This window comes from Maniola jurtina, chromosome 2, assembly GCF_905333055.1.
Source record: "Maniola jurtina chromosome 2, ilManJurt1.1, whole genome shotgun sequence".
Lineage (NCBI taxonomy): Eukaryota > Metazoa > Arthropoda > Insecta > Lepidoptera > Nymphalidae > Maniola > Maniola jurtina.
The window spans coordinates 938,630-1,212,625 of NC_060030.1; the positions used below are offsets into that span (position 1 = coordinate 938,630).

At 37.3% G+C, this 273,996-nt stretch overlaps 3 protein-coding genes and 4 long non-coding RNA genes across 7 annotated transcripts; 3 read left to right on the forward strand and 4 right to left on the reverse strand.

Annotated features, from left to right (window-relative positions):
- Nucleotides 1–14,618: 14,618 nt before the first annotated feature.
- On the forward strand, nucleotides 14,619–33,449 carry LOC123870729. The gene is made up of 3 exons (XR_006797139.1): nucleotides 14,619–14,629; nucleotides 32,648–33,379; nucleotides 33,438–33,449. It is a non-coding gene; the product is annotated as an uncharacterized LOC123870729 (long non-coding RNA).
- A 31,112-nt stretch (nucleotides 33,450–64,561) lies between these two features.
- On the reverse strand, nucleotides 64,562–69,676 carry LOC123870716. Its single transcript, XM_045914097.1, has 2 exons — nucleotides 69,508–69,676; nucleotides 64,562–67,040 (listed from the first exon to the last, which is right to left on the reverse strand). The coding sequence occupies exon 2, from the start codon at nucleotides 67,030–67,032 to the stop codon at nucleotides 65,170–65,172; it is 1,863 nt and encodes a 620-aa protein (XP_045770053.1). The 5' UTR covers nucleotides 67,033–67,040; nucleotides 69,508–69,676; the 3' UTR covers nucleotides 64,562–65,169.
- Nucleotides 69,677–78,184: 8,508 nt separating this feature from the next.
- Nucleotides 78,185–199,634, forward strand: LOC123870709 (probable G-protein coupled receptor 158). The gene is made up of 12 exons (XM_045914084.1): nucleotides 78,185–78,395; nucleotides 161,520–162,302; nucleotides 163,343–163,526; nucleotides 169,280–169,403; nucleotides 178,565–178,708; nucleotides 179,763–179,963; nucleotides 181,468–181,646; nucleotides 187,940–188,154; nucleotides 189,283–189,421; nucleotides 196,916–197,021; nucleotides 197,839–197,979; nucleotides 198,845–199,634. Exons 1-12 carry the CDS (start codon nucleotides 78,206–78,208, stop codon nucleotides 199,460–199,462), a joined length of 3,024 nt encoding a protein of 1,007 aa, XP_045770040.1. The 5' UTR covers nucleotides 78,185–78,205; the 3' UTR covers nucleotides 199,463–199,634.
- On the reverse strand, nucleotides 97,731–118,014 carry LOC123870734. The gene is made up of 3 exons (XR_006797140.1): nucleotides 117,403–118,014; nucleotides 113,247–113,248; nucleotides 97,731–97,741 (listed from the first exon to the last, which is right to left on the reverse strand). It is a non-coding gene; the product is annotated as an uncharacterized LOC123870734 (long non-coding RNA).
- On the reverse strand, nucleotides 165,381–190,899 carry LOC123870724. Its single transcript, XR_006797133.1, has 3 exons — nucleotides 190,884–190,899; nucleotides 173,007–173,014; nucleotides 165,381–165,506 (listed from the first exon to the last, which is right to left on the reverse strand). It is a non-coding gene; the product is annotated as an uncharacterized LOC123870724 (long non-coding RNA).
- A 10,931-nt stretch (nucleotides 199,635–210,565) lies between the features above and the next one.
- On the reverse strand, nucleotides 210,566–234,498 carry LOC123872903. Its single transcript, XR_006797565.1, has 3 exons — nucleotides 234,446–234,498; nucleotides 229,164–229,165; nucleotides 210,566–210,689 (listed from the first exon to the last, which is right to left on the reverse strand). It is a non-coding gene; the product is annotated as an uncharacterized LOC123872903 (long non-coding RNA).
- Nucleotides 212,761–216,149, forward strand: LOC123872889. The gene is made up of 5 exons (XM_045917484.1): nucleotides 212,761–212,907; nucleotides 213,876–214,012; nucleotides 214,892–214,993; nucleotides 215,343–215,453; nucleotides 215,962–216,149. The coding sequence occupies exons 1-5, from the start codon at nucleotides 212,835–212,837 to the stop codon at nucleotides 216,067–216,069; spliced, it is 531 nt and encodes a 176-aa protein (XP_045773440.1). The 5' UTR covers nucleotides 212,761–212,834; the 3' UTR covers nucleotides 216,070–216,149.
- Nucleotides 234,499–273,996: the final 39,498 nt, after the last annotated feature.

Here is a 273,996-nt window from a genome sequence, read left to right on the forward strand (position 1 = left end):
AAGTCTGCCAATCTGTACTTAGCCAGCGTCATGGTAAACTATGGGTAAACCCTTTTCATACGAACAGAAGACCCGTTCTTAGTAGTGGGCCGGCGAAGTGTTGAAATGATGATAGGGACACGGTTTTCATCTTAACGCTGAACACAAAAACATGCGGCTTACATTGTGATTACAAGTAATAACAAACTAAATCAATTAGCTTGGAGATTAACATGTCACCTAAACAAGATTAATGTCTCACTAACTTAGCCGAAATTTCTCGAATTTTCTCTAGTCTTAATCTAACTTCAACCATGTGTTTATTCAGTTAGGTTTCAATTTAAATTGTAGTGTTATATGCGTGAATTTGGTTACGAAAAACTGTTTTAATAAAAAACTTTAAGGCTATCCATAATGTTTTCAAAGTGAAGTCTGCCAAACCACACTTGCTCAGCGTGGTGGACTTGGCCCAACCACTTCTCATTTTGAGAGGAGACCCATCCTGAAACGTACTTTTTAGGTTGGTTAAAAGTAGTTCAAACTAAAAATCTTGGTTAAAAATATGATTTTCAATCAGAACCGGTGTGTGATGTCTTATCTGTTCTACTTCTAGAGTGTTTTTAAATGGGCTTCGTGAGAAAACTCGGCTTCGTCACCCCTTCATTCAGCTTCACCACCTCTATCTTCGTTTCGCTTTTCCAAGCTTCGTAGGCTCGCTTCACTGTAACGTAAATTATATTGATTTATTTTGATTTATTTACTTACCAATACAAAAGTCAATAATAAATAATAATTCTCCACCTATTCTAGCTTCAAGTTTTATTAATCAATGTATATTATGGTGCTTCAAAATGTTGTACATAAAAGAGGACCATTTCATACAAAAAAAATTAATAACGAAATTGCCTCTTGCGTGCTTTCAATTAAATTTTTTATGTCAAAGTGTCTTATAGACATTGACACCCATTACAAAAAAAAACCGGCCAAGTGCGAGTCAGACTCGCGCACTGAGGGTTCCGTACTCAGGTATTTTTTTCAACATTTTGCACGATAAATCAAAAACTGTTATACAACATAAAAATAAATAAAAATCTGTACCTACAAGTAAAGCCCTTTCATATGATACCCCACTTGATTCTAGGTCAACGGGAAGTACCTACTTTATAATTTTCTTGACAGACACGACGGACGGACGGACGGACGGACAGACAGACAAACAACACAGACAGACAGATAGACAACAAAGTGATCCTATAAGGGTTCTGTTTTTCCTTTTGAGGTACGGAATCCTAATAAAAACTACCAAATACTAAACTGCGGAGCATACAAATATTAATACTTTGTTAGTATCATGTCGCGCGTTATTTTTGTTGTTTTATTTTATGCCCGCCCGACTTCAACATACATGTTACTTGAAACAAAACATTTTTTTTTTGTTTGTACGTGTAGTGTAGGTGCTTGCCTATTCCATTCTAGCACCATGGGACCCCAACGTCTATGGGTCTTTGAAACTGTGTGCTCTACCCACTCCACTCTTGACCAACCAACTCGTTGAGCTTTGTCAGTTTTTTTTAAAGAATATTAGCCATGCTTATCATGACTACTCATGACATGACAATACTCCCCATTGCCCTCCAATTAAGCTTATGCCAGACCACCCCTGGCACTATTTGTCGTACCCACGTACGAAAATAGTGCAACGGGTGGGGTTTGAACCGCCGACCTTTCGGAATTCAGTCCGCTCCTCAACCGTTGAGCTATCGAGGCTCAATCTGGTTACTGTGGTTCTCCTACGGATCTCCTCATTTCCGATTTGATCCCGTGGAGAAACTAAAAGCATAGCTCTCTTCATCGCCCGCTGAGTGACTCTCAGCTTTCCTATGAGCCCCGTAGTTAGCGAACATGTCTCGGATCCATATGTCAAAAACCCGTCAAGTGCGTGTCGGACTTGTAAACGAAGGGTTCCGTACCATCGTACAATTTTTTTTTCTGTGTGATGTAAGCACAAATTCACGGTTTTCAGATTTTTCCCTTTACTCGTGCTATAGCATCAATCTATCTGCCTTTCAAGATTCTAGGTCAACGGAAAGTACTCTATGGGTTTCTTGGCAGACATGACAGACAGGCAGACAACAAAGTGATTCTGTAAGGGTTCTTTTTTCCTTTTTAGATACGGAACCCTAAAAATAAGTACTTCCCTAGCATTACTAGAGGTATAATCGCTTAATTACGCTTCTAATCAAAAGAAGCTTAATTAAGTACACCGTTTTGCTCGCTAGCTCCTTAATGTTAAATACCACTCTGGTACCGATACTTTTGTATACCATATCGACACACATGGTGATATTATCGGCTTTCTACATTATCATAATAACACTGGTTCTTTGCATACAAGTTTCCCCAAAGGCAGCGTGGCGGAGATAAGGCGGCCTTTGTGCCGCGCGACTTTGTCACATTATACCTACCTTTATGGGGAACATCGAAGGAATTTAATCCGTTAATGCAGAGCTAAACGGTAATAACCTAGTTTTTTTTTATTCAGATACAAGTTAGCCCTTGACTGCAATCTTACCTGGCGGTAAGTGATTTTGCAGTCTAAGTGGGCTAATTATAAAATTCCAAACCCCTGCCCGGAATCGAACCCGGGACTTTAGTGGTTAAGAGATCGGCCTCTTATACGGGAAGTCAGGGCCAGCTGGCCCGTATGTTACGGGTCATCCGTATTGCAGGGTATGATAATACAGAAACCCGTAATTAAATTAAGCTCCCGTATTTTTTCCAAATTCACCTGGAGCTGGCTGGTTAAACCAAACCATGACGTTTTATCCAGTAGATAGAATACATTTTCGTTGTGCAGCAGTTGTGCGTGGACTCGCGTAGCCGAAACCGACTCAATATTCAAAAGTCAAAAAGTTCTATACAAATGGGGTACTTCTGTGCTCTTTCTGATTTATTCTGTGAAGGCCATACAAGTTAAATGTAATTTTGAGATTTTCATATATTTGTGTCACTAAATGAAGAACTTTTAACAGCTGTTCCTTCAAACAACTTAATATATCAACTAGATATCTATGTGAAACACTCTCTTCCGTAAAAAACCTAAAACCCGTATTTTTGATGCTGGTAGCCCAATGATGATTATTGTAAGATCATTGTGGTAGCCCGGAAACCAAGAGAAGTGGCAAGTGGCAACGTTGGTACAATTTTTATATCTAATCAAAATTTCGTAGCTGGCTACAACTAATAACAACAAATGAGTACCGCTGCTAGTTTGATGCTAGTTTCAATAACGAAAACTGCACAATTTCAATCGCGCATTGTTTGTTCGAAGTTAGAAACTGCAGCAATGAAGTAGGTATTTATTTATTTACAATAGATCGCGCCCAGTCAGCAGAACGCTTGATTGTATATTTGTTTTTAAACTGAACTCTGCAGTTTACTTTTATAAATTAACTATCGCTATTTATGCTTATTCGAACTGAGATATTTATTTCAGTCGTACCCATATCATCATCAATAGCTTGTGGATGTCCACTGTTGGACATAGGCCTTCCCTAAAGAGCGCCACCACACACGGTCCGCAGCCTTCCTCGTCCAGTCATTTCCCGCCATCGTGCTCGAAGGCGTCTCACACTACCCTTGCTTACACGCGGTCTCCACTCAAAGACTTTCCGGCTCCAACGGCCATCGACTCTAGGACAGGCATGGCTTGGCCTTGTCACTTCAACTTGCTAATAGTTTGGGCTATGTCAGTGACCTTGGATCTCCTCATTTCGGATCTTATCCGGCATGGAAACTCCTAAGATAAGTAGCCCTCTCCATAGCTCGCTGGCACTCTTTATGGACCAACTCACCAACTATGGACGTCCAAAGCTGATGATGATAATGATGATCGGGTGTGGTGGTGCTCTTTAGGGAAGGCCTATGTCCAACAGTGGACATCCACAGGCTGATGATGATGATTTATTTATTTATTTATTTAATTAATTATTTAATTAGATATCAAATTAATGATGATGGTGATAAAGTTAAAAAAGTAATCTGTGGACGTTAGGCATCATATAGGTTATATATACATTACATATACCTTTGTTATTACCTGGCATGTTAGCGTAGTTTATCGAAATAGTTAGTCCCCAAGTAATTGCACTAAATGTATGCATTTCTTTACAATTTAATGCACGCGACTCAACTGCACTTAACGATACCAGGCGTGTTATGAAACCAGAATGGAACGATTCAATTATTTTTTTCATTACTGCAGTATACTTTATGTACGTATGTGTATAAAAGCCGAACTAACATTTAGAGCAAGGCTAACTAACTTATGATGTTAAAACACGCAGAAAATATTTGCTGGGCCTGAAAAATCCTATTAGAATATTAACATAATTTATTTGAAACTAGAGGATGCCCGTGACTTCGTCCGCGTGGATTTCGGTTTTTGAAGATCCCATGGGAACTATTTGGTTTTCCGGGATAAAAAATTGCCTATGTCAATTGCCGGGACGCAAGCTACCTCGGTTCCTTTCATGCAAATCGGTTAAGCGGATTGGTATTTAGGAATCCCGTCGGAACTCCTTGATTTTCCGGGATAAAAAGTCCTGTCTCCATCCCCAGAATATAAGCTAACTCTGTATCAAATTTCGTCAAAATCGGTTAAATTGTTGAGCCGTGAAAAGGTAGCAGACAGACAGACAGATAGACACACTTTCTCATCTATACTAATAAATAAAATTGAAGTGTCTGTCTGTAATTTCGAAATAACTGCCTCATATTAAGCTCATAGGGTTATTTGAACGATACCTTAACTGAATCACACGTTTTTAAAATTTTTGTCTGTCTGTCTGTCTGTCTGTATGTCTGTCTGTCTGTTTGAAAACGCTAAACTTCGGAACGGCTGAACCGATTTTGACGGGACTTTCACAGACAAGTAGAGGATTGACCAGGGCGTAACATAGGCTACTTTTTTAACCGACTTTCAAAAAGGGGGTTGTGTTTTTCTACCTATTTGCACCGAAATCTCCGAGATTTCTGAACTGATTTGCGTAATTTTTTTTTTAATCGATAGAAGAACTTTGCGACATTGTTTCATAAAAAAATTGGATTCCAACTCCTCAATCCTGATGCTGCAGGGGATCTGACCAATCCACGCGGGCGAAGCTGCGGGCATCAGCTAGTTTATAATATTAGTAAGTATGGATTTTATATTAAAACAACCATCCCGTAGTTGGTACGAGAACCTAATTGAAAAAAATATCTTTGAATTTACTCAATTTCTCTGGGCCCACAAGTCACAAGTAGGTATAGAAGTGTTATTATTTTACGCTTGCAAGGGTTAAAACCATTAAGTAGTCGACGGAATTGAAAAACGGGAATACTTTCACGAAATGCTGCATAGCTAAATGGTTCATCCATTTACTTTAGCCGATACCCGTTCCCGGCAAAACCATTCCAGAGCAAATTAGATCAACTGGGAATCCGAAAAAGAGTACTTATTTGCGAAAATCTCATCTGCATTTTATCCTCTGATTTTGTCCAGCAAGTTAAACTCCGAAAAAGCAGCTGTATGCTCAATTTAATGCACAGGTTAGTTAGATGACAGAGAAAACATATTTCATTTATTAGAAAATTTGTTTGCTTAGTGTGTATTTTATTATTTTTGTTGTATGTACCTATTGCTTTTATGATTAATTTAACTCTGTGCAACCATCCCGCGCTCTGGTCACTAAATTCGTACACCAAAGGTTGCCTGGAAGAGATTGCTATAGCAATAAGGCCGCCGCTGCACCATCTAGTGTAGTTTCTTCTGTATATATGTTTCTGTTTGTATTTTTTCTGTATATATGTTTGTTTGTGCAATAAAGTGTGCAATAAATAAATAAATAAGCCCATCGAATTTTATGTCTCACCAGATATTATAGTCAGTGATGGCAGTGGCGTAACCATGGTGTGTAGATGAAAACAGTGTATGGTAAACATGTAGAGTTATAGTAGGTAAGTCACGTTGGTGAAGTCGCGGGTAAAAGCTAGTAAATGATAAAATCTATACTAATATTATAAAGAATAAAGTTTGTAAGTTTGTTTGTAGGGGGTAATCCTTGGAACTACTGAATCGATTTTGAGAATTCTTTCACCAGTAGAAAGTTTCATTATTCTTGACTGACATATAATGCTGTTTTTTTAAAAAAAAACTAGAGTTATGTACCTGTGGAAATCGGCGCGGGTCGCTAGTAGTTAATAAATACACATCCAGTAGGTATTATAATCGATCCGAGATAGACAAGGTCTCAATAACATAATGTTATTGTATGAATGAACAGTGTGTTCATATAAACATTAATTTACATATTATGTACATTGGCATTCATACGGTTGACGGCTCTTGACTAAACACGCATTATTGTTCTTGTTTTTCTCGAAAGTTTTTCTTTGAATTTGTTTCTGCTTTCAATTACGATCACTCGAGATGGAAAGTACCACCGATTACTGTAAGTTATTATTTATTACATCTATGATGGAGCAGAGTTTCATTTCTATGAATTTTATTAAGAAAGAATAACAAAGGTTTGTAACAAGTGTAAATTAAAAATTTATAACACCCCCGACAAGTGAAGGTTACAGTAACTAGAAAAGAGCTGATAACTCTCCAACGACTGAACCGATTTTCTTGGAATATAGCTAAGAACACTCTCGATCAAGCCACCTTTCAAACAAAAACAACTAAATTAAAATCGGTTCATTAGTTTAGGAGCTACGATGCCACAGACAGATACACAGATACACAGATACATAAATACACACGTCAAACTTATAACACCCCTCTTTTTGGGTCGGGGGTTAAAAACTTACAACTTGCAACTCTATATGGAGGAGGCAGCGAAACGGCGTGAAACAGATACCTAGCATTTTTGAAAATACCGACTCGCGTCGCGTCATTAGATTAACCGGTAGGCTATTTCGGCTTTTTTGTTTCAGTGATTAAATAAAGGCATGTATTTGAATTTCATACACACATTGCCACATTGCTCTGTGCCGCAAGTCAATTTCAAACGATCGTGATGTTCTCGCTGGTCACCCGTGGTCACGCCGTTGTATCGATTAAAACCTCTCGAATGTGCTGTCATTCGATTCGGAGTTAATCGAAACAATCGCTCGGTTATAAATAAACGTTTCGATTGTAATGTGACGTGATAAGTGTTTCATTTACATTAAAATTTCTGAATTTGGATTGTCCAATTTGCAATTAATCGATTGATGGCCTTTTTCACTAGCTCTTGGCTGCAATCATTATAGCAAGTGATGGTGCGCCCTAGCCCTAGGATTGAGCGCGCTTGCTTAGCAGCACGTCTTTGCCAGTAAGGAGGTAAACAGCCACGGCCGAACCAGAACAGAAAAGAGACAATTCAGACAGTATAAATTCCCAATTTGACCCAGCCGGGAATCGAACCCGGGACCTCCCAGACCACTGCGCCAGAGAGATCTGACCGATTGCAGATTCATTAAACTATAGCGCACGATGGATGGCGCTTATATTCAGATTTACATTTCCAGGGCAGTACTTAAACCCTAATTAGCACGAGCGTTAAAAAAGCGTTGCGTTAAAACCCGGCGTTGCACCGATAATACAAAGTGCGCGTTAAAAAAGCGTTGACGTGTGAACAGATACTTGGGAATGCATTTGTTCTATTTGAACGCTTTTTTAGCGGACGTTAAAAAAGCTCTCGTGCGAATGAGGCCTAAAGGCCAATAGATATTAAGGTCAGACATTTACTGTAATACCTAGTCTGATAGATATACTATATGAATTTATTTATGCGAGCAGCAATTCTAGAAAATTGCTGTAAACTCAACTCAGTGACGTTCACTTAAGGCTACAAACACACAATGCGCGCAGGCGCCAGTCATGATGACAGGACGTTGATGACACAGTGAAAGCGCATGTACGAATGTTCGATTTGTGTTCTCTCATACACCCTACCGAGTTTGTTGAGCAGACTACAAGAAAGAAAGAAAAAAGATTTTATGCACAAGCTTATTCATAATACTTACTTTGGGTATGCTACCCCTCCACAACCTGACCAATGAGCCAAAAAGCGCAAGTGACTAAGAACAATAACATTTTTTTTATACTCCTGACTGAATTTCGGTCACGGCTGCCTTTCTCAATACAGAGTAACCTTATTGGCCTACTCGAAACAATTACCTCGTTGTTCTAGTCACTAGATTCTAGTGCTAGCCAGCTAGCAAGCTTCAGCTGCAGTCCCGGGTCTAGATCAGGCCAGCTTCCCTGTCGAGAAATTCCTTTAGCGCGCGTTGTGTGTGACGCAGGCTTTATTGTGAGCGTGGAACAATTGGACGATTTCATCTCATTTTGTGCAATCTATTTAATAGAGATAAGTGGCGTGCTTTGTACGTGAATAGCTCTTGTCTTGAACACCAATCGCCCTTCCCAAGGTCTAGTTTGTTTACATTCGAAAAAACTTGAGAAAGGCGCAAATTAAATCAATCATCTATTTCTAGGGTTCCGTATCTCCACTAAATCCTTATAGAACCACTTCGTTATCTGTCTGTCATGTCTGTCAAGCCCCATCAAGGGATTCTCGTTTGTTTGGTAGGTAACAATGTCTTATAGCAGTAAAGGAAAACATCCGAAAACCGTGAATTTGTGGTTACATCACAAAAAAGGAAACCCGGGACTATTCACTTAAGGAAGCTCACCACGGCGGTAAGGTGTTCTTCAAAAACAATTCGCTTACTGAACAATTAGATGCGATGTTATGAGAAACAATACCCACCATTTCTTGTTGACATAATATCATATTGCTGTTCTCACGACCCGTATAATCTCCGGTCTTGCGTTGAAATTATACTGTTTACTCCTTTCAGAGATAGAAAGAAATACACATGGACGGACGGACAGACGGACGGACAGACAGCGGAGTATCAGTAATAAGGTCCCGTTGACATCCTTTGGGTATGAAACCCTAAAAGCAAAACAAAAATATGGAGTACTTGTCCAACAAAATCAGTTAAAAAGTGAAACCAGTGTACGACAAAAATATTGAACTAAACGAACGAGCCCATATCGCAATATGTGATAAATCCCGCACTTTCACACAAAGGGAACGTTTTACTGCTCTGTCGCACATAAAACACAATTTCCGCACACTTCCGCACATTGTAGTGTACGGGTTTACGTTACTAAACAGCGTGTCGTAAAAAAAGGAACAAAAAACGATAACTATGACATATTTTTCATGTTTGATGATTTTGCTACAACTACAAAGTTTTTTGAAATATTTTCAGGCCGTCGTACCTCAAAGAAAAAAGGAACCCATGAATGATTACTTTAATCTGTCCGTCTTTCGTGTCTGTCAAGACTCGTCAAGGCAATCAATACATCAAAAGATCCGAAAACTATGGATGTGTTGACATCACAAAAAAAAGTGTTATTACTTGTACAATTTCACCTACCTATGGAACCCTTTTTGAGCTAGACCGACTTGCACTTGACTGGTTGCTTTTATATAGTCAGAATTTTAAAATAATTTTCAAAATATTAACGCCAACGTCCAATAAATTTAATAACACTGAAAACATGCCAGTATTGCAAATTTTTTAATAATAATTTTGGTGAAAAATAAAAATATTTTTTGTGAAAAAAATCTAGAGCGCAGTTTCGGGCCTTTGTATGAAAGGTGGTTATTAATAACCCCCGAAGCACACGACTCTGGTGTAGTATAAAGAGTAAGGCTGCGGTTCCATTGACGCAGAGACGAGCGGAGAGGAAACTGTAACATCCAATCTACTCGCACGAAACGTTATTGACACGAACCGCAAAGATGTTGAAAGACTCGGTGGCGTTCGTATTTCCGGCTACATATTACTTGAGTGCCTTCAACTCCAGTCTAGGCAAGCGTGCTTCAATCTAGACCTCTGCTTTCCATTAAGCATGAGTGTCTTCAAGTACAAGCGTGTCTTGAAATAAAATCTTGCTAGCGTAGCAAGTTTAGCAGCAAATGGCGTAGAACGATCACAACAATCAACGATAGAGACTTGGATAGCATTCATAGATTTTCGGATAAGTAGGTGACTACAAATTATCAACCCACGTACACGTAACTGTACAGTGTACACGTAACGAAATCTCTCGTTTTCGCTTTTCTAGTATCTGGGGGGTGATTCGGTAACTCAGTATCTAACACTGAATGATAACCACCGAGCTCGTTAGACATTGGCTGGTCCTGAGATTGCTGTTTCACTGATAGATATTAAAATGTTATTACGTACAAAACCATCAATGGATGAAAAATAAATGTCAGCCCACCACTTTTTTCACAGTAACATCACCTTTTTTTGCCCCGCCGCGCTCTACTCTTCTACGCTTCAATGGAAACGCACCATAATTCAGCGATTTCACGTAAAAACCCGGTGAAAATTTCTCCCGTTGTTTTTAAAGGGTATAAATTTTGCATTGTTTTACGGTAATAAATAAATGGTAATAATGCATTTCGTTTTTATTACCCGAGCATTGAGACCAGCGAACATAAAGGATATTAAGAAAACACAATTTTCGGCAAATGCGACAGCAATTCTGACAAAGTAATCGTAATTAAAAAAAATATTTAAAAAAAATGGTTGTGTTTTTTTTTATCCAAAAATTTTGTATCCACAAACATTCAGCTGAGTTCCGGGTCTTTTCGTTGGCATGACACATTTTAGACGCTGTAAATATTATGTTTATTGTGTTTCATGTGTGTTGGATCAACTAATAAAACAAATTCTAATCTATTCTAAAACACGACTGCCTTGCCAAAAAAGTTTTAACGTAAAGTTTTCCCATTTTGAAAGTGGTGCCATACATCCGCCATAGTGTTTTTTTTAAATTATAGCTCATGTCACTCGGGATTTGGACCTAGGATTCTAACAACCCATACATCCAAATCTATTGAGTCATTTAAAAGTTATAATGGAATAAAGAAACTCACATCGTTACATACAGACATGAATCCTGGAAACATTAAACTCGTTTTTAGAGATCCGTACCCAAAGGGTGCCAACGGGACACTAAAAAGGAAGGTCCGCTGTCCATCCGTCCGTCCGTCTGTAAGCGGGCTGTATCTCGTGAACCGTAATAAGTAGAGATTTGAAATATTGCCCTATAACAACAAACAATAAAAAAAAATCACAATGAAAATTTTAAAAAAATAATAAAGTGCCATTTCTTGTACGATTGCACGGAACCCTACGTGTTCGAGTCCAACTCGCACTTGATAGATTTTTTTAGACAGGCGTATAAGAAATCCACGCATTCACAAAATAAACGACGGTGATCAGTCGAATAGACAGACTGTCGCATCAAAGTGATTACTCATCTCTCTCAAACGAGCCGGGATGTGTCTGTGTGGGATGCTGAGACTCAATCATATTTCTGTATTTTTTCCTCGAACAAACTTTACAAAAAGTATAAGTAAGACCAAGCGTAGACTGACGAGCTTTATCGACACCCATATTATAAATATTGGTTTGCCCATCAATCACGCTACATCATAGCCGCAACATTTTCGTGTTTTTTTTTGTATTGATATACTGTTAAAGAACTGGAGAGTGACGTAGGCGTAGGTTAATTTTTTCAAATAAGATCAAAGAGTTCTCACAGGATTTTAAAAACTTAAATCCATGCAGACAAAGTCGTGGGCATTAGCTATATTACAGCGAGTGTCAGATTGGGGGATCGAGAAAAGGAAAAAAGTAAGTAACTCGTTAAGTAAGGCTGAAGTGAACTGTAGCTGAAATGCAAATAAATCGCCTGTGTGCACAAGGTTTTACAAACAGGAAATGTAAGAACTTTCTTTTGAAGGAACCATTGCAAACAGGTATACCGAAGTTTAATATATTAATCATATTCCTGTGCTGTTCTCAAAGGTAAAGATCCTGTAAGACGTGCCACAAGCTCAACTACACCTCTCTCTGTCTTATATTCCTTATTGCGGAGGCTCGTCACCCGTTTTCATTAATCACATTGTAGATGTGTGGTCAGACTCCAAATGAAATATCGTTGTACACAGTTGTATTGATATTTACACGCAGTATTAACATTGATGTCTATTTTTACAATGCTGAATGGTACTGAAAAAATAATAATCAAATTCAGCGAATAACTCGCGAGCTTTACAATTTATATACCTACCTAATTCAAATGACCTATGACCAGACAAGATCGATCGTCTCATAATAATACTAAACGTGAATTTAGTTGACTGGAGAGTGGAGACCAATGCTCCATGCGAATGAGGCTCTCGAAGTCCCGAAAGAACAGCAGGACTTTCGAATGTGTTCCAAATTTGAATGAAATGGTCGCGTTTAAAATCATATTAAAATTGTTCACTTCTATTTATGATTTGTACTAAAATGCAATTGTATTCATAGGTTGTACAAAGTGGTCAATAGTCAATACCAACCACTCCATGGCGACAACGATGCCACGGTTCGTTAAAACTTTGTGGTACGTCTGAAAGGACCCTTAGGAAAAACTTCGCAACAGATATTTTGTCACTGTCTGTTTTTGTATCAAGAATTGTTATTATTTTTGGATGGCAGAGCCTTACATCATCATCATCGCAACCATCGCCGGCCCACTACGGAGCACGGGTCTTCTCTCAGAGTGAAAAGAGTTTTGACTACAGTCCACTATGCTGATCAAGTGTGGATTAATAGATGTCATACACCTTTGAGAACTTTATGGAGAACTCTCAGGCATGCAGTTATCCCACTATGTTGATATTTAGGTATTTGCTGTATATTGTGTTCGTTTGAAGCAAATAAATATATCTCAAAAAAAAAAAAATAGAGGTGCAAGTGAGGGCTGAAAGAAAGAAATTGATCAAGTGTGAGTCGGACTCACACACGAAGTATTCCGTACCATCGTACAAGTTTTAATTTTTTTAATTTTCATGGCAGCCACTTTAAAACTTTTATTATTGGTTGTTATAACGGCAATAGAAGTACATATTTTGTGAAAATTTCCTTTCTCTACCTATTACGGTTCATGAGGTACAGCCCGCTAGCAGACAGACGGACGGACAACGGAGGCGTAGTAATAGGGTTCCGTTGGCACCCTTCAGATACGGAACCCGAACAAAACACTTATAAGGTGTGGACTTGACAGACGATAGTTCACTATTTACGAATATCGTTTGGCATCTATGACCAATGCATAAATCTTACCGACTCGAAACTGCTGAATGCACTGGAATTGAAACTTTTGAACTTTTGGGAGATTTATGTTGTGGTCGAAATGTTTCGACTTATTTTCGGTTTAGATTTCGAGTTTCTCAAAGAACTGGCATGTACGCTAATATACCGAGAACTCGAAATACTTAATAATATAGCCTGTACAAGTTCTAATTCTAACAATATTATAAATATAAGTAAAAGTTTTTTTCTTTCTCTCTAATTACTACGTAGGTTTTATTCCGGAAAGAGACATGGACGTGTAACGTAAGTAAATGAATTTAATAACCAGTAAGGATATGTAAGACAAGTGTAAATTAAAAATTTATAACACCCCCGACAAGTGAAGGTTACAGTAGATAGAAAAGACCTGATAACTTTCAAACAGCAGAACCGATTTTCTTGGATTATAGCTAAGAACACTCTCGATCAAGCCACCTTTCAAACAAAAAAACTAAATAAAAATCAGTTTCTTAGTTTAGGAGCTACGATGCCACAGACAGATACACTGATAGACACGTCAAACTTATAACACCCCTCTTTTTGGGTCGGGGGTTAAAAATTATTAAATACTTAAATCACAAACTTATTGTTCAGTGTTAGTAGGTTGGGAAACCTCTCCACGCGAGTTCAACTCGCATTTATCTGGATAGAAAACAAGAGAAAATTAGATTCAGATCATGTAGAATCTGAAACCTGAAACCTACTGTCAATCATATTTTCGAGCCACCGAATCATACCTACCTATAATACTAGGTGTATTCGAAATTCCAACCAACACGAATGGGTATTGGCATCAAATATGTACGAGTACGAATCGAAAGAGAGAACCACTCGTATGAATGTTCCGGGTACAATCTAACTGGAATGGAATTCGAAGGGGCTATTGCGCAATCAACATTTTAGAGAAGTAAGAAGTAAAAACCGGCCAAGTGCGAGTCAGACTCGCGCATCGTAATTGAGACTCGCGACTCGATTAATAATAGTATATATTTTTTTTTTGAGTTTTTTTTTTCTTCTTTATTTATTTAAGGGCTTTTATACCTTTTATATGTACATGTCAGCCCTATTATAATCTAATTAAATATAACAATACAACAAAATTCTTAACCTAACAAAATAAACAAACTATGTATTTACATTAATACAGTGCAATAAATTCAAAGTCTTTCTCACTACCCATAATTTGATTTAGTAAGCTGCAGCCATGTGCAGATGTCATTATCCCCAAACCAAACCGAAATATACTTCATAATCTCCTCAATAATAAAACCAATGAATGCTTTAATGAATGATTTGAGTTTTATTTAAAAAAAACCTGTCAAGGGCGAGTGCGTATAGTGCGCCTCTGACGCATTTCAGCGAGAAGCTACTTGTTTACCTTTTAAGTAAGTTAAAGAAAAATAGATTATAAGTAATGCAGTATGCATTGCAATTGCAATAGCTATCGACTACAAAGAAGAATCAGGCCGATTGCGATTGATATTGCATTCCGCAATAAACTCGATCGAATTGTAACTAAAATAGAAACAAGCAAAAGCTTCACCAAAAGATTTTTTGGTTAAAGCCTTACTTTTTGTTTGGGATTTGGACCTGCGGCAAAGATATACATACGGATATCTATGCTATACAATGTCCATTGTCCATCTATGCTATATTCACATAAAAGTTAATCTTTGACTGCAGTCTAAGGTGTTCTGGTGTTTAGTAATGAAATGTGGATGGGTTTGTTAGTGATGGTGTTGTGTAGTAATGTGGGCGCTGAAAATCTGTTCAAGGATTATTATCAGCTCTTTTATTATTCAACTAGCCGATGCCCGCGACTTCGCCCGCGTGGATTTAGGTTTTTCGAAATCCCGTTGAAACTCTTTGATTTTCCGGGATAAAAAGTAGCCTATGTGCTAATCCAGGATATTATCTATCTCCAATCCAAATTTCAGCCAAATCCGTCTGGTAGTTTTTGCGTGAAGGAGTAAAAAACATACACACACACACATACAAACTTTCGCCTTTATAATATTAGTGTGATAATATTAGTGTGATGTGATGATTGTTTCTTAGATCAGCATGTCAGTTATATAAATTTGAAAATTGTAAAACAACTTGAAATTGTCTTTATACCTACAATGTAAACTTCCACGCTAATTTTCGCCAATTCGACCGCGCGCGGTTTTGTGTTGTATTTTTAAACTTTCCACGGGAAGTGCCCAATAGGTTTTTTGACAGACCTACAGACAACAAAGTGATCTTATAAGGGTTCCGGTTTTCCTTTTGAGGAACGGAACCCTAATAATATCTACCAAAAAAAAATTAAATGTAACTTTTTAAATATTGAACCAATTTCCAAGCAAGATGGAGAAAAAGTAGTTAAAGTAGATTTTTACTTTATAACTACTTTTTCTCCAATCAAATAACTGAACTCCCTATATAATATTCAGCGTGCATTCAAATATAATTCGATTCAAACGTTCCTAGCATTAACAATACACAATAGCTCGGAATGAGGTTAAAGCGCATACATTATACTTTTAACAACGAACTGCATCGCTCTGTACGCGGTGTGTCGGCGAACCGCAATTCCACTACCTAATAGTTATCGGTTAAATGTACCGCTCAGCGATTTTGCTTCCGATTTGTGCTGAATTTTTAATAAATAAAAATAAAATGGGTATTTAGCAAGATGCAGGTAAAACTGTGCCGTTAGCTCGAACGTTTAACGAAGCCTGTGTAGTGTGTCCTAGTCTTTTAGGCAGATTTTCTATCGAAAAATGACGCTAATATATATATACATTTTTTGGTCATTACTAGATGATGCCCGCGACTTCGTCCGCGTGGATTTAGATTTTTAAAAATCCCGTGAGAACTCTTTGATTTTCCGGGATAAAAGTTGCCTTTGTCAGATTCCGGGATGCAAGCTACCTCTTAACCTTTCATATAAATCGGTTAAATAGGCCTTTAAGAATCCCGTAGGAACTCTTTGATTTTCCGGGACACAAAGTAGCCTATGTCCTTCCCCGGGATATAAGCTAGCTCTGTACCTTTCACGAAAATCGGTTAAACTGTTGGGCCGTGAAAAGGTAGCAGACAGACAGACACACTTTCGAATTTATAATATTAGTATGGAAGTATGGATAGGCAAGCGCTTGACTTCAACCACACCTGATGGAAAGTGATGATATGGCCTAAGATGGGACGCGTTTACCTAGAAGATGTCTATTCACACTTGTTTTAAAGACATCCGGATTGTAATTGGTAGGAAACACAGATCGCGGAAGAATAGGTATCATGCGTATGAGGAAAGATGACGCACAAAGTTTCGTCCTTGTAGATGGTTACAACCCTCAGTAATGGTTATAAAGATGCAGTGAGGACGTTGAGAATGATGGCTGCTAATGTTTCTAACAGTGTTACACTAAGCCAAATCCATTAACAGTTTACATCTGAAATGCTGAAATTATCTATGTGAATTTCCGTGATATTAATCCACTAAAGCCAGACAAATTGATATTCAAACAGTATTATAGTTAGGCTGCTTTTCCACCAGAGATGTGCTATGCAGCTTTGACTATGTGACTGTTTCCACTAATATGCTAAGCGCGGGTGTAGTGACCGTGTAAGATGAGCTATTCAGAGGTAGCTGCGCGACTCGAGCTAAGCGATGCATCGATGGTAGGTAGACCAGAGACTCATTGGCGTGCATATGGTCCGAAGCCAAGGTAAAGAAAGGTATGCATTAGTTAGGAACTTAATGCTAGGGTTTCATTGACCTCCACAGAAGACTGTGGGTGACACCTATAATAACGAAAAGGTATTTATTTAGTGGGCTATGCCCTATTATGAGTCACTAGCCGATGCCCGCGACTTCGCCCGCGTGGATTTAGGTTTTTCAAAATACCGTGGGAACTCTTTCATTTTCCGGGATAAAAAGTAGCCTATGTGTTAATCCAGGATATTATCTATATCCATTCCAAATTTCAGCCAAATCCGTCTGGTAGTTTTTGCGTGAAGGAGTAACAAACATACACACACACACACATACAAAGTTTCGCCTTTATAATATTAGTGTGATTAATTACACATGCTTTTCGTGGTAGTACCTAAATCTCTGGTGGAAATTCAGCCTAACGTTCAAAGCGCTATTGAATAAAAGATCAATTTAGTATCATTAACGATATTATTTCTAATGCACATCCGCGGGCGAATTGAACAAAGCGGGATAAATTTAACAGGAAACTATTTGTGGAATTGTGGTACGCCATTTTATGTTACGGACAAAGTCTGCATGTGAAATGGGAAGTTAGTTTCGCTCGCGATGTATAAATCTGTCTAATAAAACTGCCGAATCTAACGGCTGGGTAACATCACGAAGCTTCGAAATGTTTTCTCGTACTTAATTCCTCAGTACTAGAAGACCAACGTCTTCGAACAGTGCGTGTTTCCAGTGATGACATTGGGAATATGGGTCTGAGACATGGTCACCAACTATGGGCCTCATTAGAAAGCTCAGACTTCAGAGTTACTCAAGTCAAGAGTCTTTCTTCGTGATCAAATCAGAAATGAGGAGGACCGTAGGAGAACTAGAGTAACTAGCATAGCTCAACGAGTCGCGAAACTAAAGTGATAATGGGCAGGGCACATACCTATTTCGAAAAACTGAAAGACATAATTAGGGTCCCAATGTGCTGCAATGGCGACCTCACACCGAAAGGCAGACCTAGTGTTGGGACACCCGCCACTAGGACAGATGATATCAAACGAGTCGCAGGGAGCCGCTGGATTCAGGCAGCGCAAGACCGTGGGTATGGAAATCCCTAAAGAGACCTACGAGTATGTCCAGTCGTGGACGTCTATCGCTTGACGATGATGATGATAAATAAAGCACCCATTAGCCGTTTCTCTAGCGCTGCAAATATTTATATGGGTGGCAATAATCACTTAACATCAGGTGACCTGCCTACTCGTTTGCTTGCTATTATATACTTAGGTATATATGTACTTATTTAAAAAAAACTGGATGTAAAAACATAGCCTAGTGGTTAAGACGCCCGCGTCCTCGTGAGGTCGGGGGTTCGATCCCGGGCACGCACTTTTAACTTTTCGGAGTTATATGCGTTTTAAGCAATTAAATATCACTTGCTTTAACGGCGAAGGAAAAGCATAGTGAGGGATAGGTACCTGAGAGTTCTGCATAATGTTTTCAAATGCGTGTGAAGTTTGCCAATCTGCACTTGGCTTGGCACTTGGCGGTCAGTGGCTAAATCCATCTCATTCTGAGAGGAGAGCCGTGCTCTGTAGTGAACTGACGATGCGTTGATGATGATGGTGAACTGTTAAACAACTTCACTGCACTTTTTCTTTCTTTTTCTCTTTATTGTTACAACTTTCTGGTACAGACAAAAATTAAAATTTAAAATAAAACAGTATAAAGTTTAATTAACACAGAAGAAGTAAGACAGGATGTAGAAGAAAAGGAATTACATACTCAAGGAAACATCTTGTAACAACATTTTCTCTGTTAGAAAATTTCCTATTTTCTCTCAGCTTTATCTAAACAAGGTGGTAACAAAAACCGTCGTTGGCACACTTGAGGAAATTTAAATTTATACGAGCCTTGTTCCTGAAGGTAATTACCGGCTGCACACTTGAGTGCAATGTGAGTAGTGGCGCTGGCTCTACGCCAGAATCTGGCATCTCATCCATCGAGTGACACGCGTGGGAGTAGACCACAAGTTATACGAGCCTTGTTCCTGAAGGCAATTAGCGGCTGCACACTTGAGTGCAATGTAAGTGGCGCTGGTTCTACGCCAGAATCTGGCATCTCATCCATAGAGTGACACGCGTGGGAGTAGACCACAAGTTATACGAGCCTTGTTCCTGAAGGCAATTAGCGGCTGCACACTTGAGTGCAATGTAAGTGGCGCTGGTTCTACGCCAGAATCTGGCATCTCATCCATAGAGTGACACGCGTGGGAGTAGACCACAAGTTATACGAGCCTTGTTCCTGAAGGCAATTAGCGGCTGCACACTTGAGTGCAATGTAAGTGGCGCTGGTTCTACGCCAGAATCTGGCATCTCATCCATCGAATGACACGCGTGGGAGTAGACCACAAGTTATACGAGCCTTGTTCCTGAAGGCAATTAGCGGCTGCACACTTGAGTGCAATGTAAGTGGCGCTGGTTCTACGCCAGAATCTGGCATCTCATCCATCGAGTGACACGCGTGGGAGTAGACCACAAGTTATACGAGCCTTGTTCCTGAAGGCAATTAGCGGCTGCACACTTGAGTGCAATGTAAGTGGCGCTGGTTCTACGCCAGAATCTGGCATCTCATCCATCGAATGACACGCGTGGGAGTAGACCACAAGTTATACGAGCCTTGTTCCTGAAGGCAATTAGCGGCTGCACACTTGAGTGCAATGTAAGTGGCGCTGGTTCTACGCCAGAATCTGGCATCTCATCCATAGAGTGACACGCGTGGGAGTAGACCACAAGTTATACGAGCCTTGTTCCTGAAGGCAATTAGCGGCTGCACACTTGAGTGCAATGTAAGTGGCGCTGGTTCTACGCCAGAATCTGGCATCTCATCCATCGAATGACACGCGTGGGAGTAGACCACAAGTTATACGAGCCTTGTTCCTGAAGGTAATTAGCGGCTGCACACTTGAGTGCAATGTAAGTGGCGCTGGTTCTACGCCAGAATCTGGCATCTCATCCATAGAGTGACACGCGTGGGAGTAGACCACAAGTTATACGAGCCTTGTTCCTGAAGGCAATTAGCGGCTGCACACTTGAGTGCAATGTAAGTGGCGCTGGTTCTACGCCAGAATCTGGCATCTCATCCATCGAGTGACACGCGTGGGAGTAGACCACAAGTTATACGAGCCTTGTTCCCGAATTCAATTACCGGCTACACACTTAAGTGCAATGTAAGTGGCGCTGGTTCTACGCCAGAATCTGGCATCTCATCCATCGAGTGACACGCGTGGGAGTAGACCACAAGTTATACGAGCCTTGTTCCCGAATTCAATTACCGGCTACACACTTAAGTGCAATGTAAGTGGCGCTGGTTCTACGCCAGAATCTGGCATCTCATCCATCGAGTGACACGCGTAGGAGTAGACCACAAGTTATACGGGCCTTGTTCCTGAAGGTAATTACCGGCTGCACACTTGAGTGCAATGTGAGTAGTGGCGCTGGCTCTACGCCAGAATCTGGCATCTCATCCATCGAATGACACGCGTGCGAGTAGACACAAATATCTATCATTTCTTCTTAGTCTGTCTCATATCACTCTTTATTCAATGTCATCATCATCATCAATCTATAGCCGGGTCACTACTGAACCGTCTCCTCTCAGAAGAAATACTTAGAAGGATTAAGCAATAGTCGAGTCAAAGTCGAAAGCATTTACTCAAAATAGATACGATTGACGCTTTTTGATTTTGAATTTTACTGTAGAAATTATATAGTAAAACTAGCTTTTGCTCGGTGCGCGAGCTGCTAAAGCAGCTCGCGTGACGTGGTAAGGTTAACTTTATTACATAAAACCAAATTGATTTATTAAGATACATAATTCACCCCGAAAAAACCCATAAAATGACAGGCATTTCTATTTTTTGTAGAAAAAGTAAGTCCGCCATCTTGGATTTGAAAATAAATGTCATTATCAAGATCAGCACCCTGGAAAACCCTGAACACGACATCCATATTATTTTTTGTAGATTAGGATAATAATTTAGTAGGGTGCGTGGGTGCGCGGACCACTAAAGTGGTCCGCGAGCATGCAGAGTTTGTTTCATCGAGTAGACCTTCGGACCCTGATCATCTTTTGCCAAGAAACCACTCTTCCATCTTTTATAGCCTCCGAGATAGACACCGACGAAATTTGTACGGCGGCCATCTTGTTTTTCCAAAATTTTCCACTTTTTCTATTAATCGTTTACTACATTCTTCAAAGATTGCGAGTTTCAACGAAATCGGTTGGAAAACAAAAGAGTTGCAAAAATCACGTCGGTCGCCATCTTGTTTTTCTGAAATGTCATAATTTTTCCCTACTCGCCTCCCCCACCCGAACACATCTCCCCTACATTATTGTATCGTTTTCTGTCTCCTTCTAGGAGAATGAGACATTGAATATTCGCCATACAAAATGTATGGGAAAATAAATTCCGCCATTTTGAATTTTTTTTCTATTCATCGAGTAGACCTTCGGATCTTGATTCTCTTTTGCCACGAAACCACACTTCCATCTTTTATACCCTCCGAGCTGGACACCGGTGAAATTTGTATGGCGGCCATCTTTTCTTCGCCATTTTGAATTTTTTTTCAGCTTTTTGGCAATTGGATGACGTCATGAATGACATTTGCTCGAGCACCCCCCACCTATCTTCAATACCTTAAGCGGACCCTTCACCCGTCTCCGATATCCTCAATCATCAGCTTTCTCCATAATTTTGGCTTACTAAGTTTTTGTTTTCTATATAACACCATCAGTGAAAAAAAAATTTTTCATACAAAATTTTACAGGAGTTTCTTAGTTGAAAATCTCGAAAATCTCCCCAAAACTGGCAACACCGGTTGCATATCTCCATACTGCCAGCCGAGATACACAATCGATTCATACATACTGACTTTCCAAAATGTTGCCAACTGCCTCAAAAACGTGATCAAAATTTCGAAAAATTAAAAAAAATACAAAATGGCCGCCAACTCGTTTCACAGAAAGATTTTACACGGTTTCATAATTTTCCTATTAACTACAGGATATACCGCGCCCGATGACGTTTCAATCTTTCCTCTCGCTCGCACCCACGCGAAAGGGGATACCGTGAAAAAGACCGTGTCGAAAATCACTTTTACTTTGATAAATTCCAGTGTTGCCAGTCTCCGGTGTTAAAAATACCCAAATGTCATTTGTACGAGCAAAACACGTAATCACTCATACTCGGATTTTGCTAAAAGTGCGTATTTCGATTTTTTACAATTTCCCGAAAATCTTGAAATTTCCCTAAAAATGGGGTAATTTTTTCCCACCGATCTATACCCCGAGTCTATACGTATAATCGCTTGAAAGAAGCCGAATCGCTCCGATGTTGCCAACTTTGAGATATTTAACTTTTAAAATTGCGTTTTTTCGTACCTCGAACAAAACGGCCGCCATGACAGTCGCCATCTTGAATTTTTAAAAACCACTCCCGTTCTGTCAAAATACAGGATAATCATGGGCGAAACAAAAAATAAATAATTATCCTCGATCACTCCGTATCGGATCTGTGGCGCCGCGGTTCGGGGTCGAAAAATCAAAAATTTTAAAACGCTACGGCTCGGCCGCCATCTTGTTTTTCCAATTTTTTTCACATATTCTCTTAACCGTTTACTACATTCTTTGATAATTGCGAGTTTGAACGGAGTCCCTTAAAAAACAAAGGAGCTGCAAAAATCACATCGGCCGCCATCTTGTTTTTCCGAAATGTCATAATTTTTCCCCAGAGGGTTTTGGAAACCAAACACAACTCCCCTACATCATTATATCATTTTCCGTCTCCTTCTAGGAGAACAATTATGTCAATGAGTCAGTGAGTGGTAATCGAGCTATATATAGTATAACTAGTTTTTGCTCGGTGCGCGAGCTGCTAAAGCAGCTCACGTGACGTGGTTAGGTTTTATTTTATTATATTTAACCAAATTTATTTATTGAGATACATAATTCACCCCGAAAACCCCATGAAACGACACCCATTTCTATTTTTAGTAGAAAATGTAAGTCCGCCATCTTGAATTTGAAAATGAATGTCATCATCAAAATCAGCACCCTGGAAAACCCTGACAACGACATCCATTTCATTTTTTGTAAAAACGGGGTAGTTGAGGTTAATAAAGTAGGGTGCGTGGGTGCGCAGACCACTAAAGTGGTCCGCGAGCATGCAAAGTTTGTTCCACCGAGTAGACCTTCGGACCCTGATCATCTTTTGCCAAGAAACCACTCTTGCATCTTTTATAGCCTCCGAGATAGACACCGACGAAATTTTTACGGCGGCCATCTTGTTTTTCAAAATTTTCCACTTTTTCTATTAATCATTTACTACATTCTTCAAAGATTGTGAGTTTGAGCGAAATCGGTTGGAAAACAAAAGAGTTACAAAAATCATATAGGCCGCCATCTTGTTTTATTGAAATGTCATAATTTTTCCCGACTCCCATCCCGCACCCAAACATATCTTCCAAACATCATCGTATCGTTTCTTGTCTCTTTCTAGGAGAATGAGGCATTCAATATTCGCCATACAAAATGTATGGAAAATTAAATTCCGCCATTTTGAATTTTTTTTCTATTTATCGAGTAAACCTTTGAATCCTAATCCTCTTTTGCCAAGAAACCGCACCTCCATCTTTTATACCCTCCGAGCTGGACGCCGGCGAAATTTGTATGGCGGCCATCTTTTTTTCGCCATTTTGAAGTTTTTTTCAGCTTTTTGGCAATTGGATGACGTCATGAATGACATTTGCTCGAGCACCCCCCACCTATCTTCAATACCTTAAGCGGGCCCTTCACCCGTCTCCGATATCCTCAATCATCAGCTCTCTCCATAATTTTGGCTTACTAAGTTTTTGTTTTCTATACGACACCATCAGTGAAAAAAAAATTTTTCATACAAAATTTTACAAGAGTTTCTTAGTTAAAAATCTCGAAAATCTCCCCAAAAGTGGCAACACCGGTTGCATATCTCCATACTGCCAGCCGAGATACACAATCGATTCATACATATTGACTTTCCAAAATGTTGCCAACTGCCTCAAAAACGTGATCGAAATTTCGAAAAATTAAAAAAAATACAAAATGGCCGCCAGCTCGTTTCACAGAAAGATTTTACACGGTTTCATATTTTTCCTATTAACTACAGGATATACCGGTCCTGATGACGTTTCAATCTTTCCTCTCGCTCGCACCCACGCGAAAGGGGATACCGTGAAAAAGACCGTGTCAAAAATCACTTTTACTTTGATAAATTCCAGTGTTGCCAGTCTCCGGTGACAAAAATACCCAAATGTCATTTGTACGAGCAAAACACGTAATCACTCATACTCGAATTTTGCTAAAAGTGCGTATTTCGATTTTTTACAATTTCCCGAAAATCTCGAAATTTCCCGAAAAATGGGGTAATTTTTTTCCTCCAATCTATACCTCGAGCGTGTACGTACAACGGCTTGATAGAAACCGAATCGCTCCGATGTTGCTAACATTGAGATATTTAACTTTTAAAATTGCGTTTTTTCGTACCTCGAACAAAACGGCCGCCATGACAGTCGCCATCTTGAATTTTTAAAAACCACTCTCGTTCTGTCAAAATACAGGATAATCGTGGGCGAAACCAGAAAAAATAATTATCCTCGATTACCCCGTTTCGGATCTGTGGCACCGCGGTTCGGGGTCGAAAAATCAAAATTTTGAAGACGCTACGGCTCGGCCGCCATCTTGTTTTTCCAATTTTTTCTACTTTTTTTATTAATCATTTACTACTTTCTTCAAAGTTTGCAAAACTCAACAAAATCGGTTGGAAAACAACGGAGCTGCAAAAATCACATCGGCCGCCATCTTGTTTTTCTGAAATGTCATAATTTTTCCCCAGAGGGTTCGCGAATCCGACCACATCTCCCCTACATCACTATATCATTTTCCTTCTCTTTCTAGGAGAACAATTATGTCAATGAGTGAGTGAGTGAGTGAGTGGTAATTGAGCTATATATAGTATAACTAGTGTTTTGCTCGGTGCGCGAGCTGCTAAAGCAGCTCGCGTGACGTGGTAAGGTTAATTTTATTATATAAAACTAAATTGATTTATTAAGATACAAAATTCACCCCGAAAACACCATAAAACGGCACCCACATCGATTTTTTTCTTAAAAAATGCATGTCCGCCATCTTGGAATTCAAAATAAATGTCGTTATCAAAATCAGCACCCTGGAAAACTCTGAAAACGACATCCATATCATTTTTTGTAAAAACGGGGTAGTTGAGGTTAATAAAGTAGGGTGCGTGGGTGCGCGGACCACTAAAGTGGTCCGCGAGCATGCAGAGTTTGTTCCACCGAGTAGACCTTCGGACCCTGATCATCTTTTGCCAAGAAACCACTCTTCCATCTTTTATAGCCTCCGAGATAGACACCGACGAAATTTGTACGGCGGCCATCTTGTTTTTCCAAAATTTTCCACTTTTTCTATTAATTGTTTACTACATTCTTCAAAGATTGCGAGTTTCAACGAAATCGGTTGGAAAACAAAAGAGTTGCAAAAATCACGTCGGTCGCCATCTTGTTTTTCTGAAATGTCATAATTTTTCCCTACTCATATCGCGCATCCGAACATATCTCCCATACATCAATGTATCGTTTTCTGTCTCTTTCTAGGAGAATGAGGTATTCAATATTCACCATACAAAATGTATGGAAAATTAAATTCCGCCATTTTGAATTTTTTTTCTATTCATCGAGTAAACCTTTGGATCCTGATCCTCTTTTGCCACGAAACCGCACCTCTATCTTTTATACCCTCCGAGCTGGACGCCGGCGAAATTTGTATGGCGGCCATCTTTTTTTCGCCATTTTGAATTTTTTTTCAGCTTTTTGGCAATTGGATGACGTCAAGAATGACATTTGCTCGAGCACCCCCCACCTATCTTCAATACCTTAAGCGGACCCTTCACCCGTCTCCGAAATCCTCAATCATCAGCTGTCTCCATAATTTTGGCTTACTAAGTTTTTGTTTTCTATACGACACCATCAGTGAAAAAAAAAATTTTCATACAAAATTTTACAGGAGTTTCTTAGTTGAAAATCTCGAAAATCTCCCCAAAACTGGCAACACCGGTTGCATATCTCTATACTGCCAGCCGAGATACACAATCGATTCATACATATTGACTTTCCAAAATGTTGCCAACTGCCTCAAAAACTTGATCAAAATTTCGAAAAGTTAAAAAAAATACAAAATGGCCGCCAGCTCGTTTCACAGAAAGATTTTACACGGTTTTATAATTTTCCTATTAACTACAGGATATACCGCTCCCGATGACGTTTCAATCTTGCCTCTCGCTCGCACCCACGCGAAAGGGGATACCGTGAAAAAGACCGTGTCGAAAATCACTTTTACTTTGATAAATTCCAGTGTTGCCAGTCTCTGGTAACAAAAGTACCTAAATGTCATTTGCACGAGCAAAACACATAATCGCTCATACTCGGATTTTGCGAAAAGTCCGTATTTCGATTTTTTACAATTTCCCGAAAATCTTGAAATTTCCCTAAAAATGGGGTAATTTTTTTCCTCCAATCTATACCTCGAGCCTATACGTACAATCGCTTCATGGAAACCAAAACGGTCCGATGTTGCCAACTTTGAGATATTTAACTTTTAAAATTGCGTTTTTTCGTACCTCTAACATAATGGCCGCCACGACAGCCGCCATCTTGAATTTTTAAAAATTACTCCCATTTTGTCAAAATAGAGGATAATCGTCGGCGAAACCAAAAAAAAATATTATCCTCGATTACCCCGTCTCGGATCTGTGGCGCCTCGGTTCGTGGTCGAAAAATCAAAATTTTCAAAACGCTGCGGCTCGGCCGCCATCTTGTTTTTCCAATTTTTTCTACATTTTCTATTAACCGTTTACTACTTTCTTTAAAGATTGCAAAACTCAACGAAATCGGTTGGAAAACAACGGAGCTGCAAAAATCATCTCGGCCGCCATCTTGTTTTTCTGAAATGTCATAATTTTTCCCCAGAGGGTTCCCGAAACCGAACACAATTCCCCTACATCATTATATCATTTTCCGTCTCTTTCTAGGAGAACAATTATGTCAATGAGTCAGTCAGTGAGTCAGTGGTAATCGAGCTATATATAGTATAACTAGTTTTTGCTCGGTGCGCGAGCTGCTAAAGCAGCTCACGTGACGTGGTAAGGTTAACTTTATTATATAAAACAAATTGATTTATTAAGATACATAATTCACCCCGAAAAACCCCATAAAATGACAGGCATTTCTATTTTTTGTAGAAAATGTAAGTCCGCCATCTTGGATTTGAAAATAAATGTCATTATCAAAATCAGCACCCTGGAAAACCCTGAAAATGACATCCATATTATTTTTTGTAGATTAGGATAATAATTTAGTAGGGTGCGTGGGTGCGCGGACCACTAAAGTGGTCCGCGAGCATGCAGAGATTCTTTCACCGGGAAGACCTTCTGATCCTGATCATCTTTTTCCAAGAAACGACTTTTCCATCTTTTATAGCCTCCGAGATAGACACCGACGAAATTTGTACAGCGGCCATCTTGTTTTTCCAAATTATTCCAATTTTTCTATCAATCGTTTACAACACTCTTCAAAGATTGCGAGTTTCAACGAAATCGGTTGGAAAACAAAAGAGTTGCAAAAATCATATAGGCCGCCATCTTGTTTTCTGAAATGTCATAATTTTCCCCTACTCATGTCGTGCACTTGAACATATCTCCCCTACATTATCGTATCGTTTTCCGTCTCTTTCTAGGAGAATGAGGCATTCAATATTCGCCATACAAAATGTATGGAAAAATAAATTCCGCCAATTTGATTTTTTTTTCTATTCATCGAGTAGACCTTCGGACCCTGATCATTTCTTGCCTTGAAACCACACTTCCATCTTTTATACCCTCCGAGCTGGACACCGGCGAAATTTGTATGGCGGCCATCTTTTCTTCGCCATTTTGAATTTTTTTCCAGCTTTTTGGCAATTGGATGACGTCATGAATGACATTTGCTCGAGCACCCCCCACCTATCTTCAATACCTTAAGCGGGCCCTTCACGCGTTTCCGATATCCTCAATCATCAGCTCTCTCCATAATTTTGGCTTACTAAGTTTTTGTTTTCTATCTGACACCATCAGTGAAAAAAAATATTTTCATACAAAATTTTACAGGAGTTTTTTAGTTGAAAATCTCGAAAATCTCCCCTAAAGTGGCAACACCGGTTACATATCTCCATACTGCCAGCCGAGATACACAATCGATTCGTACATATCGATTTTCCAAAATGTTGCCAACTGCCTCAAAAACGTGGTCAAAATTTCGAAAAATAAAAAAAAATACAAAATGGCCGCCAACTCCTTTCACAGAAAGATTTTACACGGTTTCATAATTTTCCTATTAACTACAGGATATACCGCGCCCGATGACGTTTCAATCTTTCCTCTCGCTTGCACCCACGCGAAAGGGGATACCGTGAAAAAGACCGTGTCGAAAATCACTTTTACTTTGATAAATTCCAGTGTTGCCAGTCTCCGGTGACAAAAATACCCAAATGTCATTTGTACGAGCAAAACACGTAATTACTCATACTCGGATTTTGCTAAAAGTGCGTATTTCGATTTTTTACAATTTCCCGAAAATCTTGAAATTTCCCTAAAAATGGGGTAATTTTTTCCCACCGATCTATACCTCGAGTCTATACGTACAACCGCTTCATAGAAGCCGAATCGCTCCGATGTTGCCAACTTTGAGATATTTAACTTTTAAAATTGCGTTTTTTCGTACCTCGAACAAAACGGCCGCCATGACAGCCGCCATCTTGAATTTTTTAAAACCACTCCCGTTCTGTCAAAATACAGGATAATCGTGGGCGAAACACGAAAAAATAGTTATCCTCGACTACCCCGTCTTGGATCTGTGGCGCCGCGGTTCGGGGTCGAAAATTCAAAATTTTCAAAACGCTACGGTTCGGCCGCCATCTTGTTTTTCCAATTTTTTTCACATTTTCTATTAACCGTTTACTACTTTCTTTAAAGATTGTAAAATTCGATGAAATCGGTTGGAAAACAACGGAGCTGCAAAAATCACATCGGCCGCCATCTTGTTTTTCCGAAATGTCATAATTTTTCCCCAGTCGAATCCCCCATCCGAACACATCTCCCCTACATCACTATATCATTTTCCTTCTCTTTCTAGGAGAACAATTATGTCAATGAGTGAGTCAGTGAGTGGTAATCGAGCTATATATAGTATAACTAGTATTTTGCTCGGTGCGCGAGCTGCTAAAGCAGCTCGCGTGACGTGGTTAGGTTTATGAGTTGTATTAAACCGATTTTTTTTATTAAGATACACAAATTACCCCGAAAACCCCATAAAACGACACTTATATCAATTTTTTTCTTAAAAAGTGCACGCCCGCCATCTTGGATTTAAAAATAAATGTCGTTATCAAAATCAGCACCCTGGAAAACTCTGAAAACAACATCCATATCATTTTTTGTAAAAACGGGGTAGTTGAGGTTAATAAAGTAGGGTGCGTGGGTGCGCGGACCACTAAAGTGGTCCGCGAGCATGCAGAGTTTGTTTCACCGAGTAGACCTTCGGACCCTGATCATCTTTTGCCAAGAAACCACTCTTCCATCTTTTATAGCCTCCGAGATAGACACCGACGAAATTTGTACGGCGGCCATCTTGTTTTTCCAAAATTTTCCACTTTTTCTATTAATCGTTTACTACATTCTTCAAAGATTGCGAGTTTCAACGAAATCGGTTGGAAAACAAAAGAGTCGCAAAAATCATACAGGCCGCCATCTTGTTTTTCTGAAATGTCATAATTTTTGCCCTACTCGCCTCCCCCACCCAAACACATCTCCCCTACATTATTGTATCGTTTTCCGTCTCTTTCTAGGAGAATGAGACATTCAATATTCGCCATACAAAATGTATGTAAAAATAAATTCCGCCATTTTGAATTTTTTTTCTATTAATCGAGTAGACCTTCGGACCCTGATCATCTCTTGCCAAGAAACCACACTTCCATCTTTTATACCCTCCGAGCTGGACGCCGGCAAAATTTGTATGGCGGCCATCTTTTTTTCGCCATTTTGAATTTTTTTTCAGCTTTTTGGCAATTGGATGACGTCATAAATGACATTTGGTCGAGCACCCCCCACCTATCTTCAATACCTTGAGCGGACCCATCACCCGTCTCCGACATCCTCGATCATCAGCTATTTCCAAATTTTTCCTCGATTTTTTTTTTGTTTTCTATACGAAACCATCAGTGGGAAAAAAAATTTCATACAAAATTTTACAGGAGGAGTTTTTGGGGAGAATCTCGAAAATCTCCCCAAATGTGGCAACACTGTTTACATATTTCGATACTGCTGGTTGAGTCACACAATCGATTGATACATGTCGACTTTCCAAAATGTTGCCAACTGCCTCAAAAACGTGATCAAAATTTCGAAAAATTAAAAAAAATACAAAATGGCCGCCAACTCGTTTCACAGAAAGATTTTACACGGTTTCATAATTTTCCTATTAACTACAGGATATACCGCGCCCGATGACGTTTCAATCTTTCCTCTCGCTCGCACCCACGCGAAAGGGGATACCGTGAAAAAGACCGTGTCGAAAATCACTTTTACTTTGATAAATTCCAGTGTTGCCAGCCTCCGGCAGTAAAAATACCCAAATGTCATTTGTACGAGCAAAACACGTAATCACTCATACTTGAGTTTTGCTAAAAGTGCGTATTTCGATTTTTTACAATTTCCCGAAAATCTTGAAATTTCCCTAAAAATGGGGTAATTTTTTCCCACCGATCTATACCTCGAATCTATACGTACAACCGCTTCATAGAAGTCGAATCGCTCCGATGTTGCCAACTTTGAGATATATAACTTTTAAAATTGCATTTTTTCGTACCTCGAACAAAACGGCCGCCATGACAGCCGCCATCTTGAATTTTTTAAAACCACTCCCGTTCTGTCAAAATACAGGATAAACGTGGGCGAAACACGAAAAAATAGTTATCCTCGACTACCCCGTCTTGGATCTGTGGCGCCGCGGTTCGGGGTCGAAAATTCAAAATTTTCAAAACGCTACGGTTCGGCCGCCATCTTGTTTTTCCAATTTTTTTCACATTTTCTATTAACCGTTTACTACTTTCTTCAAAGATTGCAAAACTCAACGAAATCGGTTGGAAAACAACGGAGCTGCAAAAATCACGTCGGCCGCCATCTTGTTTTTCCGAAATGTCATAATTTTTCCCCAGAGGGTTCCCGAAACCGAACACAACTCCCCTACATCATTATATCATTTTCCGTCTCTTTCTAGGAGAACAATTATGTCAATGAGTCAGTCAGTGAGTGGTAATCGAGCTATATATAGTATAATATAATGTTGTGATAGTAATAATTAATTACTTAAACTTAAAACTAAAGCTACAAGAGTTACAAACTCACTCTGATGTGGGCAGAATAAGTCTATCACGCTGGTCAAGTGCGAATTGGCAGTGGATAGTTAGAGGTGGTGCCCAGGATCCAGGCGCCGAACTCCCAAATAGAAAGTCGATTTACGAAGGTTATAATTGCTGACATATACTCCACTGTTATTACGAGTATGTTTACCGAATTCGTGGCATAAAGGAATCAGAATATTTAATCTGTACCAATGTGTGTATGATTTAAACTTTTTTTTTGACCCAGTGGTCTCATGGTCTGACAAAGGCAGGTGCCGCAGGTACCTTCTCCCCTCGAGCTACGGTTGCTTTTGGCTCCATCCGACATTAGCGGAAATAACGTTACCTGTAGCGTAACCTAATATATTTTCTCACTCACATCTACGTGTCGTTCAAACTTTGCTGAAATGAAATATTTTAGTTGCAGAAAATACTTTAGCTAAGGCTTCTTCACAGCATTAGAGCTTTTTATCACATCACACTATATTAATCACACTAATATTATAAAAGTGAAAATTTGTAAGTGTGTGTGTGTGTGTGTGTGTGTATGTTTGTTACTCTTTCACGCAAAAATCACTGGACGGATTTGGCTGAAATTCGGAATGGAGATAGATAGTATCCTGGATTAGCACATAGGCTACTTTTTATCCCGGAAAATCAAAGAGTTCCCACGGGATTTCGAAAAACCTAAATCCACGCGGACGAAGTCGCGGGCGTCAGCTAGTATTCCTTAAACTGAAATGTACTTTTTTGAATAGGTATAAAAAGTCCTAGACTGCAATCTCACCCGGCAGTGAGTGATAATGCAAATTAAGATACAATCTGGCCAATTTGGAAGGTCACTTTAATTTATTACTTATCATTTATTAGTATCACTAAATGATTTTTAATCACGCGGGAACTTTTTGATTTTGCGGGTTAAAAAGTAGCCTATGACCTTCCCCGGGAACAAGCTAACTCCGTCCCTTTCATCGAAATCGCCTAATCTATCTAGGATTAGGCTATTCTTCAAACATGTAAACATTTTGATAGTAAAATGAATGATTTTGATGTCACAGAAGGAAATAATTACGAGAGAGATAGAGAGATAAATAGGAATGAAAAAGTTAATTTAGTTAGTTCAAGCATATTCATTGGAGTTTGCCATAATTTTTCCGCAGGCGTTCATCTCAGGTCCAGACTCTATAGTCGGCGCGGCGAACCTTGATCCCTATGACAGTTCGTGTTAGTGATGGGTCGTGTCTTTGGTCGTATCGATTTTTTTTTTAGACAAATGCGTGGCTTGCATTCATCCACGTTGGTAAACATGTTTTAAAAAATATTATAATGTGCATTTTTAATGTGCATTATGTTGTTGTTGTATTAATTTCAGATTTTTGGCATAGATTAAGTAGGTAAGTAAAACGAAAGTTTCCAACCTTGTTATTTTCTAATAATGTTTAACCCGGTAAACACGTTTTTGCTATATAAGTATATATTTTATCATGAAAATGAATGTTCCCAATTTATTTATTTTGTCTGAAAAAAAATTGTTACTATAACCTACAATAGGCTATAATAATATTATAGGATATTTTTAGATATAGCCACACTATTTGGTCGGTTACTACGACGCGACGCGCGCGATCGCTCTTGCCGATATCGATACTTGCCGCCCTAGTCGATAATGGTCACACGACGTAAGTTTTGCAGGACGTAAACATAAATTCAGATTGAGATAACTTCTTGTAAATGTTAAGAATTGTTAAAAATATCAACGGAATATCATTTCTAATGGTATAAAGCTACGTAAAATTTATAAATGGCATTTTTAGACGCCCCCAATATGATCCCAATTTAATGGTGACGCCACTACAATGTTATATGGTGACATTAGCTGTCAGTGTCATAGGGATCAAGGTTCGCCGCGCCGACTATAGAGTGCCTGAATTTAGGCAATATTTTAGGCATTATTACAGCAGTGAATGTCAAGCATGAGGTAAATTTGATTTTATTAAAATAACCGGCTAAGGCTAGTCGAACTCGCGTATGAAGGGTTCCGCACCATACTTATGATACTTTGACCTCAGAGAGACGCGCGGATCTGTTGCCCGCGCGTCCCTCTGAGGTCAATAAGCTATGGCCAACAATATCCCATGAACAGAAATTGTTAACCTTGTTACCAGGGTACACCGCTCAATCAAACGCTGCTGTTACCCGCAACACTCAGGCACACGGAGAGTACCTGGCTAGTACCCCTGCTAGGGAAGGCCTAGGTTAAGTAGTGAACATCCACGGAATATGATATACATCATGCTGGTGATGGCTTGAGTAAATAGAAGTAATACAAGTGTAAATTAAAAATTTATAACACCCTCGACAAGTGAAGGTTACAGTAACTAGAAAAGAGCTGATAACTTCCAAACGGCTGAACCGACTTTCTTGAATTATAGCTAAAAACACCCTCGGACAAGCCACCTTTCAAACAAAAAAAACTAAATTAAAATCGGTTCATAAGTTTAGGAGCTACGATGCCACAGACAGATACACAGATACACAGATAACACCCCTTTCTGGGTCGGGGGTTAATAAATTATGTATATTATTGACATTAATACTAATAGCGAATTATTGATATTGATATGAGCACGACCCTAATAATGCCCATACACACCGCTGAATAGGCAATTTGGTAATTAACCTTTAATTAAATTAATTTTCAATCAACGTTACCTTTACCTATAATAATATGGAAATTAATATCTCATGACCGTTATATTAGAGTTAACTAGAGTGTAGGGATTTCTCGTTTTGATCCTGAATCGACGATATGTTGAATATTAGGGTAGGTAGGTTTCTTGTTTTTAACCCCCGACCCAAAAAGAGGGGTGTTATAAGTTTGACGTGTGTATCTGTGTATCTGTCTGTGGCATCGTTGCTCCTAAACTAATGAACCGATTTTAATTTACTTTTTTTTGTTTGAAAGGTGGCTTAATCGAGAGTGTTCTTAGCAATAATCCAAGAAAATCGGTTCACCCGTTTGAAAGTTATCAGCTCTTTTCTAGTTACTGTAACTTTCACTTGTCGGGGGGTGTTATAAATTTTTAATTTACACTTGTAATTTCATGTACTTAGATTATAATAGTCCGTGAATAAATAAGTGTGCGTTCACCTTTAAGAAAGATACATAAGGGAGCAGGGTCTGGTACAACTTCGGGCGCTTAGGAGTAAACGATGTTATCTCAAAGCACCTCACAAAAGGGGCTTAGTGTCTCGCAAGACGTAATGTATGCTAAACACTAAACTGCGCATGTAAACCGGTTATCTGCGCTGAAGTGCATATATTTGCCATTCCTAATTACATTTTCAGCGAGCAAGCAAGCAATATTACACAGCTTGCGGCTACGCATACCTAAATCAGTGTAAAGTAAAGACATTCAAACTAAATAACTATACCAAGTGGAATTTCATATGAAAGAGCTATAACTGCACATTCTAAAACAGATTTTTATTTACTGTTACGCATAATAATTTTTGATTTATCATACAAAATGTCGAAAAAAAATACCCTATTACGGAACCCTTGGTGCGCGAGTCTGACTCGCACTTGACCGGTTTTTGAATAGGCTTTACTCCTCAATGTAGATTTATAAGCATTGAAAAGCTACAAATAGAACTATTGTAATGGGCGAAATTGATAAATCCTATATTTGTAATCTGTTGGTATGATACTGAAAGAGAGCTCTCAGGCATGCAGGGTTTTCTCTCGATGTTTTCCTTCACTGAAACGGTGTGGCTCCACTGCGCGAATATTTCGAGCTGAGGCGAGTTTGACGAAAGTTCGGCGAACGGCAAATCTTTAGCCAGTTGCCGTGTAGAGACTAGCCACAAAATTCGGGACTGGGAATATTTTTGTCTAAGATTCGGCTGCTTGAATCTTCAGGTAGGTATCTATTTTTTATAGAACTTAATTTTATGAATAGATAGCCGATGCCCGCGACTTCGCCCGCGGGGATTAAGGTTTTCGAAATCCGGGATAAAAGGTAGCTTATGTGCTAATCCAGGATATTATCTATCTCCATTCAAAATTTCAGCTAAATTCGTCCAGTTACCTATTGCGTGAAGGAGTAACAAACATACAACACACATACACATACACACAAACTTTCGCTGTTATAATATTAGTGTGAAGTGTGATACATGATAATAGAATAGACTACAGCAGGGTTGCCTAGCAAAATTTAGCCCCAATTACCTTTAATTGAAATATTGTAAGTAATTATTATTATTTTTGTTACAAAATCCTTTTAAAAAATCTATTACAATAAAATTGCTAAATTAATATATTGATAAAAGCTAAATTTTGCCAGGCAACCAGTCTATAATTTTGTTTATTCTACTATCATGTATTATTTAAAAAAAAATAAGTTTCATCAAAAAACAGATACCTGTAGATTCAAGCGGCCGGATCTTATACTAATTTCTTTTGATGCGTGCCAAATTGCCGCCTCAACTTCAGTTTATTGGTCCGCCGCTTGAATAACCCCTTGCTGTAATCTAGTGGGAACACCGCCAATGGGAGTTGATGCCACAGTTTGCATATGCGTGGAAAAAGGGATCTGGCACAACGGGCGGTTAAAGTGCACCACGCACCTAGGTGGTGAGGGTGAAATTGCCTGCGGTGGCGTGCGGTGCGGTTGTAGAGAAAGAAGGGTGGGAACATTAAATACCCAAACTTAATAAACCAAAAAAGAAATTGTTTTCAGCTTGTCTACAGAGAGGTGAGTATTAAGAGAGCCTGCAGCATTTTTCGGTGTGATTAAGTCAATCCTATTATCGGATCTGGGAATCCCTGAATCATCACTGCCCTGAAGGGTCAGCGGTAGATTGGGGTCCAAAATATAGGCGATGAACTCTTTAGATTTTAAAACAACTTCAGAAAAAGAGGAAGCGCTCTTACGTCCGCTATTAGTCTATACTACTTCTGGATAAAATATATTCGTAATGGTGTAATTTTTAAAACGACAAGTATATAAGGAGGATTTTTTTTAAGGAAATTTTTTAAAGGGTTATCGAGGCAATCGGGGACCCAAGAGCTGGCAGAAAAATTACCAGAGAAGAAATAAATTAAACATTTCTTCCCTAACTAAGACCTCATCTTCATTCAAGAATTCATTTTTCAGACTCATTTTTAGGATCTCCATTTATGATAAAGGTCTAAATAAAATTGATTTCAGAGTATAAATTGAAAATTCCCAAACTGCCTTTGCCGGGAATCGAACCCGGGACCTCTCACTTATTAGACTACAGCGCTCACCACTGGGCCGGAAAGGTCAAACTCGAGATGGAATCTATACATATAATAAAATTGTAGAAAAGTGGTGTCTGTACAATGGAAATATATAAAAAAAAAGTAGCAGGGGTTGTTATTATATCGATGCCGAACCCGAAATTGCAATTAATTTTTTTTTGTCTGTTTGTCTGTTTGTCTGTGTGTTTGTGCACGCTAATATCAGAAACGGCTTATTCGATTTAGATACGGTTTTCACTAATATATTGTAGTAAGCTTCACTTAACATTTAGTGTTTATTTCATGTCAATCGGTTCATAAATAAAAAAGTTATGTCAATTTAAAGAATCACGGCGAACATTTTTAACGTACAGAGTACGTACTACATGCCTCGCGCCCCGAAAAGTCACTATTCCACGCGAACGAAGTCGCGGGCACAGCTAGTTAAAAATATGTCTTGAAGTTTTTTAACACAAATTCTTCTCAAATCGCATTCTCTTATCACATAGACAGTGTAAGATAAGCACTCTTGCTCGGCCTCCATGAAATTTTCTCACTTTATTTGCATTTTCTATAATGATGCCATTACATGAAATTGCGATATTGCCATGACTTGCAACCAAACGTGACTGTCATTTTCTGTGATGGTTATCAGGTCATGTTATAGCCAAGTCACTTTTTCAATCACAATCCAATTTCTGAGGATATTCTTCCGTCACCCATACACCAAACTTGTAATTACAATAATGATGACTTGGGTTCTTGGTATTACAATAATGATGACTTGGGTTCTTGGTATTACAATAATGATGACTTGGGTTCTTGGTATTACAATAATGTGACTTGGGTTCATCGCAATATTGTTACTAAATGCGGGATATCTACTCATGTGATGCTACGCTGGTTATCTTCGTATCTTCGTAGTCAAAATCATTTATTCACAATAGGTAGATTATTGTACACCTTTTGTTTGTCCAATTTGTTAGAATTGAAAGATGATATAGTGAACAGAATAATATAATAGTACCTAGCGTTACTAAGAAAGCCCTGATAGTTTAATGGTAAAGACGTCCACCTCTTATTGAAGCGCTCGGGGGTTCGATTCCGGGCACGCACCCGTATTTTTTTTTAAAGAATATTAGTCAATTTCATTTTAATCATGACTAAAATTCCCCTTGCCCCTTCAACTAAGCGTTAAGCTTGGAATTTTGGGAAATTATGTGCATTTTAAGCAATTAAATATCACTTACTTTAACGCTAAAGGAAAACATCGTGAGGAAACCTGCATGCCTGAGGTATGTAAAGTCGGCCAATCCGCACTTGTCCAGCGTGGTAGACTATGGCGAAACCCTTTTCATTCTGAGAGGAGATCCGTGCTCAGTAGTGAGCCTACGATGGGTTGACAAGGTTGATAGGGATGATGGTAATAACATGGATGACCATAATATAGCTCGTATCAACGTGGACGCTGGCATGTAAGCTTGTAGTCATTAGTCTACGCGATTTAGCGGGGAGCTCAATCGTGACATTTATTAAGTGAGAGAGATTAGGACGCCTCACGCAGGATAAGGAGACATGTTCTGTATTAATCTAAGTCACAAGTGAAACCCGAGTCCTTGATGAACCAGCGCGCTAGCTGATGCCTGCGACTTCGACTACGCTAGTCATACATGATCAAGTTTGCAGCGGTGTCCAGTAAACTTGACGGTGTATGGCTATCAATGTGCATGACATGCATACACCGTCAAGTTTACTTTACTTAACTTGATGGTAAACGTCATTGTTAATTTGGTCCGTCAGTTTGGTTAGTGAGGTTAGGTGGTTATGTTTTAAAAATCCCGTGCAAACACTACCTTCAAGTTTGCAGCGGACTTGAAGCGGCGTCCAGTAAACTTGACGGTGTATGTAACGGTGACGGTAAACGTCATAGTTAATTTAGTCAGTCAGTTTGGTTAGGAAGGTCTTTTCATCTCTTTGGTCTTTGCCACTTTCGTGGTCTTGAACCAAGTACTTACATCCATGTAACAAAATAAGTCAATCCGTTGCGACGTGATTGAAGGACAAACCAACAAACAATTTTTACATTTTATTAGTATTTTTTTTTGTATACAATCATAGCGAGCAAACGAGCAGGCGGATCACCTGGTGTTAAGTGATTAGCGCCGCTCATGAACATTTGCAGCACCTGAGGTACCAAGTATTTGTGTTATTAGTATGCTATGGATTACTTTGTGAAAATATTCTATTTAGTCAAGATAAAAGCCATGATTTTGACAGAAAGTGTTCATTAGACAATAAAGTTTAAGTTACGGTCGCATAAAAGTGGGAATTTAGTTACGACGGCCAAGTTACGGCGGGTAACAGTCGGATCGTCGTAAAATAAGCAGCTCACGGATCTTCGGTTTAAAATTTTATTGTAACTCCGGCAACGATTCGATGTAATGCCGGCATAAAATGCTTTAATGCCGGCGTCTGCACAACAGACTAAGTACCTACTCATTATAACGATGACTAATTTATTGCTTAATTTTTATAAAAATACTGCATGATGCCCGCGACTTCGTCCGCGTGGATTAAGGTTAAAAATCCCGCGGGAACTCTTTGCTTTTTTGGAATGAAAGTAACCTATGTCATTCCTAACCTATGAATATATTTTTTATTATTTTCACCTTAAAAAATTATGAAATAGGGGGCCATCAAAATTGACAGTTTTAGAATATTTTGTTAGGAATATGAAATTTCGGTTTATTATAATGTTCCATTATTTTAAACAATAAATATTGAGAACCACAATTTATAAAATAGTTTACAAACTGTGATGAAAACAAATGATTTTTTTTTGGGTTTTTCGTTCCCGGTTCTAGCTCGAAAAAGAAATATTTCATACACCCATTATATGATGTTTACAATAATAATGTACGGAACCCTAAAAGAGCGAGACCCGACTCGCGCTTAACTGGTTTTTCCTTTTGAGGTACGAAACCCTAAATATTTCTTCTTTAAAATACTATATTATAATATAATATAATAGCCAAGCAAGCTATCATTCTATCCTGCAGTAGGTACAAAATTAATGAAATTATCAAAATCCCGCAGAGACGAGACTAGGTCCAAATTACCCTGGGTCCAGGAAGGAATGGAATTTAAACAGAAACCTTAACAACATTATACTTTGGCCGTCTTGTGTCCCGTCTGGAAATTATATTAAAGAATTAGAGTTGTGCAAAATGGTTCACTAAAAATACATGATACGTATCTTTTGAGTCGAAGAGTTGTATCTCTCTTTTAGCTCAATAGTTCTTGCAAGATCATATTCAATAGCTATGTCTTTTTAAGCATTAACCTTGGAAAGATTGGTTAAGACTCGGCTGGTTATTGTTCGATTGGTTAAGTTTCGGCTTTCTATTCAGGAGGTCTAGGGTTCGATCCCTCTCACGCACCTCTTTTTGGAGTTATGGGGATTTGAAAGCTAACGCTGATATTGACCTACTTCTCAAAGAAGGATCCAACTTTTTATGTTACAGTAAACGTAAGCAATTCTAGAAAACATCATGAGGAAACCTGTATGCCTCTCTTCGTAACATTTTTAAAGGTGTTTTAAGTCTGGCAATTCTTACTTGGCCAGCGTGCTCGACTATGGCCTAAAAACTTCTTATCTCGAGAGGAGACTCGTCAGTGGGCTGGCGATGGGTTGAGATAATAGTGCTACTAATTAATCATTACCAGCTACTAGGTGGCTCACCAATCATACTCTGCCCGACAAAGTTCTAGAGCCAAAAGAACTAATTGACTCCCTTAAATCTAATAGTGATTGATTTGGCAAACTGTTAGTTGGAACCCGTGTAGTAAAGAGTGACCCGGCCGCCATTTGGCTCGTCTTGGCGGGGGCACTGCCGTGCCCCCTGATAAAAGGATAAGATACTTCATTTAAATCTTCTATAGTTTGGTGAGCGCCTAAAATAAAAAGTGATACAGTGTAAAATATAAATAATAGCTATTATTTATATTTTATATTTTAAGTTTTATATTTTTTTTTTCTATTTTTTTAAGTTTTATATTTTAAGCGTCATTATTTGTAATATTATATTTATTGTGATTTTATTATGTGTTAGTTCAACAAATAAATCTCATTCTATTCTAATATATTACGTAGTTTATTTAAATTTTTAGCGCGTGAATTAAAGAGTGATAAAAGGATATAGTTCATTTAAATCTTTCACTTACTACACACCCTATTTTAATTTAAATGCATTTGAATCAAAGTTATGTAGTTAAATAAATGAGATTTCCCAGCGGGTAGCTGGAGGCGGGGCGTAAAATTGACTTTGATTTTAACTGGCCGACTTATGATGCTGAACGGTAGGGTTAAATCTGGCTTTGGTAGAAATTGGTTGTTTGAGGGATTAGTTCAACTACAGTGCATCGGGGCAAGTTGATGAGTTCTGCATTACCCCGGGGTTTCAAACAAGTTGGCATAATATACGGTGACCAGACAGCCTTTCTCGGACGGGACTGGGCCAGCTTTTACTACATATCTATAACCACACTACTAAGCAAGATGCATGTTAGTACTTATACCTATACAAATAGTTTAGGGTTCCGTAACTCTAGGGTAAAAGGGAGCCCTATTATAATCGTTACATTTAAAAAACCTTTGCAAGAAATAATTGAAAGGTTCCATTATTATTAATTTACTGATTTTCAATTATTTCCTTTTTTATTTGGGGAAATTGAAAAATAAAAAACTCTGGGTAGGTTTTTTACATAGGGTGGTGACGTGTGGGGCGGTGTTTCGAGTGGTGTAGGATTTTTGGTACTAGAGGAATAATTTAGTGAATAATATAGTGTTTGGAGTTTAATATAGTTCTAGTATATAGCGAAACACTGATTTTTATTTCAAAGGCACTGTATTTAATATCTCTTTGCTGCGGGTTACTTTTGAGTCGCGCGAACAATCCTCCACTATCTTTTTAATACAACCTGGCTTTTGCTGTGCGCACCTGAGATTTCATACGAGTAAATTAAATTGCATGTCGCCAAATCTCCTGTTTCCAGTAGTGTTGTGTTTTATAGTGTTCCGGGTTGTAAAAGTCAAAACGGAACACTTATAGTAATAATACAAGTGTAAATTAAAAATTTATAACACCCCCGAAAAGTGAAGGTTACAGTAACTAGAAAAGAGCTGATAACTTTCAAACGGCTAAACCGATTTTCTTGAATTATAGCTAAAAACACTCTCGATTAAGCCACCTTTCAAACATAAAAAAACTAAATTAAAATCGGTTCATTCGTTTAGGCGCTACGATGCCACAGACAGATACACAGGTGCACGTCAAACTTATAACACCCCTCTTTTTGGGTCGGGGGTTAAAAATTTATATAAGTATTACTATTTAACAGGGCTCTCTCCGTCACTTTATTACAATCGTAGTTCCAATTTCATTTGAATATTAAGCAACCAAAGTCCATGTTTTGCAGACATATTCTAGAAACTAATATCTGTGTCTGTGGTGTTTTAGATTTTTCTAAAAATATGTAGTTTTAAAATTACAGGGACTCAAAGATTTGTATGTAAATTTTTAAGACCGCGTAACTTTGAATATTTTAACAGAAATCTGGAAAACCACAGGCATAGATTATAAAATATGTCTGCAAAATTTCATGGACTTTGGTTACTTAATATTCAAATGAAATTGGAACTACGTTTGTATGGTGCGAGTGATGGAGAGCTGGCTTTTGCAGTGACTCTGTAAGTACCTGGGATTTCATGCGAGTAAATTAAATTGCATGTCGAGACAAATCTCCTGTTTCCAGTGGTGTTATGTGTTAGTGTTAGCTATAGGTTGCACATAAAAGTGTTACAATTTATTATCTTGCACGTTGACATGGATTACGGAACCCTTCGAGCGCGAGTCCGACTAGCACTTGACGGGTTTTCGTAAATGATATTCTTTGTATTTACCTTCGCTGTTTCTATTTTCAGTTGGCACGTTCAAGCATCTGGTGGACGAGGAAACATTATGTTTATTTTGTACTTAATGTTACGTAGAGTATTAATATAGTGTTTACATACATACTCTGTCTACTACTTACTATATATGTGTTTGTTTATATACTCGTCAATTGGTCTCTTTCTGTCCTAATCCTCAAAGCTGAGGGTCGGGACCCTGAACGCTAATTTTTTGAGAAAACCCTTACTAATGATAAGTGTAATGCTGAAGATACTTGCTTCCAGTTTAAGTAATTAGCTCTAGCATCGACTAATTTAGAACTAGTCGATACTAGAGCTAATTTCTTACACTGGACCCTTTCCAGTAAAGATTTTTATATAAAACTGTGAGGATGATACTGCCATTGTCGCAATTAAAATGCCATAAGCCTACGTTGTAGTATTAGTTTACAAATTGCGAAAAAAAATTAAATTTGAATTTCGCGGGTAGACCCGTCACATGCCCCTTAACCACGAGACTATCATTGCTATAGTAGACACAGTAGTGTTCAAAACAACTACAATAAAACACCTTTTCACGAAATTTCTTCACATTTATCTGAACGTGATCCCTCAGGAAAACCTCCAAATAATATTTTCTTTCAAACACTTCCCAGTATAGTTGTCACAAAGCGTAGATCGACACGATCGTTCCCGGTCCGCATAATTTGAGTTATCAAGTACCTGTCAAGTTGAAATCAATCCATACTAATATTATAAATGCAAAGGTGTGTCTGTCTGCTACGTTTTTACGGCCCAACCGCTGAACCGATTATAATGAAAGGTACAGACTTGGGATACTTCCCGGGGAAGGACATAGGCTACTTCTATCCCGGAAAATCAAAGAGTTCTTACGGGATTAAAAAGAACTGAAATCCACGCGGGCGAAGCCGCGGGTATCCTCTAGTGTGAAATATTTAGGTTTACAATTTCTTGGAGCTATGAAAAAATCTAACAAAAGATACGGCCGTTTATGATATTTATTTACACCACAATTATGATATTTCAATATTCGAACATGTAGATACTTGTCGTTGACCTAGAATCATAAAAGGCCACTAGTAATCTTTACTAATATTATAAACAACTTGTTTGTAGGAAGTAATCTCTGGAATCTTTTTTTGAAAATTCTTTCACCTGTAGAAAGCTTCGTTATTCCTGAGATTCAAAAAATTAGAGATCCCTATGAAAATTGGAATAAGATACCTGTGCGAAAACGATCGCTAGTATCTACACGGCACAACTAAGGGTTACAATCTGAAAACCATTTTGTAGGTAGGTAGGTATATCACATTAAAAAATTTGCGATTACATTAGCTCGGTTCTTTGAAATCTTTCGCGCACATTTTATCTATCTGGCTGTGCATGTGAGCCGGTCTTTAACTTTGGTAGATTTTTTTATATTTTACAACCACGAGATATGGTGCCAACAGTTCACAGTTAGGTAGGAAAGTTGTATCAAAACATTGAGGCTTCACCTAACTGGCAGGCGTCAAATGTTACCTAGATTTGACGCTAGGTAGGCTAAAAAACGACTACAAATATCTTTGTTTTCTCATCACGCCTTATATTTTGATAGATGTCGATTCAGGATCAAAACTGAGAGTTTAAGAGGGGTCTCTCCGTCACTCGCTTCATACAAACGTAGTTCCAATTTCATTTGTATATTAAGCAACCAAAGTCCATGAAATTTTGCAGACATATTTTAGAAACTAATATCTATGTCTGTGGTTTTCCAGATTTCTGTTAAAATATTCGGTTTCAAAGTAACGCGGTCTTAAAAATTTACATACAAATCTTTGAGCCCCTGTAATTTTAAAACTACATATTTTTAGAAAAATCTAAAACACAGATATTAATTTCTACAATATGTCTGCTTAATTTCATGGACTTTGGTTGCTTAATATTCAAATGAAATTGGAACTACGATTGTATGAAGCGAGTGACGGAGAGAGCCCTGTTAATGATTCTAGTTCACTCTGCTAGCGGGTTGAGTTGCATTATTAACACTAAAAGTCATGAAGGGATGCTCCTGACAGACAAAGTTCACGATAAATGACATACTGAGAATACGAATGGAAGTTTATCGAAATCATTGAGTGAATTCGATTTCGTAGCTCGTGCGAAATTGATTCCCAATTCGGGAATACCTTCTACCATCTACGCTGGTTTCTGGTTTATGACAGTCTTGTTTATTGTCGACTAGATAAAGCCCACGACTTCGTCCGCGTGGATTTAGGTTTTTAAAAATCTAAATCACACTAATATTATAAAGGCGAAAGTTTGTATGTGTGTGTGTGTGTGTGTGTGTGTGTGTGTGTGTGTGTGTGTGTGTGTGTGTGTGTGTGTGTGTGTGTGTGTGTGTGTGTGTATGTTTGTTACTCCTTCACGCAAAAACTACTGGACGGATTTGACTGAAATTTAGAATGGAGATAGATTATATCCTGGATTAGCACATAGGCTACTTTTTATCCCGGAAAATCAAAGAGTTCCCACGGGAATTTTAAAAAACCGAAATCCACGCGGGCGAAGCCGCGGGCATTTTCTAGTAGTAGATAAAACGTTGCCTATGTCGCTCTCCAGGTCTTTACTTCTATACTAATGCATAAAAATTATACCAATGCAAAAATCATGTACCTACTGTTGCAAAGTTTTGAAACCAACAAACATTTTTAGATAAGTTTGACGTGTGTATCTGTGTATCTGTCAGTGGCATCGTAGCTCCTAAACTAATGAACCGATTTTAATTTAATTTTTTGTTTGAGAGGTGGCTTGATCGAGAGTGTTCTTAGCTATAATCCAAGAAAATCGATTCAGCCGTTTGAAAGTTATCAGCTCTTTTCTAGTTACTGTAACCTTCACTTGTCGGGGGTGTTATAAATTTTAATTTACACTTGTTGTAACCTGTCATTTGTGTTTTGTAATGGAATAAAGTACATACAGACATACATACATATGCATACATACATACTTTCGCATTTATAATATGGGTAAACCATGAATGTAGGAAACATTTTGTTCACAGAGACTCCACGTAATTCGTGCTTTGTCATCGTGATTACAATATCATCATAATCAACCCATCGCCGGCCCACTACTAAGTACGGGTCTCCTCTCAGAATGAGAAGGGGTCAGGCCGTAGTCCGCCTCGCAGACCCAGTCTAAATTGGCAGACACTCTCAGGCATGCAAGTTTCTTCGATATGTTTACCTAATGGATTGATAGATATTTTTCTGACCGAGCAAAACGAGTTCTCCGAGCTTTCTTTTCCTATAGCGTCTCACACTGAAAATTTCAATTCTCTACCTATTACGGTTCATGAGATACAGCCTGCTGATACACAGAGGGACAGACGGACGGACGGATGGACGGACAGCGGAGGCCTAGTAATAGGGTTCCATTACTACCCTTCGGACACGGAACCCCAAAAAAACAATTAATTAATAGCAAGGCACTTTAGTTAAACTGTTATCGTTCAGTATTTATGATGGCGAGGCGAAAAACCGAGATAAAACACGAAGCACTTCTTTTGTTCAAAGCGATTGATGCGAAGTTAACTTTGATTAAGGATTTTTAGAGATAAAATAAAAGCTAGATTTAAACGCTTACCGTAATCGATAATGTAAATAAATCCTAATAATTTTTTTAATTCCATCACAAGTTAGCCCTTGACTGTGATCTCACCTGATAGTAAGTGATGATGAAGTCTGATGGAAGCGGACTAACTTGTCAGGGTATGGACGTTTTGATAAATCCATACCTCTTATCGATTTTTACAACGCTACATTTAGATTTTTGTTCAATTTTGGTTCTTTTGTGTATGTGCTAGGCATACAACATTTATGCTGAGTTGGGACCTTTTTTCGGGTTGTGCCACACATGACACAGTTTATTCCTGCGATTCTTTTGATTGAGGCAACTTGCGGTCTTTTAGTATTAGTGGTGCCAGCGCCGGGATAACTTAAGCCGTAATTTGTGGCATAGCTTTCAAAAATAAACATTTTTTCTTTCTTTTTAATTTTTATGTAGGGAGTAATCTTTGGAACTAAATGATCCGTTTCTGAAAATTCTTCAGGGATCTCCATAATGTTATCAAAGTCTTCCAAACCGCACCGCATTTTGTCAGCTTGGTGGACTGTGACCTTTTCATTCTGAGAGGAGAGCCGTACTAAGTGGTACCGGCGGTTGGTTGAGCTATGATTATGATGAGTTGGTAACTTTTGGCAGTAAGCTCAATCCTTCACAATATTATCCTCATTTCTACGTATGAAAACTTGACCTACAAGTGTAAATTAAAAATTTATAACACCCCCGACAAGTGAAGGTTACAGTAACTAGAAAAGAGCTGATAACTTTCAAACGGCTGAACCGATTTTCTTGGATTATAGCTAAGAACACTCTCGATTAGGCCACCTTTCAAACAAAAAAAAACTAATTAAAATCGGTTCATTAGTTTAGGAGCTACGATGCCACAGACAGATACACAGATACACAGACACACAAATACACAGATACACAGATACACACGTCAAACTTATAACACCCCTCTTTTTGGGTCGGGGGTTAATAAAACATTTTTACGACTATTTCATGCCTATTCGAATAAAGTCGTTGAAATATTCAACATCCGCTTGACAAATTGGAAAAGCTAACAAAATATTATACTAGTCAAATATTTTTTTAGTATCTAGCCATTGGTCGTTATTTTTAGGCAATTTTCGGTGGCATTGTTAGTGTGATTGTTTGCAATGCACTATAGTTTGAAGTGTTGTAAAAAAATTCATTTCATCCCTTTTAAAACGCAGGCGTGTTTATTAACCGATAAATGGAGCCCTTTCCCTCTAACTCCGACGTTCCGAAGTTTATCCATCCCTATTACCGACAGCATCGATTTTCTTGGTATCTTGATAAGAATTAATAGGCATCTTCTATGCGCGTTCCATCTTAAGCTGCATCATCACTTGCCTGCAGGTCTGATTGTGGCCAAGCGCTAGTCAAAAAAAACGATGTTTCATCTAATCTCAACATCGAGTAATGTACCAAATCCAAATCAAAAACAGCTGGCATGAAACTTGGCATCCTCAACAAAGTCAAGCGGTAAGTACTTCACGCTGGAATAGCTTCTAACTTTATAGTTCGGTCTCTCAAGTTCGGTCATGCATGGAGTACTGCACCCATTTATGGAATGGCTCTGTCAAATACTAGCTTTATGCATTGGATTCGGTGAATCGTCGCGCCAAGACTCATTGGTGACCAAGCGCTGGTCAAGCTTCAGTGTTTCGATTCTAAACTTCAATATATCGGCGCAACGTAGCTTGTCTGTCGGTATTCTATAGAATATACTTCAGAGAGTGTGTTAAGGAACTAGGTATTTGATCTAGTTCCTCAGTCACTATTTTACGAATTAAGTAAAAGACAAAACTTTACTGGTCAAAATTGGGTAATTTTTAGGGTCCCGTATCTCAAAAGGAAAAACGGAACCCTTATAGGATCACTTTGTTGTCTGTCTGTCTGTCTCTCCGTCCGTCCGTCGTGTCTGTCAAAAAAATCTATAGGGTACTTCGCGTTGACCTAGAATCTTGAAATTTGGCAGGTAGGTAGGTCTTATAGCACAAGTAAAGGAATAAATAAATCTGAAAACCGGGAATCTGTGGTTACATCATAGAAAAAAATAGTTAAACTATGTTTTAATTTTCAAAATAAGATAACTATACCAAGTGGGGTATCAAATGAAAGGGCTTTACCTGTACATTTTAATACTGATTTTTATTTATTTTTAAGCATAATAGTTTTTGAGTCATCGTGCAAAATGTCGGAAAAAATACCCGAGTACGGAACGCTCGGTGCGCGAGTCCAACTCGCACTTGGCTGGTTTTTTTTTTAAAGCAGCAATAGAAATGCACATTCTGCGAATGACAGCGAGAAATTATCTACCTTTTACGGTTCACAAGATACAGCCCACTTTTGTGAATCGGTGATAATAAAAAGAATACCCGGCTGAATTTGTTGTGGGCTCCTCTCATACCTGGGCGCGTTTGGAACCCTCTTAGCTTTAGTTTTAAGTTAACGTAAGTAATTAATTATCATCACTATAATATCATCTAATAATTCAGACAACCAAACGGCGTACAATGGTACCTACTTTGAAAAATGATTGTGATTTTGATTTTTTGATAGACGGACAGACAGAGGACCTGTTGACACTATTCAAATACGGAAACCTAAAAAAATGCATATCTTGAAGAAGTTTTCTAAGACCGCCCGCGCAAAACTGGGGCGATCTAATATGTATTGTATAAATGTAGGGAGGATAAAAAAGTTTACGAGATATAAAAGTGTGAATTTAACTATGACGGCCAAGTTACGGCGGATTAGAGCCGGACCCTCGTAAAGTTGTGGTTTACGGATCTTTGGTTTGTAAATCGCGTTATTATTCTACCAACCTTTCCTATATAAGTAGTTTGGTTAAGACTTTAGGAGTTAAAATGGTGCTTACCACTACAATATGGGTACCTATCAAATGAAAGGGCTAATGAATGAATAAATGAATGAATGAAGTAGATAAAAATCCAGATCCAAGATGGCCACCACCACAAAATGGCGGATTTTTTTTTTAGAGATTGTATGTAACAAACTGGCAGGAAAGAAATCTTGTATTAAATTAAACAATTATAATGAGAAATATTAAGTACTACCTAGGTAATTAACTAAAAAAAACGGTTGGATTAGGTATATCCCCTTCAGTTTGCTTGGATAAATACTCGAGTCTTAAGAAATGTGCTTGAACAAGTTAAAAAATATTGTCTATATACTATACATTTACCTGTCCCTTTACTTTTGTCTTTAGAATGTAACTGTCAATTTCACTGTAACAGAAGCCTTCTCCATGCTGCAGGATGCTGTACAAAGCAATTTCGAATCACCCGGTAAAATGGTTTCCAGTGAAAACACAAGTTCTTTAGAAAAGGTTGTTTAAAATCACTTTTATGTATTTTATTACATTGAACATTCTATAGTCAGAGAGTTGTCATACTACTAGAGTACCAAATGCCACTGCGATAGTGTCCATAGCCTATAGTGTCTATATATAGTGTATATAATGTATAGTGTATAACGCATAACTGAGGAGGAGTTGTCAGAAGTTGACGAATCACTGAGCTTTCACAGAATCACATCATCACAGCCCTCTTAGGACGCCAATAATAATAATAAATAATTAACTTCAATTTTATACGTATTTACTTATTTAACTTATTCAACGTAATTAACTTATTCGATTGCAAATCCTTGGTTACAGCCATATATTCGTTTTTCAATCAATCAGCCTGTTTGGGTCCACTGCTGGACATATACCATACCAAGAGCGTGCCACCACACACGATCCTCTGCCTTGCTCATCCACCCACTTCCCGTTATCTTCTTAAGGTTGTCAGACCAGCGGATTGGAGGTTGTCCCACACTGCGCTTGCTGATACGCGGTCTCCACTCCAGAATACGCCTTCCCGAACGGCCATCAGTTCTGCGGCAGATGTGGCCATAATTTCATTTTTACAATATTGGATTTCCAGCAGGGGCAATTTAGGAATTGGGCAGCGACAAATAAAACATAAAAAATTCCAAATTACCCCATCCGGAAATCAAACCCGGAGCCTCCTCACTGCGGAGCTCAATTGCTGCAGCAGGCAGATCGTCAAATAACAAGTGTAAATTAAAAATTTATAACACCCCCGACAAGTGAAGGTTACAGTAACTAGAAAAGAGCTGATAACTTTCAAACGGCTGAACCGATTTTCTTGGATTATAGCTAAGAACACTCTTGATCAAGCCACCTTTTCAAACAAAAAAAACTAAATTAAAATCGGTTCATTAGTTTAGGCGCTACGGTGCCACAGACAGATACACAGATACACAGATACACAGATACACAGATACACACGTCAAACTTATAACACCCCTCTTTTTGGGTCGGGGGTTAAAAATAAGGTTTGTTGCTCTATGGTCAAGCTCTGTTGTCTAAAGCAGTTTAAAAGAACCGAGTGACCGTTCAGTGCTCAGCTATTGAAAGGTTTTTATAAATCACTGAACAAAAGGTCCGCTACCTACTTTAGTCTATTGAGCTGAAATTCATAGTAACTTTTAGTACCTAAGTATCCACTTACAAGGAAGAAAAGTCTAAGTAGGTACATTTATTATAGACTTTAACTTTTAGGGCTCTGTACCTCAAAAGGAAAAAGAAATTTCTTATAGTGAAAAGTGGTCCACTTTGTTGTCTATCTATCTCTCTGTCCGTCAGTCGTATCTGTCAAGAAAACCTTTAGGATACTTCCTATTGACCTAGAATCCTGAAAGGCAGGTAGGTAGGTCTTATAGCACAAGTAAAAGAAAAATCCGAATTTGTAAAAATACGGGAGCTTTATTTACCGCGTATTTTATTTTCGCAATCGCGGGTTTCTATATTATCACACCCTGAAATACGGGGTAACCCGTAAAATACGGGGCATCTGGCAATCCTACATTAAGTGATATGCAATAGTTGCGATGCATAAGTTTACGCTTGCTGTGAATCGTGCCTGGAGAGCAATGGCAAGGTACTAGTGACGCGCTTGCCTTCAAAAATTCTTTTTCTATTTCTTTCCTGTAAGGTACTCAAGTCATTCCTTCTTGCCTGTAAGGTACTCAAGTCATTCCTTCTTGCCTGTAAGGTACTCAAGTCATTCCTTCTTGCCTGTAAGGTACTCAAGTTCCACTTGGCATGAAACATGGCCGTCGGAAGGGCGCTCCACACCTCCGGTTATCCGGGTCGTATCAGCAAAGTCCCTCAAATACGTTTCGTGCGAGTTAATTGCATGTCAACCACATGAGGATGCCATCTCTCAATCTTCTCAACAGCAGTTAAGTTAACTTTAGGGTACCGTACCTCAAATGGAAATAACCTGTATCTATAGGATCGCCTCGTTGTCCGTATGTTTGTGTCGGTGTAACTGTCATCAAAAAAATTGATTGGAATCATGAGGGAATCAAAATTTCTGGACAATATTTGAGTCACTTAAGGTTTGCAGATGATATAGCACTTTTTGCCGAATATGGCAATAAACTCGAAAAAATGATAAATTTGCTAGATACGGAGAGCAGAAAAGTTGGGCTTGAAATGAACATAAGCAAAACTAAAGTAATGACCAACAGTACACCAAACGCAATCCTTTTAAACAACACCCAATTGGAATATGTAGACTCATACTTATATCTCGGAAAACAAGTTTCATTCAGCCCTAGGAGCGGAGAAGAAGAAGTGGAGAGACGAATAAATATAAGCTGGAATAAATACTGGACACAAAAGGAGATAATGAAAGGGAAATATCCACTAAACCTAAAAAGAACAGTTATAGACACATGTATACTCCCCTGCCTCACCTATGCCAGTCAAACGTGGGTTTTCACTAAGAATATTAAAAATAAAGTCGTAACATGCCAAAGGGCAATGGAAAGAAGTATTCTAAATTTACGGAAAATACAGAAGGTAAAAAGTGAAGAAATAAGAAGAAAGACAAAATTAACGGACGCTCTAACACACGCTCTAAAGGTAAAATGGAAGTGGGCAGGACATGTCTCGAGAATAACGGATGACCGATGGACTTTACAAACAACTATATGGCCAGGGCCAAAAGGCAAGAGGAAAGTAGGTAGACCAAAATCGAGATGGTCTAACGATATAGTACAGATAGCAGGGAAGAATTGGCTTAAAACAGCAAAAAACAGAGAGAAATGGCGCGAACTGGAGGAGGCCTATACCCAATAAGGGGCCCTTATCAAAACAGAATTATAAATACAATTATATATAAGTAAATATGTAAAAAATAAATTTGTAAATAACTACTAATTTACTAACACATAAATAAACATAACTTACACACATAAATACACACGCATACTTTTATACAATACGCTTATACGCTTACACAACACACACACACACACACACACACACACACACACACACACACACACACACACACACACAACGATTAACATACTAACAAATAAAATAGAATAGACATTAGAATAGATTAAATTAGTTACTATAAACATAAACTATGTAAATACTTATAATTGATAAGGAAAATAAAGGCTTAATAATAATAATAATAAACTGTCAAAAGATCAAGACCCTTTTTCTCAAGAATGCGTGCAGGTGTCAAGTACAAATAAATCACTATCCATAAGTATGGGTAAGGTACGGAATCCTCGTTGCACGAGTCCGACCCGCACTTGGCCGGTTTTTTTTAAATAATAATCTACATAATCCAAATATTCATACTTAGATTAGATAGATATCAAAGCCAGCCAATATTTTATTCGTATTTAAATTAGGTTTCTTGATATAATTTACCCATTTCAACAACAATTGGACAAAACCCTAGTCTCTACAAATCTCCATTTCAAGCCTCATATGAAAATAATCTTTTAATTTACATGCTAAAATCTCAGTTGAAATTTACAAAAACCGGCCAAGTGCGAGTCGTATTCGCACACCAAGGGTCCATGTTCCAAACACTACTTAGGTACCTGCTTTTTAATTTGCATTACGGCCATTGAAATTGACCATCTTGGCTTTTCTTTTTATTAACCCCCGACCCCAAAAAGAGGAGTTTTATAAGTTTGACGTGTGTATCTGTGTATCTGTCTGTGGCATTGTAGCTCTTAAACTAATGAACCGATTTTAATTTTTTGTTTGAAAGCTGGTTTGATCGAGAGTGTTCTTAGCTATAATCCAAGAAAATCGGTTAAGCCGTTTGAAAGTTATGAGCACTTTTCTAGTTACTGTAACCTTCACTTGTCGGGGGTGTTATAAATTTTTAATTTACACTTGTTTGTTGTTATTGTACTTAGTGGCAAAAGAAATACACATTGTGAAAATTTCAAATCTCTGCCTATAACGATTTAGAAATGAAAATGTTTTATTCAATTAAACTTTTACAAGTGCCTACTTTTGAATCGTCAAATGCATGTACCACTAGTTCGGAATGTCTTTCCTTATTCCAGATTCATGAGATACTAACAGACAGATGGATGGAAAGCGGAAACTTAATAATAGAACAGAGTAAGAACAATGTTTATGGTTAGATAGCAGTACAGAGGTCTGACGAAGCTTTCTAGACAGAGAAATTGTTCAGTAAAGAAGCGACCCGAGACGGCCCCAGTAATTCCGGGACCTATATTGAAGGGTGGTCGTCATTTACCGCGAGACCAAAGGCGTCGGACTACTGTATCTTTCCTTATACTGTGGTAATAGGGTTCTTTTCGTACCTTTCGGGTACGGACCCCTAAAAATTGAACAAATTCATGTACATTCGTTGGAACCCACTCCTTCATTATCTTATGCAATACCGTGATAAGCACACTTGGTCTGCCTAGTCGAAACCTTTGTGTTATTATTTTTTGCCTTTAGCTGTTTTGTTTGTAGCTGTTCGTTGGTTGATTGTAACAAAGCATTGTTACAATAAAACCAACGAACCGTTCGTAGATTAATTACCAACTGACGAACTTAGTAATCAGTGAACAAAGTAGCAGAGGAGGCTTTTGAAATCATAAGCAACTATTGCAATACGTGCTACACGTGGAACACTATTATTAACGCACAACCTTCCTAACTGCCCCGATTGTGACAGAACTGAGGATGACATACTGACACACCACTTATTATTAGTGGAATGTGACGACGACTCACGAGGCGAAGAGATGCGATGGAGGTATTTACACAATTTTCCTCTCTGCCTGTCTGTCTGTCTGTCTGTTAGTCTGCCGTCCGTCGTGTCTGTCAAGAAACCTATAGGGTACTTCCCGTTGACCTAGAATCATGTGGCAGGCAGGTAGGTCTTATAGCACAAGTTCAGGAATAAATCTGAAAACCGCGAATTTGTGGTTACATCATTTAAAAAATAAATGTGCTTCAATTTTCAAAATAAGATAACTATACCAAGTGAGATATCATATATGAAAGGGCTTTACCTGTACATTCTTAAACAGATTTTTATTTATTTTTATACATAACAGTTTTTGATTTATCATGCAAAATGTCAAAAAAACTCGGTCCGACTCGCACTTGGCCGGTTTTTTTACACAGCAGAGAAAATCCTCATGGGTAGAGCCAGACTCTTACCGGCAGAAACCCCTGCTGTCTCCTTGTTGGCTATGTACCCGCCTTGCAGTCTAAAACACAGCTTAACACTGTTGCCCCTTCATCTACTTTTTTCCCTCCTTTTCTCTTCTTCCTCCTTTTCCTTCATGACCACTTCGGCCTACTTGTTGCAAAGTATCCAAATCAAGCAATCTCTTAAAAGAAGAAAATTGGAAGTAAGTGTATTGAAAAGTCATCAAAAACAGTGTACTTATCTACTTCATTAAAGATTACAGATTGTATGAAACAGCGCTGAAACGTGGAATATTATGCAAAACTCGAGTGTCCCAGAATTAGTTAGGATTTGACTTGCAAAAACTTTGTATCTTCTTAAAAGTGGAAGCGTTCAGTGAAATTCAATCCGATTTCAAAACTTCGCCTGTCGTACCTATATTGGAAACTTCGATTTAATAAAAGGAATGGACTAAAGACTGTTCGTGCATAAGAATTGAAAAGTTCTCAATGTAAGTGAAAGAGTTTCTTGTAATAAAAAATGGAGAGAGAGACCTTGGATGACTTGCATTAGAATTCTCAAACTAAAATCATTTATTCAAATTGGGTACCATTACACACTTTTTGTTTGTCAGTTGTACTGTGGAATTTGAAAGATAATGGTGATAATTAATAACGTAAACTTAAAATTAAAGTTTAACCTACGAGTGTTCCAAACGCGCCCTGGTCTGAGAAGAAGCCCATAACAAACTCAGCTGGGTAGCTCAGCTCTTTTTATTATCACCATTTCATAATATCACTTAAACTTATTAGAAGTATCAAAGCTGTTAAGGTAACTCATTCCCAAGCTTTTTTTCTTTTTTTTCTGTACAAAAAAGGCCTGATAGGCATCAAAATCGCTCTTCTAAATAAATAATAAACCGCTCAACTTTTCACTATCCCGCCATAACTCTCAGTCAAAATCCCTTTATACGAAATAGAAATAACAGATAATCCGATCCGAAGGCTCTCCAAACACTATTCATGCTTGATAATATATTATGGGTGTACACGCGTTGTAGTCTAAGAGGAAGTGACAGCATTACTTGACCGAGCGAAGCTTAGATCCACGGGTCAACTTGGATGAATTTCCCCTTGTCTGTGTCTATCTTTCGTACGACTGTATGTCAGAGCCTTATAACTTTTGAATACTTACTTATAATTTTAGTTCAATATAGGTACTGAGGCCTCATTTACATGAGAGTTTTTTAACGTCCGTTAATAAAGCATTCAAATGTTTTTTTAACGGACATTAAAAAAGCTCTCGTGCCAGTCACACGCCTAAAATTTAGAGTCTTTATTTTAAAATTCATCTTCCGTCCTTTTTTATCTATATTAAGAAGAAGAAGATGCAGCTACTCTAAATTTAGTCTAGAGAAAAACATGTTTTTCTTTTTCCGCTGAAATTGTTTAAATATTTGATACACGCTCTCACGCTATGAGTGTTGCTTTTATATACACACAAGCGTCAGGCAGTAGGCCGGAACAAGCCAAAACCTTTCACACTTGCTCAACCCTTGGCGAAATAAAATGACCTGTACCAAAATATTCCTTGTCCGTAAAAACCTATAATCTATCTACGGAGAGAAGTTAGTATAGGGCTCTCTCTGTAACGTTTTAAGTGCCGTTTTTTTGTTACACCGAATTTTAAAGCAGTGGTTTCCGGTTCTAAAGAAATTTTCACTCCAATAACATAGTAAAAGATGTTATTGAATACTAGCCGATGCCCGCGAATTCGCCTGCGTGGATTTAGGTTTTGTTTTGTTTTGTTTATTAAGCACACAATACAGATAATGACAATAATAATACAATAAAGCCATGAAAAAAAAAACTAGCCACTCTCCAAAAAAAAGGTTTTTTGAAATCCCGTGCGAACTCTTTGATTTTCTGGGATAAAAAGTAGCCTATCCAGGATATTATCTATCTCCATTCCCAGCCAAATCCGTCGAGTAGTATTTGCGTGACGGAGTAACAAACATACACACACACACATACAAACAAACTTTCGCCTTTATAATATTAGTGTGATGTGATTTTTGAAGTGGTTGGGACGTCAGCCTCCTAATCGGAGGTCGCGGGGGGGTTTATCCCGGGCATGCAACTCTAACTTTTCAGCGTTATGTGTGTTTTGAGTAAAAAATATCGCTTGACTTAACTGTAAAGGTAAACATCGTTAGGAAACCTGCATGCCTGAGAGTTCTCCATAATGTTCTCAACGGTGGCCAGCGTGGTAGACTATGGCCAAAACCCTTCACATAAGAGGAGACTGGTGCTCTGTAGTGAGCCGGCGGCGATGGATTGATCATGATGGTATATGGAAAATCCTATTATAATGTAAAGGATTATTTAAATGATACGAAAGCTTGGGAATGAGTTGCCAATCAGCTTTGATAGTTCTAATAAGTTTATGTGATTTTGTAAAGTGGTGATAATAAAAAAAAAAGAATACCCGGCTGAGTTTGTGGTGGGCTCTTCTCAGAGTTGGGCGCGTTTTGAACCCTCGTAGCTTTAGTTTTAAGTTACGTAATTAAATATCACCACTATATCGTACAATAATTTCGATCATCAAAAGGAGTACAATTGTACCTACTTTGAATAAATGATTTTGACTTTGACTTTGACTTTATGTATTATCTTCTTGTACTCACATACGTGCATACATACTGGTACAATCTTGCCTACGTATATTTATTTCAATAGTAAAGGAGCCGAGACGCTTCCTTCCGGGCGAGTCCCCGTGATCACGCGGGTGGAATGATACGGCTTCATTTGGACCCACTCGCTCTTTATCTTAAGTGTTTCTTGTTTCTCCGTGACTTTGTTACTTTGTTTTCGAGATTTGGTTAGTATTTAAACGGTTTTAAAGTTGTAACTAAGTGTTATTGGTATCTCTATCAGCTACGTGTAAAATCCTATTAACTGTGTTGTGGACTAAGAGCCTTTTTTTTACATATTTTTATTTATACATAATAGTTTTTGATTTATCATGCAAAATGTCGAAAAAATACCCGAGTACGGAACCCTCAGTGCGCGAGTCCGACTCGCACTTGGCTGGTTTTTAGTGTTCTGCACCTCAAAAGGAAAAACGGAACCCTTATAGAATAACTTTGTTGTCTGTCTGTCTGTCTGCCTGTTCGTCTGTTTGTCTGTGAGTCTGTCTGTCGTGTCTGTCAATAAAACCTGTAGGGTACTTCCCGTTGACCTAGAATCAAGTTTCGCAGGCAGGTAGACACGACAGACACGACAGACGGACAGACAGGTAGACAACAATGTGATCCTATAAGGGTTCCGTTTTTCCTTTTTAAGGTACGGAGCCCTAAAAGCGTTGGTTACAAAGACAAGCCCAGCACCCGCTCGGTCTTTGCGCCCTAGACTCTAACCTAATTAGCCTGCGGGTAAATCAGGTCCTGACGGTCCATGTCACACACCATAGTCGTTTCATAGCCTACCTAGCTTACCTACAAGCCTGCTAGTGTATTCAAGCCTCCAGGTTAGTTACCATTCAATGTTTGCTTCAAGTTGCATAACTGTAGTGAACTGTGACACAGGTAGGTCAGCAATTGGTCAATGGACGATAATTCGTTCCGGCCGAGTTTGCGACAGGGCCGATCCAATCAACGGCCCTCCTATATTGAGGACGCGAATCTCTTGATTGTTATGGAGAAGCCCAGTCACTGACGACTTCCTCCACTCATTTAGCAGGTACAGTAACAGATGATCTTACTTTTGCTTTTAAATGAATTCATAATAAACGTGAAAGTGTGTCAGTCTGTCTATCTGCTACCTTTTCACGTCCCAACAGCTTAACCGATTTATATGAAAGGTATAGAAGTAGCTTGCATCCCGGAAATTGACATAGGTAATTTTTATCCCGGAAAATCAAACGATTCCCTCGGGATTAAAAAAACTTAATCCATGTGGACGAAGCCACGGGCATCATCTATGAAAAGCTGACTGACTGATCTATCAACGCACAGCTCAAACTACTGGACGGATGGGGCTGAAATTTGGCATGCAGATAGCTATTATAGTGTAAACATCTGCTATGAAAGGACTTTTGAAAATTCAACCCCTAAGAGGCTAAATAGGGGTTGAAATTTGTGTAGTCCACGCGGCGCGGGTATAAGCTAGTTATTATTATATTAGAATAGAAACTCAGACACATATTGATACGGGTTTCTCATTAAAGACAAACAGACACAATTTCTATTAAAAGTTCTGTGGCTGACATATATAGCACCTTCGCCAGACAGGATGTAATTAATTTGCGCCGACCCAGATTGCTCCGTTGGGCAGAACGGACCAATCATTATCCTGCCCCATCGGCAAGTAGAAGTGTTCAGTGGTTCTGTGGTTTACACAAATGTAATTTGCGATATTACGAATAATTTTCCGAATTGGAGCTGACCATTATTGTCTACAGCCAGAGCCGGTCCTATTAACATTTTAACCTGGTGCGAGGACTAATAATGGCGCCCCGCTAAATAAAAAAAAAGTTTAAGCTGTTGCTTTATCTTCCACCAGAAAAAACAGTGGCTTCTGATTATTCTGCTGTCAAAAGTGCGTTTAATTCAATAGACAATGCCTGCCTAGTGAAACAAGTGACGGCCGAAAGTTCACCCCGCGGCCCGCTCCCCTGCAATTTTGTTCGTGCGTGTGCCCCCCCCCCCCCCCCCTTGAAGGCGCCCGATGCGGTCGCACCGCTTGCACTGCCCTAGGACCGGCCCTGTCTACAGCTACGCCATCGACATTGAAAGTCTTTCACTTACTACGCCCTTACCGATAACATTATACAAGTTGTAAACAGAACGCTAGGCATAGCGTGAAGGAAAACATCCTGAAGACACCTGCATGCTGGGAGTTCTCCATGTTGTCAAAGGTGTGTCAAGAATGTCAATTCGCACTGGGCCAGCTTGGCGACTATGGCCTAAGACCGTAGATGATAGATGGCGATGAGCTGGGATAGTGACGATGATGACGTAGCTGTCACAAACGTGGCATCAGCGTAGATAAAGTATACCTATATAACCTGTGGTCGTACGCAATCAGTGGCTTCCCTCGTGTAGGTCAATAATCAACAGCAAGGCCGTCCTGATTAAATGGGCAGTCTTTACTCTGTGGTCCACCATTTGGTCTGTTTACAGAGCCAAATAAAGTCTATACCTACTAAGGTATATAGCCCAAAACATTCATTGGCTCTAGAATCTTGAGATTTTGCATATTGATTTCCCTATAACATTCCCATTTTATTTTTGGGGTTCCGTACCTCAAAAGGAAAAACGGAACTACTCATTTCTATGAATTACTAGCTGACACCCGCGACTTCATTCGCGTGGATATAGGTTTTTAAAAATCCCGTGGGAACTCTTTGTTCCTGCCGGAATAAAAAGTAGCCTATGTGTTAATCCATGGTATAATCTACCGCCATTCTAAATTTTAGCCAAATCCGTCCAATAGTTTTTGCGTGAAAGAGTAACAAACATACACACGTACAAACACACAGACTTTCGTGTTTAGTTTCGTGACTTATAATATTAGTGTGAGTGTGATGTTTTAGTGAATCTGTTTTCTCTACATACTTATCAAATACTGCAAATAGTCCGTAAATTGGCAAAAGTCTCTATCAGAAAAATGAATAAACATACTTACAACTTTTAATGATGTTTGGACAGCCAATCACAAAGTTGAATTAGTCTGTAAACTTGAGGGAGATATGGATGGGATAAATTAATATTTTGCGCACTCTATTTTGGAAGTTAAATACAGATAAAATCAAAGTTATTAAGTCCGGCGATTCGGTCACTGTCTAACACTGAATGATAGCTACCGAGCTCCCTTCACATTGGTTTATTCTATACTAGCTGACGCCCGCGACTTCGTCCACGTCGATTTAGGTTCCCGTGGGAACTCTTTGATTTTCCGGGATAAACCTATGTCCGTCCCTGGGATATAAGCTAACTCTGTACCAAATTTCGTCAGAATCGGTTAAACTGTTGGGCCGTGAAAAGGTAGCAGACAGACAGACAGACACACTTTCGTATTTATAATATTAAGTATGGGTAGGTACGTAAAATTTTGATTTTTTTTTAAATTTTAGCAGCTGTTGCGGTTCATCCAACGCTTACGGGTCGTGTTCTAGTGAAATTCCGGCGTTACAGTCCACGCGATTGCGACATTACAGCCGAATTGCATTGCGCATAGCAAATGTTCACAATCACACAATTACTTTTTATACATCCAAGTACACAATTACAGAACTTGTTAGTTTTAACTTCTCGTTTCATTATTCCGTTTACTGTCTACTGTTATTGTGCGAGATCATGCAAACTTAGGGGCACCGCACACCTACGGAGTGGATTAGAGCCAAGTCTTTTTGACAACTTACGCGATGCCCGCGACTTCACCCGCGTGGACTTAGGTATTCACAAATCCCGTGGGAATTTTGACGTTTAAATTATCGTGAGTGATTCCATTATCAAGTAGGTATAGATTGTTACGGCTATACTCACGTATTTAGTCGTTGTAAGCCTGACTAGTTTCGAACCCATCCAGGGTCCTTCTTCGGGGGCATGGACATCAGCAGGAACTGTCGGCAGATGATCTACAGCCCCCCCCCCCCCCCCCCAATGGATGAATTCTAGATTTTTCGGAATAAAAATTAACTTGGTCAAATCCGTCGTCGCTCCGTTGTGACGCTCGTCTTCCATCCATTCCATTGTCTTGTTGTTCATCGCTGGCTCACTACTGGACATGGATCACCTCTCCTGGAGAAGGGCTTAGGCCATAGTCTGCCACATTGGCCAAGTGGGTGACATGACACTTCTTTAAGAACATTATGGAGAATTCTCAGGTATGCAGGTTTCCTTAAGTTTTCCTTCACTGTTAAAGCAAGTTATATTTGATTGCTTAAATTGCGCACATAACTCCGAAAAGTTAGGGGTGCGTGCTCGGGATCGAACCGCCGACCTTCCGAATAGGAAGCAGACGTCTTAATCACTAGGCTATCATGGCTTTAACTCTATGGACATACAGCTAGTTTTCTCTTTCTTCTTCTAGTCCCATCTCCTATCAGAGATTGGCAGAAGGCTAACTGGATTTTGTTCATCGCTGCTCTAAACAGTGACCTTGTATCCATGTTGAACCTCTGGCGAAGGTTCTTAAGCCTAGGTGTTCGTCTACGGCCAGGTCTTCGTTTGCCTTTTATCTTATCCTGTATTATAAGCTGTAGCAGGTCATATTTTAATTTGCGCATTACATGAGTCGATAAAATAGTGTTGATAATTTATCGATAAATGTATTTCGATACTAGCAATATTGTTGCAGAACAGTGTGCTTAGTATGAGATTTTACATCCTACCCAAAGTTAATACGATAGTCGAATACGAAATTAAAAGATAAAACGAGAGCCAAAACTCGAAATACAATAACGTCAGAGTTAAATAGATTGGAACCTCCTTGATTTAAATTAATTATCTATTCAGTAAGTACCTACTACCGATTTTAATTTCGAAACGTTTCCGGGTAGAGTGCTGACTGTATACGCATGGACGAACTTGAGCTTTAAACCAACATAGTAAAGGTCCATTTTACGCTTGAATTCTATCAACCTTGGTGTGATATCATATCGTTACTGATTCGGTTGAGCGAAACTAAATTTTGGAGTATTTGCATCTTTTTCTTACTAATGGAATAAGAATAGGACAGAGAAAATTTAGACAAGTCAAACCTCGTGACTTTAAGTGCCAGAGGTGAGCCGAGCCTATTGTTAGTAATTTGCAGAGTAGGCAGAAATTTGGTTAATAATTTATTTAGTTAATTAATTTATTCTTTTTAAATATACAATTAATTATGAGTCCTTTTTCAGCAATATTAAAAAGAAAAATATGCAGATACTCTAAATTAACTTCGAGATTGAGAAAAACATTAGAATCGACGCCATTATCTCATACTAAGCACATTGAATGAAACCGACTGGCATCGTAGCGTTATGACAACGCTGCCGTAGCCCGTAGCAATTAATGTTAACACGTAGCAGCCTCGTAGCTTCAAATTTATGACAACGTAAACCTAGAGGCTTATCAATATGCTCCATTTAGTTCGAACGTAGCAACATAACGTTACATGAAGTACAGACTATAATAAAATTAATTGATACACATCAGATGTAAAATAATTTTTGGTGGCGTCCCTGGCATAATGTCACCACTATGCCAGGGACGCTGTGGTCTTAAGTATGTGGGAGGTCTAAGGTCCCATTCCCGGGCGGCGGGAATTCAGGAATTTTAAATTTCAAAATGATGTCTGGTCTAGTGGGAGGCTTCGGCCGTGATTAGCTACCACCGATAGTGTACAAACCGATAAGGGGTATGGGTGTAGTAAAAACTGCTATACCTACATATCTTCTTTCATCTGCTTCCATCTTAGGCTGCATCATCACTTAACAACATGTGATATTATAGCCAAGGGCTAACTTGTTATAGAATAAAATAAACAATATTATAATTGTATGACAACTTATCATTATTGGCTTTCGAATACGAAATACAAGCGACTGACTGACTGTCGAATACCTAACATCATTAAATCTGAAGACTTAGTACAAGTTTGTACATTTCGACAGTTATCTATCTATATTTTGAGTATCGAAATATTATAATTACAAAGCAGAATAATTATTGATCTAAATATTTCCTGTCAAAAAATAACCTATTTTATGACTTTCTGAGTAACGTAAACACTATTTTCTGATTAACGTACGTAACAAGAAATAAAACCTCAGATCACTCGCTTACGAGAACACGAACTGTTGTGTCAGTAGGAATAAAAATATGATAGTCTGTATTCTATTGATATAATATCATAGTTGCAAACTTCAAAGTTAAAACTCTTGAATTAATTACACCTTCAATAGATAGTCGGCACGGAACTCGGCAAATAGTTTTCAACTTTCTAAACGGAACCCTACCCCTAGTTCACATTTATCATTTAAATACTTGAAGCTTTATCATAGGAGAACTTTGAAGAAAATTGTGGTGAAAAAGTTAACGGGGAGAGGTCATATAGTTTTCATAACATCTTCTTCGGGTGTTATCTTTATTTTATGATTAAAATAAAGATTTACCCCTTACACTTTCACAGAAAAACCGGCCAAGTGCGAGTCAGACTCGCACACTGAGGGTTCCGTACTCGGGCATTTTTTCCAACATTTTTCATGCTAAATCAAAAACTATTATGCATAAAAAAAAAATGAAATAAAAATATTTCATTTTATTTATTTATTAATAAAAATCTGTTTTATAATGTAAAGGTAAAGCCCTTCCATATGATACCCCACTTGGTATGGTTATCTTACTTTGAAATTTGAAACATTTTAATTTTTTTTTAATGATGTGACCACAAATTAGCGGTTTCAGATTTATTCCTGTACTTGTGCTATGAGACCTACCTACCTGCCTTTCATAATTCTAGGTCAACGGGAAGTACCCTATACGTTTCTTGACAGACACGACGGACGGACGGACGGACAGACAACAAAGTGATCCTATAAGGGTTCCGTTTTTCCTTTTGAGGTACCGAACCCTAAAAATCACGTGAAGCGTCAATCAAACATCTTTAATCCTCAGTTAGAGATTTATTATTATTTTGTAATTACTAAATAGCTCTAAATAAAACAATTAGTTTAATTCTCAATCTTTGGCTTTATATTTATCAAAAACAAAATAGGTACCTTCCACAAGGTACGCTATTAGTACATTATTAGTACCACAAAACACAATATAATATAATAATAATTAATTAGTAAATCTAAATTAACAAAAACAGAAGAGTAGTACCACGTAGTATCTACCTACCTGAGATAAGTGAAGTAGGCCATGAACAAATTATAAAACCTGGTATACACATACAGAGTTGACAGATTCTATCGCGTGCCATGTCTGTTCCACTCTGAAGATTTAGAATTTGTATCCATAGGTATTACGAGTTTGCACTTCATGAGAGATAGATTTCAAACATCGAAACACTATAACGTCAATGTAAAATAGGCGTAAGGATGATTGTTTTAAATTATTTCTTTACATTTCTGTCTTATGATTTTTCACTTGACATGTAGATGAATGGACGAATTCAAACCTTACGATAAAAGAAGTTTCGATCCTTTTTGCTCTGACTTTATAGTGTTTAGATACTCGAAATCTATCCGCGTTGTCGACTTGGGCAACCTTACTAAACCTCCTGTTCGTTGTGTGCTGAAAGTTAGAGAACTTAACTAAAAACGTAAGTTTGAATTAGTATTCGTACAAAATCGATTCGTAAATCCCTAGCATTCCAGTTAAAAATGCCAGAACAGTTGGCGCCGGGTTTAACTTTTTCTTGATAAACTCAAGACCATCCTGACCCTTCATCACATACAGGATCCTGTAGATGAACGTTCCGTTGATCGTTTTTCTATAAATGGTGGGATCGAACTCCGATCCACACAACTGGTTTAGGTAATTTAACTCTTCCAAGCAACGTGTGAATTCCACCAACGGATGCAAGACTTCCCTGTTGAATATTTTACATCGCTCATCGTCTCTTAACTTGAAATACTCACTCATCAGAGATCCAGCGACTTCACAGTCTGCTGCAGTCACTGAATCCTTGTCAGTAAATGAGTCCATAAATGGTTTTTCGGAAATGCTTACGTTTTTAGCTATAAAATTGGTGGCATCTTTGTTCAGTTTCTCAAAAACAACGCCCAACATAACGTAGGATAACAATATACTGTATATTTCTAGTTTTGCTTCGGGTTTCTTTCGCGAGAAATACACCAGTGCAATGAGAAGGAGCTTGGAGTCCGCCGGTGCCCCATCCAGACGAGCGAAGTCGAAAGTCTGCAATGATTCAGTTATAAAATGCTTAAAAAGGTTCAGTTCTTTTATATTGTCCCAGCCGTTTTCGAATACGCTTAACGTCGCTTCATAATCTGGCTTGCGAATAGACAATCCGTATTTTAGTGTCTGATCGTCATCACAATTGGACTCATCTTTTTTATGCTCAACATTAATTTCACCACCTTCAAAGTTCGTCAGCAAATCGAAAGCATATTTCACGATATCTATCGAAACCATTATAGAGTTTTCTTGTTCATAGTCTTCTATAAAGTTAGAGGCTTTCACAACCTTGTACCTGTACAGATTTACGTAAGGTATGGCGATGTAATCGAAGAATACTCCTTTTTCGAACCAGTCTGGGTCAGATTGTGTGAATTTAGCTTTATTTTTATCCGTCACATAGAGGGTCATTTTTGAATCAGATTTCTTTCTCTCTTGCGTCAACTTCACCAAATCACTTTTCTTTTCTTTGTATACCTCTCGATCAGATTTGGAGAGAACATTAAAAATCTCTTTTTCAACTTGCGTAGTACTTCTTTTTGAGAGCCATGTCATTAGGCTTCTAAGGTTTATTTTGTCGTATCGCGTCAACAATTTATTGGATTTAAGGAAAGACTTGAAAACCTGTTCTTCGAAAATGTGTTGATCAGCCAACATTATGAATAAAATAATCTTTTCCTCTGTCAGATTTTGTGTTCTCAGAAAGTTGGATAGCGTATACGTGCCACATAGTAAGTTTTTATTTTCATCCAATGTAGTGTTGATTTCTGGTATGTACTCCACTTGTGAGAAAAAGTACTGCATGTTATTGCCTATAAGAGGACACTTGAGCTTTAGAGCAAGCTTGATACACTCCGTGATGTGGTCATCATTACAGACGACATACTTGAAGCCCATAACATTCAATGTTTGAAACCAAATATCTTTAGCAAAAATTGGCTTGACGATGTCATCATACATGTGTTCTAAGCTAGGATTATAGTTTCGTCCGTGGAGGCGATTCTCAGCTTCAAAATGATGTTCGAGCTTTTTCTCATCCGCATGTCCTCCTTTGAAGACAAAGTGGCAGTTCAGGTTAGCTTTTCTAAATTTGTCGAGATAGGTCTTTAAAATTTTTGCGAATTTGTCACTTTCGCAACCGAACACGTACGGAATATGTGCGTTCTTGTACAAACTGAAGAATACGCTTTGTGCGTCAATGACCACTGTTGTATTTTTTAGTTTCTGTGGCTTCAAGTCATTTAGTAAAAGTGGAGTAAGGCCTTTTATCCGCATGTTTAATCCTGAAAAGAAGAAAAAATCAATTTACCTTCTTGAAAAACCATGAAAGTAGTGAGTTGAGTACCTTTTACATCTCACCAACATCAAATAGAATTCGCGCGTTAAAACACAACAACGTCAGGGTGAAATGGATCTAAAAATCTTTAATCTAAAGTAGAAAATTCAGTACCACCGATTCTAATTTCAACGTTAAAGTATTTCATGTGGTTGGTCTCGAATTCTAGAAGTGTACTAACCCTACAGATATTTCGTTTCACTTAACATACTATAGGTCCTCAATAATCATGCCACAAGTCAGTTAGAAGATCTAAATTACCTACTAAAACAATTATTGGATACCTACATACATGTTACACAAACTTATTGTCCACAACAACTGTACAAAGTTACCAACCAATCGGATGCGCACATAGAGATAACAATCATGTTATAGGTAGGTACTTTACTATGTATGTATGTACATATGTACAATGTACATCGAATAAACAGGCAGACAAAAATTAAATTAGAACCCCGGACTTCTCGATTTCTTTTCCAACCGCTCTGCTATCGCGGTTTAGTAAAAATTATATTATCTAGAAATGAGTAGGTATAGTACGCGGCAGGTCGAGATGGCAATCGGAGAGGGAGGGGGACACGCCGCACACCCCCTCAGCCCTCGCGCTAACTTTTGTAAAAAGAGTAAAAGACTAGACGTCATGTTTCTGAATACTTAATTTTTAACCCCCGACCCAAGAAGAAGGGTGCTATAAGTTTGACGTGTGTATCTGTGTATCTGTCTGTAGAATCGTAGCTCCTAAACTAATGAACCGATTTTAATTTAGTTATTTTTGTTTGAAAGGTGGCTTGATCGAGTTCTTAGCTATAATCCAAGAAAATTGGCTCAGCCGTTTGAAAGTTATCAGCTCTTTTCTAGTTATTACTGTAACCTTCACTTGTCGAGGGTGTTATAAATTTTTATTAATATAGACTTGTATTATTGTGATATCAATGAAGGGTAGACTGTAAACAATTATCGTTGTGAAATCTACGAATCTCAATAATGGCTTTACATTCTGGGATTGTCGCCGACATGTAGGAACGTAAACATAACATCCGCTACCTACTGAGAAAGAATTTCCAATCGAGCAAATCTGGCGCGACTTACCTAGATGTACTTACCTAGATAAGTATTATAGCGAAAAAATTACATTAGAAAAAATATCCCTATCTACCTAATAAGTATGAAGCTGATTTTTCACTATGGGATATTATTGTATTGTAGTATAGTATTATGATATTATTATACTAGTCCCGTCATATAGTAGATGAAGCCCGCAGTTTCGCCAGCGCGGCGTGAATTTAAATTTTATGTATCCGTAATAGCCCATCCCCGGGAAGATATTTCTGTACCTCGTAAAAACATTTAAATGGATCCTTTAAAAATGCAATTTGCAAAAAAAAAAAAAAATATTTAAGGTCAAATTTCACAAAAAAAAAATTATTTTTTTAGCTAAACGGTAAGTTTTTTTTATAAAATATGTTAAACAAAAATTGTGGATCATATCATATTATAATTATCTACAAAAAAATTTGTTACACTTATTTCCCATAGAATCACCATTTCTGAGATATCACGATTCTAAATTATTTAAAGAAAAACTTTTAGAATCACCATATCTCAAGAATAGTGGTTCTTAGAAAAAAAAAAACAATTTTTGTGGATAATTTTGTGATCTACAATTTTTGTTTGACCGATTTTATAATAAAACTTTCTGCAAAAATCCTATTTTTGTGAACTCTGACCTTGAATATATTATTATTTTTTGAAAATGTGGGATCGTGGGGACTTTTCACAGTTCATTTATTTTGGTGTTCCCAACATTTGTAACAATTTTTAGCTCTATGCGAATTATTGTATCCTTGAATGTCTATTTTGACCGGACTTATAATTAATATACTGAAAAATGAGCTATATAAATTCTAGAGTGCCTGTCTATGCCTATATCATTTCAGTCTGCTGCTTTTCGCGATCCGATTATGACGGAGACACCTTTCATCCCGTGGACGGACAGACTACTTTTTGTCCCGGAAAATCAAAAACTTCCCACGGGATTTTCAAAAACTTAAATCGACGTAATTATAAATTTGTGGGCATCTTCTATTTGGTGCAGAGTTGTTGGCATCTCGAACACAGCTATAGGATATTTTCCATCCCGGAAAACAAAGACCTCCCACAGATTTTTAAAAAACCTAAATCCACGCGAGCGAAGTCACGGGCATCATCTAGTACATAATAATATATTACCTAACCTATCTAGTACTTAAGTAGAGAAATAAGGTCTAGAGAAATTTTGAATAATATAATATGAGTAAGTCCTACATATTGTATAAAAAAAATTGTATTGGCACAGTTTAACGATCTAATATTGAGGCTTAGTAAATAGTTAATTACTTGTAAGTATTAAATAAATTAAAACACTCGCTCACCTGGTTTGTACCTATATGTAGAACAAAAACGATTCTCAATTTAAAAATGATGGAATAACGTTCCACTCTTTCTATTTAAGTACCAAAATTTTAAATATGTTTTTAACAATTTAAAACTACTAACTTCACACGACTAAATCCCGTAAAATTGTGCGCAGTAACATTAACCGACCGGGGTTTATAAGGGAACATTGCAAAATCGTCAACAATTAGGGTTGTAGTTTATGGTATCTAATTATATCGATAATTTCCATAAATCGATTATTATATCGACCTCTGACGCAATGGAGAGCACTGTTATTTATGAACTTAAAAGTAACTAGCTCATGTCAGTCAGTTTCTCCTTTCAAATACAAGGTGTTAGAATAGATAATGTCCGCATCATCCGCGCGAGATAAGATTAGGGCCGATGTGTGTATGTATTAAACAAAATAAAGTTGAAAACTAAAACCCAACTGCGATCGTCATAAATCATAATAAACGCTAAAATATTAGAATAAAATTGTTTTTCTTCCGCTTGGTATATTTTAATGTTGTTGTTTATATTGTTTATATTGCTGAGCTCAGAATTTTTTCCTCTTTGATTTGGCACCCCACTCGATACAATAAGAAAAAAAACATCCGTTAGGATAATTTTTTCATATCAAATATAGCCTATGTCACACAGAATCTGGATACAAACATACATACACACAATATACATACATACATAGACTGCTAAAATCATAACCCTTCCTTTTGGTAATGTCGCAGTTGGGTAAAAACGGGTCAAGTGCGAGTTGGACTCACATACGAAGGGTTCCGTAACATCGTACAAGACATTTTAGTATTTTTATGTGCAACAAAGCGAGTTAATGACAACGGCGCCATATAGTATATGTGATTAAGTAAGTTAAATTTTTCGTGAACACATTTTAATTTTTTTGTCCAATATGGTAGGTACTACGTATGGTATGGTAGGAACTGCTACGGAACCCACTGAGTAGAAATATAAACGGAACCCTAAAAACCCTAAATTTTAATAACTGAATTAGTAAAAACATCGATATCTTTTAATTTGGCATAACAACTCTACTGCTCTAGAATGTCTGTATGACTCTATAACATGAATTTAAAATCCATGGGTAGGGGATTCCCCGTAATATGTATCAAAATATTATTAAAGTAACAGCCAGCATGGGTAACTTTAGAAACGCGATTAATTTTGTCATTGGACATAAAATAGAATTCCGACTTCAAAGAAACCAGTCAAGCGCAAGTCGGACTGCGATACAAAGGGTTCCGTACCATATTACAAGACATAACACCATATCATTTTTCTAAATTCATTTATTTGCATGGCTGCTATTTTTTAATTCACCAGTTTGGTTTTTTAGGGTTCCGTACCCATAGTGTTAAACCTATTAATGTCACTCTGGTGTCTATCTGTCCGTTTGCCTGCCCCTCTGTCTGTCTGTCTGTCTGCGTGTCACAGATCTCTAGCTCAAAGACGAAATGAATTAGAAACCTGATATTTTGGTATTGGGTGTAGAACGTTGACCTAAAACCAAATACGGAATTAGAAATTCAATTTAATTATTTTTTCCATACTTACATGAAAAAGTTCCGCGCCATCGCATCCGCACATGAAATCTCAAACCAGTATCCAAGTTAATGTCGGGCAGCGCCATTTTTATGTGATTTTAATAAATCAATTATTTGGTCGAGAAATCAAATCTTTCATATTTTTTGTGATGTTATTAAAAATTCACTGTTTTTGGATTTTTCTTTACTTTACTTGTGCTATAAGACCTACCTAGCCGCCAAATTCCATGATTGTAGTTCAACAGGTAGTAGGTAAGTACCCTTTAGGTTTCGATTTCTTTTCTTGACAGACACGACAAACAGACAGAGAGACAACAAAGTGATCCTTTAAGGATTCCTTTTTCCGTTTGAGATACGGAACCCTAAAAATGGTACAAAAATTATAGACTATTTTTTCTGAAACTTTTGTAGGGTGTAGTTTTCAATCAGATGAATCGTTCACCAGTCACAATTCCAATGACAAAGATAATCGCGTTTCTTAAGTTACCCGTGTTCAATAAAGCGCTTGTAGAGTAGAGACCATAGTCACACTAACAATGTAGAGACTAAGCGTATGTAGTAGGTAATTATGTGCGAATGTATAATAGAAGTATAAAATCTATGGGTGGAAATTCCCCGTACTTTGCTGTCTTGGAAAGTCCCGTGGGAGCTCTAAAGGAGCTCTCGATTTTTTTTAATAAAAAGCATTATCCTTCTTATAATATTATTATTAGGTACATTTTACTATTACAGCACTAATAAATTATGAGACTTTTAAAGAACGTTTCTCATTATTTATAAATAAAATAATCGATGTTATTTTTAATATAATAATTATTGTTCGATTATTTTTATAAAAATCGCTGACTTAAATAATCGATTTCTATTTTAGTCGATTATTTTCGCTCTAGAATTTATGCGCTACTCTATAGAAATGTGATATTGTACTCGGAATTCCCCGTAGTTGGTGCCTATACCTATTTTCAAATTCCCCGCAGTTTGTATATACGAGTATTTTTAGCAACAGCAACAGAGACTATGATTGTGTTATGTACTCGGCGAGCTAGTAGGACAGTTTGTCGTCATCAATACACGCCGGCTCACTACTGAGAACGGGTCTCCTCTCAGAATGACAAGGGTTGGCCATTGTCCACCACGCTCGCCAAGTAGGTAGACATTGACAGAATTCACACCTTTGAGAACTTTATGGAGAACTCTCAGGTATGCAGGTTTCTTCACGATGTTTTCCTTCACCGTCAAAGCAAGTTTGTTTTAATTGCGCATATTATATTATAATATACTTAATACAACCACCAACCTTCCGAATAGAAGACCGACGCGGGTGATCTTAAGTATAAAGTAATTATAAATTAAGTTACATTGGAAATGCTTATCTCTAAACAGAGATTTCTTCCAGCTTCCCATTCAAGGTTGTGAGAGGAGCTATCTATATTGCTATGTAAAATATACAGCTTTCGATAAGATGTAGTATCCTAGCATCGGTAAAGGCCGCAACTTCATTACTTCTGCAGCCATCGGTGCAAGCCACAGGTTCAAATCCCGAGTTGAAAATTTGGGTTGACCTTCCAGTTGAATTAAATTGCCTTACTCGTTTGCTTTTGTAACATACAATAATATTAGCTACCTATGAGATATTATAGTAGTAAGTGGAGTAATAATTATGACGTTTTGCTTGTATCAGTATCTCCTTCAAATGTTGCATCAGCTCTTGGACTTAGCATGGATTGTTGAATGCATTTGAGTGACGCATCATGCGATGACGCAGATAACCTTGGGATGCAATGAATTTATTCTGTAATACAATGAATAGAGCACTCCTAATAACTACTTGAAATTAATACTTACCTTATCGCTATCCTACTTCGAATAACAAATTAGAGCGAGAGGTCGGATCTCTAGCTCGGCAGTCCAAGTGGGATAGCGATAAGTAGTTATTTGGTAAGTATAGGATAGGAGAGCTCTATCCATAACAATTTTTAACCTCCAACCCAAAAAGAGGGGTGTTATAAGTTTGACGTATCTGTCTGTGGCATCGTAGCTTCTAAACTAATGAACCGATTTTAATTTAGTATTTTGTTTGAAAGGTGGCTTGATCGAGAGTGTTCTTAGCTATAATACAAGAAAATCGGTTCAGCCGTTTGAAAGTTATCAGCTCTTTTCTAGTTACTGTAACCTTCAATTGTCGGGGGTGTTATACATTTTTAATTTACACTTGTATTCTAGGTATTTAAGCTCTGTCTGTGCATATTACGCGACAGGTTGAGATGGCAATCCCCGATCCCCGCTAACCCACTGCGGGTGAAAGCGGGTGACGAGCGGGTGTGCGGGGCGTCCCCCCGCCTCATTCCCCGATTGCCATCTCAACCTATAGATAGAATGCTATGTAATATTTCGAGAATTCGCTTCGATTCGCTGCCAATGTGAATTGACCCTTAGCGATTTAAATAAGCGGGAAACCCCGATACATATAGTTAACTGTGAATGGTCAAATTGCAGAGCATTCAAACATTTTATTATGGACACATTATTATTTTAATTATACTTAATTATTTTATTGATAAGTTAATGACCCAAGATATACTTAGGTAGGTACTAACCTGCTCTTCTATTTGGTGTACATTTAAAAAAAATACTAACATTATAAAGCCGAAAGTTTGTTTGTGTGTGTGTGTGTGTGTGTGTGTGTGTGTGTGTGTGTGTGTGTGTGTGTGTGTGTGTGTATGTTTGTTACTCCTTCATGCAAAAATCACCAGACGGATTTGGCTGAAAATTGGAATGGAGATAGATAATATCCTGGATTAGCACATAGGCTATTTTTTATCCCGGAAAATCAAAGAGTTTCCACGGGACTATGAAAAACCTAAATCCACGCGGGCGAAGCCGCGGGCATCGGCTAGTTTTATATATAATGCACATGAACTACTTTAGTCATTGGCTATCATAATAAACGACCTTCCGTCCGTTCGTCCGTTCCTGTGCGAGTCCGTGTGTACTGCTGAGGTACAGCCTGCTGACAAACGGACAGACGGACAGACGGAGAGACAAACGGACGGACAGCGGACGCTTTGTAATACAGTCCCGTTACCATTGGCATCCTTTGGTTAAGGAACCCTGAAAAAGAAATACAATTTATAATACAAAGTCAGTTTTACTTGGGCCATGTACCTAATTACTAAACTTAGTGAGTTATCATGGAGCTTTCAACGGGTATAAAATTAAAATGAGTTCATGTTTCCTTGTCATTAGCATTCCATAAGTTTCTAGACCGCAGGAAATAACTTTTCGTAAGCAGGAATTACTTGTTTTCCATTATTACTATGACATTGACAATTAGGTTATATTTATTATTATTAAGTATCTGTCTGTCTGCTACGTTTTCACGGCTCAACCGCTCAACCAATTTTAATGAAAGGTACAGATTTAGCTTACATCCCTGGGACGGATATAGGCTACTTCTTATCCCGGAAAATCAAAGAGTTCCTACGGGATTCTTAAGGGTCTATCCGTTAAAGCGATTTATATGAAATTTGGTACAGGGGTAGCTTACGCCCCGGAACTTGACTTCGGCAACTTTTTATCCCGGAAAAGCAAAGAGTTTCCACAGGATTTAAAAAAACAAAATCCACGCGGATGGAATCGCGGGAATCACCTAGTTCTTACTAATTGTGAAAGGTCGTCTATGTATGTAAATCATCAGTATGGATAAGTATAGCAAGTTTGATAACACCAATAATAATTCTCACTCGTATTTGCGTAGAGCCGGCACATATTTTCATCCGACATCGTTTATCAGTTGATGAATACGGACACAGCTGCTGAACCACAGAGGGGCGTATTATCTCGCATCTACACAATAAAAGCGTCAACACTTTATCCAACAAAGGTATCATTTATTTTATTTATTTATTTAGTAATAGACTTAATTTAAAGAGAAACATTTTTCACCATTTTTTATAGACCAAAGCACTAGATAAAAAACAGACTGGTGTTTGGAATGTTGCAGCTCAAATAGACCGTAGTCTGTGCTAGGGCTGACAAAAAAGAAAAAAAGATTAATTTATTTTATGATTTTACGATTTAAAAAAAAAAAAAAGAGTTAAGCCTATATTTCCATTTTTTACAAACAAAAGAATAAAAAAATAAATTATTTTTTCATCATCATGATCAACCCGTTGCCGGCCCACTACTGAGACAGGTCTCTTCTCAGAGTGAGAAGGGTTCAGGCCATAGTCTGCCACGCTGGCCCAATGCGAATTGGCAGACTTCATACACCTTTGACTAATGGAGAACTGTCAGGCATGCAGGTTTCCTCACGACGTTTTCCTTCATAATTAAAGCAAGTGATATTTAATTGCTTAAAAACGCACATAACTGAAAAGCTAGAGGTGCCTTGGATCGAACCCCCGACATCCGATTAGGAACCGGATGTTCTAACCACTAGGCTATCACAGCTTCATACATACATAGGTATAGTTATATAATAATAATAATAATAAAAAGCTTTATTTATATTCCTTACAATTTCTTCTTAACTCTAAAGTTCTATTATTATTATTAGTTATCTAATTATTCTTCTAATATTACACTTTGCGTAAAAAAATATGATTTCACATAAATTTACTTTTTACTACTATTTATTTTTCTAATCCTATTATTTATTACTATTTATTTTTTCTAGATAATTTTTGTATTATCTTATTAAAAATTATTATCTTATAAAAAAAAAATAGCCGGTATAGTTACCGGCAATTAAATAGTAACGTTTGACCTACGATGTGAGTGCGAGCTCGCGCACGTACCTATTGTTCCACGCGCTCGTGTACTGTGTACGGATGTAGCACTCACACTAATGCAGATGGCGAACGCGGGATGCAGCACAGCGGACAGGTTGGTATGCTCCTCTTCTCCGTACATTGCACCCCACTAAAAATGCTATTGCTACGCGTCTTGCAGTTAAGTTCAAAGACGATTAATTGTTTGGCAGGCAGATAAAATCAACTGAGTTTTTTATGGAGACTTGCTTAATGGCTAGACTACGTTGGTGATGCCACTGCCAGCGAGGATCTGCAGGAACCGTCGGGAGATGATCTGGAGCCACCTCCTCCAACCTCAGCCTCCTTAAGCGGGCTCTCTCCGTCACTCGTTCCACTCGTTTCATACAATCGTAGTTCCAATTTCATTTGAATATTAAGCAACCAAAGTCCATGAAATTTTGCAGACATATTCTAGAAACTAATATCTATGTCTGTGGTTTTCCAGATTTCTGTTAAAATATTCGGTTTCAAAGTTACGCGGTCTTAAAAATTTTCATACAAACCTTTGAGCCCCTGTAATTTTAAAACTACATATTTTTAGAAAAATCTAAAACACCACAGACACAGATATTAGTTTCTAGAATATGTCTGCAAAATTTCATGGACTTTGGTTGCTTAATATTCAAATTAAATTTCAACTACGATTGTATGAAACGAGTGGAAACGAGTGACGGAGAGAGCCCTGTTAACAGCATTCCTTACGTATCGCAGCCCGTGCAACCCGCAGTCTACTGGGCGCCGCGTCGTCTGCAGAGGCCGAACGGGTCTGAAACTGATCGAAAAAAATTACTATTTTTTTTCTCTCTTCTGGCTTTACAAAGATTAGCCAATGTCAAGTTTGTAGTTATTTGTAACAAGTTAGTTAAAATATACAAGTATGGACCCCGTCTGTGCCGGCACTCGCCGATATACGCACAGCACCCCTTTAGAGCGCTTTCCAGTCAGTTTTAACAAAAAAAACACTCCAAAAAGGCAGAGCACGCCCGCCAGCTAACACCAACACAGACGAAATCCAAAAAAAAAAATACTATGTTTATTTTCATGAGATACAGCTCACTGTCAGACGAACTTACGGAGTGGACGGACGGACGTAGATACAGCGGCGGCGTAGTGTTAGGCTCCCCTTGGCACACTTCGCGTAGGGAACCCTAAAAAGCAAATTCGACTTCGCAAGCTATGAAAAGTTCGAGAAAACTACGAGGCAAACTTTAGAATGATATCAAATTACTACGCTCCAGGAAGTAGGGGAATTGCTTTAATTATCTTTTTACCTGTTGATGACGGATTAAAAAAATCCAGTAAAAACTTTACAAAAGTTTGGAAAATTTTCGGGCTCTGATCAGATACCTAGGTACCTATCTATTATTTTGTCAGGTCAAGCTTATAGTTTGACGTGTGTATCTGTGTATCTGTGTATCTGTCTGTGGCATTGTAGCTCCTAAACTAATGAACCGATTTTAATTTAGTTCTTTTTTGTTTGAAAGGTGGCTTGATCGAGAGTGTTCTGAGCTTTTATCCAAGAAAATCGGTTCAGTCGTTTGAAAGTTATCAGCTTTTTTCTAGTAACTGTAACCTTCACTTGTCGGGGGTGTTATAAATTTTTAATTTACACGTCTTGTTAAAAGAATTAATGACTGTATTCATAGAACGAAGATCTTCAATACTATACGCAGATGAAGTCGGGGGAATAAGCTAGTAAGTAGTAGCATACAATATCCTTACTAATATTATTATTTTTACTTAATATACTTAATTATATTGTGTGTTTGTTTGCTGGTTTGTCCTTCAATCACGCTGCAATAGAGCTACACATCGACGTGATATTTTGCATGGGTATATAGTTGAGGACCTGGAGAGTGACAAAGGCTACTATTTATTCCGGAAAATCAAAGAAAAATTTAAAATCCACGCGGGTGAAGTCGCGGTAATCAACTAGAGTACTTATTATAAAAAGAAAAGTGCTGAATCCTTGACTGACCTCTAAACATCCAGCTCAAACGCTTGAATCTAGTAAGTTTGTACATAATAGTTGAATGCTATCAAGCTGTAGGGAGAGGTTTCCTTTACGATGTAGACAAGAAATAGGGCGGAATTTTCCGGAATTTCCACGGAAGCCAAGCCGCGGGCTGCCGCTAATAAACTCTAGAAGAGGATTTCGTATCAGCAGGTGGCAGGTTTTCACACCTAAATTCGATTTTCAAACTGAAAAGTCTGGGAAAACTTCAGGGTCTGAAAAACTTCAGTTTCACTTCAGAGTTCAGTAGTGGTCGGACCGCGGTGGCGTACGCACGTGATGGACCATGCGGACGCTAGTGCTTATATATTTCGCGACTTTAGTGAATTGTGATTTCAAAAGTGAAGTGAAACATCTGAGGCATGCCAGGACCTTGATCAGGCATGGGCGGTCCAGGGTGCACTTTAGTCGGATGCATACGAGACCGAGGGACCTCGTCGCGCAAGTTATAGAAGCTGAGACGAGTAGCGAACTAGGTAAAAACTTAAGTTTAAGATTTCTTAGAATATTACTTATAGAGATTAATTTTAAGGCGAAATATTGTTCATGATTTAATCACATTGCATAGAAAAGTTGCAATAAATATACCTTATTAATTAAGAGACACATAAGGTGACCTTAATTCGTTAGTAGACTTGGTAGAGCCTTTATAAAGTCAACTCTACCATGCAACTCATATTATTAAAGGACCTTAGACGGGAAATTGCAGTAAAACTTGTACATAGGTAAATTCTAAAATTATGTTATGTAAAAAATAAGTGTTTACTAAGCTACTACACTGATCGCGAGCAATTTACTCTTATTCATTGAGGAGTTCCGTTCTCCATCGCCGAAGATATTCATCAGATTTTCACAAAATGAGACCACCTCTGAAGTATGACCTTCCAAACTAAAAAAAATCATCAAAATCGGTTCATAATTGGCGGAGCAATCGCGTAACAAGCATACAAAAAAAAAACATACAGTCGGATTGAGAATCTCTCCTTTTTTGGAAGTCGGTTAAAAAACCCCTCTGTCAAAATTAATATGATGCTAGACATCATCACCCCATAATAATTATTCGTTTGATGCTGGATTGTAACGCCAGCTATAAGTTAAAAGAATTTATCTAAAGATTATAAAAACGAATTACTCATAGATACTCGTACTGTGCACAATAATTAACTTTGAAGACAGAATTTAATTTTAATTTTCAAGGATCATTATCCAATTTCAGAAGCTTATTAATATTTTAATATATTTTCATAGAAATTAAGGGCCTCAGTCTAATCAAAAAGGTAAAATTAAATCGGTTGGAAAAATGAAAACATCTACTCAAGTAGTTTTTAAGTTGATAAAATAAGTTATTGTTGCCACTATTTTGAGTTCTTATATTTGTACTACCTAATCGAAGAAATCATACGTAAGTATGAACAAATTAGTAAAATTATACATAGTCACAAACGTAACTCAAGAAATACTAGTGTTCTATATCAATTAAGTAAATATTAAGTAATTATTTTGAATTTTAAAATTTGAACGGATTTAATTAACTTACAAAAAAGCAATTAAGTACTAATTAATCACTTACATCAATGATATTTGCTGTGTGTAGAAATATAAATCTAATGGTCTAAGATCCCACTGCCGCCAGGTCTGGTGGCAGTGGGAGCTTGCTCTATAAAGATTTCTTATTCAAATAAACTTTTTAACCCCCGACCCAAAAAGAGGGGTGTTATAAGTTTGACGTGTGTGTCTCTGTATCTGTCCGTGGAATTGTAGCTCCTAAACTAATGAAGCGATTTTAATTTAGTTTCCTTTTGTTTGAAAGGTGGCTTGATTAAGAGGGCTCTCTCCGTCACTCGTTTCATACAATCGTAGTTCCAATTTTATTTGAATATTAAGCGACCAAAGTCCATGAAATTTTGCAGACATATTCTAGAAACTAATATCTATGTTTGTGGTTTTCCAGATTTCTGTTAAAATATTCAATTTCTAAGTTACGCGGTCTGAAAAATTTACATACAAATCTTTGAGCCCCTGTAATTTTAAAACTACATATTTTTAGAAAAATCTAAAACACCACAGACACAGATATTAGTTTCTAGAATATGTCTGCAAAATTTCATGGACTTTGGTTGCTTAATATTCAAATGAAATTGGAACTACGATTGTATGAAGCGAGTGACGGAGAGAGCCCTGTTAAGAGTGTTCTTAGCTATAATCCAAGAAAATCGGTTCAGCCGTTTGAAAGTTATCAGCTCTTTTCTAGTTACTGTAACCTTCACTTGTCGGGGGTGTTATAAATTTTTAATTTACACTTGTACATTCTGCATTTGAATCGTTGCTTACATCTACCACCTTGGCTTTGAATAAGTCTAGACATAGGTACGTCTCATCAAAATCTACTCAGCGAATATACTTAGTAGATATCAGATATCCTTTTCATTACAAATTAAATTAATTACGACTTCGTAGAAAAGCTTCGCAAGAATTTGTATTTTAAATACAAAAAAAAGTCAGCGACAAAAATAAGCAACACAAATTAAGTTACGTTTTATTAATTTTCAAGGATCATTTTCCTTATCAAAGACGCTCATGAAATATTTGCTTCGGAAAATCGGAGCCTTTCTTAAAGGTTGAGAAAAAAGTTTTTCGTTTTGAGACCGTTTTTTATGTTACTTTTAATGGAATAATTAGTTTTCACTTTGTGTTTCTCTTGGGACTGATGTTTTCAATCGCAAAAAATGGTTAACAGAAAAACGAGATGGACGTTTTGACAGTTTTTACATTGAAATCTATCAACAATGAAGATATTTTATACTATTATAGAAATAGAATTTTTTATTATTCAAATAAACTTTTACGAGCAGATTACTACCTACCTATGCGGCTACTTATCTGTTCGGAACGCCTTTCCTACCGATAAGAACCAACAAGAAACTCAGCGGTTTCTCTTTTTGAAGATTCTATGTACAATAATATTAGGTACTTACTAATGGTACCTACAGTCATTTGGCGCTCAAAAAGGTGGTTACCTGGAAAGTTTTCCGGGAGTTTCGAAAATTGGCGGTTTTATAGATTTTGACATGCTCGTTCCGAATTTTCATTTTTCCACCTTGCATCTTAGCCGCTCGCGCCGCCATCTTGGGAAAATGGCGTCCAAAAACAGCTTTTTGATGATAGCTTCTATCCGACTCATTTTACGATGAAATGGATGCCCGCGATTATCTATGTCAATTTAAGAAGTTTTTTTTTAATCTTGTAGGAACTAATTTTCCGGCGCTATAATGTAAAGGTATACTTATACAACTTTCTTTTAAAGTTTGCGTGAACCATTAGTAACCTAGGTATGAAATATGCTAAAATAAAATTCATCTGATAACGTTACATTGTATTGATAACAACTTTATTTTGACGTTTACAAAGACCAGCGGCATGGAAGAACGCAAAACAATTATTTGTAAACTAAATGAAACAATAACACCGGCTTGAATCCTAAAATAACCCATTTGTTTTCCTTTTCCAAGAGAAAACGTAGCTAATAAATACTGAGCTCCTTATCAGACATACAATACGACATGAAAAAGCAGTAAAATAATATTGCCGACATGCTCGATACAGTGAAGAACCCGATTAGGGTACCTATATGGGGTCCGACTTCTGAATAATTCTAGTGAGAAAATACTGAACAGAGTTTACTGAAAATCTAAATACAATGTAAATTAAAAAATTATAACACCCCCGACAAGTGAAGGTTACAGTAACCAGAAAAGAGCTGATAACTTTCAAACGGCTGAACCGATTTTCTTGGATTATAGCTAAGAACACTCTCGATCAAGCCACCTTTCAAACAAAAAAAATAAAAAATCGGTTCATTAGTTTAGGAGCTACGATGCCACAGACAGATATACAGATACACACGTCAAACTTATAACACCCCTCTTTTTGGGTCGGGGGTTAATAAAAGATCTAAAAGCCCGTCTGAAGATCGGGCTGTGGCATGCAGATGCAGATACTTAGGTATAGCTATAATATGACGTAGACATCCGCAAGGGGATTTTTGTAAATTCAACCCCTAAAGAGGTAAAAAAGAGGTTTGTTTGTGTAGTCCACGGAGACGAAGTCGGGGACATACGCTTGTTGTTAATAAGAACAAGATAAAGTTGAAAACTAAAACCCGACTGCGATCGCCTTAATAAACGCTGAAATATTATTATAGTAAATTTGTCGCTTGGTATATTTTAATGTTGTAGTAGATTTATATTTATGAACTCAGAATTTTCTCCACTTTCATTTGACATCCCACTCGATACAATAGCAACGAAAAAAATTTGGAGAACTTTTTTTCATGTAACATCCGTTAGGTCAAGTTTTTTCGTATCAAATTAATGTAGCCTATGTCACCCGGACGACGACGAATCTATTGACATCTCATTCATCAAAATCGGCTCAGTGATTTAGGCGCTACGGTGGACCACACATAAATACAAACCTACATACATACATACATAGACTGCTAAAATCACAACCCTTCCTTTTGGCTTTGCCACAGTCGGGTAAAAATGTGCTAATGCGCTTTACAAGTCTGTACAGCCCTTGTGTAAAGCCGCTCAAAATTAATTTCAACATAAAAGTAGGTATTTTACACTAAAGAATTCCTCAAGGAAAATCTAAATATTAACCTGAATAGCGACGATATCAAATTAAATTCGAAGTATTCAAGTGAATTGAACAATTAACCCCTAGAGTATAGAACCTTGAAGTAATTGAAGTTTGAATAGGTATCTATATCTGTTGAAGCGAAAGGAACGTTCAAACTTCAGTTCCAATAATGACCAAAGTTTAGCTCTCAAAGTTTCTTCTACTTTTCCTTAACTGAACTGAATTTGCATATTATTATAAATCATCATACCTATGTAATACAACAAAGGAAGAAAACATATTTCTATGACTCAAAGAGCACTTTACGTAGCGCCATGTATGTAGATTTATGTAGATGCCCGCGGCTTCACCCGCGTCGATTTCGGTTTTTTAAAATCCCGTAGGAACTCTTTGATTTTCCGGGATAAAAAGTAGCCTATGTGCTAATCCAGAATATTATCTATCTCCATTCCAAATTTTAGCCAAATCCATTCAGTATTTATTGCGTGAAAGAGTAACAAACATACACACACACACACACACACACACACACACACACACACACACACACACACACACACACATACAAACTTTCGCCTTTATAATATTAAGTGTGATACATCATTCATCCATTTATTCATAAAGTTGCCAAGTTTTTTTTATTCAGATACAAGTTAGCCCTTGACTGCGATCTCACCTTGTCACGTGACTTCCAATTTAATAAAAAAAAAAAATCTACAATGTAGCATAAATAAGTTTTTAAGTAAATGCAAGCATTAACAAAATACAAGGAGTCAAAATTGCTCAAAAATGACTCAGGGGGTATGAATCCTCTTAATGTCCTCTGCCCACGTAGTAGGGGGCTATCCAACGCTGCACTTTCCAGTGCGAGGCCTCCATCTTGGGACCCCAACGCCTACAATATATAGACCTTACCTTTTTCCATGTTAATTAGGGTCGGCTCTGTCTGGGACCCCAACGCCTACAATGATAGTGTAAAATAAAACTATCATAGAATGCCTATCGATTTTTAGGGTTCTGTACCTTAAAAGGAACAACGGAACCCTTATAGAATCACTTTGGGGGGTGTCAGTCAGTCAGTCAGTTTTTCTTTTACATATATACAAAATCACAGAGAGACAATTCAATTTCATTTATTTGTTTAAAAGACAAGGCACAAAGAATGAGCGAGTTTCAATTTCACCAATACAAAGAATTTAATTTCTTAAAACCTCACTCAATTTACTTAGCTCTATGCACACGGGTGGAGAAATGGTGCCTTTGAAATATCCTAAGGCTGCAGCTGGTTGCATTGAGAGATCTCAAATGGAGTGTAAACAATTGTTAAGAGAAGAAATTGCAATATTACTAGTTGGAAATATGAGGCAATTTCACTTTGCTTTACGTATGAATATATATGCTGAAGTGTCAATAATAATCAGGGAGGGCACATAGTTTGGAAAAAAAAACCTGCTCAGTGCGAGTCAGACTCGCGTACCGAGGGTTCCGTACTCGGGTATTTTTCCCGACATTTTGCACGATAAGTGAGAAACTATTATGCATAAAAATCTGTTTTAGAATGTATAGGTAAAGCCCTTTTATATAATACTTCACTTGGTATAGTTATCTTACATTGAAAATTGAAATTACTAATCATTTGTTCATGAACATATTTTTTTGTGATGTAATCACAAATTCACGGGTTTTGGATTTTTCCTGCCAAATTCCATGATTTTGGGTCAACGGGAAGTATCTTATAGATTTTCTTGACAGATACGATGGACAGACGAACAGCTGGACAAACAGACAGAAAACAAAGTGATCCTATAAGGGTCTCTTTCGTTTTGAGGTACGACACCCTAAAAATCGTACCCTATATTATGTGCTAAATAAAAAAAAGTGAGTATTTATTAATTTAATTTGATTTTGTAAGGTATTCAAAACTTTCCAAATTAGCTTGTTACCCGTTGTGTATATCACATTCTTGTTTCGCACAAACTCATAAAGGCTCCGGAATTATTCAGAGTATTTCTTTTACCTCCTTTAATATGCGGAATATACCTATCAAGAGAGGGGGTGTAGGTTTAATATAGAACCGTGCCTCAAATACCGATAAAGAACAGAGTTCATTTTCGCAACATTGATAGGTATACGTTCATAAAATATTAAACACCGACCCAGAAAGGGCCATTAAATCGTTCTTCAATCAGGATACTTTGGAAAAGTGCTTAGGTCGCTTAGGCGCATCTGATGTTCTTATCGCGAATGAATACAACACAACACTTTTTTTATTCCTCATGGCGGCAATTTAGAAATTTACATAATTTGTTGTTATAGCGTCAATAGATACACATTTTGTGATTTCAACTCTCTACTTATTACGGTTCAGGAGATATAGCCCGCTGACAAACAGTCGAACGGATGGACGGCTTAGTTTGAATCTTAAAACCTTTTAGAACTAAACTTTAAGTTTAACTCTCTGGTTAGAGAACAGTAGTTTTTAAGCTTGACTGAGCTTTTAAGGCAACTAAGAAAAAATAGATTATTGAAATCCAATTTGATTTCAATTTCATGTCACCGAAGTCGCAGGAAAAATGCTAGTAAAGTTATAAATAACAAAAATCAGTAATAAAGATTTTATTTTATTGAAAGGAAAAAGGGTCTGCGCGACCCTTCTGTCGGTGAAAGGCACTTGTTCCAAGGGACTGCGACATAAGTTCATTAGAAGAACATTTTCTTTTATATTATGCCTACTTAATCCCGGTTTCCCGCAAAATCGTTCACATTGCATTTCTTTTTCCCAAAGGAATAATAAATTTTTCCGTGGTAAATACGTGAGCATAGCCGTAGCAACCTGTACTTGTAATGGAAATCACTCACGATTGTTTAAACGTTAAAATTTACTGTGGTAAGTTAAAGTGATAAATCTGTCACTCGTTTCATACAATCGTAGTTCCAATTTCATTTGAATACTAAGCAACCAAAGTCCATGAAATTTTGCAGACATATTCTAGAAACTAATATCTATGCCTAAGGTTTTCCAGATTTCTGTTAAAATATTCGGTTTCAAAGTTACGCGGTGTTAAAAATTCACATACAATTCTTTGAGCCCCTGTAATTTTAAAACTACATATTTTTAGAAAAATCTATTTCTTTTATCCCGGAAAATCAAAGAGTTCCCGTGGGATTCCTAAAGACCCATCCGCTTAACCGATTTGTATAAAATTTGGTACCGAGGCAGGATCTTCCACGGGATCTTTAAAATCCTAAATCCACGTAGACGTAGTAGTCGCGGGCATCCTCTGATTATAAAAAAAAGTAAAGTAAAAAGTAAAAGTAAAATATTCTTTATTGTACACCAAGATAAAATTATAAATAAATTATAACAAAATAGATTCCTGTACAAAAGGCGGCCTTATCGCTAAAATAGCGATCTCTTCCAGGCAACCTTAGGGTGAGCAGATAATAAAAGATCCCGAACCTCCTCCATTTTTGAAGTCGTTTAAAAACGTAGCTACTCGTATGTGTGTGGATTTTAGAAAAGTTATTTCGAAATCACATTAGTGAGGACAGATACTAAATTTGTACTTCAATTTATTTTTAAATGTACCTATTGAATACGAGAACTGACATAGAATAAGGGAGTTTCAATTTCACCAATATAGAAATCCTCTCTAGCAATTTATGCTCACAACGGGTGGACAAAATGGCGCCTTTAAAATAGATATCCCACTTTTGCAGCTGCTAGTTACATTGAGACAGTTTTAATGGAGCGTGAACAATCGGTAAAAAGTCGTGTTAGCTTAGTTAGACCTCCTGTTTAGGAAGTCGGGGATTCGATCCCGGGCACGTACATCTAACTTTTTACCCAACTGCGCCAAAGCCAAAAGGAAGGGTTAAATTTTAGCAGTCTATGTATGTATGTTTGTATCCAGATTTTGTGTGTTCCACCGTAGTGCCTAAACTACTGGGCCGATTTTGATGAATGAATTGTCAATTGATTCGTTGTTAAGTCCGGGTGATATAGGCTATAATTTTAACGAACAAGTGTAAATTAAAAATTTATAACACCCCCGACAAAGTATCTGAGTTTTCCAAAACATCATTTTCAAATAAATAATTATGTATCTAGGCAACGTCCATCTTGACAGCTTGACATTTGTCAATTGACATAATATTATGAACCTAACGGTTATCTAACGTTCTTTTCTACAAGATAACTAGAAAAGAGCTGATAACTCTTAAACGGCTGAACCATTTTTTTTGGATTATAGCTAAGAACACTCTCGATCAAGCCACCTTTCAAACAAAAAAAAGTACATTAAAATCGGTTCATTCGTTTAGGCGCTACGATACCACAGACAGATACACAGATACACAGATACACAGACACACAGATACACAGACACACAGATACACACGTCAAACTTATAACACCCCTCTTTTTGGGTTGGGGGTTAAAAAATGTTTCTAACCCCAGCGGCTTAAGCTATACGATGATAGATCAATCTGTCAGTCATTATAAGTCTTATTATTCAAATAGATGAATGAACATACGTATAGTTATTTCAAGTCCGTCCGTGGTCTTCACATGTAAACGCATAGTAAATCTGCTGGTTGCACCGAGACAACTCGAATTGACTGAAAACAATCGACAAGAGAAGCGCTCACAATATCTCAGAGTTGGCAATATGAGACAATTTTATATTGCTCCTTTTGCACTTTACAATTTTTACCGTACGAGTATATTGAAAACCTAGAAACTGGAAGTATTGACAAAAGAAATCTCAAATGAAAAGAAAGTTCTAAGAAATTGTAAGTTACCTATACTTCCTTCGAAGCTTCGTCTAAGTAAGGGTAAATATAGAACCATCTTTATAAAGGTACAGGAATGTCTGTTATTCTTTTATTTGAAAAACTGAAGAGTTCTCCGTTATGTTTTCAAAGGTGCGTGAAGTCTGCTAATTCACACTGGGCCAGCGTGGCAGACTATGGCCTAAACCAGAGGTTCCCAGACTTTTTTTCTCATAAACCACGTTCCGGTGGAGCCGCTGCAGTAGCTCTGAATATGGAATTTGCAAGTTTTTAAACTTTTACTATAATAATTATTTTAATTACTTTAATTATTTTAATTTTTGATTATTTTAATTTTAAATTTTAATTATTACATTTTAATATTACTTTTAATTTACGTAATTTAATTTGTATAAAATTATGAACACAATTTATTATTGTCTGAAATAAAATATTTTTATTTTTATTTTATTTATTTACAATTAGTAACAGTCGCTGAGCCTCTTAAAATATTAACTGTCTACATTGATAGGTGAAGTTAAAACCAACATTTTAGTTCTTCGCTATCGAAAGCAGATAAATTTTTGCGGGCCCCCGAATACAAATGAACCCCCATTTTTTTGTCATACCAACCCTGGGGTCCACCTAGACCACTTTGGTAATTAATGGCCTAAACCCTTCCCATACTGAGAGGAGACTTTTGCTCAATACATAAGGCCGGCAATGGTTTGATCATGATGATGTATACTTTTTGCTAACCCTAACTAATAGGATTATATTGACAGCTATAACGTCACAATATGGCGACCACAATTTCCCTTTCTTAGTTTGTACGCGTTATATTTGTGTTAGACTAGAGCCCTTCTAATCGGATTAGTGGTGAGAACAGGCAGCTGTACTTTTTGCGCAATTGCAAAGACCTCTCCCGCCGGACCTTACTTTAATTTAATAGACTTTTAACAGGGCTCTCTCCGTCACTCGTTTCATACAATCGTAGTTCCAATTTCATTTGGATATTAAGCAACCAAAGTCCATGAAATTTTGCAGACATATTCTAGAAACTAATATTATTGTAAACTAATAATATTGTAACCAAATCCAAATAAAATTTTATAAAATACAAGTGTAAATTAAAAATTTATAACACCCCGACAAGTGAAGGTTATAGTAACTAGAAAAGAGCTGATAACTTTCAAACGGCTGAACCGATCTTCTTGGATTAAGAACACTCTCGATCAAGCCACCTTTCAAACAATGATGGAGCTACGATGCCACAGACAGATACACAGATATACACGTCAAACTTATAACACCCCTCTTTTTGGGTCGGGAGTTAAAAATAGAATATTTTTAAAGTAACTGTAATTGTTTTCAATGAAAGGAACAAATAATAACGGGAGGGGGAAGAAATGTTTTTCTCTTTTCTCAATGTTTTATTATTTCTTTATTCAATTCTTTTTATTATTCAATAGTCGGGGTTCGAATTGATTTGGGGTTAAGCCTTCTTTATCCCTTTATTTCTTCTTTGCTAATTTTAGACCCAAGATTGAAATTAGCTTTGTCTATGTAAGTAAGAAACTAATTCCAATTTCTCGAAGATAATTTATTATCAAGTAATTCTCACAGCTCCAGGTGGCTTAAGAGGGCTCTCTCCGTCACTCGCTTCATACAATCGTAGTTCCAATTTCATTTGAATATTAAGCTACCAAAGTCCATGAAATTTTGCAGACATATTCTAGAATCTAATATCTGTGTCAGTGGTGTTTTAGATTTTTCTAAAAATATGTAGTTTTAAAATTACAGGGGCTCAAAGATTTGTATGAAATTTTTTAAGACCGCGTAACTTTGAAACCGAATATTTTAACAGAAATCTAGAAAACCACAGACATAGATATTAGTTTCTAGAATATGTCTGCAAAATTTCATGGACTTTGGTTGCTTAATATTCAAATGAAATTGGAACTACGATTGTATGAAACGAGTGACGGAGAGAGCCCTCTTAAGACTTCTGGATAGATTATTGCTTATAAACTTATAAAGTTTGTTAATTACTGTTGTTGCCAGAATTACAGTTCAAAGGATACACGTGGAAGGAAAAGTGTCTGATTCCTCTAAACTAAAATCTCTTAAGTTCGCTTGGGACTCTAAATAGGTTTTCTTGTTTTCTGCAAGTTTTGTCAATTATCATGGTGGGTTAGATACTGTATTTGTTGAAAAACGTAATAATTTGCCCCGAAAACTTAGTCATTATTACTAATGATAGAAGCAAAATTTAACACATCATCACACTAATATTTTCAGACACAGATATTAGTTTCTAGAATATGTCTGCAAAATTTCATGGACTTTGGTTGCTTAATATTCAAATGAAATTGGAACTACGATTGTATGATACGAGTGACGGAGAGAGCCCTTAATGAATGAACTAAAACTAAGTCCTATCAAATAGCAGCAAACTATATCATACGAGTAGACTTTATTGTTTTCCATCACAGTCTTAAATGATTATGAAAAACAAGCTTTAGCAGTTAGGTATACCTATGATAGACTTAACGAGTATTACTTCCTGTCTACAACATACAGAGTCTCAATCAAAACAATTTCATCAATAACTAGATGGAAATAATGATATTTCGAAACTTGTGCTAAACAATATTAATGACTAAACTAAAACTATAAACTTCAGCACTACTAGGACAGACTAATTATTACACCTCATTCAATCGATAGATAAAGCTGTATTGAACTATATAAATATGTAGAACTAATTTCTACATAAACTTGGTTAATGTTTGTTGTATTCTAGTTTTGGCAGGAAGTCAATATTATTGGAGTGATAGGTAATATTCTAGTGGAATACCTAATGAAACACATGAAACAATAAGCTTATCAACACTTCATATTATAAATGCGAAAGTGTCTGTCTGTCTGTCATAAACCAAAAAAAAAAATTCAAAAACGAAAATCCTAATAAAATACATAGCGGATTTTGCATGTGCAGGGACGGTATGCAGGAGAAGCAAGCAAACATGGAAGCTGTGAGTTAATAGGATCTAAGAGGTAGGTACAACACTGAATACCGGACCCTTTAAAGTCCGCTTAAATGAGGTCCCAAACCTTTTTAAGGAGGACTTTGTTAGAGAAGCACGCAGCTGCCAGCTCCCGAGTCCCAACAAATCCGATTATACAGATCGTCCCCAAACGGCCTACGAGATATCCGGGGTTCGATTCCCACCCTCGTGTTACTGAACTTGCAAATATATTAAACAAATCTGTGATTTCTTATACAGTTCTACAAAAAACCAGTCATGTGCAAGTCGCATTCGCAGACGAAGGGTTCCGTATCATCGTACAAGAAATTTTAGGGTTCCGTACTCGATAAATGCCAACGGGACCCTATTATTAAGACTCCGCTGGCCGTCCGTCCGTTGGTCTGTAAGCGGGCTGCATCTCGTTAAGCATAACAGGTAGAGACCTGAAATTTTCACGGAATGTGTATTTCTATTGCCGCTATAACAACATGGGTGGCAGTATAATAGAAAAGTACGTGTGTAAATTAACAATTTATAACACCCCCCACAAGTGAAGGTTACAGCAACTAGAAAAGAGCTGATAACTTTCAAACGGCTGAACCGATTTTCTTGGATTACAGCTAAGAACACTCTCGATCAAGCCACCTTTCAAACAAAAAACTAAATTAATATCGGTTCATTAGTTTAGGAGCTACGATGCCACAGACAGATACACAGATATACACGTCAAACTTATAACACCCCTCTTTTTGGGTCGGGGGTTAAAAATGGGTACTGATGAGTGGTTATTTTCATCCATCAGCCTGTATGCGTCCACTGCTGGACATAGGCCTTTCCAAGAGTGGTAATTTTGGTATTTTAAAAATGACCTTGTATTTATTTATTTATTTATTTATTTATTTATGTACCGCCCACAGAGTTACACATTTAGATTAAATACATGTTGTTCCTTAAATTCTAGGGCTCTTATGCAACTCCACTTACGGGCAGTCACAGCATACATTAACATAAACATAAGTCGTACAGTAAAATATAAAATATAATATAATTGCTAACCTAAGGAATATGAAAAAATACCTAAGTTATAAATTTTAAAAGAATATAATAAGATGGAAATTAAATTAAAGTAAAGTTAAGTTAAACTAAGCTAAATTATCTAAATCATCTAAAATACAATATACTTACGGCTAGGGACTGACACTAATTATCGTTATCCTATTGAGGAATCGAATGATTTGAACAACTTGGCTTTAAATTTAGCCAGGTTATCGCAAAACAGATCCGTGGTAATGTCCTTGTCCAAAAATTCCTTATATGTACTACTAAACCTTGGTATTAACGAATGACGACCTAGATTGGTTCTACTGATTCGGTGAGTGAACAGAGGAATAGGATACCGCGGTATACGGGAGGGTACTTTGAAGGATATTTGGCTCAACAGTTCCGAGTTATCCATGGTTCCGTTTGCAAGTTTGTGGAAGAATACCATGTCATGAACTTTGCGTCTGTCCGATAATGAATTTAATTTAAAAAGTTTAAGCCGAGAGATATAGGATAGTCTTTTGTCTTGTCCAATAGAATAAAACTTGGTGAATCGTCTTTGTATGCTTTCTAGACGGTCCTTGTGTACTTGGTAGCTAGGGTTCCATACCACCGAGCCGTATTCTAGTTTGCTTCTAACAAGCGTAGCGAAAAGTATTTTTTTAGTTTTAAGGCTTTTAAATGGCTTAGCATTATATATAGGGAAAACTAGGTGCAAAACAATAGTTCTCTTTACCAAAATAACTTTTTATTCCGACGTTCGAGAAGTCCTAACTAGGTAACTGCAATTCAGCTTGTTAGGTGAAAATGAAAGAAGTTTCTACTCCAAACGGTACTTAGCTTACTTAATACTCACTTCATTAGTTAACACTCGGGAAATTAAATCTTATTTAGACCAAATCATTTACCGTTTTTAGTACAAATATTTTAATATAAGAATAAATAAATTTATTGCTACGTAGTGCATACACAGCTAAGCGTAGTGATCCATTTTATAATCGACTAGCGACCCGCCCCGGCTTCGCACGGGTGGACACTACCACGAAAAATCCTATCTATTTTCCGGGATAAAATATAGCCTATACGGATTCGGAAGAATCCCTCTAAGTAATGGTAAAAGAAATTTTGAAATCGGTCCAGTAGTTTTTGAGCCTATTCAATACAAAAATACAAAGGTTTCCTCTTTATAATATTAGTATAGATATAGAAAAACAATGTCCAACGTTGATTTTTGTATCGGTTTAGCTTTAATCCCCAAACAGTCATTTTGATTGTGACCCATCGGCAGAGCTGGCGCGTATGAAACTAAAAGCCATTAAAAGCGATTTATTGTCAACTGCAAATGTATTTAAATTGGTCATTGTTACCGCTGTTGACGCATACAAATTGTACACGCGCCTCATACGTAGCAAAAAGTTAATCCATTTGCGTTGCGAGTGGCATTTTATGTAACGATACTTATGAAAGTGTTCAATGATGTATCAATTTAAAAAAAAAGCAAATTTTTACTTTTATGTATTGCTAATTATTACGTTCAGGCGCAATGCAATAATTGCTTTTTCTTTTTTCTAAAAAAAATCAAAATAAATAACGGGTCAGGTGCGAGTCGGGTACATAAATGTTATTTTGGTGGTATGAAATATTTCTTTTTCCGACCTAGAACATCGCAATAAACCGTGAAAGAAAAACTCAAAAAATGTTCGTTTGTTTTGCTCACAGCTTACAAACCATTCTTAAAATCGCGTTGTTTTCAGTATTTACCGTTTAAATACAGTGTGTACAATATATGGTACAGAATATACCGATATTTCATTTGTTTTTATCTTAGAAAATAAGGAAAAGGGGGGCCATCAAAATTTTTTGTTTTAGACTTTTTTTGTGACAGGGGCTATCTCAAAAACTAAACTACTTTGTGGAATGTAAAATTTTGATATACATAATTAATAATGCACCATATATTGTATTTAAATAACCAATAGGTACTGAAAACTACGATTTATAAAATAGTTTGCAAGCTGTGACCAAAACCACAAAAAAAATTGAGGTTTTCTTTCACGGTTTATTGCGATGTTCTAGCTCGGAAAAGAAATTTTTGCAAACTCCCCAAAATATGATGTTTATAATTATGTACGGAACCATTAAAGAGTGAGGCCCGACTCGCATTTAACCGGTTTATTTATTAATTTGTTATTATACCGGCAATAGAAATACACACTGAAAATTTCAACTCCCTGCCTATACGGTTAATGAGATTTCAGCCTGCTGACAGATAGATGGATGGGCAGTGGAGGCTTGGTAATATGGTGCCGTTGCCTTCCGGTACTGAACCCTTAAAACAGTCTAAGACTATACATATCCAATATCGCACGTACGTGAAGGAATAATCGAGCCAAAAGGAAGTAATATCGTGGCAAGTGGCCAGGTGATGTCGCTGAAATTTATTCCTTTGGCGTTGGTGCGACCGAAGAATTCCGTACCAATTTATTTATCAACCCTTTTACTGGAGGGTATAAAGTATTATGGAGTTGAATTCAATTATGCTTTCTTAAGTTAGTGAAATGAAATGTTTTGGGACAGTGTAAGATTACTTGTATAACACTTATTGAGTGGGAGATCGGGGGTTCAATCCCCGGCATGCATTTCTAATTTTTGGAGATATTGCACAATAACTCCTTTTGCAATAAGTATAGAAGACAAAGAATAGGGTCGATTTTGTGAAATTCACACGGAAAACTCAGAGAATAGAGAGGTCGATTTATTTTTTCACCGAGTGAAGCCATGGGCTGTCACTAGTGAAAATCAATACAAGTTGTAGGAGTTTTTCTGTTATGTTATTCAGGGAAATAGGAAGAGAATGATATCTGGTTATTACATTAAAAATTATACGATGAAAAAGCAAAACGTACGAGTAAGATGACCTTTTTCACCTTCAAAAAAAATTCTGGAACAAACCATGAGTTGTAACAATGTTTCAACGATAAGAAAAAAATATAGTTACATATTTTTTATTGTATGTACTTACAATTTTAATAAATATTTTTCTTACTTTTAATTTAAATAACTATAAACATGGCATGTACTACATTTTGACAACCACGTTTACTAAATTAGGCACGACTGCCTTTACTTAATTAGGCCTTTACATAAATTACTTGAACTACTTACAGTTCTAAATAATTTATGTAAAACATGACACGCACAGGACGTTTTAATAAAATATTACATTAATGTTTAATTCGATTGCCTTAACTGAATTCCATGTTGAAGCTAATTTTAATTCTAGCCCTAAGCAGTAAAATATACAAATGAAGCCCGCGATTAGCCATTCCAGTCGGCCAGCTTATTAACTTGAAAAATTACATCATTAAGGAAGTCGTTAAAACGTTTCAACTTAATTCCCTTACACTCCTTCGTATTTCAATTTCCAACTCTCCACAAAGTTGGAAACAGTACTGCAATTAGGAAATTATTTTGGTTACTTAATGCTGTATGATCATTAGCATAATTTTTATCTTTGGAAAGTACCTATGCCCAAGAATTTTTAAAGCTGATTCCCCCTTCGTCTATGTAGTTTCTACTATCGTACTGAAAGGCATCGCCAAGGTCTGCACCACGGACACATATGAAGCGATTTGCCTCCTCGTTTCTTATTTGAACTATTAGGATATGTACAACATCAGTTTTCCTCTCCAATTTTAATATACCCTTCAAGTCAAAAGTGTTAATTGACCATAAAAAATGTGACAAAACAATACCTACTTCAAGTAAGTATTATCTGTCTTATTTTTATGTATAAAACAGACCATTTTAAGATAATATAATTTTCTTAATTTATGTATCAAGATAATTATAATTAAATGAACTTAATTAACTCAAGGGTTGAAATACCTCAACAGTATTATATTACATTTTATAATGATCCTTTTTACCCAAAGTAGCCCGCCTACCCCGTAGGTACCTCGTAAATATTTTCTTCTACGAAATATGTGTTTTTGTTGTGAAGTTACACTTAGCTAAGTGGAACTTTTACTTAAAGTTTTCCACAACCCGTCTTCACTTAAATACAATCTTGAAACTTGTTTGTCCGCTTAAAGTTTTTATTGGCTTTACTTTGTGATAACTTGCTCTATTAGTTTTATGCAAATTAATCTGCAAAGTTTTGTTTTTTACTTGTTGTTTAAAAGACTAGACGTTAAAGAATCCATATTTAATAGATCACTAACAACAATCAATAATGTAGTTAGTTGTTACTTAACTAAACTATATTTTATATCTGCTTTTTAGGGTTCCGTAGCTTTCTTTTAATGTTTTGCTCTCTTTGTTTTTTATGTCATCACTAGCTGATGCCCGCGACTTCTTTCGCGTGGATGTAGGTATTTTAAAATTCCCGTGGGATTTCTTTGATTTTATGGGATAAAAAGTAGCCTATGTGCTAATCCAGGGTATAATCTATCTCCATTCTAAATTTCAGCCCAATCCGTCCAGTGGTTTTTGCGTGAAGGAGTAACTAACATACACACACACACACACACACAAACACACACACACACACACACACATACAAACTTTCTCCTTTATAATATTAGTGTGATTATTATTTTCATCTCAACCCATCGCCGGCCCACTACTGAGAGTTGCATTTTAAAATGAGAAGGATTTAAATGCATTGCTAGTAAGTCCCACATACCCGCTTTTGTGCGGGATGCGTAACTGCATTTTCACCAGAAAAAAATAGGCCATAGCCCAATACCCTGGCTAAGTGCTGATCCGAACCTGACCAGCGTAGTATACAAATCCTTATCACTCTGATAAGAGATCAGTAGGTACCTATTCAGCAAGTGAGTTGGTGATGGGTTGATGATGATGATGATTACTGCACCATCCCATGGTAATGCTCAAAATCAAATTCTAAATTATTACATTACATTTGTTATATATTATGTACATAATATATTATTATATACTCCTTATCAGTATGCACCCTAAGGATCAACTGGGATGTGAAAAATGTTTATTACATCGGTCAATTTTTTTAATATCGAAGTTTAGGTCATCTTATAAATCCATTCTCTTATTATGATGGAACTTCACTTAACTTCTTATGTACTTACTGACTTAGTAACAAGCTGAGAGCGAAATATATTAAAATACATCTATCTTACTTTAAATTTTATTCTCTTAAGTACCTTTTGGCTTGATCAAATGTTTTTTTCTAACTTACTTATTAAGTAATGTTTTCATCTCGGAGTTTTGTTCCAAGGTCAAAATAATTGAATATCTTAAATAACTTCGTTGAATTAAATAGTTCTTTGAGGATCATTCCTCTTAGTCTACTTGTTTGATGTTACGAGGTTCAGTCTTATAGAATGACTACCGATTCGTAAATGCTTTTGATGTCTTAAACCATAATTGGATTACTGGTGGTAATATTTATCTCGCCGTCCAAATAAATGCCCTTTGACATAAAACCCTTGGCAAATGTACCTATGATTTACAAGTTATTTCTTGCAAATATATATGTCGCAGCAAAATGGCATAAACCGGGAGTTGACCATATCCTTCAGGGATATGGTTAAAATGGCAAATCAATTAGACCATTTCACTAAACAAATCATAGTGATATCATAGAATAATGAGCATAGTTTATGAAATGTAACGAAAAACCGAACTGACCAACTTTCTTCGTCACGAAAATACTTTAGGCGTAGGATAGGTAAGACCGCATGGGGCCAAAATGATCAGATTGATATGTATGACCAGCTGAAGGTACTTGTATGTAAGTTAGAGTATGCTAAACTACTCCGACATAATAATATATTTAGATACGTGAGTTAAGCCGGTCATACATTTATGTTGATGGTTTATTATACACTATTATCACATCAGTAGATATTATTATTTCTATTTTCTTTAAAGACCTTATTATCAACTACTTATTCAGAATAATGACTGGACCCTAAAAATTAATTTTCAATTATGTATCTATTAAAAAAACAAAGTGTAATTTAGAAGTGAAATTGAATAAGTTAACAAAAACCCTTTCAGACTTTTTATCTAAAGATTATTTTCTATATAGCGTTCCTCATTAAATGTTATTATGTTTATAAATAGATTCACAGTGGACTATTTTCTGAAATGCCTGGCATAATGATTGAAATATGCAACTTTTTCAATAGACTCATCATCACTCATGCTATAAGTGTGAGTATTGCGCAAAGGCTTTTTAATATCGCACGAAAACTTTTGTTCACGAGCACTAGGTATACAACGTTGTTTCATGATAAGCTAAAACTTCTTTCATTCAGGTCGGCTTTTATACGAGTAGGTAGGTACTTAGAAAAAGAACTTGCCATATATACATAATTTTATTTTATTAATTTATTTTATTTTACAGAATTAGGTATAATAATTTTGAAAATTCTATAAAAGTACCTAGCTTAAATCTAAATTAAAAAAAAAAAATAAGAAATATTTTATTTGCTTGTATCGAGTGGATTTCAAATGAAAGAGAGATGTTTTTCTTCACCGTTAAAGCAAATGAAACTCACTAACGTAACTTTTTATACTCATGAAATAAATAGTACTCTACAAAATGAAACAAACATTTAAATTTTAATATTTAAAAACCACAAATCCAAGAGCGCGTGAAGCATTGTTGAGCTCTGGATAAAGTCACGAGTGAAAAAAACAATGACTTTACAAAATACATTGAGGTAATAAATGGAATATTCCATTCCAACAGAAATATCAGCATTTTTGCAATATTTTTATTAAAAACGTTCCAAATATTTGAGAATTCCACGAGCCTTCGTTCCGCCGTAATAGCAAATTATATTGAATAAAGCATTGAAATAGCTCAATTCGGGAAACTTGTACAGACTTTTCGTGTGATTTTGGCGACATTTTATCGACAAGTTATCGATAAGTATACGGCATAAATGGCCGTATTTTTATTGCATTGATTTAGAGGTTTTTTACAGCTTTAAAAGCCCCTAGACTTAAACATTTTTTTTTCTCTCTCGTCTGGCTTTACAAAGATTAGCCAATGTCAAGTTTGTTGTTATGTATTTGTAACAAGTTAGTTAAACTATACAAGTATGGACCCCGTCTGTGCCGGCGCTCGCCGGCATACGCACGGCACCCCCTTAGAGCACTTTCCAGACAGTTTTAACAAAAAAAAAAAATGGCAGAGCACACCCGCCAGCTAACACCAACACAGATGAAGTCCGACTTAAACATTTGATATTAATTTCGATTTGATACATTTACTTGTTCCTGAGTAAAAATGTCTTAACAGACAGACGGACAATGAAGTAATCCTATAAGGGCTCTTTTTTACTTTTGAGGTACGGATAATAGAACCCTAAAAACCATGTCCATCACGTGAATTATGAAAAGCAGCCAAAATTCAAATCAGTCTTCAAATCTACAAAGTAAACTTTTTTAGTATGAATGTGAAATCAAATATGTTAATTCGACATCAATTTTCACTAACTTATATTCCGAAGAATATTTCTGTGTATTATAATAAACCTTCCAGTTTTGTAATCAATGATAACAACCTTAAAATTAATTTTCTTTTCAACTCGTGCTTTTCTTTTGTTTATGTTGAAATCATTTTAAAAGGTGTCTCTCTGTCAGTTTCTCCATACAAACGTAGTTCTTCTCTCATTGGAATACTAACTAATCATACTTAATGGAATTTTGTAGAAACGTTCCGGGAACTAATATCTATGCCTGTGGTTTTTCAGATTTCCGTTAAAATATTCGGTTTCAAAGTTACGCGGTCTTAAAAATTCACATACAAATCTTTGAGCCCCTGTAATTTTAAAATTACATATTTTTAGAAAAATCTAAAACATCACAGGCACAGATATTATTTTTTTCTAGAATATGTCTGCAAAATTTCATAGACTTTGGTTGTTTAATATTCAAATGAAATTGGGACTACGATTGTATAGAGTAAGTGACGGAGAGAGCCCTGTTAACAATTTCCTGCGTAATGAGTTGTCGAACTTTCGAATAAAAAGGTCTTGCAACAGTGTTTTGCTTTTTACGCAATATAATATACCTACATCTGTTTTGGAAGTAATCAAAACAACTTCCAAACTTATTATGTAGGAATATACGAAAAGCTTATGTACAGAAATTTTGTTCTGTTATTTCCTCTGAAAATATGTATGCCTATGCCACTCAGGAACAATGTAGCTTTCTTCTACAAAAATTTCTTCTAAAATTACTTCCACCAAACAAACTTACAAACCTTAGCTCTTTATAATATTATAGTATAGATTATAGCATTTTTGGGCCTGAAATTACCTATAAATACAAGTATCATATACTTAGTTCTTGTAGAACTACAAAGCTTTATATGCTTTAATCTAAGTTTACAGCGGTATAAAACACTTTGAATGAATCTTTTATCAACTCTAGTCTAAAGGATTCAGAGTTCAGACATATTCAGATAAACCAAGTCATTACTATTTTAGACCAACCTATTCGAAGTAAGACACCCCCATTCGAAATTACGAGCAAGATATCTGATTCGTCATAAAATTCATTTATTAGACCCAAGAGGTTATCTCAAATATTAAACATCTCTTGATCTCGTAACTTGAAAATCTCGTTCGTTCAAGACGACCGCGCTATCAGAATGAGGAATCAGTTACAATTAAGGTGTGATTACACTTGGATTTAGTTGGATTTGTCGAGTAAATGTCAAAGGAAAATATGGATATTTGAAAGGTGAAATTATTTGCTCAGATAAAAAATGATATTTTGCTTTTAGAACATGTAAAAGTTAAATTTTAAGTTGATTTTCTAGTTTGTTTAAAATAAAATTTATTCTAGTACCTCCCTCGAGATATCTTGCATTGTACCTTTTGTTATTTTTTACACTTTCCATAGAAGTGGGTTTTGTCCGGATATAATCTTTTGTAAAATAGTTCAAAACTATATATCTACTTATCTATTATAAGTCTGGGTGTGCATATATTATTGTGCTCATAAAATAATACATGTTAATAGATTAAAAAATCTGGTTGCCAGGTTGGTATCTAATCTAACAATGGACAGGGTAAAAGCTGTCAATTTTACTTTAGTTAATAAAAACGTGTAAATATTTTTAGCATCTCAATAAAAATATCATTAAAATCCAATTATTGTATGGAAGTATCCATTGTAACGGGCTCATTACAATTTTTTATATCTTTGACGATAAAAAAGAACTTGAAAGAGTTTATTTCAATAGACCGCTTTGAGTTTGTGAATAAAACCGGAAAGCGGAAACAGATTGACAGTAATAACCATTGATATAGGAAGAATGTACCCGGAATAACGGAGGGGGAAAGAAATTAAAGTCTAAATCAAGAACGTAGTAATAGTAAGCTTTTTAAACAGAAGGTGTAAAACGTTTCTAGTGAAAAAGGTTGGTATTTAAAGCTGTACGATATAAAACAAAATACTTCTAAGACTTGAAGAGAATCATCTGGAGGCAACGGAACGTAAAGACAAAGTACGTCCGTAAGAGGCATCCGCCGTTTAAGCGGCTATTTTCGTTAATAAAAAAGAAGGCAACAAAAAGTTCAAACAACATCTAAAGTTCGCAATAAAGAGGATCGGTTCTGTCTAGTTGTAACTTGTAAGTGAGTTTTAGTAAAGTAGTAAAAGTCTGCTTCGAATTGGCACTTTTCTAGATTAGATCAAGGGTATTCTACTCATTGTCTTAGCCCAAGTTCGAATTTACAATTATTTATCACGCTTAGGGTAAACCTTATAATTTTTTTCAGAATTCCGTAATAAAAATAATCCTTATAGTTTCACCATTATAACTACTTGAAAGCTGTAATTTGACAAGGATGTACATATTAAGGACGCGGACAAAGTGGTAAAATAAAATCTTTAAAAAAAAATTAGTGTCACTTTCTAAACCTGAAGTGAGGGTTGATTTTTTTTCTCGTCTATTTCATAGTGAGGGGTGTCAGTGGATAGGTCTTTTGAAAACATTGCGGATATGTGAGAATCATTTTCCGATTCAGGGATCCGTGGGAAACATGAAGCTTTAAAGTGCTAATTTTTGTTGAGAGCCAAAGATTAAAGATAAAAGCCAATTCTGATAATATTCATATTAAAAATGACCGAACACAATCTAAGGTTCATGAGTACATAATGACCAGTTCCACTGGCTCATTTGCAACCTGAATTTACATTTCAATCATTTGCCACATTGTTCTCCACACCTTCGACATCGGAATGGAATGTCACCAAAATTCTCACCATTCTTTCCCAGTCAGTAGCCATTTGCATAATAAGCTGGCAAATATTCCTGCGCCGATAAAACATTTGTCACGGGTTTCCCAATTTACCGTGGAAACAATCCGTCTTTGATTTCACTACATCGCCGGAGACTTGCCGTCGTAAAAAACGGAGTGTTTTATGAGAACTTTACGACACCTGTGTGTGTGCTTAGTATGAGATTTTACATCCTCATCAACATTGGTAGAATTCGAGCGTCGAAATATATTACCATTATCGTAAAATGATACAAGATACAAGATTTTTATTTGCAGAAACATTTTTTGTTTACAGTTAGGTGTTATTAAATACATAGTAGAAATGTTTCACCTTACATAATCAGGCATGCAAAATTTGTACAAGGTCATTCATATGGATATACAGATATTCAATGGATATACAGATGTTGATTTAAAGTAAAAAATTCAGTAGACTGATTTTAATTTCACAAGTTTTCCACTTATTAGAGTGTTATCTATAGGTTTAACGAATTTGAGCCTTAAAACAAGGCAGTTAACACGCATTGTCACTTAAAGTGTTTCAACATTCGAATTCTATCAACGTTGGCGAGAGAAAACTGATGGAAACGTGATTTTTCACTGGAGCTAGTTTTTACTGACACTTAAGATTCTGTAAGTATAGAATGTTGCGTTCGACGCTGACTTAACGAAACCATCAAATGATATCACTACAAAAAATGAGCTCTACTTCAATCACAAAATCTGGTATCGATATTGTTATCGTCAACTGATAGACCTAGTTCTCTTGTAGGGAATCCTACAGTCACTGTCTTGCGCCATCTAAATCTATAGTGGCACCCTGCGACTCGATCGAAAAAAAAAGAGCAACCGCCGAGTTTCTTGCTGGTTCTTCTCGGTAGACAAGGCATTCTGAACCAGTGGTAGATGCTTTTGACGATCCAAAAGAACTTGTAAAAGTCTAATTGAATAAATATATTTTGAATTTTGAAAATTTTGATCGATGTTGTCTGTCCACCTAGGAGAAGGTATGCGCCAACGCAGTGCTTCCCAGTGCAAAGTTGCTATTCCAGCACCTTGGGACCCCAGCTATATCTAGTTCAATAATCCATTTCTATCCCAACTTAATAGCGCCTGAAAAAATAAAACAGTGATATTAAATTACAAGTATTGCTCTATTAAAATTACAGGCGCTATGCAACATTAAATCGCCCTTATTTTTTTAACCCCCGACTCAAAAAGAGGAGTGTTATAAGTTTGTATCTGTGTATCCGTGTATCTGTCTGTGGCATCGTAGCTCCTAAACTAATGAACCGATTTTAATTTAGTTTTTTTTTTGTTTGAAAGGTGGCTTGATCGAGAGTGTTCTTAGCTATAATCCAAGAAAATCGGTTCAGCCGTTTGAAAGTTATCAGCTCTTTTCTAGTTACTGTAACCTTCACTTGCCGGGGGTGTTATAAATTTTTAAGTCTTGTAATAACAGTACGAAAAACTCTAAGGCATGCAGGAATCCTCACGATGTTTTCCTTCACCATTAAAGTTAAGTGTTATCAACTGCCACGACTTACGGGTCACGACACAGAACAACACGGCGATGTGTCACCACCCTTATGTTGTGGTCATGAGTGCGGTTTAATTCCGAAGTACACCTGCGCATTAATTGAAAGCTTTCTGTCGATGTAAAGCAATCCCCAGTCGACCTTCCTCCTGTTCACGTAAATTACATTACACAACACGGCTCCGACAATGGAGTATGAAACACTAATCAATTTTGTACCAATTATGTACCCGAAGTTTAATTCAATTTGATTTTCAATTATTTTGGGAACCGTATTTTCTGTAACAAAATGAAATGAGACATATTTGTTTCCATGTTGGAAAACTTGCGGCACTTATATCATGTCAGGACTGTACCACTGGTTCAGAAAGTAGATTCTACTGAGAAGACCCGGCAAATATATATACTTTTTAGGGTTCCAAACCTGAAAGGTGCTAAGACTCTCTATTCATCCATCCGTCCGTCTGTCTGTCAGCGGGCTGTATCTCGTGAAACATAATAGGTAGAAACTTGAAATTATCATAGAATGTGTATTTCTATTGCCGCTATAACAACAAATAATAGGCATTATACAAGTGTAAATTAAAAATTTTCAACACCCCCGACAAATCATTTTCAAATAAATAATTATGTATATTTATCTAGGCAACGTCCATCTTGACAGCTTGCCATTTGTCAATTGACACTTGAATATAATGAACCTAAGGTTTATCTAACCTTCTTTTCTACAAGAAAACTAGAAAATAGCTGATAACTTTTAAACGGCTGAACCAATTTTTTTGGATTATAGCTAAGAACACTCTCGATCAAGCCACCTTTCAAACAAAAAAAAGTAAATTAAAATCGGTTCATTCGTTTAGGCGCTACGATGCCACAGACAGATACACAGATACACAGATACACAGACACACAGATACACAGATACACACGTCAAACTTATAACACCCCTCTTTTTGGGTCGGGGGTTAAAAATGGTGCTGCTGAAAAAAAAAAATGTTATCAAGAAACAGTTAAAAATTATTTTGCTATAATCCGCCAACAGGATAAATCTGTATGGTCAAACATGCAGTTACAAGCTAAGCACCGCTTACCTCCCCAACCAAGCAATAAAGCCAAGTTCCCAAGCAAGCACTGCCACCACCATTCACATGCAACACCACACAAGACTTTTCCACTACTCTCGACGCACGTTTCGCCCCGACACCGGAGTATCCTCAGGAGATTTTGACTTTACAATGCTGTATTGTCAAGTCAACTTGACAATACAGCAAAATAATTTTTAACTGTTTCTTGCTAAACATGAACTTCCGCAAAGTAACGCCTGATTCTATCCAATATTTAAAAAATGTTATTTCTTGTATGATGGTACGGAAGTCAGAACCCTTCATGTGCGAATGCTACTCGCACTTGACCAAACTTTTTACATGTCTGCCCAAAAAGAAGTTTAATGTTTTCAGGGTGTCTTTATGTAGTTTCTTTATTCCACCTTAATTTCTAAATGCCTGAACAGATTTGGATGTATTGGCATTGTTAGGATCCTTACTTCATCCCGAGTAATGGCTATAATTTTTTTTTTTTGCATACAAAAGTCTATCTGAAATATCAAAGCAAAACATAAACCGCTGAGTTTAGAAACTTGACGTCTTGCATTTCATTCTTCTTCAGGTATATCTACCACAGAGTTTCCAAAAGTACCTTAGGAAGGAATTTCAGCATTTTTATCCTAGCCAAGCCGAGATGCCGCTGGGTCAGAGGGAAAAGTTTGGAAAAATATTTCATTAAGTTATGAAAAATTAAGGGGCTAATTTTAAAAGAACCAGGATGAGCGCCTGGGGCACTTTTTAGTGCTCAATTATGTTATAAGACTCAACGCAAACGACACACAAAAGTCCTTGGACGACAAAAGTCGGCATAGCGTTTCCGTAGTTTTACTTTTAGGGTTCCAAACGTCCGAATTAAAGAACCTTATAGGATCACTCGTGTGTCTGTCTGTTCGTCTGTCACAGTCAACTCGCTCCGAATCTATTGGACGGTCCTACAGGTTGTGACCAGAACCCTAGCAAAAACAATCATGGGTGATACTGAAAAAAAAAAATTAAAAAATCCTGTATTTTTAAAATTTCAGAATATATATTAAAATAAAACATATGACTGACGCTAGAGGTCAACTAACGTTCCGTAAATAGGTCACCTGTATTATCAAATGAAAGGGTTTGTAGTGGGGAGTCTTTACTTCTAAACTTTGTACTCGAGTGTTTTTAGTATTTTCGGTGTTACTTACATAACAGAAATATGTACCTTGCTAAGCCCAAGAATAAAATATTCCTTCTCACCAAGTTTATTGATGGGCGAAAAGTTTCCTTCGACAAAGTTTCCTTGTGATGTTTCCCTGAACGAATATTCCTTGATTAAGAAACGTTATCCTAAACTTCGGTATGGTGTTTAATCTCTTTCATTATTACTTGCGAAACATTGTTTTTCGGTTCATTGACCGTGTTTTATTGAAGGCTTGCTATAGACATAGTCGGCTTGGCCCAGTTAGTGAGTAGTGAACCATTATTAAAATGCAAAGGTATGTGTTGTTTGGTGGTTTGTTAGTTTGTCCTTCAACCACGCCATAATGGAGCGCGATTTTTTCATGGATATAATAATTAAAGCCCTGTAGAGTGGCATAGGCTACTTTTGATCCCAGATGTGAAAAAGTTCTCATGGAATTTTACAAAATTGAATCCACGCGGACGAAGCCGCGGGGTAGTTATATCTATAACTCTATAGTTAAAGCTATCGTATGGGAATTATGGGATTCCGTGAGGTCTTAAGTCGGGGTTAACCACTAATATAGAAGTATCGGATCAGTTTTGTTATTCAGTGTGCCAAGTTGAATGTGCCGACTCGACTGTGTGTATAACAACCCTAACGCACTTAGGTAGAAGACATTAAAGTGTAATAGACTTTTACTACAGGTAAAGTACTAACTAAAGTCCTTGGCAGCTATTTATAGTTATATTGCAGTTCTAATAATATTACATACCTACATAATGTATGTGTCAGTTTGATAACCTCCTTTTTTGAAGTCGGTTAAAAAGAGTGTGCTATAACTTTTTAAAACAATAATTAATTTATTTTATCACCGTTATGGCCCATAGCTACAATATTTCGTATCTTAAGTTGGTATAATATAAATAACAATATTTTCCTCTGGGGGCGCGATATTTATTTTCGTTACTCGTAGTTGTCTTCATTAGGATCGTCCTTGGACCACTTCCTTAATTAACGGAAGTAGTATCGTATAAGAGCTAGTGACAAAGGAGGTAAAAAATAAAACATTGTAGCTATAACACATAGCTATACATATTATATCTTTAAGAAGTTAAGCTCTAACTTTTCCGTGTCATGTACATTTTATACGATTCGAATATGACGGGTGCCCAATGAGTCACACTCATTTCGTGTCACAGTGTGACTCGCTGGGAATTCATTGATTTTTTCCCCATCGAGTCACACGGTTACTAGAGATCACCTATAAATCGTGAGAAAACCTGCATGCCTGAGAGATGTCCATAATTTTCTCAAAGGTGTGTCAGATCTGCTAATCGCACTTCACCTGCGAAGTACTGGCTAGTTTATGGCTTAAACTCTTCTCGTACATAGGAAACCCGTTCTTATAAGGCCGGCGATGGGTTGAGATGATGATTATGAATTATAGGAATGTAAATAGATCGTGGTACAGATTCACAACTTATGGATTTTTATTTCATTTTTTCCCGACCCAAAAAGGGGTGTTATAAGTTTGACGTGTGTATCTGTGTATCTGTCTGTGGCATCGTAGCTCCTAAACGAATGAACCGATTTTAATATAGTTTTTTTTTGTTTGAAAGGTGGCTTGATCGAGAGTGTTCTTAGCTATAATCCAAGAAAATCGGTTCAGCCGTTTGAAAGTTATCAGCTCTTTTCTAGTTACTGTAACCTTCACTTGTCGGGTGTGTTATAAATTTTTATTTTACACTTGTACAGATAGAAAAGTTCATTTATTTTGCGGAAGAGGAACAAACTTTTGGCTTCGTTAAATTATCCACGAGCTCTCAGGCTAGCTGGCTCTCACTCATCACAGGGTAGGAAGAGTAAAAGCATGGTTACGATATAATATAATACAAGTACAAGTATAATATAGTACAAGAGAAATGAGTAACATCTCCCGTTTATTCTGATTGTGTTTCGGTTGGCACTCAGATTAATTAAATACGATACAAGAAACATTCATTTAAATTAAGGTTTACTAGGACAATGGTAGACTAAGAGTCCTCGAGAGTCATACCTTCGTAATTTTATAAAAGCTGAAAGTTTCTCTGCGTATTTTCCCCAACACAGGAAGGAACGATCAACATCTATGAAGTTTGGATCATGGTGAGTTTGTGAGTGGGTACAAACTTCATAGTCACTGATTGTTCTTCCCTGTGCTGGGGACAATACGAAAATAAATTTTCAGCTTTTATAAAATAACGAAGGTCTTGCTCTCGCGGGCTCTCTGTCTAATAGCAGTCGCAATGTAGCGTCGAGTGCTTTCACTGGAATAGAAATCAGAAACAAGACAGAGCGCCGCGGCGAGGTTTCCTAGAGAGCAGGGTTTGACACCATAACCACAAAATGAGTAGTAAGGTCTATAGATAGAGTAAATAGACCACTTGTAAAAAAAAAAAATCAAGTGCGAGTCGGACTCGCACGCTAAGTGTTACGTACCAAGGTAGAAGATATAAGATTTTGTAAATATTTTTTAATTCATGGCGGCCATATTGAATTTTTTATTATGTGTTATTATAGCAGCAAGACACATTCTGTAAAAATTTCAACTCTCTACTTATTACGGTTATAAAAAACCCGGCCAAGTGCGAGTCAGACTCGCACCGCGGGTTCCGTATTCGGGTATTTTTTCGACATTTTGCACGATAAATCAAAAACTATTATGCGTAAAAATAAAAATCTGTTTTAGAATGTACAGGTAAAGCCCTTTCATATTATGATACACCACATGGTATAGTTATCTTACTTTGAAAATTTAAACACATTTTAAATTTTTTTTAATGATGTAACTAAAAATGACGGTTTTCAGATTTATTCCTTTACTTGTGCTATAAGAGCTACCTACCTGCCAGATTTTATTATGCTAGGTCAACGGGAAGTACCACCCTATAGCTTTTTTTGACAGACACGACGGACGGACGGACGGACAGACAGACAACAAAGTAATCCTATAGGTAAGGGTTCCGTTTTTCCTTTTGATGTACGGAACCCTAGAAAACATCGGAATAAATAAGATTTTTTTTTAGAAAATCCACCTAAAAATAGAAAAGTAAATGGAAACGTTTTGCTTGTAACACTAATAATATAAGGAACATGAAAAGAGGAACCGAATAAATGATGTCTAAAAAACTTCCCAATGTGTGGATTTCTTTTACTATTCAATAATTCTAGGTACAATTTATGGCCGTCCCGCGCCTAAAGGAATAGTGGAACTAAAAAGTTATGACGGACGATTTCTCCCAGCTTTTTTCCTTTGGCACAAATAATAAAAGATAAAGAAAAGTTGTAAGTACGACTAAAGAATTAAGCTACGGATAAAAAGAAAGTGCTTTACAGATAAAGGCCTATAACGGTCGAGTAACTGTAATGTATCTTATTCCTTAAAAAATAATTGAACTGAATTTCTGATTCAATATTTCCGGCTAAGGTTTTGCATCAAATACTAAAATTTCAGGTTTGTAACTCATTTCGTCTACGAGTTAGAGACCTGTTTTTTTTTAAATTATATAGACTAGCGCTTGGCTGCAATCAGACCTGCTAGCAAGTGATGATGCAGCCTAAGATGGAGCGCGCTTGCCTAGAAGTTGCCTATTCACTCTTGACTTGAAGGTACCAATATTATAGGTGGAAGGGAAAACTGATGCCGGAAGGGCGTTCCATATCCTAGCGGTTCGGATTAGAAATGAGGAAGCAAATCGCTTCGTACCTGTACGAGGAATTTCGACTACGTACCTATGATTCGGACAGACAGACAGGATAGGGCTCCGTTTTTACCCTTTGGGCGTACGGAACCCCAAGACATCGGTTGAGACATCGGTCTCCACTCTCCTGAGGGTCCGAGCTTCGATACCAGCAGATCTAGGCTTTTAGGCATTGAAGTTAACATTAATGTAGCCGCAGCATACCCACTACAAAGCTATAAAATAAAATGTTAACACAGTATTTTTATGTTAAGCTATTTTTAAATACTGTGGAACTTAGAGTAAGTTGGTAGAACACGAATGCCGACTTCAAAATAAAACTAATTTTTGCAGTCGTTTAAACGGTTAACTGCCATGTTTTAATACTGCAGTCGGCAAGTTTATTTCACATACCTACCCAAATTTAAAAACACAAGAGGTAAGTACTCGTACTTACATAATTTAGCTTCAGTATAAAATTTACCTATTTTTAACCCCCGACCCAAAAAGAGGGGTGTTATAAGTTTAACGTGTGTATCTGTGTATCGGTGTATCTGTGTATCTGTCTGTGGCATCGTAGCTCCTAAACTAATGAACCGATTTTAATTTAGTTTTTTTTGTTTGAAAGGTGGCTTGATCGAGAGTGTTCTTAGCTATAATCTAAAAAAATTGGTTCAGCCGTTTAAGAGTTATTAGCTCTTTTCTAGTTTTCTTGTAGAAAAGAAGGTTAGATAACCGTTAGGTTCTTAATATTATGTCAATAGACAAATGTCAAGCTGTTAGATGGACGTTGCCTAAATACATAATTATTTATTTGAAAATGATGTTTTGGAAAACTCAAATACTTTGGATCGTCGGGGGTGTTATAAATTTTTAATTTACACTTGTGTTACTATTCTCTTTCTTGTCGGCCTTTTCATTTATTAGTTTATATTTGTCCAGTACAAATTTTGAAATCAATTTTAATCTAACTTTCCGGTGAGCTAGGGGCTTGAAATTTTAAACATACTCGTAGTTTGGAACTGGATGATAATGCAAGACTTGCTTCCTTGTCCGTCTGTTTGTTAGTTTTTAGAAATAAAAAATCAACAAAGTTTGCAATCAAATTTTAAAGTAATTTTCCGATGAGCTCCAGACTTGAAATTTTATAGATTGGAACTGGTTTTTTTTTTCTTTTTCTTATTAAGAGTGCCAATAAGCTACTCAATTTTACTACGATCTAGCCTAATTTAGGACTAATAAGTAGTTTAATTTTAACCTAAGCTTATAAATTATTGGAACTGGATGACAATGCAATAATAACCCACTTTGTTGTCTCTCTTTTTTCCCGTTTTACTTTGTTGTGCGAGTTGTACCTAAATGTTCATTCTTCCTAGTCGTAGCTGTAAATTGTCAGCCCGGCGTCACAATTACAGGCTTAGCCGAGAGCCCGGTGTAATTTCGAGAGTCTTAGTGAGGGATCAGCTATGCATTTGCACAATTTTGTAACTATACGTCATTGTTGTAGGCTAGAGCGCTTTTGATCGGTTTAATTTTGAAACACGACTGAGTGAACCATTTTGTTTATTATCTATTCTTTAACAGCCCTACATGTAAAGTGGGGACGACTTTTTAACCTCCGACCCAAAAAGAGGGGTGTTATAAGTTTGACGTGTGTATCTGTGTATCTGTGTGTCTGTGTATCTGTGTATCTGTGTATCTGTCTGTGGCATCGTAGCGCCTAAACGAATGAACCGATTTTAATTTAGTTTTTTTTGTTTGAAAGGTGGCTTGATCGAGAGTGTTCTTAGCTATAATCCAAGAAAATCGGTTCAGCCGTTTGAAAGTTATCAGCTCTTTTCTAGTTACTGTAACCTTCACTTGTCGGGGGTGTTATAAATTTTTAATTTACACTTGTTTCTCGTTTATGTCATTACTCATTAGATAATAATAGATAGGGGGATGCTAAAATATTGCGGATGTGAGAAAACCATTTTTCGATTAAGAATCTGTTTGCGCAATATTATGGTTTTAATTGCTAATATTTCTTAGAGTCAAGGGAGACTGAATGGATGCAAAATACTTATTATAATAATTTTAACAATACTTTTGTAATTAAGTTTTTTTATAATCACAACTTTCTGCAACTTTCCCGTACGAAATGTACAACTGAATTGTTTGTTCAACTTTTTACTCGACTACGGCAAAGAAGAAAGAAAAGATTATGATTTTAGCAGACTAAAACGTATGTATGAATGTTTGTATTTATGTGTGTTGCACCGTAGCACCTAAACTACTGAGCCTCTAAATTTTTTTTTATTATAGTGTCAAATGAAAGAGGAAAATTCTGATTCATATAAATATAAACGAAACAATTTAATTAAACTTCAGCATTTATTAAGGGGGGTAGGTGCTTAGTTAAATTTTAGTTTTGGATCAATTTCTCTTGTATAATACAATTTATTGTGATATCCCTTTCATGTTCGTCTGAATGATTGATGTAATAATATGATAGAAACAGACGTTCTTGAAGTGCTTTAGGGAATACACTGATATTAAATATCAATGTAAGGAAAGCTCGCTTTGTTATGCCTAAAGCACAGAAATTATGCCTACTTGTAACGATCTTAAAATAGATATTGAGAATAAAATACAGATATTTTTAACCCCCCACCCAAAAAGGGGTGTTATAAGTTTGACGTGTGTATCTGTGTATCTGTCTGTGGCATCGTTGCTCCTAAAAGAATGAACCGATTTTAATTTAGTTTTTTTTTTTGTTTGAAAGACAAACAGACAGACAGACAGGGTTCCGTTTTTCCTTTTGAGGTACGGAACCCTAAAAATAAGCACAGTTTCGCATCACACTAATATTATAAAGGTGAAAGTTTGTATGTGTGTGTGTGTGTGTTTGTGTGTCTGTGTGTGTGTGTATGTTTGTTACTCCTTCACGCAAAAACTACTGGACGGATTTGGCTGAAATTTGGAATGGAGATAGATAATATCCTGGATTAGCACATAAGCTACTTTTTATCCCGAAAAATCAAAGAGTTCCCACGGGATTTCGAAAAACCTAAATCCACGCGGGCGAAGTCGCGGGCATCGGCTAGTTTATAATATTAGTACTTTTCATTCTAGTTACCTACTTGCTATAATGTACGACGAGTCAAGTAATAGAGTTTTGCGGCCGAACGGGCACAAAGCTTCTTCTCCAGTGTCCATCTAATCATTAGATAGGCCGATCGATCACTTTCTAAGGAAGATAAAGGGGTCACAAAGAGTCCTCCATGATACCTCGAGAATACTGCTAAATCCCATGAATCGAAATAATAATAAAATACCAAAAATAACTCATTTTCGGGGTTCCATACCTCAAAAGGAAAATAGAATCCTTATATAATCACTTTGTTGTCTAGCTGTCTGTCTGCCCGTCTGTCAAGAAAATCTATAGGGTGCTGCCCGTTGACCTAGAATCATGTTTGGCAGGTAGGTAGTTCTTATAACATAAGTAAAAGAAAAAAGTCTAAAACCGTGAATTTGTGGTTATATAAAAAAAAAATTAAAATGTGTTCACGAAAAAATTAATTAACTTATACTATACTTACGCGAAGCATCATCTAATTTAGAACATAATATATATATAAAAGATATAACTCAAAATTTTAAAAAAAACCCTGACATAAAAACCTCTATAAGAAAACTAGAAAAGAGGTGATAACTTTCAAACGGCTGAACCGATTTTCTTGGATTATAGCTAACAACACTCTCGATCAAGCCACCTTTCAAACAAACAAAACTAAATTAAAATCGGTTCATTAGTTTAGGAGCTACGATGCCACAGACAGATACACAGATACACACGTCAAACTTATAACACCCCTCTTTTTGGGTCGGGGGTTAAAAACTTAACAGTGCTCCTCCTGAAAAGTAAGCGTTTTGTAATAGTGTCGTTATTTGTAGTATACGACGATGTATGGTTTTCCAAAATAAACCGCTTTAAAAGTTCCCCGCCCAGTGTTAGAATGTTTCAGCAAAGCTGTTAAATTTCAGCAACGGCTTCAAACATCTTTTCAAAACCTATTCAGAATGAAGTCTCTTTCATTATTTCATGGTTGAAATGTCGCAAATACGTATTTTCCTGAACAATTTTCGTCCGTAATCGAACTTTAATTACTTTGAAATATCCCGAAAATCTTCGACTAGGTATACGAAGCTAAGACTTTAATATAAAAGTACCTAGGAGATTGTGACGTGGCTAATATTCTTTTTTTTTAATACAATTTTTGCGTAGAAATATTAGTAACTAACGTTCCTAGCTAACCTCCGTACTTCGTCCTCGAGCATTTTCTTTTTAAAAACTTTTCGACTTTCCGGGATAAAAAGTAGCTGACACTTTCCAGGTCTTTAAGTATCTATAAATATATTAATAATTAAATAAAAATATATTCTATTCTTTTCCATTCCATTCCATCCTGTTCTATTCTATATCCATGCAAAAAAACCGGCCAAGTGCGAGTGAGACTCGCGCACTGAGGGTTCCATACTCGGGTATTTTTCCAACATTTTGCACGATAAATCAAAAACTGTTACACATAAAAATAAATAAAAACCTGTTTTAGAATGTACAGGTAAAGCTCTTTCATATGATACCGAATTTGGTATAGTAATCTTACTTTGAAAATTGAAACCTATCAAATTTTATGATTCTAGGTCAACGGGAAGTACTCTATAGGTTTCTTGGGTGACACACAGACAGACAAAGTGATCCTATAAGGGTTCCGTTTTTCCTTTCGAGGTACGGAACCCTAAAAACACGTCGTCGATAAGTTGTGACGTGATTGATGGACAAAACAACAGACAAATAAACCAACGAACACACTTTTGAGTCCGTTTCGCACTTGACCGATTTTTCCAAACTATATGCTATGTCAATTGCTCTGGTTCTCCTACGAATCTCCTCATTCCTGATTCACCATAATTATATTATCGCTGCGAGCTGATAAAATACAAAAATTCACTTCGATATTCTTAGAATCACCGATACGAAAGGAAAATTGATAATGTTATCAAGCGCAGACTTCAGAAAGCTCCTGAAGTTGATATCATTAGGGAGACGTTCTTTGCTTGAAAGCTATCATTAGGTGGGATTAAAAGAGGTTCTGTGGCTGAAAATAAATAATTGGAGATTTATTTACTTCATGTAATGTTAGCTAAAATTTTTTGATAAAATAATAATATTTTTGCTGTATTCCCTCTTTGATTTTTAACCCCCGACCTAAAAAGAGGGGTGTCATGAGTTTGACGTGTGTATATCTTTGTATCTGTCTGTGGCATCGTAGCTCCTAAACTAATGAACCGATTTTAATTTAGTTTTTTTATTTGAAAGGTGGCTTGACCGAGAGTGTTTTTAGCTATAATCCAAGAAAATCGGTTCAGCCGTTTGAAAGTTATCAGCTCTTTTCTAGTTACTGTAACATTCACGTCTTGTGGGGGAGGGATGTTATAAATTATTAATTTACACTTGTGCTACTCACGTTAGATTTTCTAACTTTAAAAAAAATCTTTGAAGAACTACATATTCTCTCTTTGAGGAACTATAATTTTGATTTCCTTAGTTGAAAGAATAATAAATTTTAGATTACGGTGGGAGGGAGCTTTTCTTTTTGGACGGAAATGATAACATTTAATTTGATTCGAAAATCTGAACATCCCTTTGTTCTAACTTCTATTTCATTATAAAACTCGTTGAAAAGTTCTTTGTAGAATGGAATGTTGGCATTTTAATGAAAAAAAAAAAGCTATTTAAAATGCAACGAGCGCTCCTTGCGGTCCATTAGGTGTGAAAAATTACTTGTCGTTAACGCGAGCGAGACAAAACGTCGCGATACATTTTCTTGTCTCACGTGACTAACTTGTGAAAAACAAAATAAGTTCTAGGTTTCCTATAAATTACAGTCCGGCTATCTTTAAAACAAGAGTGAATAGGCACCTTCTAGGTAAACGCGACCCATCTTAGACCACATCATCACTTTCCATCAGGTGTGATTTTGGTCAAGCGCTTGCCTATAATGAATTTTAAAAAAAGGTATTAGAGAACTCATCGCCCTTTCACTACTGAGCACGCGTCTCCTCTCAAAATGAGATGAGATATATGTATATAGTTTTAAATTGTAATGGGAGAAGACTTATTGGCCTGTATGAGGATACTTCCGTTGGGGGCTTTCCTGGCTTAGCTACCATGTTTATAATAGAAGCTTTCCAAATCGAAGGAAAGTACTGTAATCGTAAGATTGCATTGAAAATGATTGTAATCAGCACAATTCCTTTTCTTGGCAATTCTTTTAGAACCTCAGCTGTTATGAGGTCATACCCAGGCGCCTTTTTTAACTTTAGATTGTTGATATGTCTACAAACTTCTCTTGGGGTTACTGGTCGCATTGGGAGTGACATTTGCTGATCACTTTTTAGAAACACGTCGATCTCGTCTTCAGGATGTGAGACATCTGGGTCGTTAGGTTTGAATACGCCTTGTAGGAATTGGGCAAATAATTCTGCCTTTTCTGAGGGGTTTCTAGTCCAGTTACCATCAGTCTTCTTTAGTGGTGGCACGTGTTCCTTTGATCTTTTGAAAGTCTTAGTGATTTTAAAAAGAGAATAATCTTCTGCTTTGTGGGGGGATAAGGTTTTCAACCGATCTTGTAGGGTTATGTTTTCATTTTCATGCAACATCATTTTTAATTCTTTCTGAGCTTTGTTGAGAAGTCGTTTATCATGTGCGTTTCTACTTGTGTGCCATTTTCTTCTAAGGCTTCTCTTTTCAGTTATCTTATTTCGGATTGCTATAGTGTAGTCCCGAATTTGTGGTGTAGATTCAATGTAAGGAGTAGATAACCATGCAGCTTCTTGTATAAGGTTAGTTGTATACCAGACAGCACTTTCTACTTCATCTTCTGTTTTAAGAGACATACTCAGATTTATTTTATCCTCTATGTAGTCCCGAAAGGCTTCCCAGTCTGTCTTTATATTGTATAGAGCGTCTCGTGGTTCCTTCAGGATAACCGTTGTGCTTAGGGTACACATAACTGGTGTGTGGTCAGATGATCCATCTAAACTTGATTCTACTTTGGTGTACACCCCCGACAATCCTTTACTGATAAAGAAGTCAATAAGGTCTGGGGTTTTACTTCGATCAGTTGGCCAATGAGTTGGTTCTCCGGTAGATAACACGCTAAGATGGTTTTCGTCAACTGCCTTTTTTAATTCTCTCCCTCTTGTGGTAGTTAATCTCGAGCCCCATGTGGTGTTTTTAGCGTTCCAGTCACCACCAGCAATGTATTTCATGCCAAGTGTCTGAAAGAACTCACGAAACATGCTGTCAGTGATTCTATGTCGGGGCGGACAATATACTGCAGCGACATTTAAAGTTCCTTGCCAGTCATCTATGGATACTATAGAGGCTTGTAGATATTCATGTCTAAAGTTAGGAAGTACATGTTGTTTAATATTTTCTTTTATTATTACGGCGGCGCCTGCATGCGATGTTCCATCTGGGTGGTTAGTGAAATATACATTATACCCTTTAAATTTAACTGTCCTGTCATCCGTCATGTGAGTCTCTGCTACTAAAAGGATGTCTATTTTGTTATAATTAATAAAGACTTCAACTTCATTCTTATTCGGAGATAAGCCATTTATATTCCATGTAGCAATTTTTAGGGATTTCTCTGTTGACATTGGGCTATTAGAGTAGTTAGGAGTCCCATAAGGGTGCCTAATTGTTGTATGAGAATGTCTATCTTTTCAGATTGTTTTAATACAATTTGTTCTAACATATTTGTTGGCTGAGCTTGAGTGCTCTGTGTTCTTTTTTCCCAGTATCCAGTGGTTTTCGCGTTAGACATGTGGGGATGTTGGCGTTCATTTTTTTCTTGTGTTCTCCCATTACTTTCAAAATTGTTCGAGAAAGTAGTCCTACAGCGTCTTCTTCCACTCCTAGAAGAACAAAATGTAATACCAGACCACCAATTTGGATTTCGTGCCCACCATGGAACAACTGAACAGATTCATCGAGTTGCACACACAGTTCGTCAAAATAAGCTCCTGGCTAAAAAAATGGAGAATAAGAGCTAGTGCAGCGAAATCGAGCCATATAACTTTTACTTTGAAAAAAGGAGATTGCCCACCTGTCAAACTAGACGAGACCATCCTACCTACGCAAACAACAATCAAGTACCTAGGTATGCACCTGGATAGGAGGTTGACTTGGAGAGATCACATCAAGAAAAAAAGAGATCAGGCCAACTGGAAATTTCGAGAACTATACTGGCTGATAGGCAGACAGTCCTCACTGAGCTTTGAAAATAAGCTTCTCATATATAAATGCATCGTCAAACCAGTATGGACTTACGGCATTCAGCTCTGGGGTTCAGCAAGCCACTCAAACATTGAGATACTCCAGCGCTTCCAGAACAATGTTTTGAAGGTCTTATGTAACGCACCATGGTTCACAAAAAACAGTGAAGTGCATGCCTACACAGAAATCCCCACAGTAAAGGAGGAAATAGACAGGTCACTTGAGGCCTACAAACAGAGACTTGAGGGTCATAAAAACAGCCTAGCAGTCCAACTTCTGGATCCCAGTTACAGCACGTTCCGCCTTAAGAGGACAAGACTGGCCAGCATATAGTAATTAATACTTATCTTGAAGGGATGTCACATCGCTGGATGTGCAAAGCCTAAACTGATAAAATATTTGGTCCTCAAATCTGTTCATAGTCCACCGACTGATTGCAGATGGAAGAGATGTGAAAGGAAAAAAAAAAAAAAAAAAAAGTTTTAAATTGTTTAAAATAAAAAATATTTTTCCGCCTTTATAATATTAGTGTGATTTTTATGTTGAAAAATCGTTTACGCCTTGTTTTATATTTTTTTTATTCAGATACAACTTAGCTCTTGATCGCAATCTCACCTGGTGGTAAGTGATGACGCAGTCTTAAATGGAAGCGGGCTAACCTGAAAGGGTTATGGCAGTTTTCATTAAACCAATACTCCTTTCGTTTCTACACGGCATCGCACTGGAATGCTCAATCGCTTGGCGGCACGGCTTTGTCGATAGGGTGGTAACTAGCCACGGCCGAAGCCACCCATCAGACCAGACCAGAAATTTAGAAATTATAAAATTCCAAACCTCTGCCGGGAATTGACCTCCCAAACGTTGTGACATAATTACCTAAGCGCTTTCTGTACAGCGTAACGTTAATAATAATTAAGTAAATATGTTAAAAATAAATAAAAAACATAATTCTTTTTAAATATTCTCTTTAATAATGAATTCTAGCCCTATAAAATAGCGTTATACAAAAGATCACATCATTTTATTCATCCAAGACCCGATTCAATAATTTCTCTAATACAATTTCTCTCGTAAAATCCTCACCGAGTTACAATACCGTCAACCCTTTTTTTGCATTTATATTACAAAATCCAGTAAAAGATTCCTTCGCGCAATAAAGTGTTGGAATTTTAATGATGACGCCTTTCATGCAGCCTTGCATTTTTCGCAGACCATTAGGTATAAAAAATTACTTGCTTTTTGCCGATTCGTGAATAGCAAGAATGCAAAATTGCATGAGGGACTGGCGTAAATATTCCGTATTATTCTGCAAAAGTCGTATTTTGCAATGACGATGTTCGTGTAGATGTCACAGGCTCACTTTTTAACGGTCGTGCAATTTATACCCTTTCACTCCCTCTAATAAAATTGCCTTGCACCATGCATTGGTGACATGACAACGATCGCTAGACCGTGGCGACAAGACCTCCAAATTGTACTGCTTATATAATATAATATATAATTGTTGTCTTACTTTTTAGGGTTCCGTACTTCAAAAGGAACAACGGAAGCCTTATAGGACCACTTTGTTGTCTGTCTGTCTGTCCGTCCGTCCGTCGTGTCTGTCAAGAAAACCTATAGGGTACTTCCCGTTGACGTAGAATCATGAATTTCGGCAGGTAGGTAGGTCTTATAGCACAAGTAAAGGAATAAATCCGAAAACCGCGAATTTGTGGTTATCATTTAAAAAAATTTAAATGTCTTTCAATTTTCAAAGTAAGATAACTATACCAAGTGGGGTATCGCATGAAAGGGCTTTACCTGTACATTCTAAAACTGATTTTCATTTATTTTTATGCTTAATAGTTTATGATTTACTGTGCAAAATGTCTAAAAAATACTCGAGTACGGAATCCTTGGTGCGCGAGTCCGACTCACACTTCTCTGGTTTTTTTTATTCTGTTCTCTCTAGATACACTATTTTTAGTATATAACAAAAATCATTCTATACAAATAAACCTGTATAGCGCAACCGCTATGCACCGCTACAAAGGAACGTGTGTTCCATACAACTATAGTTACATAATTCTTTGTCTTCTTTTTTGAATGTCAAATTACTGATGCTAGAAAGAGATGAATTGTGTCTAACTAAATTTTCACACCTATACAACATTTATTAGTAAGGCAGATACGAATTTAAAAAATTGCTCTAGAATAGTGGATTTTTTTATAAAAACCTGTAATAATATAGCAGCATTACACAGTACTAAAGTATTGCTATTAAATTGCTAGAGGCTACAAAACCAAATTACTTAATAATCTAGTTTTAGGAAATAGGAAATCTATCAAACAAGTGTTTTACAAGTTAACGGGGATTTTATTCAAGCCATTTATCAAGTTAACTGCTTTATGCTTTAGTTCCCAGTTCTAGAATTGTAGTCAAATAAATCACAGAAAACATTGCGTGACTTACTTACATACTAACATTATCAACACTAAATATCAAATTATTATTGTAATATTAGAACAAAATTAGTGACTTCATTAATTCGAGGCTCCGATCAGTGATCAGTCCGATAAGCTGTGATAGCCTAGTGGTTAGAACGTCCGCCTCCTAATCGGAGGTCGGGGGTTCGATCCCGGGCACGCACCACTAACTTTTCAGTAATGTGGGTTTTAAGCAATTAAATATCACTTGCTTTAACGGTGAAGAAGAACATCGTGAAGAAACCTGCATGTCTGAGAGTTCTCTATGTTCTCAAAGGTGTGTGAAGTCTGCCAATCCACATTGGGCCGGCGTGGCAGACTATGGCCTTAACCCTTCTCATTCTGAGAGGAGACCCGTACTCAGTAGTGGGGCGGAAATGGGTTGATCATGTTGATGATCAGTAACCCTGAGGAGATTTCAGCTTGTTGTAGCACAAGCTATTATGTCTACATGCAAGCTGCACCAGGCCAGGAGAGTAGGTATATCGTCCAGGATGTTCCAGCGAAAGGTCTTTAGAGGTCTTTAGAGTACCTAAAGCCTTTTCCTGAGGCATTTGCTTTTTGTTCAGTATTCCAGTCTGTAAGGGGACAGAACTGATGCCTATAACACGCGTGTATAACTTATTTAAGCATCAGTGACTCAACCAAATTTTTGAATGTATTTATTAATTAATGAATCAATAAATGATTATTTACTATAGGATATCCAAAGAGAGGATTACAGTACGTAGAAGCCTCACATGGACCACGTCCATCAACAAAAAATTCATTAATTTGGCACACTCTTAATTGGTTTCATTACACGCGACCATTTTCAAACTGCTGCTTGGATCACATCGATTAATCATTCCAATGGCTCAATCGATTCTCACAATGAATTAATCGGAAGCAACGAATAAATTTTGGTTTGACTGAGCTCAACACGGTGCCAGATTAATGCGTACAGCTGTAAAGGATCTAAGCTATACAATTAATTGTTAAAATTTTGATTGTTTGAATTTTACCGTTTAAAATGTGGTTTGTTGAATAATGATCGTTTTTAATTGAACTATTTGCTCGATGCAAAATTTGACTATGTAATTTTTTCTTTATTTTATTTTTATTTTTATTTTATTCGTTTATTTATGACCCTACAAATCTTTAATAAACTTGAGAGTAGTATTCTTCTGTAAATTGTCTATAGTTTTCAGGTTGCCGTATCCGAAGGGTGCCAACGGGACCCTATTACAAAGATTCCACTATCAATTCGTCTGCCCTTCCATTTGTCTGACAGTCCGTCCGTTTGTCCGTCTATTCATCCGTTTGTCTCCTCTCATGGGACCTCCCGCAGAAATGGAACTTGAGGTCTTACAGGATTTTCAAAAAACCTGAATTTACGAGGTTGAAGGTGCAGACATCATCCAGTAAATACATAAATCTTAGCATAAATCAAATATTAATTCATCCGTATCACACAAAATTCTTGCAATCAAGTATAATTGCGTAAAATTTGTGAAATGCGTCCCGGAAATATGTCCCGCTGTGAGTCGTAAATCCCGCCGACCAATTGCCGACGTCTCATTACCGTCTTTTATGGGTTTTTTAATTAATTCCCCTTGCTTTATGAACTTCAATTTTATTAATTACTGTCAAAGTATTATCCCGCAAACTACTACTAATACGGAACATTCTTCACCATATTCAAAGTTTTTAACCACTACCTACTCTTTCACTGACAGCACTGTCATATTGTGGCAGAAAAACACACAATAACGGCTACATACATGGTACATACTATGACTAATTTGAATATTTTTATCTATTGATATTTCGACTCAGTTGCTTGTGGTCACGACGGGACTTATTATTAAAATCATTATTCAAACCAACTTGTACAAGTGCGTTTGAATCGTCAAAAGAATTTGTAGTGACAAATTCTTTTCGGTTCTGAATGCTATTCTTATCGAGAAGAACCAGCAAGAAACTCGGCTCTTTTTCAAATGCTTGGCTCTCGGTGGCTCTTTTCAAATATTCAATTCACAATAATATTGTGGGTTAAGGGCGAGTCTAAAATTGACTGTCGGGTTTTATTACAAAATATTTCAGTTATTCCTACAAATAACTTCCTGACTTTCCGGACATTTTATAGATGAAACAAATTCGTGGAATTAATTCAAACAGCCCACCGCAGTGGTCAAAGTAAAATTCGTTGAACTGGTCAACTTGATTTTACTGGTTGAAATGTTGGAAATCGTTAAATTGGTTTCAGTTTTACTCAAACGGTTTTTACTAGCTTATTGAATTTGGTATAAAAAGAGTACATTTTCGGTACCTCTGTATCGTAAATCTTTCGTGTGTTACTATTATTCCAAAATTCTAGATCTATCAAAAAATACGCATCTAATTGAGACCCTATTTTTGGAAGTCAGTTAAAAACGGTAATGATTTCTTTTTTTCTAACTCAAAAATAATTTATTCAAGATCTTATGAAATAATATTTTCATATTACGGTGACTATGGTAATTACTATTTTAGTACTATTCATTTTCGTGATTTTTTAAATAAGAAATATGTAAGTACCGCCATTCAAAAAAAAATTCAAGTTAGATAAAGTAAAAACTTTGAATATTTTGAGAGATATCTCCAAAATGTTTTCTGGGAGTTTAATCTTCGGAAAGTAGCTGTGAGCTCAAGTTAGTAATAAAATACTTTCAGTTCAAATTAGTCCGCTCATCTTCTCCAATTAACTTCATGCCCTAATTTCGTCTCTGTAAGTTTTCACTTGCTTTTAAAAGCACCAACGCCGAAACTTTAAGTTCTAAAACTATAAACAGCGAAACGCGTTTTAAGTAATTACTTTAAATTATGTACATAATTAAAATGGAAGAATGTATTCTTTTAAAGAAAAAAAATATGGTTTGAAAGTGCGTTGAAGTATAAAAATTATAGTCTCTTTCTCTGTATTGTATTCCTCATTTCTGAGGGTTTGTCCTCTTTTTTGTTCATATAAGGAAAGAGTTTTAACCGACTTCAAAATAGGAGGAGTTACTCAATTTGTCAGAACTCGGAACCTATTTACAGCGATAGAATGGAATGCTCTTTATATTCTTCCGGATACTCGCGACTTATAATATGATTGCGACTCAGGTTTGACAAATTATCTAAAATAAAAGGAAAAGCTGACTGACGGAGTGACTGACTGACTGACTGATCTATAAACGCACAGCTCGAACCACTGGACAAATCAGGCTAAAATTTGGCATGCGGATAGCTAGTATGACGTAAACATCAAGGGGTAAAATAGGGGTTTGAAATTTATATAGTTCACACGGACGAAAGCTAGTGTATTAGATATTTTAGTGATTTCCAAAGTCAGACATCCTCGATGCGATGTTTATCCAGGGCAATAGATGGATATGAATTGTCAAAACTAGGTCACACGTCCTTTAGAATTAAATACTAGATTCATGAGATATAGCCCACTGACTGATAGATGGGCAGACGGACGAAGAGCGGAGACTCAGTAATAGGGTTCCGTTGGCACTCTTCGGGTATGAAACCCTAAAAACGTACAATTTTATTTTCACATTACGTTTATTAAAATCTTTTTTGTTTTTGAAAATAAATTAAAATTTTTCATGTAACCTAACAACAATAACCCATAAAATGTCCATATCTTACGGAGCAGGTATGATAATAAAAGGTAATTGCGAAGGACCAAAATAAAACAAATACTCATTTCCTTTTACAAAAGCTACCCTGAAAATTACTGTGAGTACGTACCTACTTCCTGTTCATAAAATTTGAATATAATTATAGAGACAAGAATTCCGTAGGGATAACACAGGATTTTCATAAAATAATATTTACTTTTGGTACCTCCATTTAACTCTAATTTTCATATAAAAAGTTATTCTTTGCGTTCATTTATAACCACCTTAAAAAAAGGTTAAGGTTTTCAGTTCAACGCGTATTTTTAGGGTTCTGTAAAGGGTAAAAACGGAGCCTTATTAAAGTCACTCTGCTGTCTGTCTGTCTGTCCCCGAGTCACAGGTCTCTAGCTCATCAACGAAATAAGTAGTTACAAACCTGAAATTTTAATAATCTACTTCATTTTGGGAAACTAGAGATCAAATGATCCTTCACAGAAACAAACCGACACCGACCTTTCTATTATTCTAACATAAGTAATAAATGTAAAACAGTGTTCGTTTGTTGATTCAATCAACGGAACAACGTAATTTTTAGCGTTATTCTTTAAAGAATCCCCAAGGGATTTTTTTAAATCTAATTTTAAAAATCAAAAGAATTCCCTTCAAATCTGACTCTAGATTAGGTCATAGTTTAGGTCAAGTGGATGTGATATCTATGTCTGAAAGTCAATCGTTTGCGATGTTTGCAGGTCCTTTGTCTGTGCTCCCATTCAGACCGCGGCCAAAACCGACCCCAGCTTTGTGCTGAGGTTGTATCAATAAATCTCGCCTCAAATTAATGTGCTTGATTGCTGCTAGACACTACTACTGTTTCTGTTAAAAATGTACGCACACGTGCTATAAACCTCCGATATTGTTGTAACGTTTAACGTTCAACTTCATCATCATCACCATCATCACAATTCATCACCGACCCACTTTAAAGCATCATAACATAATGAGAAGAGTGTAGGCCACAATATACTAATACCACCACACCACGCAGACCAATAATTATGGATTGGCAACATTCACACACCTTTAAAAGCGTTATGAAAATCTCTCAGGCACACAGGTTTCTGTGCGAGGTTTTTTTCACCAAGCAAATCTTCATCTTTTCTTAAACCATTCTATATTCTTAAAACTCGCATAGTTCTGAAAAGTTAGCCCGGAATTCAAAAATACTTTTAAAATTGTATTTGGATAAAAACTATTCCTATTCAATTCTATTCTATTGAAACCCGAAGCTAACGTCCTAATTACTACGGAATTACCCAGTAATATTAAAATAAAGTACCCAGTATTCATTTGAATCTAGGACCTCTTTTTTATTTCGAGTTGACAAACAGTTGCAGCAGAGAGTTATTTTCATAATTACAAAAACAAGACCGAATAAATGTTATCTGTCGCCTGAAACAATTTAATAGCAACGCTTTTGTTCAAAGCCTTTTTAATTTGCATTGCTAAAGTCGCAGGCGCTATGTACAGTTTATTAGTTTAGCAAATTAATTTAATCCTCATGTTTGCGAAGCCTTTATCATAGTTCCTGCCCTGAAGCTGGGTCGCAATTTATCATTTGATCTTTGACTTTGTGTTTCAATTAATCTTACCTTCCATTATTATCGTCTTCGGTTTCAGTTTAAACAATGGGGTGGAATTGTTTTAGTTCCTGATTTTGAAATATAAGACAAGTTTCCCCGATAACTTTCCTTTTAAAATTCGATTCAAAGGTAAGTTAGGGATGGAGCGATAATTCAAAAACTTAAACCCTTTACCCTACTCGTTGCCAACAACCGATGGACCTCCACTGATGGAACTCCACATTTATTATTCTTGTAGGGACTTCTACAGGCCACGATCTTGCATCCTGGATCCAGCAGCTTCCTGTGACTCTTCTGATGTCGACTGCCCACCTATTGGGGCTCTGTCAAGGATCAACGCTGTGCTTTCGGCGAGGTCACATCTTGTTCAGTACCTTAGAACCCCGACACCTGTCGGCCTGACTCCTGCCACCATTGGCACTTCATTTTTATCCCCATTTCTGATTTCATTACGTAGAGAAATTCTAAGAAAAATACGCACATAGATCTCTCCAATCCAATTTTCTACTTGCAACTTAAAATGCTATTATTACCCATAGATTAACCTTAACATGTACAATGTAAGTAGAGTGTAATAACGGAAAACCACATCGTTTCAGCGGTCCTTGAACGAGCAATATCGACTATAAACTTCGTACCTACCGAAGGTCCTTCAAAAACTTCATTGGAGGGGGCATTCATTAGTTTTATGCGCTTCTGGTAATATATTGTTTCACTTGGTTTTGTAATAAGGGAAGAAACAGTATTAGTACGAGTTGCGTCTCGATAACGCGACGTTGATAGTTTTCAAGCATTAAAACAATCAGTCAAAGTCAAATGTCTTTTTTCTCGTACACTCTTTTGTTTCACAAAATTTTCGGCAGTAATGCCATACATATTCTAAAAAGCGCGGCTAACTCCAAAAAGTAGTATTTGAGTTAACGCCAAAAACATGGTCAAAAACTGATGTTTCTAAATAACTATGCTTCATTGTATCGCGGTTTTTATGTAGTTTTAGTTTTATCCTACGTAGCAACTTTTTAAGCCCCTTTTTTTTGGTGATAACTCATAAATTATTTCTGTGCTTTTTATGAAAAGGTTAGCAGTGTAAATATTTGGACAAAGTTGAACTTTATTAAAAGGAAGCAATTTGGGACCTATGACTTTACTGTTTCGACAGTCGAAAATCAATTTTGTCGAAACGTAAGAACTTGTACTAATGCTACTGAAAGCGATAGATAACCGGGTTGTTTGTTTAGGGGTACAGGAATAAAACCATTAGATGCCTGTTGGGGCTATAGATTCTTACTAACTCGACGATGATTGTTTAATATAAGGCCTTTTACGACCCTCTTCGTGCCAGTAAATCGACGGTATAAGATGAATAGCTCTAGAAAATGTCACTAGGTAGCATTTAAGAATTATACATATTATATTATATATTATATTTTACATTTTAAGAATTTTTTTTATCACCCTTTGCTATGATTGTATTTTTGGTGATTTGTGTTAGGATTTTTTAAGTTTAGGATTTCTCTATCCTAAATGGGTTTTAATTTTTCTAATTTAAACCGAATTAATAGCAGAGGAATACGTAACACAAATCAGCTATTTAAATGAAAAATAAACAATTCCCAATAGGTACTTCTGTTTTAATATATAACACTAATAATAAAATATTATACGTGCTTTGTAGAGCATGGCAATATAATAACTAAGTAAATAATTTGTCAAAAGAAGCCTGTATTGAAATAAGTTTCATAAAAATTGTGGGTAAGCAAAGGTACTCAAATTAATTGCAATTTGCAAGGAAATAAATGCTCGGTTATAAATACGCTCGCGGTAAATGAATGTTTTCCTATTTTTAAATCAGTTCGGAACTGTGGAACTGATTGCCGCAATGGGCGGCGGTTTACCTTTGTCGACGTGGATTGGAGTGAAATCGGTTAGAATGGCTCGTTTTATACACGTACCTATTTAAAACTTATAAAGGTGCCTGGTACCACAGCTGGTACTACGTACGTAAAGGTGCATGTACAGATTTGCTGGAATTTTGACGTCTATTAATTATTATTATATGAACAGAGCATTTTTGTTACTTTACTCGTGATGGCTTATGGCTAACAAGAGTAATGCATGCCAATTTCAGCTCGATCCGTCTAGTAGTTTGAGCTGTGCGTTGATAGATCAGTCAGTCAGTCATCTTTTCTTTTTACATATTCAGACTAGTTGACCCGCCCCGGATGCGATCGAAAGGAATTTTCGAACATTATCAAATAATGTTCTCGAAGTATTACCATACCGTAGATTTATTTGGGACCGCAAAATTTCCTATGTCGAAACAAGTTTGGCGGTGAAGTTCCCCGGGGAGGACTTGCAATAACTTGTTACCACATGATTTAACAACCGGAACTTTGAACGCAACTTGTTCAACTTGTACCGAACAGCTTATTGCGAGAAGTGAACTTTCCTGGAATGCGCGACGAATAGGAAATGTCCTGATATCTAAGTGAAAAATATTGGAAGTTTTTCTAGCGTTGTCACATTTTTTTGGCCCACATTTAAAGCCGACTGACACGCGCGCACAAACTTGCTTGTGACGCACACGTGAATCCGTAGACGTACGCACACTGCACGCATTACGTCTTCGCGAACGTTCACGCCACGCAAGCGGTATGCCATGTCTCATACAGTTCCATATATTACAACGCAATGGTACGCGCTACGTCTACGCTTATGCCACGAATACGCGGCCTGTGTGACCTACTATACCTACCTAATATAATAGGTAGGTATACCTAAGTAGGTATATTAGCTTATGCCCGCGACTTCGTCCGCGTGGATTACACGAATTTCAAACCCCTATTTTACCTCTTCGAGATTGAATTTTCAACAACAGACAGACGGACGGACGCGCAGCGAAGGCTTAGTGATAGGTCCCGTTGGCACCCTTCAGTACGGAACTCTAAAAAATGTATGATTTATGATATTTTTTATTAAGTAGGTTGGTATTAAAGTATTTTTTGTATTGTTACAGGTAAGCTCGGTGTAACTTAATTATTCACATTCAGGGAGCTCCACGCATAAAAAGAAGCAAGTCTAAAAAGTTAATAACCAGTATAAACACTTATTTTGTAAAACCAAGGGACGCATAACATAGCTTTAGAAGACGTTGAAGTCTGCCTTTTTTGCTCCAAGGTACCTCAACTTTTATAACTCTTTGTTTTGTAACTTAGCTGTGTAAGTTATATCTACTTAGGTAATAAAAAGTTATTTGTTTATAATTCCCTATTTGCTTATTTTATTTCTCGTTAAACTTTCTTTGCGCAAGTATAACTATCTACCTCCTGTTTTACTGACTCCTAGTATTAGTCAAGTAAGTACGTAAATTAAGTAAGGTGTAGTTTGCGATGGGTCGACATGGCAATCGGAGTGGGTTTCCCCGCACACCCCGATTGCCATGTCGATCTGGCGCCATTTATAGGTACTACGGAACCCTAAAAACCCTGCGGTCTTTGCCTGTAACCGCTATACTACTCAAGGGATACACAGTTAAGAATTTGACCCTTTCTTGTGTAACGCATTATTCGCAAGACTAGTGCCCTGGGATGAAACGAAGGCTAAAAACCACTCAAAACAGTTAGTAATGGATTTGTGTTACAACTTCATTCAGAGGTAGGTAGGTACCATAATAACTTCCTACCCTAATTCTGTTCACTCAGTGATTCGGTTTGAAAAGTGACCGATTATAATCCATACTTCTATCGAAAAGCTAGCAAACAGACAGACACACTTTCGCATTTATAATATTGAATAGGTATGGATACGAAAGTCTGTCTGCTGGCTGTGTCTGCCATCACAGCCTATCCGTTTTGCCGATTTTGACGTTTGGTAGAGGGGTACCTCGCAACCTACATAAGCTTATTTATCCCGGAAAATCAAAGAGTTCTCACAAGATTTTTCAAGGTTTATCTGTCTCAAGTCTCAAGAGTCAGGACCCAGGTTGTACGTTGACATTTCAGTGAGTCAGTTCCCAACTAAAAAAGGGGTTATTCGAAATTCACCCAGTGCAAAATAGGGGCAGGCCCACCTTTATAATAATTAAATTATACCTACTTATCAAAGCTTTACACAATTGCAAAGAAAACTGGTCTAACAACATAATAACAATATAATCTAATAACATAATGGTGAATAAAATAAAAATCCATAGCTTGGACTTAAGAGGGGTCTCTTCGTCACTCGCTCCATACAAACGTAGTTCCAATTTAATTTGAATATTAAGCAATGAAATTTCATCCATCCATCATGTCCATGAAATTTTACAGACATATTCTAGAAACTGATATCTATGCCTGCGGTTTTCCAGATTTCTGTTAAAATATTTGGTTTCAAAGTTACGCGGTCTTAAAAATTCACATATAAATCTTTGAGCCCTGTTATTTTAAAACTACCTACATATTTTTAGAAAATCTAAAACACCACAGGCACACATATTAGTTTCCAGAATGTCTGCAAAATTTCATGGACTTTGGTTGTTTAATATTCAGATGAAATTGGAACTACGATTGTATGGAGTAAGTGACGGAGAGAGCCCTGTTAACGGATTTTTTAATCCTACAAAAGCATGCAAGCAAAAACTATTTATATTTCCTACATTTCATTTCATAATAAATCACTCACAGTAATAAAGTTTCCATTTTATGAATGGTCCAGTAAATACCTGATTGCTTGTTATTTAATTACTAGCTGATGCCCGCAGCTTCGCCCGCGTGGATTGGTCAGATCCCCTGCAGCATCAGGATTGAGGAGTTGGACTCCAAATTTTTTATGAAACAATGTCGCAAAGTTCCTCTATCGATTAAAAAAGAAATGACGCAAATCGGTTCAGAAATCTCGGAGATTTCGGTGTACATAGGTAGAAAAACACAACTCCCTTTTTGAAAGTCTGTTAAAAAAGTAGCCTATGTTACTCCCTGGTCAATTCTCTACTTGTCTGTGAAAATCCCGTCAAAATCGGTTCAGCCGTTAATTAGCCGAAGATTAGCCTTTTCAAACAGACAGACAGACAGACAGACAGACAGACAGACAGAAAGACAGACAGACAGACAGACAAAATTTTTAAAAACGTGTGATTCAGTTATAGTATCGTTCAAATAACCATATGACCTTAATATACGGCAGTTATTTCGAAATTACAGACAGACACTCCAATTTTATTTATTAGTATAGATACAGTGCCTATACAGCTGAAGTGGGAATAGGCGAGGCACATAGTTCGAAAAGCCGATAGACTTTGGGGTCCCAAGGTGCTGAAATGGCGGCCTTGCACAGGAAAGCGCAGCGTTGGAAGACCCTCCACTAGGTGGGTGGACGACATCAGGCGAGTTGCAGGGAGCCGCTGGATTCAGGCGGCGCAAGACTGTGGCGTGTGGAAGTCCCTACAAGAGACTTATGTCCAGCAGTGGACGTCTTTCGGTTGTCGATGATGATATACAGAATTACGTAGGTATACATATTATTATACCTTACAGAGTATATATACGGATTTCCAATGCTGAAATAATATAGTTTACAAGTGTAAATTAAAAATTTATAACACCCCCGACAAGTGAAGGTTACAGTAACTAGAAAAGAGTGGATAACTTTCAAACGGCTGAACCAATTTTCTTGGATTATAGCTAAGAACACTCTCGATCAATCCAATCCACCTTTCAAACAAAAAATAAATAATTGAAATCGGTTCATTAGTTTAGGAGCTACGATGCCACAGACATCTACACAGGTACACAGATACACGTCAAACTTATAACACCCCTCTTTTTGGGTCGGGGTTTAAAAATAAAACCGATTAAAATCGACCCTAGGGCGTAGAGTTCAAGCGTTTCTTTAAGAACTTTCAAAGGGGTTATCGGATCTACCGGGGAACCAAGACCCGGCAGTTAGACCTTGACCAAAGAATTAGTTTGACCATCCAAAGAGGTAATACTGCCGCCATCTTGGGAACTATGCTATGCTTAGATAGAATCGGTAAGGTTTTAGGTTCAATTTAATTTAAGTTTATATTACTATATGTAAAAATCGTCCGTCCGTCCGCGTCGCTAAGACGTCTAACTCCTATACGGGAGCGCAGGGTTTCGATTCCAGGCACAGAGTTGTGTGTTTTTAACCCGCGACCCAAAAACAGGGGTGTTATAAGTTTGACGTGTGTATCTGTGTATCCGTCTGTGGTATCGTACCTCCTAAACTAATGAACCGATTTTAATTTAATTTTTTTGTTTGAAAGGTGGCTTGATCGAGAGTGTTCTTAGCTACAATTCAAGAAAATCAGTTCAGCCGTTTGAAAGTTTTCCACTCTTTTCTAGTTACCTTCACTTGTCGAGGGTGTTAAGTATAATTTTTTAATTTACACTTGTAATCAATTCAATACTCACTTCACTTGCTATTTTTGAAGGAAAATATCGTGAGGAAACCTGTATGTCTGAGAGTTCTCTGTAATGTGCTCAAAAGTGTGTAGAGTCTCTGCCATTCCGCAGTTAGCCAGTGTGGTAGGCTTTTGCCTAAATCCTTCTTACTCTAAGAGGACCCGTCACCCATATGATGATGATGGGTTGATGATGATCTAGAACCCAAAATCGTGAAACCAGTATAAAAATATTAATTTAAAACCGGAGGCTTTCATTTTATTATTTGCGTAACAGTTATTTATGACTGTGGTTATGGTTAGCCGCAATTTTAAACCACTTTTTATGGATCCTATAATATTGTACCTATTTGAATTGTGTACTAAGTAATATAATATTATTATCATATTATACGTAGTGGTATTTAGATTGTACGCCAATTATTCTTACATAAATGCACAAACTAATAAAGAATTTCTGTGTCGCAAAGATTCAATGATGGAAAAGGTGTATTTTTTCAACCATTGAGTGAATCTAAAACCAATAAACGCCAAAAAAGGTTCACGGAATCGCAACCTGTTTCAGTAATTCGCCGAATAAGTAACCCGGAACGATAGCCCGTCTGCCCGGATCGTAGGGAGGGCTTGAATAAATTCCCGTGTTAACGTATTTATTGGCCAGTGAGGGAATTTATTTGAGGAAAGTTCTGGTTCTATTTACGTGTAGTTCTGTCAGTAAATTGGGACACACTTTTGTGATCGGATTTTGGATTTCGTGTACTTACAGTTCCACGCTATTGAATTTTCATTTTTAACCGACTTCGAAAAAAGGAGGAGGTTCTCAATTCGTCGGAATCTTTTTTTTTTTATTCTAAGACGCCTGGACCGATTTGGAAATTATTTTTTTGTTGAAGCATCGTAGCTCCTAAACTAATGAACTGATTTTAATTTAGTTATTTTTATTTGAAAGGTGGCTTGATCGAGAGTGTTTTTAGCTATAATCCAAGAAAATTGGTTTAGCCGTTTGAAAGTTATCAACTCTTTTCTAGTTACTGTAACCTTCACTTGTCGGAGGTGTTATAAATAATTTACACTTGTAACTAAAAGTACAGTACTAGCTTGCGTCCCAGGGACGGGTACATAAGGAGTCAGGCGCGAGTTTGTTTATTTATTTATTGTATTTACATTATTCTTACAACTTGTGGTTCCTATTTTTGAATGAGCATATAATGTTAGAAATGCGCCTTCTACGCTTTGTCGTTCGCTGTCTATTTCAAAACCTAAAATTAGTCAAAAGCCAAGTAGGATTTCCTAAACAATTAGTATTCACTTCATCGCCAAACACTGTTAAACCTTTATTATTTGTTCAGTGAAATTAGGCACCCATTCTCTCTCAGGCTGTTTAATATTTTTACAGTGTACGATATAAGAGGCAGTATTTTACGTTCAGACATGACACTTATCATTGAGAAACCAGTGAATAATAGCTGCCCGTAAATATTACATGAGACCCATGAGCTTAAGGAATACATACATGTAATTTAAGTGTGTAATTCTGTGGGTGCTCCCGTAACAAATAAAATAAAGAGCATCCTCGGATTAGCCTCCGCGGTCCATCCGTCCGTCCGCCTGTCTGTCAGCGGGCTGTATCTCGTGAACCATAATAGATAGAGTAGAAATTTTCACTGAGTGCGTATTTTTATACTGCCGCTTTAAAAGAACGAAAAATTAAATTATTAAAAATGCCCGCCATGAAAATAAATAAATTAAAAATTGTTGTATGATGGTTACGGAACCCTTCGTGTGCGAGTCTGACTCGCCTTTGTCGATTTTTGTTGATAATGGGTCACGTGAGCGCGAGTCTTCAGTCAGAATATTTTTGATTCACGCTTATCATGTTTAAAAGATATTCTGAATATTTTTTCAAAATTAAAATATGCCTCTGTTATTCCTAAAACGACTGGGACACACTATCAGACGGACTGGACGAAACTTATAAATACTTTTAGATTCTTTATCTACTATAATATTATATCGTATCGCTAGCACGTCGTTGACGGCTGTTGTAAAGTGCCTTTTAGAAGCTAATATTATTCAAGTATTCTGCCAACAAATCAAAACAGAACAATTATCTCTCATCGAGCTCGGTGATAATATAAATTATTGTTTCTGCCGCGGATAGCAATTTAGAACGAACTTCATTAATACTTCGTTAAGAATTTTTAATTATATTATTGTACAGGAATCGAGATTGAAATTAATAATACAGACAGTAATAATATTTTAGTTAGTTAGTTAGGTTGTTGTCGTTAACCGAAAGACACCACTGTCTGCTACGCATAAAGGTCATAGCTCGTTTACACGACACCGTTCCAACACAAGACACGCACGGCTCCGCCTCATATCGGAGTGGCCGCTAGTTGTCCACGCGTTGACAGCTAGCAGAAAGCTCGATGTCCACGCGATGACTGCTTGTAGTACGGCGTCTCCCTACTGCGCACGTACAACTTGCTCGAGTGGCCCGCACGCTGTAGACGCGTGGGCCGCTCGCTTGAAGCGCGTAGTACGCGAGACGTCAACCATCGAGTGGCTAGATTACAGCAAGCTCGCTTGCTGCGCGTTGTTTGCAATTGTATGCTGTCACTGTAAAATGTATGTACAGAGTACGACTTTAAGCTCATATTTGAATGTTTATTCTTTTACCTGACTTGGACTCGCGTAGCTTTAGTTTTAAGTTAACGTAATTAATTATCACCACTTCATCATTTGTTTGACAATCAGAAAGTGTACAGTACCCAATTTGAATAAATGGCTTTGACTTTTGGACTTTACCGTGCGGGATCTGTGTCGTGTAAATGAGCTACAACCTTTAGGCCAAGCTAAACGTAGGGTCGTGTGGCGAACCGTCACAAGTTAGCGGAACTAACGGTTTCTGAAGCACCCTCCAAGCCTCTCGAGGTCTCGACGAGAGCGCCGAGCTCAAGGCTGCCTGATCGATGATAAATACTTTGTGGCCGTTAGAACGAATCGATCTCTTTATGCTACCTAGGTATATCATAATACTAGCTGATGCCCGCTACTTCATTTAGGTTTTTAAGAATCCTATGGGACTCTTTGAATTTCTGGGATAACAAGTAGATATAGCAAGTATAGTTATAGTAGTATAGTTTATTTTCGCTTAAAATATAGCTTAGCTACGAGTTTTTTTTTTTTTTTTTTTGGTTACATAGCAAGATTGAGATTCCTACCTTCTGCACTAGGAAATACCTGTATTGCAGAAGGTAGGAATACAAAGTTTAAAGTTTTCTTAATTAATTTCTAATATTCAAACTAGGCTAAAATTATAACTTAACTAGGCTAAAATAAAGTTAAGTTACCTACCTAGCTTTTTTTTTTGTTCGGATAGGTACACTTTCGACTGCGTTCTCACCTGGTAGAGTAAGATGATGCGGAAACGGGCTAACTAGGAAAGGGTAGGCAGTTTCATTAAACTCATACTCCTTATTGGCTTCGACGCGGCATCGTACCGGAACGCTAAATCGCTTGGCGGTACGCCTTTGCCAACTTGTGTTCCGTCATCAGCGGGGGGTTGGAACTTCGCGAGGTTTTTAGTCGGTAGGAGTCCGACATAACCACTGTGCTCCCCTGTGGTCGGTGGTATCCATGACGAATTTTCCTCACGAGAACAAAAAAAGGGGAACAAAGATAGATTCCAAATTTCAGCTTAATCCATCCTGTAGTTTTTGCGTGAAAGAGTAACAAACATCCATCCATACAAACTTTCACGTTTTTAATATTAGTGGGATTCAACGACAATATCAACTCGAAGGAATTCTAAATTGTTCTACAAATAAGTGGAACAGTGACAGAAGTAACTATTTTCAAACACTTTGAAACCGTCTATTTCCGTAACGTAAGCCCTCCCATTTCCTACCGTCTGTTTATTTGTACGATAAGTTTTGCCAATTTCCCTCCCATACAGGCGAAAGCTTTTGAAAAGGTTCATTTTAATATTGTGATTAATAACATGAGACCTTTATTAATAGAAAAACTAACGCGAACTACCCGCGACTTCGTCCGCGTAGACCGCACAAATTTCAAACCCCTATTTTACTCCCTTAGGCTGTATTGAGAAAAATCTTTTCTTAGGGATGTCTACGTCATAATAGCTATCTGCATATCAAACAGTCCGATCCGTCCAGTAGTTGAGCTATGCGTTGATAAATCAATCAGTCAGTCAGCTTTTTAACCCCCGACCCAAAAAGAGGGGTGTTAGAAGTTTGACGTGTATATCTGTCTGTGGCACCGTAGCGCCTAAACTAATGAACCGATTTTAATTTAGTATTTTTATAAATTTTTAATTTACACTTGTAGTAACTAGGTGATGCCCGCTACGTCGTCAGCGTGGATTCATGTTTAGGATCTTTCCTTTTCAGGGGTACATTGCAGCCAAATCGATGGAGTCATTGTTGTGTAAAGGAAAATGAAACATCCAAGCATCCTAACTTCACATTTACAAAATTATACTTAACATTTACTCAAAAATCTGTTTATTATGAAATCGAAAAAGAAAACTGGAATTTGACCTTTTCAATCAATCCGTCTCTGTTATGGGGGGTGCCATGGGAGGTGCCGAACTCAATAAATTCCCGCAGCAAACAACAGAGCATTACAATAGGATGATTGAGCTGCTGTCGATGGTCTTTTCATAACACCCTGCATCCAACATTGACGGACCGGGATCAATTCATCTTGTAGATAAACGATGGTTTCGACAATAATGGAGAACTGAATCAACTTCTTTTTTAAATTTATTATCAACATACAGAAAAAAACCGGCCAAGTGCGAGTCAGACTCGCGCACCGAGGGTTCCGTACTTGGGTATTTTTTTCCGATATTTTGCACGATAAATCAAAGACTAATATTATTCATAAAAATAAATAAAAATCTGTTTTAGAATGTACAGGTAAAGCCCTTTCATATGATACCCCACTTGGTATAGTTATTTATAGGATGTAACCATGTTACCAGATAGAACCACAACTACACAGTTTTCGGATTTTTCCCTTCCAAATTTCATGATTCTAGGTCAACGGGAAGTACCTTACAGGTTTCTTGACAGACACGATAGACAGACAGACAGACAACAAAGTGATTCTATAAGGGTTCCTTTTTTCCTTTAGAAGTTCACAGTAAAGGTAATCTTTACTAAGCTTCAACTTCGTAAAATAACAAGTTAGTTAAGTGATTAGGTATTTTCAAGGCTGCAAAGGCACGATATACCTACATTTATGTCGATTGTTAAGTCATAGTCGTGCGTGTTAGTGCTATAAGAGTACTTAAGTGCCTAATGAGGGCTGTGGTATTGAAACAGCAAACTGAAAATCAAACACCCACAATATTTTTTCAAGGTTTTATTTTACCGTGTCCGCGTGATTAATATGTCGTCGTATCGTACGAATAACGCCACAACGGTCGGAGTGGCGTTTTATTTTTGAAATCTACTCTGAATTACACATCATCCAAACTCATAAAAGTTTAAAAAAATTGATTTTAGTGCCTAGAAATTAGCGTTTGAAAATAAGCCACAATCGTACATGTGGAAAGGTCCTACGAAAATAGCCACCATAGGCGCAGTGTCAGACATCAGACAGCTCATGCGCGAAAGGCCACAAGCGCCACTCTGTCACTTATCGTCGGATCAGTGTGGACGTCATATAATATGTTTGAAATATGTGCCCTTATAACTCGTTAAATATTTAGGTATTTCATTTAGGTGTAATTATTCAGTCTACACTACACTTAAAGGTTTGCACAACTCCATGGAATAATGCCACTATAGCATTTGTGGCTGTTTTCATAAGAGCTTTCAATACTTTTCATTTTCTGATCAAAAAGGACATAACCGCACTTATGACCCGGTAGCAACGATTCGATTCCTTGGAATAAAGTCCTTGGAGACAATTTTAATTCTTACAATTGAAGAAAAGCCCAATAATCCCTTTTTATAATAACTCTAAACCCCTTTACCAACATTGTAAACTACAAGATTGCTTAGATGTTCAAACGCAAAAATGCTCCTCTTGAAAAGTAGGCCCTTTGTATCAGTGTCGATATTCGTAAGATACGACGATATATACCCATGGCAAAATTATAGGTTCTATCTCAGGGTTCCTCGTCTACTGCGGATCCCTAAAAAAGCAGTAGCTTTTTTCTGCTTAATTGTGAATGATGTAAATTGCCTCCGTAAATTCTTTACGTATGTATTTTCAAGTCGTTAACGTTAACGCTCGCATCGTTAACTCTATTTGAATAAATGGTGTGATTATAGATATTAACATAAATATTATAATTCATAAATAGTAGTTTTATAATATCATAAATAGTTACATATTATTATTTTTCTGATGCAGTTTAATTATTTCTTTTTTTAATTGTACTTTTGATAGGATTTTGAATAGGTAGGATTTTTAAAAACAATAACCTAAAAATAGTGTAAGACCTTTCTATTAAATGTATATAAACAAGCCATTGTATTCTTACGGGCTGATAACCGTGGCGACCTAGCCTAAACAAATATAAATAGACGTCTTCTATCAAAGGGATTTACTGAACTGCGCTAATTCTTCAGGGATCTCTCGGGGCATTAAGATAAGTTACAATCTTCAAAGATGGCTGCCCTACGTCCACATCGCTACGGTCATTGGCGGAGCTTTGCCCTTTTTACCCGACTACAAAATCAAAGCCAAAAAGAAAACTTATGATTTTAGCAGTCTTGTGTGTACCAAACTTGTACCTCAGTACCCAACTTCATATAAATCGATGGGCCTTTATAAGAATCCTGCGGGAACTTTTTGATTTTCCGGGTTAAAAAGTAGCCTATATTCTTCCCCGGGACGTAAGCTATCTCTGTACCTTTCATCAAAATCGATTAAATGCTGGGCCATCAAAAGGTAGCAGACAGACAGACGCACTTTCGCATTTATATTATTAGTATGGATATTGGATAGTCGGGTTTTAGTTTTGAACGAAAATGTTGTACAAATAAAAACTTTTTCAAAAGGTCGCCGTATTGGTGAAATTGGAGAGACAAGCCACAGCCTCGTTAGGTATTCAAAAGATCCGTCTCGCCTGTACGAACGAGACACGTGACATTTTACAACACAACGTCACATAGGTAGGTATAGATTTGTACCGAAGCTTTTAGTGAAATTATCCCAGACTCCGCCACCGTTAGGGATGATTTATGCTAGACCGTGCCAGGCCCGAGCCGTGCCCCGTTCGAGGCACGTGCGATCCACGGATTGCAATTTTGTATGAAGAAACGTAACACGGACGAGACTCGGAAGACTGGGACATGGCACGGACGGCCATACATTTTTCGATTTGAGTGTCTTGGACGTGGCTTTATCTAGCATAAATCATCCCTTAAAAGCCGTGGTAGCCTAGTGGTTAAAATATCCGTCTCTTATTCGGGAGGATTGAGTCCGGGCACGCACCTCACTTTTCGGAAATTAGACACACTTGCTTAGACCAACTTAGTGCTTACGTCATCTCTGCGGAACTCCAGGCTTTCCAACGATTTCCCAGGCGCTTGCCTAGAAGCCTTCAGGCTCAAAAGATGCCTATTCACTCTTGTCTTCAAGTTATACTGTTAAAATATCATTGTCATTGGTTAGGGCACTAATATTTTATGACTTAGAAAAAATTGTAATCTGCATGAATCCGTAACATCAAACAAGTGTAAAATAATTTTTTATAAATTTATTATCACGACAAGTGAAGGTTACAGTAACTAGAAAAGAGCTGATAACTTTCAAACGGCTGAACCGATTTTCTTGGATTATAGCTAAGAACACTCTCGATCAAGCCACCTTTCAAACAAAAAAACTAAATTAAAATCGGTTCATTAGTTTAGGAGCTACGTATGCCACAGACAGACACTCTTTTTGGCTCAGGGGTTAAGAAGAACTAATAAGGTACTTAACGTAAGTACTTGGGAAGAGTTGTACCGTTTGCGGTTAGGTTGGTATTTAGTTATAGTTACCTACTCATTATCTAGTCTTTCTGTTGGCTGTCCACTCATCATAGTAAGGCTTCTAGACTTAAACGACCACCGCAAAGCTATTTTGACATTTTAATTCCGACAGTAACTGCAGACTTTGGGGGATTATGAAATGTTAGGTTATGGTTGATATTCTATGGACGCCATTTATTTATACACGCAAATAATATTGTATTAATATTTTTTGTAATAATTGCCAAAGGAGTGCCATATTATTGTAAAAAAGATGATGGCCGCGACTCTGTCGGGTACGCGACAGGTCGAAATGACTATCGGGGCATGAGGCGGCGCGACACCCCGCTTGCCATCTCGACCTGTCGTGTAATATTACAAATGTCAAAGTTTAGATGTAGGTTACTCTTTCACGCCATAATGATTGACAGTACTGATTTAGCTGGGAATGGAGACAACTTATACCCTGCATTAACAGATAGGCTACATTTTATCTCAGAAAATCAAAGAGTTCCCACAGGGTTTTCACAAACCTAAATCCACGCGGACGAAGTCGCAGGCATCATTTAGTGGTAAATAAGTTAAGGTCGAAAATACAGCGAAACACTTCGAGAACAAGTGTAAATTAAAAATTTATAACACCCCCGACGATCCAAAGTATTTGAGTTTTCCAAAACATCATTTTCAAATAAATAATTATGTATTTAGGCAACGTCCTTGACAGCTTGACATTTGTCTATTGACATAATATTATGAACCTAACGGTTATCTAACCTTCTTTTCTACAAGAAAACTAGAAAAGAGCTGATAACTCTTAAACGGCTGAACCAATTTTTTTAGATTATAGCTAAGAACACTCTCGATCAAGCCACCTTTCAAACAAAAAAAACTAAATTAAAATCGGTTCATTCGTTTAGGCGCTACGATGCCACAGACAGATACACAGACACACAGATACACAGATACACACGTCAAACTTATAACACCCCTCTTTTTGGGTCGGGGGTTAAAAAGGTACGTAGCGCCCCGGCCGCCGTTTGGCTCGTCTTGGCGGGGGCACTGCCGTGCCCCCTGATCTGAATATATGCTGCGTAGGTAAACCTGCACTATTGTGCAACGTACACCGTTAGAGATTGTAGGATCATTGTTGAAAATGATTTATGTTACTGCCCACCCAAACCTACCCTTTTCAGGTCAGTGAGCTATCTACCTTGAACGTCTCGTCTGGTATATATGCCCCCCTCTTGTGGGAACTAGGGGGGGTTGAGGGTGGATTTTCGTTTCACACTCGACTGGATATGCGTGTCGATTGCGAACTGAGCGATAAGGCAGGCGGTTCCTATTCTGTTTCGGCTGTAGAGTCTAGTACGGTAGAGAAGAGAGAGAGAGAGAGTTAAGGTACAGTAGAGTACAGTGGAGTACAGTAGATTACAGTAGAGTATACAGTGCTAGCTGATTGATTTAACCTGCAGCTCGCTCCAGCAATGCGCGGGACTTCAATTACCTATACTTACATGGCATAATATTGTATCTATACTAATAAATAAAATTGGAGTGTCTGTCTGTAATTTCGAAATAACTACCTCATATTAAGCTCATATGGTTATTTGAACGATACCATAACTGAATCACACGTTTTTAAAATTTTTGTCTGTCTGTCTGTCTGTCTGTCTGTCTGTCTGTCTGTCTGTCTGTCTGTCTGTCTGTTTGAAAAGGCTAATCTTTGGAACGGCTGAACCGATTTTGACGGGACTTTCACAGGCAAGTAGAGGATTGACCAGGGCGTAAAATAGGCTACTTTTTTAACCGACTTTCAAAAAGGGAGTTGTGTTTTTCTACCTATGTACACCGAAATCTCCGAGATTTCTGAACCGATTTGCGTCATTTCTTTTTTAATCGATAGAGGAACTTTGCGACATTGTTTCATAAAAAATTTGGATTCCAACTCCTCAATCCTGATGCTGCAGGGGATCTGACCAATCCACGCGGGCGAAGCTGCGGGCATCAGCTAGTATCAAATATTTGAAAAGAGCAACCGCCGAGCTGCCGCCGAGTTTCTTGCTGGTTCTCCTCAGTAGGGAGGCATTTCGAACGAGTGGTAACATTTGACGATTCAAGATTGTAAAAGTTTAATTGAATAAAAAATATTTTTATTTTGATTAATTTTTTATAAATGACTTCATCCATGAAGGAATCAATGTATTTAAAAATAGATACCCCGAGGGGAATCTTTGATTTTTCAGGACAAAAGCCTTTGTCATGTTCATGGCAGTAATTTAATTAATTAATTAATTTTTATTATTTGTTTTTATAGTGGCAATAGAAAGACATATTATTCTGTAAAAAATTAACTCTTAACATTAACAATAGGTACCTATTACGGTTCACGAGATACTGCCCGCTGACAGACAGATGAACGGACGGACAGACGGACAGCGGTGTCTTAGTAATAGGGTTCCGTTGGCACACTTTGGGTACAGTATAAAAAGCGAAAGAAAAAGTTATATTTAACTTAGGAGCAGCTGCACAGTTTCATGTTACAGGAAATTAAAATCTCTCTTCTACTGAGGTTCTGAAAAGTCTGAGTAAAAAACTTCCAATAGATATATATCAAACAAAAATATTTTGTCTCTTTCAGTGTAGCAGGATTATGGTAAAGTGTAGTAAATTATAATATTTGTGGTCACATCATACAAAAATTTTTTTAATGGATCCACGAAAAAATTAATTTCCCAACTCAGATAATAGAGATGGTGCAGTCTGTAATTAGCATTGTGTTCTACATATTAGTGTTACGTATATCTTGTACGAGGGTACGAAACCCTTCGTGTGTCAATCCGACTCGCACTTGACCGGTTTTTAATGATTTAGAACTGTGGCTATGTTGTACCTACAACAAAAGTTGTAAGTTGAAAGTAGCAATATGATATCTTAGTCTTGATATTCAAAAAGTTTCACATAACTTGTTATCAAATACAGAACCTCAAGCGATCTGATGCAAATTTCCATCAGTTTTCCGCAAGAGGGAGCACGGAAATCGTCTTTTTCGAAGTTTTCAAAACTTCGAACCTAATTTCGGAGACGCGGGTACTACAAAATTAATTTCAAGATTTTCCGAAATGGGAAATTATTCTACGTGCCAACCAAATAACACAAAATATTTTGATCGAAATTGGTTTCAGCCAACGACCTCTATGTAGTCTTCTGAATACATAAAAGGAAAGCTGACTGACTGACTGGTTTATCAACGCACAGCACAAACTACCTGGACGGATCGGGTTGAAATTTGGTATGCAGATAGATGTTATGACGTAGGTGTCCATCCCCAAGAAAGGATTATTTGAAAACGTAGGGGTTCGTTTGCGTAGTCCACGCGAACGAAGTTGTAATTCAGTAAATGCAAAATTTGTAGCTAGCAGTTTGAAATTTACTTAGAAGACAGCTACAGATCACCTTACATACTAAAATACCTTCCATAAAACAATGTTAGCATAACACACATGTTACCACAGACATAAATTGTTGCTTGTTGAACAAGTTGGCGGTCGCTGTCAAACAGTTACCCTCAAACGAGGCGGCCTCAAATGAATTTGTGGACTCCAAAGGGCGTTTTAACTTGGAACCGCAGATTCCGTTAGTTCAAAACTCTAACCAAAAGGGTCCAGATATGGGCTTGAGATAGGTACATCTAAAATGAAGAGTTTAATTTAAAATGTCTTAAATCATTAACTTTACGTAACTATACTCCAAAACAAGTCGTTATTAAAAAAACGGCCAAGTGCGAGCCAGACTCACACAAGAAGGGTTCCGGATCATCGTAAAAGAAATAACACTTTATATTTTATTTGGGATATAACCACAAATTCACGGTTTTCGGATTTTTCCGTTTACTTGCGCTAACACATTGCTATCTTCCCGATTTCATGATTCAAGTCAACGGGAAGTGCCCTATAGGTTTTGATTCCCTTGACGGGTCTTGACAGATACGACAGACAGGCAGAGAGACAGACCACAAAGTAATCCTAAAATTCCGCTTTCCCTTTTGAGCTACGGAACCCTAAAATCAATGATGAGGTCTAGTTTATAGCACGTTTGCCTAAGCGATGCTTATTCACTTTTTACCCGACTGCGGCAAAGCCAAAAGGAAGGGCTATGATTTTAGCAGTCTATGTATGTTATGTGTGTGTGACGTGTGTGTATGTTTGTATCCTGATTCTGAGTGTTCTACCGTAGCGCCTAAACTACTGGGCCGATTTTGATGAATGAGATATCAATCGATTCGTCGTAAAGGTCCGGGTGACATAGGCTACATTTTATACGAAAAAAATTGACCTAACGGATGTTACATGAAAAAAAGTGGGGGGTCTCCAAAATTTTTTTTTGCTATTGTATCGAGTGGGGTGTCAAATGAAAGAAGAGAAAATTCTGAGTTCATAAATGTAAAAATACCTACCAAGCGACAGAAAAAAAAATTTACTATAATATTTCAGCGTTTATTAAGACGATCGCAGTCGGGTTTTAGGTTTCAACTTTATGTTATGAAGGTATTTAGGTTATAACGACATGAAACACGAATTTCGACACACGAAAAAATCATGATGACGTCGTTGGCATAATCTAGAATCTAGATATCTTTACATAATGCCCCGTGCGTTAGGTTGGTAGGTACATCGTATAGTACTCAGGCGTTGTAACAGCTGGGAAACAGCTGCCTGCCTTACTTGGCTCTTCACTCAAGTATTAAGGTCTTTACATGTGAGGAAAGCGCTTATCTTAGCTTGTAGGTTTGTACAATACTGAACTGTTAACTTTGAAAGTTTATGTAATGGAATAAACTACTAAGTTTAGGATTATACTAGCTAACCCGACCTTTGCTCTGGTGAAATTTCCAAAAATCCTTTGGCCACGGGGGATCTACGTTAGTAAAAAAACCGGCCAAGTGCGAGTCAGAATCGCGCACCGAGGGTTCCGTACTCAGGTACTTTTTGGCCGTGAAAGCTGACAGACAGACAAACAGACAGACACACTTTGGCATTCATAATATTAAGTATGGAGTATGGATGGATGGGTAACCTTGCCTGGTTCGTGGTGATTTAAATTGTTAATTTAAACTTGTATGTTTGTCTTTGTATGCCTAAGGAATGACCCGTTTGAGAGCTATTGGTGTACAGTTCTATTTCTAGAACGAGACGTCAGCGTCCCCTCTTTGAAGATTGTTGTCGTAACTGCCTTATCAGCAAATGGTCCCAAGTGAATTAGCTTGCTTCACTACACTCCTTTGACGATAAGCCTTTATTACTCACTGGTATCATACGAGTAGTACACACTAGTCGAATGTCTAATTAAACAACATTTTTTAACCCCCCGACCCAAAAAGAGGGGTGTTATGAGTTTGATGTGTGTATCTGTCTGTGGCATCGTAGCTCCTAAACTAATGAACCGATTTTAATTTAGCTTTTCTTGTTTGAAAGGTGGCTTAATCGAGAGTGTCTTAGCTATAATCCAAGAAAATCGGTTCAGCCGTTTAAAAGTTATCAGCTCTTTTCTAGTTACTGTAACCTTCACTTGTCGGGGGTGTTATTTTTTTATTTACACGTCTTGTGATTATTATCAAATAGTGCGGGGGGCAAAAAGAATCACTAACTGAGTTGGTACAGTAGTTAGGGGAACTTTGGAAAGGTGTCAAGCATTGTGATGGAATTAGTGGCATAAAAATAATAAAAACCGGCTAAGTGCGAGTCTGACTCGCGTACTGAGGGTTCTGTACTCGGGTATTTTTCCGACATTTTTCACGATAAATCAAAAACTATTATGCATACAAATAAATAAAAATCTGTTTTAGAATGTACCTAGGTACAGGTAATGCCATTTCATATGATAACCCACTTGATATACCTAGTTATCTGACTTTGAATGAAAATACTAATTATTTGCTCTTGAATACATTTTAATTTCTTTTTTTTGTGATGTAACCACAAATTCTAGGTTTTCGGGTTTTTTCCTTTACCTGTGCTAGAGACCTACTTATCTGCCTTTCATGATACTAGGTCAACGGGAATTGCCTATAGGTTTTCTTGACAGACATAAAAGACGGACAGACAGACAGGCTGCAGACAGACAACGAAGCGATCCTATAAGGATCTTTTGCAATACGGAACCCTAGAAACCGTTTGGTGGATAAGTTGTGAAAAGGCCTAACAAGATAGATGGACATACTTTCGCATTTATAATTATTAATATCAGTATAAAATGGTCTCTAGAACAAGAGGAATTCCTATACCAATACCGATATAGCAATTTCTACGAGTTTCATCGAATGATTTATTGAACGTCATCCCTTTGCTAGTGTTTGATGGAATTCCTCCATTTCCTCCAAAATGGCCGCTTTGGTATTAAATTGTAATAATGTGTTCGCAATAATGACTCTCGTTATTTGTATGACAAAATGAATTTTGTCGTGAAAATATTTATTATTTTTACAGAAACTTTTAGTCGAGGATTTGGTCTGAAAATCTGTAGACATAGGTACTGCAGTATAGATACAGTCATCATGACCAGCCGTTTGCCGGCTCACTACTAAGTACGGGTCTCCTCTCTGAGTGAGAATGGTTTAACCATAATGCACCACGCAGACCAAGCTTCGCACACCTTTGAGAACACTATGGAGAACACCGAGGCATGCAGGTTTCCTCACGATATTTTCCTTCACCGTTAAAGCAAGTGATATATTTTAAGTTGATTAAAATGCACATAACCCCAAATAGTTAGAGGTATCAGGTACTTAACCATTAGGCTATGATTGGGTGTCAAAGTCAAATCATTTATTCAAAACTAGCTGACGCCCGCGAGTGGATTTAGGTTTTTCGAAATCCCGTGGGAACTCTTTGATTTTTCGGGATAAAAAGTAGCCTATGTGCTAATCCAGGATAATATCTATCTCCATTCCGAATTTCAGCCAAATTCGTCCAGTGGTTTTTGCGTGAAGGAGTAACAAACATACACTCACACATACAGACAAATTTTCGCCTTTATAATATTAGTGTGATGTGATAGGTGAAATTGTACACTTTTTGATAGTCACTTTGTTGGATTTGTCAGATAATAATCTAAAGGTGATAATTAATTACGTAAACTTAAAACTAAATCTAAGAGGGTACCAAACGCGCCCAGGTCTGAGAAGAGCCCACAACAAACTCATCGTTGAATTCCTATAACTCGGCGTACAATACAAACCTATTTTGTAACTTTCTTGAAAACTATTTCATTTAACACACTTGTAGGTATAGCTATAACACCTGATAAAAGTAGACATTTTTATCCTTTTAATCTTTCATTTTCTTTGTATTGAACTGCGGAATTTTTCCACCTTTATAAATTGATACCTACGGGAAGTGAACAAAGAACAGAGCGTGTAACCGGCGCAATTATTTGTAGGTATGAATTAAAACTTTTAACGTTGATTATATCGAAGACAACAATGGGAACGCCGCTGCCCATTAATCAATTTATTTATTTACTAGAGGATGCCCGCGACTTCGTTCACGTGGATTTAGTTTTTGAAAGATCCCCTGGGAAATGTTTGATTTTCCGGGATAAAAAGTTGCCTATGTCAATTAAAGGGGCGTAAGCTACCTCGGTACCTTTCATACAAATCGGTTAAGCGGATGGGTTTTTGGGAATCCCGTGGGAACTCTTTGGTTTTCCGGGATAAAAAGCCCATTTCCGTCCCCGGGATATAAGCTAACCCTGTACCAAATTTCGTCAGAATCGGTTAAACTGTTGGGCCGTGAAAAGGTAGCAGACAGGCAGACAGACAGACACACTTTCGCATTTATAATATTAGTATGGATTTAAACAACTTTATAGCTTAATACCATGACAAAGAATACAAGCAAAAATAAAAAATGTATAACACCCCCGACAAGTGAAGGTTACATACAGTAACTAGAAAAAAGATGATAACGTTCAAACGGCTAAACCGATTTTCTTGGATTATAGCTAAGAACACTCTCAATCAAGCCACCTTTCAAACAAAAAAATCTAAATTAAAATCGGTTCATTAGTTTAGAAGCTACGATGCCACAGACAGATACACAGATACACACGTCAAACTTCTCTTTAGATAGATAGATAGATAGAAACACTTTATTGCCACAAAAACACATGTAAAGGATCACAACACAGAAAGAAGAAAACAGAAAAAACAATCTCTCTTCTTTTCTCTTCTCTTTTCTTTTCTCTTTTTTTGGATCGGGGGTTAAAAATACAGGATAATAGTGATCTCTTCCAGGCAAACCATGGCATCAATGTCAAGAATTTTTTTAGCCACTGAAATATTTTGACGCAGTTTCTCTATTAAAAAGCGGCCAAGTGCGAGTCAGACTGGTGCACTGAGGGTTCCGCACTCGGGTAATTTTTCCGACATTTTGCACGATAAAACTTGAAAACTGACAATACTAATTTTACTTGTGCATGATTTTTTTTTTTTTTATCATGTTACAAATTCATGGGATGGGAAAATGAAATCAATCAATAGCTTGCTCCCAATTTTCTTTGAGTATCAACATTAGAATACCAACAGTGGAGGTCAACGACCTCATTATACCCGATAAGGTAGAGAAGTGAACCTTTTTACATTCTTCCCTTTCATTTGCAGGCTTTACTTACAAAGGCTTTTATATAACAACAAAGAGACAAAATAGAGGAAAACATTTTTACGTGACCACAAAGACTATTTTTTTATCTTATATATTTTTAACCGCCGACCCAAAAAGAGGGGTGTTACAAGTTTGACGCGTGTATCTGTGTATCTGTCTGTGGTATGATTTTAATTTAATTTTTTTTTTTTTGTTTGAAAGGTGGCTTGATCGAGAGTGTTCTTAGCTATAATCCAAGAAAATCGGTTCAGCCGTTCGCGTTTGAAAGTTATCAGCTCTTTTCTAGTTACTGTAACCTTCATTTGTCGGGGGTGTTATAAATTTTTAATTTACACTTGTAGGACAGGTGCATATAGGGAACCTAGTGGTTAAGAGTTAGACGTCGGTCTTCTGTTGGAAGGTCGGGGGTTCGATGCCGGTCACGCACCTCTAACTTTTCGAAGCTATGTTCGTTTTAAGCAATTAAAATATATGACATGCCTTTTAATAACGGTGCAGAAATACACGTTTTCACGTGAAAACTTTGACCTATTGTGGTTCACGGGATACAGCCCGCTAACAGACAGACTGCCTACTTTGAGGGTGAACTTTTTTTTGTCATATTCGTCGATAATAAGTGAGGCAATTATCTCAGGGTATAAATCTCTCTCCATTCCAAATTTCAGCCCAATACGTTCAGCCGTTTTTGCGTATTGACTAACAAACATCCAAACATCCACATTTTCACATTTATAATATTAGTAGGATTACTACTCAAAGGTTTCTAAATAATTATTTATTTACAAAATCTTAAGAGGGCTCTCTCCGTCACTCGTTTCATACAATCGTAGTTCCAATTTCATTTGAATATTAAGCAACCAAAGTCCATTTAAATGCTTTGAGTTGCGTTCAAAATTTACAAAGAGATTTTAAAATTCACTGAAATAGTCATCAACATTCCCGTCAATATAAACATCTTGGGCATAAGGCTCGATCCACGCACAGCTTTAAAAATATATTGTTCTTGTATAACTTTTCTGTTCTTTTTAATGTTTCATACCTACCTGACGGGTGCCAACGGGACACTACATATAACTAAGCCTCTGCCGTCCGTCCGTCTGTCTGTCAGCAGGCTGTATCTCATAAACCGTAATAGTTAGAGTTGAAATCACAGAGTGGTATATTATTATTTCTATTGCTGAATTTCGAAATGGCCGCCATGCAAATTAAACACTCTATATTACCCTAAAATCAATCAGCCATACCGTTAGGTACCCACACATAAATCGTGTGCGCACAGGCCGGTGTTCGGTAGTAGTAATCACACTCATATTATAAAGGCGAAAGTTTGTATGTGTGTGTGTGTGTGTGTGTGTGTGTGTGTGTGTGTATGTTTGTTACTCCTTCACGCAAAAACTACTGGACGGATTTGGCTGAAATTTAGAATGGAAATAGATAATATCCTGGATTAGCACATAGGCTACTTTTTATCCCGGAAAATCAAAGAGTTCCCACGGGATTTCAAAAACCTAAATCCACGCGGGCGAAGTCGCGGGCATCGGCTAGTAGGTAATAAAATAATTAAATCAGTTCGCTCGTATGGAGGGGGTGAGCTATTGTGGTCAGAGCCTTACTGTAAATAAATGAACGCTTCCCGAATAAATTGAAACGTTGGAATTATTCTGTGAAGTGATAAAAACCCGAGTCTTTTCCCCAACTTTCTGTAAAATGGCGGAGTTTATTTTCTTTAATGCCTTCAAACTCGGAGTAAGCACAGTTTTCTCTTCGGGCGAAGATTGGGTTAAAAATAAACTGAGTGATGGAGACACTAATATTTATTTTTGAGGGCACCTAAGTGGATTTTAAAATTTAATTGAAAAAGTATTTCTAAAAATCTCTCTGTCACATCGTGTTTTAGGATTCCGTTCCCCAAAAGGAAAAACAGAAGCCTTATAGGATCACTTTGTTATCTGCCTGTCTGTCTGTCCGTCTTTCCGTCTGACCGTCTGTCGTGTGTGTCAAGAAAACCTATAGGGTACTTCCCGTTAACCTAAAATCATAAAATTTGTAATACCCCAGTACGGAACCCTCGGTGCGCGAGTCTGACTCGTACTTGTCCGGTTTTAAAGTTACGAAAAATGAGATACGACGTTTTGCCTTGCAGTTTCGATACGTAGGTATTCAGATTTATTTTATTAGTTAGTTACACTTGAATTCCAATTAATTAGCTATGGTTGTAGGAAAATTTATTAAGTCCGAAACCTATTCCTATACAATTTAATCAGTGTGAATTCTACACAAAGAACTAGCTATCAGTTTCTGGGAAACTCAAGGTCCCAGAAAACCGTTGCATATTAAATAATATTTAATTAACCCAGTTAGATCCCACCTATGTATTCCAAGGGAATGGGAATCCTGCAATATAGTCGGGTCTATCTTGCAATTTAAAACAGAGTCACAGTTTAACGCCGTTTGCATGATATTGCTTATCACAGGGCCCTATACTGTGCGTTTTATTTATCCCGGATAGTAAGAGAACGTCGAATGTGAGAAAATACGGGAAAACTGTCTTTATCCTTTTGTTTTTTCCCTTGACGAAAATTAACTGACCCACCCTAGTTTCGCACGGGTGTAATTTTTGAAAATCTGGTATTGTGAGATTACAGTCTTCGAAAAGTATTTGTTGCTAACTAACAAATTCGAAACATGCTCGCTAACTATATGCCTCATAAGAAAGCTTAGAATTATTCAGTGGGCTATGAAGAGAGCATGTTTAAATGCGATCATAATATCAGAAACTAGAGGATGCACGCGACTCCGCGTGGATGTAGGTTTTTGAAGATCCCGTGGGAACTGTATGGTTTTTCCGGGATAAAAAGTTGCCTATGTCAATACCATGGGCGCAAGCTACTTCGGTACCAGATTTAATATAAATCGGTTGAGCGGATGGGTCTATAAGAATCCCGTGGGAACTCTTTGATTTTCCGGGATAAAAAGTAGCCTATTTCCGTCCTCGGAATGTAAGCTAACTCTGTACCAAATTTCGTTAGAATCGGTTAAACTGTTGAGCCATGAAAAGTTAGCAGACAGACAGACAGACAAACAGACAGACAAACAGACAAATAGACAGACAGGCGGACACACTTTCGCATTTATAATATTAGTATGGCTTGAGGAGACTTGTAGAAGTACCGGAGTAACCAGCATACCTCAAAGAGTTGCGAAGCTAAAGAGTAAGGCATATTATAATATTTTAAAAAACCGATAGATATTTAGACTTCCAAGGTGCTTAATTGGTGATCTCAACCCGGTAAGTTGAGGGTTGGGACTTCACACAAGTCGATAGGAGCCGATGGACATCGGACAAAGAGCATAAGATCATGATTTGTGTTGATCCTTACAAGAGACAGCTTTGTCCAGCACTGGTTTTCCGTAGGATGACACAATGACAACGATGACGAGGCAGCTTTTATCACGAAGCGTTCGTAAATAATGTTATCGTCGTCAACCGACTATGATGATATTTTTAACCCCCGACCCAAAAAGAGGGGTGTTATAAGTTTGACGTGTGTATCTGTGTATCTATCTGTGGCATCGTAGCTTCTAAACTAATGAACTGATTTTAATTTAGTTTTTCTTGTTTGAAAGGTGGCTTGATCGAGAGTGTTCTTAGCTATAATCCAAGAAAATCGGTTCAGCCGTTTGAAAGTTATCAGCTCTTTTCTAGTTACTGTAACCTTCACTTGTCGGGGGTGTTATAAATTTTTAATTTACACTTGTTCATGAACACATTATAACTTTTTGATTTTTGAATTTAATTAAAAGGAATTTTCCAATTTCCTATCGAAAATGGATATTCATTAAAAACTACAGTATAATGGCTTTTTGTTTCGCGAAAAATTTGCGCTCCAAAATGATACACGACCGTCATTTTTTTCTGTTTATATATTCATAACGTCCATTGTGTCCGAAATTTAAAAAAAATATGCATATTTTTTTACTTTGATAGGATTTTTAAAATAAAAAACAGTTTGACAAAGTCACTGAAAGATTTATAAAGAAAACCAGTCAAGTGCGAGTTGGACCGCTTTTTGAGGGTTCCGTGCCTCAAAAGGAAAAACGGAACCCTTATAGGATCACTTTATTGCCTGTCTGTCTGTCTGTCCGTCTGTCGTGTCTGTCACGAAAACCTACAGGGTACTTCCCGTTGACCTAGAATCATGGGCAGGTACGTAGGTCTTATATGGCGCTACAAAATCATTGGCCTTACAGCACAAATAAAGGAAAAAATCCGAAAACCGTGAATTTGTGGTTACATCACAAATTAAAATTAAAATGTGTTCATGAATAAATTTTATTAGTATTTTCAAAGTAGGATAACTAAACCAAGTAGGGTATCATATTATGAAAGTGCTTTACTTGTAAATTGTAAAAAAGGATATTTTATTTATTTTTATGCATTACAGTTTTTCATTTAACATGCAAAATGTTGGAAAAATTACCCGAGTACGGAACCCTCAGTGCGCGAGTCTGACTCGCTCTTGGCCGGTTTTTTCTATATGTCTTTGTCGCTTAAAATAAACTTTTATTTATTTTATTTTATTGAGAAAGAGACAATAAATTGTACGAGCAAGTTAAGCAGTACAAGCACGTACTTTGCCGTCAGTACTGGCCTCTTGCGGATTAAGTATGAAGTATACGGCTACGTACTGTCCAAGGAAAATGTGAGAAACATAAGACGTATACAGCTTGTTTGAGATTCTCGGAGCGTGCTTGACCCCATGTCGAAACGTTGACAGCTTGGCGTTTTCTATGTTGTGGCCAATTGAGATGAAAATGTTGTTATCATTATTTTTCGCTTTATTGTTCTCGCAAACCACCCTTCAGGAACATTGGTGGAAATTTTCCTTAAACAAAATGTAACAAAATTATACGGAACTAGCTCAGTCCCGCGATTTCATCCACGAGGAATATACAAACGGAACCCTATTTTACCCTCTTATGGGTTTTCCCGAAAATCAAAGAGTTCCCACCGGATTTTTAACAACCTAAATTCACGCGAACGAAGTCGCGGGCACCAACTAGTGATCAATATACAATTATATAAGTTTATAGACCCTTGCCTTATCTTCGTTGGGATGAGATAAAAAAGAAAGCCAAGTAGCAGGTTGTGTAAAAATAAAGCGCTCAATAAAACTCCCGAGTCAGGTAAAGAAGCCCATTTAGGTGAAAAATGAACATGTTCTACTAAGGTTCCCGGAACAACGGCTTTTTGATGGAAATTTATGAGAAATTACGGAACACAAAACCTCTTCACCATAACAAACATTATACCCTCTTCAAATATAATGCTTGAATAATTTATTTGTTCCTCTTTTGTCTGTCGTATCGTGATATAAGGTTGTTTTGACTTTCGACATTTGAACAGTACAAGAGATTTTTTTTTTATTCGGAGGCGCACTAAATACAAATCTGAAACTCATTTCCAAGCAACACGGCCCAAAACTGTGCTAAAATTGAGTCCTAAGCTCGTGAGTTCTATCCCTAAATACAACTCTGAAGACATTTCCAAACAAAACGGCCTAAAAATGTACTAAAATTGAGTCCAAAATTCGTGAGTTCTTTCACTAAAACTCCGAAGTAATTTCCAAGCAAAACGGCCTAAAAATGTGCTAAACTTGAGTCCAAAGCTCGACGCATCGATCAAAATAGAATAATTACATTTCTTTCAGTATTTTGCTCCTAAAAAAAATTGATTATGTGCAGTTACACCGTTTTGTTTACCAGCTCCTCAATTCTTTCGCCAACTTAAAACTAAAGCTACGAGGGTTTCATACGAACTCTGGGTCTAAAAAGAATCCCATAATAAACACGGCTGGGCACATTATAGTAGCTATTCGTCCGATGTCGTCAGTCCACCTATTAGTGAGGGGTCTGTTAACGTGAATTTTCCGGTGCGGGGTGCCATTGCCCTTGAGTCTTCCACTTCCATTTGTGATCAGAGATAAAATATCTACTAATAGAGATAAAACCATGATAGAACTTTAATATAGTTTTATAGGATTTACGCCTAATCTATACAATTTTTATACTTTTTTTATTTTAATTAATAAATAAAATTGCAAGACAGGCGTTCTGGGTAGTTCTGGCACGTGGTGGTAGTGAAGAGTTTCTGTCCTTTTCACAAATTTTAAGTGTGAGAAGCACAGTGATGTTTCTAGCATTCCAACGTATAAAAAACTAGCAGATTAACTAGCAGTATGATAATCTTCAAAATTATTTTGAATTAAACTAATCTACTGAAATTTGCACCTTGATATGAAAAAACGATTATAATACCAGAATTACGAATCAAAGAGTAATGAATTATACCTTGTTTGAATTGGCATTTAATCAGCAAGTTTTTCTGATACAGGGTCACTTTTCCGTAGTACATATTTTTTTCACAGTGTGCTTTTAAAGTGACATTTAATTTTTGGTAACGCTTTAAAAGTTTTGGAAAAAAATTAATTGCTATTGCAATTTGGTACCCAGAGCCTCAATAGAAGGTTTGTAGTGCTGATACATTATCTAGTAATGATACAACATCGTTTGTTTTATTGTTTTTTATCACACTTTTTTTTAATTAGTCTAATTGTAAGAGAATTTGGTATTTTTTTTAAAAACCCAAAAATATTCATAACTTTTAGGGCAATGTAAATATGGCCATGCTGTAGAAAAATTTTTTGTTGGAAATGACTTCTTCTATCTCCATATTGCGTTTGATCCACGACTTTTTGGACACCCTGTATATAAATTCTGTGTCCCAAGTACCACTCCGTTATAATAAAAATCAAATAATTTCATTTTTAACCCCCAACCCAAAAAGAGCGGTGTTATAAGTTTTACGTGTGTATCTGTGTATCTTTGTATCTGTATGTGGCATCGTAGCTTCTAAACCATGAACCGATTTTAATTTAGTTTTTTTGTCTGAAAGGTGGCTTGATCGAGAGTGTTCTTAGCTGTAATCGAAGAAAATCGGTTGAGCCGTTTGAAAGTTATCAGCTCTTTTCTAGTTACTGTAACCTTCACTTGTCGGGGGTGTTATTTATTAATTTACACTTGTCTACCATGTCAACCTGCCTTAAATGAATTATTTCCATAAACAGAGTTTGAATGTACGATGCGCGTTTGTTCCTACACTTTCACATTTTCACTTTGTAACTCAGTAACAAGAATTCAGTCAATTTAGTGTTCAAACACGCTGTCGCCGGAATTTTATACACACTAGGTAAATACGCGCGACTGAGGCTTTTTAGTACTTAGCGCAAAATTGAACGTTTTAAGTGTGTTTATTTATTCCACGTTCCACAAAAGTTACTGCTCATAAAAATATTAAGTACCCACTACCTACCTATAGTGCGCGACAGGCCGAGAAGGCAATCGCGGTGGGGACGCCCCGCACAGCCGCACAATCCTCGCGCTGCTGACACGGTGCGAGATAGCGCGGGTGATATGCGGGTGTGTGGTACGTCATACCAATTGCCATCTCGACCTGTCGCGTGCTATGCCTAACTAGTGTTGTTAAGTACTATCTACTAATGTTTGTTCGTGACTTCGTCCGCGAGGAATTGGTATCAAATTGTCAATTGTCAATAGCTATATGCATGCCAAACGGCCCTATCCATCCAGTTGTTTGAGTTGTGTTGACAGATCAGTCAGTCAGTCATCTTTCCTTTTTAACCCCCGATCCAAAAAGAGGGGTGTTATAAGTTTGACGTGAACAAGAGTCCCACTAAACAAGAAATGTAAACAAACCAACTTGGTAAATTATGTGGTAAATAATATGCTACGGTAGAGGCTACGGAACGCTTTTCCTTAATTAAGCACACTTACTTATTTAAAGTTATAACACCCACCCAGTTTGCATACGAAACTAAGAAACCGTACAAGTGCCAGTCGGCAACCACACGAAGGGTTCCGTACCATTGTACAAGAGTAGTGTTCCTAATACTTTTAGGTATGTAGAACACCGCAAGATAATGTGGTTAAGTCAATTACTTTTTTCGTGAAAACATTTATTTTTTGATGTAGCCACAAATTCACGGTTTTTGTTTTTTTTTCTTTACTTGTGCTATCAGACCTACCTACCGGCCAAATTTCATGATTCTAGGTCAACGGGAAGTACCCTACAGGTTTTCTTGACATACACGACAGACGGACAACAAAGTGATCCTGTAAGGGTTCCGTTTCTCCTTTTGAGGTACGGGACCCTAAAAACCACTATATAACCCGAGAGTAGAGTAGAGACTATTATAAAACGCGCGACTTTGCTCAAAGGCTTTGAGGCGGGCGGCTGAGGACAACAACTCATTGAGATTTAATTTAAAACACCAGCTTTTTTATTTAAATAGAAGTAGGCTTTTATACTTACTGCTGAAATTTTAATTTTTTTTCACATAGCTTCAGTAATAACTAATGTAGGTCGTTATTAATCTATGAACTGTGAACGTTTGCTTTTAGAAGTATAGGTTATGTATGAGTCTTTTTCGTTACGTTTGACGTGTGTATCTGTGTATCTGTCTGTGGCATCGTAGCTCCTAAACTAATGAACCGATTTTAATTTAGTTTTTTTTTTTGTGTTTGAAAGGTGGCTTGATCGAGAGTGTTCTTAGCTATAAGTCCAAGAAAATCGGTTCAACCGTTTAAAAGTTATTTACTTTTTAGAGAGTTTTGTGTCGGGGGTTTTAAATTTTGAATTTATGAATCGTCATATGCACCTACTACCCGATGATTTGAAATACCTTTCTTACTTCTTGAAACTCAGTGGTTGTTTGCAAAGAGCATGACTGGCGTCCATCTTGTTTTAAGAAAAACCCCTAATTTTCTTAAATAAAAACTTGTAAAGGATCAACCGAACAGTAACATAACAAATTAAACGAGGAGACGAACTCTAAAAGTGTCCAAATGTTTTATTTTAATACTCTTTAGTGGTGTGTCCAACTAATTTCACGCCTGAGATCTTGAGATAGAAGCGTGGCCTTTATTTGTCAAGGAGTCTGGCTCCGCAAAATAATTGTTTATTTGACCGCTGGGTCACTACCGAGTACTGGTCTCATTTCAGATTGAGAAGGATTTTTGCCGCGACGGTGGAACCAGTACTGATTGGTAGACTATACACATTTGAGAACATAAAGCGCCGGCCACACAGGCCGCGTATGCGTCGCGTAAGCGTAGACGTAGCGCGTACCATTGCGTTGAAATGTATGGAACTGTATGAGACATGGCATACCGCTTGCGTGGCGTGAACGTTCGCGTAGACGTGCAGGGTGTACGGATTCACGTGCGTACTAGCAAGTGTCACGTGTACGTGCGCGCGTGTCAATCGGCTTTTAGGTCTCTCACAGGCATGCAGGTTTTCTCACGATATTTTACTTCACCGTTAAAGAATTAATTGCTTAAACACTGAAAAGATACGAGTAGAGCCGCATGTCCGGAATTGAAGTCCCGACCTAGCGAATAGGAGGCGGACGTTTTAACCACTGGACTATCACGGCTCTTCTAGGTAAATTAATTATAGCCAATTGTTAACGTTCACAGTCGTTATAAGGGAGGCATAGAATATGTAATAGTACTAGCTTACGCCCGCGACTTCGTCCGCGTGGACTACTAAAATTTCAAACCCCCATTTTACCCCTTAGTGGTTGTATTTTAAAAAACCCTATTTGGAGAATGTCTGCATCATTATAACTATCTGTATGCCATTCGGTCCTATCCGTCTGCGTCCGTGCGTTGAAAAATCAGTCAGTCAGTCACCTTTTCCTTTTATATATTTAGACTAAGAGGGCCTCATTAGGATCCTACCCTTTTTGTGGAGATACGAATACGACTTGACTTCCCCTTTCTACAAAAATAATGTAAAGGAGGTATTAAATTGGCTTTGTTATGTAATTTACTCTCTTCCTCGGGTTATTGTGTGAGTGATGCTTGTAATTTCATAAGAACAGCGCGTGGAATGGAGTCGAAGTCGTTTATTTTAATTTATTTTCGCAATTTTGGTAAAATGATTTTAAACATGTACCCATGAATGTGTTAAGTGAGATAAAAGTAGGCCATTGTGTATATTTTTTGCATTCCGCGGACAAATTTACGTTTGTGAAAAAAGGATACAGTGAAATGCTTTGTGATAGGTTCATTTTTAATTTAACCTGAGTTTTTTGGGCAAACCCTTTCGAGTGTGAATGATGGCATGCAGGATTTAAATGACGGATATAATGTACATTTTTATCACTGACCTCTTCTGACACAAGTACACTGGTCCTGTGATAGCCGGCCTGTTTTTGAAGCAATTTGATTTTCGCCATTTTGGTATTGATGGTAGCAGTGGGTTCACGTGAGAGACGTTTGGAGTCCCAGGATGCTAGAATGGCAACCTCACACCGGAAAGCGCAACGTTAGAAGACCCCCCACTAGGTGGACGGACGACATCAAACAGTCGTATGGAGCCGCTGGATTCAGGCGGCGCAGCGCAAGACCATGGCATGGGGAAGTCGCTACCAAAGACCTTTGTCCAGTAGTGGATGTCCATTGGCTGTAATGATGATGATGATCACCTTTCTATTATTATAAACTTACCGCAAGACACCACCAAAGTCTGCACCCGAACGCAGTCGAAATTCCACGGACACGTACGAAACGATTTGCCTGCTCGTTTTTAATTCGAACCGCTAGGATATGAAACACCCTTCCTGCATCAGTTATCCCAAGTTCAAGTCTTCAAGTTAAGAGTGAATAGGCATCTTCTAGGCAAGCGTGTTGCCGGCAGGTCTGATTGCGGCCAAGCGCTAGTCTAGAAATGAATATAGTAGCAATTGAAAAAGCTCTCGGTGGCTCTAAAATCAATGAAAAAGGTAATTTCACCTGCCACATCCTTCCTAACGCATCAAGGCTCAAATTTTTCGCGTACCTCCCCAGAATTATCTAACAGGCTCGCGGAAAATCCTGAAATTGCCTCCAATAAATAATGCCGGCCCATCAATTGCCGCGCCCGTAATGAAAGTCGCGATTTGTTATTCTCATAAACGGAATCCCCCTTTACAGGGCGAGACGGGGGATTTTACAAGCTCGTTGCTCGCGCAAATCCCCTTTATGGAGCGAAACGTATTTACATGTATCTACATCAGCGCTGGAACGATATCGCTCGCCTTTTTATTAAAAAAACTAGCAATGCCTTTGCCTCCGTCCGCGTGAAATGTTTGATTTCTGAAAATCCTTTTTATCACGCAGTGCTTACAAATGGAGTAGTGTAGTGTACTCTTTTTTTTAAAGCTTTTTACAAGGTTACTTGTTTGTAAGTTGTCATTCCGTCGAAATTGGTCTCTGATTCTTCATTAGTTGATTATATCATATCATCACTCTCTCATGTAAATAAATGTGACTAAATTAAAATAAAATAAATCTTCCCAACGAGTCACACCCAAAGTAACAGTGTGACTCGTTGGGATTTAGGTACAGTGGATAAAAAACTTTCAATTAGTAATAGTGTGACCCGTTGAGAAACATTTTCGATGGATTCCCAACGAGCCACACTATTACACGATTTGGTGTGACTCGTTAGGCACCCATCGATTTTTCGGCAAGTCGTTCTGTCGAAATTGATGATGACAATTGACGATTTTTGTATTTATTTCTGCACTTGTGTCACAAAAAACAATTTCCTACTTTTCAATATAATAATTACGAGTAGGTACCTATTCTTATGTTTTAACTACGGTTTGAGTTATCACTTAGTGAATCGGACTTTTAGTGTGCTATAATATTTGGAATGGTTTTACGTTTAACTGTGCCATTAAGCTAATTTTTTTAAACATTACGAGGCTTGTTACCTCCAGCAGTTTCCGAGAACAAGAGCCTTGACACGGATAGACAGACAGACGGAAGTACGTGCAAAAAAGTAATCCAAAACACTTTTTGTTGGAAAAGAACAAAGGAAACAATTAGCATAATATTATTTATTATTTTAGCGTTTTTAGAGTTCTGTACCTCAAAAAGAAAAACGGAACCCTTATAGTAGCACTTTGTTGTCTTTCTGTCCGTCTGTCTGTCGGTTTGTCCGTCTTGACAGACACGACGGACGGACGGACGGACAGACAGACAGACAGACAACAAAGTGATCCTATAAGTGTTCCGTTTTTCCTAAAAACAAGTTATACAGTATTCAAGAAATAAGACTTATATAGGTTTATACAGACTTAGATGCAGGACAGGCAAGTAGGTATATTCACATACATCCCCGTATTAAATCTGTTAAAATCCATAAACATGTATATTAGATTGTGCCACACATTACTCAATATCATATGTGGCGAAACCGGAAAAAATACCCATTCACATAATATAATAAAACAGAGAAAATCGTAAACCGCGGCGCTTTCATTTTCCGAGATCACAGATAACCTCACCGCTCCATCTTAACACGCGCAAAAGAAATAAAATGTCGCCAAAAATATCTATACAGTTTGTAATAAAAAGTTTACCTGAAGCTTAGTTCGTTGTAAATATAATCCACCAAAACAGATTGTATGGTACAACGTTCAGCATGCGATATGCGCCGCCTCTCTTCCCACTACTGAAGAAGCAGGAAAAGCAAGCAATCACACCGTTTACACAAAAAACCACACGAATCTTCTAGAACACATTCAACGTAGGTAACTCCGATACCGGAACATCCTCAGGAGATGTAGATTCCACAATGCACAATTGCATAGTGATTTGCAAATTGTGCATTAGTGTGGACTGTGGCGGTGTGGTTAGCTTGCTTTTCCTGCTTCTTTAGTGGCGGAAGGGTGGGCGGTGCATATCACAGGCTGTCCGTTGTACCTACTACACAGATTTGTCTGTTTTGCCGGGGTTCCTTGTAAGTACATCATGGACTTCCCCTAAGCAACGCCTGCTTGTATAAAACGTTTATCTTTGGCAGGTTTAGCCTTGATAGCTCAACGGTTAAAGAGCAGACTGAATTCCGAATGGTCAGCGGTTCAAACCCCACCGCACTATTGTCGTCCCCACACCTGGCACAAGCTTTACCTTTAATTGGGAAAGTCATGATTAGCATTTGCTATTCTTTTAAAAAAAATAGCAAATTAAGCTTTAGGTTCCTTGTATATCATGGACTTCCGCAAAGTAATACCTGCTTCAATCCAACATTTGTCTTTGTTTCAGAGAGCATCGACAAATCCGGTGAAGACCCGATCGTGTCAGCGCTCCGACCGTACGGCGCACCCGACGAAGACGCATACAGAACCACACCCGACATGTTCCAGAAATACTTCGGGAACTACTCAGGAAACGTAGCAAGAGACCCGACAGACGAGGTGTCTCTTCTAGATCATTTCATTAATCTAGAGCATAGTTACGACAACGACACACAGAGAGTTACAATGGATGACACAAATCCAGACATAAGAGACATTGTAAATAATGACACAAATCTTAATGATAGTGAGAATGCAACGGTTGTGAGACCGAGTGTTCTAGAAGACGTTGTTACAAAGTTTCTAAGATTGATCGAAACTCAGCACTTGTTAGGTGAGAACTGCACAGCTGGGACGCATTTGAACTTAGGCGAGGGTGTTGTAGATAGGTACGCTCAAGAGAGGTTTAGAATAGAGGCGGATGTAGCTGTTAATAGAGCGAATATGCTGACAAGGTTGTGGAAATACGCTGGTCCTTCTGTCATGCATAACGAGTACTTACTCCATGCGAGTGTATTTTCTATGGTGGAGTTTGATGATGACGTGTTCGCGGCTGGGAACTGCTACGACCAATACCAGTACAAAGATTACCAGCTGTTCTGCCCGTTTGCCTATCGGTTGCCAGAAGGGCCGATATTGGCGAAGGACTTGGCGGTGGAGTACAAATATTTGAGCAACACGTCCGAGTGGTTCTACATCGCCCGCAAGAATGCCGAGCGCGTGATACGAAACCACAATCAGTTCAGGAGAGGTGAGTGTAAAGGATAAGCGGCAGCGTATTTAATTTATTTAAACTGTCCATACTTCCATACTAATATTATAAACGCGAAAGTGTGTCTGTCTGTCTGTCTGCTAGCTTTTCACAGTCCAAAAGTTTAACCGATTCTGACGAAATTGGGTCAAAGACAGATAGACAGAAGGGCTGACAAAACTACTAGTTGCTGAAAATTTTGAAAATGTTAAAATGTGTTTAAGTATTTCTGTCTGTTACCTTTTCACGGCTCATCCTTTTTTTTAAAAACAAAGCATTAACCTGTAATTCTGCCTTCACAGTATCAATATTGAGTCGGTTTCGGCTACGCGGGTATTAGTCCACGCATTGCCGCACAAGGAAAATATTCTTTCTACTGGGCCTATGAAAATACAGGAAATACAGGATGACCCGTAAAATACGGGGCGTCTGGCAATCCTACATGAAATCTACATAATTGCTTAGAGTGCATTCAATAGTTACGACACGTCTCCAAAGTCCAAACACAACGACAGCAAATTGGATTGCCGGTTCGATTTCCAACAAGTAATCAATTGTAGCGAGACGTTAATGGAATTACTCACTGATAGCCTACTCCTGAATTTACTGAATACAGTATTCCTGAATTAAATTGATTGATAGTTAAAATTTACATAGATATTGTTTGTGGATTTCAAAAATTTTGTTTATTTCAAGTTCCCACTACTTCAACTGATTAGTTAAACTGTTGAGACTTTTCCCAGTCGTTCAACTTGTCCAAATTTTGTTAATAGTTGAAACACTGGAACTAAATAGTTGAACTCAGATACTGAAGGGAATTTAAGGCAACTGATTAAAGTAAAACAAAAAATGAAAATATGAGTAGATATGGCCTCCTATTTTAATATTGGTACCTTCAAGTCAAGAGTGAAATCATAGGCATTCTCTAAGCAAGCGCGCTCCATCTTAGGCTGCATCATCACTTGCCAGCAGGTCCGATTGCAGCCAAGCGCTAGTCTATTTTTTTTTTTTAAATCCTCTGAAACTTGTTTTATGTCCAGGTTACAACACGTACACCTACAACGACACGGCCCATACAGAGAGAGAGTTCGACGAGATCCTGTCCGTGACGTACGAAGACGGGAAGTGGTCGAAACCGTACTACGACTGCGGTGGAGGCAACATATGGATGCTGACATATACCGTGCCCTTCTTCGGTTACAGCAATGGCACTTACTTCTTCAAGTAAGTATATCACCATCATCATCATCATCGTTAACTCATGCTGACTCACTACTGAGCACGGGTCTCTTCACTGAATGAGAAGGCTTTGGCCATAGTGCTTCATGCTGGCCATGGAGAATTCTCAGGCGAGTTTCCTCATGATGTTTTTCTTCACTGTTAAAGTAAGTGATATTTTATTGCTTAAATGCATATAACTTTGAGAGGTGCGTGCTGTATCTTAGGCTGCATCATCACTTGCCAGCTGGTGTGATTGCAGCCAAGCGTTAGTCTATAAATTAAAAAAAAAAATGCAGAAAATATAGACAAATCTCTGACCCGGATGAATTTATGCATCTGTAAAGAACCACATTTTACCTCTTTTGTCTCCTAAACAGTAATACCGGAACGCTGAATCGCCTATAGAAAAATATAATCAACTAAAATATGCCGTAGTCCATTCCATAGACAAAATAACTCTTTTGTAGTAAAAATGTTATTCGATAAAAAATGTCTTCAGCAAAAATGCCGAATATTGTACGGTAAACAAACGACTATTGTGTCGATGTTCTTTATCCTTGGAATTTTACCCTTTTTGTAAATAGATTCTTTAGTTTGACCTTGATAAACTAATATCTGACCGCTGGGTGGGTGCACGGAAATATCAAAGACTAGCCGATGCCCGCGATTTCGCCCGCGTGGAATTAAGTTTTTTCGAAATCCCGTGCAAACTCTTTGATTTTCCGGGATAAAAAGTAGCCTATGTGCTAATCCAGGATATTATCTATCTCCATTCCAAATTTCAGCCAAATCAGTCGAGTAGTTTTTGCGTGAAGGAGTAACAAACATACACACACACACACATACACACAAACTTTCGCCTTTATAATATTAGTGTGATAGTTCATGTCACTCGGAATGTCTATTCAGGCTTTTTGAAATTATCGTGGAACAAAGAAACTCACATACATTCATATAATGAACACTGAAAACATTGCACTTCTTTTTTTGGGCAATCGTGAAAGAATGATAACAAAAGAGAAAAATTACATTTTCACTTACAGTTGCCAGTAAAGTTTAGTACAAAGGAAATGAATTTGGTATGTAGTTTATCAGCGCATTGGCTGCATGCCAGCCATGTTTTAATGTCTCCAAAGTGTATTTTTTAATATCAAGTGTTTCTTTTGTAACTTCATTCATCTACTCCACTCGAAAAAGATAATTCTACAACGAAGTTTAAAATCAACAAAATATAAAAACGTTAAAGATGTTTGGATGAAGAAAATTGGATAGGTTATTTTTTTTCTCAGATACGAGTTAGCTCTTACTGCAATCTCACCTGGTGGTAAGTGATGATGCAGTCTAAGATGGAATCGGGCTAACCTAGAAGTGGTATGGCAGTTTTTATTAAACCCATACTCCTTTGGTTTCTACACGGCATCGTACTGGAACGATAAATCGCTTGGCGGCACGGTTTTGCCGTTAGGGTGGTAACTAGCCACGGCCGAAGCCTCCACCAGACCAGACCAGAAATTTATAAATTATAAAAGGTTGAAAGATGTTTTGGATAAAGAAGATGGAATAGAAGATGAATGGATGACAAGTAGGTAATACTTATTTAATTGCTCATAACATTTTTTTATTGCATATATTTAGTAACACTTACTGCACGATCACTTTGTCAGTCTTTAGTCTGCACAGCTCTACAATCTATGACTCTATTTGACTTGGCGACCAATAAAAATAAAGATTCGGGCATAGATAGTGCCGGTTGAAGGAAATGGATTATTTGGGTATGTGATAACATTCACTGACCTCGCCATCGTTCGCCGGCCAAATGTGATTGAAATAAAGCTGCTTATTCTAAAAAAGAAGAGCCTGTTATAGCTTAGTGGTTAGGACGTCCGCCTCCAAATCGCAGGTCGGGGTTCATTCCCGGGCACGCATCTCTAACTTTTCGGAGTTAGGTATATGCGTTTTAAGTAATTAAATATCACTTGCTTGCTATTCATGACTGATATTCCCCTTTCCCGTCCAAAGCTTATGCTAGGAGTAGGTACGATAATAGTACAACGGGTGGGGTTTGAACCGCCAACCTTTCGGAATTCAGGCCGCTCCTCAACCGTTGAGCTATTGAGGCTCTAAACCTGGCCAGTGTGGCAGACTATAGCCAAAACCCTTCTCACTCTGAAAGGTGACCCGTGCTCTGTAGTGAGCTGGCGATTGGTTGATCATGATGATGATTGGAATAGAAGGGACTAGTACATCATTCACCTTCCATTTGCCGCTGACATACTCGTTATGGCGGAGACTCTGGAAGACTTAAATGCTCAGTGACCTTAGCAGAGTTTCTCAACAGGTGGGCCTAAAATGAACATGAACTTGCCGCCCTGTTTTATTTAGTTTTAGAATATACAGGTAAAGCCCTTTCATATGATACCCCACTTGATATAGTTATTTCACTTTGAAAATTGGAACACATTTAAATTTTTTTTAAATGATGTAACCGCAAATTCGCGGTTTTCAGATTTATTCCTGTACTTGTGCTATAAGACCTACCTACCTGCTAAACATGATTCTAGGTCAATGTGAAGTACCCCATAGGTTTCTTGACAGACACGACGGAAGTGATCCTATAAGGGTTTTTCCATTTGAGGTACGGAACCCTAAAGATTCCCCGCAGGATTTAAAAAAAAAACTAAATCCACGCGGATGAAGCTGCTTTGCACTATGATTGACTGTTGATGAAATAGCATTCAATTCATTAATCTAGGTACATCCATTCAAACCCTAAATGAGTTAATGCAGTTAACTGTCCAACTCGGAATGATATTTCCAGCAGTGGAGCTAATAATTTAGGTTGATAACAGCGCAACTGGGTCTCGGCCTCAGCGGGAGGAATTTGCATAATCTGTCAGAAATACAGACCGCTGGCATAGATTTAGGCTAATTGAGCTGTGGTACAAGTGACAAGCTTCAAAAGTTCAAATCACATCCACATAGGGTCTTGAGTTGTTGTAATAAAATGATGGGATGTTTGGTATAGCGGTAGTTTGTAGGGCTAGGATTCATTTTTTTTTTTAATTAAAAAAACTTAGGTTTTTCGAAACATTTAACAAATTATTTATTATTAACAAGGCAAATTTTATGCACTTTTAACATGAAAATAAAATAATTTCTGCGGGAAAATGTTTTTGTGTTAAAAAATTGAAAAAAAATTGTCGTCGCCTTGTTATGTCATTGATCGCCTTCCGTACAGCGTGACGTTGATAAATAATTTATTATGTTGACAATTTCAAAAAATCTAAATTTCAAACATTTGAAATTGCGTCATACAGCTGCCATATTGATTCTTTCCCCAAAAAATGTATTGCGTAAATGTATATGTGGTGATATCAGAGACTCTTTATGTTACCCCATACATCCAAATCTGTTCAGGCATTTGCTATGGTGGAATAAAGAACCTCACATACATTCATGAACTCTGAAAATATTCCTCGCCTTTTTTTGGACAGCCATGTAATAAGGGTATCGCTTCAGTAAATAATAAAACGCTTCCGGCTATGTGTTAGACCACGTAAAACGGAAACAACAATTATCGCTGTAGCCATGTTGTAGTTATGAACAAACGACAGACGCAGCGATAACCTCGACATCTGCATCATTCAACGCTTAGTCGCTTACGCAGCTCAAGTCGTTTCATATTAGCCCGCTCGATGTAAGATTTGCGCTTTATGCTCGATTTACAGTCATCACATCACACTAATCACACTGTCACACTATCACACTATCACACTAATCACACTAATCACACTAATCACACTATCACACTATCACACTAATCACACTAATTCACACTAATCACACTTAATATTATAAAGGCGAAAGTTTGTATGTGTGTGTGTGTGTGTGTGTGTGTGTATGTTTGTTACTCCTTCACGCAAAAACTACTTGACGGATTTGGCTGAAATTTAGAATGGAGATAGATAATATGCTGGATTAGCACATAGGCTACTTTTTATCCCGGAAAATCAATGAGTTCCCACGGGATTTTTAGAAAACCTATATCCACGCAAACGGGCCTCACCTAATCTTCTTTATAGTGGTCGTGCAGTTCTCTTGGGATATGCGGTGATGCGGTGGGTTTTCATATACTTCCGCATACAATTCACTAACAGAACGAGATTTCGATTTCGAGAACACAAAAATACGTGGACCTGCAAGGTCGGTCACCCATCCAATTACCAACTTGGGTCAACGTTGCTTAACAATCGCAATCGATTGATATGCGTTGTCACAACTAGACCACTCGTCCATCTGTCATAACTAAGCCACGTGTCCCTACAGTCATCACTCATCACCAATAGATGCCCACGGCTGGATATATTTTGCGTAATAATTGTGTCACACAGAATTCACACTAAGTAGGTAGGTAGGTACTTAGAGTTATCCCAGGCTCAATCATATTTTATATTATCTTCTATCAATGATTTTTACTTTTTCAGTAAAAACTTTACATTTTTCAAATTGTAAATCAATTTATTGTAAACCAATATTTAGATTCACATGCCCACTACATACTCGTATCTCCAATCAACAGTCAAATATTTACTGCAATATAAGTAATATTTGATTTACCGTAAAGCCACAGGTGTATTTTTATGAAAGCTTCGGCTAACACTTGGATAAATAAACCACGGTTTAACAAAAATTTGTTAAACAAAAATAGAAAGACTTCCCGCGGGATAGCATACTGATTTTCACGCATTTGTCTACAATAACGCCGTAACAGACCTAGGGATTGGCGGCATTTTTTGCATAGACATAATTGAAGACCTAACAAGTGATATAGGGTACTTTTCTCCAAAAAAAAAAAAACAGTTCCTGCGGGATAGCACGCTATCTTTCACACATTTGTTGTTCAATAACTCCGCAACAGAGCTACGGAGTGACGGCATTTTTTGCATAGACACATTTGAAGACATAGCAAGCGATATAGGCTACTTTTTTCTGAAAAAACAAATAGTTCCCGCGGGATAGCATACTATTTTCTCGCATATTTGTCGTTCAATAACGCTACAACAGAACTATGAATTGACGTCATTTTTTGCATAGACATAGTCGAGGAAAAAAGTAATATAGACTACTTTTCCTTTCAAGAAAACAAATAGTTCCCGCAGGATAGCATGCTATAACACATGATAAAATAACTTAGGCATTGCACCAAAAATATTGTAACAAACCTCAATTATTATTTAAACCTTGAGTCACGCGAGCGAAGTCGCGGGTAATAGCTAGTCTTAAATATACAAAATTAAAATAAATATTAACCATTCTCTAAAGTTCGTGTTCTAACTTAGCCACGATTAACTTAAAATTACGTTCCTCGTTTCTAATTCGAATTTCTAGGACATGGAACGCCCATTCGGTATCAGTTTTGTCATCTACTTACTTACTCTATCAATTGAAGAGTAAATAGGCTCTTTCTGCATCTTGAGCTGCATCATCACTTGCTAGCAGGTCTGATTGCAGCCAAGTGCTAGTCTATGTATTAAAAAAAGCACCTTTTTACTATACAAACTATTTAGACTATACAAATTTTAAACCCCTATTTTATCATTTCTTAGCGGATGTCTATATAAACTATCAGCATGTCAAACAGCCCAATCTGTCCAGTAGTTTAAGCTGTGTGCTGATAGATCAGTCAGTCAGTCAGTAAGCTATTTAGATGTATGATATCAAAATGACAAAATCAAAGATTAGTCTTTTTTCTACAGAGGTACCAGCGGCATTGACATAGATCTGCGAAGAGTGGACATCGACCAGTGCCCTATAAAGCAAGGCTCCACGCAGCTCAACATCTTCGCTGGTACCGATAAGTGCAAGAAGAAGACCACGGAGGTAAGCCTGTATGAGCATTCCAACATTGCCTTTATGCCTCTATGAGCAGTTCATAGAGGCATAAAGGCAATGTTGTGAATTAGGTTCCTCTTTCTTTTAAACCTAGAGAGAATAAGCTTAATTTTTCAAAATAATCATCCTTATTCGTCTATTTTGATTATATTATTATCAATCACACTATCACACTAATCACACTAATATTATAAAGGCGAAAGTTTGTATGTGTGTGTGTGTGTGTATGTTTGTTACTCCTTCACGCAAAAACTACTGGACGGATTTGGCTGAAATTTGGAATGAAGATAGATAATATCCTGGATTAGCACATAGGCTGCTTTTTATCCCAGAAAATCAAAGAGTTCCCACGGGATTTCGAAAAACCTTAATCCACGCGGGCGAAGTCACGGGCATCGGCTAGTTTATACTAAAAATTATAAAGAGGTTTTGTAAGTTTGTTTGTAGGAAATAATTTCTGGAACTACTGAACCAATTTTGAAAATTCTTTCACTAGTAGATAGCTACATTATTTATAAGCATTTTATAAGTGACAGAAGCTATATTTGATTTTCAAAAAATAGAGATCCCTACGAAAATTTTAATAGGCTATCAATGTGAAGCCGGGGTGGGTCGCTAGTAATATTATATAAACTAGCTGATGCACCCGGCTTTACTGAGATGAAATTAGATGTTCCAATATTAAATATGCATTACATAATAAAATGACTCTGAGTTATTCCTTACAACATCAGCTATCTGCCAGTAAGAGTCCTGCCCAAATCGGTCGAGCCGTTTTGGAAATAAGCCGGAACAAATAAACTTACAAAAAATTTAAACATTCCTATAGTAAACAATTTTCTAGCAAGAGGGACAAGGTCTAATTTTCTTAAATGCGAGAGAAAAATTACATAGGTAAATTACATTAAAACGATAAAACAAAAATAATTCATAATTTCAGTACACAACTAGAGACTAGAAATTCATCAATATATCACCTAAACACAGGAACATTGAAGATAGCCCAGTATTTACCTCGTAGCACCTATAGCTATCAATAGATAAATAATAATTTTCAGCGAAACACCTTCCGCGAACCGATATACAACGGGAAACTTTGAGAAAATCCAGCCCAAACTAAAATCTAGGCCAAAGCTTCCTCTTGAACGAAGCAAGCGGGAATAACAAGCGATACAAGAGCCATCCTGTTGATATTCTCCAGTGGTAGAGGTAACATCTCTAAACCTAATAATCCAAGCTATTCAAGCTAAATTTAAAGTACAAGACTGGAATATAATTTTATAAGCACCGCTATTTTTGAAAGGAGGATGGCGAGCTCCCATATAGTTTCAGACCCAGCTTAAGGCCCACATTCAAGAATCAAACTTTTAATATTTGTTCTACTTAACCAGGCTAACAAAAAAAATTTTCAAAAGAAAAATAAAACCGACTTCAAAAACCACAAACACTAAAAAGTACAAAATAATTTTTGTTTAGCTACACGTGTAATGTACCTAGGTATGAAGTCGAGCGAGCATATTAAAACAAAATTAGAAATCCAAGAGTGAAGCTCGCCCGACTTCATACCTAGGTACATTACACGTGTAGCTAAACAAAAATTATTTTGTACTTTTTAGTGTTTGTGGTTTTTGAAGTCGGTTTTATTTTTCTTTTGAAAATTTTTTAATTCACACTTTTTAGTGGCCCCACTGTACTATAATATGCTATGCCCAGTCAAAACCCTACTTTTTACTAAGCTATTACACTGATCGCGAGCAATTTGCTCTTATCCATTGAGGAGTTCTGTTCTCCATCTCCGAAGATATTCATCAGATCTTCACCAAAATATGGGACCACCTGCACAGTATACCCTTTCAAACAAAAAAAAATCCAAATCGGTCCAGGGGTCTTTGAGTAATCGGGGAACATACATAAAATTCCGACGAATTGAGAACCTCCTCCTTTTTTGGAAGTCGGTTAAAAATATTATGGGTTTCCACGGCCCCAAACAGGAGCGTCGAATAAATACATCGGCAGGAATGTCGTGGCCGTGGGTTATGTTGTGAATTTTTATCTATATAATTTTTTTAATACTTAACGCTTTGTGACGATACAAAAGGGTTCATGCCCAAATATTTGAGTATAAAAAATGTTAAGTTAAACTTGTTTTTCGACAATCTTTGTTGTAAGTATAAAAATATTTCACTTTGAAATCTCTTCCTAAATAAGTCTTTGCATTTATACTATTAAAATCCACAGCTAACAAGAGTTAAAAGTTCGATAAGAATCGATATCGGTAATTTTTTTTTGTATAAAGTGAACCGACTTCAAAAGCTGCACTGAATTTTTTTATTTAAATGAAAAATGAAAAAATATTTATTTTCTCGTAATTACATTGCATTGTTAAAAGTAAGGAACGCAACAACTGTAACATTATTTAAAAATAAATAATTTTATTTTTAAATGTTTAAAATAATGTTGTGAATAATGTTTATGCACTTCAAATAATTTCAACACGTAAGTCAAAATCGTTTATTCAAAGTAGGTACAATTGTACTCCTTTTGATGGTCGGAATTGTTTTTGTCCGATATAGTGGTGATAATTAATTACGTAACTTAAAACTAAAGCTACGAGGGTTCCAAACGCGCCCAAGTCTGAGAAGAGCCCACAACAAACTCAGCCGGGTATTCTTTTTTTTTACTATCACCACTTTACAAAATGACTTTATTAGAACTATCAAAGCTGTAGGTAAGTTTCACCTGTGTACTCGTATGTATGTACATCATAGAGTTAGAAATCTATACTAATAAATAAAATTGGAGTGTCTGTCTGTAATTTCGAAATAACTACCACATGTTAAGGTCATATGGTTATTTGAACGATAACATAACTGAATCACACGTTTTTAAAATTTTTGTCTGTCTGTCTGTCTGTCTGTCTGTTTGAAAAGACTAATCTTCGGAACGGCTGAACCGATTTTAACGGGATTTTCACATACAAGTAGAGGATTGACCAGGGTGTAACATAGGCTACTTTTTTAACCGACTTTCAAGAAGGGAGTTGTGTTTTTCTACCTATGTACACCGAAATCTCCGAGATTTCTGAACCGATTTGCGTCATTTCTTTTTTAATCGATAGAGGAACTTTGCGACATTGTTTCATAAAAAATTTGGATTCCAACTCCTCAATCCTGATGCTGCAGGGGATCTGACCAACCCACGCGGGCGAAGCTGCGGGCATCAGCTAGTAGGTAATATAAGTCCACTCTTACTCTAACGACATAAATAAAATTCACAAAACCGACTTACCTTGCGTGAGAGTAAAAGACTGTAGCTACATTAAATGTGGAAGTGCTCTATCTAAAAATCTTGTCTATCGGGAATTTTATTTGGGAGGCGAAAAATTGCCTCCTGTAACAGATGTTAGCCGAGACGGAGCTCTACTTACTTTTAAGAGGGCAATCGATAAACTTGTTTCAGGTCTTTGGAATTGGGCCCGTTTTTGTGAAGTGTCCCTCAGGAGCTGAGTCTTCCTTTAATTAAAATGAAAATGTTGGGGAATTTATTTTTAGCATCGAAAAAACAAGAAGTTGATCTCCGATCACCCCCGACAAGTGAAGCTTACCGTAACTATAAAAGAGCTGATAACTTTCAAACGGCTGAACCGATTTTCTTGGATTATAGCTAAGAACACTCTCAATCAAGCCACCTTTCAAACAAAAGAAAAAAAAACTAAATTAAAATCGGTTCATTAATTTAGGAGCTACAATGCCCCAGGCAGATACACAGAAACACACGTCAAACTTATAAAACCCCTCTTTTTGGGTCGGGGGTTAAAAATCCAACGATATTGTATCATACATTCGTCAGTGAAGTTCTAACAGAGCATAAAAGCCGATACACACGCGCGCTAGTAGGTCCACGTGACACGTGGCTTGTGACGCGCGTGAATCCGTAGATATAACTGCACGCAGAGACGTAATGTCTACGCGAACGTTCACGCCACGCAAGCGGTGCCATGTCTCATACAGTTCCATACATTACAACGCAATGATACGCGCTACGTCTACGCTTACGCGGCCTGTGTGGCTGGCGCTTAAGTAAAAAAAGTCTACTTTACAGGAGAGTAATAAAACTATTAAATGTTCGTTAGCAACCCTTGATGTAGGTATAACACATATTTTGAAAATGGATTTAAAATGAAGTTGTTGACGAAATAATAGGTCGAATGAAAATCTTCATCGATGGCAAATGTTAAAACCCGCCAAAAATGACTTACACAATGGTAGAACTTCACTGACGATAAATGTTACGTACATATTAGATAAAAATCCAAGCTCGCCTATGAGTAAAACAGATGATAGGTACAAAACGCACGAGAGTAAAAGAGTTAGTTAAGATGTAATCCTAACTTTGGCCACCAAACCTATAGGTTCTTACATATCGAACAACCTGAAACATTAAACACTCTATAGTGTGGTCCTAACTGGAATAATAGGTGGAGCGGCAGCAGGTGTGGGTTACGATGTGTATTAATGGCCGGCCAATCCGCACGTGCCGATAACAACGAGCTATTGTGCTGATTCCCTCTCCTAATACCTACTGTTAATCCCATGGATTTAGGAATCAGCTTAGATTTTAGTAAGTTATCTGTGGTAAGCTCTATCTATCATATTATTATTTCCATGAAAACCTTTGAGAGCCCGGGACTACATTTCCCCTTCTAACTTTTTGGAGTGTGTGGGTGCGTGTGTGTGTGTGTGTGTGTGTGTGTGTGTGTGTGTGTGTGTCTGTGATAGAGAGAGAGAGAGAGAGAGAGAGAGGGGGAGAGAGAGTGTGTAAGTGGGTATTGATTAATCAATAGTAGGAAACTTTCGCAATTGCTTGCTGGACTTTGCATGAGCATCGTTTTCCAGACAAAATTAGAGTAATTTATGCCTAAGCATATATTTAAGCGCTTTAGACTACTCTAGAGTGTAGAGGATCCTTAAGCCTAAGTTTAATTGCAGCGTCGACACTTATCTTGACTCTTAACTAATTTGTCTGTGACGACGTAGACGTATGAAGAAACTCCTAAATCTTGGCGTCGATCCGTCCGTTGCTTGGAAGAACTTATTATTTCTTAAAACGAATAAATATTAATTTATCACAATACTAATCCTTACAAGTATTATAATATTGTTAGGAATGCGAAAGTGTGTCTATTTATCTCTTTATCTGTCTGTCTGTCTATCTACCTACTAGTTTTTCACGGCCCATCCGTTTAACCTAATTTTGAAGAGAAAGATTGCATCCTGAGGACTGACATAGGTTACTTTTTCCCGGAAAATCAAAGACTTCCCACGGGATTTTTAACAATACAGCGGAAAAGTCGCGGGCATTAGTTTAGTGTGTCTGTTGTTTGTTGATTTTTTGTTTGTCCTTTAATCACGCTGCAACATAGCAAATGGATATAGTAAAAGAGATTCAAAGACCTAGAAAGTGACAAAGACTACTTTTTATCTCGGGAAAAGCAAACGCTTGCCATTTTTTGCTTTGTGAGCAGGATTTTGAACAGTCTAGATGTATATTGAGAGCGTTTACTCGCAAATGAATACTCAAAATACTAGAAAACTGTACAATTACTTGCACCCACATATCTCAGTTCGTATGGTCTGGAACAGCAATACGTCTCGTAATTTTATTGCACACTCGACCCGCCTTAAATATGCAAATGAAAGGGCAGAATTTAAATAACACCGAGTACGGACGGCTTTCCAGCAAAGTCACTCGTTTTGTAATAATTTTAAAATCAGGTTATTCTCGCACGGTTTTACCGGAGGTGAATGAAAAATTGACGCTGAAATTTTTCGTTAAACGTTTTCTTTACGCTGATCATACACGATCATGTTTACCTCAAGTCGGTTACTGAATGCTACGCGCCTGCGCCGCCTTAAATCAGTATTTATTTAGTAGATTGATTATCATTTCATTATGCTGTTATAAGTTTGACGTGTGTATCTATCTGTGGCATCGTAGCTCCTAAACGAGTGAACCGATTTTAATTTAGTTTATTTTGTTTGAAAGGTGGCTTGATCGAGAGTAATCCAAGAAAATAGGTTCAGCCTTTTGAAAGTTATCAACTCTTTTTAACCGACTTCAAAAAAAGGAGGAGGTTCTCAATTCATCGGAATCTTTTTCTAGTTACTGTAACCTTCACTTGTCAGGGTTATTATAAATTTTTAATTTACACTTGTAATTTCTCTCTTTTATTTATTATCTCATTATTACCACATTAAAAAAAATGTTTACAAAAATAAAATACTTAACAAGTTACAAAAAATAAAATAACAGAAACAACAACAAAATAACAGAAATAACAGAAAACTAAAGTGACGCAAAAAAAATGGTGAAATGGGTCCCACTAGCAGCGTGATGGGTAGGACCCAAACCGCCAGTGGTAAGGGCTCCAGAGTGAGGAACCTCCTCACAATGCATGCCGTCTCAAGAACCACTGCTTTCTGTATCTTACCCTTTTATACCCAAAACTTTTATTATTAAAATGATGTTAGTCATCCCGTCCTAAAATATCAATTTCCAAATTGCGCATGTCCCAAAAGTATCCAATATTGTATCGGAATTTCACCGCGGGTTGGTGCTTCAGGCTTTTATACCCCTACTGACGAAAATAGATACAGGGATCTGCAAAATATACGGACCCGGGGAACGGTCATTTATTAAACGGAAACACCATCATTCCGGCAATAGAATAAGAATAGAATAGAAATATTTTTTATTCAAATAAACTTTTACAAGTAGGTATACCTAAGTACTTTTGAATCGTCAAATGCATCTAACACTGTTTCGGAATACCTTTCCTAAAAAGAAGAACCAGCAAGAAACTCGGCGGTTGCTCTTAGTATTATACTTATTATGGATAAAAGTAATTGCAGTCCCGCGCATTGCTGGAGCGAGCAGCAAGTCCAATCCACACTCTTTTAACATATACCTGATCTTCGATTATGTATTATGCTTTTCCAGAAGCATACTTCAGTTAGGTTTTAAACTTATGATTGACTGACTGACTGACGCAGTACTGACACCGCACAGCCTACACGGGCGGTGGAATTACAGATTTAAAAGATGGAAATATTCCTACGAACGGTTTTGGAAAATTCCAAGGGGGTTTTTAAAACGTAAATCCACGCAAACGATGTTGCGCGAATATGAAGTCTATAACAAAAAGTTGTGCTAACAACTAATATAAATAACTAATAAAAATATAATATAAATTATAAATTAACATAATTTATAAATGTTCTCTCAGTTCATAATTTATAAATTACAAGCTAACAACATAATTTACAAAATGTTCTATGTGGACCTATCTTATAACCTTATTAAGCTTTAAACATTTTGCTAATAAACACTTAACTTATGAAATATAAAATAGGTTTTTTGATTAACTTTAATTATTATTTTTCTGCTTGTTGTCAGTCATAAGCCTAAGATAATAGAGTCCCTGGGGAGACGGGAATTTATATTTCAAGTAAAAAATAATTGAGTCAGTCCTTCTGACTTTGACTATTTACTGCTCTTGGAATTATCCATTTGGATTTTGAAGCCATAATTACAGAATACTTGAAAACAGGTCTAGTGTGAGTCGGGCTCGCACGAAGGGTTCCGTACTAAAGTGCAAGATTATATACTTTTTAATTTTTAGGTTTCCGTGTCTCAAAAAGAAAAACGGTACCCTTATATCTGTCTGTCTGTCCGTCTGTCGTGTCAGACCTATAGGGTACTTCCCATTGACCTATTTGCACCGGGTTAGCACGGGGTTAGTACGGGTGTGCAGGGCATCCCCACCCCGATTGCCATCTCGACCTGACACGTACTATAGGTATATTCCAGCTATTTAGAGACCTAGTGAGCCCAGCCTCCTCTAATATTTGATACGATATGCGACCTTGTCCGACCTCTATCCCGAAACTTTCATAAATAAGTTAAAACCTTCTTAAAAGTCTACCTCAGATGTAATATTGAGTTATGTCTGTATTATATTTACCATAAAACCTTCCAAGAAAATCTATGTTCAATACCCAGACAGTATTTTCCTGTAGTTTTTAATGGTACAGTCTTTTCAATCTTTTATGCGTTAGTTAATTCGCCGTAGTTTCACACGTTTCTAATTCGCTTTACTGAATACTTACTGACCCTAAGCGATGATAGCCCAAAAAAACCGATAATCCGACACTCTTGCATTGGTGATCAAGACTGAAATTTTACCAGTAGAGAAGAGTCCCCTACCTCAAAAATCTAATGAATTTGGCAATTATAAGGGAGCTGACGAACGAACACACACTCATAACCGCTAAATTAAACTCTGTAGGTATTACACGTAGTCGTGCGTAGGTATAAAATAAAATCTATCCATAGTTCAGGGGCTTTTCCGTAGTGAAAATGTTATCAGAAAATTTTCCTATTTCGGAGATGGGCGACCTTGTTATCAATAGCGACATATTTTGATCTGAGAACGTCTTGTCTGCCCTCTGAGCCCATAAGGCCGGGGCTTACCACAATAAAGTAAATTGTACCAACCGCCCTGTCTTCGCTATAAAAATATATGTCCCACTTAGTTTTTTCTGCCTCGTGTATTCTTGGAAATGATGCTTAATTTCAGTTAGTTAGATACGCCGGCTCACAATAATTCAGCACAGGTCTTTTCTCAGAATGAGAAGGGTTTAGGCTACAGTTTACCACGCTGCCCCAGCAAGGTTTGGCAGACTTCACATACCTTTGAGAACATCATGGAGAACTCTCAGGCATGTAGGTTTCCCCACGATGTTTTCCTTCACCATTAAAATACGTTAGTGATATTTGATTTCAAATAAATGTTAGAGGTGCCTGCCCGGGATCGAACTCCCGTTCTCCCAATTAGAAGGCCGACATCTAATAGAACATTATGGATCATTTTTAAGAAAACACGAGCCAGAAAAAACAATAATACACACGATACATCACTATAATTATTTTATTAGAGAGTTTGACAACGACAACTACATCAAAGACAACTATCAACGTGGTACAGGGCCAAAATCCCTGCACACCACCAATCCCGAAACGAAAAAAATTGGATATAGTGTCAGACTAGAGATCTTTGGGGTGTTTCCTAATCAGATTTTTTGTTACAGTGTGTGCCAGTCCCCGGGCTGGGGTTCCGTAGAGGCTCGTACCGCTGCGTGTGTCGCCGCGGGTTCTTCTTTCCTAACACCACCGCGGAGAACAGGTTCTACAACGGCAGCGATATTGAAGAAGAGTATGAGAAACATTTGTCTGTAAGTATTGTTAAAAAATTCAAAAATTGTTTCTTCAAAAATTTTCTTCTTGACCAATTTTCAATCTACCCACAAATACCTGTGATTAGACTTTCGCCTGAGAAAAATGTTTTTTTTTTTTAATTTATTTATTCGAAATAATTTTACGTGGCTTTTACATTTTGTAGCTCGCCAAACTGATGGGCCAGTTTGTTGGCGAGGTGGCGCATACATAAAACTATGTAAATAACTTAATAAGTACTATATTTTTTTAAATATCCATACATCTTATACACCTTAATCTATAGATACTTATAATAAACTGCACCTACTAAATATTTATTTAAGCCTACCTACTTTACTAAACAAACACAAATGAACACATTATTATAAAAATCAAAGAAAACACAAAAACACAAATTACTAATGATACAATATGACTGAGCCTCCAGTCTTTTGTGTAGCCAGATGACATATGGCCAAGCTATATGTCATCTGTTTCAACTTTCGATACTCGAAATCTATCTACGAGTCGACACACTGTCGAGACGTGCAAACCTGTACTAAGTCTGGGTGATATGAACAACTTTTACATACAAAAAACGTAGAAAGGATATTATTCCAACCTCATTCAGATGTCAAGCAAAGTAAACGAGCCGTTCCCATTGTAACCAGAAATAACACGATGATGACTACGCCTGGGCCTGACTCGCGCACTGATTACTTTTTGTATTTACAACAGAGCTTATAGATCTTTGTTTCTCTATAATAGTTACTATTTTTGTATTAATCTCGCTGAAAATCAATAGTAAAATCTATCTGTACTTTTTGAATTGCAAGACTAGCTTATGTCCGTGACTTTGTTTTTTTATTCAGATAAAAGTTAGCCCTTGACTGCAATCTCACCTGGTGGTAAGTGATGGTCTAAGATGGAAGCAGGCTAACCTGGGAGGGGTAGGAAGATTTTATTAAACCCATGCCCATTCGTTCGCATGGACTTTTAAACCCCTATTTTACCCCTCAGGACCTGAATTTTCAGTACACACACACACACTTGACGACTTTTTGCCACCAGAGTCAAAGAAGCCTATACTCCAAAGCCACAACCTTCGAATGTCTGCCATGCGCGGAAGGTTGCGAAGCCTGCATCGACGGTTCACCATGTGTAGCGGCTTTGAACTGGGTTGTTCGGACGACCATCTTCGCGCTGGCCTGCTTCGTGATATCCTGCCTGCCCTTCATTGTTTACTTCACTATCAAATATGGACATGTCAGGGTGAGTAACTAAAGCCACAACCTTCAAATGTCTGCCATGTGTGGAAGGTTGCGAAGCCTAACTTCGACGGGTCACCATATGTCGTGAATATACGTAGAGGATTATTCCACTAATTCCCATTAACAATCATGGGGATTTGTGAACTTTTCTTCCACAAATCTCCATGACACTCTAGAGCTCCTAATGGGGATTCGTGAACTTTTTGGGTTACATTTTTCATTTAGCCTGTCCCCAAATATTATGGTAGGAATAGAGCAACATGTTAAATTCTCTGGAGAGGAAAACAAAACAAATTGATATTACTTATGATCTTTGTTTCTTATGCTGTTATGGATATTGCTTCCCTCCGCACTTTTCGGCGATACATCATCAGGGGATGTAAGATAAAAACAACAATAAGGAAAGTTACAATGCAAAAGTATGATTGAATGAAATGCTTGGTGTGAGGCCATATTTATTTAGGAGCGAAGCTTTTCTGGATTCCGTACCTGAAGGGAGCCAACGGGACCCTAATACTAAGCCTCCGCTGTCCATCCGTCTGTGTGTCTACGGGCTATATCTCATGAACCGTAATTGGTAGAGAGATCAAGTGTTAACAGAATGTATAGGTATTTCTATTGTTGCTATAACAATAAGTGTAAATTAAAAATTTATAACACCCCCGACGATCCAAAGTATTTGAGTTTTCCAAAACATCATTTTCAAATAAATAATTATGTATTTAGGCAACGTCCATCTTGACAGCTTGACATTTGTCTATTGACATAATAATATGAACCTAACGGTTATCGAACCTTCTTTTCTACAAGAAAACTAGAAAAGAGCTGATAACTCTTAAACGGCTGAACCATTTTTTTTAGATTATAGCTAAGAACACTCTCGATCAAGCCACCTTTCAAACAAAAAAAAAGTAAATCAAAATCGGTTCATTCGTTTAGGCGCTACGATGCCACAGACAGATACACAGATACAGAGATACACAGACACACAGATACACACGTCAAATTTATAACACCCCTCTTTTTGAAAAACTTCCCCGAAACACACACGAAATAGCAACTTCTTATTTTGTTTTACTTCTTTGTATTGACTGACTGGAGTGCACTGGACTGGACTGGTCCGATGCAGTGCAGCCCAGTCAGTTGCCGACAAAACCAGACGAGAGCCAAACCAGACCACAGGATCTCAGGATACATTTAGGACCACAGCTCTAACTATAACCTCAGCCGTCTTTTTTAACCCCCAACCCAAAAAGAGGGGTGTTATAAGTTTGACGTGTGTATCTGTGTATCCGTGTATCTCTCTGTGGCATCGTAGCTCCTAAACGAATGGACCGATTTTAATTTAGTTTTTTTATTTGAAAGGAGGCTTGATCGAGAGTGTTCTTAGCTGTAATCGAAGAAAATCGGTTCAACCGTTTGAAAGTTATCAGCTCTTTTCTAGGTTTTATAAAGAGATTTTTGTGTCGGGGGTTTGTCTAACCTTTACTACTTTATGAACACAGGTGGTAAGGGCAGCGAGCCCAGCTCTGCTCAGGGTGATCGTGCTAGGAGCCCTGCTGATCTACTCCACGACCCTCGTGATGTACGGACGGCCGACGGTGTTCACGTGCACCGCGCGCGTCTGGCTGAGGGAGGTCGGCTTCTGCTTGACGTACGGCGCCTTGATGCTGAAGACTTGGAGGTATGTACAGTCAAAGGCCGTAAGTCGTTTAACACCATAAGGATCATATGAACGCGTGGCACGGTTATGCACATGAGTTAGGTGTGCCGTGTTTATAGAAAAAGGTGATAAGTGCGACAGGTTTTTGATGCAATAGTTTCGCGGAGTTGTTACTCGAATTCTGAGGTCGGCCGTACCTAAATACCGCAATCCCGTTCCTCCTTCACCGTTCTACCACGGAACAGCGAGAAACCGTGAGCGTTGGCATCCTTATGTGCTCGACATCCAATCTACTCGCACGAAACCTTATAGCTCAACGTTTCTGATACAGACCTCTAAGGTTTAGACGCCATTCCGACACCGTCCAAGTATAGCTTAGGTACCATCAAGGCAAGAGTGAATAGGTTTGGGCTGAGAAAAATATTTAAGCATTGCTCAAAATAAAAAAAGTAGATTAAATTTCCTTCAAAATGCTGGGCTGAAAAATTTTTTGATTAAAAATACTGGCCAAGTGTGGATTAGCACTTCACAAACCTTTGAGAACATTATGAAGCTTTCATGCGAATTTCCTCACGATGTTTTCCTTCACCGAAAGCAAGTTAAACCAATTTAATTGCTTAAAACACACACGCGAACCTCCGACCTCAGGCTAGGAGGCGAACGTCTTAACCACTAGGATTTTGACAAAGGTCTCTTGTAGAGACTTCCACACCATGGTCGTGCACCGCCTGAGTCCAACGGCTCCCTCCTTGTTTGATGTCGACTGCTAAAATCATAACCCTTTATTTTGGCTTTGCCATAGTCGAGTAAAAATTGGAAAAGATAAAGCCTATGGCTTAAGCCTGGCTTAGGCCAAGGAAACCGGAAATGACTTTGCAATGGAATCCCGATGACCCGGATGCGGCGTTCGTGCCGGAAATTGTGGTACGACTGGAAGTTGGAAGACTGCTGGATTGCAACCGAGAGGGTTTCCGGTCACAACGGCCTATACACGTTATATTTTTAAGAGAAAAGAAATCATGCATTCATGCTGAATTAGGAGGAGCCGCTAGATTCAAGCGGCGTAAGAACGCGCCATGTGGAAGTCTCTACAAGAGGCCTATGTCCAGCAGTGGACGTCCATCGGTTTATAATGATGATGACGATGACCCGGCCCGAGCTTACCCGGGTGCTATTTCTAAAAATCCCTTCTTATTAGGGGTCTACGTTACACAGAGAACTTGTATCCAAAATCTCAAGTGTCTACTGCACAATTCAATTTTCATGAGAGCCGATTCAATTTACATGAAAGCCTTGAGGAACAAGATCTTTGCGTATATGCTGAAATATTCAGCGATGTATCGCAGAGTAATTAGGTTGAGAGATTGGTCTTGAATTAATGAAGGGGTCTCCTGTCTATTGCGCTTAGTTATTCAGTGAGGAACGTCTTGCAATCGGCACTAATGGACCTTGGGATGCCTCGGTTTCTATGGAAATTTGACGAGCTCAAATTGAAATATAATTTATTTATTTGATGACATCATGGGGTTATTCAAGGGGCGGACAAACAAATTCCTGAAAGGCCGGCAACGTGTTGGCGGTGCTTCTGGTGCTGCAAATGTTCGTGGGCGGCGGTAATCACTTAACACCAGGTGACCCGCCAGCTCGTTTGCTCGCTATTTTTTATTTTTAAAAACCTGGCGTGTGCTGGCTGCGTGCCCGGCGAAAGATTTTATACGTCTTTGTTATCTGTTATCTCTCAAAGCCGCCATGATCAAAACTTCATAGTTGTCCTTATCGTGTTGGGGACACGCATAGAAACTTTCAGCTTTAATAAAATAACGAAGGTCTGGCCCTCGCGGCCTGTTAGTCCTGGCATTGTACTGGAATTTTAAGTTCGTTTGACTTTTAGCAAATTCCAATATTCCATCCATAACGCAGGTAATTTGTCAAGGGACAAATTTTGATCCAATATAAAATAAAGGCAATCACCTCGTACGGTGATTGCAATTTACCTTCGGAAATGGGCAGCACATAATTAAATACGGGAAAAAAGTAACAAACGAGCTTTTTCCGCGACTTCATGGTGGAATTCATTTTTAACCCCCGACCCAAAAAGAGGGGTGTTATAAGTTTGACGTGTGTATCTGTGTATCTGTGTGTCTGTGTATCTGTGTATCTGTCTGTGGCATCGTAGCGCCTAAACGAATGAACCGATTTTAATTTAGTTTTTTTTGTTTGAAAGGTGGCTTGATCGAGAGTGTTCTTAGCTATAATCTAAAAAATTGGTTCAGCCATTTAAGAGTTATGAGCTCTTTTCTAGTTTTCTTGTAGAAAAGAAGGTTAGATAACCGTTAGGTTTTTAATATTATGTCAACAGACAAATGTCAAGCTGTCAAGATGGACGTTGCCTAAATACATAATTATTTATTTGAAAATGATGTTTTGGAAAACTCAAATACTTTGGATCGTCGGGGGTGTTATAAATTTTTAATTTACACTTGTTAATATTTACTAGCTGATGCCCGCGACCTCGTTCGCGTGGATGTAGGTTTTTAAATTCCCGTGGGAACTCTTTGATTTTCCGGGATAAAAAGTGCTTACGTGCTAATCCAGGGTATAATCCATCTCTATTCTAAATATCAGCCCAATCCGTCCAGTAGTTTTTGCGTGAAGGAGTAACAAACATATACACACACACACACACACATAAAAACTTTCTCCTTTATAATATTTGTGTGATTTATTTTATTTGTACCAGAAAGTTGTAACAATGAAGATAAAAAGCAAGAAAAAGTGGACAGGGAAGCACTTATCTCTTTAAGAGATCTCTACCAGTGACCCTTGGCAGTGCGAGAGCTTATAAAAAGAGTAGAATAGGTACAGCAAAGATAGATATTTCCTGTTTTCCCGTGAATTTTGCAGGCTGTGATTATAGCATTTGCGGTTGCAAGCTGTCTGTCGGTGTCAAATGTAAAAGTTTTATGAAATAGTAAGTAACAAACAGACAGATAGACTTTCGTTTTCATAATGCCTAATATGTATTATACTGTATCAGTACCTTTGAGGAATTTTATTAGTACACTAGATGATGCCCGCGACTTCGTTCGCGTGGATTTAGGGTTTTAAAAATCCCGTGGGAACTCTTTGATCTTCCGGGATAAACGTTGCCTTTGTCAGTGTCAGAGACGCGTTTGAAAGCTGACTGACTGGGTGATTTACCGACTGACTGACTGATCTATGAACGCACAGCTCAAACTACTGGACGGACAGCATGCAGATAGCTATTATGACGTAGACATCCGCAAAGATAGGAGTTTTAGAAATTCAACCCGTAGGGGGTAAAAAGGGAAGGGGAAGGTTTGAAATATAGTCTACGCGGACGAAGTCGCGGGCATACGCTAGTTCATAATTTTGTTTACGTGTGACCGGCTAAATTAACTTATTTGTCGGAGTTATACATTGCGTATCGCCGCGTCGCGTGTATAAAGACCCCAGATAGGTCAAGAACTAACCGGTCATACATATAGGTAAAACACTGAAAATCTATAGAATAGGTAGATATACATAGCTTCTCTGAAGCCACGAGTCAATCGGCATCATTCAATACTTGGATTTCTTATTTGGTTACGGGGCCCTAAAATCCAAGTTCAACTGATGTGAACATTCCCAAGACAGTAAGTAATGTACTAGGTCTAACAAGCGGCCCATTTTGCCGAGGGACAATGGGTTCTATAAAGCGGAAGCAATCAAAACCTTTTCCAATTGATCTGCGGCCTGTAACTCAGGTAAAATGTAGGTAGGTACTGATTACCTCTTTTTTCACTCCATTCAACCGTTGGTTTTCCTCAACACTTTGAGCAGATTTTTATACCTGACTACGGGAGATTAAGATTTTAGTAGGCCACTTTGTATGTAAGTATGTAGGTATGTTCCACCCTAGTGGCTCAATTACTGAGCCAATTTTTTTTTAATTTACAGACTACCGCTTGGCTGCAATCAGACCTGCTATAGCAAGTGATGATGCAGCCTAAGATGGGGCGCGCTGGCCTAGGAGTTGCCTATTCACTCTTGACTTAAACGTACTCATAGTAAAAGTGGGGGGAAGTGAAGCGGCGATAGGTTGAAGTGGGTTGAAATGATTCTATTCACTTAATGATCTCCCTTGGCCAGTGTCTGGTGACTGGTCCCAGGTCTTAAAAGTGGAAAATCCAGGTAAAATCGCAGTCAAGTTCCATTGAATAAGTATAAAAGTCAGTCAAGTGCGAGCCGGACTCGCGCACAAAGGGTTCCGTACCATCGTACAAGAAATAACACTTATTTTTTAATTTCGATGGAATGTGGTCATTTTGAAATTTTTATTATTTGTTGTTATAGCGGCAATAGAAATACACATTCCGTGTTCAAGTCTCTATCTCGGTTCACGAGATACAGCCTCAAAAGGAAAACCTGAACCCTTATAGGATCAATTTGTTGTCTCTCTGTCTGTCTTCTATCTGTCTGTCCGTCTATCCTCTGTTTTAATTATTCTATGTATACCTATCAGATTTCGAGACCCAATATTTGACTTCAGAACTATACCTACTTAATTTATGGAAACTCTATTTTTTCACCGTTTTAAAAATAGCGCTATAGTTAATTCTGCCAAGAATACTATAATAAAGAATGAATCAGATTTTCTCTACTAAAACGGTACTTGCATAATTAGCAGAGATTTGAATAGGCTCGTGGAAGAGCGGCCAGCGACTTAAAATGGGCTTTCAGTAGGGTTGCCATTCGTCCGGAATTCCCCGGATTTGTCATAAATTGGAGGGTGTCTGGGTTTTAGGAAATTATTTCAAGTACTTAAAGAAAATCATCCATCTGTCTGCTGAAATATATTTCTTTGGTTGGTGTATTAATTAACGAAAAACGGTGTTGTAATATACATCTTTACCTATTAGCTGAAGGCTTATGTTCGACTCTCTTACGGACTAAGTAATTACAATCAAATCTTACAAGCTATTCTATTAATAATATTTCTTAACCTAACCTGCATAATTTCTACATAATATGTTTTATTACTTGAATGATGAGAGGAAAAGACTGTTTAATTTTTGGCTATGACTGGTTTCGAAGTTTTAGGTAAGTATTTAGTATTTATAAATTAATTTGTAACTAAAAATAATAATTTGTTTTATTTTTGAAGTAAAAATAATTTAAGATTGTTTTACACTCGAAAATCCGGAGTTTTCGAGCTCCTTGTCCTTGTTTTTTAAATTTTGCAGATGACAACCCTAACTTTTCGGCTTTAAATCCGGATTTATCAGCCTCTAATTTGCTAACAGCTCTAGAGTTGAAGCGATGGACCAATCAAAATGAGTAGTCGTTAGATATACTTCGAGCTCTTCAGTTTTGTATGACGTCACAAATCATATTGCAGTATGGTGCACGTTATATTCGTAACTAGCTGATGCCCGCGACTTCGTTCGCGTGGATGTAGGTTTTTTAAAATTCCCGTGGGAACTCTTTGATTTTCCGGGATAAAAAGTAGCCTATGTGCTAATCCAAGGTATAATCTATCTCCATTCTAAATTTCAGCCCAATCCGTCCAGTAGTTTTTGCGTGAAGGAGTAACAAACATACACACACACACACACACACACACACACACACACACACACACACACACACACACACACACACACACACACACACACACACACACACACACACACACACACACACATATACAAACTTTCTCCTTTATAATATTAGTGTGATGGAATTCGTAGCCAAGATATAGGGGCTTCTTTAGGGGATCATTCAGATGATATGACGTGTCATATTCAATTATGAATATGACAATGCCGTTTGAATGGCAACGGTCTCCCTAGTGCAGTGGTAAACGCTGTGGTCCCGGGTTTGATTCCCGGCAGGGGTTTGGAATTTTATAATCTCTAAATTTCTGATCTGGTCTGGTAGGAGGCTTCGGCCGAGGCTAGTTACTACCCTACTGGCAAAGCCGTGCCGCCAAGCGATTTAGCGTTTAACGCAATGATGGTTTAACGAAACCAAAGGAGTAGGTACTTATGGGTTTAATGAAATTTGCCATATCCTTTCCAGGTTAGCCCGCTTCCATCTTAAACTGCATCATCACTTATCACCAGGTGAGATTGCAGTCAAGGGCTAGCCTGTGCCTGCAGTCTGAATAAATTGAAAAAGATCTTGACTATGAATTCCATTGTTAATCACCATTCCCAAAATCCATACTAATACAGTTTAGTCGTAAAACTGTCTACTCAAAGCTAATTCTCAAGCTCAATACTTGTACTAAAATCGTCTGTTTTTCACAGGATATCAGTGATCTTCCAAGTGCGCTCAGCGAAGGCCGTGAAGATCTCTGACATGTACCTTCTGCGACGTATAGGGGTTATAGTGGGGGTGGCGTGCGTGCTGCTGTCCATAAGGACGCTGGTGGCGCCGCCCACCGTCATCGTGGGGAGGACCAGGGATGATCTGAAGGCGTATTTGTGTAATACTGACTGGTGGGATCACTCCTTTACTACGCGTAAGTATAGTATAGTGGCCGGCAAACAACCAAGATCTGAAGAGGTGTAGTGGGAGAAAGTTGGCAAATCTGGGAAGTGAAAGTCGACGTATCAACCAATCGCGTGCACCCGCGCCGACTGATCAACCAATCGCGTGCACCCGCCATTCGCCAGCCAATCGCGTCAATGTTCATGTTTGACGGGCACTGTAGGTACGCGACATGTCGAGATGGCAATCAAGCCCCGGACGCCCCGCATTAACCCGGTTCGGGCGAGAGCGAGAGACGTGCGGGTGTACGGGGCGTCCCTCGCCTCATACCCCGATGGCCATCTATCTAGACCTATCGCGAGTTAAACCTACTGCAGGATGTTTAGTAAACCGTATAATGTGACAATTAATCGTTTACAGGGTGATTTGGATATCCCTTGATATAAGGTATTTAAATTTTTCTTTTAGACATCACATCTCCAGCCTCCCAGTAGCCATAATATTATGTTATAACACAATGCAGTAGGTATGTGACTGTATTTATACAGCTAGTATGTAATTCAACAACTTTCTACAAAATGGAAAAATACATAAAATGAAAATGTAATAGGCATTTACGTAGCATTGAGAAAGTAATTTTTCTGTATTTCATACTCGAAAAATATTCTACCAGGGCCAGCATTTAAATAATTAATGAGAATTTGTACTGTCAAGTACGTATCTTGATAAGTAAAAATGGGCGCTTGCCAAAAATATGCTTAAATTTATGAATTTATTGCCGTAATTATAATATTCAGTTTGTAATAAAAATAAATGGAGTCACTGGGGACAAACAATAAAAATAAAATGAGGAATGGAATGTCATATCTTCAAAACTTTATATCGTCAACTGTTTTGCGTTTGGTGGTTTGATTATTATGAATGATCTAAACACAGTAGCCTCAACAATAATATAATTATTAATTTTTTATTCTTTATTATTTGTTTTTATAGCGGCAATAGAAATACACATTCTGTGACAACTTTGTTCATGAGATACAGCCCGCGAACAAACAGACAGATAGACAGATGTCAGATGGACAGCGGAGGCTTAGTAATAGGGTCCGGGTACGGAACCCTACAGCTGTAACTATAAACTGTATGTAGATATTCGTTGCAGTGGAAGTGATCTTCCTGATGTGGGGTATCCGGCTGTGCATCATGGTGCGGAAGGCGCCCTCCGAGTTCAACGAGAGCCGGTTCATATCCATGGCCATATACAACGAGTTCCTTCTGTCTGTCTTCCTTAATATATCTATGTAAGTTTACACCCCATGTCTCATTCGCAAGGAACCAAAAGTTTAATCACACCAATATTATAAAGGCGAATGTTTGTGTGTATCTGTGTGTGTATGTTTGTTAGTCCTTCACGCAAAAACTACCAGACGGATTTGGCTGGGAATGGAGATAGATAATATCCTGGATTAGCACATAGGCTACTTTTTATCCCGGAACATCAAAGAGTTCCCACGGGATTTTTAAAAACCTAAATCCACGTGGGCGAAGCTGCGGGCATCAGCTAGTTTACTATAATCTGCTAACCAAACAAATCTGTATGGTGCAACATGCAGCATGCGACATGCACCGCCCGCCCTCCCACTGATAAACATGCAAGAAAAGCCAGCCACCAAGCAACCTTTTTATCCAACTGCAGCAATGGCTTTGACGCAGTTGGCTGAAAAACAAGAAGGAAAACAATAAATTGTTTTAGGGTGCAAAATGTGTGTGAAGTCTGTCAACCCACACTTATTGGCCATCGTGGACCGTAGTGGTCTATGGCTCTTCTCAATCGAATTCAAAAGTGGACCAACGATGAGTTGAGATAATAATGATGATGATCGCAAAGATTTTTAAAATTTGATAAAAATGGTCAATTCTCGGATGGAATAACCCAATTTTATATTTGAATTTTTATTCCAATATCGGCAAAAGCCTTGTATAAGTAATGCTTGCAAATTGGTGCACAGTAATTTCAAGTCCGGATTTTTCCACAAGCGCTCGATTGTGGGGTAATTTATGCTGAATTTCAGCCCGAATTGAAAAGGAAGTGATGGTTTAACGGCTCTTGAGAATTCTAATTTGCTTTATAATGTAAAATTCCGTGCTTTTTGATATCATCGTAGGTAATAATTTTAGCTTTGATCCGTATTTAAATATTTAATACATGATGCTGCCCGCGACTTCCTCCGCAAGAATGTACCTATAATGAAATGAAATAAATTAAAATATGCTTTACTGGCTTATGCCCGCGACTTCGTTTGTGTGGGTTTAAGTTTTCAAAATCCCGTGGGACTCTTTGATTTTCCGGGAAAAAAGTAGCCTATGTCACTCTCCAGACCTTTAATTATATCCATGCAAAAAGTCACGCTGATCCGTTGCTCCGCTGCGGCGTGGCTAACCAATAAGCCGACAAACCAACAAACAAACACATAGTTATAATAATATTAGTATGGATTTTCGAAGTCTATTCTGTCAAAATATTTTCTATTTAAATTTTACGTAAACTCTTGTAGCTTTATGTAAAACGTAGCTAGAGATTGTGAAAATAATTGTGTGAACGTTGTTTGTTGATTACGAATCGGAGTTATCAATACTTATATAAATAAAATGAAATAATAAAATTGCCAACTCAATAAAATTCAAACTATTTGCTGAAATGAGCCGCGTGTTATATCATCAATTAATTATTTTAAATACTTCCCGCACAAAATTAAATTAAACGAAAACATCGTGCTGTAAATTGAGCCTCCAAAGCAAATTGCTAATTAAAGCGAGCTTAATTAATACCTAGTGAGTGGCAACAAGCCTTCATATATTGTTTTAAAGTGCTATAAAGTTCGTATAACGAAATTTTATGAGTCAGAGTTGAAATTGCGAAGGATCGTAAAAAAGGAAATTTTTTAAATTTTATCTATTGTGATTGGCCAACAGAAGTTTATAGTAAAATCAAAGTCATATACAGGGTGTAATTAGAACGCTGGCGAAAACTAAGACAGGTGTCAGACGATTACTGATAATAGAATAGAATAGAATAGAATAGAATAGATTTTTATTCGAAAGTAGACTTTTACAAGTGCTTTTGAATCTTCAAAATAATTCAAAAGGTTAGGAATGCCGTTCTACCGAGAAGAACCAGCAAGAAACTCGGCGGTTGCTCTTTTCAACTGCTCAATTTACAATAATATGCCATACTATACAAGCAATTGCAGCCCCGCGCATAGATATGTTAGGTACCTACTACAGAAAACGCGAAAAAAATTATTTAAAACTCCAGTACTTTACAGCAAATAAAACATCTGACTGACACTATAAATCAACAAAAGTTGCGTTGGTAATCGTACCTAGATAGATGATACAAGTGTAAATTAAAAATTTATAACACCCCCGACAAGTGAAGGTTACAGTAACTAGAGAAGACTGAAAAGACTTGATTACTTTCAAACGGCTGAACTGAACTGATTTTCTTGGACTATTCCGCGCCTACGATCTAAAGTATCTGAGTTTTCCAAAACATCATTTTCAAATAAATAATTATGTATTTAGGCAACGTCCATCTTGACAGCTTGACATTTGTCAATTGACATAATATTATGAACCTAACGGTTATTTAACCTTTTTTTCTACAAGAAAACTATAACTGATAACTCTTAAACGGCTGAACCAATTTTTTTGGATTATAGCTAAGAACACTCTCGATCAAGCCACCTTTCAAACAAAAAAAAGTAAATTAAAATCGGTTCATTCGTTTAGGCGCTACGATGCCACAGACAGATACACAGACACACAGATACACAGATACACACAGGGGTTAAAAAGTAGGTACCATACCTAACAACCATAATGTAACACACAATTCAAGCAAGTTACCAAATAAATCTAAGCAGACCAACTTTATGACTTACGTAAGCGCCACAACAGTAAATCGAGGTGGGGTACAGATGGTCGCAGCTTCATAACTTAAAGCTTAGGTATTTTATTATAACTGCAACTGAGCTTTGTCTAGAGATTAGGAATTCTAACATTGTACTGTTTGAAATGATGCTGGCTTAGGTTTATATATTACCAGCTTGAAACTTCTTCGATTCCCAGGTTCTATGTCTGACTAACAACAGGACCAAAACATTAAAACGATAGATTGATCCCAACATGCTATCTTTATGTGCCATAAATTAGGTACCTCATTTGTGAAATGTTTTTGTTTGATTATGGGGTGACAAGGTGTTTACAAAACAGAATTCAGCTAACACATCCAGTCAGGAAATCTCTAACATACAATTTTTTGACAAATAAGGTAGTTAAGTAATAATTTAAATCTAATAATAAATCATAATTTAAGAATTAAGTAACAGTATTAAGTATAACGGAGGCCGAGGGTGTTATCAGGTTATCGTGGGCATATTTTTCACCTTTTTTATTACTTTGTAGGCGCTTCTAATGATTATTGAGATTGAAACATGATCTAACCACTAGTAAACCTGGATAATAACTAAGCGGATATGTCAGGATAGCAACCTTTAGATTAACCGAGCTTTCGTGGGCGTACTAACGATATTCTTGGACTATCAAGTGATATTGAACTACCCGCAACTACAAACATGATAACTCTCACTTACTGTACGTGACAACTTCCAGCGTAACTAGGTAAACCTAACCTAACCTACCTAGACCGGCTCCTTCCACCCCTTACACCGGTCCCAAACCAACCATCTAACCTAATCACCACAATAACAACTCGTTCAACCACCAGTACCACTTTAGGTAACCACTATTCTAAAACTTACAGTACGACACTCACACACCGTATTTACTGAGAACCTACTCGCACCGAAGCCAGAACAATAATCCGAATGAATCGTCAATCGCTACGCTAATATTCTGATAATAAAATGCGAGAGTGAATTCTGAACACAGCAACGCGTGCCGATCAAAATCCAACTCTGACAGTGACAGCTAAACAAATATGGCTGCGTTCTTCACGTAACGTTACTTTTCACGGAGTCTATGACATTAAAACCTCTTTTTAATATTGACTCTACGACACGGCCATTCTGACCGGCGTACGTCCTCGTACGCTAAATGTCACAAAGCATGTGAGGACAAAACCATAACCACAAATCATGATACCGCTCGTTCATCCTGACTAGCAGTTAACTGTTAATGAACATCTTTCTCATTCTAAGCCTGGACATCAATGTCCCCTCAACCACTCAATTCTAGTGGACCGGACATCAGTGTCCCCTCAGTCACTAAACCTCCGTAAACCAGAAACATTACAATAATTAACGTACAATGCTATTGGTTATGATTCTGACCATCATGGCTTTTTCTAGGGCTCTTTGGCTTGATTAATTCATCACATCTCAACACTTAGGAAGTTGACACAACCAACCTAGGTTAAGGAATCACTTTCAACTGATCATCTGTCTAAAACATAGGCTAACACTGCAAGAAGAACCAAAACCTAATTACAAGAACCTATCTACTGACATGTCGCGACGCGAAATTTAGTTGAACCGATTCTAAACTACAGTTCATATGATTAGAGCGCAATTGCTATTGCAACTCTTAATCAATCATGATCTAAACATTATTCAAAACGAATTTACCACTGGTTCGGAATGCCACAACCTAGCGAGAAGAACCAGCAAGAAACTCGGTGGCGTCTAACTGAACTTAAAAACAAAAATTTTTTTTTTTTTTTTTTTTGGTTGTTGTTAAGGATATGTGGTTAACTGTAACTGTCGTCCTTAGTACCACGCTGAACGAACCTGAGTTCGCAAACAGATGTCGCTCTACAATTCAGTAGTACAACCATCTCATAACGGATGGTGCTTTAAATAATGGCCACTTTAATGTTAGTCTCTGATACGGCCAGAACTGACACGTCACACGTCCCTGTGTGATGCTCGTGTAAAAGAGACAACTTGCTACAATCAAAGGCTCGGCTTTTCCCGATTAACTTTTAGTGAAAGAGTTCATTATGTAACAAAATACAACGCTAGTGCCAAACAAGAAGTTCATTGTTGACATCATACTGCTACAGCTACAATACGAAATTATCTTTAATTCTCTACAACATGGTTGGATAAGAAATCAACTCTATCTCATTAGTGAAGACTATCCCAATAGTGAATAGTATCACGTGTCTTAGTCAGCAAAACTATCACCTAAATCGAGTGACGATAAACTAGATAAACTTGTCGTTACTATTGCCTAAATCGAGCAATAGTAACTCATGCCACCTAAATCGAGTGACGATAAACTTGTCGTTACTATCACCTAAATCGAGCGATAGCAACTCATGCCACCTAAATCGAGTGACGATAAACTTGTCGTTACCATTGCCTAAATCGAGCAATAGTAACTCATGCCACCTAAATCGGGTGACGATAAACTTGTCGTTACTATTGCCTAAATCGAGCAATAGTAACTCATGCCACCTAAATCGAGTGACGATAAACTTGTCGTTACTATCACCTAAATCGAGCGATAGTAACTCATGCCACCTCCATCGAGTGACGGTAGTCGTTACTAGAAGTAGTAACTCATGCCACCTCCATCGAGTGACGGTAGTCGTTACTAAAAGTAGTAACTCATGCCACCTCCATCGAGTGACGGTAGTCATTACTAGAAGTAATAACTCTTGCCACCTCCATCGAGTGACGGTAATCATGCCACCTATATCGAGTGACGATAGTCGTTACTAGAAGTAGTAACTCATGCCACCTCCATCGAGTGACGGTAAACCATGCTACACTACACTGCGCATTGCCACAACGGATCGCTACACTACGCCACGCATGCACACATGAGATTGCCATATTACACTGCATGTCGCCATAAGGGATCTCTACACTACGCCACGTTTGCAAACAAGAGATCGCCAGACTCTACTAGAATCATCTACCACAGTCATATTCCACTGTCGATCACAACATTTCATTAATTTTCTCACGAACTTAATTGTCGTTCATCAAGTGAAAGGCGACAGAGACCACGTTAAACCGTTTTACTAGGATCTACTAAATGAAACTTAAGTTTTCGGTCGTCCTTGAACGCGGTAATCCTTTGACAAAAGCATCTGATTATTCAACATGCAATGGAAATAATCGCGATCTATACTCAGTTATCCGTGTCCAAATTCTTGAAATCAATATTCGAATTAGAAATACTACATTCATCAACAATCTTGCATTTTAAAATAAAAAAAGTAGGTATCCGCAGTTATCGTAATTGAAAAACTACGTACGTAAAATATCACGACCTTTCATGATATCAAAATGTCAAAACTAATTGTATCAGATGAGTTCATGAAACCAAATTTCTAAACTAACTCCATCAATCGATGACGAACACTGACTCGATATTGTGATATTTCGCATTAACACATCACAATCACATCACATCACAAAACAGAGTCACTGATTTACTTGATTGAAAACTCTATTGTCTAATTAGGTCGAAAAACTTTCAACATTGTAGAATTAAATCGGTTATTCCCACAAAACGACGGTGGTTCGATATTGCTTTGTTTACGTTTCAAAATAGAAAAACACCTTCAATTCCTGTTGCAACATGTTCCGCGAGGTAATATCGGTAGTAAGAGCCAGTTTTTGCAAGCGATAACCAAATCATTTTAAAATAAACAAGCACGTAAGACACACCGCTGTCTTCTCATTATTATTTTCAATGCAGAGGGTACTTTTAATTACCTTGATTAAACTCTTTTAGTCTAAGACTAGTAACTCACTAAATCAATCATCAGACTTCTCTGGAGCCCTAGGGCATCCCACTTCTGATAACGGAGGCCGAGGGTGTTATCAGGTTATCGTGGGCATATTTTTCACCTTTTTTATTACTTTGTAGGCGCTTCTAATGATTATTGAGATTGAAACATGATCTAACCACTAGTAAACCTGGATAATAACTAAGCGGATATGTCAGGATAGCAACCTTTAGATTAACCGAGCTTTCGTGGGCGTACTAACGATATTCTTGGACTATCAAGTGATATTGAACTACCCGCAACTACAAACATGATAACTCTCACTTACTGTACGTGACAACTTCCAGCGTAACTAGGTAAACCTAACCTAACCTACCTAGACCGGCTCCTTCCACCCCTTACACCGGTCCCAAACCAACCATCTAACCTAATCACCACAATAACAACTCGTTCAACCACCAGTACCACTTTAGGTAACCACTATTCTAAAACTTACAGTACGACACTCACACACCGTATTTACTGAGAACCTACTCGCACCGAAGCCAGAACAATAATCCGAATGAATCGTCAATCGCTACGCTAATATTCTGATAATAAAATGCGAGAGTGAATTCTGAACACAGCAACGCGTGCCGATCAAAATCCAACTCTGACAGTGACAGCTAAACAAATATGGCTGCGTTCTTCACGTAACGTTACTTTTCACGGAGTCTATGACATTAAAACCTCTTTTTAATATTGACTCTACGACAAGTATATTTAAAAGCGTTAAACAGAATATTACACATGGCTTCACATGTATTGGCAATTTCTACTATACTGTATTCGTTTCCTAGCCTATACGGCATTCCGACCCAGTGGTAGATTATTTTTACGATTCAAAAGCACTTATAAAAAGTGTATTTGAATGAAAATCTATTCTATTCTATTCTATGCCCTTTAGGATGATATTCTTTGATGTTTTTACTACATGTAAAATTCTATCGTTTTCCGTCCAGATTTTAAGAAGGTTTTTCTGTTGCAGGTTATTTCTACAATCGCCAGCTAACCCAGACCTCTTGTACATAATATTCTTCTGCCATACGCAGCTCACTGTCACGCTTCTACTGTGCTTTATATTTGGGAGCAGGGTAAGTGTAACAGCGCTCAAGCAAACTCAGCGCCCTAGGCGAACTACTGAAGTTGCCTCCGAAAGAGTCCTCTCCATGGTTGGTCCAAGTCGAGGGTAAAAGCATGCTAATTGCAATCACATTTACGGGTGGGATATATACATAATCGAGATGAGTGATGTGTGAATAACGCGAATCAATATTTGGTACACCTACAGCTATTACGTTAAATTTTTGCAAATTAATAAAAAAAAAATCAACAAACTAAAGACATTTGAAATAGTTTTTCGTAAAGTTTGCCTTAAAACCAAATAGTTTTGCAATTTTATGGTTTCTAAAATCGACGTTAAATTTTTCTATTGACCTAGTTTGTATTGTAGTGAATAATACAGGATGTAATCAAAACGCTAGCAGAAACTTAGCATTATTACTTTACTATCTTAACACAATCCAATGCCAATAACCATTTGCCTTATCTTGTAGTTTAAGTGATTTAGTATTTTTCAAACGCGCATTGTATTGCGTGGAAAACTCGGGTAAATGCCCCACCTACGCGGCATTGATTTTGAGGGACCTATTTACGGAACGTTCGTTGACCTCTAGCGTCAGTCAGATGTTTTTTTTGCAATATATTGTGAACTTTCAAAATTCAGGATTTTTTAAATTACTTTTTTGTAGTTATGGTACCTTATCAGTAACTATCAGTACCAGTCTTCGTTTTTGCTAGCGTTCTGGTTACACGCTGTATAATACTTAGCAATAACACTTATTTTCTCATAAGTTATGCAAAACATGCTGCATCGCTTATAGATTGTGACCTCAAGTTCTTTGATCCCAGGCTTACATGGTATTCAAAGGCCAAGGGAAGGATGAGAGGGAGAAAACCAAGTTTAGATCTAGACCTGCAGACTCCACGTACACTATGACCACAAACAGGAGCGCGCACTTTTGTGATAACATGACAGAAAGAGATTTAGAGGTAAGCTTTTACATTGTGTACGCATAATACATAATAAGAAAAATCTAAAAACTACTCAAAAAACTCAAAAACTACTTTTTGCAATTAATTGCTTTTTAACCCCTGACCCAATAAGAGGGGTGTTATAAGTTTGACGTGTGTATCTGTGTATCTGTCTGTGGTATCGTAGCTCCTAAACTAATGAACCGATTTTAATTTAGTTTATTTTTTGTTTGAAAGGTGGCTTGATCGAAAGTGTCCTTAGCTATAATCGAAGAGAATCGGTTTAGCCGTTTGAAAGTTATCAGATCTTTTCTAGTTACTGTAACTTTCTTTCTCAATTCTTTTTAGAGTTCCGTATCTCCAGATAAAAAGAACCCTTATAAGATCACTTCGTTGTCTCTCTGTCTGTCTGTCGTGTCTATCAATACCCGTCAAGGGAATCAAACCGTTTAAGAAACTTCCCGTTGACCTAGAATCCTAAAATTTGGCAGGTGGCAATATCTTACAGCACAAGAAAACCATGAATTTGTGGTTACATCACAAAAATTTTAAGGCGTTATTTCTTGTACTGTGTTACGGAACCAACTCACACTTGACCGGTTTTTTGTTTTCTTTTTACACCCCCGGCTTGGTTCCACGTGTAGATGTGGAGGCCAATGAGAAAAGAGAAATAAATTAATTATTTGTTGAAACGTACAATGAATTCCTAAACCAGGCAAAACCTTCATTAACAAAAATGTTAATTAAATATTTTTGTAGCTTAATTAGGAGAATGGTAATAGTTTCCACATGTCTCTGTAAAATCTTTACACGTTATTCATTAAAATACTTAGGTAAATGTGTTTTGGAAAATGATTTACTTACATTTTAATATTTTCTTTAGGAGGAGTTAAAAAAAATATGCAACCAGCTAGACAAGTTAAGAGAAAGATGCGGTCCTGGTGCTCATCTCTCGAAGATAATAGCTGCCATGCAAGATGCTGCCACTCTTCACGAGCGAAGTCAAGGCACCACGGAATCCGCACCACTTAAGCTTAACACGGTATTCAGTGCAGTCGCTGGGAAGCTGATGTGTACTGTGACACCAGGAGAAGAATCCAGTAGTAGCGGCAGAGATTTACCCTTCGAAGCTCCTCCAGCGTATAAACAAAGAAACTTCACCATAACGAAGAGTATAGAGACTAGTAATGCAGAACAGAGCCAAACAGACGTCACAACAGATTCCCCCAAGAAAAAAGACCTTAATGCAGAAGCGAAAGAAGAGAAGCAAAATGGCGTGTTCAAAATATCTGGGGAAGCAGGTTGCAGTGATATTCGTCCACCAGAAGTGACAATCAAGAATGGTATAGGCAAAAGTGACAGAAGTGACAAAAGTGAAGTGAGGTCCAGTCCGAGTAGTACAGAGACTATTAAAGGTGTTAGGTCAGGGCACGCGAGGACCCATGCGATTGTTATTAATCTCGATGATAAAAGTCGTTTCACTGAAGAAGTGACCGTTTAAGAGTTGCACACAAGTTTGGTTCTTATTTGACTATTTGCCAATCAAAGTCAATGAAAGGTAAGTAAATAAAAACCTGCGTCTATTGTTTTATAGGTTTCTGTAACAATGTGTAGTTTTTAAGTTCATCATCGTCATCATCAAACAATTGCCGGCTCATTACTGAGCACGGGTTTTTTTCTCAGAATGAAGGATTTGGCCATAGTCCAATTTAAATACAAATCGTGGAGCCCGTGTAACTTTGAAATTAAACATTTTTACGGAAATCTGACATACCACAGACACTGATATTGGTTTCTAGAACGTATTTAAAAAACTTCGTTGGGTTTCATAGGGTAATGTTCAAATGAGAATCAAACTAAGTACGTTGGTATGGAGAGCACCGCGCAAGGGAACTCCTTAGAGGCTGGGGAAAGCTGGGGCATAATAAATGTAGTGTTAGCGCGGTGTGTGCGGCATGTTTCTAATGTGCGATCACTTTTACACTCTGTGAATGAAGACTGTACTTACATTCCACTAGGTACAACATGAAACAATTTTTAGATGATTTCCTATAACGTTTCTATCACTATAACCATCCGTTTTAATTTTGTGTTCCAAGCAAATGATGACCACAACTATGTCCACATGGATTTAGTTTTTAAAAACTCCATGGGAACTCTTTTATTTTCCGGGACCAAAAGTACCCTATGTTCTTACCCGGGTATATATCCCTGTACCTTTTGGTTCGGTTAAACAGATGGCCCGTGAAAATCTAGCAGACGGACAGACAGACAGACACACACACTTTCGCATTTATGATAAATGGATGGATTATGACACAGTGTAAGTACGCAAAACTTTTAATTACAGGTGCACTCCAAAGTTATTTCCCAAGTTATTTAAAAAGCACTATTTCCATTTTATATTAAAACTTTGGAAGTTTAAAGAAAATAAATGTGCACTGAGACAGGTTTACTGCGGAAGTTTTCGCTGCGAATTCTCTAATGACTAAAGAATAAAGATATCTACGTATTTTTTGTAAGAATAACCGAAAAAATGGATGGGATATTGCTCACCATTCAATGGTATTGAAATCATCTAAAAGCTGTTTTGTTCTAGTATTATCAATGTACCTTCAATCTTTCTTCTTTGGCTGGCTTAAAAGGTTAAGAAGCCACTTCTCGCAGAAATACGTACCTAATCGACGCGTTGTACACTACTGAACTAACAATGAAACTGTGGTAACATTTGTAAAGAAGTTTAAAAGGTTTTTAAAAACCCCACTGCGGTTTGCATGGGTGTCTGGATGTTTAAAAAATATGTACAGAAGCTTCCCAAATAATTTTGGCGTTGTGTAATTCCTAAACGGAGCTTATACCTCTAATTCTTTTTCTTTGTTAGTCAGCTGCAGTTCATTTTAAGTCAGCTAAAGAAAAATAGATTACAATAATATTGTGTCTGCAATACACGCAGAATGTGCAAAATCGAAACTGCCCGGGCAATCGTAACTTTGTCCACCGTAATGACTTTGCCCGTAACATTCCAATAGTATTATCGTGTAAATGCTAGTCTGTACTGTGATTTATAGTTTTTATAACTAGTTATCATAAATTTAACGTTAAGAAGTTCTATAGTTCTAAAAATGCATATCAAGAGTTACTTCCTTCGAATATTTTACTGTAAATACGAATTTTAAACTTCGCTAAATGTAAATAGATGACTTGGAAATTTCGTTGGGAAGTTATACAAGTAGGCATGAGTGTATATTCAGACGGACCACACCGCTACCACCACAGCAGCAAAAATGTCACCAAGCAGTGATCGTATGTGAACGCTAGTTTTGTTATGTTGTCGTAGCCAATGAATACGAATGATGTAGTTGATAATTCGGACTTCTTGGCAGGTGAAAAGCAAGCGGTAAGAGCGGGTCCGTGCAGGTTCAGTATGGAAAGACAGTGGCGAAAAATAAATCAGTAACCTAAAATGAATCACGGCGGTTCAGTCGCCCATAAGATTAAATTCTATTAAAATCACGATGTGGGCGGTCGGAGTGATTGCGTATGTAACCGTGATGATGTATGTATGTATATACTTTATTGAATCACAAAACACAAATGACAGGTGATGTCGTCATTACAGGTACCACATGCTCACGACAGCTTTTTATGACTGGAAGTTGTTACTTTTTCAAATTTTTAGACTAACTCTGTGCAAGTGATGATGCAGCTTGGATGGAAATGGAGTGCGCTTGTCTAGAAGATGCCCATTTTCTCTTGAGTTGAAGGTGGAGAAGAGATATTAAAAGTGGAGGGGAAAACTGGTGTTGGAAGGGCGTACATGTGAATGAAACTATGTGTTTGCATACAATTTTGTGCCAAGTGACATTTTTGCTCCTGTTATGTGATTGTGGATGTGGCACATCTGACAGAACTCTAAGTTGAGATTTCTTAGTTTGCTAGCGACCTGGCTTGCCGGATAACCGTTTCACCCCTGGTTATTGAGAGACTCTAATTTTGCATTTCAGTTTAAACTGAGTTCACAAGATTTTCGCTGACAACTTTTGCAGAAGGATTTACTTCAGCTTATTAAATAAATACTTTCTACTCAAAGTCGTGTTTTTCGAGATAAAATTTATGCAATTCTAGCAGACGTTGCGAGAGAAAGTTATTTTTAATTAAAATACCTTTTATAAATGTATTTTAATATTAAACCAGGGTTGAGGAAACGGGGAGACTAACCAAATATGGAATACCGTTTTAAATTATGCCTATACCTACATATTATATTATGGAACTTTTATATATATTGTATTTCACATCCATTCCATATTATTTTATATAAATAGCGAGTTAACGAGCAGATGATATTATGTCACCTTGTGGTAAATGATTACCGCCGCGTTTGAATATTCGCAGCATGAGAGAAAACGCCAATGCGTTGCTGGCTTTTCAGAATTGGTTGATCCGTCCCTTTGTAACCCCTAGATGTTCAAATCTAGAATCTAAATTACCATAATTTTTATTGAAATAACTCCCTTATTTAAAAAAAAATGGTAATTTTCTTTCAAATGGATGAATGAAAATTAAATATACTTTAATTACTATTGTACACCAAAAGAGTAGTATATAAAAAATATTGTATAATATGTTTTATATATATATATCTTTGTATAAAGAAAAACAAAATATAGGCAGGTACAATTTGGCGGCCTTATTGCTCTGCCTAATAGCGATCGCTTTCAGGCCATCCAAAATAGATAGGTATTATTTCATATTTGGTTCTGCCTAGTTGAATGATTAATATTGTAAAAATATTAGGTTAAATCAAATCAAAGGTTCAGGTCGAACTGTGTATTTAATTGTGCCATAATAATATAGTTTGTTAGTATAATTTTGCTTTAAATAAATAATATGTTATAAATTTGGTTGTCTGTTAAATAATTATTGTACATTATTGTAAATAAAAGAAGTATTATGATAAGTTATAGTTAATTAAATATTTTTGTTGGTAACAGCTGATGTTTTTATGAGTTAGGTATACATATTTACAAATAGTTGCAAAATGTAATAGAAATTATAAAATACAATTTACTGAAATTTACAAAAGTTTAAATTTTAAACTAAGCAATTTTTTTATATTAATAAATTAGTGAACTAAAGATTATATTATTAATTATATCAAACTTTGTAAGGGTGATGAAAAATAGTACCTTTTATGGAAATCTGGCAAACCTGGAAATAGAACACGTTTGCAAAATTTTATTGCGTTTTATTCAATAATATTCATATGACAATTAAACTACGTTTGTATGGACGATGCTGGGGTGCGAGCTAGGGAAATTGTTTTATAAAATCTACTGAATATCACAATATCGCAGAAAAATATTACTATTCTTCTTTTCATCGCATATTTTATGTCATCATTTTACATTTTAAAAGTCAATTGCGTAAAGCGAAATTCTTGTAACTATTTTTCATTACGTTTACATTTCCTGTAAAATCGAAATTATTACATCATGAAAGACAATTAGTGACGATTGACTTTGTAAATATTCGTTTAATATACTTAATAGATAAAGCTTGTTAAGGGTGATACACACGATTGAGATAAATAGGATTTTTTGTTAGATAGGCGAACAAGGCGAAAATCATGCTCATATGGAGAGCAATGCTGAGGTTACAGGTTTTTTTTATTCAGATACAAATTAGCTCTTGACTGCCATCTCATCTGGTGGTAAGTGATGATGCAGTCTAAGACGGGAGCAGGATAACCTGGAAGGGGTATGATAGTTTTTCGCTAAACCCGAACTCTCTACACGATATTGTACCTACTGGGACGCTAAATCGCTTGGCGGCACGGCTTTGCCATTAGGGTGGTCACCAGCCACGCCTGAAGCCTTCAGGCGTCCTTCTGGCGTACAATTTTCGTCTGGTGGGAACCAGACAAAAATTGTACGACAGAAGGACATTCCATACCTTACCGATTAAGAAACGCTGAAACGAAATGTTTCGTGCAAGTCTATTGGATGTCAACCACTTATGGATCGCTCACAGCTGAAGGAAAGACAAGGTTGTGAAGTTCTTAAACGCACCATTCACAATTTCAGAAATTCAAAATTTCATAATTTCAAAAGATCCACTCGAGTGAAACCAGTGGTTAGCTAGTAATGATTAACTTTTTTTTAAGTAGTAAAACAGTAATTAAATAAATTAGTCATCAGTTACTTTAATCGTGTGTAACGCGCCTGATAATTGAATAGGCAATGTGAATAAATGTTATTATTAAATATGAAACTAATAAAATAAACTTCTTCCAATTGCATCTGCATTGATCATTGCTCCAAACTCAACTGCTGTGATTGGCTGAATTTATCGTATTCTTGCTGTAATGTATTTCAGCCAATAGTAAGAGAGTATCAGCCAATCAGAGGTGATTGTGATCGTCACATTGTAGCTGTCACTTTACCGTAATCGACTTGCAGATGCTATAAAGGTCTATGCCCACTGACTAGTCTAACGTGTGAGATTCAGATGACGTAGCACAGCGCATTACAGATTTTGCAGGGTAGGGCGGTTGATGCAGACATAGGCCACGAGTGTATGCTGCGACGCACATAAGTGACACGTCAAGTTTTTTTTTTTTAATTCATTATACCTAAGCAAGCGCTTGACCACAATCACACCTGATGGAAAGTGATGATGTGGCCAAAGATGGGATGCGTTTACCTAGAAGATGCCTATTTACTTTTGTTTTAAAGATACATGGATTGCACTTGGTAGGAAAAACAGATCGCGGAAGAGTATTCCAAACCTTACCTTTGCGTACTATAGGGAATGATGACTCAAAACGTTTCGTGCGTGTAGATGGAATGTCAACGATATAAGGATGGAAACTCGCCCGACGTCTTGCGGTTCGGTGGTAAAATTACAAAATCCATGCATTGTATATAAGTAGGCGTTACTTTGCGGAAGTCCGTGATATACAAAGAATCAAAAGCTTAATTTGCTATAATCCGCTAAAAAAGCAAATCTGTATGGTACAACATGCAGCATGCGACATGCACCACCCACCCTCCCACTGCTAAACATGCAGGAAAAGCAAATTAAGCTTTTGATTCTTTGAAAATCCATGCATTACAAAAACTGCTCTGCCCTGCACTGCTCTGAGCTACGCCACCTGCGTGTCAGCATAGCCTAAAGCTGGCTCGTCCGCAAACATGCAGGGCGTCATCTCACTGTATGTATTTACACTGTACCTACTACGTTAAGTAAGTTTGGTGCGTTTAAGATTGTAAGACACAGAGAACCAAAATATCTTGTCAACGCAATATTATGGTTGCTTAATACTGTGTATATAAACGAATCCATTATGTACCTAATTGTAATTTTATCTGAATACGATAATTAAAGAAAAACATAAGCCTAAATTGCTTGAATTTCTAAGAAAATCTATTTCTTCGTCGCCCACCTACCTTTATTATAAGTTTTTCAAAGAATACTGTTATCTAAGGAATAAAGACGTTTTGACAGTTTTACTAATAGAAAAAATTTCAAAACCTCAAATTCATTCCTCAGATAAAAGTTATTTGACGATTCCTCAGGTTCGAATCCTGCCGTTTCCGCAATTTTTACGCGACTGTGGCAAAGCCTAAAGAAGGGTATGTATGTATATTTGTATCCAGATTCTGTGTGTTCCATCATAGCGCCTAAACTGATTTTGATAAATGAGTGATATAGGCTAAATTTTATACGAAAAAATTTACCTAACGGATATTACATCAAAAAAGTGGGAGTCGCCAAAAAAATTTTTTCTATTGTATCGAGTAGGAGTCAAATGAAAAAGGAAAAAATTCTGAGTACATGAATATAAATGTACTTCAACATTAAAATATACCAAGTGACAGAAAACAATTTTACTATAATATTTCAGCGTTTATTAGTTTTTAACTTTTTAGCGATTTTGAGTTGCAAAAAATACCCGAGTACGGAACCCTCGGTGCGCGAATCTGCTCGCACTTGGCCGGTTTTGTTTTTAATTACTATCCCGGGGAACCAAGGATACATTAGCGATGCGATGGAGGTACCTAATTAATATTAATTAGGTATTCTGTGCCTCTAGTAATATCATAACTCTTTGTCAGCGGTTAACAGGGCTCTCTCCGTCACTCGTTTCATACAATCGTAGTTCCAATTTCATTTGAATATTAAGCAACCAAAGTCCATGAAATTTTGCAGACATATTCTAGAAACTAATATCTGTGTCTGTGGTGTTTTAGATTTTTCTAAAAATATGAAGTTTTAAAATTACAGGGGCTCAAATATTTGTATGAAAATTTTTAAGACCGCGTAACTTTGAAACCGAATATTTTAACAGAAATCTGGAAAACCACCGACATAGATATTAGTTTGTAGAATATGTCTGCAAAATTTCATGGACTTTGGTTGCTTAATATTCAAATGAAATTGGAACTGCGATTGTATGAAACGAGTGACGGATAGAGCCCTCTTAAATGGTTGCGTTAGGAAATAGTTTCAAGTTGACTTGGGTATAATGGGTGTGAGGATACCACTCATACTCGGTGTGTAATGAAATTCTGTAATTGTCAAAATGGAATTCCTGAGCAATGTAATAGTATTTTAGAATTAATCTCCACGCAAGCATTTAAATGGGTGCAAATACATCTTCAACCATAAGCAAAGTGTCCTACTCAAAGCTACTGTTACTGTTACTTAGCTATAAAGATAAAATTTCATTGCAGTAGGTAGGTACCTACTTGTTTTTTTTTTTTGAGCACATTGTTACTAAAACTCGCTTTTTAGGATCACTTCGTTGTCTGTCTGTCTGGCGTGTCTGTCAACTCAAGGTAATCAAAACACCAGAAGTACTACCTCCGGTACTTCCGGTACTCCGGCGGTACGGGGTAGTACTTCCGGCAGGCAGAAATGTCTTATAAAGTAAAGGAAAAAATACGAAAAGTGTGAATTTGTGGTTACATCACTAAAAAAATAGTGTCCACGACCGTATAATTATTTTACTAAATACTTCACATCAACATGGTGATATGAACGTCGTTAACTTGCATATTTCTTATACGATGGTACGGAACTCTTCGTATGGGATTCCGACTCGCACTTGACCAGTTTTTCTAACACGTTGTTTTTAACTCGCTTTTTAAATCTTTACATTAATTTGTTCTACAATCACGTCGCAACGGTACTGGCCTGATTTTATTTACATCGATATACCTACACAGTTGACGGTCAAACTTACGCATTGAGGGACAAACCTCTATGGTTTTTGCAAAGCTTGCTAGATGCCTGATATTGAATCGTTTCTGTATATTAATATTAATTTTTTTTAAAAGACCTGGATAGTGACACAGGTTACTTTTTATCCCGGAAAATCCCTTCAAAGAGCTTCACGCGATTTTTGAAAATGTAAATCCACGGGAGTGAAGTCGCGGGCATCAGCTATTGAGATATGAAGAAATGACGACTTCTCATGTGTACAAACCCTATTGTTATCAAGGATAGCTCTTAACGCTAAAGCTGTGTGTACACGAGTCTCCTTCAAAGAGAGCTGAGCAAATATTTCTCCTCCCCTACTGTGCCTATTTTTCTCCAGATTAAGAAGAAAAAGGTAGATGGACCGCCAATATTCCTATTTCAAAAGGAAAGATTTCTTTGTTCGTTTGTATCTTTCTCGATCGACTATAAATTCTGAAACTACTGACCCGATTTTAATAATTCTTTCACCATTAGCAAGCTACTTTATTCAGAAGTGTAATTCATAATATGTAAATGAGCTATATTAATTTCAACACAAGCAAAGCCAGGTGGGTCAGATGTCGTAAGTAAATAAAGTCACGAAATTTGAAAAATAAATAATTACTATCATTGATCAACTCAGTAAGCAGTTTCCACGCAATAGATGCATTCAAAGTACTAGCTTCATATTTAATGCATACTTCTAAAAACTCCGTCTAACTCTTTCCTTAAGTCTATGTTAGTCTCATAAAAACATGTACTTATTGTATCTTGGAATATAAAAGCGAAACATTGTTGACAAACATAATAAACAAGTTTACATAACGTGTACCTAAACACTTTATTGGATTAACCTCGAATAAAGTAAGGAGAAATGTGGCAGAAACACTCGTATCGATATTTTCATACTTATTTTCCGGGATAAAAACCGGCCAAGTGTGAGTAAGACTCACGCACTGAGGGTTCCGTACTCGGGTATTTTTTTCAATATTTTGCACGATAAATCAAAAACTATTATACATAAAAATAAGTAAAAATCTGTTTTAGGATGTACAGGTAAAGAAAGCCCTTTCATATGATACCCCACTTAGTATGGTTATCTTATTTTGAAAATTGAACCACATTTTAATTTTTTTTAAATGATGTAACCTCAAATTCGCGGTTTTCAGATTTATTCCTGTATTTGTAGTATAAGACCTACCTACCTACCAAATTTCATGATTCTAGGTCAGCGAGAAGTACCTTATAGGTTTCTTGACAGACACGACAGACAGACAACAAAGTGATCCTATAAGGGTTCCGTTTTTCCTTTTGAGGTACGGAACCCTAAAAATGATGCCGGAAGGGCGTTCCATATCCCAGCGTTTCGAATCAGAAACGAGGATAATCCATCATATCCTGAGGATGATCCAGTATCCAGCTAGTAAAATGAATAGCAGACTAAAATCCGGGACACAATAAAGCTAGCACTGTTCTCGACACTCCGGCATTAGTGCCCTTCAGAACAAAGCCCTGGCACTCAGCCAGCATCCCTAAGCGGTGATCTAATCTTTCACCACCAACTTGCTTGTGCCACTTTTATCAAATACTAGCGGTTCCCCCCGACTTCCCCGGATTAAAAGACTTAGTACTTAAGTGATAAGCCTTATTTAAAACCCTTCTCAATCTAAGAGGAGACCCGTACTTGGTATTGGGCTGGTCAAGGAAAAATATCGTAGGTATGGAAAGGAGGTAAACTGATTAAAACTTTCATTGTTGGAAGAATGGCCTAGGAAGAAGAAAAAGAAAGGAAAAATTACTCGACTATAATAATAACGGACGATATATATAAATATATATACGATATAAATTAAAGCTGATAGGTACTTATAGTTACATTAAAAAACTATGAGGTCTATGTTACCTAGTTTACAAGATCCACATAAAACCGGCCAAGTCAGCCTCGCGCAGAGAGGGTCCTGTACTCAGGTATTTTTATCGACATTTTGCTCGATATATCAAAAACTTTTACGCGTAAAAATAAATAAAAATCTGTTTTAGAATGTACAGGTAAAGCCGTTTCATATGATACCCCACTTGGTATAGTTATCTTACTTTGAAAATTTAAACACATTTTAATTTATTTTTAATGATGTAATTCAAAATTCATGGTTTTCGGATTTATTCCTTCACTAGTGCTATATTACCTACCTACCTGCCAAATTTTATGATTCTAGGCCAACGGGAAATGCCCTAAAGGTTTTCTTGACAGACACGACAGACGGTCAGACAGATAGACAGACAACAAAGTGATCCTACAAGGGTTCTGTTTTTCCTTTTGAGGTAGGAACTCTAAAAATTACTACGCATTGCCTACCGTACTAATCTTATGTTTAGGTTTAAATATTTAATTATTAAGTTTTTTAAGTACGAGTATGTTACACATTACTGATAATGTTTGCTATAAATACAACTTACTTTACTGATAATTATATTAGTCTTCGTGGGAATTCCGTTATGATGTTAACTTCAATTTACATCATTACTTTGTCCACTGTAATCAGTGTAGTGGTACCCCAACGATCACCATGGAGGATTGATATAAAATACCCGGACAATGTTATGGGCGTTATGGATTATGAACAGGAAAGAGATGATGAATCTAGAGATACGTTCTATAAACTGGCAACGGAATTAATAAGTGCTGATAACGATATTAAAAAGTATTGCAATCAAAATGAAAGAGCTCTTGAAATTTATAACACTAAAGAGTATCAATGCACATACCCTTTTGAAGATTATGAAGAATCATCTATAATTATAAGGATTAAACATCGCGTAATGCGTGTCATAGCCATTTCGAAAAGTGGAGTGAGAAGAAAGATATTGGATGATGTTAGAATTTTGCCAGACAGTCTTCTAACTGACGATGCTTCGTATGTGGTAGAAAATGGCAGTTTGACGATAAATATACCATTTAACAGGGCTCTCTCCGTCACTCGTTTCCACTCGTTTCATACAATCGTAGTTCCAATTTCATTTGAATACTAAGCAACCAAAGTCCATGAAATTTTGCACATATATTCTAGAAACTAATATCTATGTCTGTGGTTTTCCAGATTTCTGTTAAAATATTCGGTTTCAAAGTTACGCGGTCTTAAAATTTTCATACAAATCTTTGAGCCCCTGTAATTTTAAAATTACATATTTTTAGAAAAATCTAAAACACCACAGACACAGATATTAGTTTTTAGAATATGTCTGCAAAATTTCATGGACTTTGGTTGCTTAATATTCAAATGAAATTAGAACTACGATTGTATGAAACGAGTGACGGAGAGAGCCCTCTTAATAGATCAATGTGCCAACGTTTATCTAAAAACACTTTAGTAGTACCTTATGATACTATCAGAATATTGTACAGATAAAATTACTGCGTGTTTCGACTAACAAGAACATTGATACAATATTGCTTTGAGTGAAATGTAATGCAAAAATTATTGCTTTTAAATTCAAGATACCTTTATTATTTGCTTATTTTTACATACCTACCTACTACCTACTACTTACCTACTTATAATGACGCCCACGCACGCAAGCTATCTCTGTACCTTTCGTCAAAATCGGTTAAATGAATGGGCAATAAAAACTAGTAGAGCGAGACACACTTTCACATTTAGGTATATAATATATATACTCGTAAGTAAGAGTTCTTTTTTTCATGGCATTGGCATGGCATTTTCTTACATGGCATCGTACCGGAACGATGCCATGTCCTGTCCTGTACGGAAGCCTTCCACTAGACCAGACCAGAGAAAATTTCGAAATTACAATTATTCTTATTCCTCAACCTTGAATCGAACCCGGGACCTCCCACTAATAAGACCACAGCGCTCGTCACTGCGCCAGGGAGGCAGTTTTCGTTGAGAATGGCCGCCAAGTTAGTATTATAAATGCGAAAGTGTGTCTGTCTGTCTGCTACGTTTTCACGGCTCAACCACTGAACCGATTTTAATGTTTGGTACAGAGTTAGCTTACATCCCGAGAACAGACATAGGCTACTTTTTATCCCGGAAAATCGAAGAGTTCCTACGGGATTCTTAAGGGTCTATTCGTTAAACCAATATATGAAAACAGAGGTAACATTCGTCCCGGAAATTGACTTGGAAAAGCAAAGAGTTCCCACGGGACTATTAAAAACCTTAAACCATGCGGACGGAGTCGCGGGCATCACCTAGTTAATTAAAATTAATTACAAACTTTCGCCTTTATGTTAGAGTGATTAATTTTATTTTATTATTGCCATTAGTATATGCAGTCATTGTATCTTAATGGACGGTTTTCCCTGAGGAATAATAAAATGTATTATTGACATTAATTAATGGGTTGGAAAATTTAACAGTTGTGAGATAATGAAATTGATAACGTTATCTAGTATAGAGCGATGATATACCTATAATTAATGCGAAAGTAGGTAAGTAAGGCCTAGCCCGCACTGCGATTTTTATTCGCGCGATTTATTAAGTAGCACGCACTACGAATACGAACGAACCAGTGGTAGATGCTTTTGACGATTCAAACTTATTCAAAAGTACTTGTAAAAGTCTAATTAAATATTTTGAATTTTTTTTTTTTTAATTTAGAATGCGGTGAGCGCCATGTAAAGCAGTTGTAAGACGCTCACCACATTCGAAATTTCAAAAATATTATGGAGTTTATTAATGGAGTTACACCATACTGCAAAAAATATTCGTCCCAATTTACCACCGCACTGCGTGGTATCCATGTGGTATCAAATCACAGATTTTTTACTATATTAAGTAGGTATAACATAAAGGCATCTAGCTAAAACTGTTTTTCCATAAAAAGTTTAAGAACAAAATTATCTTCTTTCCAGCCAATCTCACCAAGGAAATTGTTTCCCATCATTACGAAGCGCAAACTTTATTTACAACAATTTCCTTCATTCTTAAGGCTACGCTTATACTTCATCGCCCCTCATTATATTAACGAACTCCTATTTTGTAGCGAATTAGGACTGATTTTATGTTATTTATAAAGCTGTATTCAAGCTATAGGGTTCCGTACCTCAAAAGGAAAACTGGAATCCTAATAGGATCACTTTGTTGTCTGTCTGTCTGCCTCTCCGTCTGTCGTGTCTGTCAAGAAATTCTATAGGGTACTTCCCGTTGAACTGGAATCATGACCTTTACTTGTGCTATAAGACCTACCTACCTAGGCGGGTAGGTAAGTCTTATAGCAGAAGTAAAGGAAATATTCTAAAAACAGAGAATTTGTGGTAACCTCACAAAAAAAAAATTAAAACGTGTTCATGAAAATTTTTCAAAATAAGATAACCAGTAGTATAAGTAAAGTAAGTATACCAAATGGGGTAGCATATGAAAGGGCTTTACCTGTACATTATAAACAGTTTTTTTTATGCATAATGTTTTTTCATTTATCGGAAAAAATACCCGAGTACGGAATCCTCGGTTTTTACCATTATGCAAAGTTTTTACCATTAACAACTCTTTTGTACCAGAAACAAAGCCATCCGACGGAAAAAATTCAAACAAAGGTGTCATTCAAACATCACATCTATCAAATCTGAATCAATCATGCAAAAATTAAAATAACAAAAATTGTTGATGTTGGCGCGGTGTTTGGGAAAACATGGATGGAAAATTAATAGTTTTGTGTTATCCAGCGTTCCTAGGAGAGGTCAGTTCTTCTATCTATTAAATAAATAAATAAACAACTAACTCATTGACGTATCATCCCCCCCTGCCTCATACTCCGATTGCCATCTCAACCTGTCGCGGACTATACAACTTAACACTTGGGTCTAGTCACTAGTGCATGTAGGTTCTCTCTATGGCGTATAGAGTATAGACAAGAAAGGGCTTTGAGAAATTCCAATGGGACATTTAGAGGTCACCAACGCATTACTGGTCCACTACTAAGTACAGGTCTCCTCTTAGATCAGTGCAACTGTGAATTAAGCTTACTAAAGCCATCGATATTATCACTGATTTTCCGCCTTTCTCATCTACCACCCGCATTTTGCGTTGGCACAAATTCATTTAGTAATCCCATAATTTTTTACTTATGTTCGCCTAGACACAATTTGATTAGGTATTCATAATTCAGACTGAATAAAAACAACGCCAAAGATAGACATTCGATATAACCGAAAGATAATAAAGAGAGCCAGCGCGTGACAGGCCATCGTTATTTTATAAAAGCTGAAAGTTTCTCTGTGTATTATCCCTAACACAGGAAGGAACGATCAGCAAATTATATAAAGTAAATTATAAAGTTATCATCAAGCTGGCTTTGGGAGATAACAGGTAACAAAGGTATAAAAATTCTTACGTCAAAGTATAGTCAATTTTTTTTATATTTTCTTCGGAATAGTATTGGAAATCATATCATTCATTGACAGACACTAAGGGTGAGATCTATAGAGCGCGCTCTGCCTCTGCTTAGACTTAAGACAGAGTTAAAACGAGACAGAGCTATATCTCTCACATAAATCTGTCTCGTTTTAACTCAATCTTAAGTCAGAGCAAAGTCAAAGTGCGCTTTATAAATTTCAGCCTAAGTATCGTGGCAGACACTTGCCAGACACCCTTTAAACTTAAACAATTTACTTTTTTAGTTTTAATTTATAGGAATTTATCGCTTAGGAACACATGAGGTAAATGAAAATCGCAGAAGATTGTTCAACTTGTTGGTGTTAGCGACAGCAGTGGTCGACTGGCATGCCATCGAGATGTACATGCCAGAAGAGCTTCGCTGGCAGAAAACTCTCCTGGGGCATACGGTAAAGATGTCTCAATAATTACTGTATGTATGAAAAATTATATTTAAACTGGAAAGGGGTCATCGTCGACTCAACCATCGCTGTCCAATGGTCCAATGTCCAGGTCTCCATCGACCCTTCTCCTGTGACCTGTCCAGCGGTTAACAGTACATACCTCACTTGACATTGTTCGTCTACTTTGTGAGGAACGCTGCATCTTTCAAACTCAAACTCAAAATCATTTATACTCCTTTTGATGGTCAGAATTGTTAGATTTATAAGACAGATGGTTTGTAGTGGTGATAATTAATAACGTAAACTTAAAACTAAAGCTACGAGGGTTCCAAACGCGCCCAGATCTGAGAAGAGCCCACAACAAACTCAGCTTCCGTCCCAGCACTCCAGCAATCAACATTATCATTTCAATCCATTGACGTCCAGTACTTATATTATACTAACGTAGGTCTCTTACAAGGATCTCTACATTGATGTCTGATTTTCACAGATTATATACAAGTAATATCGTGACATCATCATCAACAATCCATCACCGCGCCGGTTCACTACGGAGTACGAGTCTCCTCTCAGAAGGACACCGTGGCGTGTGGAAATCGCTACCGACGTCTATATCACACTAATATTATAAAGGCGAAAGTTTGTATGTGTGTGTGTGTGTGTGTGTGTGTATGTTTGTTACTCCTTCACGCAAAAACTACTGGACGGATTTGGCTGAAATTCGGAATGGAGATAGATAATATCCTGGATTAGCACATAGGCTACTTTTTATCCCGGAAAACAAAAGAGGTCCCACGGGATTTCGAAAAACCTAAATCCACGCGGACGAAGTCGCGGGCGTCAGCTAGTAGGTTAATAATGTTGATGAAATGTTTATACCCACAGTTCACGATGTCGCGTGGATCCTGTATCGGCGAATGCGAGAGCAGCACCAAAGCTGTGGTCACCACCTTCAAGTCCTGGCTTCAAGCTCATGAAGACGCTCAGGTATGTACGAGAGCAGGTGTTATGTGCTCAACCCTAACAATGGGGATCCACGCAGCCAATTAATCCTGGCAGGTGCAGGCGTGATAAGCGAACTGGCTAGAGGTAGTATCATCTGTGTAACCAGACACACACACACACACACACACATAATTCAGATAAAGTTGGCTCTTGACTGCAATCTTACCTGGTAGTAAGTAATGATGTAGTTTAAGTATGGCAGTTTTTACTAAACCCACACCCCTTACGTTTCTACACGACATCGTACGGCTTTGCCGGCAGGGTGGCCTAGCTGCGACCAAGCCCCACCAGACAAACTACTCCTCATCTACTTCTCTACTTCTCATGCCAGGTGATGGTGGCCAGCGTGCTGGTGGTGGTGGGCTTGTGGTGGCTGCTGAGGACGCTGCTGGCTCTACTCATCAACCTTGTCTGTCCCATCCTTATCGTGATACTTGCTGTGGTGACTATACCTTCAACAGCTTTTTGTTTTTATCTGATTTTTAGGGTTCCGTATCTCAAAAGGAAAAACGGAACCCATACAGGATCACTTTGTTGTCTGTCTGTCTGTCCGTCTGTCTATCTGTCATGTCTGTCAAAAAAACCTATAGGACACTTCCCGTTATCCTAATCATGAAATTTGGCAGGTAGGTACATCTTATAACAAGTAAAGGGGAAAATCCGAAAACCGTGAATTTGTGCTCACATCACAAAAAAAAAAATGTGTTTCAATTTTCAAAGTAAGATTATACCAAGTGGGGTTTGATAATATTAAGAGCTTTACTTGTACATTCAAATACAGATTTTTATTTATTTTTATACATAATAGTTTTTCATTTATCGAACCTTGACCTCTCGATTAGGAAGCGGTTGTCTTAACCACTAGTCTATCACGGCTTTTTATTTTTCACATACTACCTCTGAAATGGTCTATCTTTAAAATGTTCCTTCAAAGTTTTGTATAATTCCAGGTTTGCGTCCCTCAACTGCGCGCTCCTCTGTTGGGACAGAATTACCCGCTCCTTGCAAACCTTATCAGAAGCATCCTGTTGAAGTTGGCTGAAACCCTCAAGACATAAACATCATTTTTTGTGCATTTATCATGTAATTCAATAAAATTGCAAGTGTTTGTAAAGGATTTTTGTATTAATAAAGATGAAAGAAAGATAAACTTTTATTTAAAAACTGTACCACACTTCCTGTTACTCAATCATAATTATCATCATCATAAATCGATAGACAACAACAGCTAGACACAGCGAAACCTGCAAGGAAACACACATCGTAAATCACTTTTTAGCGATTTTAAGTTGCAAAAATACCCATGTACAGAACCCTCGGTGCGCAAATCTAACTCGCACTTGACCGGTTTTGTATATTTTATATATGTTGGACGATTAATCAAAAACATGTCAAAAACAAAGAAAACTCGACGTCGAATAATAAAAGTAATAGTACGCGCTACTCACACTAGGTGGCGCTGTTGTAATCTTTATCGCGCTCATTGGCAAGGCGGGCCGCGTACATAAGTCGTGAAAGTAGCTATTGTTAGATTAGTGAATAGAATCTTCTAGGAATTTTTGAAGTGCCAGACATACAACATGTTATAAAGGCATGAATAAATTAAAAATGAGGAATAGGAACTAAAGGATGATAAAGACTAAAGTTGCCAAAAGAAATATTATTAGGCACCTACTCGTCACTTGAGAATTCGACATTTTGACCGCTTTTTAACCGACTTCCAAAAAAGGAGGAGGTTCTCAATTCGTCGGAATCTTTTTTTTTTTTTTTTTATATTTTTTATGTATGTTCCCCGATTACTCAAAAACCCCTGGACCGATTTGGAAAATTTTTTTTTTGTTTGAAAGGGTATACTGTGCAGGTGGTCCCATATAAATTTGGTGAAGATCTGATGAATATCTTCGGAGATGGAGAACAGAACTCCTCAATGGATAGGAGCAAATTGCTCGCGATCACTGTAATAGCTTAGTAAACAGTAGGGTTTTAACTGGGCACAGCATATTATAGTACAGTGGGGCCACTAAAAATTGTGAAATAAAAAATTTTCAAAAGAAAAATAAAACCGACTTCAAAAACGACAAACACTAAAAAGTAAAAAATAACTTTTGTTTAGCTACACGTGTAATGTACCTAGGTATGAAGTCGGGCGAGCTTCACTCTTGGATTTCTAATTTTGTTTTAATATGCTCGCTCGACTTCATACCTAGGTACATTACACGTGTAGCTAAACAAAAGTTATTTTTTACTTTTTAGTGTTTGTCGTTTTTGAAGTCGGTTTTATTTTTCTTTTTATACTGGATTGGAGGGTTGGACTTTGGAACTTTGGACAATATTATTAATCACTACCTATTGCCCGATAATAGATAATAATAATTAATTATTATTATCTATTAATTAAATTAATTATTATGAATAATAATAATTAATTATTATTATTCATATATTACCAAATAGATTATATTATAGTCCTTACTTGACCAATTTTGATAAATAATAAACTTTGATAACTGAATACAATAGTAGATACTAGATATACAATATACACAGAGCAATAATTGTCATAGTAGATTTCTGAGAAAAACGGTCATTTTACTAGCTTGCCCGGCATGCGATGCAAAGCGACACGAGTTTCCATTGATAGCACTAAGTGAGTCAGAAACTTAACCAGTCCCAACAACAACTGTCCAAAGTTTTAACTCTATTAAATAATATGAACGATGCTGCGTAGCTACGTAGAGGTAACGAATAGACCAACAAACGTTTTTTATTCATAAGAATATTTATTTATTTATAAGGTCTACCACGCTAGCCAAGTAGGGATTGACAGACTTCACACACAAGGTCTGCATCCATACGTAGTCGACATTCCTCGAACACGTACGAAGCGATTTGCTTCGTCTTTTCTTATCCGAACCGCTAGGATATGGAACGCCCTTCCGGCATCAGTCTTCCCTTCCACCTATAATATGGGTACCTTCAAGTCAAGAGTGAATAGGCAACTTCTAGGCAAGCGCGCTCCTTCTTAGGCTGCATCATCACTTGCTAGCAGGTCTGATTGCAGCCAAGCGCTGGTCTATATAATTTAAAAAAAACCTTTCAACATAATGGAAAACTCTCAGGCATGCAGGTTTCCCACTATGTTTTCACCGTTAAAGCAAGTGATGCTTAGAACCCACATGCCCTGGATCAAACCCCCGATTCCCCCAAGTGGGAGGCCGACATTTTAACCCCTAAGCCACCGTGGCTAGGCCATTACTGCTTCTTTTTAAGTTACCTATGTAAAATAATATTATGTTAAAATTCTGAAATCAAGAATTGATTTCTTTTGGCTTTATGCAAAATCCTAAAGTAATTTAAATAATTAAGTAAGTAAGATAGGATTGAAATCTGAAATCTAAATGAGCAAAGATAACCAAGCTACTGAAATGATTAATGATTAAAATTCTGTATCTTTGACTCGGGAAAATTCATTTAGGTAAAAACTTTTGAAAGACGTGATAGCCTAGTGGTTAAGACGTTGGCCTTCTACCGAGAGGCCAGGGATTCAATCCCGGGCACGTCACGCTCCTTTAACTTTTCCGAGAAATTTTGAAAAAACGTTTTTCAAGGTACGTACCTACTTACTTAGAACCCTAGAAAAAATTGGGTACGTAATTTAGAAAAAAAGTTAATTGTTCATAGTAAAAAAAGTTAATTTTACGGAATCCTGATAAGACGAAGCACGACTCGCACTTGACGGTTATTATTAAGATTTTTTTACTAAGGTTTAAACAGCCGTAGACGGGTAAGAATTTTCCGGGCTTAAAATGAGTTAGTAAACTCATCAATAGATGGCACTACCTATATATAAATAAAATATAAGTTTATGATAACAAGAATTCATTAAATTTTCGGTTTTAACTAAGATTTTTTTACTAAGGTTTGAAGGGTCATTATGTCGGGCTAAAAATGAATTAATAAAACTCAACAATAGATGGCACTACTTGTATATAAATAAAATATTATGTCTATGATAACAAGAATTCATTTTATATACAAGTACGTATAAAGTACTATAAAAGCCAGAAAAAATTTAAAAAATACTTATTCGACATTTTATAATCAAAACAATTAAAAACGAAACTTCGATTTGAACGATGTAACAACAGAATTGAATAGTGTACGTATATTTCAAAGTGTTTAGCGTTGTTAAGTCTGGTCTAGCGGTTTTCAACTATGTTCCGAAGGCCTTTATCGAAGCTTACATGTTTCTTTATAAGCATGGAAGTCAAATAGAGGCCAACATCGAAGACTGCTCCAACCACAAGTCGGTTGGACTTCCATTGGTCACGGAGTAGATTTAATTTCTTCAACGTATTACCTAGGAAGTCTACAAATTTTACCTATCACCATCATTATTAACCGATAGACGTTCATTGCTAGACAAGTGCTAGACAATAAGGTTTATAAATTTAAAATCTCTATGACTCTCTTGCCTTGTGCTCTTGCCAAAGGAGCGCTGGTAGGCTTAGACATGGCATCTCTTAACGATACGATCAAAAGGGCTCTTGCCTCCATGGACGTTCCAGCGGTCATTGAGCCGGCAGGGATTAGTCGGGATGATGGCCAAAGACCTGATGGATTGACGCTGGTTCCCTGGGAAACGGGGACGGGTGCTAATGTGGGACGCAACGCACATTGGCCCCGTGTCATATCAGGGAGACAGCATCTAGGCCGGGAGCCGGAGCAGAAATAGGCTACTGTGAAAAAAGAAATGACCCCTGTGTTGTTCCTCCTTGTGTTGGGGGCAATGCGCAGAGAAACTTTTAGTTTTTATAGACCAGATATATAGGTCTGGCCCTATATATCTGGTCTCTATAATTTAATCCTTGTCAAAAACTGTCAACTAACTAACTTCTGCTGTCCCGATTTTTTTCTTCCGATACAATGAAAATAATGTTCCCTATATGAAACTAAGTCGATCAGCATTAAAAAAAATTGTGAATTTCATTGATTTTAATGGACAACTCGCGATTTCTATTTATTTTTATGTAGTTATAATAGTTTTTGATTTATCGTGCAAAATGTTGGAAAAATACCCGAATACGGAACCCTCAGTGTGCGAGTCTGACTCGCACTTGGCCGGTTTTTTTCATGTAACATCTAGGTCAATTTTTTCGTATAAAATGTAGCCGATGTCACCCGGATCTTTACGACGCATCGATTGACCTTATTCATCAAAATCGGCCCAGTAGTTTAGGCGCTACGGTGGAACACACAGAATCTATACAAACATACACACCCACATGCATACATACATAGACTGCTAAAATCATAACCCTTTCTTTTGGCTTTGCCGCAGTCGGATAAAAAAAAACACTATATAAAATATAAGTCTATGATAACCTGAATTCATGAAATTTTACATACACGTACGTAAAAAGTACTATAAAAGGCCAAAAATAATTTAAAAAATACTTATTTGACATTTTATAATCAAAAAATTTAAAAACAAAACTTGGATTTGAACGATGTAACTACAGAATTGAATACTGTACGTATATTTCGCATAGTTTAGCATTGTTTGGTTTGGTCTAGTGGTTTCTTAGTTGGTATAAGAAAATCATGTGCGAAGGCCTTTATCGAAGCTTACATGTTTCTAAATAAGCATGGAAGTCAAATAGAGGCCAATAGTAGAGACCCACGCAGTCGGTGGACTTCCATTGGTCACGGTGTAGATCTGATGTCTTCAACGTATTACCCAGGAAGCCTACAAATTTTACCTGTCACCATCATAAACGTTCATTGGTAGAAAATGAGGTTGATAAATTTGAACTCTCTCTTTCAAGGACTCTCTTGCCCTGTGATCTTGCCAAAGGAGCGCTGGTAGGCTATTTAGGCACGGCATATCTTAACGATACGAAAAGGGCTCTTGCCACCATAGACGTTCCTGCGCTCATTGAGCCGGCAGGGATTAGTCGGGATGATGGCCAAAGACCTGATGGTTTGACGCCGGTTCTCTGACAACGTGGACGGGCGCTAATGTGGGACGCAACGTGCGTTGACACATTGGCCCCGTGTCCCGTCCACATGGAGACAGCATCAAAGCCGGGAGCCGCAGCAGAAATGGCTGCTGTGAAAAATGAAATGACCCCTGTGTTGTTCCTCCCTGTGTTGAGGGCAATGCGCAGAGAAACTTTTAATTTTTAGGGTTCCGTACCTCAAAAGGTAAAACGGAACCCTTATAGGATCACTTTGTTGTCTGTCTGTCTGTCTGTCTGTCAAGAAACCTATAGGGTACTTCCCGTTGACCTAGAATCATGAAATTTGGCAGATAGGTAGGTCTTTTAGCACAAGTACAGGAACAAATTTGAAAACCCCGAATTTGTGGTTACATCAAAAAAAAAAGTGTTTTAATTTTCAGAGTAAGATAACTATACCAAGTGGGGTATCATATGAAAGGGATTTACCTTTACATCTTAAATCAGATTTTTGTTTATTTTTATGTATAATAGTTTTTGATTTATCGTGCAAAATGTTGGAAAAAATACCCGAGTACGGAACCCTCAATGCGCGAGTCTGACTCGCACTTGGCAGGTTTTTTATAAAATAACGAAGGTCTGGCCCCTGATCTCTATAATTTAATCCTTGTCAAAAGTGTCACAAGTCGATTTAAGTTTGGCTTGAGTCCAAACTCGCACGTTACTTTGATCTCTATTCAGTGTCAAACCAGTGATTAAGTTAGGGTGGATCACGTTAGATCTGTTAATTAATTCAGTGCCCCGGAATTGTCCCAAACTTTTGGGATATCCTGTTAATTTTGACTAATTTAGTGCACATTAGGCGTGTTGAAGCGCGCCTTTTAAAAACCCGGTAGCTTTAAGAAGTCGGTAAGAGCGGGTAAGTTGGCACATAATATAACTTAGGATGATTTACGCTCGACCGTGCCGGGCTCGCGCCGTGCCCCGTTCGAGGCACGTCCGACGCGTAGACGATCCACGGATTGCTCTGTATGAAGAAACGTACCACGTGCGAGGAGGCTTGAAAGAGTCAACGTGACTTGGAAGACTCGGGCATGTCACAATCTGATGTGATCTCATACATTTTCCGAACTGTGAGTCTCGGATTCTTACAGTACCTAAATCCACGCGGGCATCATCTATTTAGTAGTTTAATTAACCCCCGACCCAAAAGAGGGGTGTTATAAGTTAGACGTGTGTATCAGTGTATCTGTCTGTGGCATCGTAGCTCCTAAACTAATGAACCGATTTTAATTTAGTTTTTTTTTTTGTTTGAAAGGTGGCTTGATCGAGAGTGTTCTTAGCTATAATCTAAGAAAATCGATTCAGCCGTTTGAAAGTTATCAGCTCTTTTTTAGTTACTGTAACTTTCACATTGTCGGGGGTGTAGTAAATTTTTAATTTACACTTGTAGATAATAACGTTTTATAAATTCCAAAATTCATTTGAACCATTCGGAATTCTTCGGAATTTGATAAGTACCCGAGTACTAATATATGTATTTCGAAGTAGAGTAATGATATTATATTTTATGGATTCTTAACTAATAATTATTATTTATGTATGTGCTTACCTACCCGTAAAAAGTCGTTCCTGCTCTCCTTTCTCAGACGTGTTTAAGTTTGTACCCAGCTTGCGATGTATTTGCATATCCTCTGATTAAGATGCACATGGCGTGTCTACTGCAACTTGTTTCCCCCGACGACTTGAGACTTGCGAGTTTGACAGCTCTTAGTGCGCACTATAATACAACAAGCGTAACTAAAATAGCTTTTTACCCGACTACAGCAATTTAATAGAATATTTATGTAATATATATGTATGTCGTCTAAAGTACTGAGCCGATTTTGATGAATGAGGTGTCAGTCAATTATCATCGTCATTATTATGGTGATATATTACGAAAATAAAGAGAGGTGTTTATTAAATTTTAGGCCCCAGAACTGTGCTAGCTGAATTGCACTCTATTGCGTTGTAAAAATTGGGTTAAAAAGACTAGTAATTATTATTTCAACATATATAATTACTAGTCGCTAAGAATGCTAAATTTTCATATCATCATCACTACATAGTATAAAACAAAGTCGCTTCCCTGTCTGTCTGTCCCTATATATGCTTAGATCTTTAAAACTACGTAACGGATTTTGATGCAATTTTTTTTAATAGATAGAGCGATTCAAGAGGAAGGTTTATATGTATAATACATGCATCATAAATCCACGCGGGCGTAGCTGCGGGCATCAGCTAGTAATGTATAATGTAGCGAAATTACACAATATGACGTAAATCTGGCGTCCACAAGGCAAACAGAAAAAGCTAATAACGTAGACTATAACTCGCGTAAAACAGTCTGGCTACCACTGAATATATATTGTGCCACAAGTTATGAGCGGGGCGATTACTTACAATAAAACTCAACATCAAAATCATATATTCTCACGATTACGATTGAGAAATGAATTCTAAATTTAAAAACTCTAAATGGTACACTTTACAAACAATAGGCTCACGACTGGCACCTTATGTCACGAGATTTGACAGTTCTAAATTAATTAGGTTTGTTTGTCCTTTTATTATTACATTTATAAGAACGAGATGCAAATACTTACTCTAAAATTTAGTTACTCTTAAGTTTAGTAGACTATAACTAGCGTAAAACCGTCTGGCTACCAGTGAATTATATTGTGCCATAAGTCATAAGCGGGGCGATTAAATAAATTTCTGAGGGTTGTGACCCTTTTTCCACAAATCACATAATGACCTCCGACCAAAACAGCTTACTTTGGCTCCCCAGCAACTCCCTACGCATTCACTAAACGATCTGCCATAAATGAAAATTCCTTCGAGTCCTTGGAGTCTTGGCACTAATGGAGTCATTTTCTGAAAATTTCACTTATAAAAGACAAATTTTTATCAATTCTCAGTTTTATAGGCATACTCGCACTGGCTACCGACTTAACAACTTATTCTAAGTCAACGGAAAGTACTCTGAAGGTTTTGATCCCCCTGACTGGTCTTGACAGACATCAGACGGACAGGCAACTAAGTGATACTATGAGGGTTCCTTTTTTCTCTGGAAATACGGAACCCTAAAAAGAGTTCTTTGTCCGCTATAATCTTTTAGCTTGCGTCCATTCGTGATCCCGAGTCGCTCTCATTTTGGTTTATGAGGGTTGCATAATTTAGGAAAACTACGCATTTTCCCCGAGCAAAGCCGGCCGGCAAACAATGTAGACACGACATCTTATTCCGTGTATTTTCTTTTCACTTTTTGAAATGATAATAATGGAAATGGCTGCCCGAAAAATATGCTCGAGGATTATTATATTACTTGTTTTTAGGGTTCTGTATCTCAAAAGAAAATATAGGAACCCTTATAGGGTCATTTTGTTGACTGTCTGTCCGTCTGTCTGTCGTGTCTGTCAAACGAATAATAGTTTTTCCCCCATCGATTTTGATATTTATATGTACATAATATTTATACCCACAGAACACTATTGTCTTTGATTTAAAACTATTTTCGTTCATATCCGCAACTTTTCACAAAGGCGGGTCCAAAATGCCCGATTACCTTTGACGCCTGCCAGTGTATGAAACCTCGATGTTTGTTTCGTCAAGTTTCATAACTGTTATGAACTGTGACACAACTTCTTAATACAAGTCAGTCAACTAACCTAATTTCGTCCTTCGAAGAAATGAGCACAAAAAAAAACTAATTTCAACTCCGTAGGTAATGGAAGAAATTAATTAAAAAAGTTATACCTATTCCCCTGTTGTCCGAAACAAGAGCGACCCTTGTTATAATTACAAGGGATGACGCCTGAATAGAGCCTCGGGGTTCTTGGGAGGCGTTTCTGAACTTTCGCCGAAATCGGTTAAACAGCTGATATGCCGTGAAAAGCTAGCAGACAGACACACTTTCGCATTAGTATGTAACATCGGTATTTTATCTATACTAATAAATAAAATTGGAGTGTCTGTCTGTAATTTCGAAATAACTACCTCATATTAAGCTCATAGGGTTATTTGAACGATACCTTAACTGAATCACACGTTTTTAAAATTTTTGTCTGTCTGTCTGTCTGTCTGTCTGTTTGAAAAGGCTAATCTTTGGAACGGCTGAACCGATTTTGACGGGATTTTCACAGACAAGTAGATGATTGACCAGGGTGTAACATAGGCTACTTTTTTAACCGACTTTCAAAAAGGGAGTTGTGTTTTCCTACCTATGTACACCGAAATCTCTGAGATTTCTGAACCGATTTGCGTAATTTTTTTTTATCGATAGAGGAACTTTGCGACATTGTTTCATAAAAAATTTGGATTCCAACTCCTCAATCCTGATGCTGCAGGGGATCTGACCAATCCACGCGGGCGAAGCTGCGGGCATTAGCTAGTTTTATAATATTATACTAGAGGATGCCCGCGACTTTGTCCGCGTAGATTTAGGTTTTTAAAGATCCCATGGGAACTGTTTGATTTTCCGGGATAAAAAGTAGCCTATGTGCTAATCCAGAATATTATCTATCTCATTGAAAATTTCAGCCAAATCCGTCCAGTGGTTTTTGCGTGAAGGAGTAACAAACATACACACAAACACATACACACATACACGCAAACTTTCTCCTTTATAATATTAGTGTGATTATTTCACTTCAATCAATATCAACTTACAGACTAATCCAAAACGTGTACATGCTTAGTTATTACAGTCTTAAAGTATAGATAGCATTAGTTTTTTTTTAATGATTATTATGATCGATTTCTACGTTGACCTGACGTCGACTGATGGCATTGGTTACAACTTACACTATACTTAGAGTTTCTGTTATACCTGATTCCCACGGTGAGTGATTGTGCGGACTGTGCGGATTATTACGCACGACCGACGACCACGGACAGCCACGATCAGAGCAAGAGGTTCGGTCACATCGGGCGACGATGACGTGTGAATGTCTGTGCAACCACGAACGATACCCTTCCCATGTTGCGTCGCGCGTCGATGCGAGCTGGTCCGCAACCGTCTGCAATATCACGCACCGTGGGAAGTCGATATTATCGTTTTACTAGAGCTTCTGTCTAAAGAGACGTTGCAACCAGCGAGCAATGAGCTTGTTCCAAATTCGTCCCACTGTGATAATAAACATTGAATTGTCACACTGCTTGCTTCATTCCGAGCTTTGTCTCAAACGCTATTGTCGTCGTGTGTAATTTATGGTCTGTTCACTAACGTAGTATGTATGTATGTATGTGTATATGTACTTCATTGCACCACAAAACACAAATGACAGGTTACGAAAAGAAAACATAAACTTATCGCTATAAATAGCTATCTCTTCCAGACAACCTCAACACTGGGGAGGAAACTAACAAATGGACAGTGGGAGGTGGTGTATCAATAAACCTACATAGTTACTAATAGCTGAATAAACTAAACCATAATATAATACGTGCCATAGTGTTGGTACAGCCCCAGGCGCTCTAATTATATCTGTCTGTCTGTCGGTCTGTCTGTCTGTCTATCTGTCTGTCCATCCATCCGTCCGTCCGTCCGTCGTGTCTGTCAAGAAAACCTATAGGGTACTTCCCGTTGACCTAGAATCATAAAATTTGGCAGGTAGGTAGGTCTTACGGCATAAGTAAAGGAATAAATCCGAAAACGTGAATTTGTGGTTACATTATTAAAAAAAAATTAAAAGTTAAAATTTTCAAAGTAAGATAACTATACCAAGTGGGATATCATATGAAACATACATGTACACATACTAAAACAGATTTTTATTTATTTTTATGCACAGTAGTTTTTGATTTATCGTGCAAAATGTCGAAAAAAAACCAGAGTACGGAGCCCTCGGTGCGCGAGTCCGACTCGCACTTGGCCGATTTTAGTAGTAAGGGCATTCCGAACCAATGGCAATGGTACACTTATATCACCTTATATTATGCATTTGACCATTCCAAAGTATAGTAGGTACCTACTTGTAAAAGTTTTTTTACATAAAAATATCCATTTCTATTTATATGCTATGGGATTGGAAAGGTAGATCGGATCCTGGGTACATACCGGGACCAGTCAACGGCATAGCTATTATAATCTACGCACATTCCGAAGCAATAAGTTTCGGTAAAGGGTCTGCAAACTCACAACCTCACAACAGGACCGCTAACCTAACCTGAAACGTAGTGTTATGTTCTTAATCGCTTAACTTCCTGATATACTACGATACACTTAACTTTGTTGTGGGGCGAATAGGGTTTACCGAAGGTAGGGTTGCCAACTGCAAAATCTAACTAGGCTAAGGACCTCAAAATACCGGACTTTTAAGTATAAACCCCGGACGGTATCTACAACCCATTTTTTTCCTCACAAATTAAATTATTTAAGCAGGTATTGTTATTATTTACTTACTTACTTATTTATTTATAATGCAAAATATCTAACGCTCATGTAACAATTTATCATTTAAAAACCAACCAAAGTAATTTATCTCAATATTCAAAATGAATACAAAATTCTACGTAAAGAATTCCGAAATAAAGGAGGATCTGAGGAATATTTCGGATGGGAGTTTGCATACTGTTCTGCAGTATGCAAACCCCCCACCCGAAATACTCCTCAGATGTTCTCCAAACTAGGATAAATCCGGGGAAACCCGGACTGATAGCAACCCTAACCAAGGGGCATAAGTACTCGTAAAATTCACGATCATTACAGAACAGATATAAACTATAATGGAAAGATTTACTTCACGGAAGTCCATCACACTAATATTATAAAGGCGAAAGTGTGTGTGTATGTTTGTTACTCCTTCACGCAAAAACTACTGGACGGATTGGACTGAAATTTAGAATGGAGATAGAATATATCCTGGATTAGCACATGGGCTACTTTTTATCCCGGAAAATCAAAGAGTTCCCACGGGATTTTAAAAAAACCTACATCCACGCGAACGAAGTCGCAGGTATCAGCTAGTGATACATAAGAAACTACTACATTCTACATCTTTTTTAGGGTTCCGTACCTCAAGAGGAAAAAGGAACCGTTATAGAATCACTTTGTTGCGACGCGCGGTAGGCACCCGAGATCACAGTACATGATCGTGGTGGAAATGTGAGAACAATAAAAAAAAAATCGATTCGGTGCGAGTCGAATCGGATCAAGGCGATCGCGCAAGAAATGACGATTTTTTTTTTTTTAATTTTCATTGCGGTCATTTTGGAATATTTATTATTTCTTGTTAAAGCGGCAATAGATATACACATTCTATGAAAATTTGAGCTCTATACCTGTTACGGTTCACGAGATACAGCCAGCTGACAGACAGACGGGTGGATGGACGGACAGACGGACGAACAGCGGAGTCTTATTAACAGGGTCCCGTTGGCACCCTTTGGGTATGAACCCTAAAAAGTATTATTTTATGGTACGGAACCCTTCGTGTGCGAATCCGACTCGTTCTTGACCAGTTTTCATTTGTCGTACCTAGTAGTAGTTTGAATTCCTTTCTATATTATTATTTATTATTATGTGTGATATTACATGATGCCATTTGGCATCCCGCGTGGAAAGTTTTCAAAAGGGAAAGTCCAAAGCACGCCTGGAATCGTTGCCAAGTGGCGTACGGCTTAAATATGGCTTACATGGCTTTTGGCAGTCATATTACAGCGGCATTTACATTTTACTGACTTAGCATTTGCATTTTGAAAAGCTTTACTTACCTAAGTTACAGTGTCACGTAACAATATAAGTGCGACTCGAACTCGGCAATCGAGGTTTACGGAACCCTTTCAAAAAAACATAGAAATATTTATTTATTAATCATCGTTACAAAAAAACTTTTTTATTTGGAACCCCAAAATTAAGTTTGTAAATGTTTATTGCTGATTTCTAAAACAGTACGCTATTTTTTATTTTTCCAAGAAAGCTTACATGAACTTCTATCAAGTATCAACTCTACTTAGTATTACTTCAGATTGAAAAATTAACAGACAGATAGGTAAGGAAAAGAGAGATAGCAATATTTTTTCACATTTTTCACCCTAAATCTACAAAGGAGCTTAAAAATAAACGAGAATCTATTTTAGAATGTATCTTTACAAATTTGACTTTCTTTTTCCCTTATAAAATACCCTTTCATATTATGACACTTCACTTCTCAATCCCATTTTAAAATTTTGACATTTTGACCTACTTACCTGCTTATTTCAGCTTTTTTAACCGACTTCCCAAAAGGAGGTGGTTCTCATTTCGGTGAATATTTTTGAATTCTTTTCATCTATCTTGTCTTAAATATATAAAAGAAAAAGCTGACTGACTGACTGATCCATCAACGCACAGCTCAAACTACTGGATGAATCGGGCTATGGCATGTATATAGGCTATTTTAACGTAGACATCCGCTAGGAAAGGATTTTTGGAAATTAACCCCCTAATGGTGGTTTGAAGTTATTGTATTCCATGCGGACGAAGTCGCGGGAATGAGTTAGTTTGCAATAAATAAGGTTCTTGAAAGCAAAATTAAAATTATTTCGAAAAATTGATTGCATCAGTTAGTGGTCACTGAAATAAGCCAGTGTGATTGACGGACTGACAAACAAAGTCGCATCATCAGGGTTCCTTTTCTCCGGATCGGAACCTTAAAAAAAAATTAGTAACCAAAGGCCGTCCACAAAGAACGCATTTGGCTTTGCAACGCGTGAAGATTGTAACCTATACTTACAGAGAACTCCACTCAGCGCGGTCGATTAATAGCCCGTAATCGGCCGATTAGCCGTCGTAACCGGACCCGGCGATAGCCCGGAATCGCCACTTGCGAACAGGCGGGGTTTTCTATTAGCCCACGAAATTAGCGAATCAACACCAAATTCACCATAACCAAAATGTTAGAATAATTATCTACATTACTTATATAGAAAAAAATGCCTATTGAGTAATTTCCCAAAAAAATCCTAGTTTCCCATTTCTCGTCAAATAAAAATAATATATCCAAAAAGGCTTCATTATATTTACGGAATAACATATAAAACTTTCCACTTTAAACTAATAAACGCGCTTATAGTTTCATACGAATATAAAGCACACTTATACCGCTACTCTGGTTCATGGGCATACTTTCTCGTACATAATATTTTGCAAAAAACCTTGTGCCATCCCGCTCACCGCCACGCTATGTCGTAGTTAAGGGGTAACGGCGCATATTCACTAATCCATACAGAGAACTCTACTCAGCGCGGTCGATTAATAGCCCGTAATCGGCCGATTAGTCGTCGTAGCCGGACCCGGCGATAGCCCGGAATCGCCACTTGCGAACAGGCAGGGATTTTCTGTTAGCCCACGAAATTAGCGATTGCTCGTCATCAATTTAATAGATATTTGGTATCAGTGTGGAGGTATTTGGTATGGTATATGGCTAGTGTCCTTATACATTGCGGTCCTTAGTAATTTATTCATTCAGAGTTAGAACACGGAATACTTTAATAGGCACAGAAGGCTGCACAGACATTTAAATAAATAGCGACAAAATAAAGTGCAATTCAGTTCACACAGCGCTGCGGTCAATTTAAGTAAATTTGCGCCTCTCTTTCTATCACGTAAATTCTTATTTCTTACCTCTCTTTCTCTCTCACACAAATGTTACGTCAGTGCGGTGAAAGGACGCGCCGCCATAGGTGTATTTCTCGGGTAACCATTGTTCGCCGGGAAATTTGGATGGTCAGTGATTCAAATCCCACCCGTTGCACTATTACGGTGTCTGTTACCTGTCACGGGCTTTTGATCTGGTGCCATATGACAATCTGTGGCTTAAGTTAAAAAAGACAGGGTTGCCACCAGAAGTTTATCGTCTTTTTAAATATTGGTACCTAGGTCAGGAGAACCGAGTGAAGTGGGCGAATGAGCTCTCGGACGCGTACAGGCTGGAATGTGGCGTCAGACAGGGTGGTTTGAGCTCACCATTGCTTTTCAGCCTGTACGTGAACGAGCTGATTGAGGGACTCAGCAGTATGCGGGTAGGCTGCTACGTAGACGGTGTCTGCGTCAACAACCTTAGCTATGCCGATGACATGGTGCTGCTGGCTCCTTCAATCAGTGCGCTTCGCAAGATGCTTGCGGTATGTGAGTCATATGCTGCAACACATGGCTTGAAGTATAATGTCAGGAAGACGGAAGTCATGATCTTTAAGGCGGGTACCAAGTGTCCAACGTATGTTCCACCTTTAAAACTCAATGGAGTAACTCTTAATAGAGTTCACAAATTCAAATACCTTGGACACTTGTTAACCGAGGACCTTAAGGATGATGACGATATGGAAAGGGAACGCAGGGCATTGTCAGTCCGAGCGAATATGGTGGCCCGAAGGTTTGCCCGATGTACAGATGCTGTGAAAATCACACTGTTCAAGGCATACTGTACATCCTTATACTCAGCAAGCCTGTGGGTTCACTACACGCAAAGGGCTTACAATGCTCTGCGAGTCCAATACAATAATGCGTTCAGGATTCTGTTGCGGCAACCTCGGTTCTGCAGTGCATCGGCTATGTTTACCAAGGCGCGGACAGACGGCTTTGATGCCGTCTGGCGCAGGAAAACAGCCTCACTATTATGCAGAGTCCGTGGAAGCAGCAACGGCATCCTGCGTATGATTAGTGATAAGGCGGATGGTCCTCTGCTGAGGAAACTCATGCAGAGGACTAAATCCCTTTTAGTAATTAAGTACTAACATAGTTTTTAAGTTTTTTATTGTTACTAACTACTTAGTGTTTAAGTACTAACATAGTTTTTAAGTTTGTATTGTTACTAACTACTTAGTGTTTAAGTACTAACATAATTCTTAAGTTTTTTTGTTACTAACACTAATGGATCTGTTGTTGTCCGATTATTAAATAAATTATAATTATAATGAATGACTATTGACGTACCGCTTCCTAGCACAGCTTTACGTTTAGTTGGAGGGGAAAGGGGAATATTATGGCTAATACAACTCAATCGGATGAACAATGCGAACGTACAGACAACAAACAGACAGACAAACAAACATTAATTTTTTTAGTAATTTTCATAGCAATATTCCGTTCGTTCCATGGCCCGCTGCAACGTCTAAATCGACCAAGGGTGGCTTGAGTTTTATTTAGTGCGAAAATATATTATGGCAATGTCAATACCAGACCTCCCACTGACCCTCGGGTCTTTGACATGAGTTCGCGAAAACTATAGGTACCTATTCACTGGATCTAATCACATCTTAATCCATGAAAAGCGGGGATAGTGGTAGTTTAATTTGCATGGCGGCCATTTTCAAATTCACTTTCTTGATCTTTAGGGTTCCATACGTCAGAAGTAAAAATGGAACCCTTATAAGATCACTTTGTTGTCTGTCTGTCCATCTGTCGTGTCAGTCAGGAAAACCTATAGGGTACTTCCCGTTGACCTAGAATCATGGCCATGGTCTCATAGCACATGTAAAGGAGGAAAAATCTGAAAACCGTGAATTTGTGTTTACATCACAAAAAAAAATCAAAATGTAAACAAATAATAATTAGTATTTTTAATTTTCAAAATAAGATAACTATACCAAGTGGGGTATTTTGTGAAAGGGCTTGTATTGGGATCTGTATATTCTAATACAGATTTTTATTTATTTCTATGCATAAAAGTTTTTGATTTATCGCGCAAAATGTCTGAAAAAATACTCGAGCACGGACAAATTGCTAGTCGGACTAACACTTGACTGATTTTATTATTATTTTTTGTTAGGGCGGCAATGAAAATTCACATTCTTTGAAAATTCCATCTCTCTACCTATAACGGTTTATGATATACAGCCCGCTGACAAACAGATGGACCAGCGGAGGTTTATCAATTGGGTCCCGTTGGCACCCCTCGTGAACGGAACCCTGAAAACGATTACGGTAATATTTTAAGGGCAAAATTCGGTAGTTTTAGGCAAAATCTAAACTATGGCCATAAAACTATTTTTACGCGAGAACAAATATTTATCTCTGTAAAAACGCTGCGTTTATGTTCACACTTTTCATGCATATCATGGGCTGTCAAATAAATTACATCACACGCCGCGAAAAATAGAAAAAATATAATTTGAAAAGACCAGACCACTGATTTAATATCATCCTAGATAAATCAGTGTTAATAGAGAAAATAATGTGACTGTAAGACTTAGGAGTAAATTCCCAATATCCTGCTGACAAAAAGCACTCCCAGATAATGATTGCAAAAAATATTATAAGTAGGTAATTTACAATCCTACAAGACTTACGACGAAATAATATATTTGCCATACAACAGGTCAAGTGCGAGTCAGATTCGCAGACAAAGGTATTCCGGTTCATGAGATACCTACTTACCACCAGGTGAAATTGCAGTCAAGTATCAGAATAAAAATTTAAAAAATACGTACCTAACCGAGAGATGTCAATAATGATCTATTAATTGGCATTTTTTTATCGTGAGGAAAATCCGTCATGGATACCACCGGCCACGGGGTAGCAAACTGATTAGGTGTGTCGGACTCCTGCCGACTACAAACCTCACGAAGTTCCATCCTACCGCTGACGACGGAGCACAAGGGACCGACAATGTTGTTGGTAGGTACCTAAGTTAAAGTCGGGCCTATTAAATTGGCCCTATACTTTAAACTATTTTAATTTTTATATTATATTTTGTATTCTTTACTGTTTATATGGGTCCCTAACCTGCAATAAAACGATTTTATTTATTTAACTTGCTAGGTACCAAAAAGTTTCAAAAACAAAAACCGAGTAGCCTAATATAGCTTAAAAGCTAGTATATCTCCTTAAATGTGTATCTTTGTTTTTCATATCAACAACAAAAATAGACAACAGTTCGCCTGCATATAAAAGGGCGCGCGAACTAACACGTCGCGCCAACAAGTTTCAAAGTTGAATAAAATTTCACGACCACCGTTCACTGTGACGTACTGCGCTCTAGAATCGGAAACATTGATTGAGTAAGGAATAGCTATTTCAAGCAAAAACCGGCTAAGTGCGAGTCAGACTCGTGCACCGAGGGTTCCGTACTCGGGTAGTTTTCCGACATTTTTCGCACGATAAATCAAAAACTATTATGCATAAAAATAAATAAAAAATCTGTTTTAGAATGTACAGGTAAAGCCCTTTCATATGATAACCCTCTTGGTAAAGTTACCTTACAGACCCTTGAACCGGAATATGCTTGTAGCAGTAATTATAGTTCAAGAGACAATAGTTACAATTTAAGTTGAGTGTTGACTGATCTACTAAGCGGTGTGTAGCTCCCGTGATCACATTACAGCTCGTGCAATATTGCTGGTTTTGGCTCGTGGCTTAATTTTTATGGTTACGAGATTATTGGTAGAACTCCCTTTGCTCACAGCGGTAATTATAGTTCAAGAGACAACAGATAGTAAGTACCTTTCTTACTTTTAACCCCCGACCCAAAAAGAGGGGTGTTATAAGTTTGACGTGTGTATCTGTGTACCTATGTATCTGTGTATCTGTCTGTGGCATCGTAGCTCCTAAACATTAGTTTAGGAGCTACGATTATTAGTTAGGTTCATTAGAACCGATTTCAATTTAGTTTTTTTTATTTGAAAGGTGGCTTGATCGAGAGTGTTCTTATCTATAATCCAAGAAAATCGGTTCAGCCGTTTGAAAGTTATCAGCTCTTTTCTAGTTACTGTAATCTTCACTTGTCGGGGGTGTTATAAATCTTTAATTTACACTTGTTTCACGTAAAAGACCGTTGACACTGTGCCTGCGCAGTAGACGATTACCTATTAATCTTTGTCGTTGTTGGTATGATATGAATAGCGACGCGGACGGTTGGGCAGGAAAGACACGGCTTTGCCAGTAGACTATTAGCCTTCCAGCAGACCAAACCAGAGACAATTTAGAAATTAAAAATTCCCAAATTGCCCCAGCTAGGAATCGAACCCGGGACCTCCAACTTAGATAAGCACTCACACTGCCCGTGCCACTGCGCCCGGGAGGAGGTCCCCGGACGTCAAAGTCGATGAGCATAGTAATGTTAAGTGTGAGTCACTTATAGACTACAGGCCCATGTTTAAAAATGGGTGGGTCATATGAACCACCAGGTGACGTATACAGGACGATATAAGAGCATAAAATAATAAGTTTCAGCACTATGCCGTCACTTGTAAGCTGTCCAACAGAGTGCTGGTGAGAATTGAAAAGTGCAGGTAGAGTGAGTACATTTTGGTCATATATTTTTGTACGGCATTTTTACCATCGATAGATCCATGAAAAATAATAAGAAAGCGCGCAGTGCCGTAAAAAAATGGTGCGCCACAAAGTCAGTAAATGTTTTGATTTTCTGACAATTTCCGGGGTAAATTTGGTCATTTAATTCTGTACGGCACTAGTTTCATACTGTTTCAATACAGCCTCTAATCCATTATTCCGCAACGCCGTACAAAAATCATGCGACAAGGGGAAAAAATTGAGGGTAGCAACCCCCTCTCTTTCCGTGGTCCGGGGGGTGATTTGACAAAGTACGGCTTTGGTTCCAAAACATTATCTAGCACTCAAAAGTACTATTAAAAATAATGCCGTAAAAAAATTAGTGTTCATTTGAATGTGTATCAATAATTATCTTAATTTCATGGTATACTTAATTTTTAAAGCTGTAAAATCATTTGACTCTGTACGGCAACTTTTTTTTTAACATGATAGTGTAAAATACTATTGTTATATAGTATTGCCGTTCAAAAGAAACTGTTCTAAAAAAAATTATAGATAAATACAAAAACTGAAATTTTTCAAATTATTGCAAAAGTTTAAATATTCATAGATTAATAAAATATAGCAATTTTCTACGCTTTTCCCTTGTTTTAAATAGTATTAAGATAAATAAATTAGGAAAAAATTATGCCGTACATTTTAATGCAGACCATATCTTTTAGGCTGATGAAAATGACGCTACCATTTTAAGGGTGTAGTACTTTATGGCCATCTGATACTGTACGGCATTAACATATTTTTGAAGAGAACAATTGATAATATGATAAAATCACTATGCCGTCTAACTGAAGTGAACGGGTGTGTATATAATATCCACATCCCCTACAAACCTTTGGACCAACGAAAATGTACGGCATGTAAAAAAATATTATCTATGCATAAAACACTTTCAAAATAAATTAATTTTATGTTGTTTCAAATCACCCCCCGGACCACGGAAAGAGAGGGGGTTGCTACCCTCAATTTTTTCCCCTTGTCGCATGATTTTTGTACGGCGTTGCGGAATAATGGATTAGAGGCTGTATTGAAACAGTATGAAACTAGTGCCGTACAGAATTAAATGACCAAATTTACCCCGGAAATTGTCAGAAAATCAAAACATTTACTGACTTTGTGGCGCACCATTTTTTTACGGCACTGCGCGCTTTCTTATTATTTTTCATGGATCTATCGATGGTAAAAATGCCGTACAAAAATATATGACCAAAATGTACTCACTCTACCTGCACTTTTCAATTCTCACCAGCACTCTGTTGGACAGCTTACAAGTGACGGCATAGTGCTGAAACTTATTATTTTATGCTCTTATATCGTCCTGTATACGTCACCTGGTGGTTCATATGACCCACCCATTTTTAAACATGGGCCTGTAGTCTATTAGAGGGGTCTCTCCGTCACTCGCTCCATACAAACGTAGTTCGTCTCTCATTGGAATACTAACCGATCATACTCAATGGAATTTTGAAGAAATGTTCCGGGAACTAATATCTATGCCTGTGGTTTTCCAGATTTCCGTTAAAATATTCGGTTTCAAAGTTAATACAAATCTTTGAGTCCCTGTAATTTTAAAACTATATATTTTTAGAAAAATCTAAAACACCACAGGCACAGATATTAGTTTCTAGAATATGCCTGCAAAATTTCATGGACTTTGGTTGCTTAATATTCAAATGAAATTAGAACTACGATTGTATGGAATACTACGATGTAAGGTTGAATGATCGTCGACCATCATAAACTCCGTACAAATCCGCTTCAAAGAACCGGAAAAGGGATCAGAAGGGAAGATCAGAAATTTGATAGTAATATAAAAAAGCGACATATTGTTGGATTTCTATCAGTTTTGTTCAATGATACTGGTATAATGTATATTATGGTACATATAGTTAAATAATAAGTTTTAAATTCATAGCAAAATTTAAATTCAAAATTAGGCCACAGTTCACTAACACTATCATAAAAAAAATTATTATAAATAGTATGTGTAGTTCGCGACAGATCGACATGGCAATCGGGGCGGGGACTATACTTATTCTGCTTTCGTATCTTTTACGATTAAACGATTACGCGTCCCGAACATTCAACGGATCGCACAGGTTCTTGTTTAATTTGACGATGGTACAGAACCCTTCCTGTGCGAGGCCGACTCACACTTAACCGGTGTTTGCACCAGTACGGGCCTACCTAGGGGCTGCCTACGGGACCCTATTACTAAGCCTCCGCTGTCCGTCCGTCCGTCGGTCTGTCAGCGGGGTGTATCTCGTGAACCATAAAAGGTAGAGTGTTGAAATTTTCACAGAATGCGTATTTTCATTGCCACTATAACAATAAATGAGAAAAATTTCAAAATGGCTGCCATGAAAATTAAAAATTGTTATTTCGTGTACAATGGTACGGAACCCTTCGCGTGCGAGTCCGACTCGCACTTGGCCGATTTTTTTTTAGCGGGCATGTGTGCTATAAGTAAGTCCTCTTTAAAAATAAATAATTGTGTAAGAGGGATTGCAACATCTTTTCATTATTCATGAAAAGTAGAAAACTCTTTTCTTAGAAATAACTACCAACAAGCAAAGAGCAACAAAAGTTTAGCCAAAGAAAACCCAAGTGGAATCAAATGGCAGATAGATCGTAAAATGGCGAATTTGTCCGTTCCAGATACACAATATTGCACTTTAAAAGTTTGAATAGTTCAGAGACACCAAGTTTCGATATTGGAAATTATGGAACACTTTTGGAGAGCCAAGATTTTAGTCAAAGAACTCGCAAATTTTTCGACAAGGAATTTTGGGATAGTCCATTTTTTAAGCTCCCGATGGGAAATGATAAAGTTTCAAATAAGTTTAACCATTTTGTCTGTTATTCTTCTTAAACCCGGTTTACGTAAGGGTCCGCTTATCTGTTAATTCCCTTCGACTTTTGCACAGTCGTAGTATTCGCTCTTCGAAAACCGTTCACGAATATCTGCTTGTGCCAGAGTGAACTAGAGTGAGGAAGCTCTCGGTTTTGATCCTGCATCGATATCTGTTAAATGGCTAGGGGTGACGTGAAATGACGTAGAATGAAAAGATACCTAGTCGTTTCAAAGCCTACCTAGCGTCAAATGTAGGTTACATTTGACGTCTGGCAATGTAAGTGTAGCCTCGACGTTTTGTTTTTAACCCCCGACCCAAAAAGAGGGGTGTTATAAGTTTGACGTGTGTATCTCTGTATCTGTGTGTCTGTGTATCTGTGTATCTGTGTATCTGTGTATCTGTCTGTGGCATCGTAGCGCCTAAACGAATGAACCGATTTTAATTTACTTTTTTTTGTTTGAAAGGTTGCTTGATCGAAAGTGTTCTTAGCTATAATCCAAAAAAATTGGTTCAGCCGTTTAAAAGTTACCAGCTATTTTCTAGTTTTCTTGTAGAAAAGAAGGTTAGATAACCCTTAGGTTCATAATATTCAAGTGTCAATTGACAAATGTCAAGCTGTCAAGATGGACGTTGCCTAGATATACATTATTATTTATTTGAAAATGATTTGTCGGGGGTGTTGAAAATTTTTAATTTACACTTGTGTCTCTTACTGTGTGAACTGCACTTGTGCGATGTCAATCCACCGCTTTGTGGCACCTGTCCATTATTTTAAGCCAACTTAATTAACCCCCGACCCAAAAAGGGGGGTGTTAAAAGTTTGAAGTGTGTATCTGTGTATCTGTCTGTGACATCATAGCTCCTAAACTAATGAACCGATTTTAATTTAGTTTTTTTTGTTTGAAAGGTGACTTGGTCGAGAGTGTTCTTAGCCTATGGTCTAAGAAAATTGGTTCAGCGGTTTGAAAGTTATCAGCTCTTTTCTAGTTACTGTAACCTTCACTTGTCGGGGGTGTTATAAATTTTTAATTTACACTTGTTGGCGTTGTGCGTCTAAACCATTTTGTCTAAACGGCCTCGACGAGTATCTAATTGGCAGACATCTTGTCGCATTTACGTCCTCAATAAAGTAGCACCTAACTTAACTTGTATTTAGTCAACAAAGGAGATAAAGGATTATTAATAGAAGTAAGTCAAACACATTTACCAACTTTAAGCCTTAATTATTAAGAGGAAAACCTATGCGAATGACATTGACGATTTCCCCTTCAAACTAGCAATTTTGACATGTCATGACCCTCTATTGACAATTAATCAAGCAGACATTTCAATCTGCGAAATTTACGCGGACTTTTAGTATTTTGACGTAGGAGGGTAAAAGATCCAGTACATGAACGAATAAGGACTACCCTGACTTTGACCTAAAATTAAGATATATGAGAATCGTTCTATATATAATTTTTATATTTTTTTTTATCTGTGTCTATACACAGTAGGTATACACTCTTAAATTATTTAAATATCAAAAACGCAAAAAAATGCGTGGTATTAATTATTATAAATTATTTTATTTAACAAAAGGATAAATTGCCAGTAAATGAACTGGGAATTTCAGTGAATAAACGAACTCTATCTAGTGCATAAACTCTCGATTCCTATTAATAAATTCTTAAGTATATTTTCGCCTTGGAATTTTAAAAAAAATGTCAGATTTTCAGTTTTTGACTTATTGTATATTTTTTTCTACATTTTGCGCGATAAATCAAAAACTATTTTACATAATAATAATAAATAAAACCTGTTTTAGAAGACTGCAAGTTACAATAGAGCCGCTTGGAACAATTTTTTTTGCTGTTTCTTCTGGTAATATTCACAATGCAGAAATAATAATCATCATGGTGTTTAGATGGTTTGCGCCAAATTATAAAATTTTTTTTTAGTAAAAGTAGTTAACTATTCTTATTTGCTCATAAACGCAACGAGGAAATACAGCTTCCACATATAAAAATTTGAGTCCAGGCCTTGCTGTTAGCTGCTAATGGGTTCTCAAAGTAGCCCGAGTATGCTTGTTTTACTGGGCACAAAAGGAAAGAATGAAAGGAGCTTACCCAGTACATCTTAAAAGATCCGTTATAGATACATGCATCCTGCCATGCCTTACCTATGCCAGCCAAACATGGGTCCAGACAAAGAATATAAAAAGAAATAGTGACTTGCTAAAGGGCGATGGCAAGGTGCATAAATTAAGCAAAAAATATTCAAAGTGAGAATTGAAGACATAAGAAAAAAGACAAAGCCTACAGACACCTTGAGACATGCCCTAAAACTGAAATGCAAATGGTCATATTGTATCGATTTTTACAGATGAAAGAAAGACAGGTAGGTAGACCGAAGACGCGTTGGTCTAATGCTATTGTGCAAATCGCGAGAGAAAATTAGCTTGATAGTACCAAAGACAGAGAGAAATGGGGATACCCAAGAGGGATCCATATCCAAGAAAGCAGAATACCAGAATAAATATAAAAAAAATTCAAAAGAAAAATAAAACCGACTTCAAAATCACAAACACTAAAAAGTAAAAAATAATTTAAGTTATTGTGGTTTTTGAAGTCGGTTTTATTTTTATTTTGAAAATTTTTTATTTCAAAATTTTTAGTGGCCCCACTGTACTATAATAATATGCCATGCCCAGCTAAAACCCTACTGTTTACTAAGCAATTACACTGATCGCGAGCAATTTGCTCTTATCCATTGAGGAGTTCTGTTCTCCATCTCAGAAGATATTCATCAGAACTTCATCAAATTTATATGGGACCACCTGCAAAGTATACCTAGCTTTTCAAAAAAAAAAAATCCAGATCGGTCCAGGCGTCTTTGAGCAATCGGTGAACATACATTAAAAAAAAAATTGAATTTGCTCTTATCCATTGAGGAGTTCTGTTCTCCATCTTCAAAGATATTCATCAGATCTTTACCAAATTTATATGGGACCACTTGCAAAGTATACCCTATCAAACAAAAAAAAAATCCAAATCGGTCCAGGCGTCTTTGAGTAATCGGGGAACATACATAAAAAAAAAGATACCAACGAATTCAGAACCTCTTCCTTTTTTTAAAGTCGGTTAAAAATATACTAAGATTTACTAACATGGTGTTATACCATAGAGTAGCAAACAGAGGCAAAGCTTCTAAGAAGCGAGCAAAATTTATAACTATTTTGGTAGGGCTGGCACTGGAGGATACAATTTAATTAACAATAGTTATTTGTTCAACAAGATGGTAAAGTTTGTTTTTGTTGTGATTGCCTAGTTTAAATATCGATCTTTAAATATCGATCGATAGATCTAAATATCGATTTTGAACGAAATCAGTCAATTTAGAAAGAATTATAAATGGTGCCAACTTTTTTAAATTTTGGTTACAGGTTCCTATTTTGTGATCCCAGGGAGCTCTAAATATCGATTTTGAACAAAATCGGTCAATTAACAAAGAATTTCAAAATGGCGTCGACTTTTTTAAATTTTGGTAACAGTTTCTTATTTTGTGATCCCAGGGAGCTCTAAATATCGATTTTGAACGAAATCGGTCAATTAACAAAGAATTTCAAAATGGCGTCGACTTTTTTAAATTTTGGTAACAGTTTCTTATTTTGTGATCGCAGGGAGCTCTAAATATCGATTTTGAACGAAATCGGTCAATTAACAAAGAATTTCAAAATGGCGTCGACTTTTTTAAATTTTGATAACAGTTTCTTATTTTGTGATCCCAGGGAGCTCTAAATATCGATTTTGAACGAAATCGGTCAATTAACAAAGAATTTCAAAATGGCGTCGACTTTTTTAAATTTTGGTAACAGTTTCTTATTTTGTGATCGCAGGGAGCTCTAAATATCGATTTTGAACGAAATCGGTCAATTTACAAAGAATTTCAAAATGGCGTCGACTTTTTTAAATTTTGGTAACAGTTTCTTATTTCGTGATCCCAGGGAGCTCTAAATATCGATTTTGAACGAAATCGGTCAATTAACAAAGAATTTCAAAATGGCGTCGACTTTTTTAAATTTTGGTAACAGTTTCTTATTTCGTGATCCCAGGGAGCTCTAAATATCGATTTTGAACGAAATCGGTCAATTAACAAAGAATTTCAAAATGGCGTCGACTTTTTTAAATTTTGGTAACAGTTTCTTATTTCGTGATCCCAGGGAGCTCTAAATATCGATTTTGAACGAAATCGGTCAATTTACAAAGAATTTCAAAATGGCGTCGACTTTTTTAAATTTTGGTAACAGTTTCTTATTTCGTGATCCCAGGGAGCTCTAAATATCGATTTTGAACGAAATCGGTCAATTAACAAAGAATTTCAAAATGGCGTCGACTTTTTTAAATTTTGGTAACAGTTTCTTATTTCGTGATCCCAGGGAGCTCTAAATATCGATTTTGAACGAAATCGGTCAATTTACAAAGAATTTCAAAATGGCGTCGACTTTTTTAAATTTTGGTAACAGTTTCTTATTTTGTGATCCCAGGGAGCTCTAAATATCGATTTTGAACGAAATCGGTCAATTAACAAAGAATTTCAAAATGGCGTCGATTTTTTTAAATTTGGTAACAATATCCTGTTTTGTGATCCTAGGGATCCTCAGATATTGATTTTGAACAAAATCTATGACAGTTCAAGAAAATAGATTTTAAACACTATTTAAATTATTATCATTAACATTAAATTAAATGAAAACACGACGCGCGACGTGTACTGCAGCCCCTGAGCTTGAGCACAGGCCGAGCCGGTATAAACCGATTTCTCTCCGTACGCGACGTAGCGCCTGTGCTCACGCACACACGCGCCTCAAGCTTGTAGTAGTGTACCTATCGTAGCGCGCTTGTATGAAGCTTTGACTCTGTTCGCTACTCATGTGGTTATACAACGCAATACCACACTCACAAACACTCGTACAAACATACAGACAAGTATATACTCACACACACTCACACACACACATGGACGCACGCACACGCACTTTTGAACGGTTTGAACGGAACACGGTTTTGAAATTGAAATTGAAAAAAGTGTAAGAATTTGTAAGAAAATATTTAAAAAAGGTATATCAGCCGGTTTTTTATTCCAGCTCTTAATACATGTAAAAACGTCCAATCTGTTCATTTACTTGAGCCTTTACCCTAGTACCTAATTATATCGACCGCCCCATATCAAAACAAAGTAAATGTCATTTTTCCGAAAATCGTTTTATGTCATAAGCCTAACTTTCATAGTATGTCCCGTTGTATTGTAAGGACACCCACATTAAAGTAAAATTAAAAGCTAGTAAGTCGCTTTGACCATTTTAAAACATAGTAAGTCTATGAACTGGCTAGGTTTTTTATAGATTAATGCGCCTTACTAAGTTTTTCAAAGGAATTAGATAAAATAAAATAAATATCACCCATTATCTAAATACCATGTCAAAACAGTAAATACTTAATGATGCATTAAAACTTAAAAGTAAGATAGGAAAAGTCAATGACCTCTACATGTCAACTGTTAAAATATGGTTTGCAAGGGAAATACTTTGCATACTTACATAATGTTTTTAGGGTTCCATATCTCAAAAGGAAACACGGGACCCTTATAGGATCACTTTGTTGTCTGTCTTTCTGTCCGTCTGTCCGTCTGTCGTGTCTGTCAAGAAAACCGATAGGGTATTTCCCGTTAACCTAGAATTATGGGCAGGTAGATAGGTCTCAACTCTCATAGCCCAAGTAAAGGAATAAATCCGAGAACAAATTTCGTGATTCTAGATCAACGGGAAGTACTGTATAGGTTTTCTTGACGGACGGACGGACAAATGGACAGACAACGAAGTGATCCTTTAAGAGCTCCGTTTTTCATTTTGAGGTACGGAACCCTAAAAAAGAAAGTGATGCACATCTAATGAATAAATGTGTAGGCCAGTCTTCACACTAAAATATTTAAACCCCTTTAATTTAAAAACTGTCATAGCCTAGTGGTTAGAACGTCCGCCTCCTAATCGAAGGTCGGGGGTTCGATCCTGGAATCACGCACTACTAACTTTTCAGTTATGTGCGTTTTAAGCAATTTAATATTGTATATCAAATCTTTGAAAAGAGCAACCGCCGAGTTTCTTGTTGAAGACTACGGCCTAAACTTCTCTTGAATTTAAACCACTTACTAGGTTTTGATCTGAGAAAGAAATTTGACATTAATTGACAAAATTGAGAGACCTAAGCTTGTATAAGAACACAGAAGTGTCATAATTCGTGTTCACTTTGCCTAACGTCTCTCGGAGAGCAGAGAGAGATTTAAACTGTTTCTTATAATCACTGGCCATATTTCAAATGCGAAAGTGTGTTTGTTGGTTTAATATTCAATCACGCTGCAACGGAGCAACCAGTCGACTTGGTTTTTTGCATGGATACATTTAAAGACCTTGAGAGTGACATCTCTCTCCGCATCGTATTCTTTATTGCTGAGGGTTGTGACCTCTTTCCATTATTCCTACATCTAATGGTAGGTTTTCTTGGGATAATAATGCGGTGGGTTCAAAGAGCCTACGGAACTCGACTAGAAAAACGAGATTTTGACTCTTAGTTTTAACGGTTATGAATTAGTTATTATTATCAGTGATAAAATTGATTAGGGCTGCCAGGTAAAATGACATTTATCTCGGAAAATCAAAGAGTTTCCACGAGATTTTTTCCAAGTTTGCGCTACTAAGTACATATATTATGAAGAGGAAAGGTTTGTTTGTTTGTTATCGATAAACTCTGAAACTACTGAACTACTTGCACTAAAGACATAATCATCAACATCAACCGACAGACGTCCACAGTGAACATAGGTCTTTAATAGGGTCTTCCACATGCTACGGGTTTGCGCCGCCTGAATCTTTGCGCTTGCGCTTGACGACAATCATGCTTTAAAGAAAGCAATGATGAGGTCCAAGTTGGAGCACGCTTACCTGGAAGATGCCTATTCACTCTTGGCTTGCAGGTATCTATGGTATATATGGCAGGAAACACGGCCGCCGAAATGGCGTTCCAACCTTTAGGCTCTCCCCATTGCCCGCAGCATGAATCTGAGCTTCCTTATGATGGTTATATTATGTACATAATATAATATCTCATAAGAAATCTCTAACACACAATCCAGCTAAGTAAGTCCAATTTCGAAAAAAGCTAGCTAGCCGACAAATCTAACTCAGGCAGCCTTCGGGAACCTTCGAGATGTCTCTGTCCAAAATTCCTCAATGCTTGAAGAACAGTCTTTGAATAGTGCATATTGTCAGTGATGAAATATGGATCCGAAATATAGGTCTTTTTTTTGTATACAGGAAATGCCTGACGCATACCCCTCCGTCATGTGGGGCTTGCACCAAACTTGCACTACTACGAAATCCATTTCGGAACACGGCACCCGGAACGAGGCGCGCTATCTCCTAACATAGGTATAATACCTATTTAGAACACTTACTATCTGTCATCATAATCTATGACAACCTCCGAGTATTTACCTGGTAAAACCGTAACTTTAGAATAAAATTTAGTATATAAGCAGGCTTCATTTAGAAATGAAAAAATCCCTATTTTATTTTTCAACGATTATAAACACAACTTTCATTCAAAAATAATAAGCTTATATTCATTTTAAATAATATTTTGCGACGAAATGACGCGCACAGTCCTTCCGCCATGACAGTCCAGTGGACACTGAATTCCATAGAGCGCCTGCAAGAAAATAAATAGCACAGGAAGTTTTTTGGTTAGTTTTAGATTATTTAAGAAACGAAAAACATTTAGTATAAAACTAACAGTTAAAATTGATTGCTAAACCTAAACATATCATTTTCTGGAGGTTGGCTTCAAAGTATCAAGATGTTAAAGAAAACTTTTACAGAACAAGTTGCGAACAGCAATGTTTTCAACTTGGTTTTTTTTTATTATTGGGATAATGTATACTAAATTAAAAAAGGCCCTTATAATCTTCACAAACTGAAGTTTTTAATTGCATGTATTTAATAGCTGTTAATGCTTTAGAAAAATAAACAATTTACTTCAAAGTACAGCATTTTTGCGATTTGTCAAATAGCAATTACCTTAAGCTGATTATCCCCGAGGGCGCAATATTGTAAATTTACAATTTCGCAAAGTTAAGGCAAGGGGTCCGAATATTTATTTGGGTCCAAACTCCAAAGGCGATTAAATTTTGAAATTAATATTTTGGAAGTTACGAATACCACAGTAGAGTACCTATCTATTCTTACCTATCTTTCTGCGTGTTAGACGTATTATACTGACGGACGCAGATATATTGCTTGTGATAGATTATTATTTTAAAATAAGAAATTTATTCTGTGATTTATGAGGAATAGTTAATTATTGAAGTATGTAAACACTGTTTACTATTAAATTAGGTAGCAATAATTGTAAAAAGGGGTGGCAACACTTGTTTATCTTGTATTCGTACTTATTATGATGGTAATAGGCTGATTATCAAGATTAGCTATACTCTTTTATTTTTGTTACTAAAATATGTATAATTGAAAAACAGAGAAAAGTGTAGACATTATTAGAATAAATAATTATTAATTTTGTGATGTAATGTGTAGTTAATTTATGTTTCAAGAAAATAATGTGATTCAAGAATAGAACAGTTGACTATTATAGAGTTCCGACAGAAACTTTCAAGTTACACGTCATTGCTACTTAATTAAATTATAATAATGTTTTAAATAGAGAAAACTATTTGTTAATTATTAGAATAATATCTTATGATCTTTAAGAATAATTTTGTGTAATGCTGTACTATAATTGTGAATTAAAATACCTCAATTGACTTATGACTTGTGTGTACTTTTGATAAATAACTTTAAACTAAATATTGTATTAACTTGATAATGGTTTCAATTATTAATATTAATGTTAACTAGTGCCTGGAAACATATAATTGTTAGTAATTCAGCCTAATTGTTTACTATGAACAGAATATTGTGTTATGTTGTCAGCTTGGTATAAGGAAAATGTAGAGGGAACAAAGAAAGATAGTAACCTATATAAACCACTGTTGGGGTGAGAGTAGTTAGTTTTTGTGCAACGAGCCTCCTCGAATAAAGATAAGTATTCTTACTGTATCTCTCTGTATTTGATTGTTATAAATTGTGTTATGTATACCTAATAATGTACCTAATAATTTCCGTGGAAACTCATCTTAACTGTGTAATTGTTGTGTACCCATTTTAACTCGTTGATAAACCAATCCAATGAATCATTGAAAAATATAAAGAGTGTTAATTTTGTACATCGTTTCATTCCTTCTCTTTGCTAGTTTTGCCTAAAATAATTAAATTATTTACTCTCAAATAGCATCTAATTAAAGTTAGTACACTAGGGTTTTATTTCTTTGCTTTAATACTTGTGATTTCTAAATATAGAAATGTAGTTCTTTATCTGCCTAAGTAAATAAAAGTTCGTAGCTTATTCATCGTCATGATCAACCATTTGTCGGCTCACTACTGAGCACGGGTCACTTCTCAGAGTGAGAAGGTTTAGGCCCTAGTCTGCCACGCTGGCCCAATGTGGATTGGTAGACTAAAATAAATTACATAATAACTATTAAAGTACCTTATAAATTGTAGCTCTACCTGAAATTTTTTAATATCAGAAGTGGGATACGAATTATTTATGGCAATGGAAACCTAATAGCATTTTTGTTACACAGGTCTTGAAAAAACGAGGGACAATGAATCTCAACCACGAGCAGCTGCAAGAAATCTTGAAGAGTATACGTGACTCGTTAACATCCAATCAACGCAGCGATGACATCGCGCTGCCTATTTTTGATCCTGAGAAAAGCGACAACGGGGCTGAGACCTGGTGCAAAAGCATCGAGTTACTCGGCACCGAGCTTGGATGGAGCAGTATTCAAAAAGCAGCTAAAGCAGGTAAGGCCCTCCGAGGGTCTGCTTTATCTTGGTTTGAGTCATGGGAGCCCGAACAAGGTAGAAATTGGGAGAATTTTAGCAAAGATATTATTGCATTATATCCTGAAAAGAAAAATCTTTCGGAAAAATTATCAAAGGCTGTATTGTATTCGTCGGATTCAAGTGATTCGTATTGTGATTATGCAAGAGAAAAGTTAAGACTTTTACAGAGTTGTAAGATTAATTTTTCTGAAAATCAATTAATTGAGCTTGTGTGTGGGGGAATTCGGGAACCAAATATTAAAATAACTTGCCATAATACTTCCGTTACTAACACGTCGGAATTAATAACTTTGTTTTCTACATTTTCGAAACAAACAAGAAAACGCCCATTAGAAAATAATGCCGATAATAGTGCCGGGCCTAGTATTCCAAAGCGAGTTAAAACTGATAAGGACCGTACTTGTTTTTCTTGTGGAAAATTAGGCCATATTTCCTCTCAATGTTTACAAGGAAATAAAAATCTTTCTTCTTCTTCAGACGGTAAAGAAGTTGTAAAAAAGACTAAAAATCTTTACTGTGTATTTTGTAGCAAGGAGGGTCATTCCATTGATTTTTGCTTTCACAAAAAACGGATCGATAAGGAAACTGCTGCTAAACAACTATGACAATTAACTGAGATTACGATCAATAACTACACGATTAACTGTTTACTTGACACGGGGGCTAGTTGTAGTATCATTAAATATTCAATTGCCAAGTGCCTTGATTGTAATATATCGCCTTGTTTTTTTTTACTATTGATGGTATAGGTAACGGAAAAATAAACGTAGAGGGGAAAATAACAGTTCCTGTTAAATTTGAGGAAATTTGTCTCGAGTTAGATATTTACGTCGTAAAAAATAATGATTTCAAATATGATTGTATAATAAGGCGCAATGCGGTGTTACATCCGGACGTAGCCATTGTTACAGATTCAAATGGAAGTAGATTAATTCGAAATACAGAGATTCGTGTAATTCAACAAGAAGTTAATTTACTAGAATATCAATGCGGTAATAACAGTTTATCCCAATTATCTGATAGGATCCAACATCTTGATTCTAATCTAAGGGAAAGTATTTTAAAAATTTTTACGAAATATCCGTCCATTATACCGTCTAACGGTAATTTGAGTACCGTCAGAACGGGAGAATTGAAAATTAGATAAAAAAAAGATGAAGTAATCAATTACCGCCCGTATCGGTTAGCTGCAGTGGAACGAGAAAAGGTTAAAGAAATAATAAAGGATTTGTTAAATAACAATATAATTCAGGAGAGTACATCGGACTATGCGAGTCCCATATTATTAGTGAAAAAAAAGGACGGAAATGATAGAATGTGCGTAGATTATAGAGCCCTAAATAAAATAATTTCCTTTGCCCCTTATCGAGGATCAGATAGATAAGCTAGGTAAATCAAAATATTTTATTTCAATCGATATGAAAAACGGGTTCTACCAAATACCTATTGCACCAGACTCTGTTAAGTATACTGGATTTGTCACGCCAGATGGGCATTTCGAATTTGTGAAAATGCCTTTTGGAATTTGCAATGGCCCATCTGTCTTTCAAAGAGCCATAACTAAAGCTGTACGACATCTTAAATTTTTACTTGTTTATGTAGATAATTTAGGTTCTTTTTTCGTAGTAATTGGTACGATAGGATCAGATAAGGTTACGGGGTTCCGACTTAAATTATCTACATCAACAACTGAGATTTTCAATCCAGAATCTAAGGAGATCATTAATGTATTAATACCAACTAACTCATGGTTAGAAATCGCACAACAAAAGGATGATGAAACTCAGTCATTGATTGAAAAAGTACAGGCGGGCGAATTGGATACTAACCAATACTTAGTTAAAAATAATTTATTATACTACAAAACTAACTCCGATGGTAGGGCAAGGTTGTATGTTCCCAAAGGCAGCAGATTAAGCATTTTACGTTTATTTCACGATGAAAATTGTCATGTAGGTTATGATAAAACCTTTCAAAAACTTTCTGAGTCTTTTTGGTTTCCAGGACTAACAAGTTTTATTAAAAAGTATCTTTCTCATTGTTTAGTTTGCACAGAGCGTAAATCACATACAGGGCCCAAACAAGGCATGTTATACCCAATAGAAAAAAACTCCTATACCTTTCCATACGGTACATTTAGATTGTACGGGTCCTTTTCAACAATCTAGTGCCGGCTATAAATACATTCTTATGATTATAGATGGTTTCACAAAGTATTGTATTTTAAAACCATTGAAGTCAATGGGTGGTGATGAAATGGTCAATAATGTGCGAGAATCGTTAACTCTATTTAGCACCCCTTCACTAGTCATTACAGATCGCGGTACAAACTTTTCATGTAAACTATTACAAACATTGTTTAGAAGTTGGCAAGTTGAACATCATATGATAACTACTGGCACTCCACGTGCTAACGGTCAAATAGAGAGGTATGTCAAAACTATAATAGATATGTTAACTACGTCATGTAATACGTCAGATTGGCCAAACGGTTTATGGAAAGTTCAATTATCACTCAATTCAACTATACAAAAATCTACTGGTTTTGCTCCTATTCGTTTATTGGTTGGGCTTAATGGTAATATACCTTGCATACAGGCTCGATTGAATGATGTGACTGATAATGGTAATGATGTACAAAAAGAATTAGTAGATGTTCGTGCTGAGCGTTTACTAGCTCACCAACGACTAGTCAATGTAGCTAGTGATTTTAAAAAGCGTTTTGATTTATCCAGGCGAGATAATATAGTATATAACATTGGGGACGTAGTCTATGTAAATCAGGATCACAGACGGCATGATAAATTAAGAGCCAAATTCAAAGGTCCATATGAAATTATCAATATTTTGGAAAATGATCGATTTTCTTTAAAAGGGAAAGGAAGTTTAAAGGATATTATAATTGCCAAGGAAAAGTTAAGACGTTGGCCTGGTGAATGGATAGATCAAAATGTCTTGGTTGAAGATTATATTGAAAGTAGTGAATAAAAAAGTATGTCGATGACCAGTGATAGATTGTAATTTTTAGTAAAAAAATAAATGCTATAGCTTTAAAACCACTCGTGTTAAAAGGATATTATAAAATGTTGCTATAAAACGAATGGTGTTAAAGGATTTTTAAAGGAAGTTTATTATTTAGTGGTGCTTCAAAAACCAATGGTATTCATGGCTATTTTCTGGTGCTGCTTGAAAACCAATGGTGTTTAAGGCCATGGAGTATCACATATGTACTGTGGTAAGAAATAAAAACTTGTCAATTTTTTTTTATTGGAATTAATGGTGGAGTGATTTTGGATTTCACACACATTGAAAGTAAGGAGTAAATGGTAGCCACAGACATGTTGATTTTTCACTGTGTCATGAGTTATTATTGTCCTTACGTGAAAAGTTGTTTTTTTTTTGTCGTTATGCTTCGAGAGCGAAGCACGGTCAGTTTGGCCGTGATAGATTATTATTTTAAAATAAGAAATTTATTCTGTGATTTATGAGGAATAGTTAATTATTGAAGTATGTAAACACTGTTTACTATTAAATTAGGTAGCAATAATTGTAAAAAGGGGTGGCAACACTTGTTTATCTTGTATTCGTACTTATTATGATGGTAATAGGCTGATTATCAAGATTAGCTATACTCTTTTATTTTTGTTACTAAAATATGTATAATTGAAAAACAGAGAAAAGTGTAGACATTATTAGAATAAATAATTATTAATTTTGTGATGTAATGTGTAGTTAATTTATGTTTCAAGAAAATAATGTGATTCAAGAATAGAACAGTTGACTATTATAGAGTTCCGACAGAAACTTTCAAGTTACACGTCATTGCTACTTAATTAAATTATAATAATGTTTTAAATAGAGAAAACTATTTGTTAATTATTAGAATAATATCTTATGATCTTTAAGAATAATTTTGTGTAATGCTGTACTATAATTGTGAATTAAAATACCTCAATTGACTTATGACTTGTGTGTACTTTTGATAAATAACTTTAAACTAAATATTGTATTAACTTGATAATGGTTTCAATTATTAATATTAATGTTAACTAGTGCCTGGAAACATATAATTGTTAGTAATTCAGCCTAATTGTTTACTATGAACAGAATATTGTGTTATGTTGTCAGCTTGGTATAAGGAAAATGTAGAGGGAACAAAGAAAGATAGTAACCTATATAAACCACTGTTGGGGTGAGAGTAGTTAGTTTTTGTGCAACGAGCCTCCTCGAATAAAGATAAGTATTCTTACTGTATCTCTCTGTATTTGATTGTTATAAATTGTGTTATGTATACCTAATAATGTACCTAATAATTTCCGTGGAAACTCATCTTAACTGTGTAATTGTTGTGTACCCATTTTAACTCGTTGATAAACCAATCCAATGAATCATTGAAAAATATAAAGAGTGTTAATTTTGTACATCGTTTCATTCCTTCTCTTTGCTAGTTTTGCCTAAAATAATTAAATTATTTACTCTCAAATAGCATCTAATTAAAGTTAGTACACTAGGGTTTTATTTCTTTGCTTTAATACTTGTGATTTCTAAATATAGAAATGTAGTTCTTTATCTGCCTAAGTAAATAAAAGTTCGTAGCTTATTCATCGTCATGATCAACCATTTGTCGGCTCACTACTGAGCACGGGTCACTTCTCAGAGTGAGAAGGTTTAGGCCCTAGTCTGCCACGCTGGCCCAATGTGGATTGGTAGACTAAAATAAATTACATAATAACTATTAAAGTACCTTATAAATTGTAGCTCTACCTGAAATTTTTTAATACTTGCATCGCATCCTGGGACCCTACGTTCATGTCCAGGATGCAAGCTATCAAAAAAATAATTATGGAAAGGACCACTTGGACTTTAGGACCAGGATCTCTAAGTCTGGATTAATCCATCACCGGCCCACTACTGAGCACGGGTCTCCTTTTAGATTAAGAAGGGCTCAGGCCATAATCCGCCACGCTGACCCAGTGCGAAGTGGCAGACTTCACACACCTTTGAGAACCTTATGGAGAACACTCAGTCATGCAGGTTTCCTGTCGATGTTTTCCTTCACCGTTAAAGCAAGTAATATCTTGCTTACTGAACATATATTTGGATTTGGCATTTGATTAAAGAGGATTTCAAGGTTTTGAAGCTCCCAGATAGACTACTTTATTTATTAACGTTACTAACATAATTAAAAGGAAGTATTGTTACTAACACATATAAATCTATTTGTGAACTAAGTATATGGACCTAGTCTGAAATAAAAGATTATTCTTAGGGTTCCGTACCTCAAAAGGAAAAACGGAACCCTTAAAGGTCACTTTGTTGTCTGTCTGTGTGTCTGTCTGTCTGTCTGTCTGTCCGTCCGTCCGTCCGTCCGTCCGTCCGTCCGTCCGTCCGTCCGTCCGTCCGTCCGTCCGTCGTGTCTATCAAGAAAACCTATACCTAGGTTTTCTTATCTTGACAGACACGACGGGTACTTCCCGTTGACCTAGAATCATGAAATTTGGCAGATAGGTAGGTCTTATAGCACAAGTATAGGAATAAATCTGAAAGCCGTGAATTTGTGGTTACATCATAGAAAAAAAAAACGTGTTTTAATTTTCAAAGTAAGAAGAAGTACCAAGTGGGGTATCATAATATGAAAGGGCTTTACTTGTACTTTCTAAAACAGATTTTTATTTATTTTTAAGCATAGCAGTTTTTAATTTATCTTGCAAAAAATACTCGAGTACGGAACTCTCGGTGCGCGAGTCTGGCTCGCACTTGGCCGGTTTTTTATTTATTTTTAGAAGCTTGGGATGGGCCTATTCCATTCCATCCTAATCTGCTATTGACCACGCTATGGATAAAGATTATCCGGGTTTTCTCTAGTAGATGTTGTAGCTACGTCCGGTAATCTGTGATCAATCAATCCCCAGGGTCGATTGGGCCACTTGTCTTCTGCACAATATAAAAACAGGTCCAGTATGTGTCAGGACAGTGCCGGTTGCCGAAAGCTTTTGCGGTCATTATTTGTTTAGCGCTAATTTTTCCAAAAACTGTGCGTGAAACCCCATAAAGATTTTAAAATGTTTCGATGTATCAAAGGAGTGGGCTCAAAATTTTTATATTGGAATAATAAGACGAAAAAGACATATACCTACCTAACTATTTAATTATTATCTTAGGCCCTTTAGAAATTCTCATCATTATTATGTTATGACCTTGGAGGTCTGATATTGTATGTAATATGTTTCCCAGATGTTGGGAATGAGTACTAGAAATTATTTTCTAGTATATATTCACATATCTAGAGCCTGCAGTAAAGCACACGCGGCGTCGGCAAAAAGGCAATATCTGATATTCTATTGCAGTAGTTTTTGTGCAGCAATACTCATATTTGGTGCAAAATTAAATTTTTTCGAACGTTTACATGTAAAATATAGTTGCATCGTTACTTGGAAGAGATGTATTATAAGTGTACGTGGTCTACGTGCTTTTATATTTTATATATTTTATACAAATAGCGAGCAAACGGCCAGGCTAGGCGGGTCACCTGATGTTAAGTGATTACCGCCGCCCATAAACACTTGCAGCACTAGAGAAACCGCCACCGCTTTTAAGCTTATATAATACTAGAGGATGCCCGCGCCTTCGCCCGCGTGGATTTCGGTTTTTTAAAATCCTGCAGGAACTCTTTGTTATCCCGGGATAAAAAGTAGCCTATGTCCTTCCCCGGGATGTATCCCATGTCTATACCAAATTTCATTAAAATCGGTTCAGCGGTTGGGCCGTAAAAACATAGCAGATAGACAGACAGACACACTTTCGCATTTATAATATTAGTATGGATTATGTCATACTAGCCGATGCCCGCGACTTCATCCGCGTGAATTTAGGTTTTTTGAAATCCCGTGGGAACTCTTTGATTTTCCGGGATAAAAAGTAGCCTATGTGCTAATCCAGGATATTATCTATCTCCATTCTGAATTTCAGCTAAATCCGTCCAGTGGTTTTTGCGTGAAGGAGTAACAAACATACACACACACACACACACATACAAACTTTCGCCTTTATAATATTAGTGTGAAGTGTGATATCGTAACTACCACTAGTCTCATAGGTATATGTTATAAAAACACTTTTGTAAACCCAAACTCAATATAACTTTATTGGAACAAATCCCCAAGCCCTCAAGAAAGGATTCTTTGCGAATTCCAGACAGTTTTAAGTGAATTTCATAAGTTTTTCAACTTCTAAAGGGGTTCATGTACAAAGTATTCAATTTCTTCCTTTTCTTTTGTTCCTTATTTATTCTCTTTTGTCTAAAGCCACTGAGTTAGACAATGGAGCAGTAAACCGTCCTATCTAATAATAACTAAACCCCGACCCAAAAAGAGGAGTGTTATAAGTTTGACGTGTGTAACTGTGTACTTATATGTGTATCTGTCTGTGCCGTCGTAGCTCCTAAACGAATGAACCGATTTTTATTTAGTTTTTAGTTTGAAAGGTGGCTTGATAGAGAGTGTTCTTAGCTATAATCCAAGAAAATCGGTTCAGCCGTTTGAAAGTTATCAGCTCTTTTCTAGTTACTGTAATCTTCACTTGTCGGGGGTGTTATAAATTTTTAATTAACACTTGTATATAGGTACAATGAATATAGGTATATGACAAAGATAGCGATATTATTGGACGATATAGTAAAAATATCTAGTGGCAATTTACTGATTGGCAAAAGCATTTGATGGTACGAGTAAGTACACCAGTCTAGTTGAATACGATTTATAGGACATTGTATAACTCTCTGCCTAAAACACTAAAATTGGGAATATAGATTTCTGAAATTGTTTATTATATTGCCAAACAGAGCTAAACTAAGTTATCATTGATTGAAATTGTATATTATTGTCAAAGCCAAACAAAGTTATGGCACTGATCATAGATATAGAATTTATCGAAGGCACTGATTGAAAGGTATACATCAAAAAGGTATTTTACGAAAATTGTGAAGAAGAGTAAACATAGATTAAGTTAAGCTGATTTTTTTTGTTTATTTATATTTTTGTCCATATTCTATTTTTACAGGACCTCTACCTCTTCTGTAACCACCGAAACGGAGCTATCTAATGTTTCATAACATTGGTGGCGATTCTGATATTATATATTCTTTTTTCTCTTGAAAAAAAATTAGAGTATATCTGCCTCTTTCTCTTTTTGATATTGTTAGAAAAGAACGGAAAAACAATTTTAAATTAAAGTCTCTTAGTGCTACTTACTCTATACAAACAAGTGTAAATTAAAAATTTATAACACCTCCGACAAGTGAAGGTTACAGTAAGAACTAGAAAAGACCTGATAGCTTTAGTTTAGGAGCTACGATGCCACACACAGATACACAGTTACACAGATACACACGTCAAACTTATAACACCCCTCTTTTTGGGTCGGGGGTTAAAAACACTATGTTGAAGACGTGCGCCTAACTATTAGATATTTATTTTGTGCCTAAAGTCACGAGGTTCGGCAGTTTTTGTCTGCCCTTTTCTTATTACATTGGTAAGAAAAAGATGCGAATACTCTAAAACTTAGTTGACATAAGAATCACTCCCATTATATGGGGATAACAGCTAAAACAGTGGCAATGGGCAGGGCTCATAGTTTGAAGAGTCGATAGTCTTCGGGGTCTCAAAATGGTGACCTCGCATTAAATATCACTTGCTTCAACGGTGAAGGAAAACATCGCAAAGAATCCTGTATGCCTGAGATTTCTCCATAATGTTCTCAAAGGTGTGTGAAGGCCTACTTCATACTTGTCAAGCGTGGCGGACTACGGCCTAAACCCTTCTGATTCTAAGAGAAGACCATTCTCAGTAGTAGGCTGGTGTAATGTACCATAAATTACACTTTTGGTACGTAGGATCTACAAAAATAAAGTTTTCGGAATATAAGTGGATGGCAAAAAGAGCAAAATTCAATAGAAACTATTGACAGACCCCGCAAGTCCTCAAAAGGGTCTTTTCCTCGGATCCCTAACGTTTAAGTGGATTTCCCCAAGTTTTTGTCTCAACACTTGAGCGGGAAGCACGTTTTCCTTTTTTCGACACTTATTCCTTTATTTATTCAATCTTGATACTGATGTTTGGGAAACTAATATTGGATATTGAATTTTGTATTATTATCTGACTATTGAAAGCCTTTTTTATTAGGGTTCCGTACCAAAATGAAAAAAAGGAAGCCTCATGGGACTAACTGCCGGAATAATCAATCTTTTTAGGGTTCCGTTCCTCAAAAGGAAAAACGGAATCCTTATAGGATCACTTTGTTGTCTGTCTGTAGTAGAAAGCTATTCTGTTCCTGAGTGACATAGGCTTTTTATTTTCAAAAAATTAGAGATCCCTCTGAAAATTGTAATAAGCTACCCGTGTGAAGCCGGGGCGGGTCACTAGTTTATCAATAAGTTATAGATACTTAGGCATCTTAGCATTAATAAAATATAATGATTGATACATAATACATACATACATACACAATATATTGTCGTATATACCTCAAAGATTATACCACTCACCGATTTCATCTGGTTTCCAGCGCTTAAAGATTGGAGAAAATAATTTATATTCTTCACGAAAGAAATATTACATTTCCAACGTGAAGGAGTTCCGTAATGCGAGTTTGAATGCGATACCTTCTCGACGTCCTCAGTTACACCGTGCCGAACTCTAGCCTGTCATTATTCACTTACGTTACGCCCCGTCCAGTGTGTGCTCTACTCGCGCAATTAATCCCGACTAGTGGTGTCAAAAAATAATTTATCTATAATACATATTCAATATAGAAAAATATTCAGGATATTAGATTTTCATTAAACCCCATATTGATTACAAAATATAGTACCTAATTTAAAAAAAATAGAAATTCTTACTAGCATTAGAATTGCTTTTAAATTTGACGAGGCGTTTGCTAAAGATACAGCTACGATCTACGCCTACGTCACAACTCACAAGTCACAACAGTAATAATAAAAATATTGGATATTGCGTAACTGTTACATCATTTTTAGTATTTTGCCTATCTAACCCGAGATTGGTTCGAATGTGGAATACTGCGATAGAATAAATTATTTATCTAGGTTTTCGTATTCTATTAAATCAGGACTGCAGTTTATTTATTTGTCAACGTGAGTGTCGATAATTATTTTGAATGTGGATAATTAATTGTTTCGTTTTTCGTAGATAGATTTGTGTCGTGCGTTAGTTATTATTTATAGGTTAGGTAGTTAGGTACGTAAAGTGCTAGTTGATGTTTTTGGAAATATGTGCATTATTTTATAACACGTATGAATTAGCTACTATGTTTTCTTTTTAAGTAGTAAGTAGTAAATACCTATCTACTTAGTGTTTATGTGGTTAATTCTTGCAACTCAACTTCAGATTAGTTTTTCTAACCGATTGAGTTGAAATTTGAAACAGTAATCAGATATTTAACTTCGATTACAATGCAATAATTATGGTACCATATCGGTGGTTTGATGATGGAACCGGGTGGGCATAAAATTTCTCAACTTCTGAACAGGGTAACTCGGTCGTGTTTGGTCTCGTTGGATTTGCCTTGACAAGTACTTTAGAGTGAATATAGATCATATCCAGAATCTCATGATGGAGCTGGAAGGTGGCCATAGAATCCAAGTGTCCGTTATAGCTTCGGCGTGCTTGGCCTGTTAGATTTTTGTACCTGTTTTAGCGTGATGAAATAATTTCAATTGACATAGTTAATAATATTTTCAATGTACCTATTGACAAACTTGTACCTACTTTCTTAAGTTCGGGATTTCTCTATGTTTTTCAGGGTTCTGTATCGGAAGGGTGCTAACAACGAGAACCTATTATTTGTTTTTGTAACTGTAACCTTGTAGCTGTACTAATAAATATACTATAAAATATAGGTAGGTATATTTATTCAAGTAAACTTTTACATTTTACAAGTGCTTTTGAATCGTCAAGAAACTCGGCGGTTGCTCTTTTCAAGTGTTCAGTTGTTTATTAACCCCCGACCCAAAAAGAGGGGCGCTATAAGTTTGACGTGTGTATCTGTCTGTGGCATCGTAGCTCCTAAACTAATGAACCGATTTTAATTTAGTTTTTTTTGTTTGAAATGTGGCTTGATCGAAAGTGTTCTTAGCTATAATCCAAGAAAATCGATTCAGCCGTATGAAAGTTTTATCATTATCGTATGAAACAATAAATAAAAATCTGTTTTAGAATGTACAAGTAAAGCTCTTTCATATGATACTCCACTTGGTATAGTATCTTACTTGTGCTATAAGACCTACCTACCTGCCAAATTTCATGATTGTAGGTGAACGGGAGGTACAATTAAATAAAAATCTGTTTTAGAATGTACATTGTACAGGTGACTACTAGGCTACGTAAGACCTACCTGCCTGCCAAATTTCATGATTGTAGGTCTAGGTTCTTGACAGACACGACGGACGGACGGACAGGCAAATAGACAGACAACAAAGTGATCCTAAATGAACTTTTAAGTACGCCTAGTGTGTGAACTAGACAGTCCTAAGCCTGTAAAAGTATGAAGGGAAGTTCAATTTTTTTTTATTTTTTTTTAGGAATATATTCTATCGTAAAAAATATTCAATATTTTTAAGTAACTAGCGTTAGTATTAAGATATGTAAATGTAACCATATTTGACACCTCTAATCCCGACGCCGCCGCACTAGGTCGCTTGCCTTTGCAACGCGATAGACGTCGAACATGCGCGCTATTGCATACTTACCAACAAAATAGGGAGCGATGGGCGTGAACGAGGAACATATGCGATTAACGCGGCCACACTACGTTTCTGCCTCCGTTCCTCGCTCCTTCCTATGCCACACGAGCAGTGTGTGGACGGGGTATTAAAGTTTAACGCTTTCGTTTCCTATGAACAAGACGGAGCAGCGTTGCAGTTATAAAACACTAGCAGTTTATTGCATTTTTCGCGGGAATCTCTAATGTTTTTGAAAATTAAATATAGTCTATGTCATTCAAGAAGCATTTTACTAGTGACAGAATTTTCAAAATCGGTTCAGTAGTTCCTGTGATTACTTCCTACAAATGCACTTGCAAGCTTTAAGGGCGTAAGGGTGTAAATAAAAAACAAATCAAGTGTGAGTAGGACTCGCATATGAAGGGTTCCATAAAATTGTACAAAAATTCACCACCTTGATTATTTATATTTTGTTGTTATAGCGGCAATAGATATACACACTCTATGAAAATTTCCACGCCCCACCTATTACGGTTCATGAGATACAGAATGCTGACAAACAGACAGACGGACAGACGGCGGAGGCTTAGTAATAAGGTTCCGTTAGCACCTTTCGGGTTCGGAATCCTAAAAACTAGTATTTATTGGCTAACATACGTAACTTCGCATGTGAGCGTTGCCAGTTTGTTTGTATTTATGCCATTACATTCATATTTTGAACTTATACTTAAACATTGTATTACAAAATATTTCGCATGATATTTAAAGTAGTCTCGGTGTGAGTGTCGGCGGAATCGCTTTGTTAACTTTTGCAAAGAGCATCGTGCGGCCGACACTTGGTTTCCACCATGCTGGCTACGTCAGGAATAAAATGAGGCAACTCAAAAAATTCTCGTTTTTGTTAAACTTATTAATCTTTATGGATCACTTCGTTGTCTGTCTGTCGGGGGTTTTAGTCGGTAAGAGTCCGACATAACCACTGTGCTCCCCCGCGACCGGTGGTATCCATGACAGATTTTCCTCACGAAAAAAAGGATCTTGAAATTTGGCAGGTAGCAATGTCTTATAGCATAAGTAAAGGTGAAAATCCGAAAACCATAAAGTAGTTAAATTATTAAAAAAAAGCGTTGTTTTTGTACGATTGTAGTAGACCCGAACGAGTATTGTCTCTTTACCATAAAAGCAGATTAAATGGCCCTGAATTAACTAAATTAAATTGAATGTTCTTTAAACCAAGTAAGTTTCATGGATATTAGTTTTATCTTAGTGATGATTGTCCATCGCATTTTATCGATATTATTCCACACTTACAGGCTACCAGTTTTTACAGTGATTTTTTTGTTAATGTTCGAGTTAGGTCACTTTACAAAAGAGGCTACTATTCTAGGCATAGTATAATACAGGTCTAGCATATTACAAAGCGCATGCATCGCGTCGGCAGAGTTCCACGTGAGTGGAGCGGAGAGGAGCGGAGTGTAGCCGACATTATGTTTCCACCTGCGCTGTAAACGCATATATGCAATGCAATTTTATCTGCATTGTTCTATGAAAAGGCATTTAGGTATTTAGAGTACTTACTAGCTGATGCCCGCGACTTCGTTCGCGTGGATGTAGGTTTTTTAAAAATCCCGTGGGAACTCTTTGATTTTCCGGGATAAAAAGTAGCCTATGTGCTAATCCAGGGTATAATCTATCTCCATTCAAAATTTCAGCCCAATCCGTCCAGTAGTTTTTACGTGAAGGAGTAACAAACATACACACACACACACACACACACACACACACACACACACACACACACACACACACACACACACACACACACACACACATACAAACTTCCTCCTTTATAATATTAGTGTGAAGTGTGATAGTGTGATTGTAAGAGTAGGAGAACTAGCTCCAATAAAACTCGCGCCATTGTTATTATTCATCACAGTTTATTATCAAACTTTTAACCATCTTTAATATTACTTTTATCCAAATAAACCTTTACAAATACTTTTGAATCATCAAATGAATCTACCACTGGTTCGGAACGCCTTTCCTGCCGAGAAGAACCAGCAAGAAACTCAGCGGTTGCTCTTTTCAAAGATTTGATTTACAATAAGATTCGATTTACAATATTTTAACCGAAATTACATTTAACCGTCAAACTTTAAACGAACAAATTTGAAAGAAGTTAAGAAACTCAACATTTAAACCAAAGTTACAATTAACTGTCAAACTAAACCGAATAAATTAAAAAGGTAGACAAATTCAACGTGTTATCACTTCGACTGTCGATAATAGAATGCCGCTCCGCTGGACCGCTTCGCTTTTAAATACTATCGTGGCGGTGGGGTTCGGAAACGTCGACGACGTACGATGCGTCATTGAGGATTCTACTCGTCATTCGATCTATGAATTACGTGTCTCATTATTGCGCCGATATGATTTATAGCAGAAAACTTTTAATCCATAAAACATTAAATGTTCATAATTCAATACTAGATGATGGATGGGTCTCTATAGTGTAGACACCACGACACCAACCAAAAAAAGATTTTATTTTATTTTATTTTATTTTATTTTGAGAAATTTTAAAGCAGACGAAGTCGCGGAAGAATGCTAGTAACACTTAAGAATATTTTTTTTATTTAGCCCTTGACTGCAATCTCATTTGGTGGTAAGTGATGATGCAGACTAAGATGGAAGGAATATGGCAGTGTTTATTAAACCCTTTGGTTTCTACACGGCATCGAACGCTATCGCTTGGCGGCACGGTTTTGCCAGTCGGGTGGTAACTAACCACGGCCGAAGCCTCCCATCGGACTAGAGCAGAGGTTTAGAAATTATAAAGTTCCAAACCCCTGCCGGGAATCGAACCCAAGCCACTCCCACTAATAGGATAGCGCTTACCACTGCGCCAGGGAGGTCATCAGATATAATATCTAGATAGATATAATATCTAGATAGATATAATATCTAGGCACAGATCAAGCCCCTGGGTAAACAAGAAGCCTGTTGAATAATTCTCAGTATCCTCCACGAAGGTATTATTTTACTTGCCAGAAACTAATATTAAACCAAGTAAGGAGGTACTAAGTAAAATGGAAACTTTATAACAAGATAGGTACTCTGTCTGATTCAAGGTAGGTAATATAGACACTGCCTTACCTGGAATACGAGATAATAGTTTCTCTAAAAAGTAAACATATCTGTTTTTTTTAATTATTACAGGAAAATCTACAGCGAAATATTACAATTTTCTTAAAAGCTAATTACAAAAATATAGCCAATTACAGATTTTCTCTACAAAATAAACAATTTGTGAAAGTTAATAACATTTCAGTGTTAGATATAAAGTAAAAAAAAACCGGCCAAGTGCGAGTCAGACTCGCGCACTGAGGGTTCCGTACTGGGGTATATTTCCAACATTTTACACGATAAATCAAAAACTATTATACATAAAAACAAATAAAAATCTGTTTTAGAATGTACAGGTAAAGCCCTTTCATATTATACCCCACTTGGTACATATAGTTATCTTACTTTGAAAATTGAAACACGATTTAAAAATCTGGTGGGGGTTTTTTTTTTGTGGGATAAAAAGTAACCCATGTCACTCTCCAGGTCTTCAACTAGGTATACTTAAATAATATCATGCAAATAATCATATCGATATATTGCTCCGTTTGGGATGATTGAAGGACAAACCTACAAACAAATATTCAATACTAGCTGATGCCCGCGACTTCGTTCGCGTGGATGTAGGTTTTTTAAAAATCCCTTGGGAACTCTTTGATCTTCCGGGATAAAAAGTAGCCTATGTGCTAATACAAAGCATAATCTATCTCCATTCTAAATTTCAGCCCAATCCGTCCAGTATTTTTTGCGTGAAGGAGTAACAAACATACACACACACACACATACAAACTTTCGCCTTTATAATATTAGTGTGACAATCACATGGGTAGGTAGTGATTTCACAGCAAACTACTATTGAACTGCAGTGCTGAGACTATTTCAATTCAAAATTCGCAAAAAAATACGATAGAAGATAATAATGAAATTTTCACAGAAAAGGTTTTCAGCGTGAAAATGTGTAAAAATGTTATACGTGAAACGCGGAATTTTACAAAGCAAAATTATTTTAATGATGTCTTGTTAGTGCATCAGCCATGATACATTTCCATAGTAACATAATATTATATTTTTTAACCCCCGACCCAAAAAGAGGGGTGTTAAAAGTTTGACGTGTGTATCTGTGTATCTGTCTGTGGCATTGTAGCTCCTAAACTAATGAACCGATTTTAATTTAGTTTTTTTTGTTTGAAAGGTGGCTTGATCGAAAGTGTTCTTAGCTATAATCCAAGAAAATCGGTTCAGCCGTTTGAAAGTTATCAGCTCTTTTCTAGTTACTTCCTTCACTTGTCGGGGCTGTTATAAATTTTTAATTTACACTTGTTCATTGATATCTATAATTATAATATTATAAAGAAGCAAAGGTTGTTTGTAGGAAGTAATCTCTGGAACTATTGAACCGATTTTGAGAATTTCTCACCAGTAAAACGCTACATTATTCCTGAGTGCTATGTCACTCAGGAATAATGTAATGACATAGGCTGCATATTATTTTCAAAAAAATCGGAGATCCCTACGAAAATTGTGATAAACTACCTGTGCGATATGCCGGAGCGAGTCGCTAGTAACCAATAATATTATGTAACCCAATTTCAATATCTTGTAGGAACTCTTTGATTTTCCGGGATCAAAAGTAGCCTATGTCAATGCAAAAGTGTATTAGGTTATTGGTTTATAAAATATGTTTGGTCTTGATAAAACGCGCCAGCAAAGAAGCAACAGTGGACGTAATATAAAACACTTAGAGAATCACACAGGTTTATTTTTTATCCCAGAAAATTAAAGAAATCCCATTCCTCAATTTTTTTTAAATCGCAGTTCGAGTATATTATAGTAATCACCATCATCACCAACCATGACTACTATCAACTTTCAGGCACATTACATTGGTTCATTAGGATGTTTGCCTTCACCGTTAAAAATCAAAACAAGCGATATTTAATTTCTTAAAACGCACATAATTTCGAAAAGTTAGAGGAGTGTTCGGAACCCAAACCCCCTCCCCCCGTTATCACAATGCTAAAGCTAAGCGTAGTCTAAAGACTAAAACAAACCCGTATCAATCGGGTCCTATCGTAATCGATCTTACCTCCCACTTGCTCGTAAACTGTTACTTTACAAAAGAAAGGATTTCAATATAGAGATCTGTAATTGGGTCTTTACTAGCCGCATTTCCAAGAGGACTGTAATAAAAATTGCTGGAGAGTTTCATACTGATGACTATGTTCTAGAGGACTGTAATGGAAATTGCTGGACAGTTTCGAACTCATGATAATTTATATATTTTGTTTTAAATTTTTCATTCATTAATTTGTTTTTAACTTTTTTAATTTTTTTTTCAATCGCTTTATTTCAGGCCTGGACTGTAATGTACTATTACTCCACTGTAGAATAGTTTTCAAGTACAATCGACTTTGTACTATTTCTCCCGCTGCAATAGCGACATTCAATACCTCTGGCCTCCGCCTCGGAAAAGCTCTAAGTGCACCGCTATACTGTATACCCCTATTTGTTCAATTTACTTTTAGCTTTTACAAACTATGTACCTACATAAAACCGGTCAAGTGTAAGTTGGACTCGCAAAGTAAGAGTTCCGTACCATCTATTTTTAAACTGGTATTTCCTTTTTGACGTGACAACATCTTATAATTCGATAGAGTCGACTGCACGCACGAAAAAACATGACTCATACGGCGTTACCTCGCTCTGAGGCGTTCCATGTAAGGCTTGAAGTGCAAGCGAGAGCGCAGAACGAGCGACAAAGAAGCACAATCGGCCTTTGTTGTCACGTTCAACTATCGTCAGTAAACCGACTTTACAGACAACCAATTTTTTTTTTATTTGCATGATGGCCATTTTGAAGTTCGCCATCTTGCTTTATTATTTTTTGATGCCGGAGATGGCGAATATTTTTTAACGTGTTAGTGTACCTATGTTGTAACTAATTGGCCGTAAGTGAACCAAATAAATTAAACTAAAATAAAATAAAGACCGGCCAAGTGCGAGTCAAAGTCAAATTCTTTAGACGTTGCGTCGCGCGAAGACTTCGAAGTAGGTACCTGTTTCTTCCCAAATAGATTGGATTTATTTATTCAGCCTCTGCTTCAATATAGATGACACCTGACACGTCGTGACGGATCCAGCGCCTTGGGGCCGCGTCACACATTCGCCAGACTCATACAATTTGTAACACTCGACTCACATGACCAAACGTTTACTGGAACTCTCATAGTTAATTTTTAACCCCGACCCAATAAGGGGGGTGTTATAATTTTGACGTGTGTATCTGTGTATCTATGTATCTGTGTATCTGTCTGTGGCCTCGTAGCTCCTAAACTAATAAACCTTTAATTTAGTTTTTTTTGTTTGAAAGGTAGCTTGATCGAGAGTGTTCTTAGCTATAATTCAAGAAAATTGGTTTAGCCGTTTGAAAGTTATCAGCTCTTTTTTAGTTATTGTAACCTTCACTTGTCGGGGGTGTTATAAATTTTTAATTTACACTTGCATACTATACGTATGACTAAACCTTTCTTATTATGAGTGGAGTCGCGTACTCAGTTGTGGGCCAGCAATGAGTTGATTATGATTGCAGCAATAGACTGGATTTAGTTATGCAATACAGATATGTCACACGACATAGTAAAAAATTGTTTTATGAAAAAGCAACAACATGTGACAATGAGTAACATTATATTTGAAACATTAATTTTGCGACCTTATGCAGCATGCGGCATTTAAAGCTGAGAAAACAGGGTGATGTCAAAGTGGTATATTACGTTACGATGCGACGGTTTGCTGACGATTCTTGATACATTCAAAATTATTATAGCATTCAACCCGCGGCATGACTCGATATCGCACTGTTTCTCTGGCGTAAAATTGGCTTAACAGTACAGTGGGTATTAAAAACCACAACTGATTTAATGACACTTCTAGTTAATCTTATTCTGGGCCATCTTATTTATATGCAATGAATTCGGCGCAAATGAAACACAAAAACCGAGAGGTATCTGAAAAGGTGAGACTTGTCTCAAAATTGGACCTGAAACTGTTGGCTGAATATTAATTATTGGCTGAATATTTATGAATATTTCTGGATAATATCTAGAAATTCTGCCTATTTGCATTTGGCGTGGTGAATTATGACCAAACCCTCTCCTTCTGGGATGCCTATCAGAATGACCTTTTTCGCTGAAAGACAATTTCACGTTGGATGACATAGAAGAGAGTCGTGCTCTGTAGTGATTCGGTGATGGGTTGGTCATGATGATGAAGATGATGATGAATCTTCAATACACCTAACGTATTTTTAACCCCCGACCCCAAAAAAGGGGTGTTATAAGTTTGACGTGACGTGTATCTGTGTATCTATCTGTGTGTATGTGTATATGTGTATCTGTCTGTGGCATTGTAGCTCCTAAACTAATAGAGCGATTTTAATTTATTTTGGTAATTAATTTGGTAATTAGTAAGGTGGCTTGATCGAGAGTGTTCTTAGCTATAATCGAAGAAAATCGGTTCAGTCGTTTGAGAGTTATCAGCTCTTTTCTAGTTTTCTTATAGAGGTTTTTGTGTTGAGGGTTTTTTAAATTTTGAGTTATCATCGTGTCATCACATAAAAAAATTACATAGCAAATAAGGTGAAACTAAGCGAAAGACATCCGCCATTTTAAATTTCAGTTCAGATTACTTCTATAAAGGCTGCCGTAGGAATGTAGCGATCCGTTTAAGTCTTTGAATATTCTTATAAGAGCATGCTACCTTTTCCGGAACTTACGGAAGATCGTATCCTTTTTAGGGTTCCGTACCTCAAAATGAAAAACGTAACCCTTATAGGATCACTTTGTTGTCTGTCTGTCTGTCTGTCTGTCCGTCGTGTCTGTCAAGAAACCTATAGGGTACTTCCCGTTGACCTAGAATCAGATCATGAAATTTGGCAGGTAGGTAGGTCTTATAGTACAAATACAGGAATAAATCTGAAAAGCGAGAATTTGTGGTTATATCATGTAAAAAAAAATTAAAATGTGTTTCAATTTTCAAAGTAAGATAACTATACCAAGTAGGGTATCATATGAATTGGCTTTACCTGCACATTCTAAAACAGATTTTTATTTATTTTTATATGCATAATAGTTTTTGATTTATCGTGCAAAATGTTGAAAAAAATACCCGAGTACGGAACCCTCAGTGCGCGAGTCTGACTCGCACTTGGCCGGTTCTTACGATTTATTCCACTGCTGAAAAAGGATTCCGCATTTTTCAAATTAGGACAGCGGTTCTGATGATAAGAATAGAGACTTTAAAGAGCTTTTTAAAATCTTGTACAAAAGGGATTATGTCGGAGAACATTGCTTTATTGTATTTAGTTTTTACGGTTCCGTATTTCTAAAGGAAAAACGGAACCCTTATAGGATCACTTTGTTGTCTGTCTGCCCGTCCGTCCGTCGTGTTTGTCAAGAAAACCTATAGGGTACTTCCTGTTGACCTAGAATCATGTTTGTCAGGTAGGTAGGTCTTACAACACTAGCAAAGGAATAAATCCGAAAACCGTGAATTTGTGGTTACATCATTAAAAAAAAAATTAAATATGTTTAAATTTTCAAAGTAAGATAACTATGCCAAGTGGGGTATCATATGAAAGGGCTTTACCTGTCTATTCTAAAACAGATGTTTATTTATTTTTATGCATAATAGTTTTTGATTTATCGTGCAAAATATCGGAAAAAATACCAGAGTACGGAACCCTCAGTGCGCGAGTCTGATTTGCACTTGGCCGGTTTTTTTATACAAATCGGTTCAGTAGTTCGAAAGATTACTTCGTACAAACAAACTAACAAACTTTACGCTTTATCATATTAGTATAGATATAGATATATTATGGCTCATCTTAGGGATTATGTGTTTAATTTGCTATGATCAAGAGATAATCTGTTGCAACGTGCACTAAACCACTCACTCTGTCAGCAAACACGCGACATCCAATCTTTGCCAGCATCACAATCCCCCAAGGCACACTATTCGCACGTTTCTCTCCGCTGCCGCACTATCCTTACAAATTAATGTAGAACACATAGCATTACATGCATAGTGCATGCGTATGCATATTAGTATAGTCATTTGGTGCCTAATAAAACCGGCCAAGTGCGAGTCAGACTCGCGCACTGAGGGTTCCGTACTCGGATATTTTTTCCAACATTTTACACGATAAATCAAAAAAAAAAACTGTTTTAGATAATGTACAGGTAAAGCCCTTTTACATGATATCCCACTTGGTATAGTTACCTGCCAAATTTTATGATTCTAGGTCAACGGGATGAACCCAAAAGTTTTTTTTGACTGACACGACGGACCGACGGACGGATGGACAGACAGACAGACAACAAAGTGATCTTATAAGGGTTCCGTTTTTCCTTTTAAGGTAATAAGGCAGGTGTAGAATCAATTACCCAAGTAAGACATTAAGCTAGGGCATAAAAGTGAGTTACGGAAACTTAATACTATCACGTCCGTTGACAGATGACAGATGCTTCAGACGGACCCTGATGAGTTTTTGATGGTTCACTTTACGACCTTTTATGAGCTTAGTAAGTATAACTTTTTATATCTTACCAACTTTGATAAAATTGTAGTGTTGAAACAAGTAAAACAGCATAAAACGAAACGTAGGGACGCTGAATTCAGGCAGTGCAAGACCGTTGCGTGTGGAAGTCCCTACAAAAGACCTGTTTTCAGCAGTAAACATTAATAAAGTTGACGACGAAGGTTTATTACCCTGTAGCAGGTAGGTACAATAAGGCAGGTGTAAAATCAATTACCCAAGTAAGACATTAAGCTAGGGCATAAAAGTGAGTTAGGGAAACTTAATACTATCACGTCCGTACAGGGTTGACAGATGCTTCAGACGGACCCTGATGAGTTTTTGATGGCTCACTTTACGACCCGTAAGCTTAGTAAGTATAACTTTTTATATAGCTTACCAACGTTGATAAAATTGCAGTGTTGAAACACTTAATCTTTAAAGTAAAACAGCATAAAACGAAACGCAGGAGACGCTGAATTCAGGCAGTGCAAGACCGTGGCGTGTGGAAATCCGTACAAAAGACCTGTTTCCAGCAGTAAACATTAATAAAGTTGACGACGAAGGTTTATTACCCTGTAGCAGGTAGGTACAATAAGGCAGGTGTAGAATCAATTACCCTAGTAAGACATTAAGCTAGGGCATAAAAGTGAGTTAGGGAAACTTAATACTATCACGTCCGTACAGGGTTGACAGATGCTTCAGACGGACCCTGATGTGTTTTTGATGGTTCACTTTACGACCCGTAAGCTTAGTATAAGATTTTTCATCTATTTCCTTTTTTTATTCTGATACAAGTTAACCCTTGACTTGCGATCTCACCGGATGGTAAGTGATAGAAGCGGGCTAACTTGGAAGGGGTATGGCAGTTTCATTAAACCCATATCCCTGATCGGTTTTACAAGGCATCGTACCGGAACACTAAATCGCCTGGCGACACGGCTTTGACGGTAGGGTGGTAACTAGCCACGCCAGAGGCCTCCCACTAGACCAGACCAGCGTCAAAACATCTTATCGTTAAAGTAAACTAGACGTTAACTGTCTTGTTTTATAGCTCAAGTTCGTCCATACATACTCGTAATTGTACAGTCAGCGCTCCAAGCGGGGACCTTGCGAAGTCAAAATTGGTGGCACTGAATATCCGACTTTAAATCAAGACTGTTTAAATCCATTTTACTCTGACGCAATTGTGTTTAAGTGCTCGAATTCTCTTAACGACCGCGTCATTGCAATGTAAAATCTTATGCTAAGCTTACCGTAGTGCTGTCGTTACGCTTAGTGGTTGTTTTATCATTAGTCTTCTGAACGTTACGTAGGAATCTTTTAAAACTCTCTGTTACGTGATTCCATACAAATGATAGAGGCAAAAATCTCAGTGGACGCTAATCATCTTGAGTCACCAACCAATCACAAACTGAACTACGTTTACTAATTGAATTTCGAATGTTTTTGAAGACATTTTGAATTGAATTTCGAATGTTTTTAGGAACCTCAAAAAAAGGAAACCTTATAGGATCACTCCCTTGTCTGTCTGTATCTATCTGTCTGTCTGTCTGTACCTATGTCTGTCTGTCCGTCAGTAGTGTCTGTCGAGAAAACTTATAGGGTACTTCCCGTTGACCTAGAATCATGAAATTTGGCAGGTAAGTAGGTCTTATAGGGCTGTCATACGTCCCGATACTAACTAAAACTTAAGTTGGAGCAAAGTTAAAGTACCTACCGTGGGCAACAATGTATAATTAATAATAGATGTCAGCGAAATCCTTAGGAACATGAAAATTTTTGGCTCTATCCGTTCTTGTTTAGGTACGTGTTTTCTATGTGCGTGAGTCTGGAGGTTATTTAATTAGAATTCATTAAGTGTAAGGGTGTAGGCCCTTGTTTACCTAAACGCGCGCTGACGCTTGTTGGATTTTGAGGGATTTTCAACGCGGGTGTTCCAAATACCACGGAGATGAACCCTTTTTTATCTGTAACCGCTTTACGCTTGAACGCTATAAAGGTTTAAATTAAAGGTAAAATTGAGTGAACATAATTTATTAAAAATAACCCGATGAGTGGGACCTCGATGAATAAGTATTTTAATTTCAAAAAATGATTCATCATTATCATGGTAAACCGACAGATATCTCTTTCCGTCTATATTTTACCACCTGTGTGCCTAGTGGGAGATTTTTAACCTATTCGATCGCGTAAAAGTTAACTGCGTTTTGTATGGAATTGAAACAGCGCCATCTTCTTGTAACTAGATGGCGCTGTTTCAATTCCATACAAAACGCAGTTAACTTTTACGCGATCGAATAGGTTAAAAATCTCCCACTAGGCACACTGGGTGCCTGGTGCACTTCGACCGCCCGTTGTGCCAGATCATTTTTTCCACGCTTGTGCAAACTGTGGAATCAACTCCCATCGGCGGTGTTCCCACTAGATTACAACATGGGGTTATTCAAGGGGCGGACCAACAAATTTCTGAAAAGCCGGCAACTCATCGGCGATGCCTCCGGTGACGCAATTGTTCATAGGTGGCTGTAATCACTTAACATCAGGTGATCCACCTGCTCGTTTGCTCGCTATTTTGTATTTTTTAAAACTGGCGACATCGGTCGCACCTGCGCGCGCACGCGAGGTGCGAGGTTGCCATTGTAGCACCTTGAGACCCCAACATCTGTCGGTTTTCCGAACAGCGTGCCCTGCCCATTGCCACTTCACTTTGCAACCCGCTAACATTACCTAGGTAGGTAGGTATCTGAGATTATAAATTGTTGAAATTCCCTAAGTAGGTAGATAAAATCTTATTTAGAATTCTGTGATACGGGTTCCCTAGCGCAATTTGCTCGCCGAAATCCATCAATAAATAATATAATTCAAATTCAGCGACTTTGATTAATGGAGGTCACTCCCGGCCTCTGCGGCTTATGCATAATTACGTATTGGACCCGGCTCCTGACGTAGGTAAGGGCTGAAGAGGCTATAGAGTACAGATCAAGGAAGAAACATAGGCGTAGACAATATGTTTAAAATACTAGCTAAAAGTGTGAATACGGCTGAATATACTACACGGCAAGCGTTTTCAGGTTTCCGTACCTCAAAAGGAAAAAGGGAACTCTTATAGGATCACTTTATTGTCTGTCTGTCTGTTCGTCTGTCATGTCTGTCAAGAAAACCTATAAGGCACTTCCCGTTAACCTAGAATCATGAAATTTGCAAGGCAAGCGCTCTCCATCTTAGGCTGCATCATCACTTGCTAGCAGGTCTGATTGCTGCCAAGCGCTAGTCTGTAATTTTTTAAAATATTACTATTATAAATATATGTCCTGTATTACTCATTCACACCACAATGACTGAAACGATTTAGCTCAAAGGAACTGAGATATAATATGTATAAATACACAGGCTAATTTTTGTCCCGGTAAATCAAGAGTTTCAATGGGATTTTCATAAGACCAAGGTACTCGTACATCCATGCAGTCGAAGTCGCGAGCCTCATCTAGCAAAAAAAACTAGTCGTAATAGGGAACTTAATCTTTGCAAGTGGCCCGCCTTACAAAATGATAATCAGATAAGAACTTATACAAACTGTGACCAACTTAGTAACTCTTCACAAACTACTATAACTCTTTGTTATCTTTTGACCAAAAACTTGCTTTTGCTTTCGAGATAAAAGCTTCAAGAGTTTTAACTTTTTTTATTTATTGAAAATATTACAATAAAACTTAAAGCTAGCCTTATCTAATTACTATACAAATCATGCCCGCGTGGAATGGTGCCAAGAATACTGGCTGCATTTCCGCGTTGGACAGCCAGGCTGATCCGTTGCGCAAAAAATGAGCCAGCCCTTCTGTCACCCGATGAGGCTATTAAACGCGGTGAAATGTCTCGTAAAAATTTCTTTGCACTAAGACTCCATGGCCCCAGGGTCTCCACGGCAAACGGAACAAAAATGTAACTCTCAATAAGAGAGGCATATTTGCGCCGCTTGCCGTTTTCAGCCATTTCTGCTGCGGCTCCCGGTCTTGATACTGTCTCCCTGATATGACACGGGGCCAATGTGTCAACGCACGTTGCGTCCCACATTAGCGCCCGTCCCCGTTCCCAGGGAACCAGCGTCAATCCATCAGGTCTCTTGCCATCATCAAGAGTTTTTAACTTATTTACAAAGTCTTCTTTCGTCTCTCGGAAGCTCTCAGTTCGTCTGTAGATCTATAGTACTACTAGGACGTACTTATAGGTTAAGTATTAAGTATTAAGGTTAAGTATTAGTACTTGTAGGAAGTACTTCTCTGGAAATACTGAACCGATTTTAAAAATTCTTTCACCAGTAGAAAGCTATATTATTTCTGAGTTACATACTTAGGCTATATTTTATTTTCAAATAACTCAAAATTTAAAAAACCCCCGACACAAAAATTTCTATAAGAAAAC

Excerpts from the sequence above, each read along its gene's own strand:
- LOC123870709 (XM_045914084.1), top strand. The coding sequence starts at position 78,206 with ATGCGGACGCTAGTGCTTATATATTTCGCGACTTTAGTGAATTGTGAT. Across the intron at positions 78,396-161,519 it reads TGAGACGAGTAGCGAACTAG|AGAGCATCGACAAATCCGGT; the intron begins GTAAAAACTTAA and ends TCTTTGTTTCAG. Across the intron at positions 169,404-178,564 it reads GCAAGAAGAAGACCACGGAG|TGTGTGCCAGTCCCCGGGCT; the intron begins GTAAGCCTGTAT and ends TTTTTGTTACAG.
- LOC123872889 (XM_045917484.1), top strand. The coding sequence starts at position 212,835 with ATGTTGGCGCGGTGTTTGGGAAAACATGGATGGAAAATTAATAGTTTT. Across the intron at positions 214,013-214,891 it reads AAACTCTCCTGGGGCATACG|TTCACGATGTCGCGTGGATC; the intron begins GTAAAGATGTCT and ends TTATACCCACAG. Across the intron at positions 215,454-215,961 it reads TTATCGTGATACTTGCTGTG|GTTTGCGTCCCTCAACTGCG; the intron begins GTGACTATACCT and ends GTATAATTCCAG.
- LOC123870716 (XM_045914097.1), bottom strand. The coding sequence starts at position 67,032 with ATGCGGATAAAAGGCCTTACTCCACTTTTACTAAATGACTTGAAGCCA.